General features: G+C 36.7%; 1 protein-coding gene across 1 annotated transcript; it reads right to left on the bottom strand.

Annotated features, from left to right (window-relative positions):
* Positions 1-62,090: 62,090 nt before the first annotated feature.
* Positions 62,091-278,534, bottom strand: Kctd8 (potassium channel tetramerization domain containing 8). The gene is made up of 2 exons (XM_041671461.1): positions 277,259-278,534; positions 62,091-63,463 (listed from the first exon to the last, which is right to left on the bottom strand). The coding sequence occupies exons 1-2, from the start codon at positions 278,226-278,228 to the stop codon at positions 63,003-63,005; spliced, it is 1,431 nt and encodes a 476-aa protein (XP_041527395.1). The 5' UTR covers positions 278,229-278,534; the 3' UTR covers positions 62,091-63,002.
* Between the last annotated feature and the right edge of the window lie 9,824 nt (positions 278,535-288,358).

Genomic DNA, 288,358 nt, shown 5'->3' with positions numbered 1-288,358 from the left:
ATATCTTTCACGACTTGACCATTATCTTAAACTTTCTTTCTGGGACCACTCGTAGGAAAGCATAAGGGGGAGGCTTTACCCCTCACATCCACTCCTCAGAAAAGGATAAGACTTCCTATGATGAGTCAAAAAAATCTGACACTTCACTTGGAGGCAAAACCAATGCCCTCTCCCCATATCTAGCCTGAGCAAGGTATCCCTCCAAAGAGAATGTGCTTCTAGATGCCATATTTGTAAAATGTATTGTTTTAGAAATTTGGGTTGAAATGGCTTTGATTTCTTGAAGCAGAGATTCACGGTCTGTCCTGGTGAGAGCTTAGGATCAAGAATGGTAATAGGTACATGGATATTGAAAATTTAGCTCAAGAATTTGGGAGATCAAAAAGAAATCTTAAAAGAAATGGGCTAGGGGTCAACCATGTGACATTTTGGCCATGAATCCAGCTTCACTTTGCTTATGTTCTAAACTCTTGGGTGAAGTCAATTTAAAAATTAAAGACAAGGAGTACAATGCTATGGCTTAAACAGAATGTCTTTGAGTGAATGCAGAGTTGACAAGGGATGAAATGGTGTTTATTGTCAGTTGCCAAGTTAATAAATCCTAGAACTACCTGGAGCAAGGTCTCTGAGCTACATTAGGGGGATTATCTGGGTTACAACTACAAAGGTGGGCAGACTCACTATGAGTGGTACCATTCCTTATTAGGTTCTTGCACTGTATAGGAAAGGGACTGATGAACGTGGATGGCCGCATTTTTTTTACTCTTGACAGCACCTGCTACCATGACTTCCTGGCCATGATGGACTATAGCCTGGTATTAGGAACTAAATAAATGTCTTTTCCTTAAGTTGCTTTTTCTTTATATTGTATCACAGCAACTGGAAAAGAAACTAAGATAAAATCTTAACTTTACATTGCTAAATAATAATTGAACCATTAATTATTCTTCTGTTTATCATTTTGCCAAATAAGACATTTTCTAAGCAACTTGAACCCTTTAACCACAAAACCCTTTCAGGGATCAGATTGTTATCAACTTGTATACCTCAAACTACTTTATGGCCTATGTGGAAATCTTCAGTAGAGTTAAACAGAATTTTTTTTAAAAAGGATTTTTAATGGTGGCACAAAACTTTAATTTCAGCACAGAGATATGGCCAAGCATATCTCTGTGAGATCTAGGCCAGCCTTGTCTACAGAGCGAGTTCCAGGACAGCCAGAGCTGTTACACAGAGAAACTCTGCCTTAAAAATTCCTCCTCCCCCAAATGACAAACTTGAATGAGCACAGAAAGTCTGAACTGGGATAGACTTGTGGTGATGAATTTGATCAAAACATAATGTATGAAATTCTCATGCACTGGCTTTTTGAGATCCTACTCTGTTTGGATGGACACCTTCGTAGGCCTGGATGGAGCTGGGAGGGCCTTGGAGTTCCCACAGGGCAGGGTACCCTGCCCTCTCTTAGAACTGGAGGGGAAAGGAGTAGGGTGAATGGGGGAGTGTGAGGGAAATGGGAAGAGGAGAGGAAGTGGAAATTTTGAATGGTATTATTTATAAAGCAATAAATTTTTTTTAAAAAAATGAAATTCTCAGAAAACCAAAAAAGTTTAAAATAATCGAGATGGTATGTGATTTATACTCTATTAACCATACATTTCTTAGTATGGTATTGTTTTTATGGATGTGGAAAGATTTTTTTCTTCCATTATGCAATATTTCTTAAATTATCTAGAGTATTTAAATTTTTTTCACTAAGAAAAGTCTTCAAATTACAGTGAATCATAAAACATTCAATATTCAGAAAGCGCATTGGTTCTCACAATGTTTGCTTTTATCTCATTTAAGATGCCCCATGATCTGTATATATTTTACTCTAAGGAAAGCTCCTATTTCCATGTTTCTTTATTATTTAAAATGACTATCTGTTTTCCAAGATCTTTTTGCATGTCTCTTAACAATAAGCATAAAACACAATTAAATAGGTATTCTTATTCATTTTGAATTGGTATTTTGATTTGATTATTTTCTATAAATTCTCTTTGTAAAATCATTGAAAATGCCCTGTTTGTATATAGTCTCAGTGATTAGCGTTATTGTTTTCATTTTGACTTTCAAAAAAAATGACTCATTTTCTCCTTCAAAGCTTCAATTAATGAAATACTACCCAATTTCCATCCATATACATATATGGTTTATTTTGTCAATAATTGGCTTATTTTTATTTGGGAGACCATAATAGCTATAATTTCTTTTTCATCAAACTGTGTTCAGGAACCCATGTCCCTGCTTATCATCCCATCTCCATTAATATATACATTTTTATATGTACATATAAAGACACACATACATATTCATCATATACATATACATTTGGTGTTGCTCACATATGTATGTATTTAAAGCTGAGAACTTGGGATTTGATAACCCGTCTCTAGGTAGCCATTAGTTGTATCCTCATGTAGAGTTAGGGCCTTGTAAGATTTCCTTTACCTGCATTGGCATGTCAACTGGTGGTGTCTTTTTCATGTATTGTTAGGGCAGTCATATTGATGAGATTTCATGAGAACAGCTTTCTAGTCAAATGCAGAAGACGCTATAACATTTTGGTTCTTTGGGTCTTGGGTTCTATAACATTCTGAGCCTTGGGTAAAAGAGTTGTTTTGTATATGTATCCAAAGGGAAAAGGCATGAGGTGCTAGCTGGAACCTTGTCAGTAAGTCAGGAACCTGGTGGTAAAACATAAAATAATAGATATGGGTTAATTTAAGAGATTATAATGAGATAGAAATATGCATACGCTAATAGGTCAAACGGTGATTTAAATAATATAGTTTCTGTGTGGTTATTATGGAAGCCCTCGATATGCCTCTTATAATCTAGATTTGCACGAATATTTAATTCTCCTTCACCCCCTCTGCAGGAGAAAACCATATAGCCAACAATTACTGTTGTAGAAAATCCATTTATTTCTACATAATATGAAGAACAAAAGATCATCTACCTAGAGCAGACACATAGAAGGAGTTCTGCTGTATTTAGAAAATAATGTATTTATTAGTGCTGTTCATTAAGAAATGAGGCCTCTTAGTTTATTCTAGTAGAGTTCTTGGAAAATAAATGATTTAAGACCTGTATTTTTGGACTGAGTAGAGATGTGACAAACCTTGTCCAAATACAAGAGGAAGGAGTCAGTTGTTTACAGCATGAAAACAGCCAAGACACTGCTTCTACTTCTATTCTGGATACCCATGCTACAAGCTTATTTCAGAATAAGTCTGTTTATTCTGTGGCGATTTCACATAGTAGGAAGAAATGCGACTCAGTGGAACAACACCTGGGTCCAAGCATTGAAACCTAGTGATTCTGAAAATTCCATGTCTTCATTTGAAAGAGAAAGACAGTGGGGAAAAATACTTAAAAGTTCTAACAAACCCTGCGCAAGACAGGCTTTCTTTTATAAGTCTAATGATATAATGGATATGATAACATAGACATGAATCTTAGCAACTAATATAAATAAAAGATTTAAAAGACATGGCCCAAATCTTATGATATCCCTCCAGATGAAGAGTCACATGAACTGGAAAAGTTCTCCATATAAGATAGACCTGATAAGGAAGTTACAGAGACACAATCCCAGGAGAGTTTAGGCATGGTAAAACTTTTCAAATTTTTTACCAACACATTCTCACCATCTGGCTCATAATATATCTGAGCACAGACAATGTATATTTTGAAAGCTGCTCTATTTCAAACCCTGCCTACAGTAGTCGCAGTTGCAAACACTTAAGCTTCTACCTACAACCTGTGAAAAACAAACATATCTGTGAAGCCAAAACCTTTCTCAGTTACAAATCTCATTTTACATAAAAGGAAGAATCAAGTGGATCACCGAGCTCCACATTTTACTTAGCTTATTCTTATTAAGCACAGCTCACTAATATCTTCGAGAAATTCTTTATCTTTCATCGCAAACTGTGTGGATGTTCAACTTATTATCTATAGTGTCTAACTTTCTGTTTCCCCAAATTTGAGGGTAAAATAAGAACAGCACCTAAATCTTGAGATGGTTGCAAAAACACTATTGAAGAAACCAATACAAGAGTATATTATTCAGAATCCACCTATATTAGCATCTTATTATTACTCTTTTTTTTAGAGAGGTTATGGGAGGGCTGTGGATATGACCTCCTGCGCCCTATACTATGTTCTGCAATTCCACACTAGTTCTGTAAACAGCCACTTCCTTCTGTTTCCTTCTATTAAATCACAAAAATGCTGCAGTCACTTATCCAATCAGAGGATGCCAAGGAAAGCATGTTTCCTTGCATCATGAAAACTGAGTTTCAAAGCAAAGCAATATTCAATTAAATGAACGTGGATAATCTTTAGTGAAAAGTAGTAGGGGATATGACATGAGAATTCAGAAAATTTTAGGACATTTAGTGACTTGAACTCAAAATGTAGGAATGTCCTTTTTTATGACTTTAACAAGGAAGGTAAATATCTCCAGGTTTGATTTTTTTTTTCAAACCTTGACTTTATTCCTATCTCTGAAAATTGCTTTCCAGCATAACAGTTTATAAATATGAATTTACATTCTTCTCTCATGTTCTCATCACTGGGATAAAGCATATAAGCCATCTCCACTTCTGTTACATATAGTTAGAATATATAGGTTCTATTGTTGAATTGTCTTCCATTTTATAAATCAGCAATTATGTATCTATTTTCTTAGTTATTTTTCAAAAGAAATTGCATCCATTGCTAACTGTAGAAAACAACGTTGCCCTGAATGTTCTAGTCCAGGCCTCCAAGAAGGCAGATTGGCATTTATGTGGTAATACCATCTGTGGTCTTCTTGCATATGCATGTTACCACTCTTATCCGAGGACATGAGACTATTTTCATAAGAGAATACATAGATTTATAAATTTCCAATTGATGTGGAAAAGTTTCTGAGGTTTTATTTTTAAATTACTCTTGGAGAAGACTTTCAATTATATCATTCTATATGTCACTGGATCTTGGGTTTCCATCATTGTGTTGTAAGTAAGATTGGTAAGGTTATGTATGTGTTGATTATTTAGATGCTTGTACATAAACTGTTTAAATATGCCATTGTTAGATAATGTTCCAACTTAGTGAGTCATAGAAAATAAAATGGATGTGTGGTGATTCTCTGTCTATTCTGCATATGAGTAAATTCATTTGTAGTTTTTCTTTGTATAATTTAATTTTTTAAGTGTTTTGTTGGCTATGACAAATTAAAGTGCTTAGATACTAATGCATTTAAAATGTTATGTTTCCTTTAATGCTTAGAATTTCTTAAATCTTGTTTCTTTTTCTGCACTTGAATTTATGCTTTAAACTGGCTTCTAGAAGCTTCATGGTTTCTAAGTGTTCAAATTTAGGAGATGATTTATCTTTTAATTTATTGAGTATCCTGTAATAAAATTTTATTCTATCACACCTGTATCACAGATATACTCAGTATCATGTATTTTCAAAGCAAAATTTTCTTGCTATTTTGCTAGTTGTATTTTTTGTTTATTTTAGTTCTTTGAGAATTTTTGTGCAATATATTTTGTTCATCTTTAACCATGTCAACATCTCTTTTTCTTTCCTTTTTAAATTTTAGTTATGAGTCCAGTTTGTGCTCCTCATATATTATTAGGGATGGGACCTTCTGCTGCAGCATAGGAAAATACTATTGTAGAAAACTGATTCTCCCATTCTCAACATCTATCAACTTCAATAGCTTCTCAAGTAGTGAAAGGAATTTGTTCACACCTCCTCCCCTCCATTCTGGGGTTATTGCATGTTTGAGTCTCCACAAATATTGTGCTTACTGTCATATCACTGACACTTCATATGCACAAAACTTTACTTATAAAACAGTGTTCATATGGGGATATTTAGGAGTGTTTGGTCCTAACATTCTACTTGATATAACAAGTGGATGGGACATTTTTGATCCTTTGCATTTCTAGGACAATTGCATAACAAGCATAAGCAAAATATATTGGGCTTTTTATTTTCCATGATGTGTTTTTTTTTTATTTAAGTATTTCTTACTATTTGTTTTCATCTATTTTCATTAGTGATTAATATTTGTACAAAGATTGGTTTCATCATGATATTTTAAAGTGAGTATGCAATGTATTTCAACCACATTCATCCCCTTTACCATATTTTTATACTCTCCTCCTGGTCCCTGTTCCTCCACAAATGCTTTGCTTCTGCTGTGAGAAAATACCAGGAACAAAATTAACATTAGAAGACTTTATTTTGGCTTATTGTTTTAGAGATTTAGAGTCTATAATGTCAGGGAAAAGAGAGACAGTGTGGCATCAGGCAGCCAGAGAAAGCTGATTGCATATTTTGTCTGAACACCAGGAAATAAATCTGGAGATGGAAATGGGACAAGGCATATAAATTCTAAAGTGCAGCCTTCAGTGATATACTATACTTGTCCTAGAAGTTCAATAACTTCCCCAAACAGCAACACCAACTGAGGAACAAGAATTCAAATACAGGATCCTGTAGGGGAATATTTCTCTTTCAAACCACCACAAGCCACTTCCTACTTTTGTAGTATATAAAGGTATACATTATATACAATATATGTGTATATATGCACATAAATAGCATTATATATACTCACATGTATATATATATGCATATACACAATATACACACTCATTCTCCTTAGATGGAAACTATTTCAGTTTTTTCAGTTTATGATATTCTAATTTCCATATTTTGTTTGCCAATTTTTGAGAGTTATAGATCATAATTATCATTTATCTGGTTTACTTATGTTTTGCTTTTGAAAAAAATTTATTTGGCTTCTCTAGGCTTGTGAACTATAGGCTTAATGACTTTTGTTTACAGCTAGAGTCCACTAATGAGTGAGTACATACCATATTCATCATTTTGGGTCTGGGTTATCTCACTCAGGATAGTGTTTTCTATTTCCATCCATTTGCATGCAAAATTCAAGATGTCATTTTTTTTTACCGCTGAGTAGTACTCTAATGTGTATATATTCCACACTTTCTTTATTATTTCTTTTATTGAGGGGCATCTAGGTTGTTTCCAGGTTCTGGCTATTACAAACAATGCTGCTATGAACATAGTTGAACAAATGCTTTTGTAGTATGATTGGGCATCTCTTGGGTATATTCTCAAGAGTGGCATTGCTGGATCTTGAGGTAGACTGATTCCCAATTTCCTGAGAAACCGCCACACTGCTTTCCAAAGTGGTTGCACAAGTTTGCATTCCCACCAGCAATGGAGAGTGTAGTAAACCCAAAGAAAAACATATATAGATCCTCCTGGAAATTGGAAGCAAACAAAATTGCCAGGAAAAAGTTGGGAGCATTGGGGTGGGGTGGGGTTGGGTAAAGGGAAGAAGGGGAGAGGGAGGGGAGAAGGGAAAGACTGAGAGAGCTTGGGGGCCTGGGAGGGTGGAGATGTAGGAAGGGCAGATATAGGAGCAGGGAAGAAGATATCTATATTAAGGGAGCCATTTTAGGGTTGGCAAGAGACTTGGCTCTAGAGGGGATCCCAGGTGTCCACGGGGTTGTCCCCAGCTAGGTCCTTGGGCAGCGGAGGAGAGGGTGCCTGAACTGTCCTTGCCACACTATCACACTAATGTTTATCTAGAATATCACCATAGAATCTTCATCCGGCGATGGATGGAGATAGAGAAAGAGACCCTCATCAGAGCAAGGACTGAGCTCTCAAGGTCCAGTTGAAAGGTAGAAGGAGGGAGAAGATGAGCAAGGGAGTCAGGACCCCTAGGGGTTGGTCCACCTATTGAGGCAGTGTGCCTGTTCTAATGGGAGCTCACCAAACACAGCTGGAGAGGGACTGAATGAGCATGTGATCAAACAGGACTCTCTGATTATGGCTGACAATGGGGGCTGACTGAGAAGCCATTGATAAAAGCACTGGGACTTGTTTTTACTGCATGTACTGGCTTTTTGGGACCCTAGTCTATTTGGATGCACAGCTTCCTAGGCCTGGATATAGCAAAGAGCCTTGGACTTCCCACAGGGCAGGGTTCCCTACCCTCTCTCAAGCAGGGAGGGGGAGGAAGGAGGGTGAGAGGGGGGATAGGAGGGGAATGGGAGGAGGGGAGGAAGTGTAAATTTTTGGATGGAAAAATAAAATAAAAAATAAAAAAATGTTTATTTATTGGAAGTGATCTCCTGTGCCCATGCATTGAAGGTTACTTTCCAATTTCTCTTCTATCAGGTTCAGTGTGGTTGGATTTATATTGAAGTCTTTAATCCATTTGGACTTTAGTTTAATTGTTGGGACAAGCAATGCCAGTTTTCTTTAAAGATATGGATCATGATGAGTTGACAACATAATAAAAAAGAATATTTTCCAAAAGCCCATTTACTTTTCAGGAATCTCAAATATACATGTAACCCTACATGCAAAGGAGATGAAATAAGGGTTCAAACTCATATCACCTTGGCCCAGGGTCTATATCCTTGCAATATCACCATGATGTGAATGTATTCACTGAAATGCAAAAATATGCCTACTTGGTATACAGAAGGCAGACAATCCATGAAAAGGAGAAAATATAAATGCAAGAGAATATGAAAAATAAATTGACCAAAGTACAATATGGGTCAAGGTGATACAGGAACATAAATTTCCAATGATAAAAACTTAGTGTTTTTAGTGAATTTTTCACAGTATATATTGGCCTGATTTGATTTTCATGATAAAGTTAGAAGAGCAATATTATGATTTGATTGGCACTGTAGGTTAGTGGGAAACAATGAACTTCAAAATTGTTTAGGCTATAATTCCAATATTTCCTCCTGTGAGGAAAGCCTTAGATCCAATCCAGCCATCAATATACATTTCCTGTCAAATTTGTAGTGTAGTGTGCTAGGTTCCCATCTTAGGAAGAACATTGATGTCTTTTCTCCCCCAGCATCCAGTATATCATCTTCTTGCAGAATTCATGCTAGTCTGCTGGAAGTTTTCTCTTTAGCTTGGCACTACACCATGCAGCCATCATGTGTGGTGATGTCGGCTTTAGGGTCTCACCATATTGTTATGACTGATAGCTAAAGGGAAACGGACTTGACTTATGGCGTTTTTCAGGATTCTGAAGTGTCCCTGACCAACAGCTCATATGGTCTTATTTCATCCCCTGTAGTGTCACTTCTATTTAATAACCAATGTCTTCTGAAGTCTACACTTTCCAACTATGCTGAACAATTTTCTTCTAGTTTGCTACTCTCTCCTACCAAAAATAATGCTGTTTTCTGATCTGTCATTTCCACATTTCTGAAGAATTTTCTAAAACCTTTACTGTAAGACAAGCCTTATAAAAATTAATTACTTTAGTTTATCTAAGAAAGTATTCCTGTGTCTTTCAACTTTGACATATAGATTCACCAGATACAGAATATTATGTTGGTGACTTTTTTCTCTCAACGTTTCTATTATTTCCCTCACCCATTTTTTTTTATTGCATGGTTCCTTAGGAGAAGTCAGATGTGATTCCAATTATTGTCCCATCATAGGTAATATCTTTGCATCCTATGCCATCTTTAGGAATTGTTTCACTCTGAGATTTACTTTGAAAATGCAACAAGGAAACAGCTATGTAAGATTTGATCTTCCTAACTGTGGCAGTATCCTAGATATTAATGAGTACATGTCTCTTGAATAGGCATTATTAAGGGTCGTTCAGTTCATCATTTTTTGTTGTTGTTGTTGTTAATAATGCTGGCTTCATTGGTTGGGATTGAGTATTTTCATTCCACCATGTCAGTTAGGCTCTGATAAGAGTCCAGATATTTCATCACTGTGTGACTAATTTCTTCAGAGAAAATACTTGTTAAATAGACCACAGACTAGCCTTGTCAAAAACACTGTCTTTCCCCTCTTTAGTACTGGAAACTTAAGGGTTTTTCTTCGCTATGGGAGCTTGGTTGATTTCCAAGAAGTAATCTTACAAAAATTTGAGTCGCAAAAGATTTAAACTCTCAAAGTGATTCACAGTAAACTTCCAGAACTTGTCAACTACAATTCATGTTCTATACTTTCCTTAGGTTCCCAGTATAGTTTTCCTGAATTTTTGTTCCTTGGCTTCCTTTGCTTACTCACCCATCAATCCCCAATTGTAAGGGAATTGTCTGCTTTGCATCCTTATCTCTATTATGGATCCTTGAGTGGATGGGTTTTTTCAGGTCCTTCAAAGAAGGAGCAAGAATAAGAATTCCATATAACCTTAATGGGCAGTATATACTGGAAATGAGTGATTCTAGGATGCAAATACAAAGGGGTATGATGGAATAAACGAAGTCAGTGACATGGATATTTTTGAGGATGAAATGAAATTATGTTGTTTATGTGTTTCACTTAGAAAGGACACATTATGGTGAAATTTAAGAAAAAGGTTAAGACATGTTAATTGAGGAATAATTGAAATATTAGACGATGAGGAGAAAACTGACTTTCTTTCCTGGCTACAAATATGGAAAAGGTCACAATCTCTAGATATGGTTACAGACAGAGTTTGTTGTTATTGTTGTTGTGGGTGGCAGTTGCTTTGATTTATGGAGTTGAACCTAATCTGCAAAGCAAGAGCAGGCTCTTGGCAGTTCAGTTCATGTAATGTGAAGAAGTTAAATGATGCTTGCTAAAAATTTGAAAAATAAAATTTGTATGTCACAAAAGAAAAATGCAAATTCTAATGCGAAGGAGCACATATCTACCAAGCTACATATCACCTGGCAAGTGATTCTGCTCAAATATTTTATAAAAAAATTACATAAAAATTTTACATGTTCTGTGTTTGCTATCAGTCAGTTCCTTAGTCATATTTGGATAATAAACAACTGTCAAAGAAAAATTAGAACATTCTTAAATTTGTATCGAGTCACTATTGTGGTGCAGTTCAGATCATGACATCTTTGCAAGCTCTAGTTAACCTTGGAGCTAGTGATTTCCAAATAGGAATATTTTTAATAAATTTTTACAACATAGATTAACTGTTCCCATTTATTATTCTCAAGACCATAATAGACTGCAGCTCATTAGGTTCTGTTTTGCCATAAAATCAACATACTTATTTGAAGTTCATTTAAGTTATAGAAATTTTACTGAAAAGAATAAAAATAAATTGCTGGTAGTGATATATGGATTTTATGGTATTTTATTTTTACTGAAATCTATTTAGGCACTTGGAAAATGTTGGTTCCTAATTGCTCTAGGTAATTGAGTCTGTCCTGATTAAGTTACCAAATAATTTGCTATGGAGAAAATTAAATGGTTATTGATTATAAGTTTGTGAATATTCTAATTAATTTTAAGACATAAAATGTTAGCTTTGGGTTTGCTTTCCTGTTCTATTTTTGTAAGGGAAATTAGCTGTGAGTCCAAAATTGAATAGTTGACTGTTTTTCTGCTGGGACTTAGATTTCCTCATTTTCGGCTTTGATGAAGCCTGAGAGGTTATGCAGCAAAGCAAAAGCAAAATCAAAAAAGGAACAACCAAGGCAGCTGGTTGATATGTTTTGTCATCTGGGACAGACAAATGTATCAACACATGGGAGACTTTTGATTCACACATTAAACTTCATCCTGGTACATGTACAGCACAATCTATTACTTGATTCTGTATTATTTTGAACCTTTATTTCTACCAAGCTACTTATCCCCTTGCAAGTTATTCAGCTCAAAATTTTATAAAAGTTACAGAAATGCACATGCTTTACATGTTCTGTGTTTGATAGCAGTCAGTTCCTTAGGCATATTTGGACACTATACAACTGTCAAGGAAAAATTAGAACATGATGGTGGAGGGTCATCTGTCTATATGTTACTTTCATTGGTTAAATAAAGAAATTGCCTTGGCTTTTGATAGGGCAGAATTTAGTAGGCAGAGTAGACAGAACAGAATGCTGGGAGAAAGGGAAGTGAGGCAGATGCCATGAGCTCCAGCCCAAGATGGACGTAGGTTATAATCTTCCTGATAAGCCACCACCTCATGGTGCTACACACATTAATAGAAATGGGTTAATCAAGATGTGAGAGCTAGGCAGTAAGAGGCTGAAACTAATGGGACAGGCAGTATTTAAATGAATACAGTTTCTGTGTAATTATTCTGGGGCTAAATTAGCAGGCCTACGTGCAGCTCCTTCTACAAATGGCGCCCAGATGTGGATAACTGAATCCACAGAAAGCATGAGAAAGCTTGGGAAAAAATAGAGTAAAGCATGTTTTCTTGGTAGCAGCAATTTCTCGGGTCTGCCCTGCTTGCTAGGGCCAAGCAAGCACTCTCATCTTAGAGATGCTTCCTGATTCAGCTTTAGCTGCAAAACCCTGCAGCTCTCTTAAGAGGTCCTGCCACGAAACACTTAAATGGTGTTGAAGAAAAGCTGAACACGTGCTTTTTGGTTTTCAGCTGTAGCAGGAAAAAAGCTACGCCATTTTAAAATGCCAGTTTTCTGGGCCGTCCTGCCAGGGCAATCTCTGACTCTTTCAGGCCGGCAGTCCAACTGAGTGTTGTCTGTGGGCAGAATGCTGCAGCTTACTTGCTGGCAGGAACCTTGAAACACCATAGAGTTGTGGCAATAAAAATGGCTACAGCTGGTACCTCTGCCATGAGGCTGCAAAGCTAAGGAATGGGCTGGATCCAGCAGTCAAAGCCATGGATTTAGTCCTACCAATATTGCTTGGTAAAATAAAGACTCATGTGGTCACAAAATGAGAGATATTCAGTAAAAGAAAGATTCAAAGTCGAAGAAAATGTCTAAATGGTTTATAGTATGTTAAAAATATATGCAGGCTAAAAGTTAAAGTTCTTAAAGTAAAAGAAAGAAAGAAAGAAAGAGAGAGAGAGAGAGAGAGTAGTTGGGTGTGGTGGTACACACCTTTAATTCCAATGCCTGGGAGGCAGAGGTAGATTGACGTCTATGACTTCAAGGGGTAGAGGTAGATTGACCTCTGTGACTTCAAGGTGTGGTAGGACACACCTTTAATCCCAATGCCTGGGAGGCAGAGACAGAAGGATCTCTGAGAGTTCAGGGACAGTTTGATCTACAGAGTGATTCCAGGACAAAGATATACAGAGAACTTGTCTAAAAAAGTAAAAGTAAAAAAAAAGAAAGAAATAGAGGTTAAAGTAAAGCCGCATAAAGATGGAAAATACACAGAGAATCTTGATACTGTATGCTATTATGCTCTCTTTGAATTATTGGAATGCGGAGGAAGGAGCGACAACTGCTGAAAGATAATTGTTTATAAATGCTGCTGAACTAATCCAAGATAGATATTTGAATACCTTGACTTTAAAATTTGGACCTAAGTTTATGATGCTTTGGAAAAGTTCTTCTTTTGTTTTCACAGAGGATGAGACCCCGTGGATCGCTTCTATCCCAATATGGTATGATGGACCACACTCTCCTGAAACGTTGCTGTGAACACCCTCAAAAAATTACTTCACTCAACTGCCACATGAGATAAACTTGGCACACAGGTTACACCATGAAAGATCTGATTAACAGTGCCCCCATTCAGCATGAAGCAGTTTGGAGAGAAATAACTGCACCCACATTCCCAAATATTGTTTTTAAATGTTCTTTTACACTTAATGGGGGATATGATATAGATATGAATAATTTACATTGATACAAATTTTGCTTCTTTGATATAAATTTAAGATCAATTTTGTTATATGTATATATATTTCTGATATTGATTAAGGTATTGTGGTTGTGCAGTTCATTTAAAATGTAATGTGTAATTAGGAAATATAGGTTGTTAATGGATAATCATCGATAACAAGCTTGTAGTATTTTTTAATTACTTATATGTAATAGAAATGAGAATTTATCATTTTTCTTGTAAAATTAATATGTATTTGTAAGATGTAATTGATTTCATGAATGAAAACAGTAACACATACTTTTAATTTTTTAATTTTAAATATCATTGCATTTTATGTATAATAATGCCTTACCTGAAAGTACACATGCACTCTCCATGATTATCTGGAGCCTGAGGGGACCAGAAGGGGATTCTGGATCCCTTAGAGCGGGGTTCACATACCATTGTGAGTTTCTTTGTGAGTGCTACTAACTGATCCTGGTCTTCTGGAGGAACAGCTAATGCTCTTAATCACTGAGCCATCTTTCTTTCTCTTTCATTTACTTTTTAAATTTCATAAAATCCAGATTCATTTAAAATTCTTGGTGCCATGTCTATGAAATATTTAAACATTAAAGTGTAATTTTTACATATTAGAAAAAAAACCTGTCACTGTCTGAACTATTGAAAGTGTTTTATTTTCTTGGCTAAAGGTGATTTTCCTGGCTGAGTCAAACAACAGAACCTGAAGATAGCTTAGGTATAATACCTGAAGCAAAATAAACACAATACAATGGATCATCACTGCAGCCATAGGTTCTGACATACTTACTAAAGTAGAATTGCACTATTTGAGGGATGACAGGTTTTCACTTTTGTGGCATCTGGATATTTCTGTAATAACATATAAGTCAAACAATGGGTAATAAAAGATATTGATAACTGTGAATTACAAATGGCAGTTATAAATTGTTGAGAATAGTATGGGAAAAACATAAAACCTATAGGGTCCACAGTTTTCTACTTCCAGGGTACAAATTCATTCCTCCATGAAGAGAAATGATTGTGAGGGTCTAACTATAAAGGGCTGTGATTGATTTCTTGGGTGACTAGAAGTCATCAGTTTCTTCCTTTTGAATTAGACCTCATATGTCACAACTCAAAGAGCCTTAATGCCAGTTAATGTCTGCACCCACGAAGAACAAATAATGAATTCATGGATTGTCTTTCTTTCTACACTTCATTTACGAAAGCTAATTGTTTAGGGAATAGATGTTCCTTGGCTCATTGGCTTAATAATTCAGGAAACTCTCTTGGAATTCTACACAAAGAAACCAAACGCAGCCTAAAAGAAAAATCCTTCCTTAACTCAAACATATGAGAAGCAGCAGAAAGCCTTATAAAATCTAAACAAATAGTGAATGAATTCACTAACTAGTCTTCCCTGCTGGGGCATTTAGACTTTAGAAGCCATGAGCTCTAAACTGCAGAAAGTAAATCCTCAATAATTTGCGGCAAAAGTAAGTAACAACTGTCGCGTTCACTCAAAAAAAAAATCTATCTTCTAATTGAAAATGATAGGCATATGGGAGAGAGAGCCCTTTTCTCTAGGCAGCCAGTCAGGTCACAGGCCTAAGCAAACAAGTGTCTATACGTCCTGGCAAAACTGGAAGTCAAGCATAGGAACACAAAAGTTTTCTATAAACTCTACACACTGAGTGATAAAGCCAAGGAACAAATACTGAAGTCAGGAGCTGAAATTCCACAGCAACTCAGGCCCCATTAAAACGCACATGGTTGTCAGTTCTTAGGGCCCTCAGTGGGTTTTGCTGTGTTCATTCTACCCCTTGACCAAACAGTCAATCCCTTGCCTCTATATCCCTTGGACTCTCCATATATTCTAATTAGATAATTAGTTTCACAACAACTTGACACCTAATTTACATATGTGCATAAACGAATTAGCCTGTTCTCAAATTACAAAAGCACTTCCTTTGCCAAGAACTACTTAGCAATCTGTGTTGAGACCCCTCCTTGCTGAGCGCAGTTGTTAATCTATATTTCTCACTAAAACCTTGCTTTCAAGCCTGTAATGAATATCAAAATTGTTCCAGTATAATAAAAACTGAGGAGTCAGAAATTGAGATAAAGACCTGATAAGTCCAAATACAGCAAAGAGTCAATTGCATGATTATTTCTCCAAGTTTTTCCCGAAACACCAGACCCAGAAATCCTTTTTTTTTTTCCTTCCTATCCACTCTAGCTGGCTTCCCCAGTCCTCCAAGAACTCTATGGTTAATGTTGCTCATCCAATCACTGACTTTCTCCTTTGATTCTAGGTGGCTTTGACAGAAATTAGCTGAGGGTATGCTGGAAGGGGGCACAGAGGCTAAGGAAATGTTAGACTAAGAGAAATGAACACAGAAGCATATGATAGACCGGAAAAAAATGAAGATTAATACCAAACAGTCCCAAGATTATTTCTCAGCCAGCATATATACCAATTACAGGCAAAAGGCAGAACAAAAGGCCTTACAGTCAGCTAGACAACCTCCCTGCATTGCTCCTGGGAGGAAGCTCAAGCAGGTGCATTATCTCAATACAAGAATTCAGTTAGTAACAAGCAGCTGCCACTCATAAGGAGGAGTGCTCCAACAGCCATACACTATCCCAAATCTTAATAGACAATGAGTTCTTCATCTGTGAGAAAAATGTTCTTTCTCATGGACTTATTCAGAACTTTCTCACAGCCCTCACGAATATTTGGAGCAAGCAGAGCAGGCAGTCTTGAACTCAATTTGACTTAAGTCAGTAATGACTCCAGATGGAAACTGAGTCACACATGGGCTCTGACAAGACAGTGGAACTTTGCTTCTGCAACACTAGCCCCTCTTTTACCCTTGACATTCCTCCAAATCCATTGAGAGACGGTAAGTTCAGCTCTGACCCAGGCACCTCCTAACAAAGGGCTTCTGCTGTAGAACACCACTGTCATTTGTGGATAAAGTCCTTGGTATTGCACTGTATTGCATGCTTTTGTTAGTTTCATAGAGTACCAGCAGTTTTCAATAACATAATTCTCTTTCTGAAATGAAAATTCAGAGCTTAAAGGACAGATTTCAGCCACTATACCTAGAAAGGCTATGTAGCTTGACTTGTATGTCTTATTTGTGAAAATCTCCATTTGTGTGTTTGAAAAATGATTAACATTTTATGTTTAATTTAAAGAAGTAAACAAGTCTCATATTCAAAATCTACATAAGAGTAAGAAAAATGAACACAAACACAATTGCCCTCTGAGTTTTATATTGTAAATCTGCTGATATAATAAATCAATAAGTAATACAAATATGACTATGACTACTGTAAAATACTACTGCTGTTTGTATAATTATGTTTAGAGATTATGATATATAACATATTCTACACAATGTTTCCTACATTTGTGGCTTAATGTTTCTTTTTGTTGTTGTTGTTGTTGTTGTTATAATTAGTTTCATTTTTTGAGACAGGGTTTCTGTGTGTTGCCCTGGCTGTCCTGAAACTAACACTGTTGACAAAATTGACCTCAAACTCAGTGTTTTACCTCTTTTATCCCAAATTTTTGAATTAAAGACATGCTTCACCATGCCTGGCTCATGGCTTTCCAGATAAAGTAACTCTTTGGCCCATAGCCTGTACTGCCAGGTCAAACTAAGCCATAATCTAAATCAGATGTCTATAATTTTCTAATGTAATCAAAATATGTTCCCACCATTTACACATCAAATTTATATCAATTTTTCTCAAGATTGAAAATGAATGAAACTGAAGGAGAAAAATTGTCAGGATGAAGTTGGACTCTATGGCATTCTGAAAGGTAGCCTAGTTTTCTTTAACTTCTGTTCTTGGTTAATTCCTCTAGCGTTGATAGAATCCATAATTATGAATAATATGGCACTTCATACAGTAAAGATTTAATTGCTGTGTCCAAAAAATTAATGTTGGAATAATTCAAAAGAGATGTTCCTGAGTTTTGAAGATCACACTCTCCTTTAGCTCTATGTCACATTGCGGACAATTTCTCTCAACAAAACAAAAGTTCTAGTCTTTATGTTTGTTAAAACAGAGTTGTTAATAAATCAATAGAGGACAAAAACACAAATTTACTTGTCTTCATGTGAGTATACAACCTGTTAACGTGTAGAGCTAGAATGTCTAGAAGATTGAGGCTTAAATCCCTTCTTCATGAGGAGATGGAAGTGTTGATATAGACAGTTTTATGTGGGAAGCTAATTATGTCTAGGAGAAATTGACAGTGACCTAGGGCTTGCCTCTTTGGGCTGTATAAAAAGTATGTCGGTCTTTTTTGCATGGCTGATTTTCTTGGATAATGGTATCTCATAATAATGCTTTCCTTCTAGAAAGAGAGTTTGGCAAGAAAAGAGAAATTCAGAGGATTTCTCTCCCTGTACTTATGGAGGGGGGGGCGTAAAAAGATGAGAAAGTAAGGGATGGATGAAGATCAAAAAGAACTGTTTTCTGAACAGTGTGAAAGAATTTATTCTGAAAGACTTGCAAGAGAAGAACTGGGATAAACTCTTGAATATAAAACAATTAAGGATGTATGCCAATGAGCTGAAAGAATGAGGGGGGTAGAGACAGAGAAACAAAGAGAGAGAAGGTGTACAGTGAGAATAAGTGGTTTAACAGTTACAAAGAAGGTCTCAAGCAAGAAAAGGAACTTTTATCCAAGTTTAAAGAAGTATTTTTCATGAAGGTAGGCCAAAGATTCAGGCACTGACATTGATCTGATACTAAGGATGAAGAAATCTCTAAAGTAACGGGCCAGTTCCTTGATAAATCTAGATCTGGGAAGGGCAGTTTTGGAATTCAAAGAGAAAAGCTGGATTCAATTAAGGACCCATGCAGCCTCAGAAGAGGTTGGTCAAAGAGGGAGCAGAGCAGCTGTGGGTAGAGATGTTGGCCTGAAAACCTTGCAGAGATTTCCCATTTGTGAGAGCAACACAGAAGGACCTATGCCCCGAGGTTTCCTCTGAAAATGAAGAATTTCCTGCACAAAGTCAGCAAAGCAGCAGAACAGAGTGAGTCCTCTCTCATCATTCATTAAGGTTTTCCAGAGAATGGAAAGCTCAGACGCTGTATGGAAAAGCTGTTGAGGAATCTTAGTCGAGCTATGCCCCATGTCTTGTTATCTTTGCTTGGTATAGCACATGCACAAAGATCTTGATAGGCTTGTCCCTGTGACTGCCATTTTATATCTTGGAAGATTATGATTTCTATAAGCTGAACTGAAAGCCAGTACCTGTCACCTGTCTCTTGGGTACTTCTGAAGCCTCATAATCTTTCCTTTTATGATTCAGAAAATGTAATGAGGGCACCCTGAATGGCTTCTTAACAAGATGTGGCAGAGACTGGGACATTTATGTTGGTATTAAATCATAGAAACTCAGTCACACACTCAAGCCAGGATTGTGGAATATAAGCGTCCAAAGGATACCTTACGTAAACAAGCTCAGTGATGATAATGCCTCCATGAAACAAAACACAATGGAGTCATTTTCAGTTGTGTCTTCAGAACACTTAATGACTCCTAAACATTCCTGTTACTTAAAAGGTAAAACACTGATCTTAGTCTGAAGACTATTTTGCTAAAAGAAAATCTCAGAGAGGAGAAATAAAAAGCAGAGTGATGTGTTGGAAGCTACCATCTTTGGAGAGTGGTACCAGGTGCACTCTTGCTTTTTCCTTTTTTTTTATTTTTATGAATTATAAATTCTTATTGCTCTGTAGTATGTATTTATTAAATTAATTTATTGCTTTAAAAACCAAGAAACAATAAAACTGGGGAAATAGTACGTTAACATTTATGATGACTTCAGTGATCTATAAAATGAATAAAATGTAGCCTGAACCTTCCCTATTTCCCAACGTCTTGATTCTAAGTTCACATGGGGACATGTTTAAGGCCAGGAACTTTCATTGGTATTTACCCAATGACTGTATTTCACAGGATATCATAAATGAAACATTACTCAGTCTCTGTAGCTATAAAAAGTATTAGGCAAATCAGATATGCTTTATGATCTCTTCCAGCTACAATGCTCCATAATTCCCAGTTCTGTGATTCACTGGCAGAGTTCTTGCACATTCTCTGATTTTGATGCCGATTAGAAATTTCATTTGCTTTTTAAAATATACAAGCTCAAGACATATTGACTTAGAGTCAATTTTGGATGTAGTCCAGCATGGTGATGGGGAAGCCTTGGTTGCCACCACTTGCAAAATAAGTGACTTGGAACAAGATACTTAGTTTCTCTGTGCCTCCATTTTCACATCTAATAAAAATAACACTGACTGTAACACTTATATCATTAGGCTGGAAACCTAATTAAGTAGGAAAGCATACAGTTAGTAAAGTAAATGCTTAGGAAAGTATCTCGTCTAAGTAGAACAAATGTTAGCTATTGCAATTTTCCTTAATTCTCTAAGTAGGAAAAATAGAATGAGCCTAATGAAAAATATAGCTCCTGGAAATTAAAGTTGCTTATCCTGTGCTAGAAAAGGGCTGACAGGGACACTCACAAAATCTCAGCTGAAGTAACCTTGTTAACTTTATGATTGTTTCTCCTCCAAAGCCTTGTCTTTCCCTGTAGCAATCTGTGGAAGAAGACTTGTGGGCATGGTGCTGAAGACAGTGAAATAGCTCTGAGATTCTAGTTGGGAGTTGAAGAAATCTGTGTCTCACTTGGTTTGCAAAGTCAATTCTCACCGTGGCTTTAAGGCCACTTAAATGCCATCTCATCAAATGCCATTTTTTTATGTAAAAATTCCCCATCATCTTTTAAGACTGGCACATGCATTACTTTTCACAGTCTCATTAAATTAAAGAGTGAACTGTTTTAACACTATTCAACATATATAAGATAGTGTGTGCACCAGATATAACATTATTCCCATCTAACAAACGAAAAAGCCTAATGTGATTCAAGTAGTAAAAGGAAGTGTTTTGCACCTGTCCAGTCTGCACAGGCTTTGTCTAAAACACAGGTACCATGCTTTATTTTAATGTGAACCTGTGTGTTGTTTATATGACAAATCCTCAACAAATGCCACACATAAATCATAGACGGCATAGCATTCAACCTTTGTTTAATTTATTGTAGGTTCCTTTTGAAAATAAGGCCATTTAAAGTTTCTTATATTGCTCCACTGAAGATCATATATGTCACAAAATATTTGATAATTGCCCATATAGCTATTGGGAGTCATGATAATAACCTAACAGTGCTTACATGAAAACAAAAATTTCTTCTTTCTCTTTTATGTTTGCATTCAGTGTTTAGGGACTTTGGTGACAATCATCTTAAAGATGTGAAGGAGAAGGTAGCCTGATAAATACAGACACACAGAAAGTTCTGTCATAGATTCTAGGTGATTGGGCTTTTGACTTAAATATATGGCAAGTAAATGGAGGTTACAGTGTGAATAGACATGCCACACTTCATCTCCATTGAGAAAAATGAGGTGTTCTTACACACACATTCACACACTTCATTTTTGCTTCAATAGGACATAAGCTGCCTATTTAACTTAATTTCAGAGAAGAAACTGTAGATAACATATGTGAGCCTCAATAGCTAGTACAGTCCAGACACTTTTGATTTATAATTAAATGAATAAATATCACAAATCCTTAGCAGGCTTAAATATCAGGCCTCCTGACCTATTCATATGCTAATGTCTCATTGAAGTCTCTGTCTTTGCCTCAGGAAAACAGAACACATGGGAGTATCATGAATGCCAGCCCCAGGAGGTTGAACTTTAACAGTCAAAGCAAACAACAGGAAGATAAGACCTATGTAAGTCAAGAAGATGCTCCCAAAGGAAATATAAATAAAAACATGCCACTTTCCTAATATTGCTACTCTCCTCCCACACCTATGCATTTTGAACATTGGAGACAAGCAAAACGTATATCAATTTAGCAAAAATGAATTCACTATCAAATGGGAAAAATTGGAAAGTCCATTAATTGTAATTTTAGCTGATTTTAATGGAGAACACTTCACATTCCAGAGAAGAGTGTTACCTTGCATGGAACTTTACTTTAGATATGGAATAATACATTAGACAGCTATATGTAGTTTTCACTATGTCTAATTTAATGCTAAAAAAATTCAGAAACAAAACAGCAGACACAAGAAGGTAAAATGAGAGAAGGGGCAGCATATTATTATGGAAGTTTGAAAAGACAGATTCAGGAAGATAATAAAATTTGTACATTTCATTTTTTTCTTGTCTTTTTATTTTATCCTCTTGCAAAAATACATTAATAATAGGGATATTTAAATCCTAGGATCTGGATTTGGAACTTAATAGATTCAATGCCGATACAGTGAGTGAAAGATCATGTTCATATCACTGTGTACACAACTAAAGCTGAGAATTATCTGGATATAGTCTAAGCTGTTCATGTTGATGATGTAGTCTGTCTTCCAAGTTCCTGCCTTCTTAGGTGAGGGGATTTGTTCCAAAGCCTAGATATCATGTTTCTTTATGCGTTTTCCTCTAAAATATTAGACTAAAAGATTCCCACTAAAAGGAAGACCAGAATAAAATAATCTTTTTATCTCAATATATGATAAAAAGAGAGCCTAACTGTAGATACAAACAGTCATTTCTTCTGTCTTTACCTTTCTACATCCCCAGAAATATTCTAAATTTAAACTGTGAGACCCATCAAGGCAGGCAAACTCTGAAAATATAAGCAGACATTTGAATGTAGGGTCACGTTTAGTCAACACTCCAGGAGCAAAATAATGATGAAGAAAAAAAGAGACAGATCAACATTGCCAAGAGAATCATCTGAATGAGTCCATAGTACCTGTACAATAAGGGAATCCTCTCTGGGTCAAAGGAAAAGCCTATGAATGTGGAGAGTAGCCCCAAGTGCTTTAACCCTGCTTATCTCAGGTGGAGCAGAATGTCACCAACAGATAAGTAAATAAGGCAGGTAAAAAGTACCCACTCTGGTAAAACGCTGGAAATGGTTAACTTCAGCACAAACTTGATCCAACAAACATTGATTAAATGGGTTCTTAAAAATCAAGATATTCTATACAACCTTTTATTGCTTTGACAATGCAGTTTAGACACTTAAAGCTATCAGTTTATTAAGAAGGACGACTGAATAAAAAATCAAAGAAAGAGGCAGCAGGGATGGTGGTAGGCGGAGGAACAATTGCACATGGAAAATATCAAGTATAATCTTGCAGTAAGAAGAAAGGATGATGCAAAGCATTGACAGGGATGTGTCCATTCATTTAAGAATAGAAAGAACCAGTTTAATATTTTCTTTTTATAAAAATCATTCCAGTAAGATATTGTCAAATGCAAAAAAATTCTAAAGACAAACAGGAAAAAGAATTTTATTCAAGGACAATATCAGAGCAGACCAAGTCTAAACTCTGTTCCAGAAGGTTAGGATGTTGAAAGCTCTAGGGAGGGGAGATGCTAAGAGTCAAAGCTCTAGAACAGAGAGAGGCTAAGACTCAATGGCCTCCATTGGTGGTGTTTCACCACCACCATTGCCTTTTCCTATACAGACAAAAACCAGCACGTGGTAGCACTGCCCTCCTTAATAATTACATTTCAGAGAAACAGTTTCCAAGACCTTGGACAAGATAGTTTGGGTTTAAAATACTAGGAAAAATTTGCAGAGAAAATGTTTACATTTCAGAGACAGAGAAGTGGTTTACAGTAACAAGTGGACTCAAGCACTGTGGGAAAATGGGGGCAGGGTCAGAAGTGCCTCAAAATTTTAATCAAATAACAGAAATGTTATATTCCATCTTTGTCAATATCATGAGCAGGGCTTCCAGAAGAGAGGGGGAAATTAGGGAGTGGGAAGAAACATGATTAAATTAATGCAGTGATCTAAATTCAGGTTAAGAAGCTGTTGCCTAGGGAATGAGAGTGTTTGCCTAGTGAGCTTCTAGATCTCAGGTTGTCAGAAGATAGCTGCATTGACGGGCTGAGCATTGAATGGTGCTCTTCTAAGGGAGGCTGGTGGGACCAGTAAGACCCTTGTCTGTCCAGGTTTCATCTTATCAATGTAAGAATTTATAGACTAACATAGGAGGCCAGAAGACCATTGTTTTTAGAAGAAGCAATGTTATGTAGGAAGCAAAGTATACACAGAAGAAGTCTCGCTGGAGACTTTATAAGCGGGACCCTGCAGGTATTATTTAAGCTTGTTTTAAATGAGTCAGAGACTCCTCCACCTTCCCCCTACCCATGTGAAGCCTGACCTTTTCTGAGGAGTGGATGGGAAGCCAATAAAGTCTGACACTTCACTTCAAGGCAAGACCAAAGCCTTGAAATCAATACCTATATCTAGGCTAAGCAAGGCATCCCTCCAAAAAGAAAGTGTTCCTAGATACCAGTTCAAGCACTGGGAATAAATCCCGCCGGTCTCACTGCCAGTGGCCCCACAGATGTTCCAAGCCTTACAATAGTCCCCCACTTTCAGCTGGCTTAATTTGGTACTGTGCAGGTTCACCCATTATCAGTTCAGAGTCTGTGAGTTTTCACTAGCTCAGGTCAACTGTTCCTGTGGGTGTCACCATCATGGTCTTGACCCCTTTGTTTATTTCATCGCTCCTCCCTCTCTTGGTCTAGTCTCAGGTAGCTCAGTCCAGTGCTTAGCTGTGGATCTCTGTATCTCCTTCTAGGAAAGAGGGAATGGAAATGGAGATAGCTATGCAAAATGAGAAAAGATTGTATTAAAAAATTCTTAATTAAAAGATGGGTCAGAGATGTGGATGGGAAAGGATATGTCAGTGTGGATTATTTGACTCATTTCTTCTTCTGCAACAATGACATTATGGAATAAGTTTTACCATTCTGCCCTTGGTACGTGCATAATTAACTTGAAAATGAAGGAAATACAAACTAGAGGTAATTTCTTTCATTTCCCCCTCCATGGTTGTTTGGTGGGGGGGTTTGGAGAGTTTTGAATGCTCTGAAGTTTTATAGCCGGTGGTGATTTTTAAAAATACAGCAGGACATGTGCCTTTTAAAAACCTTGTCCCTTTTGAATAGACAAGTGAGCCCAGCATACCCTCTGTTGTATGCAAGAACAAGGAGAGGATAATATAATGAGGGTGCTGTCCCAGATTTTCTGCTTGACAACCATTTTTCATTGCAATGAAATAATATCAGAGGTATCCAAACCACTAGAGTGCCAATGATTTAGAGACTGGTCCCAGTACTAAAATTGTTGCCTACTTACATTTAAAAAATAATCATAAGAAAACTCAAACGCATTAAAAAGAAGACAATTAGTGAATGGTTATTAATATGAAAGAAAGGAGAAAGACCATGCTGAGTTCGATGCTCTGGTAATAGTATGAGGATGAGAGGCCCCTTAACCATAAAACTTTTAAATAAAGAGATCACATTAAGACAGGAAATGAAAAAGCAAACATCATTAAAATGAAATTAAGCTTCAATATTAATTATGAGAAAAGTACACAGGCATTTAAAATTAATTTACAACCCAGGTCCAAGTATCCAAAAGACATTGTGAGGCAGAACAATTCAATAATACCAGGAGGCCTGGAACATTCAGCATTTGTAAGTTATATTAATAATGTTTGAAAAAACATGCAAAACAAAGTACATGTTCAAACTATTTTTTATTATTGAAAAGGTGATAAAGGTAAATTTTCTTTAAAATCTTGTGAGCTAAACATTTATTTACTGTATACTTAATCTCCAGGTGGGGATATTTCTTTCGAGACTTGAAATGATTGATGATTACTCAAATACATAAAAATAATCATTGTAAAGATGTAATTAATTCTTTATAATCCATGGTATCCAATTAGCACAGCCCATACATTTATGTGCATAGGTCCAGCCATCGAACATAGGAGACTACCAAGGCTTATGGAATGCTAACTTTCCATCCCCCACAGGATAAGTGAAAACAGTTCCACAGCTAGGTCTAGGGCTTTGTGATCACTCCCTCACACAGGTTGAAATGGTGACTTGCTTGATTGTAAATTTGTCTTCTGAAGGTAGCTACAGCTACTGGGAGGTCATGACTACAATGGCACTGTAATGCCCAGAAGACATTGTTTCCAGGGTTCTTTGAAGATAGGAGGGGGATAGATAAGAAGGAGGTGGCGATTGAGGGGAGAAACATGATCAAAATGCATAATAAATGTATGAACATTTCAAATAAAAAATACATACTAAAATCTATTTCATTTTGTCTTATCAATATATGTTTTGATGAGTTATAACACAAGCCAGCCTTAGCAAACCTTTAATCCCAGTATTAGCAAGGTAGAGGCAATTGGATCACTGTGGGTTCAAGGTCAGAGTGGTCTACAGAGCAATTCCAGGAGAGCCAGAACTGTTACACAGTGAACCAAAATCCAAAACAAAAATAAAAAACCAAAGCAAACCAAAGCAAAATCATAAACTTATTATAAAAAGTTAGATATTGTCTAAGTTACTATAGAAAATACTTCTTCTATAAAAGACCATCATTATGCATATTGAAACATGTATGAAATATGTATTATGAGTTTTATTGTTTATGAAAACTAAGCATTCATTTATTTATGAGTTAAACTACAAATGATTATAGCAAAAATGGTTAATTATCTACTTCCACATAAAAAAATCCTTCAGTTTTGAACGTATGTAAGGGAAGCCATCCATGAATATTTTGATCACCTTCAAGTTATTACTATTTTCTTATATCTCAAACATACCTTAGGTAGTACTATCAATACTACCATTAATAATTTAGGACTTTTTTGATGAACAGAATCCTGGGAATATCAGACCGGTGATGGCTGATCAGAACTCCATTCTTACCTGCTTTTTGTTTTATCATAGTTGAAGGCGGTCTTTGGGCTTCTCACAGGTCAGGGAACCCTGATTGCTCTTCAAGCAGATGAGGGAGGGGCACTTGGTAGGGGGAGGGGGAGGGAAATGGGAAGCGGTTGCGGGGAGGAGGCAGAAATCCTAAATAAATAAATAAATAAATATTAAAAAATAAAATAAAATAATGTTAAAAAAAAGAACTAAGGAAAGTCTAGTCAGTTCTCTACCATTTCCAAAATGCATTTCTCAGAAAGATTCTGATGTTAGCTATTATACTTAATTAAAAATTTTACTTCCTGAATCCTCCCAATACAATTGTTTTGTCCATTCACCCACATTGTGTCATTTTGGTTTTTCCTCCATTCTCTAGAACTATGGAGATACAACAATCACTCTAAAACAGTTTTTGCTAAAAAGCCTGAGAGCATGGCATTCAAACAGCATGCTAAATCTACGGTCCCCTTGGAGTACTGGCACAAAGACTGACAATAGACATCATTTTGACAGCACACCAAAACAAATCCCAAGGAACTATGAGCAGATGCCCACCTTCTAAACAGTGATAATTTATTTATGATGTTAAGGCTGTAATTGGAGCAGAAATAATTATCCTTGTGAATGAGATTGCTCCCCTTGAGCCATAGAGACTTCTTTACAATCATGTACAGATTCAAATGGAGGCCACACCTGAACATGACTGCAGAATTACATATATCTCTGTCCACTGCCTAATTTTCCTTGTGCTCAAACTGAAAGTTCATGTCAGTATTCTTGAAACAGAACTGGAATCACTGGACCCCTTGACCTGTTCTTTCCAAGAACAATCTTGATTAATTCTCTGCCTTCTCTCCCTTATCATTAATTATATATTTCATTATTGCTTGACTTGGATGAGTGGTCAGTGCTTTGAACAAAAATTCCAGTGAGAAGCACTCTTTATGTATTGGAAAATGAATTCTTAAAGTATTTATCTATTTAACCTTATGGTTATCAAGTGAATAGTTAGTTTATTAAGTCTCATGTGTCAATCGTTTCCCAAACACAGACTCTATAAATTTCCGCTCATCTATCACAGTATCATCCCATAATAATCTTCTTGTAAATTTCTACAAAAATGTGAATTTTCCTATCTCTTCTGTTAAACTAACACACACATATACTATTTAAAATGTGCCTATGAGTGTTTATCCGTGTGGGGAAATACACTCACGAGTGCAGATGCATGTGGAGGCCAGGAGTAGCCTGAGGTTGTGAGCTGCACAACATGACCAATGTGCACTGAACTTAGGTCTTCTGGACCATCTACATGTGCTCTGCTCTTAACCACTGATCCAGCTCTCCAACTTTCTCACCATAGCATTCTTAGCAAGTATTTGGCCATCCAGACTCACTGACAGCTGCTCTTTTATTGATTCAAACTACAATATTTTTTTGGATCACTTCATTAAACAAGTACTGGAATGTAATGCAAGTGCTGGCCAATTTTTCTGTATTTTATTCTTGTTTTCCTATCTGACTGTTAAGCATGTTCCTTAAGAGGCATTGATTTTCTGTTTCTACTAGTAACATTGATATAATACCCTCAACCAAGTCAACAGAGTTGAATTTCAATGTCTTCTGACAGAATGAATTTATTGTTCTACTGCTGAAGGTATTTCATACCAGAAGATTAGGCATGTATGAGAGAGGGTCCTAATATCTTTTTTTTCAAATTACCCCAGTTTTAACAGGACTTTTCATGGCATTTCACCTGATTCTCTCCCTCATTTCACTACCCCTTTTCTGCGTGTGCCCTTTGCCTGCAATATTCCTTGACCACTTTTTTCTTCCATGTGAATAACAGTAATAATTAAGAAAGTTTGAATATGAATAAGTTGAGTCTTTAGGTTTAACAGTAAACCTGTCTAAGTTACACATTATATTTTTAATGAGTTTGTTCACAATCAGATACATACAAACTTGCCTTGGAAACTTAATCTTTCTCTTAAATTGCTTCATCTCACACACACTAAAATATATTGACATTTTTGGTCAAGAGTTATCCCTCATTGATTATCTAGCAAAAATTTTATGCAAACTGTCAATAAAATCACTGCTTACTCTTTGGACTTCTTTGGGCTTCTACAATAATTAATCTTCCTCTCTACCCTACACTTATTCAGTTCTTTCCCTCATCAGCCTTCCATAAGCAGCCACCCCCTGTCAATACTTGGAGACCTGGAATGGAAAGAGATTACAAAATGAGCATGAATTTGGCTAGAATATATATTTCTGTCTTTTACTGCCTGTCTTGTCTTCGAGTTTGTCTGAGTCCATCCCTTTATCTGCAGAATAAGGATAAATATGACGTAAACATAAAAATTTATGCACACCTATATCCCAATAGCTAAACTATCTGAAAGGCTAGGCAAATCAGAAAACTTGAAACCTCAGGCCTTGTTAGACAGTATTCTAACACTAAATACTGAATAACAGCATATAATGGAGGTTTAGCTGAGGGATCATCCCATTTGACTTCATTGCACTGACTTCTTCATGTGTCTTTAATGTGTGAGATGATGAAAGAAACAGAACCCAGAGATGTATGATGAGAAACTGACTCATGCCACTAGACAATCCCCCACTCTGTCATAGACAAGCCAGTGATACAACAGATCTGCGAGCAGAATCCTAGTCTGAATCCAAGGAAACTAGGACACAGATCCCAGTCCAAGCATAGGCAATAGCAATTCAGCTCAGCCCAGCATCTAAGAAGTACAAGGGGGAAACTTTCCCTCCATGCTCTCCTTGGGTAATCAGTGGATTGAATGAGGCAGACTTTCAAATATAGTTTCTAATCTTCATTGCTCTTGAAAACACCTCCTAGACACAACTAGAAATCTAGCTCCAAGTGGGCACCCTGTGGCTAAGTTGACATGAGAAGCTCACTACAGATCACCACATTCCGTCCATTCAAAAATGACCTCATTATCCTTACCTCCAGAGTCAGCTATTCGTTTCTATTCCTGGCCCTGAGCCATAAGACTGACCATCCACCATGTTCCCCGGTGATCGTGCTAGAGGCCATTCTTAATGTCTCTGTCTTCAGCAGATTGTGAGTGTCCTACAAGGATCTCAGAGCAGCACAGTCCCAAATGACTAACTGTCCCCTACTCTCAAGTTTATCTCCTCTGAGGTTTTTTATGTTTATAAAAATCTGCTGGGTAACATTAGTCAGAAATAGATGATATTCAGAGCCTTGTTTTGCTTCTATCCCTCCCATGTCATCTGCTCTTTTCCTTCTTAAGGTTTATTTAAGTCTTTTCCTCTTTGCATACCATACTGTGTCAGCTTTTTCCAAGAACTTTTATTTGAACTCTATTGACACTCTTCACCAATACAACCTACCCTGTGTTGTCAGGGGTCTATTAATGACTACATGTTGCATAAGAGAGATGTCTATTCTCTTTCAAACTCATAACCTTTAAAACTATATACCTTATCCTGGTAAGAAATATGATTTCTTCTCCCCCTTCTTTCTAAGAAATCCTTTAAAACCTCTTCTAGATTATGTTGAAACCCTCCTTCCTTAACTCTGAATTTGATTTTTTTCCATTGGATTATAGCAGCTGGAAGCAATTTTTATAACTTTTAGAAATTTTTTAACATAAATATATCTTATTGTTTGAATATTTTTGACTTAAGGCCATCTTTTCAACATTGTATCTGTCTTTGCCTTGAGCAATCTTAATTTTCATCTGGATGACAATATCCAGACCCACCAGTCCTTGAATACATTTGAAAGTCTCCTTTATCTTTTAAAGGCATCCCTAGATTTTGATATAAACTCCTACAATCAATTTAACTTCATTTACATAGGATACTCTGAAACACTGCAGGCATCTGATATTATAAAAAGTTCTTCTATAACTCTTTCCTTTCCACTGTACCATTACTGTAATACACATTAAGCTGCAATCACAAAATGCATTGCTTTAGGTAAACTATTATCTTAAGAAACTGTTGTTGAATTTTATGGGTTTTTTTGTTTGAACTCTCTCTCTCTCTCTCTCTCTCTCTCTCTCTCTCTCTCTCTCTCTCTGTGTGTGTGTGTGTGTGTGTGTGTGTGTGTGTGTGTGTGTATTTTGCCTATATGTATTTCTGTGCACCACATGTATGCCTGGTGTCAGCAGAAGCCAGTAAAGGATGTCAGATCCCTTCAAACTGGAATTACTGGTGGTTATGAGGTTCTGTGAGTGTTTTGTGAACCACCATGTAGGTCCTCTGGAAAAGCACACACTGCTTTTAACTACCGAATCATCTCTCCAGACCCTGAAATGTTAGTTTTGATAGCTTATAAGATGTCTCAACTAACAAAGACTTGCTAGCAAGCCTGAAAACACTTGAGTTCAATCTCTTGAACCTCTATGGTAAAAGGAGAGAATCCAGTTCTGCAAATTGTCCTATGACATACCTACACCCCCCCCCACACACACCCCACACACTGAATGAATAAATACATGTAAAAATACAACAAAATGATTACAAACTGCTAATGTGTTGCTTTTAATGTTTAAATTATGAGTATGAGGGTGAATCAGTGTTTAGGAACATGCTCTTGGCCAGAGGTATCAATATCCCATACTTGGAGTTGTAGCGAGATGTATAATTTGTAATGTGGAATGCAGGAGTTGAACTTAGATTCTATAAAGAGAAGTGCTTGCTCTTAAACCCTGGAATTTTCATCCCTAATTTTCATAGTGATGGAAGGAGCCATGCATACTACCACAGGAAAAAGGGAATTGCTGAGCATACCCAGCTGTGAAACATGGAACCTACAATAATGACTGGTCTGTCAAAATATGCTCACTAGTTAAATGGTGGCAAAAATGTCATAGAAGTAACCAATCACTTTCTGAATGGATTTATGATATGCTCTATATGTAGAAACTTATACAATTTCTAAGAACCTGTACTTAGAAGGTCACAGGCCCTGAGAGAGAAACCTACTACTATTACTCTAATAAATTGATACAACATTAAACACAATACTTATATGCATTGATTAGCACATCTCTCAATACTGAATATTATAAAAAAAAACATTAAACAAAATTCTCAAAGAGTTAAATTTCCATATATCTTGAACGTTACTGTCTATCTCATTCCATACCTTCTCTTTTTCTTTGGCTTTAGAACTCCACTCATGTATTCTAAAATTAGAAATTCTATTCTCAATTTACTAATGTACAAATATTTTTAAACCACCACAAGACTCTTTCTTGCATCTCACATTTTCGTTCTATATTGAGATTTCCATATTTACATTGACTATTTGTTCTTAATGCTCTCTGTTTTATCCATTCATTCAAAAATATAATAGCGATGGTTGTTTTAAGTTTCAGAACCATTAATTACAAAATTCCCTCCACAAAAGACTACAGTTTAGATGTTTGCCTTTCCTTCTTAAATCACCATAATCCTCTTAGTATGCAACACAATTTTTTATTAAAAACCAAACACGGTAAGCAGGCAGCAAAAGCAGCCACAAATAGACTGCTGATAATGTGCTGTAGGTATGAGAACCAATATAAGGACTGGGGAAATGGCTCAGTAGTTAAGAGAACCAGTCTAGACTCCCATGAAAAGTTTCCAATTCTTTTGTGAGTCAGCGTCTCTAGATGGTGAACCTTAAAGTGATAGAACTCCAGAATGCTTAAACAGGAAACAATGGGTGGAATATGATGGGACTGGGTATTCCTCTTGACTAGGTAAGCTAGGCTGTGGATAAAAGCCCAGCAGAGAGCACTATAGTAAAATACTTGTTCTTTGGGCAAGTCTTTTTAGCAAAATATTTCAATTATTCCCTTCCTCTCCACACTAAGAAGTATATGAGATAAAACTCATAGGATCCTTCTAGATACTGTTCTCTTCTTGGATGTCTCAACCCTCACACTTTTCATACAGAATGACCAGAAATTTGAATAACAGTTCAGATATTCATACCAAATGATTCCCACCAACGTTTCTATGAGTACAGAAAAGGGTGTCAGATACACTGTAGCTGGTATTATAGTTGTTAATGAAGCCTAACTGAGGCTTCTGCAAGAGTGTTGAGGGCCCTGTGCCATTTAGCCATCTCCAGCCTTTGAATTGGTAGGCATTATTTGCCTGATAATTTAATAAATTCAAAAAAGCTTTTCTCTATTGCTCTTAGATGTTAGTTCCTATGGAGAGGGACAGGAATGGCTGTTTGGTGGGGGTGATAGCTGTTCTATGGCAAGGGTGGGGGGTTCAGAATTCAATGAAGATAAGATAATTAGCCTCTGGCCCTCCCGCCTCTCTACATCACTGACAGTCTAATCAGCCACCCAGCCTATGCAGACACAATTTCCTTGGAGGAGCTTTTATTCACATAAGTTTACAGATTTTGAAACTGTGTAATGATACAAATTTGTTATTCAGTCATAGTAGTTTGGTAGCCTGCAAAATGTCCTGTGCTCAAATGATTTGTTCCTCCTTCCTTTCAGAGAACTCCTGCACACAATTTCCCTAGCTTTACTTTTCTAAGACGTTCAAATAGTGGAATTCTGTATTATGAAGCTTTTTTGTATTGACTTTATTTCATTATCAATTCCTTGCTTCCTTCATGTTTTTCATAGCTTGAGAGCCCATTTATTTCAGATTGCATAATAATCTGTCATATAAATGTATCACAGCTTGTTTTTCAATTCTGCAGTTTTAGAAATTATGATCACAATTGCTTTGAACGTTCATTTTCAGGAGTTTGTATTGACAGAGGTTCTCACAATATTTTACAGAAGTTTGGAATACATTACAAAGAATATGCTCACTTTTAAAATGGTAACCAATCCAATGACATTCCATATTTTTTCATGATTAGATAAATTTTTAAAGAATCTTATTTCAGCTTCAAGCTCTATTCCTCTGTCATGACCTCTACATTTTCAATGTCAAGACAAGAATGATTATGTCTTCCCATAATCATGTTTCATATGTTGAAGCTGGACTACCCTGAATCCCTCTTAACTCCTTTGTGGTGGTATTTGGTGGTGATACCTCTGGGAAGTGATAAATTAAAAATGGCATATCTCTCATGTGTTAGTGTCCTTGATCAATATGGATTAAACACTTATCTCTTCTGCTAGGCAAGAATACACTGAAAAAGTGGCTATTCGTATACAGGGAATGCATCTTCACCAATCTAGCAGTGACTTGTTGCAAGGTCTTTTCAGCCTTCAAAACTAGAGAATATGTTTTGTTGTTTATAAGTATCCAGTATATTGTATTGGATTACAGTATTCTGAGGTAGGATGACATGTTATCCTCTGTCTTTACTTTGGACAACCAATCTAAACACTCACTTACACATCATCTGATACCATTAGTATGTAAGTCAGAAAAGTGGAGATATTTTTCCTCTTTAAACACCTTATTTTAAAATCCTGAAACAGTAGATCATGAAGTCCATTTAAATATTTGTTAACTTGAATCTCATTTAGTTTTCAAAACCTTCCAAGGTTTGAGATTTTTTTTCTGTTTACAAGCTAAATTGGATTGCCATGACTTCATAGATGCCGGAGAAGATAAGAGGCCACTATGTTGGGGGGTATATTAGATAGGGTACAGGCAAGAATTATGAGTCTGAAAGTTATAGTTCTGACCCTTGTTTCCCAGCCCATGTCTTCAATACTGAGATGGGCCCTGGTGATAGTTGCTTATGCACTAAAGTGGCAGAAATTTTCAGAGTAGAAAAATGGGGGCTGGAGAGATGGCTCAGAGGTTAAGAGCACTAGCTGCTCTTCCAGAGGTCCTGAGTTCAATTCCCTGCAACCACATGGTGGCTCACAACCATCTTAATGAGTCTGGCACTGTATCCTGGAAAGTGTATATATAATAAATTAATTAATTAATTTAAAAAAGAGTAGAAAAATGCATTCCTTTATAATGAACTGTAATGAAATCTTAGAGGTCTTGGTTGGGGAGCAATAGGGCATCATTAATATAATCAGTACAAAAAATTGTTCCTGCCTAAAATGTATTTAATAACATCCTACAAATGATACCTAAAAGAAACAACCTTTGTTCCAAACTTTGTATAATGTGGAGAAATTTTCTCTTGACAGTAATTAATAAGTTACACTGGGGGGGGGGGTGGAGGCTACAAGCAACATGGCAGAAAAGAAAAAAAATTACCGAGGTGAGAATAAAATCTCATTTCATCCCAAACTAGTCAGTCTGGCTAGATCAAAATCATAAAGTCTGATGCCAGATGGTTTTCTGCGGCCATATTCAAATGCAGTAGAATTTGGAAAAAGATTTCAGGGCAGCAATGATTCCAATTCCAGGTGCTCAATAAAACTTAATATATGACTACATAGAAACTTCTTTGCAAAGTGCATTGTGACCATGGGCTATACAGATTAAAAGACTATGTTATGGTGTGGTCTCTGACTGAGATAGCATGCAGGACAGCAGGCTGTCTCCCTTAAGGATGGGTTCTATTAACTGGGACCTAAAAATAAAGGTCAAGAGAAGAAGAGTTTGAGATGATCATCCTCGGAGACTTGGTTGAGATCTGGCTCTAGGATAGCAAAAGTTCACCAGGTAGTTAACAAAATCCACTTTCAATTTTCTGAGTGAACTGCAGGTATTTTATTTTTTTCATTGAGTAGAATCCTCTTCATGCTTAAGATTCCTGGTTTCCCTAGTGCTTATCTATGAACACAAAGACTTTTGTGCCCCCAACACTATATTTTGTATTCAATGGAATTCTACATCTTATCTATAAGAGGTACATGACAATCTTTGCTTCCCTTGCTGGAGGATCTTTGGATATTTCTTCCTACAAGATAATCCACATTTTAAGTATTTTTCATTCCTCTACGACTGAAGTAGACTATCCCTTTCACATTAAGACTTCCCTGAGTACTGTTAGTTCTTACAGTATTGCTTACCTAAATACCTGTCCAAGCACAAAAGGTTTTATTTTTTTCTTGTACAAATATTTTTTTAAGATTAAATGTATTATATTTTAAAGAATATAATATAATTACATCATTTCCCTCTTTTCCTCTTATAAAACCCTTCCATATACTCCACTTTGTTGTCTTTCTAATCTGTGCCTGAATTTTCATTGTTGTCCCACACATTTGTGATTTGGATAACCAATTAGTATACTATTTCTGGAGAAGATGATTTCTACTGTTTTTAGAATTGCTTAGTTTCCTGTAGTACTTTGTGTAGTGTTGAAGATTCATGTACCTTCTTCTATCCAAATTACCATGATTATTTTTTTGTATGTGTCCAATTCATTCTTATACAATCACATTGGCGATATTTTACAGGTGACACTTCTGATATTTTAGGAGGTATAGTTTCACAGCAAACTTGCTTATTCACTGGCTCTTATAATCTTTGTGCCCCCCTTCCGCAATGTTTCTTGATCCTTAGCTTCAGGATTCATTTTGTGGATGTATCCATTGAAACTGGATGCCATAGCTCTGTTTTTTGATTGGTTGTGGGTCTTTGTTATTGTCTCCAGTTACAAAGAAATTTCCATGATGAGGGATGTAGACAATGCTTATCTGAGATTATAAGAACACATATTTAAGTCCTAGGTCCTCCCCCCTCCGTGCATTTCTAGGAAGGTGAACATCCAGACTGGCTAGGCTCCCACAAAGCCAGCACATTACGTAGGTTCAAAACCCCATGCCATTGTCCTTGGGTTCTCATCAGCCCTCATTGTTCGCCGTGCTCAGAGAGTCCAGTTTTATCCCATGCTTTTTCAGTCACAGTCCAGCTGGCCTTGGTGAGCTCCCAATAGATCAGCTCCACTGTCTCAGTGGGTGGAGGGCAGGGAAATCTGACTGCTCTTTGGGCTGGAGAGGGAGGGGGAGAGGAGTGGGGGGAGGGGGAGAAGGGTGGGAGGAGGGGGAGGGAAATGGGAGGCTGGGAGGAGGAGGAAATTTGTTTTTTGGTTTTTTTTCTCTTTTCTCAATAAAAAAAAAGTTAAAAAAAAAGAACACATATTTAAAATGCACTTAACGATTCTACTGGTTTGATAAAGTTGTGGTTGTAGGTTTTCCTCCCTGATTCATGATTTCACTATCTTTGAGTAGTTGAGTCTGGTTCTGGGCAGGATTTCTCTCTTATTGAGCTGATGTCAAGTTCAATTAGAGTTGGACATCAACCATGTATGTATGCATATCACTCCTGCACCCTTATATTTATGTTACTATGCTGTTTATTGGTGCGGTTCACAGGCATAGCTGGGTATTGAAGTTTTTGTGAGATGGTCTTCTGCTCTTGGAGAAACATTGTCTGTTTAAAATCCTGCTACATACTTTTAATATCACTATTAATGCTAAGCACTATGTTATTATATAAACATTCTTGATGGTGTTGATTTTCTTATGAAGAAGTATAAAATATTAGATGATGGGAGTGACTTGACTTCTTAACCTACACTTGTTCGACTTCTCCTTTGTGTCTGGTAGCCTTAGTATAGTGTGGTTCATCAAATGGCAAACAGGACCACTTTTTGGCTGCAGCAGCCACTCTGAACCCTCAAAAGACGACACCATGATAAACTACATGACTCTTGAGTGAAGCTGTAGTGCAGCTCAGATTTGTGAAGGTATAAAACCTTACCCCACTCCAGCCTTGACTGTTTCAATGTACAGATTCTGAGACAATGACAAGCTTCATTGTGCATGAGATAACATTGCAGTCGTTTCTATCACAACAAGAAAGAAAATATTTTACCTGGAGTGCCAGTGGAGGAACTGTTGCTGCTTGTAAAATAGGGACAGTGTCCTGAATGCTTTAATACAATGCTGAAGATTCAAGAGCAAAACTGTCAGCCACTGGCTCTTACCTCGACCTCAGACCAAAATGGCGATCCTGTCTCCTGGAATCCCAGAAGGAGACTGTATCTGAGAGCTGTCTTGCCCTGTCTTATATTCCTCTCTAGGGCTAGAATCAAATGTGTGCACCACTAGGATTAAAGGCATCCACCACCCGATTTCTATGTCAACTAAAGTGGCTACTGAAATTAAAGGTGTGTGTCATTGTGGCTACTGGGATTAAAGGTGTGTGTTACCATGATCTGGTCTGTAAGGCTGACAAGTGGGGCTGTTTTACTCTCAGATCTTCAGGCTGTCTTTCTTTATTAAATTGCAGTTAAAATCCACCACATGGATCTATGTATCTGCTTCCATCAGTTACTGGATGAAGGTTCTATGATGACAATTTAGTCATCAATCTGAATACACGGGAAGGGCACTCTAGGTACCCTCTCCACTATTGCTTAGATTCTTAGCTGAGGTCATCCTTGTGGTTTCCTGAGAGTTTCCCTAGTATCTGTTCTCTCACTAACCCCACAACGGCTCCCTCTTTCTAGGTATCTCTTTCCTTGCTCTCCCCACTTGTGGTTTCCTGGGAGTTTCCCTAGTGTCTGTTTTCTCACTAACCCTACAATGGCTCCCTCTTTCTAGGTATCTCTTTCCTTGCTCTCCCCACTTGAGCTTTTCACACTCAGCTGTCTTCCTTAAATTCATAGTTTACAATATTGCTAAAAATTTTGTGTCACTATTTAACAATAAAATATAATCACTTTTTTACTCATCTACTTTGGATAGCTGTCTGGCTTTTCTTTTCTTTTTTTTTTTTTTTTTTGGTTTTTCAAGACAGGGTTTCTCTGTGGCTTTGGAGCCTGTCCTGGAACTAGCTCTGTAGACCAGGCTGGCCTCGAACTCACAGAGATCCGCCTGCCTCTGCCTCCCGAGTGCTGGGATTAAAGGCATGCGCCACCACTGCCCGGCTCTGTCTGGCTTTTCTTAAAAGATTATTTAATGGTTGTTCAAACTCCCAGGTTATGCCATCAAATGTATCTATGAAGAAAGCAAGTAAAACTATTTACTTACTGTAAAATAAATCATTTTACATGGTGTAAAATAAGAGAAATATTTCCAGGGAACCCCAAAAGCTTAAAAGGAAACCCAGTGCTATTTAATGGTGTGTTTAACCTGGAATCAATTCATATTCATAGGTAGGGTCTACCCTGTCCTAAAAAGAAAAGAAAAGATGTGCAGTAAAATGTGATTATATAGGCTCTTAAATGTTACATGTATAGTAACAATGAAAGTGGTGGCCAAAAGAGCTAGGAGGGTTAGGCATGGATATATGCTTTCTACAGATTTGTAAAATTATATCACTCATAAAGTCATTGTAACGACATACTGTAGATTAGAGGTTTGATATGCTGTAAGGCCAAGGCACCATGTGAAACGAGGAAACTTTTGGTATTAGGTTAAGAATCCTGTAATGTATCTGTGAGTTTTGTGACCTTGAACAAGTTTTGATACTCTCTGAACTTTGGTGTTTGCACTTATAAGATGGCGACAAGAACACATTTTACTTTAATTTCATATATATGTATAAATATATATATACATACATATAAATATTTTAGTTTAAGACTTAGCATATTACATATATAATTTTATTTAACTGTATTAAAGCAATTGTTATAGTTGAGGAAACTGGAGACTAGAAAGGCTATATTATGTGTTCAAAGACACAGGGAAAAAGGAAAAGGCAGATAGACAGCCTGCTTTGTCTGAATTCAAAAGCTGTCTACTTACCTATGCTGTGGGACTAAATAAAGAAGTGTATATCATGCTATGTGACATCATCCATGTCACATTATGGCAGATATGACCACAAGCAATTTATGGAAGGCACAGCCCTGAGCAATTTTGTAAACTCAAAATTTTCTGGAGTTGTTGGAAAATAGCAATAAACATGAAAAAACACCCATTACTACTTCCTTTTCCATCTTTATTAGTTATTCGTGCCATGAGTCATGCTAAAATAGTTTTAGGATAATGAACACACAGAACAGGGGACAAGAAAATAAACCAGCTAAGATAAATGTTGGCTAAGTAAAGCACTTCTCTGTAAAAGGCAGGCAGTAGTGGGACTGGGAGTGGGGCAAGGGATGAAAATATTAAACTGCTTCCAAACTTTAAGATTTTTTTATAGTCTTAGACTAAAAACAAGTTGTCAAGAAGGATGAACTCATGGTGAATTCACAGTAAATAGTTCATGACTTCCAATTTCCTGGCTGCTTGTCTTGCTACTAATCTTGGTCTTATTTCCTTTTGACATAGCTGAAACACTCCCTGATTTGTGTCCTTTGTGAACCAAAGCCACACACAGGCAGGGCATTTGAGCCATTCATACGTTCCTGTATCAAAACACCCTGTTTTGCAAAATCTCTACCCAGGAACCCAGACATCCCTTTTTACAGTGTTTTCCCCAGAGTACTAGTGAGGGGTAATTCATCCCAACCAGTTTCTCTCCATGCTAGGTGTTAGCATGGTTTCTGGCCAGAGCTTCTAAGATAATGAGTAAATCATTGTGCTTGTATAGTTTGCATTGTAGGCATTGCAGAAAATGAGAGTTCGTTAAGCTTAGCATAACAAAGTGCCACAGACAGGCTCCTTTAACAACCATCTATTTCCTTGGTCCAGGATGCAGTGTTAGAAAGGAAGGATCCTCTGATGTAGCTCTCCCTACAGGTAGACATCCACCTCTCCCTGCATTCACACATGCTTTTCTCTCTGGCCTTGTGTCCTGTTTCCCTGTCTTGTGCCTATTAGGAATGGATGAATACTCACCCCCACTGGTTCCAGCTCTTCAGTGAGTATCCATATACTGCTTCTTGCTCCTCATTGCAGAACCACATTTTTACGTGTTCTACATTATAAGCCAAAATTCAGAGATCCTCTGGAGGGAAAACAGCAGTAGAGATTAAGTATGCATTCATTCTGAACAGCCTTTCTGGGCTTCAGATCACTTCGGTTTTCAAGTGTTTATAAAGGAGCAGTACAGTTAAACTAGAATTTCGACTCGGGTTCCTTTTCACATTGTCTTAATGCTGCATTTAAAAACAAGAGAAAGCTGTGAGTATGGGACTCAATGTGATGGTCTAGTGTGTGCTCAACCTTCGTGCACATAACTGAAGGAATTAGAAGAGACGGGAGCCCGGAAATTACTTCTTCCTTTTCATGATGTTTCCTTCTGTTCTTCATTTCCTAATAGGCCTATGATGAGTGAAAATATTCTAAAGAGACGTCTAAGTTTCTCACTCTGACAGTGAGATACTGAAAGCACATATCCCAAAGAAATGGGAATCTCCTCCACCGAATCTAATGCTTAGGGAAGGAAAAGAAACCAGTCAGAATAGGAAATTGTCTCCAAGAAAGAGATTTCACAATGTTCTAATGGTTTGTCAGAATACAAATAATAAGAATTACAGGATGAGACTGAAGCCCAGACTCTGAAGGGTCGATGGAAGGCAGAACCATACCTGGATAGGAACTATTTACATGTGCAAATCCACAGCCTCTTATTTAAACTTTAATATTGCTTTGTGATCCCAATGAGTGACTTGAGCAGATCACTGGATATCTCTTTATCCTTCTTGTCAATGTGACCATACTGAATAAATTCCCTTTTTTTTCTGATTCCCCTTTTATTGTGACTATTTTAGCTGCATTATTTAGGACCAATGACTGAACCTAGCTTCTCGCATAGGCTATGACCCACAAGTGTGGTAACTGCTTTCCCACTGACCCATGAGAGTGGGCAGGTGTGTGGTTGTGACAGCTGGTTCTAATGTCAGCAACGAGATTAGGGCAATCATCCTCCCTCATATTAACCTGATTCATGGAGGACCCAGGTGTTTGGAAGACAAATGTAAAATTAGATTCCTTTTGTTTACCAAGCCTAATGGCAGATACAAGGCTGGTCCATGTGGCATTCTTCTGTACTTGACCACACGGAGTTCATCTGGCTCTACAAATACATTTTCCTGGTGTAAAATGGTACTTGTGCTTATATATATTATTTACCATTTTAACATTCTCCAGTGCACAAATATAATTGCTGGGATTCTTTACAATGGCATCATGTTTTTCTTTTTCTTTCTTTCTTTTTTTTTCTTTTAAAATGCTGTCCTAGGGACAAAAGGGATTAAGTGCATTGCGTAAATTCAGTAAGAAATAAACACATTTAGCCAAGAAGAAAATGGCATGTTGTCCTCTAGAAGTGCTCCTAAGGGCTCAGTTGAGGCATCTTTTGCAAATTAGTGATCCTGGAAGGAGTACTGTTGAATAAATTAAAACCTTCAAATGTGTGTGTAAAAGGCTCTACTCCCTCAGTCCTTGTCAGAGGCAACATCCAGAAAAAGAACAGGGCTCCTTCTGGACTTATATTAGAGCTACTTTGACAGCTTTTGCTTTCTGTATATGCATGCATTGCTCTTGCCATAATTATTATTTATTTTATTCTAACCACTGAGGCTTAGTATTTCTTCCTGCAGCATTAAAAGCAAACTTTCAGAGAATGGGCCATTAGCCACATTGATTCTAAGTCATTAGCAACTGTTAATTACATCATAACAAAAGATCCACAAACACAGCCTATAACTAATCACAAAGCCTCAGCAACACTCTTTGATAATTTAAAACTTGATTTGTTTCAACCTTTGTATGGTTGTCTGGCATTACATTTATGAAATGATTTAAGCTAAATTCCAGTTACCTCCATAGAAATAAATGGTTTCTATTTCTTCCATGGGTTGAGTTTGCTCTTGGTCTCCTTTTGCATGCCACTTTTCCTATCACAAAGCTTATGGGCAGCTATTCTTTGACAAAAAAATGAACTCCAATTTAATAGCAGTTTTCACTCTAACAAAAAATAATTTGATTAGTCATTTAAAACAGTGAGTCTTTTCCTTTTAAAACTTGAAATTGTGAAACTGAAATTAATACTTCATTTTCTGGCATTTTTCATGCTGAATTTCTGGAAACATTCCAATTAAACCATCATTGTTTGATTTTTTTCCCCCAGTCTGGATGATATTGCTAAATATTACAAGTGGAGGTACCATGAGGCCATAGGTCATTTTTGTATACTTGGCACTTAATCCAGACCACACAATAAAGGACTCAAAGAATCAAGAAATGTTAAAACTGAGTAGTTATCTTTGTAACTTTTGTTGCAATATCTCAAAGCTAGGACCGGTGTTTTCTGTAATTCATGCATTGCAGAGAATGAAGGAAGCCATGATACATTAAACAGCTAGGGCAGTTTTTGCTTTGTTACTCTTCCTATAGGAAATGACCTCAAAGACACTAAATTCTTCAGTAGATTTGATATGATGCCTTTTATCTGGGTCACATTTACAACAATTTTAAGATGATCATTTCTGGTTTTCCTGGGTTTTTTGTTGTTGTTGTTGTTTATTTTTTTTCCTGTCTTCCTGTTTCCCTCTTGTATTGTGACATTATTTCTGGGGATACATGAACAAATATCTACTTGCCTAATAAAGATTCGATTTTTATTAGGACACCACCAAAGCCCAACTAGGCTACCTAATTAGTTAATGCTGCTACTTACAGGAGTATGGGTGAGGGTTCCTCACAGGGTCAGAAATGACTGAAACACAACTGTGTCACCAAAATTTCTTTCCAGCATGATGAAGAGCTCATGAGCCCGCAATCCTGTAGTATGTTGCACAATCTGCAGGTGCTTAAAGGATGGGAAAATGTCATTTCCAGGTTGCTCAGTTTGTCTGAGCCTCTTCCCTGCAGCTTGACTCCTAATTCTTCTATCAGTTTTTATTCTTTTTCCTCCTTGGTTCTTGTTTGTTTTTTAAAAGATCTTTTATCTAAACAGATTAAAAACTGTATTTTATTTTAAATGGTACATAAAAACACAAAATCATAACTTATAATATACTGCAAAATATTTCAACACATATGCCTTATATAATATTTAAATGTGATTAAGCCTATCTCCTGAAATAGTTGTCATCTTTGTGAAGAAATGTTTGCAATCCTTCATTCTGCTGTGCAGAAGGGCACAGTAGTTCTTATACTTATCTAAAGGAAGCTCATCAACTATTAGTCTCACAGCATCCCTTCCTCCTCTGACTCCTCCTACTGTCTAACAGTCATCATGCTGCGCTTTTTCTATGAGGTGAACATTTTTATACACATTTGAGTGTGATTACATTGTCCTAGCCTCCCGTTCCAGAACTATTGCAACTAGCATACCCATTTATTTTATTGAAAACAATAGGATTTCATTCTGTTCGGGGGACTAAATTGTGCATGTAGGTTTATATAGAAGTGTGTGTGTCTATATCTATTAATGCATTTATTCTTAAATTTTTAAAAAGGTGTTTTGAGTTTTTAACATAATTATGCAATTTCCTCTACCCTTTTCTCTAAAACTCCCACTTGCTCTCTTTCAAATTCATGGCTACTTTTTCTTTGCATATAATACATCTATAAATTCATAGCTAGAACTTGTTCCATCTGTATAATGTTACTTGTATGGTTTAAGGATTGTCCATTTGGTATTGGATAACCAATTGTTGTGCATTTTGTGGAAAAGACTATTTCTCCCACTCTCACTGTTCCTTTTTTGTCTTTAATTCTTTATCTAGGATGGGTCTGCTAAAAGCATTTCCCTTTCATGTCAGCACATCTATTGATGTTGTCCATTTTCAGGTCATATTTAAGGAATCATGTTTGCGTAGCTTCTGAAATTTCCAGGATACAGTCTCCTAGAAAACTCCCCTTTGCTCTGTTGTTTACAATCTTTCTGCCCCTCTTCTGTAATGATCCTCGAGACTTTGGTGGAGGATGTGTGCTCTATATGTATCACTGTGACTGGGATCCACAACTCTGTATTTTGATTGGTTGTGGTTTTTTGTAATGGTCTCTGTCTGTTTTAAAGAGAAGTTTCCTTGATGAGGATTGAGAACTACACTTTTCTTTGTATATAAGAGAAAATATTGAGAATGTAGGTAGAGATTAATCTGGCTTAGTAAAGTGGCAGTTATAGATTCTCCTCTGAGATCCACAGTTTCACTAGGACTGGAAGGAACTTTTAACCTCCCAATGTAAGAATAAAAATGTTATGGCAAAAATAACATGGAGCTATAATGTTGTCTTGAATTAATTAAAATAAATGTTAGAGCTAAATATAAAAAAGAACTCATTTTAAGAAACAAATTTTGTTATATTTGTTGAAAAAACTTCTTATTTTTATGTCATGTGTATGAAAGAAAATATTTTGGCATATTTGAATGGATTATAAACCTTTCTTTAAAGAGAGGCTTTTAAAAAAAGATAAGAGAAAATTCTAAATACCAAGCCTAAGGCAAAAAACATAGAATTATTGTTTATCAGCTTTATATAATTGATGATTTTCTTCTCAAAGATGTATTATATATTCTTAATTTATAAAATTCATGTGTGCTAGCCAGAAGCATTTTAAATTTCCCCAACACCACAATTACATATGCCAGATCTTTTTTGCCAGGAGGATTTTCAGTGTAACTGATTTTACAAAGTCTTCCCCCATCCACAATTTCTTGCTAATTAGGCACTTTAGGCACCAGTGACTAATGGATAAGCCCTTTAAGTGGCTTAAGGATAACTTGGCCATGCTTGATGACTATTGAAATGTAGAATGTGTATGTACTCCAACAAAAGGAAGTAGAATGGAAACAAAGAAGGGATAAGAAGTTACTAAGCTGAGTATTTAGCATTTGTTTAAAGGAAGTTCATTTTTTTTTGCTCAATTTTACACATTTTTTTTTGCTGTGTCTGTAATTATACAGCTGCACAGATGTAATATGTAATAAGGAATTTTGCTGCCAGCTGTGAACACCAGGATCTTTCTAAGTTTTTGGAATCCTGAGGTGGTATTTTCTGTCATCCATGGATATAACTTTAATTCTCATAAAGTTCATCCTTTCTACTTTCACTTTCTGTAAAAATTCCCGAGAGATGAAGATTGATTAACTATTGTAGCAATGAAGAAATACTATCAACATTCAGGCTATTGAACAAGTTTTGAACAATGAAAGATAATATAAGAAAACCCAATGATCTCATGGGTAGTCTATTCTAAGGGTTTCTCAAAATATACATGTCAAAGGAATAATGAATAACTTATGCCAGTTAGGATATATGAAACCAAACATAATGAGAGGTAGGATTTTACTTTAAATCACTTGGACACGAGAAAACTTGCATGGTATGGCAGGGAGGAGAAAAGAGTTATTGACTCTGAGATGCAAATTATAGAGGAATAATGATTCAAAATAAAATTTAATAGTGTTAGTTATATGCGGTTGCCCATATTCAATGCATTTTATATAAATATTAATGATAAAATGAATTGCCATCTCAAAATAAGTAATGACATCAATTATTATAATATATAATAAACATATACATATTTATGCAGTTGCATGGTAAATATATAATCAATTTAATGTAACTGAAAAATGACTGTATAGATTTACAAGTTGTAAATTATATATAATGGATAAAATTACATATAAATAGCATGTATGTGTATTTTGTGTGTATGTGACTCTGTGTATAATTACATCTTGTAAATGATACTTTTACTAATATTTTCCTATAGTCTTTTACCAATTAAACTGAAGTAGAATTGTTAGGACATGAATAGCGATACTCCAAGAAGTAATTGTCTCAATTCATCAGGAAAGTAAATCTTCCAGTTCACAAAATTCTGATAGATGCTCAGGTGTCATGATGTTTTAATTCTTTTGCCCTATTCTGTAGATATATAATTTATTTTCTTGAAGAGGAATAGCCTTATCTTTAGAGTCTTTTGGACTCCCAGGAACATTTTGCTGAGTTCATGTGTTCATAGCTCAAAGAAACTTTATACTATGACAAATGTCCAAGAACCTTCCTCAACTTGTCAAGCTGGGTTATTTAAGGCCCACCTAACACAATAATCCAACTTCTGAATCTGCCCTGAAATGGAGAAGGGCAATAGAGAACAAGACTGTATTCAGCACACCTTAATAGGTTAACAGAAGCTAATAAATACTCACTTATTACAATAGAGATACTATGAGGAAGTCTGAAAAGACAATAGAAAGAACAACAATAGAATGGCTGAAAGCAAGTTTCCTTAGGTAGTAAACAAAACTAAAGCATAAACAACAAAGGGAATAAACAACAACAACAACAAAAAAATAAGTCCTGATTTGATAACTCAATTGGATCCCAGGTATAAACCCAGTTAAAGATAACAGGTAACTGAATTGGATAGGTACCAGAAATACTGTAGAGTGTCTCAAGCATGCTCTAAGGCTTCTTTCTTCTTTCTTTTTTTTTAAGTTTGCCATCACCAAAGTACAGGTTCCCACACTCCAACTGTGCTTTCTTCTGTAAAGAAAATCGAACCAAGTGTCTCACTCTTGTCATGAAATGGTCTAACCTCCTTTATCACCTCCAAAATTATTTACATTTCAAAAGAGAAATATAAAGCCTCACATTTTAGAGGAAATAGGAATGAATTTTTAGTTGCAAAAGTTTATACATCAGTTCCAGAATGTGTAGCTGTTGTCATTGTAGCACCAGAGCTCCATGCTCTTCAAATTATGATATGCAAAGATCTCAGATACATTTGGCCTTAGCTAATGGTTCAAGCCTTGTGGTATGGTTATTGCACAAAGTAAACGCTAATGTGATCTTGGCTTGAATTGTCCACTTGAAACAACCTAGTATCACCTTGAAAGAAATCCCAGTGAGAAGTTGAGATTGTCCATATTCATTAGATTCTGAGCATGGTCTGTGGAGGGTTATTTTACTAGGCTAATTCATGTAGGAATGTCAAACACACTGTGTGTTAAATATTCCTAGTCAGAGAACCTGAACTGAAGAAACTGAACTGGGCATAAGCAAACAAGAGCACATGCTTTCTTTGCATTCATACTTTATACTCTTCACTCTAGATGAGAGATGTTGAATTGTTTGAAGTTCCTGCCTTGCGTTACCAACAATAATGGACTCTAATCTGGGGCTGTAAATTTAAGTAAAACCCCTTGTCCCCAAGTTGTTTTTTTTTTGTTGTTGTTGTTGTTGTTGCTGTTTCTTTGCTTTTGTTTTTTTTTTTTTTTTTTTTTTTTTTGGTCGTGGAATTTTATAATAGCAGGAGAAATAAAAAAAAACAGAGCATTCTATAAAGCTTTTTTTTTATTGCGAAAAGAAGAAAAAAAAACATAAACAAAAAACAAGTTTCCACCTCCTCCCAGCCTCCCATTTCCCTTCCCCTCCTCCCATCCTTCTCCCCCTCCTCCCACCCTTCTCCCCCTCCCCCCACTCCTCTCCCCCTCCCTCTCCAGTCCACAGAGCAGTCCGGATTCCCTGCCCTGTGTTAAGTCCTAGGTCCTCCCCCCTCCGTCCATATCTAGGAAGGTGAACATCCAAACTGGCTAGGCTCCCACAAAGCCTATAGAAACCATTTGACTAGAAATACAAGAAAAAATTATAGCAAGTTAATTACAATATTCACTTTATGTGGGGACCAATACATAGCCAATTGATTGTAAGATTATTTGAAATTATAAAGTAATTGGTGATGAAGCAAAGTCTTCCCTCAAAAGAAAGTATATTAATCATATGTCATACATACAAAAACAACAGAATTTTTTTAAACTTTTAAAAAGCCAAAATGGAAACCAAAGTCAGCTGAAGGGTAATTAGATCTGTCAATAGCTCCTTTACATTCCTCCAGGACACAGCATACTCAAACATTGTCATAATATATATGCCATAGTTATTCTCACATCTGTACACTACAATTTAGAAATAAAAAACAGTAGATAAGTGGTTCCATTATATAAACTACTGTAGAAATGTAATAGATATAGTCAGCTTTGAATCAAAACAAAAGTTCTAGTGAAATAAGATTCAAATCAGTATGAAATGAGCACCTTGGAATCCCTAGAAGGTGTTGCTAATTAGGTCGGTATGATAAGTAACCAGGCTAGCTCAAGCGTAACAGGAATACTTCAATGGTTAAAGAGGAAAAACCTACACTATAAGAATGAAAGTTTCAAAATCCAATAGGTCTGGCAGGCACCATGGAGAGAGAGAGCGTGCATCTGCATCCCCAGGTTTTTCTACCTGGGCTCTTGGTGGCCACACCCTAACTAAATGTGATTGGTTGAAACTATCAGTTGATAGTTTCCTCATCATCTCCCCCTTTTGTCTAAACAAGATCGATCCAAACCCAACACAACTATATACAATAGGAATAGATAACAAATATAAAATTACAAACAATAAACAATATTAAGCAAGGAACACATGACAAAAGTTTTACTAAACATCAGGAAGGCTCCGAGCATTGGACCCCTAGCTCATACAATGACTATGCGACACTGGTTTCTTAATTTTTGTTCTAGAGCATGTCAAACAAACACTTCCAGGGGTGGGGCAAGCTCATACACTGCTAGGAAAGAGGGACGAAACAGTATTTCCAGATGAACAGAGGTGACCGTGACTAATGCAACAAACCTAGCAGGGAAGGAAAACCAAGTCTTGAGATTCCCCTTTGTAACTGCCCACAGATATGAATGGATGGCATGGTCATGCTTTCCTGATCCAAGGTGCACATCCTCTGGGCTACTTGAACTAAATAAAAACAATTGAACCACAGTACATGAATATTTTTTCTATCCCAAAGATATAAGTTATACATAGTGTATGCAACACAGCAGTGGATCTTTGCTGGCCAGTTTCCTTGGGACTCACAGTCGTGAAAGAAGGAGCTATAACTTTTCAGGATATGTTATACAGAAAAGTAGATCAGCAGGGTAGTTGAAACCAGGAAGGAGCATGGTTTCTGCACAAGGTTTCTGGTTTGGGGTTTCTGAAGGCATGTCATTTGATAAGTACATGAGATAGTCAACAGAAGGTGTAATGGATCATTAGTAATCTTCACAGACATCTCTTTAGGGAATAGTTTATTCCCTTTGTACACATGTCTTGCTGCATATTTATCACTACTAGTCTTTCTGTCTTTTTTTTTCTGCTTATAACGGTAAATTTCATATACAACATCAAATACTTTGCATAATGTGTTTTCTATAATGTTATCTCAATTGTACCTAATAAGAATTAATTTAAAAAAACTGTCTTCCAGGAAAAGTGCATAACTGAGCTGGATTCCAGGTGTATTGAATTCTTTCTTTGCTAACCCCAAGTATTATCTTACTTATAATGGTTATGACATGGTTATGCAAGGCTAAGCTCAGAGAAGCATTTATGATAGACATACCAAAATGTCCAAAAAAAAAGAGTACATTCTTGTTGGTGTAGTTGTGTGTAGTTATAATCTCAGTTCTGGGAGACTGAGGCAGGAGTATTGCCCAGGTTTTAAAGCCAAGCTGAGCTACATAAAAAATAACAATCTAATCCAGGCTACATAGCAAAATCTTGCCATATATGTATATTAGTAAATATATATACATTCAGACATATATACATGAATCCATATATAAAATATACATACCACAGATTATATATAATTTTATATTTTATATTTATATATAAATTTTAGATATATGATATATAATAACGTGATATAAGTACATATTATATACAGTATATTATATTCTGTATATTACATAATATATTATATATGTGTTGTGTAGGAGGTCCTTCTGTTTATGACTTGCTTTCATTTGTTAATCAATAAAAAAATGCTTTGGGCTTGATAGGGCAGAACTTAGGTAGGCTGAGAAGACAGAACTGAATACTGGGAAGAAAGGCAGGGTGAGAGCTGCCATGGAGCCGCCAGGTCAGACATTCTGAATCTTTCCCCATAAGATACAACCTCATGGTGATACACAGAATAATAGAAATGGGTTAAATCAAGTTGTGAAAGTTAGCCAGTAAGAGGCTAGAGATAATGGGCCAAGCAGTAATTTAATTAATACAATTTCTGTATGGTTATTTCAGAAGCTAAGCTAGCTGGGTGGCCGGAAAGAACAAAGGGGCCCTCCTTGTAACAATATGTGTTATAAATATGGTATATATAATTGTTCTGCCTATTTCAAAATACTGTAATTCTATATTTGCTTCCACACTGAATGTTAACCACATTTTTCACGTATATAATTTTCTGATGTGTAATTTTTTCAGGTACCCTGATAAAATTCCATCTGCTCATAAAGTCTTACCTTCTTCTGAATTTTGTTTTGTTCAATGACTTTCACGTTTCTGAACTTCTTTGATTTCTCATGATTCCTAAGAATTCTTAGTCTTCTCTATGAGCTGGAAAGTCTACTACCACTCTAGGGACTGTACTGGCCGCCACACTTTCACCAGTACACTCCTTCTACCTTGTTTTCAGACTCTCATTTGTATAGTAATCTTACAGTGCAAAATACAGAGCTTCCTAGGTACAAGCATGGGGGCAACATGTTCATTCTCATGAAAACATTTCTTACTTATTATTCAAAGACAGTTCCTCATAGGAGGGTTCTGCTGTTGATGCCATGTCTCTGAATAATCATTGGAAGCTTTCAAGTTATTATAATATTCTATGGACAGATAATTTAACATGCAAAATATACCATGTTGCAAATATGATTAGCACAAAAATAATAAATGCAATAGAAAGAGAAGTGATTAAAGCATAAGAAACTTTTCTTTTTCTTCTTGCTGCCCTGAGCACGAATCCTGTTTCAGGTCACAAAGATCCACACTAACAAATGTGAAAGCAAATCTCATCCCACTTTAATGGCAGAAGCTGTCTGCTCTCCCATGACATATTTTCATTCTAAATTGAGTGAAACTGTAGAAGCCTTCTACTGAAATAAGCAAATAGGCCAACAATTGAAGGGTTTCTCTGGCAAATATTTAGAGCAGTGAATGATTTAATAAGACTTCTACTTGTTGGGTTTGTTTGTTTGTTTTTTTTTTTTTTCAGTTCTATGAGTAAGCTTCCTTGCCAGAGTGAACATGCTTTACTCAGGAGCACAGTGACACTGGCTAAAAGCAAGGTTGCTGAATATCAAATAGCGTGTTTACAGTACCTCTCATACTCTTCACATCCCCAGGCAGCACGGAATGGAATTTCCAGTGAAAAACATTATTTGAACAAATCTGACTTGAGATTTGATCAATTTAATTGTGAGCATATTGTGCAGCCGTCGATGCTGCTTTTCACGCTGACATGTCAACACTGAGCATTTTGTGAGACCGTAGAAACACTGCTTTCTCACACCATTTTATTTTTCAGGTTTAAGAGAAAAAAAAATTCAATGTTGCTGAACTATCTTCCAATTAGGTGAATTTCACTGGATCAGGAGGATTAATCAATGTGTTATTGAACATGAAAATTGCGTTTCACACTATCAAAGACTATGTTTCTTTATTTCTCCAGAGCCATGCACTCTCCAGAAAGAGGCAGTTCATATGGAGCTGTGTGCACTCTGTCAAGGTGAACAATGCCAGCACCTACATGCCAGCATTGACAAGTTACTCTGGTCACTAGTGATCTTTCTTTTAACGGAACTTTGAACAGTAAATATTTCCTCTAGGAACTAGTGTGTTGACAAAGATGACTATCCTAAGTAGGAAACACTTTATTTCAGGCTGGCTTAATCAAGACAAGGTGTGAGCTCTTTTTAAAGTGGTTGGGACTTCTTAGTGCAGAAGGTTTAGAGTCAGATACTTTCACACAGTGACCTCCCTTGAGGAAGTGAGGAAATGCATGAAAATGTGGAATAGTGAAAGCAATTATGAAAACCAATTATTTTTTGCAGATGAGTATTGTTCTTTCTCCAGTAAAACAAAATGTTGCATGCAACAGGTTTTTCATTATCATTAGATTTTCGACTATGTACAAATTTTCAACTATGAGTAATGTGACTTTCAGCATATCACATGGTCCCTGATTTAATCTTTCCCTCTGCAATTCAATTTTGCAAGATCCCTAATTCATTGGATTTTAATAAAACCAAAGAATGAGGAAATCAAGAAGGGAAAACACACTACAGAGTGAAAAATGACTGTCCCTGGGACTTTGTTTCATCAAAATCAATTAGGATCAGTTTTAACTATGGTTTTTCCATAGTCATGGTGGGAAGGGCAGTTTATCTGCAAGAGTTTATTTGATAGTACTCATTAAAAATAGGCTTTCTAGTAAAGAAAATGTATTCTTTCTTAATTGGTAGTTCTTCAGATGCTATCAATTTCAAAAACAGTGGCAGAACAGAAATAGAAGAACATTTCCATAAGTTGGCTCCACTTGTAGAAATGATTTTAAACATAAATGTGGTCTGTTGTGTGGTTGACATATGCTCTGCTGTGATAAGAATGTGGCATGTAATCCTTCTCACCTGGAAAATGTTATGCCATACCTTATCAAACTATATATGTGGTTACTGGTCTCTAGTCTGGGCTCGAAAGCACAGTCTAACTCTCTTATCTGTAGTACAAATGTTCGATGGATGGAGAAAAGCAAGAGCAGTTCAACCTCTATGAATAATGTGCCTTTCCTATTGAATTATGACACAGCCTAGTTAAACATGAACACTTGAGAAATCAAAGAAGCTCCATGAAAATGGCTGTATTGATATATGTACATATATTTCTTATGTATGTATATATATAAATATTTCATATATATATAGGAAGTTACCATAAAAAGCACATCTATGGAGATGGAAGGTCAATATTAATTGTTGAATATTATGTTTAGGTTACAGATTAATGAATAATATTAGTTTCTCCACAGGGTAATAAAGAGGTTCTGAATATTAGAATGATGAAAAAATGTGCTGATAATCACTGATTTATGTAACTCTGTACTTCAAAACAATATATTACATCTCAATAATAACAAAAGCCAGTAAAATATTTGGTCTACTGGAAATATAATCTAATTTGAATGGCAATTGTTAGATAATCAAAATAATGATGATGACTTCAAACAGTTAGGAATATGCTACTTTGGAGACAATAGCCTTCCCTAGAAGTTTTAGTACAATTTTTATATAAGCAATCACATGATTCAATTTTTACTACATTGGTATGGATAAGTTAGAGTCTTAGACTGATTATTTACATAAACAATTATGTAAATGTCAACATTGACTTGTGTGTTTGCTTTTACGAATTACTTTGGTGCAGAAAAGAACTCAGTGAAGCTTGACTAAGTTTCTGAATCCTCTCTAAGATTGCATATTTTTGTGAAAGTTTGTATAGCAAATAAAATTTACTAGAACACAAAGGCAGGCATAATTAAGGGAAACCCATGTGTTTTAGTTGTCTGAAGCAGAACGGGGATGAATAGTTCATTGCCAGTTGTAACTCAGAATTCCAAGATGAAGCCCACATGAAAAATTCACGTCCTAGTGCGGATCAAGTGTGTAGTGTTTGATGATTCATTTTCCCCAAAATTTCACTTTATAAATTCATGCTATTTTGCTTAATCTTTCCTTCATCATTTTTTGTCTCTCACCCTTTGAACTAGTCTTACTCTTTTTATTTAATTCAAGTGTTTGCTATTTGATGAATAACAAGCATTATCAAGTAATTGATAGTAATATATATATATATATATATATATATATATATATATATAATTACATTTGATCACATTTATGTGGAAGGTGTCTGCATGTGCCATAGCATTTGTATGGGACTCTGACTGCAACTGTCTTCTTTCACTCTGTGAGTCTCAAGCATCTAGCTCAGTTAGTTTGTTGGGCTTGACAGCAAGTGCTTTTACCTGCTGATCTATCTTGCTGGTCCCCAAACTATTCTTAGGATGTTCACCTTCCTAGATATGGACGGAGGGGGGAGGACCTAGGACTTACCACAGGGCAGGGAACCCAGACTACTCTTTGGATTGGAGAGGGAGGGGGAGAGGAGTGGGGGGAGGGGGAGAAGGGTGGGAGGAGGGGGGAAGGGTGGGAGGAGGGGGAGGGAAATGAGAGGCTGGGAGGAGGTGGAAACTTGTTTGTTTTTTTTTCTCCTTTTCTCAATAAAAAAAATGAATTTTAAAAAATATCAGATGTCATGTATGCTGTTCTGTGCAACTATAGAACAAAATCCTGGTATCTTATAGCAATGATTTTAGACATACGGTGTGGGACGTCTTTCTGTTTGTGTGTTGCTATTTTTGGTTAATGAATAAAGAAAACTGCCTTGGCCTGTTAATAGGGCCTGTTGATAGGTAGGTGGAGGGGGGGAAGTGGACTGAATGCTGGGAGAAAGAAGAGTGGACTTAGGGCACTCCATGAAGCGACTGCTGGAGACAGATGTGCTGAACTTTTGCTGGTAGGCCATGACCTCGTGGTGATGCACAGATTAATAGAAATGGTTTAAATTAAGATGTAAGAATTAGCCAATAAGAAGCTAGAGCTAATTGGCCAAACAGTGATTTAATTAGTACAGTTTCTGTGTGGTTATTTCCTAGCCAGGCAGCCAGGACAAACAAGCCTGCCCTCCTTGCAACAGACATAGAGTGGGGAAGTCACAATAAAGAACTACTATCATGGGAAAGTAAGGTTTTTCTATAATTAGTTTGAAAAAAATTGAACAGTACCAGACATTGTTCTGAATATCTGTTAAAGAATGATTCTAGAACTGGGAAAACTTTTATTGCATACAGTATGATACCTGTTCCAAGAAATCAAGTATGAGAGATGGGTATTATGAAGAAAAAAGAAACAATACTGAGTAGCAGATTTAGCTTTTCAAAGTTATTGTTTCTTTAAGACAAGGAATGGTAAAGATAGATAATACTTTTAAAAACAACTGGTTAACCTTGGGAGCTCAGTCCATTGCTCCAATGTGAGTCTCTGTCTCCATCTCCATCCATCGCCAGAAGGAGGGAGAACATGTGCAAGGAAGTCAAGACCATGAGGGGGGCACCCACCCACTGAGACAGTGGGGCTGATCTATTGGGAGCTCACCAAAACCAGCTGGACTGGGACTGAAAAAGCATGGGATTAAAGCGGAATCTCTGAGCATGGCAGACAATGAGGCATGATGAGAAGCCAAGGACAATGGCACTGGGTTTTGATCCTACTGCATGTACTGGCTTTGTGGGAGCCTAGCCTGTTTGGATGTTCACCTTCCTAGACCTGGATAGAGGGGGGAGGACCTTGGACTTCCCGCAGGGCAGGGAACCCTGACTGCTCTTTGGACTGGAGAGGGAGGGGGAGGGGGGTTGGGCGTGGGGAGTGGGGGGAAGGGGAGGGGGAAGGGGGAGGGAAAAGGGAGGCGGGGAGGAGGCAGAAATTTTTAATAAAAAAAAGAAAATATATACTAAAATAAAAAAATAACTGGTTAATTAACACAGATTTGCCTCCTCTTATTTCTTACATAAGCACATTTAAGCAAAGCTATCCCTGTCAGGCTAAATACTACTGGTGTCATCTGGAGATTGAGCTGTTGTCTTTCTAATTCCAATTTTCACCCAAGCTTGGGCTTCAGTCCTTGAATATACAAAAGGATGACATGCTGTTGCTATTGCATGTTGTAACTTGAAGATAAATCAAGGAAAAAAAACCCAGAGTTGTTAGAAAAGGGATACACTCTATTTCTCACATCTCTTTCTCTCTCTCTTTCTATTTTTCTTCCTACCATTGGTAAGAAGTTTACCTAGGAATCTTTCTCCTTGCTGAGGGGGACATAGGGGAATATACATCAGGGACACAAAGAAGAAAGTATTAAACTTCTTTTGGGACTTTCAAGTATTTAGAAAGAGCCAGAAAAATGTTAAGAACGATTTGAATGTTTTTTGTGTGTTCTTCAGGTGAACACATGGATACATAGCACTAAGACCAAACAAAGAAGAGAAGAAAAAGAATGAGTGCTTTCAGTAAAGAAATTTGTCATTGTTTTCCCCAATAGCCAGTGAAATGAAGATTTTAATCAGGAGAAAGAAATTCAAAAAGGTATGATATAGAAATACATCTTCAGGGTCATGCTCAGTCATCCTTAGAGAAGCTTCCTCCTGCAGTAAATGGGATCCATAGAGGATAGTTAATGCCAAAGAAAACAGTGTCTTCCAGATACAACAAGGATGATTCATATATGTATTCATAGAGATAGTGGCAGCATGCAAGGGGCTTCATAGGCCAAAGGCAGATGTTGTCCTGGCACTGAGTGAGGAAGTTGACATAAGTTCCCATCCCTAACAAAGAAGTTATCTCTAGTTGAAAACTACACACAAGGGAAAAATTAGTTTTCTCCAATGGTATCTTACTTAATATGTAATGTAAACCACATTAAGGGCAGGCCCCATATTCTCATCAGATAGTCACTATACCTAAACTCAAAGGTATCTTTTTTATGTTTTTGAGATTTCTTTTTGTCTCAAATGTCCTGTTTTGGTATATTTTTATCTCATGGTAACTTGCTTTAATATTATTTTTTCCTATTTTGTGTTTTAATGTGTGTGTGTTTGTGTGTATGTGTGTGAGAGAGAGAGAAAGAGAGAGACTATATTTTGTGTGCTTTTTCTTTCTTCTTCCTTACTTTATTGATTTATTTATATTTTTTTTCTTTTTTTGAGACAGTGTTTCTCTGTACTGGAACTTACTCTGTAGACCAACCTGGCCTAGAACTCAGAAATACACCTGCCTTTGCCCCAAGTGCTAGAAATAAGGACCTGCACTACTACCACCAAGCCTGCCTGCTTGCTGTCTAAGGAGAGAGTAAAGAATGTCATGGAGTTGGAGGGGCATGGGGTGGGAAAGATCTGAGAAGTGACAAGGACAGAAACCATGCTCAGAACATATTGTATGAAAAAAATGTACTTTCAATTTTTAAAATGTTGAGGAAGAAAGCGAAGAAAGGAGGGAAGGATGAAAGGAAGGAAGAAAGGATGGAAGGAAGGAAAAGAGAAGGGAATGGAAGGGAAGGAGAGGAGAGGAGAGGAGAGAAGAGAAGAGAAGAGAAGAGAAGAGAAGAGAAGAGAAGAGAAGAGAAAAATGAAATGACACATCTCTAGTTGAAGGAAACATGGTCTGGCAGAGGCAACATTAAATGCAGAGGTCAATGTAGTAGTTATTGCTGCTTAAGGGAAATGATAAGGGTCTGAACTTGAACTTGTCGTTCTAGCTGGGATAGGTATTTTATGGTCTCTTGGATTAACTCTTCCTAATTTTTAGTCTTTCTTCTGCCTTAAAACACCAGGAATAACAAACTGATGGGAGAGATCCAATCTGCCATAACTGTAGAAAGTAAAGAGAAATGATGAAAATGATAATAGAATCAACTATTAATTATTCTGCTCTCAGCAACATGTTTTTGCGATTTAAAACATCAAGGAATAGTTTATCCAAAAAATATTTTGTTGAGCTAAGTTCTAATTTATTTGTTCGATTGATTACTTTCCATGTAGTATAAAAATATTTTAGCATTCCTAAGAATGTATGTATGAAATTAGTATATTTCTATTAGCATCTCTTTGTACCTTTTATGTTAAAAGTTTGATTTCAAATATGGTTGTTTGAGTTGCTAACTTGAGTAGCACATATACATAGGCAAGCACACATACACAAGACACACACACACCATATACACACACTCAATACCTGCCCAATCTGGTGTGGAAGTGCAGTTATTATATTTTATGTTTTATATCCCTTTCTTAGTCTTTGCCCAGAGACTGACAAGTGTCAGGGAGAGCTTCTTTTGTCTGTAAATTACATAGATTCCATTTTGCCAGCATCTTTAGCACCCAGTCTCTGAATATGAGATAAAAAGAAAACTGAAAACCATGGTATTTCCTGTGTCTTTATTATTCCTAGACTGTCTTCTTGTAGCCTTTTACAGTTAGAGAAGAAATACAGATCTTATCTAAACTAAACTGAAGACCTAGTCTAAGTTCTCTTCTAGAAAAATAATCCTCACTATTGACTTTGTTTATTTCTCTTTGGTGCTGTGTTTCACTGAAGGCTACAAGTAACATGTCTACCACAAATTCAACAGAAGAAAAGCATATGTTGAGAAAAAAAATCATCAACTTCAGTAGCTGTTTCCAGGTTCTGCAGTTGTGTATGTGTGGAGGGGGATATCAGTGTCACATTCTGCTCGTTTAGAAAGAAAGCAATATAGACCAATTTCAGTCCATCTTACCTCTGATACTTATGTCACCTTTTCCTCTCAACAAACTAGTCCTTGATGTAGTTACTTCCCTTGATAGCTACTTGAGGCCAGCCAAGTTCTAGCCTCCATTGACAGAAAGATAGTTTAGGGGAATCAAGCTCTAATCTTCTTTGTAAAGGAAAGAGCTGGTATCTGGTACTTGTGAATGCTTGGCTGACATGTCAATCCAGTTCAAAAACAAGATGTAGTAGCTTCCTGCCCATAGTTAAAAACTTTTATACTAGATTGACAAGAAGAAATATAGACTTATGTGCACCACCCTTTAAGGAGGCAGAGATGAGTGGATCAGAAATGGAACTCTTACTGAATTCTGCCAATTATAATTCTACTTGAACTGGTTCATTAGGAAACACACAAAGGGTTCAGGGTAGCTTTCAGACATAGTCCTTACCATTTGTTTCTGGGTTTCATCTCTTAGGTGATCACTGTGGACATTATGTGTCTAGGTTTCTTTGCAGCTGGCTTGTACTTAGATTAGAATATAGAAGGTACTGGCAGGAAATTAGAATGTGGAAGGAAATGGGGAAGTAATATCCCCTTCCTTCTTTGCTTGGGTTCTGTCTTTGGAAGTGAGTGTGATTACTTAGAGGTTATAGTTCTTATTCCATTGCTTGTCCCTATGTATTCTAAAGTCACTCCTTGATAGTGATGGTTTCTTAATTTTAGAGATTTACCATTTTTTGTTGTTTTCTTTCCAGATCAGTGATGGATAGCAATGCATTTATGCAAATTGTATCCTAGAAATCTTCTCAATGTGATTGTGTGTGTGTGTGTGTGTGTGTGTGTGTGTGTGTGGTGTCTGTGCATGTGTAGGTATGTGAGTGGTGCATGTGCATATGGAAGCCAGAGGTTGCTTTAAGTATCACCCTCATCACTTTCCACCTTATATATTGATGAGGCCTTTCACTTGAGCCCAGACATTTTGGATTCAGATTTCCTTTTTTATATATTTATTTTTTTCTTTTCTTTCTTTCTTTATTTATTTATTAAAGATTTCTGATCAACTTTATATGGAAAAACAAAAAACCCAGGATAGCCAAAACAATATTATACAATAAAGGATCGTCTGGAGGCATTACCATCCCTGACTTCAAACTCTATTACAGAGCTACAGTATTGAAAACAGCTTGGTATTGGCATAAAAACAGAGAAGTCGACCAATGGAATAGAATAGAAGACCCTGACTTTAACCCACAAACCTATGAACACCTGATTTTCGACAAAGGAGCTAAAAGTATACAATGGAAAAAAGAGAGCATCTTCAACAAATTGTGCTGGCATAACTGGATGTCAATCTGTAGAAGAATGAAAATAGATCCATATCTATCACCATGCACAAAACTCAAGTCCAAATGGATTAAAGACCTCAATATCAGTCTGAACACACTGAACCTGGTAGAAGAGAAAGTGGGAAGTACTCTACAACACATGGGCACTGGATTCAGATTTTCTAACCAGCTAGCTTGCTCCATCCTAGGTGCCAGAGTCCTGAACTCCAGTCATCACATTTGCTGAACAGTTCTTTATCTGCTGAGCTACCTCCCCAAGCCTCTGAAATCCTTCTGAGGACATTTTTGCCCTTTCATTATCCATCAGCTACATAAACCAAGAGTGGTAGCTATGGAATTGGAAGCCTGGCATCCTGTCAGGCACTATCACCTGACCAGAGTTTTGCATATACATCACACCATACTGGGACTGCCATGTTCTCAAAATCATATGTAGAGAAGATATTTTTCCAAAGCCAGATTGTCATAGGATAATTCTTATTACTCTGTGAATATGTTTTACTCTCATTGGTTAATAAAGAAGCTGCTTTGTTGTGGAGTTCCATCTGAGCCTATTTCACCTTGTCTGAAGGTCAGAGAGATTGAGGTTACTGAAAGTTGTTAACAACCAAGGTGGCTACACATCCTGACCTAAGGTGTGGTTACTTGCTGTTTTCATTATTAAGATAGAGGTGTATCCACTCCACCCTGACCAAAGGTCAGAGATTCAATCATACTTCTCCTTATACTGAATTAGGAGGTTTGACCTAGGTAATGGCTGCCTTCAGAATACTCGGTCTAGAGTGGGCTCATTGTCTGAAAAAAAGAATGCTTCTCTCATGAATAAATTGCTTGATGTTTCAAAGTACTGAAGCAAGTAACAGTTCAGATGTTCTTTGTATCATGTTAAAGAAGCTTTTTGCCTTTCTCCCTCTTTTTGTATTGGGGCATAAAACTGTATGGAAAATTAAACACTAGTGAACTCAGAACTCAGAAGAGAAATTCAGCATTTAGTATTCACTAAGATGCCCTCCTGGTAGTATCCTATGTCTCTGTAATTCTTTCTTATCACATTTCTCCTACCTAACATTTCAAATCCTCATGCTCCTACCCAGGAATGTTCCAACCTGCCATGGCTAGGACCACAGCAGAAGTCACCCCAAAAAGGCGGCCCATGGCATACAGCGGCCCAACATAGCACAGTTTATGAGACTTTGTCTTATAGAGAGTTGGAATAAGGCCAAGCCAGAAAGCTAAACTAAAATTACAGGAGGAGAAGGGTGGAGTCAGAGGGGGATGCAAGCCAGGTGCCAGAGAAACAAGATGTGCTAGAGAACAGGTAAAGTTATGAAACCACGTGGCCAAATGTAGATTATAGATATTTAAGTTGTAATAAATTTAATAATTTAAATAAATTTAAGTTGTAAGAGCTAATTAATAATAAGTCTGAGCTATAGGCTGAGTATTCTCTAATTAATATAAGCCTTTGTGTGCTTATTTGAGCCTGAGGAGTCAGGACAAAAGAAAAGCTCCAATTACACCAGATAGTTAATTGAAGGTTAGCCCTATGTCATAGATAACTTTTATAGCCTTGGGTAGATGGCATTTTATATAATAATAATAATATGAAAAATAAAAAAAAATCCTGATATGAACATCATTATTTAAACTTTCAAGGATGTTGCTCATATCCTCTGTAAGCTGGAAGAGAAGACACCCAAGTGCCACACCCTTCCTTCCTAAGTCCCTGCAAAGAAACTTTAATTCATTCTTGAGGATATTTTTACCTCTCCTAGCTCATTTTCTTTAGTTCAACTTCATGGTATTTTGTATTTCTCTCTCTGAAGAGTTGAAAGCGTAATTGTGTGGCTTTTGATCAGTAAATGCCTGTTTCCACATACCTGGGTGGAACACACTTCTCATCAAGAGTGACCTTTCCGCGGCACACAGTTGACATTTTTGTCTCTTGCTTTGTAGGAGATAACTTCCAGTTTATTGTGCAGAGGCTTTTCAATCTGGTTGTCAGTGAAAATAAACTTTCAGTGCATTATCAAATGAGGTCTTTCTTCTCTTGCTGACCGTGAGGTTATTAAGCAGCTCACTGGTACCAGGATTTCTCACTAACTCAATTTGAGTTATGCTTAATCTTTGCAGCATTCTGTTTTAACAACCATCCTGCATGCAATATGTTGTTTTAAGTAAAAATTAAGGGTGATAAAATAATATCTTTAAAGAAAAGTCAGTAGAAATTAAGGGATTTTAACACATTTTCTTTTTTTTAATAAATACATAAAGCTTTGTCATTTCCCTCAATTATTTCAATTAACATGATAATAGGATCTTTTAAATCATCTTTGTACCAATTCTCACAGCCTGATGTAAAAAGACTCATTTCACAGAAATTATTATGGTTAGCATTGATAGATGAATGTTGATGTCCTAACATAACAGTATAAGGCATATTTACACCATCTTAACATACAGAAACACCATACACCTACACAAAAGAACCACAGATCTGGAACAAAGGAAGTCAGTCTCCTAGACAGCTTACATTTATAGACTTTGCCTGAAACTATATATAATTTTTGCTTTTTTTTAGCATTTTTTCTTTCATAGCAACGAACAGATCTTCCCTATTTCTTATGATTTATTTATAACATTGTGTTCATGCAAAAATAATACTTGTTTATTGCATTAACATTTAAACAGTTGTAGATTTGGGTTCTAAAACCATCACTTAAAATTTTACTTCATGTTGCTTGATCCACATTGTCGTCTGAGTTGGTGTGATATGAAGATATTTTTGTTTGGTGAGTTATAGAATGACAAACATGTCCAGTTGACCACAGTTCAAAAATCAAGATTCCTAAGTTTCTTGATCATGCACATTATACATTCATTATTACAAAATGGCTTAAATCAGATAGATATACCATTTTGACACACATTTCTTGGCTTCATTTTAAAATTATGTTTCTAAAAACAACAGCAAAAGTAATGAAAAGAAAATACTGTCCCACGTCCACTGTTCACAAAAAGGAAGAGCAGCAAGAATCACACCTACCAACAGTCAGGTGGTGACATTGTAGTAAACATTGAATGCTATTCAAACAAGCCAGGAACATCACCATTACTACAACCCATACTTTTGAAGCAGTTCAGATTGCCACTGGCGTTTGCGCTCTGGGAAACAATCTGGAATGTGGATCTTTTTGAAATCCTGAATACACTTTTTCATTTCTTCCTCCACACTTAGCTTCTCACAGACCTTCTTTTTGGAGAGATTTGTATCTCGGGACTTGCTGATGAGTGACTGAAAGAGTTCACTGTTTCTGCGCTTGTCTGGTGGTGGCATCCACTGCACAGGCGCTTTTTTGGAGGGTCGATCCAAGGTTAAGGTGTTAGGCTGGTGAGCTGCCGCCTGCTGGGCATTGGGCAGGTTGTCCTGTGGAGTGCTGGCCTCTGAGTGACTGTCACAGCTGGATGTGGAGAGCTCATTGCAGGAAGTCCCACTCTCACTTCCTTTGTCGGCGACTTTGTCGTGTTTCCTGTCATCATGTTCTTGTTTGGGTGATACTATTTTCTGAGGTGGTCCTAAAGAAGACAAGTAAGGAGAAGGATAGAAAGATCAAATTAGTAAATTCATGTTTTCTATTTAAAGACAAAAACATCAATCTGAAAAAAACTGTTGTTCTAGTCTGCATTTGAGAAGTTCAATAACAACACTTAGGTTTTTAACATATAAACATGCTACAAGCCAATTCACTACTTAGACCGGAAATCTTTTAGGGCTATACCTAATGACCTTACAATAGATCACGACTCTCATCATGCCGAAAGGAAGGTCTTTGTTCCTTTGTTTTCTGACTCTTGCTGGAGCATGTGAAGAGGACAAACCTACAAATCCAAAATTGCAGGATCTCCATGACACAAGGCAACAAGCAGCCCCAGTAAAATCCCATTTTTGGTAGACTAGCAGTAACCAGAGGCTTCAAGCCAGGCCAATGACTCTTGTCAATGAACACTTGAATATAAACATAAATGAATAAAGGACAAACTGTGTGACTGAATAGGCCACACTACAGCATTCAGAACAAGATTCCTCTTTTTTTAGTTTTGTGCTGTGGGTCAATGGTCTGTATCCTGTCACTTGTATTTTAAATATACACTGATTGGCCAGTAGCCAGGTAGAGGTATAGGCAGGGTGACCAGACAGGAAGTAGAGACAGGGCAACAAGGCAATCATCACCCAGACACAGAGAGGAAGCCAGATACAGCAAGTAAAATGTGACTGCCTCACTGAAAAAGGTACCAAGCCACATGGCTAACACAGACAAGAATTATGGGTGAATATAAGTTATAAGAGTTAATAAAAAGCCCAGGTTAATAGGCCAATCAGTTTATAATGAATGTACACCTCTGTGTGTTTATTTGGGACTATACAATTATGGGAACCGGTGGGACAAAAAACTTGGTCAACCATTTTATTCTGTTTCTTTGGGTTTTTTGTTTGTTAGTTTGTTTTTTTAATTTGTTCTTGATGGGGGGTTGCAAGGGTAGGAAGCAGATTTGAGGAAATGGGGAGATAATGGAACTGGAATGCATGATGTGAAATCCACAAAGAAACAATGAAAGTTTAAAAAGAAAAGATGCCGTGTACAAACATTCCCCCAGTATTATTTCAGCATCTCTAGAGGTTGTGATCACTTTTTTGACGATCACAGCCACAGCTATTGTCCTTTGCAAGCTTATTTTCCACTGCAAATTAGGAAAGTGCCATTGCTCAGGTTTGCAATTCAGTGGGCTCAGCTCAGAAGTATAATCACATTATATAGCGCCCAGGTGGGAGGTCGATTTAAATGTAATTCTCAAATTCTTCATCTGGTTTTTTTGGAGAATTATGAAGCTGCTATAGTCTTAATATTATGGAGACTGTAAATAGTTAAAATAGAGTACTCCTTCAAAATACATGGCTTTGCTATTTGAGAATACATAGGATGACAATTTTCAAAACCTGTTAGCTTTTCATAGGATACATAACATCATTCAGTAAATGTTAAAAGGAGATCCTAATCCCACAGTACTGTCAAAACAAGCAAACCAAAAACAAAAACAAAAAAACCTAAAATATTTTCCACTTTAGAAATAAGCTGTTGAAATATTTAAAATAATAATGATGAAAATTAGAATTTTTAACTGCATTATCAATATGTTTGAGAATAAGACATGTGTAGCTTTTACCCCTCATCAAAGAAGTTTCCTTTGCAACAGATGAAGGTCTTTACACAAAGACAGAACTGATGAAAATGCAGAGAACAAGTGACTGTGGGGGCCTAGTCCCAAATGAAACATCAACAATATAAACCCTTATTTATTTCTATTATAAAATTTTCTAAGTTAGAATGATTAAATGAATAAGAAGGAATATTTTACTCATGTGAGATTCCCCTCTGTATGCTAAGAATATGTTTTATTACCACTGGTTATCAAAAAAACTGTTTCGACCAATGGCTTAGTAGAGTAAAGCCAGGCAGGAAATCCGAACAGAGATATAGAGAAAACAGAGGCAGAGTCAAGGAAATGCCATGTGGCTGCCAAGGAGACAGACCATGGATCCTTACCAGAAAGCCACAGCCACATGCCAATACGTAGATTAATAGAAATGCGTTAATTCAGGATGTAAGAGCTAGCTAGAAATTTGACAGATATTGGCTGAACAGTTGTGTAATTTATATAGTTTCTGTGTTATTATTCAGGCCTGGTTAGCTGGGAAAGGAACCAGCAGTTTTTCCTCTATATTTTACCATGAATATAAATTAGTCGCTAAAAGGGAAAAATAATTTCAATTTCTACTGTATACTTATAGAATAACAAAGTACAAGTACAACTTGCCATAAGCTCAATGAAACTTAGTCCTGGAAGAAAAAAATCAACTTATTATATATTTCATTATACATATTCTTAATCTTCAAACACAGACAAGAGAATGTTAAGGTTTCAAAGTATGTTCAGTGTGGGTTTAAAATCTAGTTCAACAATGTACAAAATTTGGCTTCTCTGGATACATTTTTAAATTTGGGAGAATGAATTTCCTTATGTTTAAACTTTTAAAACTTTTTTCAAGGGATCAATATATATGGGGTATTTTGATTGATTCTGGTATGCTCAAATGTTAATTATTTTTCTTAGACTATGTAACCCTGAGCTATTGACCATGGAAATGAGGTATCCTGTTTATTTGCAAATTAGCCTTATGGACTGAGGAATTCAAATACTTTCATTCTAATTATGGCTCTGCACATACTAACTATGTGCAGATGAATAGGGTTTAGATTTAGCTTCTTTGTTCCTAAACTTTTAGTTTGTCTGTTGAAATTAAATTAAAATGGCAATATCTGCACGAATGGCTATGGCAAAATTTAAATGAGGGGGTCATATATGTGTAAGCAATTTGTAACTTTTAAATTTCTATTTAGGTAAGCTATTATTAGTTCATAGATCAAATTCATCTGTAATTAAGATTTTAATTTAAGTACTAAACATTTATTTCCAAGAAGGGATTTCTTGAAAAAGAAAATAAAGTCTCTATCATGTTTTCCCAAAGAGTTCATTCAAAGGAATTTTGAACTAGATATGTTCTTATGGGAAATTGTTTGCTTAGGAAAATCATGTTTGACAACTGGCACCACAAAAATAATAGTAACACGTACACACAATAATAATAGTTGTTACATCAAGTAAAATAGACTGGAGGATATCACAATAGCCCCAAAATTTGTTGATTTCAAGAAAATAAGGCTTTTGATGGATTTTATTAAACTTTTTTATATTGCAATAAAAAGGAAGAAAATGATAACTTTCTCAGCCATTTGGGAAGTGGTAGAGAAATTAAATGTCAGTTCTTGTATCTGTCAGCAGGCTATGTGAGCTCTGTGAAGTAATGTGGCTATGCTCAGTTATAAGACCATAGCAGATTTATTTATTTTTTTTTTTTTTTTTTTTTTTTGATTTTTCGAGACAGGGTTTCTCCGTAGCTTTTGGTTCCTGTCCTGGAACTAGCTCTTGTAGACCAGGCTGGCCTCGAACTCACAGCAGATTTATTTTTAATGCTGAAGTGTTTCGAAATGAAGTCTGTATACTACCGCTCACCTTACAAATTGTAATTTAATCTCTTTACCTGCATAGTGATGATCAAAAAGACTGGATATTTACATTTTTTTCTGCAGTGAGTGTAATTCCAAGAAGGGAAATTACCTGCTAAAGGTGCTAAACTCAACTCCGTATAAATGGTTATATGGTTCTTAGAGAGCAGCCTGTCTTAGTTAAGTAGTTGAGTTAAAGAAGAGAAAAACAAAGGTTCATGATTCCACAAAACTTTGTTAAATATCTATACACACCAAATAATTGCTTAGAGGAGACTGTAAAGTTCACCTGATCCCTGGCAATCATTCTGATATCAGTTATTCTTAATTTGCAGAGTGGACAAGTACATGTGTAACTCAAGCTTAAATAACACATGTATAGATGTGGAAAACTGTGGTATGGTTTGAATTAAACTAACAAACAGGAAGTGTTTTTAATTAATTATTGAAATTCCCACTCTGAATTGAAACTTCACACAGAAGAGGCATTCATATTCAAGTAAAAGACTATTTAAATGAAGATCAGGTAATGGGTGTTATTGAAAATGAAGTCATTTCTGTATCTCTTCTATCTTTATGGGAGTCATCACCTTTATGACTGAAGAGACAGAAAAAAAGAAGCATTGATATTGTTTGATAAAATCTCAAGGAGTCATATTATTTTATATTTACCTAAAATTACATATAATTTTAAATAAAGTCATGCCATTTGAGCTGACCATGCTCCTACAAGGGCCGTAGACTACCAAAACAACAATAAGAACAAAATAAAATAAAATAAAAAATAAAAAACAGCAATAAGCAACCATTTTTTAAGTGATTGGTAATGCAAATGACTGGCTAAACAATATGGGTTATTAATGTTGCTCTTGGTTACCTCTCAGAGGTTAAGAATAATTAAGTCCCTACTGCCGAAGACATTGTTTACTTAGGATACAGAACTAGGACAATATGAGATGGATCTGACCTATAAACCTTCTTGCTGTTTTCTAGCTTTCATAATATTGTGCTAGCTTCCAAGGGTAGTAAAATTTTTCTACACCCTGATAAGCCTCCCACCAAAACAGCAATCCAAATCATACCTAATTAGTATGGGAAGTCATTTTGTGTATATGTGTTGCTTTTATTGGATAATGAATAAAGCTGCTTTCAGCAAATGGCTTCACAGAGTAAAGCCAGAGAAGAAATCCAAACAGAGATGTAGAGAGAGAGTAGGCAGAGTCAGGGAGAAGCCATGTAGCCATTGCAGGAGACAGACGCCCCAGCCAGAACTCATTGGAACTTAACCAGTAGGCCACGACCTCGTAGTGATACACAGATTAATGGAGATGGGTTAGTTTAGAATATAAGAGTTAGCTAAAAATATCCTTAAGCTATTGCAAACAGTATTGCAAATAAAGTTTCTGTGTGGTTATTTCGGTTCTGGGTGTCTGGGAACAAACAAGCAGCCTCCGGCAACACCAAATTAGAAAAAAAACCAGGATTAATGGACAAAAATGCTCCAAGAGAATTTTCTAGTCCCCCAGAGAGGAAACAGGGAAGGAAGACCAGAAACCCATATGTCTGTTTTCCAGGGGGCAGGTTAAATACCCGGTAAGAGTGGTCTTGAGCATCTCTGGGGTAGGGATCATCATTTGACAGTCTTGTGGGGCTGCAAAATCATCCAGGAACATTTTTATCCATTAAATCAGGGCTTTTTTTTTTAATTCAGTTTGATTTGATCTGATCTGGATTGCCATATTGGTGGAGAGGCTTATCGGAGTGCAGAAACTTTTCAGATAGGAAGCAGGCAATAAGTCTATCCAACTGTGATGCCTATGAATCACACTAAGTAGCATGATTAGATATTCTTAAAAGTATAATAACAACACACATATCTTGGTGGTAACCAACAGATGTATTGTTGGAATTAAGATCTGCTCAACAGGAATAAAATCACACCTTGTATTAGAAACATCCAACTATGCAGGAATAGTCATGGATCTTAGAGCCGAGCCTATTTTATTTTAATTCAAATACAATACAATATGATCACTTTACTAGACAAGTATAATTTTAAACTATATTCTAAATCTTATCCTTAGACCTACAAATAAATATAGCTCTCAGCATTTGTCAAAGAAATTTCCTTTTATATCAAATTGAGTTCATTAAAGAAAACCAGAATTGGACACAATTTATAGATCAATGGATCAGAGGGAACTCGGCTTCTGTGGATACATGTTCAACACCACTCCAGAACCTAACTCAAGGAACATTTCAAAAAAGTGTCTAAAAGATCATGAGAAACAAAAAGCCAAGACGTCTGCATTGAGACTGTGTATCCTAAAAATGGTGGCCTAAAAAGACCTGAACATCGACAAAACCAATAGATACACTAAAATGAAAGAGTAAAATTCTCAGACTTTCACTTCTATACAAAGGAATACAGGCAACTAATGACTTCCAGTAGGGAGAAAATTAGGCTATTACATTGGTGAGCCTCCTAACTACTTACTCAATACAAGACGGTCAGCCCTAAAATCATATACACACACAATAAAAATAGACTTAGTAGGGTGTGTGTGTATGTGTGTCTGTGTCTGTGTGTGTGTGTGTGTGTGTGTGTGTGTGTGTGTGTGTGTGAAAGGAAGTGTGGTCACCAATGTCAGAGGAAGACAAAGAGGCCGGAGTGGAAGAAGTAAAAGAGTAAGATGAGGTAATTGTATTTTAATTAAAATATATTGAATAATAAGAGAAAGATAAAGAGTGAAAGGAAGGAAGAATGAAAGAGAGAGAAAGGGAGAGAGGAAGGTTGGGGAGAGGGAGGAAGGAAGAAAGAAAGCTAGGAAGGAAGGAGACAAGGTAAGAGAGAAAGAAAGGAAAAATCAAGTGATTAAAAGGGATATTGCTACTTCCTGCATTTTCATATGGGCATGTACCTTACTACTTTACTCTTCTAATTATTCCAGCAACTGCCTCTTTACTGTTTTGTATTTATTTATATTATGTCTTCCAATTCCAAATCTAGACTCCTTGAAAACAGATGCAGTGCCTTTTCTTGTGTGTTTCTGTGGTTCTTTGATCAGAGAGATTGTTTAATGAAAGTCATGACATGATCTTGCCTCTGAATTTGTGCAGTACTTAAATTGTTTCCACCACTCATCTGGCAGCTTGTATTCAGTACTTGCTATGTTATTTACGATTTTTCTAGCTGACCACAAAGCAGTGTGTTAATCATGTTTCCATCTTTATAACAAAATATGTGAGATAACTATGAGGATGAAAAAAATGCTTTTGCACACAATTTCAACTGCTTCCATCCATGATCAGAAAGCTCCATTGCTTAGAGTCCAGGGAAGGCAAAGGGTGGTGGTAGAGCACCTCACTTCATGACATCGAAGGTGTCCACTTCATGGCATCTAGGATTTATAAGACAGGCACAAGATAGGCACTCCGACAACTTCAAATTACAATGGACTAACCCATTTAAGATTCTATGGTGATATGCAAGATATTCATCAGTATGACTATAGGATAGGGCCATTTCAGGCTCCCTCTCCTCAGCTGCCCAAGGATCTAACTGGATACATCTCCATGGACACTTGGAAACACCTCTAGAGTCAAGTCTCTCGCCGACCCTAAAATGGCTCCCTTAATTAAAATATATACTTCCCTACTCTCATATCCACCCTGCCTCCATCCCAACCGTCTCATTCCCCCAAGCTTTCCCCATCCTCCCCTTCTCACTTTTTTCTCCCCATTTTCCCTTACCCCCACCCCATCCCCACCCACAACTTTCCAATTTTTGCCTGGCAATCTGTCTCCTTCCAATATTGGGAGGATAACTATAAGATTCAAAAGCCACCCAATATTGTCAGTCTGGGGACCTATGTTTTAGCATATGGAATTTTGGGAAACTTTTAACAATCTATGTCAGAACATGTTATCAGAATGCTCCTAGCATCCCGCCACAAAAAATTGGGTCTCACAGTCACACATATTGAGCGACCTCAAAGAATTATCATTTTTAGAAGCACGTGGGTATTGATCATGCTTCTTTGTTTCACTGAGGAAGTTTTAAAAAATTAACTTGTATTATCTCTAAAACAACTGATAAAATATATAAGAAAATGCAGTGTAGGATTAGAATGAGAAAATATATTTGCTCCATGGCACATGTATTAAAGGAGATCTCTAGCAGTAATCTTTTCTTCTATTTTTATTGAAAATAGATTTTTTTATAAAATAAATTCTGATTATGGTTTTCTTTTCCACAGCTTCTCATTGCTTAATGATTTCAAAGCCTCTCAGGCATGGTGGACCACACTAGTTTGGTCTACATAAGGAGTTTGAAGACTGCCAAGGATAGGAGGAGAGGTTTTGTTTTAAAAAAAAAAATAAGAAAGACGAAAATAATAAATATTCAAAGCTTGCTCCAAATACTGCTTTCAGACCAAAACCTCCTCACAGTTAGTTGCATTTTTTCTCTTATTGACCCAAAAGTATTATGTTTAAGTCCATATAAAAGTACTAAAAGTTATTTTGTCTTAAAAAATAATTTTCCTGTTTCAGATTTAATTCTATGCTTTGTCTCAATATACACACACCACATGTGCACAATATACATAAACTGAACACAGACGACATATACTCATAGTCTCTACACCCATAAACTGCATACACTACACACATATATTACTCATGAACATACACACACACACACACACCTTATTGCTATATCTACTTAGGGTCAGAGATTATCTTTATTGGAATTCCTGATGCACCATCCAAGTAACAGCTATAAAATATTATAAAAGCACATGAGACAGGTTGTGTTATATAAATTTAAAAATATAGACAAAGTATGATGAGGCTCCAGTGGCATGACAAGAGCAGAGGGAAACCCAGAGGCTGAGCGAAATCCCACTCTGGCTGTGCTCCATAGACATCATCACAGGACGTAGGTAGTGAGCACATCACTTTTGGGGGCAAACCTTCCTTTACCCTTCAGTTCTTTTGAAGAGAAATAGATATTGAAAGACTGTACATAATGAGGATATAGTTTTCTCTGCTCTGCATGGCATGTGAATTCTATACCACTTCCGTGGTTGCTGTTGACATTTGCAGCTATGTGTGTCTAGCGAAAATGTGGGGTCTATTTATCTACCCAGAGGCCTTGCCATCTGAAAAATTGTTAGAGAAACCTCACCAGGGCTCTATACTTAAGAATTACCTTCACACTGCACCCATGGAAGCTGTTTCTTTGCTTTATTCCCATTCTGGTGCTTAAAAAAACTAACAAACAACACAAACAGAGCTGCCCGGGTTCATTTGGGATCTTAGAATTCAGACTGTGGAACCACTCTGGGGCCATTTCTGTTTCCTTTATTGGACTCTGCCATTCCTTATTAGAGATGCTGGTGTATTTTTCAGGTGTCACATTAGCCTCCTCCCTCTAATGACCTCCTTTTTAACTGACACATAGTACAAGGGTGGCGTGATTTATCTGTTTTTGAAATTCATGAACAATAGCCTACGCTTGCTTGTTCCACATCTATAAAACTGGGATTGTAACACCTACAAGATTCTTGGCAAGAATTAATGAGACGTTGTATCAACAGCATCTCGGATGGCTGGGGTAGGGGTAGGGGAGAAGATCCTCTATAAATCAGAATGGAACGTTCATATGGTGTGTTATATATAACAAATTTATGTGAACACAAAACCATGTTAGTATAAATTATGCTGCCGCTTATATAGTACCAAACAACTGTTTCAGGCCTGCTCAAAACTATATTTTTCATTAAGACATTTTTATATATCCATATCATTGTTTTTAACTTGTATCAACTTTTTCTGCCACCCTCCACAGACTACCCCCCCAACTATCTGAGATAAAGCTTTTTCTACATGCATTGGTGTACCCATGGATGTGGAGGCAGGAGATTAACCGTAAGCATTGTTCCTCAGAAGTTGTACATCTTGTTTTCAGTAGACTGGGATGGATGGTCAGGGAGCCCCTCTGTCTCCGTTTCATTCCTCTAAGATTACACATGAGAAACAGCCCTCCTGGTCTTACATGTGTGTGCGGGGATCTAGCTCAGGTCTTCATGCTTGCATGACAAGAAATTTAGAGACTTAGCTCTCTCCCCAGCCTTGAAATAAGGCCCTCTTTGAAAACAGTGAAAACAGATTAAGAGGAAGCTAGACAGTGGAGCCTACCTGCAATTCCTACACTCTGGAAGGAGGATTGCTACAAGTTTAAGCACAGCGATGCACAACAATTGCAAAGCCTGTCAGAGCTATACAGGCAGACTCTTTTGGAGAGACAATCACAACGTAATCAAATTTGTGAGGATGCAAAAAGAAGTCAGCAACAATCCAAGACTTAGATTACAGGAGCAGAAATAATTGCCTGGAAAAAGTCAGAGGTCAGGGGATTTTTATCTATTGGATCTCTGCAGATCTCAAGTGCTTATTTGAAAATAAATATTTCAAGTATTTCCAGTAATCACCAACGGGATTACTTCTTGTAGCTGCCTTGCCATTTAATATGAGTGCTGCCTCGTTCCCCTTGAGGTTTATAAATGTTTGTTTCTTAAGGAAGATATTTGACTCATAGTCATGAGACCGCATGGGAAACAGAAGCATGCATGGGCATAGCAGTGTTTAATTTCATTTTGGGTTTCAATAAAAATATGCTTTATCTTTAAAAATAGCAAAACTGTGCTCATGATAAAAGTTCTGACACCTGCTTTTTAGGTCTCTAAAATGTCAATTTGCTACGCTGTTTCAGAATGAAAAATGTGACATTAGCCTGCTAGCATGATTTTCTGTCAGCCTATATGTGGGAAAAATTTACATGTAGCCACCCAGGGAGAGATGTGAAGACGAGACACAGAGAGTAAGAGTGTGTGTAAAAAAGAATTTTAATGTAGTGGTGATAATAATGTTTTTGTTTTTCTTTCAGTACTGATGATCAAGCACAGGACTTTCCATATACCAGATAAGTTATCTGACACCGAGTCACACCCAGACCTCTTGCAACATTATACAGGGACTAGTTAATAGATTTGTGTATATTCATCTTCAAATTTATGAAAGTTTACAGATTAATGTATATGTTTGTGTCTTTTTATATCGCTCACAATTAAATAAGAATACACAAATGTGAGAATCACCTGATCAACATCATGGATATTTACTCAGTTGAAGAATAAAATAATGCTATTTTCAGAAAAATGGACATAACTGAAGAATATCAGATTAGACAAAGTAAATCAGAAGCAGAAAGCTTTATAGATCATGTTCTTTCTCACTTGAGGTTCTCTATTTATATAGGTACAGAAAATAACTTATGTATATAGGGCATGAAAGGGGAAGCAAAACTTTTGTGAAATGGGGTGGGGCTTATGGAAGGAGGAGGAGAGGAAAATGATGGGTAGAAGTTATGGGTTGAGTGTTGTAAAATTATATTTTATTCCTGTATGACAATTCCTTATGAAACCTTGTACCATGCACAATGTATATGCACAAATTACAAACTAACAAAAAAGACAAAACAAAAGCAAATCAGTTTCCTCAGAAAAAAAGAGGAACCTATAGATGTCACTTTAAGTGACCAAAGACTTCGTAGGCATGATTAAGAATTTTGGAGTGATGGAAATCTGTTGGATTGTTTGGTGTGGCTTCTTAATCTGAGGAGAGTTCTTTCCAGTCCGAAGAAGAGGGAGATTAACATATGAAGAAGGACAGAAAATAGAGTCTGGGAAAAGCCAGCACAGAACTCCCTAAAACTCCTGCAGGGACCCGAGACTTTTGATATCTCATTTTAATTTCTGATTAAAGTGCAAAAGTGATTGCAGTTCTCAGACCTCCAATGTTTTTGGACAATACATTCATTTTTCCCTAAGGTCCCCAAGTTTATGCAGTTACAGAAACTAGCATGAGTCCAGTCGAGTGTCAGGCTCTTGCCAGGTGCTTATTTTCATCATATTTGTGTAAGCATAATTAAGCCCTCTACATTGGGTCTGATTATAGGACCTCAGTTTCTCTGTTACAGTAAAATGTCTTTGCAAATCTGAAATGGGCTCATCCTGTTTCTGTTAGCACATCCCATAAAGAAAGATCAGAATATCATACGGCACATCGTTGCCTTCTGTTGATATCCTTGTTGGTAGAAAACCCTTACAGATAGTGAACATTTACTTACCATTGATACTATCTCCATCTTTCAGGGAAATATTTGTGAGTGGTTCTCCTCTTTACACTAATTCCCTTGGATAACTTTAAATGCTTGCCATACCTATTCTGTGCCCTCCAATTCATATAAATAAATCACCATATGGATGACATTGAATAGTCTCATGCCATCTATAATCACCAAATATATTTTCTTTCTCTTCCTGAAATAAAACGCAGCTACTCACCTACCCATTTTAATACACATGAAAACAATGTAAAATATAAGAAATCACTGAATAATCCTTCTGTAGCTGACACCATACATCCCTAGCACCCATTCATTCCTTAACATTCGGACACACTTTTCTGTCTTCTCCTAAAACTTCTAAAACTATATGCTCAATGGTATTATTGTCATTTTCCCCTTTATTTTTATTTGTTTTTAAAATTATGTGAATTTGCATGTTGTAGCAGGGTTGAGGCAACTATGTGCTCATGGACGATAGACGAGGAAATCGAATTCCCAAAAGCTAGAATTACAGGTGGTTATGAGCTGCCTGACCAGATCGCTGGAACTCCAATTTAAATCCTCTTCATTAATAGCATATGATTTGAAACCACTGATCCATCTCTCTAGTCTTATCACGAATCTTTCTCTCTAGCCTTCTATTCTTTTTGCTTTCAACCAGTTCAAGCTATGATTTTCTTTTTAAAATAAAAACATCATGATCTCAAGTGTACAATTGTGTGCTTAGAAACTAGATTGTTTTAAGTTCTCCTGGGTAAGGTTTCCTCTCACATATGGAGCTACCTGACTACATGCTATATGTCTTTAAGATTATTTCCCCCCTTGTCCTCTTAGTCTTCTGCACAGTTCTAATCCTCATCAACATACTGAATTTATGGGAAGGCCTCCATTTTTACAGATCCATTCACTGCCATCTCTATTTTGTATTACCCAACTACTGAGATTCCAGCTTCATATCGGTGAAGCAGCTTTTAAGAACAAACCTTTTCTCACACACCTTCAGTGCCTTTTGAAAAGAATTCCCCATTTCTTAGCTACATAGACAGTACACTCTGGAACCCAATCTACTCTTTAATCCAGTTTCCATTTAAAATCAAATCACACTTGTTATTACTTTCATCCACTGTTTATTCCAAATTGGAGGAATGTACATATCATATAAATCTATCGGCAATTAGCCATCTATGCTACAAAAGGTTGACTGCTTTTTTAACTATTCTTGTCTACATGAAGTAAGAAAGCTCTTCACTGGCACTGTGTACATGTGCGTGTGTGTGTGTGTGTGTGTGTGTGTGTGTGTGTGTGTAAGAGAGAGAGAGAGTGTGTGTGTGTAAGAATATATTTGGTGCTCCAAGTATCTCTTTATTTAAGAAAGTCAAACTCCAGGCTACAGCAGTAGATTTATTATCTAGAGGAGCCATTCATAATACCTTACTTAGCTAGCCCCATCTGCATGGGCCCAGGTTAGAAAGCAAGTAATTATGGTTGCTCAGCATCAGAAAGTTTATGGGATGTATGACACTGCTCATGAGGGGAAGAAAAAGATTCTTACAGATCTACACAAAAAGTTCTCAGATATGATTGGATCTGACTCAGTCCACATACAGTCACGGAGAAGGAAATCTAAATAGGAGATTCTATAATGTTAGAATGTTGGTGTGACTTGATCACTAATTTCTTAGGGGAGTTCCAAATGTTTAATGAGTAACTATAGATCATATAAAATATAAATCTACCTGAATATATATACACACACATACACATATCTCAGTACTGAACTGTCTGCGAGGTGCTAAAAGCTCTCCCTTCCTTTCTGTGTGTCTGTGTATATGTGTGTTAAAGTATGTGTGTATTTAAACCTGTCTAACTATGTTTGGCTGTAAATAATGATTAAAGATAACTGGGACCTTTCTTGCAAAAAAGATAAGTGATATGTTTGTCGTTCACATAACCAGAAAATGCTAACCTGAAATGTTTAATGCATGAATTAAGACTTTAAAAATAAAATGAATGCTTTAAATTAATAATTATAAATCTTATGGAAATATGGAGTCTGTCAGATATAAAAATGTAATCAGAAGTTATCTCTGAGTAAATATTTTGTGAATAATGTATTGAAATGAAAGAGTAAGTTCCCATTATTCTATATCCTGAGTAATAGGGTCATGTACCCCTATTTCTTGTGCCAGAGTGGATTTTAATAAACCTATTAATATTATTACTTTTTTGACCTAGTCTCAACTTGTCACCCATTCTTGTGTTTTAGGGGAAAAACAAATAGGTTTTTGTCTTCTAGGGGCAAATATGTGTTTCATCTGTATTTGTTTTAGGATTATTTTATTGTGTTCATATTGTACCTTTTAAATTAAAAGTTGTAACAATAGTAACATGCATCATGCATTGTCCATAGCTTTCCATTTATAGTCTGAAGTTACTTGGCTTCATGTTATAGGTTTGTCATGCCACAGAGCTTATCCTGAGTTACCTCTGGGATAAACTGCTAATAAAAATCTCAGGTCTCTTTACTGAAGTGCTTCCAGTTATCCTGGCAATGGTACTGAGAACATTATTTTTGAAACCCTAACCAAAAGGTAATCACTTGATGTGGGATTCCCCTCTGTATGCTGTGAATACCTTTGGTGAATAAAAAAAAAAAACTGCATTGGCCTGTTGATAGGGCAGAACTTAGGTTGGTGGGGAATGAAGGGAGAAAGAAGGTGGAATAAGGGAGAAGCCATGTAGTCCTGCAGGAGACAGATGCCACAACTTTAGCCAAAAAGCTACAGCCACGTGGTGATACACAGATTAATGAAAATGGGTTAAATTAATATGCAAGAGTTAGCCAATAAGAAGCTAGAACTAATGGGTCAAGCAATAATTTAATTAATACAGTTTCTGTGTGATTATCTCAGGAGTCTGGGTGGCTGGGAAATGAACAATTGGCCTCCTTATAACAATCACTCATAAACTTCATGATGTAAATGGAATAAGCCTTGATATCCATCTGAAAAGTTGGGGTTCAGTGTCTAACTACACTGAAGTGTTTGTGTTTATTAAGGTTGTTCACAATAGAGCATTTTTAAAATTGTGCATGAAGGTAAAGGGCTATATATTTCAAAAATGTCCCATCTGTTTTCTAACTCATTCATTGTCCTATAATTGTGGTCCAACCACTTGAGTCCACCCATCTACCAATTATCTTACATTGTTTTTTCCTAATTTAAAACAAAGACTGAGGTTACATTATTTTCTGAAGACCTTGCCAATAATATAAACATTATTTTCAGTGAATAAGAAGGGTTCCATATATGACACCCCTATGATGCTAAAGAAAATGATATTGTTTATAACATGAATCTTATACATTTTTTGTAGAGAGATGTATGAAACATCAAAAGAAGCTATCAAAAGAAGGGAAAAGAACAAGCAGAACACAGAACATTTCACACATATTAGGCCCTGGGCTTGTCAAGAATTGTGCTCTCTAATATTCAGAGTTACATTTCTACAGCAGGCATTTCAGAAGCACCTTTCACTGATATGCCCATCTCCATCAGAGAGGTTCTGACACAAGGGCCGCGGTATCTGTAAGAACTCCCGCAACCTAATTTAATAATGAGTGAATTCTGCCCCTGTCAAGCTTCCCTCGTCTTTTCCTGTCACTTCACAGTGCCCTTTAGCACGAAGTTAATATTTTAACAGCAGCAGCAGTGTCGCTCTTCTTTTGACACAAAACCAAAAGAATTTAAGAGGAAGATAGTGATATGCTGCTCACGAAACCATGTCAAGATGAAAAGATAGCTTTAAATCTTCTATGTGGATACACCCTAATGGCTGCATCACCGCATTCACACTGGAGATACATATGGAAACCCATATATACTTACCAGATGAGTGAGGGCCCCTCATTAATAGCTTGGAATAGTTTTAAACTTATCAAGCCTTGGTAACAGAATCTTATGTTAGTGTATTTCATATTTTAAATATTTCCCTGGAACTCCATGGAAACAACATTCATTAAAAAAATACTGCTTCCTGCTTTGTGTTGATGTAATTCAGTGAATGGAGTCAATGAAAAAAATCAGTGATATCCACTATTTTTTCATGTTACAAAAATTTAATAGAATAATGTGCTATTTTAATGAAAAGTTGAAATATATACTATTCTTATGGAAGAAACATGTCCACAATGAGGAACTAAATTAGAGCCAAAATCAGCTATTTAAAATGACACAGATTACTAATTAATTATAAGTATACTTTACAATATAATTATCTGAGTGCAACTGTAACTCTATATTGACATATAATTATCAAAAAATTTTATTAAAGTATTAATTAAGAACTCACAGTCCTTTGTTCAAATAGTCAGCTATTGATTTTGTTTAAACAAATCTGCAAGGTCAGGTCAAAGGTCACATAGAAGACAGAGAAAAATTGGGGGTCAAGATAAAAGTTTGGGGGTCAAATAGAAGACAGAGAATATTGGGGTTTTTATAGTTCAAAGAAAATAAGGAAAATTGCTCATGTGAAGTTGTTACTGATTTTGCTCTACTATTGATTTTGCTCTGTTCATTTTATCCTTTTGATCACCGCAAAAATGACATACAAATATTTAAAAAAAATAATTAAAATCTGTAGTATGGTATGCTCAAAATGCTCAATACTCAATAATACAAAAGGTTTAACCAAAGAGGAAGGGCACGCCCTAAAGGTGGTAGCATCATCCCATGGAGTAAGGTCCTAAAATGATTTACAAAATGCATGAGTAATAGCATGTCTTTCTCTGTCTGCTTCCCTGCTGTAGGACCAATGTGAGTACCTCCTACTGATAATGGTCCTGCTGCCACATCTTCAATGCCATGATGGACTATACTTTTGACCAAATAAAGCCATTCTCCCTTAAGATGTTCCTGTCATATATTATGTCACAGCATGGAGAAATTAGTAATACAACATCCAAACAATGTAAGGCTTGGCAAGTGGAGCACCAGAACAGGCACATATTTATGCTTTTATATGAATAATCCCGATTTGAATATGGAAGGTTGGAGATATAATAAGAAGTTCAATGCTGAGTAACAATAATGCCATTTTTTAGGCAGGGTGATGATATATTAGAGGAAGATGTAGGTGGTAGTGGTCGAAAGAAATAAAAAATATGAGACACTTTCAGAGTTGAGAGGGAAGTGCCCATCACAGTGAATAGGTTTAGGCTTCCAAACTTTATAAAGAATAGACTGGATTAAAATGGCATATTGATTTTGAATAAAAATTATGTTTATAGAAAAATCAAACAAAATATGATCTTATTCTTTCAAATCTCTTGGCTGTGATTTAGAAAGCAAGTTGTCTCTGAATTTAAGAGAGGGGGGAGGATGAACAAAAGAAAGGGTAGACAAAGAATACAAGGGTAAATGTTGAAGAAATTAAGTTAATGAAGTCATAATATTAATGACTATTAACAATCTAAAGCTAAAACCTAGATGATCATAACAGAAAAAGTAAGAGGGCTGAGAAGAAAGAACAAACAAGGGATATTGTCTTGTTGACAGAATATGCATGATGGTTACAGCCAAAATAGTAAACTGAAAAAATGTTACTGGTAAATCAAATGGACTTTTCAACATGTTAGGAATGGAAAAATATGACCTTAACTATGAATAACCAGGTAAGAAGAGAAGCTCACTGACAAACCCATGACCACATTCTCTGTCACACCTAGAACTGGCTAGAATGATCCAGTAACAACATTCCGCGAACTACATTCCAAATAATTAGTACTGGGCATCAGGTGTTTACTTATACAACATCATGTAATGAATAAAAAGTTAAATCCACAGTCTCTTTTCTTATCATCCCTCTCTGTTTATCAGTAAATTAAAAAAGAAGGTGCATAGTGAGTGCATTTTGTGGAGTCTTTCATTGTTCTGGCAAGAAATACAAAACAAAGAATAGCAATAGTGTGATTTTGGTGATTGTAATACCAGTGAGTACTTAGGAAGCTACAGATCACAACCTTTTCCAACACCTCCTACACATACACACACACACACACACACACACACACACACACACACACAAGAAAATCCATGTTGCTGGCCTGTGAGATGATTCAGTCAGTAAACTTAGTAACCCGTTATTATGGCAGCAAGTGTTCAGATCCACAGAACTACATTTTAAAAAGGGTAGGCCCGGTCACAGAGATTGGGATTCAATATTAGGAGGTTAGAATCTAAAAGGCTACTCAGAGCTTACTGGCCAGTAAGTGTAAACAATCATTAACCATCAGGTTGTGTAAGAAATCCTGTGTTGAAAGATAAGGTGGAAAGCTGGCAGGGGGAGCACAGGCCTTTAATCCCAGAACTCAGGAGACAGAGGCAGGTGTATCTCTGTGAGTTCAAGGCCAGCCTAGTCTACAGAAGCTAGTTTCCTGACAGGCTCCAAAGATACAGAAAAATCCTGTCTCAAACACCAAAAAACCAAAAACAAACAGTTGGAGACTGATAAATAGGACAACTCACATGAGATTCTGGCTTCCATACACACATGTGCACCAGCATGCGCACATGAACTTCCATGTAAACACACAATAGTATAGCTTGGATATTTATATATTAAAAGTCACCCACAGACTCTTATATTAAAAGCCTGGTTCTGCATGAGAGGTAATTGGTCATGAGGGCTCTGTATTTATTAGTGGATGAATTGATTGAATAATAATTTGATAATACTATTAGTGTGTAGTAAAATCTTCTGGAGAAAGGGACTGGTTGTAGAAAGTAGGTCCCTTGGATGAGCTCTTCAAGGCTGTGTTTTGCCCCCCCTCCTTTACTGCGCCTTTTCTGCAATGTACTGAACAAATTTACTCTAGCACATTCTCCCAACCAATGTTTGTTTCACTGTAGCCTACAAGGAATGCAACCATGGAACCAGGGAAGAAAATCACTGAGCCCATGAGAACTATATATCTTTCTTTTTGACTATTTCTCATTGTTATTTATCACATTGAGAGATAACTGACACATATCACCAAGATGAACAGTAAAGTTCATGTTGATAATTAAAATTTTCATCACTCAGAGCAATATTTGAAGGAAAATAGTAAAATGTGTTACAAACATACCCAAGCATAGAAATCACCATAACAAATGGAGAAAGTATCTTAGTCATTGTTCTATTTCTTTAAAGAGACACTATGATTACAGGCATTTTTACAAAGAAAGAATTTAGTTGGACTAGCTTACAGTTTCAGAGGTTTAGTCCATGATCATCAAGGTGGGGTATGTGGCAGCACACAGGCAGATATGGTACTGGAGATGCAGTTGAGAATGCTACATCCAAATCCTCAGGCAGGAGGCAGAGAGGCACTGGGTTTGGCTTAGGCTTTTGAAGCCTCAAAGCCCATCCCCTCTGGTATACTTCCTCCAATAAGGCCACACCTACTCCAACACAGCCACTTTCCGAATCTGTCTCAGGTAGTGGCCCTCCATGATGACCAAAGATTCAAATGAGATCATGAACTGATGGGGGCCATTCTTCTTCAAACCAGAAAAAGAAACCACTGGAATTTTTGCTTTCTGTGAAAATTTTCCTTCAGCTTTTGGAACAAAAGATCTTACATTCTTACGTGGTTGATCCATGCAAATTCAAAGTTTATTTTAAAGAAGACCAATAAGGCTGCTAAATACCAAACTATGTAGGAGACCTTCAAAGTGAAGGAAATTATGAGAAAGAGAATTGTAGTCTTAAATGTAGTTAACTAAATGTGGAAATGGTTAGAAATATAGGAAGTAAGTCTTCAAAACAATATACTAAAATATAGTAAAATAAAACAAACAAGAAAAAAATAGGAGCTGGTCACAAATTTTAAAAGTAGCAAAACAGACAAACAATACCATATAGGATAAGCATAGAGTGCAGCAGTTTATATATATTGTACATATAATATGCATGTATATAATGTATATAATAAATATGAAAGGGGTTATTTGCTTGTTATTTTTACTCTTTTTTTTCTCTTGACTCTTTACTCTTCATTCCTCTTTTGGGGGCCCGCCATCCACCTCCCCAAAAAAATCACATCCGAAGTCTCATTCTTATTTATAAATGCCCGACCTTAGATTGACTAATTTCTAGTCAGCTTTTCTTAACTTAAATTATCCCATCTACCATTTACCTCTATGCTTTTTCCTGTTATTACTTCCGTGTGTCTTCCTTTTACTCTCATTCCATAGCTAGCCTCGTGACTGGATGACTGGCCCCTAGTGTCCTCCTCTCCTTGTTCTCTTGCTTCTTCTCCCCTTTATTCTCTCTGCTGCCAGCCCAGCTTATTTTTTCTCCTACATTACTATTGGCCATTCAGCTATTTTATAGACCATCAGGTGGCAAAATATCAGTTTCACAGAGCTAAATCAATGTAACATAGAAGATTGCAACACACCCTTGCATCATTAAAGCAAATGTTCCACAGCATAAACATGCAACACCTTAAAATAATATTCCACAACAAAAGTATGATAAAGATTTTGTGATACTTTCTCCTCGTATTTGAAAGACATCATGTATGTTCTCCTTTATCTTAAATTGTAATTCAGCTCCGCATCTTCCTGATTCTCCTTCAATCTCTCTAATATGTGATAGAATTCACATTTTATATATTTTTATGTCCACTTTTTGCCATAAGTATATAACACTCAGCATTTCTTATACACTACATGGCTTACATATCACATGTCCTAGAAAAGGTTAATGTTTCATATTTACTGAATTGACAAACCAATGAATAAAATATTGAAATGATCTCAACTATTCAAGAAACCCAAGATTATAATGGGTTAAAGAAATCTGAGTTAAGGAAGTCACAGAGATCTCATTAGGAATATAAAAATTGAACGCCACCTAGAACGGAGGAGGAGTTTCTTGTAGCTTTCTTAGAACTGTTCTCAATTGCCTCGGCAATTATCACTCTATTTTTCTTTCCTCCCATTGGAACATCATTTCTGATCATTATCATAATTGTGACATAGTAATTGCATTTGGTGTTTAACCAAAGGCACCATTAGTAATTACTTTTACAACAGTTTTACTCAGTTAATACCAATTGGTGTCAACACTCACATTTGGCCCTGTGCATTCTGGCACTGTAAGAGACCCACTTGGAGAAGTAATTATCTGGAAGCACGGCCACAGGGACCTCAGAGAAAGGCAGCACTAACAGAATGCATCTTAATGAATGCCCTTTGAATCTTCACCTCCACCTCTTCTCATTGCTTCCATAAAATGAAGGTTTCTTTAATTTGCAGTATAATATCAGCCAATGAAAGAGAATACTAATTACACCAACAATTAAAACACAGTATCAAAGAAGTAATTTTGTTTGCTCCAGAAGTAAAATGTATGCATTTTTGTCATTCTAGAGGACAATGAAAAGAAAGAATAATTATGCTCAATTATTGACAACTGTGTTTCCCGTGTCTCATTGATATATTGCCTTGTCCTTCAATTCATTTGTCCTCATAAAAGTCAAATAGAATTCCCCTTTACCTCTAAGTACTGCAAAGGCTGAGTAAGGTAAAGACTTAAAAGACATCTCCATAGGAGGAGTAAGAAAGAAGAGTAAGATGTTTATTCTGACAGTGCTTGTCAGCTCCAATTTGATGGGGGTGGGGAAGGTCAAGACGTAAACATTTATGTCTAGCTTTTGTTCACCAGAAAAATATCTAGGTCAATATGGAAGAGACTGTATTTGTTTGTTTGCTGTTTGAGAAGCCTTTAATTTCCTTCCATGAAGAAGTTATTCGAGAGTTTGTTGTTTTAGTAATGGCAGGTGATGCCTGCTCAGTATCCTATCAGAAAAATTAAAACAAAAAGAATAAAAACACTTGAAATACAACCTTGGATTTCTAACTCCTCACAGTAATAACATTAAATGATCTGTTAAAATGGTGTTTTCTGAATGGCTTTTATTATGCATACACAGCAGGACTTGCTTTCAAATGCCTTCTTTTGCAAGGGGGAATAGAGAGAAAGTGAGGTGATGGGCCAGAGCACTTAATAGAAGAATATGAGATTCCTTTCTGTTCAAAGGCAAGATACCCACTAAGGAATATGAAGTTCAAATATGATTTCCATTTTTCTGAGTTCACTGTTCAAGATAAGTAAACATGTTATTGTGGGGATTTGGGAAACAAGTACTACTTTCTCCATCTTCTTGACACATGCCTAAATTATTCTCTTTCTCAGTTCCTCTTTCCAGAGATATGGAAGGAGACAAGTAGATGTACATCCTGAGAAACAGACAGAGATGTAGCCATAAGAGACAGCTATATTAAGAGACATATCAGGCTTCGCTGGACCACTGTTTTCTAATCATTGCTTTGAGTTTTTTCCTTTGCCTATGATTAGTGTGTTATAACTAAAATCCAATATTTCACATGTTAACAAGAGCTACATTATAAAGATAGCACACCACATACTCTTTGTAACTCGGTGCATTGAAAGATACAGTTAGATTTTATGGTGGAGAAATGGTTTCTAGAATGCCAAGCTGTAACAGAGGAAGGAGAAGGTAAATTAACCCCTTAGAACTGAACTTGCCACTATTTTGCTTCTTTTTATTGTTGTTTTAAGATGAGGTCTCACTATGCAGTCGTGGCTAGCTTAGAACTTATTATGTAAACCAGGCTGGATTCCAACTCACAAGGATCCGCCTCCCAAGTACTGGGATTAATGATGAGCACTGGGATTAGCAAACTCTGGCATGCCAGGCTAATTATTTGGATGCAAGAGCGGAAGGGAAAAGAATGTTGATGCATTTCCCTTTGGGTTACATACTTTCTTCCATCAGTTCTAGTAGGATTTTCAGTATTTGCTTGTTTGTTTGTTTTGTTTTGTTTTGCTATTCTTCCTGAAAGCAAGAAAAAATATCTGGAAAATTTTAAATAAATTAATCAGAGGAACGCTTGCCAAATAAGCCTGTATATACAAGTGATATAGGAAATCATAAAGCAGTTTAAAAAGTGGTTACTTTGCTGTTAGTTAATTATTTTTGTCTTAATCATAAAGCATCTATTCTTTGTGTATTTTAATGATCATACAGGTAGAAAAATAACTAAAAATAATAGCCACAACATTCAAGTTAAATAGGATGAAATGCTAGGAAAACTTCCTAAATGGAAAAAGAAGAACATGATAAAGTCAGTCTAATAGGTGTGTAGAGGTCAGGTGGCCTTGCTTGTCCCAGAGTCGAAGGCTATACTCTCTGCTGCTAATGCCCGCAGTCTGGGTCCTTTTTTTTACTGTCTGGATCTTAAGTTTGATCTTCACCCAATAGTATTATTAGGGTATGGTAGAAACTCTGGGGCGAGAATTTATTGGAGGCACTAGGTCATTGATGGTGTTATTTTTGAGGGTATATTTTGCCTCAAATCTATAGCAGTCCTCTCTCTCTCTCTCTCTCTCTCTCTCTCTCTCTCTCTCTCTCTCTGATACCATAAATTGAGCAGCTTTCCATTGACATTCCCTTACACTATGATGTCCTGTCTCATGACAGACCCAGAAGCAATGAACTAAGAAGAAACAGTCAGCAGAAATAAATTTTTCCAACTTTACGTTTATCTCAGCAATTTTGGACACAGTGACAGAAAGCTAACACGGTCCTGACATGAAGCACTGAACAGATAAATTTCCTCGGCAGCTTCTGGTAAAAGTTTAAAGATGAATGTATGAAATCTTGCTCTCAGAAGGAAAGCAGAGAGGGGATGTGATCATTCATGAAAGCAGCAGCAGATTCCAGCACACTGCAAAGGAAGAATGCAGCCTTGAGGTTTACTGGCACTCCAGAATCAGCCACTTGCGGTCCTGATTGTCAAGTATTTGTTCTCAATATTCCATTTGAGAATGGGACTTTCCCTTTTACTAGCGGATTTTATCTTTAAAACAATCTTTCAATATTTGAGAATGGAAACTGTTATGAAACACACATTAGTTATTTAAAAACATCATATATTATTCATAGGGAGAAAAACAATCGTAAGGCTATATATAGCAAGAAATAAGACACGTAGAATCAAATTTAAGAAGGATATTTTTTTTTGCCAGTACCCTTGAAGTTGCCTGTTTCTTCTCTGCTGTCATGACTAAACCTGACCCATAAAAATAGCTATTGTTTATAAATTTAATTAGTTTTCTCTTCACTTATAATTTTTTTTTGGTCAGTGATTATTTTGAGCCTATGAAAGTTTGTGAAAACTTTCACATTCAAAAGTAGATCCAAAAAATGATCGGTTATCTGGTATTTCTTTGGGTTTGATTTGGACTCTCCAATCTGCATATACATAATTGAATTTATTTTCTAATTAACCTTTTTCGTGTAAGTTTTATTCATAACCAAGCCAAAGAATCTAAGAAAATTTCGTAAGTTTCCTACCACCTACACAAGTAAACTCTTTTGACTTCTGCTTTCCTTCTTGCATAAAAAAATAAAACATTCTTAATCATGGCCTACATATATACTAATAAATCAGTGATGTGCAGTATTTCTTAGTACAAAATAAAATATTTTTATTACTAAATAAAATAATTAACATTGATAAAATAAAAAGTGAGCACTTTATTTCATGAAAAAAACTAGAGGGTTGAGAGGGGAGGAACTAAGCAGAATTAATCAGCTGCAAGCAAAACCAAGGGAATGATTACAAATACTGACTTGAAACCTTGATTTTAATATCAGGTCTCCTCAGTCATTGTCCCTTGTCTGCAAATAAATGTTCAGGACTGGTAACCCAAAGCTATCTAGAAATAAGAACTTCTTCTCCTGGACTTCATCCTCACTGGAAGGGTTCACCTGCTCCACAGTTCTCTGCTTCACACTACACATTTATCCCTAATGTAGGTCATTGGATTTTCCTTTCTTGTGTCTGAAGCCAATGCTCTTCAGTCTGGTCCAACTGCTATCTTGCCCTGCTTCTGGCCATTGTGGGAACTTGTCCCATGGTCTGACCCTATTTTTTGCCAGCACCTGTCATGTTTCTGTTAATCTTCTGTAGTAGAAATATCATCTCTAGTATTTTCATATAACAATGTCATAAGCCAAAGAGAATTTTTTAACTAGAAATGCTAATAAAGAATAATTCAATTAAAATTATATACATGTTTATTATTTTTAGTTTTACCTTTATCTACATTTTCAGTCTTTTATGATATTTATAGGAAAACACTGATCACTATCAATGTTAAGATGAATGCATTTATATTTCACATTTCAAAATTTTAGCATTAATATCTATGGCACATAATAAATTAATATTTTATTTTAATTAATTAAAATATTAATATTTTATTATAGTTTGTATTTTAAAAGTTCTGATACATAATTAATCCTAAATCAGAATTCTTCAAGGAATTTGAAGAAAAATAGTAACAAAATTTTACTTGAACCTTATCCATAGTCTGCTTTGAGATATGGTTGTCTTTTGAATTGATAATAAATACCTCATTGAGCTTACACAGAGATTTAATGCACATAGGATTATGTAATAAAAGGGAGCTTGTAGAAATTGGTGGACCAATGCTAACTTTTCTTAAATGAAAGTGCCTCTTGATGAGAAAAGGGCAGGATGCTTGGTCCTACTGATGTGTCCAAGATTTATAGGATGAGACCAGGTTTGTCTTCTGAGAAGATTCTAGAATGTACTAAATGTTAACAGTGTGGTGAACTGCATGAAGAAGCCACAGCTACGATTCGCTTATGTTCACTGCCACCAACACACTTTCAGTTTCTTTGGACTCAGAGACTATAGTTGACAGGAAATAGCAACATGACAGGAAATGAATATTTGTGAAAAGTATCTCTGATGCTAAGTTTTTCTGAGAGGCAGTACTAACTTTGCAGTCAAGAGAACAGACTGATTCTATTACAGACGTCATCAGGGAATACATCTTAATTTTACCATTTAGTTTTCCGAGTCCTGTTTGCTAGTGCATCACTTCAATTCACAGACGTGACTGGATATTTTTGAGTGCTAGTTTCTATTTCTTATTATTGCAAAGAGTAATTATTAAATAATTATTAAATTTCATTGTGATATTGCTAGATATTGCTAGGATTATATGATAAACAATAGCAACAAATATGCTTTGTGATCCAATGAAGTAGAAAACACTATGAATCTAGCATCCTAAGCTAACATGATGGAAACTCTTCATACTATAATTAGTGCAGAGAAAACGTTATTCACAAACAAATAGGGAGGCGGTAAACACTGTAGACTGCAAGGACAGTTGGAGGGCAGAAACCAAACACAATGTCAATTTTAAGTTTTCCTTGAACAATAAGACAAATTGTGTGACTCAAAATTAGGCCTGAGGATATCTGAAAAAAAACATGAAAGATACATGGATAGAACAAAGCCATTACTACACATACGTTTTTGGCCTATGACATAGAAATATAATTTCATTTTGATGTTGCTGTTTATTTATTTGTGCCATTTGTATGTGCAAAAAAGCAGCACAAAAACTAACAACACAGAAACAATTTGACAACTTTTTTGGTTATTAATATTTTTCTTTCTATGAAGTGTTTTTTCCTGACCTGAAGAACCAGTAGTGTACTGTCATGTAGAAACAATTCTCTCCCTGTTTCTTAGTGTATCATACAAGGGTACACTAATGCAGCCCTAGTAGTTTAAGTGTGGCATATTCCCCATATGCTTAGGTATGAGCACTTAGCCCTGGATTGATGGTGCTGTTCAGGGGAGAAATTTGGGATCTTTATGAGGTGCAGCCTTGATGGAGGAAGTACATTCCTATGGGTCGACTTGGAGAGGTTATATCCTTACTCCATTTGCTGCCCACTCTTTGTTTCCTGTATGTGTAAGTTGAGATGTGAGCTCTCAACTTCCTCCTCTTTTCACCATGCCTGCTATTGCTGCCATGCCCTCCCGGCATCCATCACACAGACACCCTAATGTCCTCTTGTCCCTTTGGAACTAGAAGCCAAAATAAATGCCTTTGTGTATAAGTTGTTTTTGGCCACAGTACCTTATCATAGGAACTGTGACATCGGGTTTTGGTTGTCTGGCACAGTCATCTATTCCCTTACTGTGTCATTCCTTCACTCTTGTTATAACTAAGCAGTTCAGGGACACAAAATGGACTGAATACCAACAAGATTTCCAAGAATCCTCTATCTCTTCAGCTCCTCGGTGAGACTGTAGGACATTCAACCTTATTAGCTGACCAAATACTGTATTCTCAGCCTCTTCAGTACATGATAGCCATTATTTTTACAGAGTATATCCTGTAAGTCAATATAAGAAATTTCCTGTTGGGCTGGAGAGATGGCTCAGAGGTTAAGAGCATTGCCTGCTCTTCCAAAGGTCCTGAGTTCAATTCCCAGCAACCACATGGTGGCTCACAACCATCTGTAATGGGGTCTGGTGCCCTCTTCTGACCTGCAGACATACATACAGACATAATATTGTATACATAATAATAAATAAATAAATATAAAAAAAAAAGAAATTTCCTGTTAATACATATATATTCATTTTATGAGCTATGATCTTTTAAAAGAACCTTAGTGAATATTGCAACAAAAATTAACTGATACGACTTATCCATTGCATCAGGTAACAATTAAAAGGAAAATCTTCCACAGCCCCAGAAAAGCTAAGCAATAAGGAGGACCCTAAGAGTGACACATGGATCTCACTGGGAATAGGAAATAGATGAGATCTCCTGGGAAAACTGGGGGCAAGGAGGAGTCGAGTGGAGCAGATAGGGGGACAGGAGCATGAGGGGTTGGGATGGTCGAGTTCGGGGGGCAGAGGGGAAGTAATGAAAAAGATATATTGATAGAGGGGGCCGTTATAGGATTAGGGAGAAACCTAATGGCAGGAAAACTCCCTGGAACTCACAAGGATGACTACAGCTAAGACTCCTAGAAAAATCTTGATATTAGTGATATAAATCAGGCACAGAAAACAAACATCATATAATGTCTTTTAGAGGTAGAAGTTAAAAGTTTGATCTCAGAGGAGACCATAAAGTGGCCAATATCAGTACCTGGGAAGGATGTGGAGGTTGGAGGTAGAGAAGGGATATTTAAGAAGAATGAGAAGGGGTTGAACAGGAAAATAACTTCCAGTGTTCTATAGCACAGCAGATAGTTGTGGTGGCCAACAATGAATCAGATCATTCTGCAAAGCTAGAGAAGCTTGTAGATGTTTTTAACATACAGAAACATTAATGTCTAATAATACAGATATGCCAATTAGCTGACTTGATCATTTCAGTACGTATGAGTATTGAACTATCACATAATACTCCATAAGTATGTGCAATTATTATGTCTCAATTAAAAATTACATATATTTTAAAAAGCACTAACTTTAAAATTGCATAAATGAGAGAGGACTCACTAAAAGCAACATGTGATCCATACATACAGAGTGAACCAACAATCTTACCAAGACTTTCATCTATTCAAAGATTGCTATGCACAAGGTGATTTAGGGCTATGGCAAAAATTAGGAGGAACTCCATTGGCCTGTTCATGGGCTAAGAAAGCAGATTCAGTCTCAAAAGGTTATTTTTCTAGACTACATAAGAATTATGACATAAAATAATAAATAATAAATAATCACAAGTTAAAGACATACCTAGGGGAGTATAAGGAATTTAAATTGTTCTGTAGGCTATTTCTTTGCCATAAAGAAAAATATGTGGAAGAAACAAAGAAATATTAGCATCCGAAATGAAAGTTACAAAAGTAAGCAAAGTGAGTGTTGTTTGTGGAGTGAATGCATTGTACCCCCAACAATGTTCAAGTTCTGTTTTCCTGCATCTGTGCCTGTGATCTTCATTAGCAACAAGATCTTGGCCAGTGTGAGAGTTAAGATGCGATCATACTGGATGCAGGTGAGACCAATGACTAATGTAATTAGAGAAGTGAGGCATATAAGGGCTGAATGAAGAGAGAGCATTCACTACTGTTTTTATATGTGGACTAATGTGATTGGTGACATCCTGCTCCTGCTGCCTTGGTTTTACTGCGAGGGACAGTATCCTCTGGAGTTAACCTTTCCTTCCTTCTTAGGCTATTTTCTCTTGGGTGTTCTCTAGTAGTAACAAGAAAACTAAGTGATAGAAGAGACACAAGAGGAAAGTTGCCAAATGAAGATGGAGGCACAGGTAGGTGTTCCACAGATACGAGTGCTGAGAGGCCAAAGATCAGCAGTCATCTCTCAAACCCAGGTAGAGGCGAGAAAGGGTTTCCTTGTAGTTTTACATGGAATCTGATACTTTTACTTTAAACTTTTAGTTTTTAAAGCTGAAAGCTATACTCATATTTTGTTCTAATCTACCTACTTGTAATAATTTGTTGTGGTGACCCTAGGAAAACACTGCTTCCAAAATTAAATATTTCTCTTGGTAATGGCCTTTACAGATAACATTTTTGATGACTATATTTTTATAAAATAAATTTTACAGTCACAATTATTTGAAAAAGTGATATGAGTAAGTGAGAATTGAAACATGATAATTTAGGTGTCTAATCCATACAAATCATTTGCCACATTCAATAACATATAATTTAAGAACAGGAGCATTCAACCTGCTAAATTTGCAGTAAGTAGAAAATGATTTAAGGAGTATCCAAATTTATTCAGTATAAAATGATATAAGAATAATAAAAATATAATAACTGTTTCCTGCACACAAGTTGAAGGACAGCATGCTTTTTTTTACATAGATGTAGCAAACCAGTATATTTAGTGCAGAAAGCTTTCCCATGAATGCTTTTACTGACTTTATTGTCTATTTATATTATATGAGTCTTGTGTCTTATTTCTAGATTGGCAATTATTTTCACATAAGCTAAAGGAAAGCCTCTGAATAGTATATCATATGGCAATTGCAGTCATTTGAAAGGATGCATAAAGTCAGATAAGCAATGTTCCTTGTATACTGCACCTGACTCTTCAAGTAGAACAAAGGTGATTTTTTTTTTTCTGGAATCAAAGATTCTCTCTAACATCTTGTAAATAAAGCAAAGCCAGCAGCAGCTCTTATATTGGTTAGAGCAATGCCTATATATGAAAGGCTGGGAGAGAGAGAGAGAGAGAGAGAGAGAGAGAGAGAGAGCCATCAAAGTGATGGATCCAAATAAATTGCTATCCTCTATAAATGTGTTAAAGGAATTTTTTTCCATAAATTAAGTCAGTAGTACCCATGACAAGATGATAAAAGGAAAAATCCAAACTAACAGCAGGAACATTCCTTTTGGAGAGTGACAGTGGTGAGCTGGAGTAAGACTCCCAAGGCTAGTAAACTTATGGGTCTTCACAAAAGCTCCTGAATTTGGCTTAAATTTAACCAAGTATTTTTAAAGTTCACTATCATGTACTGGTCTGTAGAAAGAAAGAGCATCTGAAGTATAGTTGGAGATGTGAATATAGAAATGTTCCTTGATAGAGAGTACACATCATCAGGTGTGTGTATACACACACATGTACACTTTACTATAGCTGGTAGTAGGCAAGCCTGAATTAATACTGTTTATGTGGTCTGACAACTAGGTGGTGCTACTTCTGGAATTGGTGACATTAGAAATAGATGGCAAATACATGTGTGTCTTAGAAGGATTTACACTAGTTGGACTTGAGGAGAATATGTTGGAAAGTATGCCATACTCCATGTTGTTCATTAATAAATATGTTGTAATCTAAGTGAATTGCTAGGCATTTTGTCTTTGCCACAGAAGAAAGAGAATTTTATCTCTTATCTCTGTGTATATATCCCAAGGAGACATACCTTGTTACATGAAGGTTTGTGTGACGTTTTAATGCATAGCTCAAGGGAAAAAAACAAAGGTATATAGCTAATCATAAAAGATTAGGGATATTTGAGTTGTCTGTGAGTGACCATGTTCAATGTTAGCTCAAAATTATCCAAAGAAGATTCTAGGAAGTCTAGGTCAAACAATAGAGGAATTACACCTGCTTACTATGTAAAAGTGTGGGAAAGAGCCAGGCAGAAAGAAGAAGAAAAAGCTGGAAGGAAAAGAAAAACTTTGAGAGGGAGTATAAAATACCAGGAACTTGACTGGCTACTAGCAAAGAATCTTGATAGTAGGTTAAGAATGTGATTAAAATACTAACCATGAATGTCCTCATTGGTTATGCTGAAAGAAGTTTGTTCAAAATTCAACAGAAAATCACGTACCAATTTTAAACAGAAAAGAAACCCATTTCATAAGGTGTCTAATGCAAGGTGTCCATTGTTCTTGAAAATATTTATGTATTGCCATAATAGAGAGAAAATTGATGTTGGGAGGAAATTACAGATTTATAGAAATCTCATGGCTATTTCTCATTTGCCCAAGCTCAGTGGACTCTGGAACAAGTTAAAACTTTTTTTCTCGTGTCCTATTTTCATTCCAGCAAAATTCATTCAATTGCTTAGATCAGTGCTTAGCTGAGGACTTCGTATGTTCCTAGAAGTGCTGATGGTCAAACCCAACATAGAATGTGCTGCACTGGTGCAGCAAGTTCTGTTCGGCTGAAAATATACATCACATTCTTTCCCCTTTCATGCACATATTGGCAAATAATGTAAAAAAAATGAGATGTCTTTCCTCTACAACAGAGCACACAGAAATACAGTTTGGGGCTGGATAACTACTTTAACAAATGAAGTTTTACTGTAATGCAGAAAAGTTACTCATGTATGTGTGATCTATGATTTCTTCACGCTATAATATCAGATTTGAACAGCTTCAACACAGATTAGAACTTCAAATATTCACGAAGGTCCTACAAAGGAGTGTGCAGAGTTCTGATTTGACTTTATTCACATATTTGTCTATGCAAGTCTCTGATTTTCTCTTTCCTCAGGCCCACCCTTTCTATATAGGTCACCACTAGAGTGACAATTCAGAACTATTTTTACATTTCCTTCAAAAATGAGGGGAAAGAAACCATGCACATGGTATAATTAAAATATGAAAAGGAAAGGCTGGAGAGATGGTTCAGTGGTTAAGAGCACTAGATGTTCTTACAGAGGACCTGATTTCAATTCCCAGCACCCACACGGCAGCCCACCACTGTCTATAACTGCAGCTCCAGGAGTTCCAATATTTTCACATAAACACGCGTGTAGGAGAAAACGTCAATGCACATAAAATAAAGGGAGCTATTATGGAATTAGCAAGAAACCTGGCACTAGGGAAATTCCCAGGAACCCACAAGGATGACCCCAGCTAATATTCTAAGCAATCACAAAGAGGGTTCCCTAACTGGCCTTCCCTTCTAATCAGATTCATAACTATGTTAATTGTCATCATAGAAGCTTCATTCAGTAACGGATGGAAGCAGACGCAGAGATCCACAGCTAAACAGTAGGCCAATCTCCTGGATTCCAGTCATAGGGATGGAGGAGCAATAGTATGAATAAAGGGGTCAAACCATAATGGGCAAACCCACAGAAACAGCTAACTGGAGCTAGTAGGAGCTCACTGACTCTGGACTGACAGAGGACAGAGAGGAGAAGCAATAGTGCCTTAAGATTCTTTCTCTGCTCGTGCCAACAGATACTTTTGTTAGCAAACCAGTCACATTGTTTTAAAGCCATATGCCCTCTGTTACCATATCAAAGTCTCAAACACTCTGTCTTAAAATATAGTCATGTTCTAAGGAACCATGAATTTGGAGAGATGTAAGTAGCTCAGAATACTCCTTTCTCATTCCATGTGAACAGGATGACTTCCTGGTAATTCAAGCACATATGATTCTTTTTTTCATCACAGAGTTCCACTTGCTTTTTCTTTTTCTTTTCTTTTTTTTTTTTTTTGAGGTTTGGGTTTTTTTTTTCCATTTTTTTATTGAGAAAAGGAGAAAAGGAAAAAAAAACAAGTTTCCACCTCCTCCCAGCCTCCCATTTCCCTCCCCCTCCTCCCACCCTTCTCCCCCTCCTCCCACCCTTCTCCCCCTCCTCCCACTCCTCTCCCCATCCCTCTCCAGTCCAAAGAGCAGTCCGGGTTCCCTGCCCTGTGGTAAGTCCTAGGTCCTCCCCTCTCCATCCATTTCTAGGAAGGTGAACATCCAGACTGGCTAGGCTCCCACAAAGCCAGCACATTATGTAGGTTCAAAACCCCGTGCCATTGTCCTTGGCTTCTCATCAACTTTATATGGAAAAACAAAAAACCCAGGATAGCCAAAACAATCCTATACAATAAAGGATTGTCTGGAGGCATTACCATCCCTGACTTCAAACTCTATTACAGAGCTACAGTGATGAAAACAGTGTGGTACTGGCATAAAAACAGAGAAGTTGACCAATGGAATCGTATAGAAGACCCGAATTTTAACCCACAAACCTATGAACACCTCATTTTTGATAAAGGAGCCAAAAGTATACAATGGAAGAAAGAAAGCATCTTTAACAAATGGTGCTGGCATAACTGGATGTCAACCTGTAGAAGAATGAAAATAGACCCATATCTATCACCATGCACAAAACTCAAGTCCAAATGGATTAAAGACCTCACTATCAGTCAAAACACATTGAACCTGATAGAAGAGAAAGTGGGAAGTACCCTACAGGAGATGGGCACAGGAGATAGCTTCCTATGTGTAACCCCAACAGCACAGACTTTAAGGGCAACATTGAATAAATGGGACCTACTTAAACTGAGAAGCTTCTGTAAAGCAAAGGACACTGTCACTAAGACAAAAAGGCAACCTACTGACTGGGAGAAGATCTTCACCAACCCCGCAACAGACAAAGGTCTGATCTCCAAAATATATAGAGAACTCAGGAAACTAGACTTTAAAATGCTAATTAACCCAATTAAAAAATGGGGCACTGAACTGAACAGAGAATTCTCAGCAGAGGAAGTTCAAATGGCCAAAAGACACTTAAGGTCATGCTCAACCTCCTTAGCGATCAGGGAAATGCAAATCAAAACAACTTTGAGATATCATCTTACACCTGTCAGAATGGCTAAAATAAAAAACTCCAATGATAGCCTTTGCTGGAGAGGCTGTGGAGAAAGGGGTATCCACTTGCTTTTTCTATGCTTGTGTTCCTGCCTGCTCTTTTGCACACCTGGATTTTACTCATTCTTTTTTATTCTCATTGCTATCTCCTAAGAGGGTTCTTTCCTCGACAACCAATCTAAATCACTGTGACTGCCCCCTCTTCCCTCATCTCTGTCTAATGTGGCTTATTTAACATGTACTTCTCTGTTTAAAATAATACCTCCCCTAGGACTCATCTGTCATCTTATTCCTGGGTGCATACTTGAGAAACTGTGATGTATCGAAGAACCTCAGTACACAAGATTCTTCATTAAATTAATGTTCTTCATTAAAAGACAAAAAATAACATTTTGACAATAAAAATGCCAAGACTCGGAATCCATTTCTTTTATAAAATCTTTCCTATGTAATCTCATTGTTCTTACTTAAGGCAACTTGAATAGCCATATTTTCATTCAGTCTTCCCAGCTGCAAAATGTAATTTATCCTTGCACACATGGATTGGCCTATTATCATAATGGAATGAATTTAGTAAAATATTTATAATCATATTTATCAGACAATCAATGCTATACAAATCTTTGATATTATCAGGTGAAAAATGCAGTTCAGTATTAGTGGCTATCATTGATCAAATGAGATGAAGGCTCTCTGCTCTAGAGGATTTACTCATCACTAAAGAGACTGTGTAAAATGATTCATACAGTGCTCAACTTAATTATTTAGAGTGATTAAATGATATAAATATGAAATAACTATAATCATGAGGAAAATAAAGATTATTAACATCATGGCTTTGCATCATATAGGCATTATCCTGTGAAAATTATATATAGTATTGATTTTTTCATTTCCCTTATTCTGTATTTCAAGGCCTATGTTTGGCAAGTAATTTCTGTCCATTATAAGTTAACTCATCCTAAAGTATATCTTTAAAATTTTTCTTCACATTGTGAAGTGACAAGATTATAGTAGAATAAGAGATGTCTCAGCCTTTCAACTGACCCCTGAAAGTTTACTGTTTGGGGGACAAGGAAGAAGACTCAGCAGTAAAGAACACTGACTCTTCATTCACAGGACTCAGAGTCCATTCAGAACATTCATGGTGGCTCACAGCTGCATTCCAGAGATTTGATTCTCTCTTCTGGCATCCATGACCACTTCGAGCATATGATGCACAGACATACATGCAGGCAAAACACCCATGAACATAAAATAAAAATAAACATGATTTTCTTTTTTAAAATGTTATTTGTACCACTAAGTGTTCCTTCTCATGGAAGAATTCTTGAGCCAAACTCCAACTTGTACTTTACCATTAAATTTCTTGATATTCTATCCCTTTCTGTGGGATTTAGAAATCTTAAAACACACCATTTAACCAGCTAATGGTTGAAAATATCTACACTCTCAAAACTAATGGGTGGGAAGTAATGTGATTGCTGAGACCATCTGGTCGTTTGTGCTGGAGAGCTCCAAGCAAACACCATGAAAATATTGATTTTCTTTGCAAATTTATAAATTGGGTCCTAAATTCCCTGTGTTTTCTTAGTGTTCCTGCACTGAGCAGGAAGGACACTAAGTGGCAATGACAAACTCAGATATGCATATTTGGGTGATTGATTTGTGGTCTGGACACCTGTGCCAAGAGATTGTTGCAGCTGCAATGTGGCCATTTCACATGTAGTCTAAGGAATGATCATGCATCTAACCCTCACTCCTCCCTATATTGGCCTATCTCTGATTTTCAGGCCCTTCTATAATTGTTCCAATCAATGCTATTACACATTAAGTGGATATTTATGGAAAATCAATTCAGAACACTGTAATTAGCAAGCACTGTAAGCCTCAAAATGTTAATGCATGGCGGCCACTCCAAGCAGGAATTTACCCATAATAAAACTTGTATGAAATACCCTAAGACATTTACCAGTAGTGACTTGGTTGATATTCAATAGTGGTGTTAATTTGTTTGTATGACATAGAACCAAGGTCTTATCTCATTTCCACAAGCGATGATGAATAATATTCGGAAGCTCCATTTTGCCAAATGGAAAACTGTCACTGATCTGAACTCTAAACATTTTCAACATTATGTTGCAAGAAATCCAATTTTACATTTTTTTGTAAAATAATATTAATTTTTTATATATCAGGCAGGCATACGACTAAAAATTAATTGCGTTAGCATTTCTATTTCAGTGGCTTACAAAGATACTTTTCTAGACTGTTGCTTCTTTCCCCTGCTACTCTTTTTCCCTGTTTCTCAGGAATAGAAGTTGTGACCAGTTCCGTTTGGTTCTAAGCAATGATTGCAGAAATGAAGATAGAATGACTGTTGACTTCAAATCAAGGTTCCAGAAGGTACCCTCTTTAATGTCTCTGTTTTCATAGTAGAATAAATGCCTTTAAGTTAGCTATTTTTGCTACTCTCACTAGTTCCCAAACCTTACAGTTCATCAGATGACTATCTGTGGAAGAATGTCCTTTGCTATGTAAACTTGTGGGCCATTAGCATACAGAGTCTACTCATGGGATGACCTGATGCCTGTTTTCTTAGACACTCAGGTAAGGCTTCAGTGAACCTGAACATTATTCTTAGAAATGTCAATGTTTACACCAGAAGAACTTTCATGTGTTGCTCAAATATTACCACTTTTCTTTTAATCCTTTTTAATATGCTATTTGTTTATTAATCATTAAAATGGTTTCTGGAGCCCTAAAACCTTGAGCAATATAGCAAAACACTCATATCGGCTTTGTCTCCTATCTGTCTTACTCTAGCTCCTCCCTGTTTTCAAACCTCAGTCAGCATGCCTGGATAAATATGAAATGTGACTGGAGGAATCATCAGTATCCCTCAATGTTAAAGGGAGTTGCACAGATAGGAGAAAAGTGCCCAGCTCCAGAATAATAAAATTTAACAAGACACAGCCTGAGGATAGCAACTTTCTTTGGGAATGGCCAAGCTAACTATAGATAGAGTATTCCAGCTAAAATTTCTCCAGCTATATTATTTCATTTATTCCTTTATTTTACTTATTTGCAGTACTTCAGTTCAAACCTGAGGCGCCTACACAAGACATATAAAGACATATATACAGTCTTTCTCTGAGCTCCACCCCTAGATGGTGTTTTATTTCTCAAGTTCTGACACAGCCTTCATACTCTTGTATGCACTTTTTTTGTTTGGGGAGCTGGGCTAAGGTGAGAAGAGATCTCACCAGGTAATCCAAGCTATGTATCCCAGTCTACCTTGTCACTTGAAATCCTGACTCTGTATCCCTATGGCTGAGATTTATTTGTTTGTTTATTTCTTTGTTTTTGTTTTGAGTTTCTCTTTTTAGCCCTTGCCTTCCTGGAACTCATTCTACAGACCAGGTGGCCTTGAAAATTCAGAGATTTACCTGCCTCTGTCTCCCAAGAGCTGGGACTATAGGCGTACACCGCCCCCACCTGGCAGGTCTGGGGATTTTGTATCTATTTTTATTAAATATTTATATGAAATAATATTGGGTGCTTATTATCTAGAAATGCAAATGAAATATGACTAAATACCAAGCAAATAAGTAGAAAATCTTTGTTTCTCATGAACTTATACTGAGAACAGAAAAGTAGAAGATGCAGAAACTGTTTTTGTTACAAAATTTAAGATCCAAGTAAAATGTTTGAGCTATGCACTTCACTATTTGATTAATGTGAACTTTAGTAAAAGCCTTATATTTGGTATATATATCTTCATATGTCTTCCTTTTTGATCTTACCCTCCTTTTTGTTTCCTTATTTTGCATAAGAAAGCTGCTTTGCTTGGGTGGCCCACTGATGCTGCTCCTTCCAGAGAGGCAGAAGGAAGACTTTCCTGACTTCTCATGTGCTTGTTTAAGCTTGCACCATTCTGAACTGTGCTTTCCATTCAGGAAGTCTTTGCTTTGCCTGAGTGTCTTCTGCTTTTTTCCCCAAAGCTTTCATTGTTTTCATTCGAGATCAAGTTTTCCTCTCATTATTTTTTCACCTCTCATTTCAATAAAAGCGTTCTGGAAACTATTCGGTTTCAAGTAGTGTATCCGCGCAAAATAAATGCAATGTAAATATCAAAGAATATTTACCACTTTAATGATAAACTTACAGAACCAAAGTTCCAGCGTAGTACAGGAGGTAGGGAGGAAAAAAGGGCCAAGCTGCCTCTCCACACGCCCATTTATTGGCAGGCATTCGCCTGAGGCAAACCCCGCCCCCTAAAGGGGCTGACTTAACCCTACAAAGTAGCTTCCAACTTACCTTGGGGCTACTTGGTGGTGCAGTTCCACCACCTGTGCTTCCTTCCCACTGTAGAACTTTTAAAGTGTGTGAAGCTATCAATCTGTGTTTCATTAAGATTAGATTGTTCTAATGTAACAGGTACAGTTGGCCCTAGACTTCGCTAATGAACTAAAGACGGAAAACAAGTTGTTGTCATGAACATATATAGTTTGTATCTGTGGGGAGATACCAATGGTTCCCATCCTTTTGATTAAGGTGGCGACTTAGCACAAAAATGTTATGCACTGAAAATGGAAAGGCGTGCAGTATACATTTCCTAATGATTTTTAATTTTTTCTCAGAAATATTATTTTCTTAAAATCAAGTGTTACTGACCTAAGGACAATATGAACATTGCATACAGTTTTAGTCTCTATATATTGTGGTTTCAAATATTTTATGGTGAATTCATTTCTTGAGTTTTTCCATCTGGTTACATGATTTTGAGAAATCTGTTTGACCTCTGTATTCTTTGATTTCTCATTAGTAGAGTAAAGCTTGGAAGAACATCACTGTTCTAAGACAGAATGCTTCTAACAATAAGAGCTAACATTATGTGCATTGCTCACCCTGCATCAGGCATTGATTAAGCCTCTTGGACATAATTCTCATCTAATCCTTAAAGCAGCTCATGGCAGAGCTCTGCCTTGACAACATCTGGTATTTTTATATGAGGACTGGTCCATGGAGACAGTGCTATCTATTACAGACAAGTTTTTTTATGTGCTATTAGAACCGAGAGTACCCAGTGTTCACATCTGGACACTGAGGACTGACAGAATGAAGGCTTCTCTGTAAGGTGAAGGAGTAAACCTCAGGGCGAGTGAGTCAGGGAAAACAGACCGCTGAGTGTTCTGAAAAGGACAGCTCAAGATGACAACAAGGATAGTCTCTGCCAGTGATCATTTGCAGGCAGATACCAAAAGAGAGCTGAAGAAAAGACCTTTTAAAATGAGTTAGGGAGAATGGATGCTGTTTTTTGTCTGTTCATATTAGTGCTTGTCACTGGACAAAGAAAATAATTGGAAAGAAGTACAGCCTTGTCCAAGGGCAGACAGCGTGCATGGTGAGGTGACATTGTGTCTCTGCTTTGACTTCATGGGGACCAAAGCTGAAGGTGGTTCTGTGACACACCCCTCCCTTCTCCTTTCAGTCATCAGAATGTACCTCTCTACCCTGGAACAGGCCCTACTAGGAAGCAGCAATGAGTGCAACAGAGAACATTTCTGCTCTCTGGACCTGGGCATACGTAAGTGACCTTAGAGAATTTACCACTTCTATACAGGTGGTGTTGTGTTTGTTATGATTTGATTTTTAAGAGACATTCTCAAACATTTAGATTTATGTTCCATTCTATCATACATCCCTTTAACGGTAGCATTGGCAAGTGCATTTACTCTGAAGCCATACTCTAAAGGGGGACTTGATCGGGGGAGGGGGAGGGAAATGGGAAGCGGTTGCGGGGACGAGGCAGAAATCCTTAATAAATAAATAAATTTAAAAAAAAAAAGAAAAGTAAATTCAATAAAAAAAAAAAGAAACAGACTGCGTGAGAAACGGTCTGGTACCAGGTGGACTACTACTTAATAGCAATTCAAGGCCATCAAATGAAAACAGCGAATCAACAGCACTGCAGGGATCTGCTTCATCCATGAGCGACACTGTCCAGAACTCCCAATCAATGCTTGAAATCATACCCAAGCTGCAAAGCCTTTAGATAGTGTTCTCATAAGCCCACATATAATGGGGAACTTCCTTCAGCCAATGGCCTTTGAGAGGCTGGACCAGATTGGGTGTAGCTTTGGGTACCAAAAAGCCCACAGGACTGCCCACTTAACCTCTTCCTGCTTGCCACACCTGGATGTTGGATCCTGTTCCTGTTTCCTCATTGTAATCCGTGAGTTTCCTTTTTAATAAAGAAAACCTTAGTAAACCCTATTCTGAGCTAGCATGGGATTCCTTTATTCGCGTCCTCCCCCATCTAATGTGTTCCGCTTCATATATAACTATAATAAACTGAAATTTATTATATTATGGTAGGGTGAACTTAAGCACTGCAGTACTCACACAGAGATCTCATAACTGAAGTGGCTACTGAGTGACCAGTGCCCCCCAGCTAGCACAGCGTAGACACACTAGACACAGGGACCTTAAATGGCCGGTGTGGCAAATGATTCCTTCATGTTTTGTTGGAAGAGTGCAGTGTAAAACCTGGCAATTTCTTTTGATATTTGGAATTGGGATTGTCTGACTATAATTAGCACTTGAAATGCCATTTTGCAGCTAATGGAGAGGTGAACAGTAAACAGGAGGTGGGAAGTGTGATACGGTATTGAAAGATGAGCTGGCTGTTCTCTCATGGAGCCCTGCTCTTTTAGGAAGAGGCCTTTTGGGGATAAGGAAGTTGGGGGGGGGTCTTGGAGGAGCTGGAAGAGGAGCTGTGATCAGGAAGAGTGTATGAGAGGAGAATCTATTTTCACTTAATAAAAGACAGAAGACTACATCTCACCCAACACTCAAAAGCTCCTGTGCAGAATCTTGAGGGAAGAAATCAGGTCAGAGTCATAGAAAAACTGAGAAACTGAGACTTAGTTATATAGGTTATATATTTTGTATGTTACATATTTTGAATGTCAATAAAGCTTCTCTCTCTCCTACTCCATTTGTCTCTCATTCTGAGAAAGATTGTTTCTCATATACAAAAGTTGTGTGTGCTTAGGGAAATTTTGTCTGTAATAACACACTACTTGTGTGTTTTTAGTGCACATTTTCTGGCTACACCAGAACCTCCTTACACATGGTTTGGCTTTCCATGATTGCAGTACCAATATCATATAGTGAAGTATCTTATTTGTGTGCAAGTTATTTTAAATGGCATATGCTCCACACTCCCACATTCATCCAGAGAGCAGTCCATCAGCCCTTCTAAAAACATTCACTATGTATTCCAGGCTTTTACTCTGCATATAGCTTTCACCTGAAGGATGATGATTGGCAGTGGTTAAGGAGAGGCTAGTGGCAAAGGCAGGGTGGGGCCAAAAGGGTTTCAAGAGATGTTGATCCACAAGGAAGGATAGAAAAGATGAAGGACACAAGGAGGTGGTAGTTACTCTGACCTAGAGAAAGCGACCGATCGGAAGTCATGAACTCAGTCCTTGCCTACCTGCAGCCAGGAGAGGAATGGATAGTCTGAACCCCCAATACCTAGCACTCTCATTTTATCTGCTGCCACCTACAGCCTGAACCCTAGCAAAAGCCTGTCTCCTGGGGCTCTGAGGTTGGAGATTTGGGTAGTTGGGTTTCAAGGGTTCCCTCTAACCAGCGGGTCAAGCCTACAACATACTCAGTAAAGCAACATGAGGCAGATGAAGGATAAGTATATTTATTTGTTTTAGATTAGAGATGACGTCGATAGGTGTCCTAGGCTATTCTCAAACTCTACATCCTCCTGTTTTCTATTCCCAAATGTTGTTGCAGTTACAAGCATGTTTGTACATCCGCAGCTGGCTGGGAACTGCATTCTAATGAATATTTCACTTGTGTAATTTGTATTCTCCACTCCAAAGTTACTGTCTTCTGATAAGTCCTGCTGTGTTGACATGTGATTCTGATTCTACTTATGTAGAAAGGAAAGAAGCCATAATTGCTCCACTTGGCATTCTAAGTTTGTTTTGCTTGAAATATACATCTTGATACATGTTATTAGGTTAATTGTGTATGAAAAGGTTGAGCATAAACCTTCCAGAAGATTTTGAGGAAACAAAATAACAGATAAAATGAAAATGTACACAAATATCAACAGGGATCATTTCCACTACATGCCCTTGTTTCTAGACTATGGATAAGCATTCCAGGTGTAGACTGGCCTTTCACACCCCCCTCTTCCATACTGTCTTAGTTAGTATCACAATCGCTACAATGAAACACCATCCCCAAAGCAAGTTGGGGAGAAAATGGTTTGACTTACACTTCCACATTGTAGGCCATCACTGAAGGAAGACAGAACAGGAACTCAAACAAGGCAGGAACATGGAGGCAGGAGGTGATGCTGAGGTCATGAAGTGGTGCTGCTTACCAGCTTGCTCCTCATGGCTTGCTAAGCCTGTTTTCTTATAGAACCCAGAACTACCAGCCTAGGAATGGTCTCACCCACAATGGACAGACCCTCTTCTAGCAATCACTGATTTAGAAAATGCCCTAAAGGCCTGCCGACCGCCCAGTCTTATGGAAGATGATGGCTTGTGTCAAGTTAGTATAAAACTTGTCCACATACATTCCTTGTCACTTCTCTCTCAAGATGGAGGGATGATATGTGGCCGGTAAGTGATTCTGCATGGTATTCTGCCATCCCTTTTATTTCTGTGAACTTTCCTTCATACGATGCACAGTAGACTCTGTTCTTCTGAAGGACAAGGTTAGGACCACAGATGCAGCCATTGCATACTGCTGTTGGAAATAGGTGTCGGTGAGTGGGAGGAAGTGGGGCTGTCTGTAATACAGGTAAGTAAACCTATTCATTCATATAATCACATAAGAATGATCAGTGGTACTCTAGGTGTTAGCTCTGTTTTCCAGCTCAGGTGGTCAATAGTAATGCTATCTTTACATCTCTAGCAGTCTAAAACATATCACTCGAATGACATTCTGGGAGAAAGGATGAGTGATCTTTACTGTTCTATGCTGAGAAGCCCAACAGCAACTCTCTTAAAGAATGGACAGCAGAATTCTCTAACCCTTCATAGAGACAATTTTATAACAACTCTCACCCACCCCCTGGGTCTGAGCATGCCAGTCACGGGAGCAGGGGTATGATTCTGTAAATGGATCTCAGGTGCTGGAGAAGCGACAAGCTGCTGAGAGACTGAGCAGAAACCAGTGCAACAGCTGAGGACCAAATTTCAGCTTCTATTCATGTGCAGATAACATCTAAATCTGCTTCTATCATTCAGTACTCCCTTCCCAAACGACCTTCGAAAGCCAACAAGAAATAAACAACAACAAAAAACAAACCTTCCTAATATCCCCACTTCTCACTCTTTGGAATCATTGTTTATCCCAATTTCCCTTTACTCTTCCTATTTCTCCAAATTGAATCGTTTTCCTCTACCACAGCTTTTTGCATGTGCCATTGCCTCTGCTGAAAATGCTCTCCTCTCCTGGGTTCCAGTTTCTTCTGCCAGTAATCCTTGTTCATATTAAGCTTCCCCCCAAGCTAAGGAAACTTTTATCTATAATACCACACTGCTAATATGGTTTTAGTGTGCATATTTTTAATTATAGGGGAACTTGTGACAGCTGGTTTTAATTGTCAACTTGAAACAATCTGGAATCACTTGTGAAAAGAATCTAAAGGAAGGGTTACATAGAAAAGGTTTGCTGCAAACATGTCTGTAGAGGGTTACTTTCACTAACTGAGGTAGGAAGACCTGACCCAGTGTGGGTGGCGTCATTCCTTAGGTTTGGGTTCCAGTCTATGTAAGAAAAGAGAGGGAGGTGAGTGGTATGCATCAATACACTCGTTTCTCTGTGCTCTTGACTATCGTTGTGATGTGACAACCTGCTTCAAGTTCCTGCTGCCTTAACTTCCTTAGAATGTTGACCTGTCACCTGGAACTGTGAGTCAAGTAAAACTTTCTGCTCAAAATTGCAGTTTTATCATGGGGGTTTGGTCACAGCAATATGAATGAAAACAGGACAACTGTTGCACATTCTAATACTCTTCCAGCCCTCTTCTGCTCTTCATCCCTCTTCCACTCAACATCCTAGTTGTTCTTGTTTGGTTCAATACCATGAGCAAAAGCACTTGGGAACTAAGTGGTTTATTTCAGCTTACTAGTTCCAGTTCATCTTTGAGAACACCCAAGGGAAGCTCTCACAGCAGAGACAATGGATGAATGTGGCTTACTGGATTGCCCTTTCTCTGGCTTGCACATCTGACTTTCTTTTTTTTTTTTTAAGAATTTATCTTTATTATTTTCAAATATTTTTTCTATGACTGTCTATTCCCATTTTTTTCTTCAACCCCTAAGCACATTTTCATGCATTCTTAGTGCACCTCTTCAGAGGTTTTCTTGCTTTGAACCTGGCCTTCTGCATGCCTGAAGCCATTTTCTGACCATGTGAGGCAAGCCTTAAAGGACCAGGCCACTTACCACAACCTACCCAACAGGAATGGGTGGTTGCATACACCAAGCAGTCACAAGCTTGCCTCGGAGAATGGGGCATGTGCGCCATTTATGCACATCTGACTTTCTTATTCAGCGCGGGCACACCTGTTAAGGGATGGTACCCACACACACACAGTTTGCTGGACCCATACTCATCAATTAGCACTTAAGAAAATGCATCAAAGTAATGACCGTAGGGCAGTCTGATCTAAGTAATTCTTCAGATGAGGTTCCCTCATATTGAGTGTCCCTAGTTTTCTGTCAACTTGATTGCTGAAGTTAACCATAATACTAGCTGTAATTTTTTTGTTTTATTTATTGCTGTTTCATTTACAATTTGGTTAAGGATTATTTCAGTCCAGATTACAGAAACCTTATGTAGTATTTTATTCATCTACTATTTATTATAGTTTTAATTAATGGAAAAGAGAGTGAATGCAAATGTAGACATCCAAGTGTGCATTTATCATGTGGGTGTACAGGATTGTTGCTGGCAAAGTAGAATTTTAGGCCTGGTGAGATGACTAGGCAGCTGGAAAACTGGTTAATTTTTCAGAGGACTAAGAGATCTGACACCTTCTTTTGATCTCCATGGTTACCAGGCATGCACATACATACAGTTAGGCAAAATATTCATACATACAAATTAAGATAAATTTTCAAAAGAGATTTTATGGATCTTTGGATACAGGGCTTTAGTATATTTTTTATTAAATTACTGTCTATTGGAAAGTAAACTTCTATCTACACAAGACTCGGAATTTTTCTGTTTCACAAGCAAACATGCTTATTTCATTTTTATAGCCGTAAGTGTAAATTATGCTGATATACAAGCAAATATTTTTTTACTGTTCATATTATTACCCAATTTTTAAAGTCTATATAATTCACATGTTGAGTACCAACATATATATTTCTTTAAACGCCAACGTGCATAAATAAGTTTTCTACATTAATTCATTCCCTAAATAGGTGTTGCACAATCAGCAAAACCTTTGTTTTATCTTGTTTTTGGACAGGGTGTTCCTCTGTTCTACGCTGGCCTCAGACTAGAAGCTATCATCCTACTTTGGCTTGCTAAATGCTAGACTTACTACCATGCACAACCACACCTGTCACCAGCAGGAGCTACTACACCTGTCACCAACAGTTTAATCAGAGCTTTAACTTGTGAACAAAAACACAAGGTGCTAGACATCAGAACCACACAGAGTTTGCTCTTGGGAAAAAAAAGGGGGGGGTATATGGGTTCTAACTAATCTTTTAAACCACAAGTCTTATGTAAGGATAAAGTCAAACAACCTGTTTATGAAAATGAAGAAAGTCATATTTGTATTGTCACATCACCAAGGGGCTATCTCAAAATATATAATGTGTGCTTGATTTTTGATCAAATCTGTTGACCAAATCAAATATAAAATAACCACAATCTATTCCTGTCTGTGAAATTGGGTTTGATGCTGTGGTAGTCTCTAAGATGGATCCCTTCCAAATATGCAAGTATAGGGACTGAGAATACAACCTCAAAGGCTCAAATTCTAGCTTGCACACCTAAGAGAACCCAGGTAAGATGTATAACTTCTCTGTGCCAATGTTTCCTCAGTAGTAATGTGAAAATAATAGTATCACTGACCTTATAGGATCATCCCAGAAATGAAGTGGGGACACATAAGGTGTCTGGAGAACAGAACAATCCATGCTTATCATTCATAGAAAAGCATTCATGGGAATTGTATCATTTAAGAATTCATTCTGTAATATACTGGATTTTTAAATATATATTCAGTGGGGAGATAACAAAAGTTTTTAAGCAGTTCATGCTATGATTTTGGAGCCTTCTGATGAGGGAGAGAAAAAAATCATACATTTGAGATTTGGAGAATTTTTTTTTTTTGAAACATAGTTTCACTGTGTAGCCCTGACTGGCTTGGTACTTGTTAGGTTAAGGCTATCTTTAAACTTATGGAGAACCACCTGCCTCTTTCTCCAGCATGCTATAATTAAAGGAATATATATACGATACCTGGCCAGATTTGGTAGCTAATTTATTAAAGGGAAAGATAACATTGGCATTTAGGCTTTTTTTTTTTTTTTTTTTTTTTTTTTTTGATTTTCGATACAGGGTTTCTCCGTAGCTTTTTGGATTCTGTCCTGGAACTAGCTCTTGTAGACCAGGCTGGCCTCGAACTCATGGAGATCCGCCTGCCTCTGCCTCCCGAGTGCTGGGATTAAAAGCGTGCGCCACCACCGCCCGGCCTGGCATTTAGGTTTTGAGAACATTCATCATTCTTCCTGTATTGTTCTTACCATTACCCTGGTGCCCCCTTTGCTGTGGGCTTCTCTTCTTCCACAGTGAGCTCTCTCTTTTGCCCTCTTTTGCCAGTGAGCTTCATCTCTCAGACTCTGTCAAGTTTCCAAAGTAATTTGATTTCTACTCTTTATACCTGGCTTATAGGCTAAAGCAGTCCTTGAATATTTGGCAAGTTTTCGTCTATATATCACACATAACCTCTCCATATGGATTTAGTAATAAACAAATAGGGAAAAATAAGACTGCTAAGACTGCTTTCAAGAAACACTGAAACTCTGCACAATTCTGTTTGTCAAGACTCTGCTGATAGTCTCCATTACGGGAAGTGGATCCCCTTGAAAGCCTGTTTGAATCAATTTGTAAAACTGCTTGAGGCATTAACAGATGATGTCTGGAAATTAAGAAGTAGCTGGTGCCTTCTTGGCAGTCAAAAGTGGTATCCTATATCAAAACACAATCTCATGAGCTTTGCATGATTTGTTCTGAAGAGATTTGCCTGACTTCATTGCTCACATCTATCCCCATCCCCTTAGCTGGAATTAAAGCGACATTGGAGACTTGGTAATTGCCTGTTGTGTACTGCTGTACATGCCTTCCTCATCGCCTTGCCTTGCTGGTTGCATGTTTGAATATATGTCTTTAGCTTTCCTCATAAATAATTTTGACCAGAAGGGATTTGTTCTTGTCTGTGCTTGTGAATAGATTTCCCAACTTTTCAAGGGCTTTGTCTTCAGGAGTTAAGGCTGAGCTAATTCCTACAGCACTGTTTAGTTTAAAATGTTCCTATGTCTGAAGGTTTACAGTTATAAAGATAAGTTACCCATTGTTAAAATCATGTGTATAGGATGTATGAAATTTGCATACCACCACTAGCTATTATTCAATTGCATAAAATCAATAGGGATTCAGTTATCTTGCCTAGTCCATCAGAAGTTGTTGAGACTCCAGAGAATCTGGCCTTTGTCTGCTTTCCCAGGATCCTTTGTGATCTCAGGCAGGACCATGTGTGCCTTCAGATCCAAACTCTACATAATTCATTTCATGTGCTGCCTCACAATACCAAGTTCCCCGTTACTCTTCAGTGCTAAATTTTATACTGCCCTCATTCTTTCCAACTGCAAAATCCTTATTTGGATTTTTCAATTTCTTCTCTGTTGGGCTTGTAAATATTGATGATAAATTTTACATATATTTTCTTTTCTAAATGATGAAAATGAAAGCCACATATATAAGGTTAATATTAAAACTCAAAACATTAAAACTTTGAAAATGTAAAGGCTATAAAATATGAAAATACTTTTTAGAGTTCTACAGAAAGCATTAGATTAGGGGGTTAATAATATGTAAGACCAAATTAAAATAACATACACTGGTTATGAATGTGTCATTTGTGGCTTGATAGTTCTAAGACTATATACAAGCACTATCTCCAATTAAGTATGCCAATTAGTTGACATATACATAATGGTTACCTTCTAAGTCCATAGTCTCTGGATCCAGAAATTTATCCAACTGACAAATGTGAAAATAGAACTTTCTGTACTGAGTATGTATAGGTTTTGTTCTTTCATTGTTCCTGAATCAAAGCTGTGTTCGAGAAACTGTTTGTATGGCATTAACATTGTTATAGGTATTATAAAGTAATATAATTATAATAAATATTATAAGTAATTATAAGGGATGATTTAAATATATAAAAATGGATATGGGTTTTGGGGGAAGTAGTATGCCATTTTCCATAAGGAATCTGGATATCCTGATATTTTAGTCTTCAAGCAATATGAGCCCTAAAATTAACTGTCTGGAGATGGTGAGGTGCAACACACAAAAATGCCCTCAAGCATGCTCATAAACCCATATAGTCTTCCAAATCCTCTACAATCAGCTCTATTTCATGAAATGAGTAAAATGTAGCATAACATAACAGTTAAACAAATGTCAGTGACATTTGGAATCTAATCATCTTCTTCTATAGCTAACTCAATAATTACTCGATAATCATATAGTAACACACTATGCAGGATATACAGATAATTATCACTTATGGGTATATTTATTTATAAAATTTACATTTTAATAATTACTAACATTTGTTAATCTATTGTTTGTGTATATGTATGTGTGTGTTACAGTATGTGTGTGTGTGTTACAGTGTGTGTGTGTGTGTGTGTGTGTGTGTAAATTGGATCATATGTAGAGATGACTGGACAACTTGTGGAAATTGGTTCTCTCTTTTCAGCATCTGTGTTTGAGGGATCAAATTCAGGTTATTATGCTCATGTGCATGCCTTTGCCCAATGGGTTATCTCAATGGCCAGTAAAGTCTACTTTTATGAAAGGCAATTGCTTCCTTGTACGGAAGGGAAATCTCATTTCAGTGAAATAGACAGTAACCAAGCCAAGCAAGAGTCTTTCTGTCTGTTAGATGGCAGGCAAAATTAATCAGGTTCTAAATAAAATAAAAGCCCACATTTGTGAGTACACATAAAACTTTTAACCTACAGAGAATTATCTGTGATAATAATGCTTCTGGGTTATGTAAATGAATAAGCATAAAATACCTTCCGGTCTGGTCCTTAAGCCTAGATTTAGTCTCTTTTTGTTTTGTTTTGTTTTTCAAGACAGGGTTTCCCTGTGGTTTTGAGGCCTGTCCTGGAACTAACTCTTGTAGACCAGGCTGACCTCAAACTCACAGAGATCCACCTGACTGAGGCTCTTATACGATTGCACAGCGGATTCCATTGAAAAGGTTTCTCTATTCTGCAACTCAGCCATCGCTTTAGCAGAGTCCAGAGTTGCCTTTCATACTCATGTCAGCCATTTTTGCAACTATTAAATGTGAATAAAATGTCACTAAATTGTAGCTATTCTTGATAGCGCTGCCAATCCAACACAAGAGAGCCACTTAATACTTGGGCATAATTTTCAGTCATCCAACTTTTATAAGGCATTCTATACACCTTTTTAATTTTAATTTTATTAGTAGTTTGTGTTTATACATCTGCATGATGTAAGTGTGCAGATTCATATGTGCGATGGATGCATGTGGATGTCAGAGGTGACTTTCAAGGGTCCATTCTGTCATTCCACAATGGGTTCTGAGGATAAAACTCAGGTAGCAGGGCCTATGTAGCAGGAACCTTTACCTGCTGAGCTGTCTATCCAGCCCACGAAATCCTACTTGATGTTTTCTCACCAGCCTAACCCAAGCAGCACACTTCTTTAGTCACCCACGCTTTCCCTCCTCATATGCCTGAGCACGAGCATTGTGTTTTTGTCATGATCTTCATATTATGCATTGAAACATTTGTTGAGCATAAAATTTTATGTTTTAATACTGATAATTTATTGTGAAAAACCTTCTTAGACAATCTGTTATTTTTTCCTGATTCTTGTGAATAAGACAAAGGGGCAATCTTTCTTTGTTTCTATCTTTAACATGAAAATAGACAATAAAAATAAGGTATAAATTATATATTTATGACTTTCAAAGCTACATCGAATGTGTTCAAAAGGGGGATACAGTCAAATAGGAAATAAAAATAGCTCCCACTCTGTAAACACTGTGTATGGTGTTTGGCTTAATAAATATGTAGTTTACATGTGTTTTTACTTTTATAGCAAAAATAGTATTATACTCTCTTTAATTTTATTTAGGTAAAAATATTTTATAGTAAATAATTTGTCTTATAATTTAGTGGAATGATAAAGAATGCTATCAAGAAATCATGATCAAAAGCTTAGCTCCTTCAGTGTTAAAATGTCAGTATTCAAATAACCCCATAAGTCAGCAATAAATTCAGCTTAATTGCTATTTTTTATTAGCAAGTAATAAATCAAGTAACTAACTGATTGCATTAAAAAAAAAAAAACAACTTTCTCATGTGAACCAGTCTGAAGCTGTTTTTTTTTTTTTTCCTTCTGGAAATAAGTTTCCTACATATAGCTCAAAAAGTGCTTGAATTTGTTAAACAATATAACATTCAGAACATAGCATACTTTTGTTTTATCCAATCAATTGTCTTTACATGTGTTTTGAGCTCTGTACCTTTTCATAGTTTTGTTAGTGACAGGAAATAATAAACAGACAAATGACATCATCTCCTGTTGTTTAGAAATGGAGTTAATGGAGAAGAATCTGAACTGGAGACGTTGATGGTAACATATAAAGACAGCTGCAAAATCTACTCATGTCCATTACATGGGGAATTTTTCAAATCCATTGTAAGGATTCAAACTATTTAGAATCCACTCAAACAGTCCTCATAATAAGAGAACATTGAACGCTTTACATTCCTGGCAAATAATTCTCCTATTCCTATTGAAAGGGAACTCTGAAACCATTGGGTCTCTGTTGTAGCTGCTGCTTAACATCCTCATAGCTGGATGTCTCTCAGAATGAACCTTGCTCCGCTTGCTTCAAGTTTGTTTTTCTGCTTGTGGTCATTGACCTTTTATTCTCATTTTCTCCAAGACTTGCTCAGTCAATCAGACCCAATTCCCAGTGTGTGTGTGTGTGTGTGTTTCTTCCAGAAAAAGGGACTAAACTTTCCCAAGTTTTGGAAGCAAATCCCTCATTATCTTAGATTTACTAGCTATGCTTATTCTTCAGTTGTCCTGTTCATTGTCTTTGAAGAGTTATCATTCCTTGATCACTGCATTCCTCCCCTCTAGCCAAGGTTTTGTCTTTCCCTGGTAATAGTCTTGTCTACATCAACTATGAGTGCTACCAAGTTCTTAGCCATTCCTCAGTCATTCACCTAGTTTCCTACCTCTTGTGGTATACAGCCCATAATTGCTGCCCGACATCTTCTGCTCGAGTTTCAAACTCTGAACTCTTCCCCCTTTAAACAGCTGTATTTTTCTTCATTCTTACCTTGAACTATATCAAGGTTTCTTCTCCTCTTTAGTATAACATCTCCCCTTATATGTCATATTATCTGGAGACTAGTCATATCCAATTTATATCTCCAATCCAGGCATCTTTTTTTTTTAAATGATTTTTACTGAGCTCTACATTTTTCTCTGCTCCCCTCGCTCCATCTCCCCTCCCCCTTCAACCCTACCACAAACTTCCAATTTACTCAGGAGATCTTGTCTTTTTCTACTTCCCATAGAGATTAGATCTATGTAAGTCTCTCTTAGTGTCCTCATTCTTATCTAAATTCTCTGGGATTGCGGTTTGTAGGCTGGTATTCTTTGCTTTATGTGTACAAACCACCTATGAGTGAGTCCATGTGATAATTGTCTTTCTGTGTCTGGGTTACCTCATTCAAAATAATGTTTTCTAGCTCCATCTATTTTCCTGCAAATTTCAAGATGTCGTTATTTTTTTCTGCTGTATAATACTCCGTTGTATAAATGTACCACATCTACCTTATCCATTCTTCAGTCGAGGGGCATTTAGGTACTTTCCAGGTTCTGACTATGACAAATAATGCTGCTATGAACATAGTTGAGCACATGTCCTTGTGGCACGATTGAGCATCCTTTGGATATATACCCAAAAGGGGTATTACTAAGTCTTGAGGAAGGTTGTTTCCTAATTTAGCCAAGAAGAAAGCATATAACTCCCTACTGGCATTGTCACCACCAGAATGGCTCACACATCAATCAATGTTATCAAAGAATTCCATACTTACCAAACTTTTCCATCTTTAATACCCCTGTCCCACACATCCTTTTTTTTTTTTTTTTTTTTTTTTTTTTGGTTTTTCGAGACAGGGTTTCTCTGTGGTTTTGGAGCCTGTCCTGGAACTAGCTCTTGTAGACCAGGCTGGTCTCAAACTCACAGAGATCCGCCTGCCTCTGCCTCCTGAGTGCTGGGATTAAAGGTGTGCGCCACCGCCGCCCGGCCCCACCCATCCTTTTATCAACTATTTTCGCTATGCTTTTCCTATGTGTGTTTATAGAGTTGATGATTCCAAGTAGAAAAAAAGTTGGGTTCACTTATAGTGATTTATATTTCTCAAAGTAATTGCATCCTCCAGAGTTTTAATGATTTGTGATTAGTCTTGTCATGTTTGTTCTCAACATTATTGTCACTAATCATATTTTACTAAACTATCTATCTATATATCCCTCAGAACGTTTAACATAAGATCTACCTCCTTCATAAACTTCTAAATATATATACACTCATGTTAACAAAAGATTTCTAGAACTGTATTACCTTGTAAAATCAAATTTTTAACCATGGCAACCATTCTCTCTGTTGCTAAGAGTCTATTTTAGATATTTTATACAAGCAGAAACGTATGATCCTGGTCCTGCTGTCAGATTTAATTTATTATCTTGATATGCCCTACAGTTTCAGTCTGGTTGCTACCTGTGGTATTATTTCTTTCTCTTTTAGGCTGAATAATAATAACATAGTGGCTATAATTTTATAGCATGTTTTCACGTTATAGTTTATGTCTCCTTTTCTTCATTTATTTCTACATGAAACTATTCTATTTCTAAATATTGGCTAACCTGAAAAATGGCATAATGAACACTCCTCAAAAAATTAAAAGCTTCCCTACCACGAGGCATTCTACCTTCTGATTTTATATTCAAAGAAATGGAAAATGGAATTTTGATAAGATATTACAGATGTTTCACTATTCTTTTGTTCCTCTAGTCTTATGCCTTACTATTTTTAATGCATATATGTGCTGCTGGTGTTACTTATTTTGGTTTTACAGTGGTAGTGATGGAACGTAGGGCTTCAATCATTCTATCAATGGATAACAATTTCATTTAGTGTGACTTTTTAAAATTTGTGCATGGCTATATGTATAGACATTATCCACTCCTCAGATTAAAGCATGTTATGAGTGACCATCTTAGCAAATCATCTCCACTGTAACAGGAGCATATAATTATCTGTGCATAATCTGTAGTCATAAAGTTTTCAAAGGTCAGCCACTTCGTGTTCTTTAGAACGGAGAGACAAACGAACCCAACCCCTTCATAGGTCACAACCTTGCTACTGTTACCCTGGATTAAGAAAGACCCAAATGTAAAAAGTCCTTTCATTCTCATTGAGCATCTTCTTTGGAACATTTGGCAATGGTAACTGCCAAATCAATTTTTTGACATTATACTTAATAATTAGTTAGCTTGTTTTACTAACTGACTATTCTTCCTCATACGTGGGTTGTAAATACATATTGTCAGTAATGAAACTATTATTTAGTATAATTGTTAACAGCTATTCTGGCTGCATGGGAAGACATAGAGTAAGTAAAAGCTCATGGTTCTGAGGATTAAGAGACACACCGAGATAAGAAAGTCTACCTACATTCTGCCTGCAATGTGCATTGAGCTGTATGATGCCTACATCTCCATCATTTCTCCTGAACAATGAAATATACGCTGATGATATGGTTTTAGAAAATTATAAAATACAGTCTTGATAGTGTTAGCCTTTGAAAGAAGTTACAAGTATAAAAATTATCAGCAAAAAACTTAAAATAACTCAAAAGCCAATAATTTTACAAATCACTGAATTCATATTTTTAAAATTAGAAAGTGTTTAAGTAAATGTGAAATACATACTACACCATGTAATGCTGGGAACCAACATTTTGACTTATAAAGAGTCAGATGAGAATTATCTTAGAATTACTGGCTAAAATGTTGCTATAACAATCAGTTCATTCCACCACTGGAATGACATGTAGCCACAGATAAGAATAGTTATTTCCCTTCATTGAGAAAAATTCTCCTTTCAACAGAGAGAGATATTTATAGAAAACTACAACTACTCCCAAAGACAGTGTTGTAGAGCCCAGTCCCAACAGATGCCTCTACAAAATAATTCCTGCACCTAAGGCTCATGGAGCATTGTGGAAGATGGAGTAGGGTGGGGAGATTATAAAAGTCAGAGAATAAAGGAGTTTTCCGCTAGATTGTGTCTCCTAGTAATGTCAGAGGCTCCACCCATAGTGTCTCATAAACAGGACTGCCTCAACAAGAACTGCTATCTTCATTGTATTATAGACAAGTATTTAGAGAGGCTGATGAAGAACTTTTGGCTACGTAATGTATAGATGCAGGAAAGTGTCAGATGTATTTGGGTATATAAAAGAATCTAAGATTCAACTAAAGCTCTAAATTTCAAATAAAAGCATACAACAAATAGGGTAGGTCCTGAAGAAAAACACATATGTGAACATGGAGTCAACATGTATTAGCTGTGTTCCTTCCTTGGTTCTCTCATCTACTACACAGTAATTTCCTCTAAATTGAAGCAGTCCTTTTCAAAGGAAGGAGGGAAATTCATGAGACATGAACAGTGGACAAGTCACAAGCCTTCAAATGCTGATACTTCCAGGACTCACAAGGAATCTTTCCAACATTATAGAAGCAGTAAATAATTGCTGGGGAACGTATCCTATCAGCACAAATGCCTGAGAAAAGAGCTGTACAGCTGCTTGCAAGTTGTGCAGAAAGCTCCTGGGATGTAGCTTCTGGAGGTACTCACACAGCTGCATTACTGAATATGGTCAGTTCATCACTCAATATGAATATGATCAGCTGTCTCTGAGCTCTACACTCTTCTGAAAGTAACCCTTAACCCATACTCTTGGTTTGCTGAGGTAGACTTCCATAGCATCTTTTTTTGGGGGGGGCTGTCATTGATGCTTTATCTGGATTCAGTATACCTTGTGTTACATTTTCACAAGAAGATTCTCATGCAACACTATGAACAACTAAAGGGGATTATAGAAAGATATCTCTATAATTTGCTGGTGGGGTTGTAAGCTGGTCATACATTATTTTTTATTTTTTTAAATTTATTTATTTATTAAGGATTTCTGCCTCCTCCCCGCCACTGCTTCCCATTTCCCTCCCTCTCCCCTGATCAAGTCCCCCTCCCTCATCAGCTGGAAGAGCAATCAGTGTTCCCTGACCTGTGGGAAGTCCAAGGACCGCCCACCTCCATCCAGGTCTAGTAAGGTGAGCGTCCAAACTGCCTAGGCTCCTTCAAAGCCAGTACGTTCAGTAGGATCAAAAACCCATTGCCATTGTTCTTGGTCGAATATTTTGAATACTTTCTGTTGAAACAACAATTTTCTTCTTTACTAGACTCCAAGTAGGGTACATTTTTTTTTGAGGAGAGACAGGCAGATTGGTGCTCCGAAACAAGTCACATAATAATCACCAGTATTTGTGAAGGTATCACTTCATGTGACAGAAGAAATTGAGATGATGTGATTAAATTCAGGCTTTTTAGGGGTGTGTTTATATAGGCAACCCTGGGTGAATTCAATAAAACGACAAGAGTTTCTCTGAGGATTAAGCATATACATAATTAGAGCAGTGTCAGCCATGAAATAAGGAAGTGGTGTCCTGAAGTGTTAATGCTCATTGACTAAATTTGGTCAAGACTAACATTGGTTCTTAGTCTGTGAAATTTATCAATTTAATGTATTTTGTTTACACTTTAATTAAAATTGTAAAAACATATCAAAAACATGAGACAGAAATTTAATTTGATTAACAAGAGGAAGATTAAAATCTGTGTAAATTTAAATCATTAAAAATGTTAAATGATTTTTAAATGTCATCTTAGAAAATTTATCAAAACATCAACCAAGGACTGAAGTTTTATTTAAAACCTGAAACATTCTCTTAAGGCCTCAGGGTCTTGCCTGAGGCTAGCAATTTCCCTAGGGTTTATCTTCTGGCCATGCGTATTTAATTGAATAGTTAATTGAAACACACATACAAAGATATTCCCTCAAGATCATAGAATGATAAAATTTTCTTCTCTAATTATTTTGCTCACATCCCTGTTGGGACTAGAACCTTAGTTCAGGGTTCATTTTTACCTATCCTCACTTTTGGCTACCTATCTTTCTAGTTCTCTCAATCAACCAAGTATTTTTTCCTTATACCTAAAGATACACAGAGGTCCTCAGTGCCTTCTGCTTTCTGCACCAAGTGCCAAGAATGAAGACCGGGGCACCGTGGCCACAGTATACATCACAAAACCTGAGAAGGAGCAGATAGGGCTCCTTCTCTTTATCCATTATTGCGGTGGAAAGCAGCCATTGTCAAGATGCAAAACTCTTGATTTATTGACTGAAGTTCATTTTGTAAGGATCACGTAACTTCATGGTTGGTGATATGCATGGATAACCTCATCTTGACTAAATTGCACTATACCAAATTCACTCTAGTTTACAATTTTTATTTCAATTAGCATCAAATGTAATGTATTTTGAGTTGCTTATTGTATTCCAAGATGTGTTTCAGAAACTAGGAACATAATGAGACATTAAGACGTTGCATACTCATGGAATGCATACATTCCCAAGTCAGGTTCTCTTAGTTCACTGACACAATGCTATGACACTGCAGCAATTGACTTGGATGCTTCAAAAAATAGCTGAATATTCAGAATTACGTCATTTGTATTAGGAATAAAATACTGAAAAAAAGGGAAACACATGTATTTTATATTAAAATACTCACTTTCCCTTGATATACTTACTTTGTATTATGTATATAGTAAGAAAATCTTGCAAGCCAAATTTTAAATTTCACCTGCAGGCTAGCTTTGCATTGCAACATATTGGAATGAAGGTCTTACTCTCTGTAATTTGAGATTAATTTCTCACTTTTAATTTTGCTAGTGAACATGTATAATTTCTTTTTAAATTCTTGACAAAATCATGCTTGGCATTCAATTCTTCTATTCCTGTAACCCATTCTAGAAGAACTAGAAGCCTGCACTCTTCACCATCTTCCACTCAAATGACATACTTATTCTAGTTTTTTTAGTTTTGTTTTTTTTTTGACTAATACTTTAGTCCATCTATGCTGAGCTGTTCACAAATGTCAACTGATTATCCTGATGAGAAGTAATTAAACCAGAAAAAGCCAAAGAGACCTCGGGCTTTCAGTGTTATAAATGTTCAATATTTTTCGAAACCTAAAGATATTTAGACATGAGACCAACAGAATTAAAGGGTTATATTTGAATCAAAAGTTTAAATCACAGGTGATATCAAGAATGTCTCCAGGAAGAGAGCTGTGAGAAAACACAAGTAAACCAAAGTTATCAATGTAAGTTATTAATAAACATAATAATATAAAAGAAGCAGCATTAAGAGAGGCAACTGGATGGGCCAATGTAAAACAAGGATGGTTTGTAACATATGCAGGACAGTGCACAGCCCTCCAATTGGAAAGCTGTGAGCTTACATCCTAAACACAGGGAGAAGAATCTCTGCATCTCAGCAATGAAAGGGACAAACCTCTGAAAGATGAGGGCAGTATTTGTACAAACATTCCTCTAAGAAACAAATGTGGCCATTAAGCATATGAGGAGATCCTGAACATCGTCAGCCATTAGTTAAATTCAGATATTACTTCACATTCATTGCAGTGCACTTAAGCACAGAGTGAGGAAACAGTAACTGTTGACAAAGGTACAGATAAAGGTGATGGCAGAAGGAATGCAAAAATTCTTCAATTTCTCTTTTACAAAAAGGTGACAAATGTCTTCAAATTGTTAAACACAAATGCATTAAGTGACTCAGAGAATATTTTCCTTGTCAGATATATAAGAGAAATTAAAATATAGGCATTCAAAATGGGTGAACAGATGCTCACAGGAGTCTTAGTCATAATTATCAACAAATGGGATCAAGATAAACATCCATCAGCTGATGAATATCTGCACAACGTTTTGTATCTTGATATAATGATATATTGCTCTGTAATACAGGGAACTGAAGTACTGACACATGCTAAAATTTGCTGGATCTTAAGAAGGCCTGTCCTTAAAGAGCAACATTGTATAAACATATAAAAAGAAATTGTTGGTGAAGAAGATCTGAGAAATGAGAGGATGAGGAATGATAGTGCATGTGTAAAGGGATTGTGTTGGGGGCAATAAAAATGTTCTTACAAAGAAACACATCAGTATTTTCATATATAAAACAGAGGAGGAAAAAATGCCATGAAGATATGGAATGAGAGATAGAAGACAGAAGCAAGGGAGGGAAAGGTCTCTCTAAATAAAGTTATTTGCCATCATGTTGATTATATTGATAGAGATTTACTTAAAGAGTATCACTAGAAAATCTTAATAAACTCATTTATCTGGTTACATAAGAATTATTTTTATAATTCCATATAACTCATGTGAAACATTTGTGAATGCCTGCTGGGGGAGGCTGCTTGTTTGTTTCCCAGATGTACAGACTCCTAAAAATAATGATACAGAAACTATTTTATTTAAATCACTGCTTGGACCATTACATAAGCATATTGCTAGATAGCTAGCTCTTACATCTAGAACTAACTCATTTCCATTATTTTATATTTTACTATAAGGCTTGTGGCCTAATGGCAAGGTTCCAGATGGCAGCTCACATTTTTCCCCTCTGGCAGCTACATGGCACCTCTCTTACACCACCTTCTTTCTCCCAGCATTCAGTTTATCTTTCCCAGCCTATTTCTATTCTGTCCTGCCAGACCAAGGAAGCTGCTTTACTAACCAATGGTACTCACGGCATACAGCAGGCAATCTTACATCACCTCCCCATTCCTGTCTAAATAAAAAGAAAGGTTTTGACTTTACCATAATAAAATTACACATAACAAAACAGTTACCAAGCAAGAATTATAGTTATAATATTTATATCTACTTTATCTTTTATCATAACTAAGGAAAACTATAATTATAGCTATCTATTCTTCAACTCCATCATAGACTCCAGAAGGATATACTATTACCTAAGTAAACAGGAAGTGTATTGTAAGCAGCTTCCAAAACTCTAAAATTAACAGAGACATTTTGCTGCCTGAACAGTCACCCAAAAGTCTTCTGTATCAGTGGAGCATCCAATCTTCAGCTCACGGGCCCATAGTATTTAGCAGAAGCAGGAAATCTGAAGATCTGTTTTGCTTTGCAATGGCAAAGTCCATCAGTTGCTTTATTTTATGTCCTACAGAATATCTGGCAGTCTCATGAAGCAGGAACCCCGAAGAGCTCTTTTACTTTTAGGCAAGTTCAGCAGTCATTTTTTCTCTGTCTCCTGCAAGTCCAGTTCATATAGCATATCATCAAGCCGTCCAGGCAAGAGCAGTATTTTGCACAAATGGCTAGCAAACTACAAGAAGAGACTCCAAAACCAGATGGTCAGCCCTGAAAATATGCATACAAATAACATAATATACTGAGCAGATTCTAATTGGACCATAAATGTATATGCGTAAACATTCAATGAATGCAACAACAATTCTTGGAAAATGAGACCATAGATTTTAAAAACAAACAAACAAGGAATTATATATAGGATGGTTTGATGGGAGTAAAGGGAATGGAGAAATGCTATTATTATAATCTCAAAAATAAAAGTAAAATTAAATGGAAAAAAGGAAAATGGTATAAATTCTGTAGAGAGTAAGCAACAACAGACAGCAATTGCTCTGGTGCCATATGAAAGCAAATAATTTCTAGACAGCATTTGCAATAATGAAACAGCTGTTCAACATTGCCCAATGTCCACTACATTGACAAATTCAGGTCAGGACTCTGCTCTGAATAAGGTAAAATAATATCCTTCCAGAACTTTGTTTACTTAAGGCAATATTTATGGCTTGGTTTTACAGTTTTGTTGTTTTTCGTTTGTCCTTAGATGATTTTTTTTCCAGTTTCATCTTCTTTATATGGGTGATTTGCTTACTTGAATATTTGTGCACCTCAAGCAAGCCTGGTGCTCTCAGAGGCCAAAAGTGGGCATCAGACCACCTGGAACTGAGTTATAAACAACAGTTGTGTGCTATGGTGTGTGTGCTAGGAATTGAACCTGGATCCTCTGGAAGAGCAAGAGTGCTCTAACCAGTAATCTGTCTTTTCATAACTGGAGATTTTTAAAGGTTGAACAGGTATAAACTTGACAGGAAAGTCAGGAAAAAAGAGAGGAAGGGATATTTCATGGTTGTGTGCCACGTGGAAGAAGGCAGGCTACAATATCTTAAGCTGGATCATGCAGCAAATCAGGCATGGACCTACATTTCTTTCAAGCTGATTGAAAAGAACAGGAAGATAGTAAAGCATTTATTTAGTTCACGTTTCTATATCCAAATACTAATAATCACCCACCAAATAAGCTACCTAATTGTCAAAAGCATCTCAGCTGGGGAATGCAAACTTCTTGGTGACCCATTTCAAATTGTAAAATAATCTTTATAGGCAATAAATTGTTTCCTTTTACAAAAAGATTTGTATTTATTTTTAATTCAGCATGTATGGGAGATATTTTCCTATGCAAATACAAGGAGCTATGAGGCCAGAAAAGGGTATCCCTTTCCCTGAGACTAGGTCACACGTACTTGTGAACAGTATAGTATGGGTCATGGGAATGAAAACTGGATCCTCTGCAAGAGCACAAAGTGCCTTTATCAGCACAACCATCTCCAATCCCCAAAGGGTTGTTTCTAAAGCAAACCTCTGAGTAAGAAAATGTCAGCCACACTTACATTACAGCTCTTTATGCACGATGCTGTTCTGCACAGAAGCTGCCTTAAGTTTATCACCAATTTGTGAGATGTTTAAAACCATTAATGCAAGAAGTGTTGATGTGCATAAAAACCTTCTAAAGGGCAAATTGTGCTTTATGGATATGTTCTTTGAGGTACATTGAGTTTCTTCATGATTTTTCCTAGCCTTAAATATGCCAATTGATCCAAACTAAAAGTTTTAAAACCATGATTATGTGCTCAGTTCTACATCCTGGGTTTAAATAAGAAAGAAAGGCACTATTTCTGCATATATGCTTCAGTGTCCCACAGTTATTTTGGTGGTAGGAAGACAGGCCAAACATGTAAACAAATTTCAAATGTTTGAAATGCTAAAAAGAAAAAAAAAGAACGAGAGGCTCCCAAAACATGCAGTCCATTGTTATTGACTTTGGTTATAACCCAGAAGTAGAAGGTTCCTATTGCTGAAGATAACATGCACCTCAGTCACATGGCTCAAAAACCCATGAACTATTCTGGCCAGAATGTTCCCTACGTGAGGATTAGCTATAATGGTACAAGAAGGTATCTAGACAGCTTCCAAAGAAGGGAGGTAGGCAGCAGTCCTACCCAGATATAGCATCTATGAACCACATCAGCTACTAACACAACATTAGTATAAGTACACCTTAGTGGTGTATTAGTGGCACACATACCTTGGTGGTAATCAACATATCTCTAATTGAATTTAAGACTTGCTCAAAAGGAGGGATATTGTTTTTGGTACTAGAAACCTTGTAAGGATGCCAGCTTGTTGGTTCCTGGCTGCTCAGCCCCAAAATAAACACAAAGAAATTATATTATTTAAAACCCTGCTTGGCCTTTTAGCTCTTACTTCTTTTAGCCTAGCTTTTACATTTTAATTTAACACATTTCTAGTAATCTGTGTATCACCACATATCTGTGGCTTACCAGATAATGCCCCTCCTGCCTCCAGCGGGGCTACATGGCCTCTCTCTGATTTCTTCTTCTTCCCCCCAGCATTCAGTTTAGTTTTTCCTCACATAGATCTGTTCTACCCAGGCCAAGCCAGTTTTCTTTATTATTAGCCAATCATATTCACAGTATACAGAGAGGAATCCCACAACAAAACCTTGCTAACTACTCAGTGCTAGTCACATCATGGCTAATGGGAGAGAATCTACAATCGTTAATTTACCAGACTAGCAAGATCCCTAGCCACAGTCTATAAACATTTGTCCTTACACCACAGGTAAGTGTAATTTTCACATCTCATCAGGGAAACTTCTTTTTGCAATAGAATCCACTACAGAAAACCGTAAGCAATAAAAAAAAAAAGCAGAGTTGTTGAACCCAGTCTCAATGGCTATATCTACAAAAATCTACCACACCTTAGGACTTGAAACATTAGAGGAGGCTGAAAAGTAGTAGGAGTCAGATAATTGGGGAGTTTGCTGTGAAATTGTGTCTCCTAGTAAAATCAGAAGCTACACACCTAAAGTCTCGCTAATATAACTTCCCAAATGTGAGATAAACACAGGTGACACCAAAGAACATGTCAATTGGGCAGAGGAAAACTCTTGAGGATTCAAATCTGCACAAAGCACTATGGGCAACTGAGAAAAGCTGACATCCCCACAGAAGACCATACCAATTGGTTGTTCAATGCCAAATAGTCATCCCTGGACACAGACAAACAAGTAGCATTATATAGACGCAGAAGGTTTTGTTTTTGAATAATGCAATAACGATTTGTGGGAAAAGAGGTCATGAATTTGAAGGAGAGTGGAGAGAAGTATATGGGAGGATTCAGAGAGATAAAAGAGAAGGAATAAATGTTATAAAGACGTTGTAATATCAGAAACAAAAGAAGAAGAAAGAGCTCAGCTATCTTCAGACAAAATGAGAGCATTAAACCGAAGACAAAAAAATAACAAAACACTGAATGTTCAAGTGTCAAATCTGTTGATGAACAACAAAAGTTTTGATAATATCAAAGCAATGATGGCAAACCAAACAGTATCTTGAATGCTTTTCAGAAAATTTATGATGTGAAAGTCAGGGGATATGGAAGCAGTTGTTACCACTCAGCTTTGGTGAACTATCCAGTTGTGATGTAGCAAGTACTAGAAATTCAGCACAGTGAAGCATAAGCAAAAAATACTTTCATGTGCCTAACCTGGATTTAATATTAGCATCATAAAATACAAAGTTATACAAAAAAGAGTGCTCTATATGTGATAGTTACTTTGTAAAAGAATTCAAGTACAATTTGGTTATCAAATGAGATTTTTAAGTTATAGAAACATAGTATATTGTGATGTTATCATTTTATTGAAGGCACTAGAAAACGACTATTTTTCCCTATGGACATCCACAATGAGGTTACTCTAGGTCAAGAAGGCTAAGAGTATTATGCTTAGCATTTTCAAATCAACGGAAAAACAGAAAGTCAAGACAGCTGGAGTGTGTGCGTATACATAGAAAAGTGGTCAAAATGAGTCATAGGAGTTTTGCTGAGGCTTGAAATTATGATTGACAAGACATTCTAAAGTCTAACGTGTTTTGAAACATTGGCAGGTCAGATGTGGATGAGCAATAGAATATGGATTTCATTTTAAAGAAGATAACTCCAGTTGCTCATGGAAAGCAGGTTTCCATGAAGCAAGATGACCAAAACAAAGTGATAGCTGGTCTCCTAAATCAAAGCATGAAAGCCATGAAAGTGGCTTAGCTGTAGTCTTGGTGATGATTATCTTAATGTCTTTCAAGTTCATTCATGTTGTTACAAATGGCAGGTTTCCTTATGTCTAAGGATGGATAATGTTCTATTTTATTGAAAAGAGAAAATTTTGTGTGGTGATTTTCATGCTGATTGACCTGGTTCTGATAATCATTCACAGATTTATTTTCTAATGTATTGTATTGTTAATTTTAAAATAATATGAGTGGGGGATATCTGAAATTTGAAGTCTGATCTCTGTGTTTCCATAAAATAATCTGTAGTGAGAGGAACAGGAGTGAGGAGAAGTTATATGGAGACAAAAGACCCAGAAACGTATTGTGTTTTATAAAACAAGAGATGGAAACTTTGCCAAAAGGAAGTGTGTGTCCCCATTAAATAATGATTAAATATGAACAATTGTAAAGTGGGCTTGAGAATCTCTAAGTCTTAGATGTCTATTTTTGTTTTGGCTTTTCATTTCTGAGACACAGTGTGTCTATGCATCTTAGGCTGGCCTAGAGTTCATGATTGGTTCTCCCTAGTGTTAGATATAAACCTGGAATATAACAACCCGCTATCATGGATGATGCTACCATTAGCTTAACTGAGTGATGAGCAGAGTATAAAAGGAAATTTTGATAGAGGTGAGGAAATAGGTAATTCAAAGTATTTCTAAGAGATGAGAGGAAGTGATTGCTATGATACAGTGTGTTTGCTTTCTTCTCTCTTCTCCTCTCTTCTATTCCCCTCTTTTTTCCTCTGATCTCCAACCCTACACATAACAATCCTATAGAGACAGCTAAAGAAAGAACACAACTCTATTTACAAAGCATATCAAATAACAATTAAGAGAAGGGCTCATAGTACGCGTATACAGGCATCTCTTTAAAATTTGTGTTGCAAATGGATGTTCTGCCTGCATGTGTCTGGGAACCCACCACTTGTATGCTTGGTGCAAGGCCAGCAAAAGGCTTTGGTCCCTCTAAGACTAGAGTTATAAAGGAATGTGAGCCACCATATGGATGATGAAATCAAACAGGTCCTCAGAAAGAGCAACTAATGCTCTTATCTGACGAGCCATCTCTACAGGCACTGAAGACACTTCTTAAAGAAAATATATTCCAGTCTATAGTAAAGCATTTTGCCTCAGGGTGAGCAAAATAATTTTATTTTAGTTATATAAAGTTAACAGTGAGAGCCTCTGCTATTTGATGTTGTTATATAGAAAATTTGTAGATGTTATATTTGGGCTAAAGAAATGATTCCATGAGGACCGAATTTGATTCCCAGAAGCTTCCAACTGCCTATAATTCCTGCTTTTAGGGGGTCTACCAACCTCTTCTGGCTCTTGGAAACACTGTACACAGACAGGCACACACACATATATGTGAATACATATATATGTGTCATTAAAATAAAATTAAAATACTTTTAAAATATCCTTATGTTAGAAACTACATTAAATTTTATTCACATCACCTTTAGTCAATGTCTTATAGTAAGGCAAAATCTTTCTCTCCCTCTCCTCTCTGTCTCTCTGTCTCTGTCTCTCTCTGTCTCTCTCTCACACACACACACACACACAAACATTTATTTATTTATTTATTTATTTATTTATTTATTTATTTATACCAAAGATACATTCCTCGTTAGAACCTTAGAATGCTAATTAGGCATGATTATTTAATCACTAAAAGCACTTGCACACATTTGAAGTGCAGGGACACAGCCCAGACAAACTCTGCCAATTGTGAAAATAGCAGCTTGCTTAACAGTTATGATATAGCCTTCTCTGTGCTGTCTTTCCAACTTTAAAGTGAGATCCTTTGATGTAATTTGTATGAAAACTTGAGAGAAGTGGAATATGCAGTGTTATGAAATTAGACATATGTTAAATTACTGCAATAAAAGATCATCTTAGGTCTGGGGGCTGCTTGTTATCGAGAATGTTCAGTAATTCTTTTTATTCCACACTTGACAATTCTAAATTTTACTCAATGTGTCTTTCCCCTGGCAATGTGGCAATAAAAAGCATATGGAATTTTTTGGGTTCTATATTTTGACAACCTTTATTTTGTCACATTTTAGACATACCAGTAAGTAAAAAAAAATCTAGTATTTTTATTGTAGATAAGCACATATTTCTGTGTTAAATCTCTGATATACTAGGAAACAGAGTTATTTAACACTTCCGAAATGCTAGTTCTAGAAACCATAGCTATATCACTAGGTTTTTTCTTTTCTCTTCTTTTAAGATTTATTTATTATGTATACAATATTCTGTCTGTGTGTATGCCTGCACACTAGAGGAGGGCACCAGATCTCTTTACAGATGGTTGTGAGCACCATGTGGTTTCTGGGAATTGAACTCAGGACCTCTGGAAGAGCAGCAATGCTCTTAACCACTGAGACATCTCTCTAGTCCCTCACTAGGTTTTTTCAAAGAGATAAGAATATTTATATTGTCTTGACATCCCACCAGGACTCAACAGGGTTGCTTCCGTCAGAAGGCACTGGCATTTGATACCTAAAATTGATCACTTCTTAATTATTTGTTGTTTCTTTAAGTCTTTTAAAAATATTTGTAGAAACAGCACATTTTCCTTGTTTACCGAATGACCGATATGCAGTCCAGCTAATACCACTTAGATATTTGAATACAGAAAACTAAAAACAGAAGAAAATGAAATGAAAAAAAGTGAATAAAGAGGTGTGAAGACAAGCTAGACAGGGCAGTACCCATCCTGGAAAAACAGTGGTGTAAAACTTTAGGACCAGTGATGAACTAAAAAGCATCACCGTCAACATCCTTAGAAAGGAACATGAAGCGATGTGACATCAAGACAGACATAGATACACTCATTTATGAGGAAGTTTGCACCAATCAGCTATTGCTTCCGACATCAGGGCATCTGCTGTCCTTAGCAGAAACTTATGGTGCTCTGGGGAAGGCTTCTATTCCTCACCGATTACTGACAATGAAAACGTCTTCTCTGTGTAGAAGAATGTCCTTTTTCACCAAGGATAAACAAGACACTGGGATATGAGAGTGCATTTGACTGTGCCTTCAGGACATAATAATTCAGAGTATGTTACCTGAATTCTTGTGCCCTGATTTAATCATTACTTTAAAAAAAACCCCGTACAGTAACTCTCACCTTGAGTGATTATTGTAAGGATGGCATAATTAACAAAGAAATATGTTGTAACATTATAGTGGGTAATAATTTAAGAATTATGTGCCTAATGCTAACTATAGATTATTATTATTCTTCACAAATTTAACATAGCAACTTCTTTCCCTCAGTCTGTGATTTCAGGACTAAAACTCATGTAGGGGCACATGTGTGTTTTCATTATTTATTTGTGAGAATTTTGTATTCTTTTTTATTATATTTGCTACATTTTTATTGAAAATAAATTCTTCTCTCATACGATATATCTTAACCTCTGCTGTCCATCTCTCCACTCATCCCAGCTCTCTGACATATCTCTCCTTTCCAGATTCATTCTTCCTACATGAAGGAGAGAGAGAGAAAGGCAGTAGGTTTATCTGATCCTTTTGCCTGCTCTTAAGACTCTTTACCTCCTATTAGGTTGCCTTTTCCAGTATCAATATGAGGTCTTTTGCCTTGCCTTATTGTATCTTGTGTTGTCCTGTCTGGCTGTCTCTTGGAGGTCTGCTCTTTTCTCATATTGAGGCTGTGAGGAGCCCCATTATATGATGTATTCTCCCATGTCATATTTTAAAATAAGTTAAAATATATATAGATGAGTAATTTTAAAGAACTTAAATACCTTGAAAATGATAATCTATACAGAATAATACTTTAGAAAATCACTGTAGTAAGTTAGCAATTTAATCTTCATGGATAATTTGAATTATCAGAAATTCAAGTGCATATATACAGTATGTATATATGCGTTGTGATCAATCATTAATCAGAAAGATGAACTTTTATGCCAATCATAAACTAGGTGTGGTGCCAGGTACCAGGGACATCACAGTTAACGAGATAACCAGAGTCTCATCTCTAAAATACACTGTGTTCTTTGGTGTTGACCATATTAAGTAATAATCAACACAATGCCTCTGTCATATCTCATGTGTTGAAGGCTTCACCTCCATCCCATCTATTTTCATGGGTAAGACTTGGGAGAAGGGAATAGACCATATAGTCTTTGATTGGATTACTGAATTAGTCGACTGATAGCTTCATAATGTGAGGGACTATTAGGTACTGATGCTAATTTAGGAGGCAGGACCTAGTTGAAAGTCCTAAGGTCTTAAGGGTAAATGCTGGAGGTTATACCTTGGACATGCTTTATCTTTTCATGCATTCCATTTCTTTCTTGCATCTTGTATGATGAGCTAACATGCTCTATCACACACTCCCTCTCATGATTTCTTTCTTGCATCTTGTATGATGAGCTAACATGCTCTATCACACACTCCCTCTCATGATGTCGTGCTTCACCACAAGCTAAGAACAACAGAGTCATGTGACTGTGAAATGAGACCTCTGGAACCAAAATAAATCTTTCCTCTTTTGACTTTCTCAAGTATTTTGTCTCAGGTTTGTGGAACTGACTCATGTAGCCATTAAAATACAGAAGGGCAAATGCTTCAAATATAAAAGCACAGTAACCTTTTGCAACTGTACTAAGCACTTAGTAGGGCCGTGGTTATTGAGATCCTCAAAGAAGAGTCTGAATGTACTTACATGCATGGCTATTTCTCTCGCTTCACAGCTACAACATCTATTCAGAACCACAACACGTACCTGACTTGAAGGGTCAGAAGGATGACAACATAATTAGAAAATGGAAGGAATAATGGTTGAATCACAAATATACTTAAACAGTCTTAAATGGTATATGACAGTTCATTTCTCTAGCACCTTATTCCCTAAAACAAAATATTTCCCTATGCAAGTCAAGCATTCATAAATATGCAGAAGATGGCTTTTTTTCCCATGTGGCATTATACATAATTCATCACCCTCTCCATGCTACCATTATGCAGTTACAGAGTATTGAAAGAGAGCTGAGTGACCATTTGACTTTAGAAGTTTAGTCTATCAGTATCAAGTCTACAGACAAAAAAAAAATCTCCCAAATATGTACATTTTCTAAATGTATATTGACAGACTGCTCCATAAATATTTTCTAAGAAAATGTAACTAAGACATTTATAGTATGAGAATTCTAAAATTTTAATGACTTTTCATAGCTGAAAAACACAGATGTTTGGAATTTGAATTATAAAAGTTATAAAATATTAGAAATACCTCTCAGTGCAACATTTGATCACAATTAGGAGGGTGACACTTTCAGGAAAACCAGTCAACTTTTAGTCATCTTCAAAAAGGTCAAAGGTTCTTAATTTATCTGCCAGCTATTGAACAACACATTTTTTACAAAAATGCAATAATAGAATTTTTAAAAGTTAAGTATCAACAACAAAGATGTGACAAGCCAAACCCAAAATTTTCAGTTAATCCAAGTAATCCAGATGTTTGTGAAATTATTTAAAAATACTAAATAATCTTAAAGTGTTGTATTGATAACATGCTTCCCAATATGTCTGTCATAAGTATGACTAAGTGTCCTGTTGGATTCTCATAATGGTGGGGCTATCAAAGCTGGTTATACCAAAGAAAGGATACATATCCTGTCATCTCTACTTCTTTGAATAAAATTTTACTGATTAAAATAATGTAAATATTAATAGTTGAGAAAAACTGTCACTGAGTTTACTTTCCTAAATTGAAAAAGACTTCAACAGCATTTCAGATTCGTGTCATAGGCACCACTGACTGAAAACCTTCATTTTAACTATAGAGCTAAATTTAATAAATTAAATACCAATTGTCATATCAACTTGGATGTGGAAAATCTTGCAAGGCCCTACCCCTAGTCGAAGAGCTACAGGCAATCAAAGTCTTTTAAGGGTGGGAGAATCAGTTTTCCCTAGGGATAAACCCATTTAATAGATTATCAAATCCAAAGAGCTCTGTCCTAAATAACCATACATGTGAGCAACATTAATTTACCAGTTTATATTTATATATACATATGCATCAATAAGTAAAGAGGAAGAAGTCATGAGTTTCAGTAATAAAATTCTATTTTAATTCAAATGAATTAAAATAAAATCAAATATCCTCTGTATAGAAGCTAATTTTGAGAAAGTAACAAAGATTTCACAGAAATGGGTAAAGGTAGGAGCTACCATCTGGATAATGTTTATGTTTTCAAGGCTTCACATGTTGAAATTTTACCCTATAGTATGGTGTTAATTTGAGAGTGATGAGAGACTTTGAAGGGCAATAAAGACGGGATGTAGATGTTCTCTCTTACTGTCCCCATGTGATTCTCTGCCATGCTTAAAGACTCAGAAGCTACCAAGCAGTGGTGGTACACACCTTTAATTCTGGCACTTGGGAGACATAGGGAGTTGTATCTCAGAGTTTGAGGCCAGTCTGGTCTGCAGAGTGAGTTCCAGGACAGCCAGGGCTACATAGAAACCTTTTCTCTGTCCCTTCACCAAAACAAAAACAAGCAAACAAAAAAGAATGCTAAATAGTGGAGGAGAGTTGTATCTCTCAGCTGTCTCTTTTGGAATTCTCACCTAAATATTTAAGCAGGGCAGTGATGGTGCATGCCTTTAATTCCAACACTTGGGAGGGAGGGGCAGGAGGATCACTGTGTTTGTGGGCAATCTGGTCTACAGATCTAGTTTCAGAACAGCTACAAACACACACACACACACCCTGCAACATGTGTGTACATGTAAACATACCACCTAATAAATGAATAAATAAATTAGTAAGTTAATAAAGAAATGTGCCCAACAAGGTTTGACGTCGTTGAGACTATACACTCTCACATCATACTTGGTCCAAATCTAGATCAGAAAGTTAGTCTCTGGCATTGAGGAAGAAAATTTAGTTTAAGATTTCTACCTCATTAAATTGTTCTGAATATTAAATGAATTAGTACATATATTATAGTACCTGGGAATGAACGAAAAGCTGGCTAATGTTCCGTGTTGGTGACATTTATGCTAGAACACATAATGAACCACCTGCTAAAGAGAATATTTTGTGACACTAAACCAAAAGGACCTTTGAAGGGAAGACTTTTATAACAAAAGCTAAAATAGAATAAAACAAAAATCAAAATTTCAAGCTCAATAATTAACATTCATAGAATTTCACAGCTTGGGAGTTCTTTAGTTCAATCCTGATTTTCAGCCTTTGACACCAAGGGTCCTTTTACAAATCACTCCTGTTTGTGGTCTAAGAAAGGGATCCACAGAATGAGTGTTCACCCGTCTACCCATATACTGATTTGTTCTGGAAGATTAACAACAAGCAACCAAATGACAACGATGTAGGGCCTTATACAATATGACAAAGAATTAGACGAAATTAATTGATATTTAGTTCTTGAACATTGACTTCCATGAACACTTTAAAACATTGTGTCAGCACTAAATATCTTTAAAATGTAAAATACTGTAATAGTGTTTCTTCATATCTGTCTATATATATATGCACTATGTGGATGCATCATGTTCAAAGAAAAGAGAAGAGAGCACCAGCCCTCCAGAACTGGAGTTAGAGTGGCTGTGAGATACTATGTGAGCTCTGGGAACTAAACCTGGGGGCTGTGCACAAGAGCTATAGATATGATAGCTTTTGTGTCTTTCTTTGGGACTGAACAGCTGTGAGAGTGGATGGCTGTGAGACTGTACAGGGCAAAAACTTCCTTCTACACAGAGCAGCAACTGCTAATAAACACCCTGCCATCTCATCAGCATCCTTAATCTCTTTCCAAACTTTTCCCTCAATCCCTTAATAAACCACGAGAACCACATGTGAAATAGAGTCTTGGTTTGAAGTTTGAGAGTCATGATTCATATTTCAGAATTGTATATACATACATATACACAGAAGAGGGGGGCAGATAGAAAAAGCTTCTCTAATTTTGTTTGCCGTCTCATATCTTCAAACCTCAAAGCTAGGAAAAAAATCCACTGTAATGGTTTAAGCATTTGCTTCACAGGAGCATGGATTCTTCTTTGTCCATCATTACTTTTGGTTTCTTCTGTCCTTGTCTAAATGAAGAATTACAACAGTGCCATTTACAGTCATGTTTGTTTAACCTAGTTTTCTATGGACAATAAAACAGGGAATCTTGGGGGAAAATGCAAGTAGACAATAGCAGCACAGCCATCGGCAGGACCTAATCACATGTGTTTATTATTATCACCTCAAAATGTTCTGGTTGCATTTCAGGATTTCTTCTCTTCTCCCATCTATCCTTTCCAATGAAACTGATTTTGTATGGTTTCTTTTAATAAGAAAGAAACATCTATTTAAAACAGAATATCGATAGAGTGAAAGAGTAATTATTTAAATATCAACTTGCAATGCAATGTGGGAAATGAAGGTGGTGAGGAACCACTCTAAAAGAATCAGTCATTGTCCACTGGTTTCTGGCCTCATCTTAGAAAATTATCTTGGAGTTGGAATGTGTACCATGTCCAGATTCATCCGCAGAACTCCAGTAAAAGAAAAAGAGTGAGTGAAATCATGCACACATCATGGTTTCAGTGTTCAGCTTCACAGCTCGTCTGGAGTCTCTATGTCTAACCTTCTGACCTCTTAAAAGAACTGACAATTGTGTGTCCGTCCTCAGCCCTGCTAGAAGCAGCCTCCACTCCCTGCCAATGCAGTCTGCATGTGCTGTTCAACATCTCCATCTTGACATTGTGTGTTCCATTGCCACTCCCTCTGCTAACTACTATTTGTCCTCATCCTCCTCATTGGTAGAAATTCTCTTCTTACAGAAGTGGGCACTGTCTGGACTACTCAATAATGTGCAGGCTTTGTAATTAAATATTAATGCTCTGAAACATACACAAGTTATATAAATGGGATACTTTATGTCCCTCCTCATTCTTAATGTGTTAAATGAAAGTAACATCCTCATCATATTGTGTACATTTTTTCTATTGTGTAACAAATTGCTATGAACTTACTAACCTGAAGTAAGAGGTAGCTGTTGTTTCATTGTTCTCATGGGGCAGAAGTTCAAACACAGTGTATTTCACTGAAACTTTCTGCACAAAATCCCCCAAGGAAGAAGTAAGGTGCTGAGACTGTGATCAGTATGGGAGGCAAAATAGGTGGAGTGTTTCCAAGTTCATTCTTGACACTGGAGGAATTCAGGTCCGTACAGTGAGGTCTGCTATCTGCGACTGGCCCAGTCCGAGTTAATTTTCACCACACTGCATACAATATCTTCTTTAATTCTATCGAGCTCAGTCAGCTTGTAAAATTGTCTCTATTTATCTGGAGTTGTCCCAAATTAAATAATGCTGGTCACATCCCTCTCCCTGATTTGTGGATCTTTCTTATTGGTTATCACAGAGTTACCATAATACATTCTTTTTCATAGAGCCTGTGCCTCAGTTGCCTGTAAAAGACACATTGCCCCACTCAGATGTAGAAAGTAGACAGACTACCTTGCTTTCTCCCATGCTCATAATAAACTACAAATGACAGCAGTAACAGGAGGGTTTATTTCCAGTGGCTTCCTCCTGACATTGCTCAGAGTACATTCGTGTGTGCACTCATTAAACGCTGGGTGTGACTGATCAGAGTGTTCCCCGGGCATCCTGCCTAACGACATTAAGACAGAGTTCCCAATTTGTACTTGTGGTGATTTACTATTCCTGTCCCAGTTGTAATGATGGAAAATACTTCTCCACCATCATTTAATTAGTGCAGCAATCCTGGTAGAAATTAGAGTTTAAAATGTCCCAGCATAGAGAAGATTGAGAGAAGCTATAAAGCACCTGCACAAACACTGTACAATCTTAATAGCATTGCATTGATAGTAAACACTATCAATAAAAGGAACAATTATTTACCATAAGTGGATTGGCGCCTTAGTCCCTCATCCTGGGGAGCTTTGTTCCATATCTTTATGAAGAAGAGTCTTGACAAAATATATGGAATATTACTTCTGATTTCCAGGCTCTATTTCATCCCCTACATGAAAGTTTCCTTGTGGATAGCTGGCATGCTAACAAATATTTTTAAAATGATGAAAAACTTATTTTAGGGCAATGAATAAAATGTGCTCTGATTAAATGCATATGACTGATCACAATAGGCTAAATTTTTATGTCTTATGTGCAACCACATTTTGAAATTGTCCTATATCACACAGAGGAAATGAAAATGTGTCTAGGGCCAGGGGGAACTTAGAGATGCCAGATGAATTAACAATATGCTAGAAGTTAGAGTAAACTAATGTGCACGTAATAAAGACACAGCAAATGAAACAGATGCTGATGTATCATTCAGAATTTCATAGTGATTTTGAACTGTGCTGTTTGATTTAAGCTTCTCAGTTGACCATAAAAATCCTCAAATGAAAACATATCTTATGCTTTATGAGACAGACAAACTTTGGTGAGTCAATTTTAATAAAAAATTAAATATATCCTTTTCCTCCATATTCTGCAGCTACGTTTTGGCCAAAGTGAGAAATTAAAGACAAACATTGGATCTCATACATGAGCCTGTATATGTGTGTTTGTGCATATATACATATATGTGTGTGCATGTGTGCTTGCTCCTCTGTGAGAGTGTGCGTGTACAATGCCATGAAGTACAAATAGAGAAGTACAATTTCAGTTCTTTTCTCAGCTTTTATCTGTTTGAGGCAAGGTGCCTTTTTAATCAATCACAATGTTTGTCAAAGGAGCTGACCCACAATATTCTGAGGATGCTCTTTGTCTCTGTATCTGAGTTTTCAGACATGGAATATTATGCCATGTTCTTGATATGTGTTTGTGTTCTTGGGATTTATAACTCCATTACTCACCCTTATACATCAGCTTCATTACAACTAAGCCATTTCCCCTGACCCCTGTCTTCAAGCATACTTCTCTGGGTACTGGTTTCCTCACCAATCACTCCTTCTGGGTCTTCAGTGCATGCACCACCTCTCAGGGACTCTCTCTTATCCTAAGGCTCTGCAGATGAGTTCTAGTTCTCTCATTTTGGAAATATCTACTGCTGGCTAATAAAGAATTCTGTGTGACAGTGATGTTAAGGATATTCTAACAATAAACAAATTCTCCCTAAACATATTTGTTTTCTTTTTTAACCACGGGCTCATATATCTAATCCTTAGATAACTCAAATCCTCAAATAAAGAATTTCTTAAATTGAATTCCTTTAAATCTTCTGCATACTCAATCTCTTCTGTTAATCAATGGCATTCGATCTTTCTGGTAGCTCAGACAAAAGTAGATATTTTTGTAGTGACATTATCCTAAAAGACGATAATCAGGACAGTTAAGTATGTAGATAAAGGGAAAAAAGTGAAAGCAGAAAAAGACATCCAGGTCTGAGAACTTTAGATTTTGTAGGAAAATGTACAAAACATGGTTTTTATACAACTGTCATAAGAATCTGTTAAAGCATATGAATACTGTAAACATACAAAGTAGGAAAGAGATTGATAGGCTAGTATAGATCCTATGAACATATGAAGCAGGAAAGTGGTAGGCTAGTATAGATCCGGGAAACATCCGAAGTAGGAAGGTGATAGGCTAGTATAGATAACTGTAAAAAGATGACTTGGCTGCTAGAAAGGGGAAAACGGGGATGTGGGGTGAGACTAGAGGCACAGGGAGCAGAAAGGAGGTATCGCCACAGACAAGGGCAGGGGATGATGAAGAAAATAGAGAAATGAGGTCATGCTGAGAATTTAATTAGAGACAGTTGATGTGCAGGGTGAAGGAAGTGGGGCAGCATGAAAGTTAATAGCTGCGGCAGTCTTGTAGATGGTAGGACCAATTATGAGTTTATGGATGATTCAATGATTTTTGAATCATCCATAAAGTTTGCCACATCTTCAAGTGTATAATTGAAAATCTGCTGCTACCAGTTAAATCTTCTAGATATTGAAACCATGCAAATGTACATAAGTTCACTAAGATGAATAGCGGAAACATGATTTTCATATATTCCTAACTCTCCCCTGCTTTAAAATTAATTTATTAATAGTAGTTCAGTCATGTTGGTAAACTGCTTCCTACAAGTTAAACTCATCTATTTGGAAAGTTATATAATACTTAATATTTCTCAATCATATGCCTAAATGGCTATGTGGTAAAAATTACCACGAATAAGTAAACTCATCTTACCCAAAGGAATTTCATATTAAATGCAATTTTTAAACCTATCTAATTCTTAGCTGCTTTTCCTCAAATTGAGCCAAGTCTACCAGCTTAAGAGATTGTAAACAATAGTACTAATTCTGCTGTCTGCTTCTAGTAATGAGCTTCTAACCTGGGCTAAACAGTACTCCTTATCTTCTTACATTTCCATACTCAAAGCAAACATTACTAATAATTTCTACTGTTTCTTGCTGAGCCAATAAAATTGAGAATCACTCATAGTATTTCTGGCAATGGCTACAAATCAATAAATGATAAAACTGATAAGTCCAAATTAAAAAAGCACTTTTTAGTGTTTATAATACGTCTATATTTAACAGATTCATGTCAAGACTTGTACACTGGTGACTATAATAAAGTAGCTTCATGAAAATTATGATAAAAAGAAGTAGAGAATACACTGAAAATACAGAAAAAAGTTAGTCTCCTGGCCCAATTAGACACTTAGAAAGTTCTACTTTTTCTTAACTATCACTTACGTAAAAAGATATTATATATCTCCCAGGTTTTCTTTTCTCCAGGCTTAAGCATGTTGAGTATCTTCCAGCCTTGGGCTAAAGGGAATGCTGGTGGGTGATGTGGGAAGTCACTTCCAAGCTGCACATCATTAATATTAGAGTATAATTGAGGAATGGATACGGAGTTCCAGCATGAAAGTGTAAGCAAGCAATTGTTTGCTCAGCCAAGTGCTCCACAGTAAATAGAGGCTTTAGCAATTATTCAAGAACCAGGCAATTAGCGAAGAAAGAAGCATGCCATTAGATGTGTACTTCAGACCAACACTGAAGAGCAGCTAGCCAAGGGCAATTAATCAAAGTCACGAACAGATAAATAGGGGTAGTCAAAATATAAAATTGTGCGAATTGAATTTATTTAGAAATGTAATCCAGGAATGTTTAAATATCTTAGGGGTCTGGTTGCTTCTTTTTCTTGACAAAAAAGTGAATAAATATTTTTGTAAAGTTCAAAGAATCAAATATATATTCAGTTCACTATGGGGCTAACTTTACATATTTTTGATAAAAAAGCAGTATTTCCAATTCAATAATGACTTCAGCTTTGTTTCAGTTACCTATTTCACCTATTAACAAGTAAACATATATTAACAAGTAAAAATATATTAACAAGTAAATATTTCTATTTTATGTAGAAATTTACACTACCACTTTTAAAATTCATATTTTTCTGAATAGCTATCTAGTTTTTCTTCTTAATTTGTACACATATGTTGAGGATGTAGATAAATAATGTAGTAAGGGGATAATCAGATCAATTTTGAAAGACAGGATTTTGAATTGTTTTAACAAAATCCCAAATGAATATACATTACTTTTTCTATAAAAGTAGGCAACTATTTTAAGAGTATATAACTCAAATCTACATTGAATTTCACTTTTTTCTATACATTATAATTTTGTGTCCAGAATTTACATTGTAAAGTCCATCTGCTAAAATGGTTACTTTTAAATAAATACATGAAATTAAGTTCTCATGTGTTAAATATTCAAGTTTTTGTAAATAAATACATATTTACGGTTAAATGTATAATAGTATTATTAGCTGTGTAGTACCACATTTGACACTGCATATGTTAAGAGCGTGCCCTCTCATCCTTTCCACCTCTCCACTCTTCTCCCTGGTAAGTATTTCTTTCCTCTTCCTTACCTGTTCTGCTTTATTTTCCCTATATTCTGATATCCACTCTTTAATGTGATTTCTGCCCATGGCATTGCTCTAGTTTCCTGACTTTCATATCACCAATGAAGGGAAATGCAACAAACAGAAGGTTTGAAGCTAAGATCCAAATGTGTAGTCTGTTTCTTTCTGGACCTGGGTCAGCTGCCTCTGTCAGCACAATTCTTTGCGGTTTCATCCGTGACAGACATGGTATACCTTCCTATGAGATATTGGTCAGAAATGTCCCCAGAGGCATCCAAATGACATAGGACATTGGCTTAGCTCACCATAACTAGATTGCAAAACTATATAGCTGAAATCACCACACATTTTGTGATTCAGAACAAATCAATCATGATTTGACTGACAGCCTTCTCACCAGCTTTCTGCTTCTGGGAGCTTTCCTAATGCAGGGATATGCAATGTGCCACTGAGAGAGAAAAATACAATAATTTACATACCCATTCCTAGATCCTGCACACTACAATATTGATCCCCAGGCAATATAGGCCCACAAGTAAAATAGTAGAGTTACTGTTAGGAGGGAAAGCAACCTCTTCCTATCAGATTTGAAGTCTGCTTAACAAGAAAACATTTCCTCTCTACTCCCCTCCTGTTTCCACAACCTGAATCATGCCTGGTTTGATAACCTCGGTCAGTAGCCCCAAGACTAGGATGTCATACTCTTTGCAATGGTATGCTATTTCTTTCTTTCTTTTTTTTTAAGGTTTATATGTTCTTGTTTTCTTTTTTTTTATTATTTATTTATTTATTAAAGATTTCGGCCTCCTCCCCTCTACCATGTCCCATATCCCTCCCTCTTCCCCAATTAAGTCCCCCTCCCTCATCAGCCCTAAGAGCTGTCCGGGTTCCCTGAAGAAAGTAAAAGCCAACTAACAATTCCTTAAATAACATATTTTTTTGTTGTTGTTCTGAACAAGCGACCCAAACGTTTATTCAATACTGGTTTACCTTCCTTTATTATGCTTCAAGATATCTGTTGGCCTGCTTATTTTTACTTTAAACATTTTTTTATAATTTTAAAAAAATTGTATTGCCATTTATTAATTGCATTAAATAATAGGTTTTAATTTGACATTTCATATAGGTATATAGTATACTTTGATCATTTTCAATCGCTGGTTATCAAATCCTGCTCCTGTGTTTCTTTCTCAACCTCCAAGCACTTCATCTACTTTCATTTCTTTTCTCTGTTGTTTCCTTTGTTACCAATGTTATTATTTGTAGCAGTTATTGGCATAAATATATGTTCAGTCTCAGAGGAAGAGCTAACTGCTCTCCACAAACACCAGGAAACCACGTTGTAGAAAACATGTAAACTTTTCTCTCCAGTCATCACCCTGAGAATCTCTCTGTCATGTGAGTATAGCAGCAAGCTCAGCATTCACTCATAGAATTCACACTGAAGTTCCAAAGTGCCAGCTTCTCAAAGAGGCATGATACCATTTCTGCCCCAAATACCTCTCATTTGGTCCAGAGAATCTAAGACTGGCACAGAAGTTAGGAACAGAATGCTTATTAAAGGACAGTAACTAACACAACCATTGAACAAACCCATTGATACAGTCATTTCTCTCATCCAATAAACAGCCTTTCATGGTGAGAATGGGCAGTGATAAATAGAGGTAGCCATTCACACTGCTGTATTCGGCTTCTGCATGTTTTACTGTAAATCCAAATTAACGACAAATGAATCTGTGTCAAGGATACATATATACTTTTTTTCATTTCATTATTCTATAAATGATTCTATTTTCATAGGACACATTTGTATTTGTAGTTATTTAAGCAATGCTAGTAGAGGTCTGTAGGTTTTATACAAATAGGACACAATTTATGTAAAGATTAGAGCGTAGCTGTAACCCTGTGTTTGCAATTTCTGTACATATCAAAGAAGACTAGTTGTAAAAGACAGTCTGAATTTAAGGCTTCCAATAGGAAGGAAATCTAATTTATTTGCTATTCTGCATCTATTTTCGAACAGCCATACAGAGCAAATTTAGAAACATAAACATTGATGACATCTTCTTCATAATACTACATTTTCATTTTTCAATTGACTTATAAATTTATGTACATTTATGGGATATCTTGTGACATTTCAATACATGTATACATTTTGTAACACCCGTATTGGGATAAGCACATCTGACTCTTCACACATCCACTTTTTTTAAAAAAAACTTGTCTTATTTTTAACTTTGTGCATGCTTGTGTGTATATGTGCATCCAGATTCAGATCCAATGTGTCATTTTCTAACGGGGCTGGCGGGAGTGCTATTTGCATATTGGTGCAGAATTGTAGAGACTAGAGCAGAAAGAGAAATTCACCTGGAATTGGAGGTACAGGTCTTTGTGAGTTACCCGATGGGAACTGAATTCAGGTCCTCTTGGACAATAGTGCACACTCTTTAGGCACTGAGTTAACTTTCTAGCCACTCATCATGTGTTAAAGTGTGTTAGTTATGTAGGATTTGCCCTTGTAATGGAAGTGGAGGTGTAGGGTCAAAATTTATTTCTAAAATGTAAATGGAAGAAAAAACTATTATAAAGGTAATAATCTCATTACTGAAAGATTAATAACCCCAAAAAGATACATATAAGTTCTTTCCAAGCACTAAAATAGATTGTGTTAATTCTCTTTGATTTGTTTTTTTTAAGTAGACACCCTGCTATTTATTTTTCTCAAATCTTAGGTAAATCACCGTGCTTGATGTTCACCTTTTATTATTTCATGTAGCAAGTTTCGTATGGTAAGAATGAAATGTTTTAATCTGAAATTTAATGTGAAAGATCACACAGTTGTGTTTCCTTTTGCATAAAATATAGCACTTTGGGTGATATATTAAAATCCCTGAATCTTATCTACATTTATATGAAATAAAATTCAGAGTTGCTTAGAATTACTTATATTCATACAGGTTAACACACATTTTCTTTTTGCTGGTAATTAAGTCTACTTACTTGCAAATCAATTGGTATGGTCTTCAGTGTTCTGAAGGTATAATATTTATCAGAGACACATTATATATTTCACTTTCCTTATCATGATTTTATTGCTAGTCATAAAGCAATAATAAGTGTTAAGCACATTCCAAAATGGGTTTATTTCCAATGATGCTACCAGAATTAAGATTGTATTCACATAGCTTATGAGGAAATTATACTGTGTTACATCTTCTTTTTAAATGATAACTTATGTGAAATATTACATTAGGAGACGGTAGAAAGAGTAATAAGATTGGAAGTCTTATTTCAACAAGAGAAAACACTATCACAGGTAATAATGACCAGAGTACTAAAATTTCAGAGTATATCTTTAAATGTGAAAGTCAAACAGATCTTATGTCACTGATATTATCAATAAGAATGCTTAATTTGTTTAATATTTTGGTGAATGGTGTAAACATAAGCAATGTATTTATTTGATATGTTTCGTTTTACATACTATCCCCTGTTTACCCTCACTCCCCTTATCCTGCAACCCCCTGCTTACCCCCATTCCACCCCCATCTGCTCCTCAGAGGAGGTAAGGCCTCCCTTGGAGAGTCAATAAAGTCTGGCATACCAAGTTGAGGCAGGACCAAGCCCCTCCCCCCATATCAAGGCGCAACAAGGTATCCCATTATAGGGAATGTGCTCCAAAAAGCCAGTTTATGCACTCAGCAATATTTTTTAATTAGCAAATGATTAGCATAGGGAATACAAAGTTCCAGTTTCTTAACTGTAAGATAAATGCACATAAACTCTAAGCTATTGTTTCTAAATCAATAAATAAAAATAATGAATGTGTCCCTGGTATGTAGCATAGGAAGCAGGCCTTCAGAGCACCGCTGAGACAGTGACCTGAGCTAGTGGGAGCTCATGGACTCTGGACTGACAGCTGAGGACCTGCTTAGGAACAAACTAAGTCCTATGAATGTGGGTGACAGTTATGAGCTTGATCTCTTGGCAGGGGGGTGGGGACCTGGCAGTTAGGACTTATCATGGGTGTAAGAACTGTGCATATCCTGGGCGCATGAACAGGACTTATCCTGGGTGCATAAACTGGGTACACGATGGAATGAATACCTTGCTTAGCCTTGATGCATAGAAGAGAGGCTTCTTCCTGCCTGAACCTGGCATACTAGATTTTGTTGTTATCCTGTCTAAGCAGTGAATGGGGGGTGGGGGGAGGATGTAGGAGGTGAGAAGATGGGAGAAGGGGAGGGAGACAAAACTGGGCTGGTAAGTAAAATGAAAAAGATTTGTTAAATAAAGAAATAAACATCAATGAAGTTGCTTTGATTACTCATTAACAAACAGGGGTGAAGATACAATTCAGGTGGTAGAGTGCTTGCTTGATCCACAGAAGCTGCTCATCACGAGAACCTGGTAGCCTGTGACTGGAATCCTAACACTCAGAAAGTGAGAGTGGAGGTTCAGGTGTTCAAGGCTGTGCTTTGCTACACAGTGAGTTCCAGGCCTGTCTGGAACAGGTCTACCCTGTCTATAGTGTGTGCGTGTGTGTCTGTGTATACCTAATACTACTAATACTAGCCTGTGACAATATATCCCCTTTAGCCTCTAACAATGTCTTGCATTCTAAGGAGATATTTCTTAGCTGGAAGGATGTGTAGTTTGACTTTGCAAGCTTCTACAAGAAATCATGCCCATTTTCCTGTTGTATAGGAATAGTCTTCCTTCAACAGAAACTTGTTTCTTCTACAGAAGCTTTTTTGTTTTGTGTGTTTTCACTAAACCCAAGAAGAATAAAATAAAATTAAGGGAAGATTTATATGGGAAGGGGTAAACAGATCAATCCAAGTGACACTTGGATTGACAGGTTTGACACTGGCAATGTGCTCGGTAAATACCTGCTGATGCAATGGGAAAAGAAAAGCATGTGCTGAGGATACTAGTCAGAACTGATGAGAACCCAAAGGCTTGCATTTTAGAATAGCTTAGCAGCTGGTAAGATGGCTCACCCAGAAGAGGTGTTTGCTTCAGGAATGTGATGCCCCATGTTCTAGTCCCAAATCCCAAGGTAGAAAGGGAGGACCAGCTGTCAGAAGTTGTCTTGACTCCACCTAACAGTAGCCTGTGGCAGTGCGTTCCCTCTACCCTCTCCTACATGCATCAAGAGATAACGCATTCAAAGAATCTGTCAAAGGATTGACTCTTGGTAATTTCCTCCAAGAAACCATTTCAATATGCTAGAGAGTGAGATCAAAATTGTTAAATAGTTCCATGGTTTACAATTGATTTTTAAACCCAACATGTTTACTTCTCACTCAGGTTGTGCTGCTATGTTGTGCACAAGGCCAACTTTTCTCTTCACAAAATTTCAAAAGAAGAATTACGACTCATTCTATTTTACATATTATAAATTTGAGAGGTAAGGAACTCGATAATTATCAATCCCCAAGTTCTGGGTCATTTGACTCCAAAATTCTATATTCTCCCTTGTGAAACATTTTGTACTTTGAACTGAAAATATATTCACTTAAAATTACATTTATATGTGAGAAGGCTAAGTTAAGAATTGTGAGATACGATAAAGTCCACCTAAGTAAATACTGTAATATAATTATGTATCTTTACTTAGAAATACCACATTCATATCCTGGCTGAATCATCAAAATTGTCCCAAATTTTCAAATCTACTTTTTTATAGATGTTATTTTTATTATATTTGAAAATTTTATTATTAAAAAAATATAATAGGATCTTAAGAGAGTTCTCTTTCTCTCTCACTGCAGTGGTGATTTTAAAGGCAGGTTAAAGGTGGTCTGTCACCTACTGTTTGGGATTTCTTGCCTTTTGTATTCTTCTGCCCTATCAATTTTAGAAAATGTTAGTTATTCTTTGTCATGGAATGGCTGCTCTGATTCTTGTTTCTGAGTTACAAATGGGCAGGTTAAAATTAAAACAGAGAACTATTTACCAATGAGAGTCATTTACTTTGTAAAGATAAATTTCATGGGAAAGTTCCAACATTTTGTGCTTATATATGATTGGCCAGAAGTTAATCAATGGCCATATCAGAAAGAAACATGGAATAGTATTGGATGTGTCTGTCATAAACTTATTTCTATCTGAATGAAAATGAAAATTCTATGTAATAGACAAGATAGACAAGTAATAGGCAAGTATCTCTCTTTTTAACTATGTTGGGAGAGAGGAAGGAGGGAGGGAGGGAGAGAGAAAGACAGACTAATTAAATTATAATGTGTTCAAATAGAAGGTAAGTCCTAGAATGATCAAAGAATTTACGGAAACTTAATATACATTTAAACATGCTTGAGATACCTTGTCTTCAAAGAGTGCTATGCTATCTGTCTTCAGACATGGGGTGACTTATTTAATTGCCACAGACACAGAATGCACAGAAGAATTCTTATGAACAAACAAAACTGAGCTTGAACAGGGAAGATTCTGTGTATGAGCTAACTAATCAAAACCTAGGTATATCACCAAGTCCTCATGTATAAAAGAGTTCTTAAGTCTTCTTTAGTCTCAGAGGGAGACTCTGTCCTACTACAGAAGGCTTACTGATCTAGGTGGGAGTATAGATGGGAAAAACTGAAAATGCCAAGTCAAATACTATCAACAAAAAGAGCACTATTTCTTTATTGCTTGTGTGCACAATCCCTCCTGTACTATGTAATGTAACAAAGTCAACTTATGCTAACACGTCTGTTTTTTCTCTAAAACTGGTCTCTTTTAGGAAACACATTTTCCTATTGTAAAATCACTCCATACTTGTCATTCATTGTTAATTTTAAGGAAAATATCATTGTAGAAAATAGCCCACTACTAGATGAACACATTTTCAGTATGTTTTGTCCAAGATAACAATACTCAAGTTCAGTGTTATGATAACAATACTCAAGTTCAATGATATGATATCCAATTAAAGTAAAACATGAACCTTTATTTTAAAAATGGGCCACTGGCCCAAAACTCTCATTGTAATTTATTTTCCATTTTATTACATAATTAACCATCAAATGGCAAGAAAAAACACACTAATTGAACTTTCACATTAGCCTATGGTTTCTTTTACTCTATCACCTAATACAGTAAATAAAGTAGAAATAATCAAGAGCTGCAAAATATGCACATAAAGTTTGTCTAAAATACACACATGTTAACTCATATATGGGAGTAAATAAAATACTTAGGCTAAAAGTCATAAAATAAATATGTCATAAAATTTTACACGTATTTAGAGTTGTGTGAAAAGTAGACATACATTAGAAAAAATACTGAAACAATTTTTATAAGTGGCTTCAAAAACAAATACTGTCCACATTCTATATCATTCATTTCCACATAGAAGAGTACATTTTTGCTATTTTTAGTATATTATGCTATAATATTATACAGATACAACATTTTCATGTTTTTTATTTCATTTTCATGTGTTTTAACATATACACAGAGGTCTAAGTTTATAAATTAAATAAAATATTAGCAAGGCAGAATCTGAGAGGATTTTAAATATGATCGTGTCTCACAGCTAAATGTGGTAGCGAAATTTTCAGATGAGAGAGGAGTGTAGGTAAGTCAGTCACGTCAATGTTTGTTAAGCTCAAAACCCATGTCCACAATAGAGCAGAAGTTACAGTGAGTCCTTTCTACCTTCAAGAAAAGTAGAATTTGTTTCCTATTCAGACAGTAATTATTTCCTTGATTGTATTTGTCTGATATAACAGATCATGTGGACTAGTCACATGTTAAGAGTCATATGTGACTAGAAAATAAGCAATAAGAGAGAATAATGACTTGATATTTTAATGACCTAGTCTGAATTTTATTTGTTATGGATAATTTTTGTGAGGTGCAGGAGAATGAATGATCCTGACCATGCTAAGCAAAAGCTGTAACCTTAGCCGCAGAAGAAGAATGAAGTATCTTTTTTATATGTTGCAATATTTAGAAGAAAAAGTATATCATTAATGAAAGTGAATGTATTTGTGCATATAATACATTTTACTGTTATGATTTATCCCTTAAAATCTATTAGAGATAATAAAACATATTACAACTTAACATCAATATAATACATTAATCAACTGCAAAAATGTAGACTAACAAAATATTCACTAAAATATTTAATGAAAAACAGATAAATATCAAAAGCCTGCCAGAAAGTTTTCACAGGAGAGCAATAAATAGAAATTCCAGGACATTACCTCAGTAGAGTTTACTGAAACCTCTAAGTGCAGAGTAATGCCACTGTGTCATGTATTTCAGGGAAACATAAGCATATTCAATAATAGGATTTAATAGTTAACATAACATATGTAAGCATACATATTGCTTGACTCATATTGATAAACTACATAAAATAATTTTAAATACAATATTTTTCACAGTCTGAAGGAAATATTTTAATTTTTAATCATTTTCTTTTTTTTGGTATTTTTTTTTATTGAGAAAAGAAAAAAAACATAAACAAAAAAAAAAAAACAAGTTTCCACCTCCTCCCAGCCTCCCATTTCCCTCCCCCTCCCCCCACTCCTCTCCCTCTCCCTCTCCAGTTCACAGAGCAGTCCGGGTTCCCTGCCTGTGGTAAGTCCTAGGTCCAAATATTTTTTTTTAATTTTTATTTGTTTTTATTTTTTCCATTCAAAAATTTACACTTCCTCCCCTCCTCCCATTCCCCTCCTGCTTCCCCACTTACCCTCCTCCCTCCCTCTCCCTCCTTAACAGAGGGCAGGGAATCCTGCCCTGTGGGAAGTCCTAGGCCCTCCCCCCTACATCCAGAAGGAGGAAGCTTTGCATCCAAATAGACTAGGGTCCCAAAAAGCCTGTACATGCAGTAGAAACAAGTCCCAGTGCCTTTATCAATGGCTTCTCAGTCAGCCCCCATTGTCAGCCACATTCAGAGTCTGGTTTGATTACATGCTCATTCAGCCTAGGTTCAGCTGGATTTGGTGAGTTCCCATTAGAACAGGCACACTGTCTCAGTGGGAGGACCAGCCCCTCAACTATGTTAATAGCAGCATTATTTGTAATAGCCAGAACCTGGAAGCAACCAAGATGCCCCTCAATGGAAGAATGGATAAGGAAAGTATGGAATATATACACATTAGAGTACTATTCAGCGGTAAAAAACAATGACATCTTGAATTTTGCTTGCAAATGGATGGAAATAGAAAACACTATCCTGAGTGATATAACCCAGAACCAAAAAGATGAATATGGTATGTACTCACTCATTAGTAGACTCTAGCCATAAACAAAGGACATTAAGCATATAGTTCACAAGCCTAGAGAAGCCAAATAACAAGGTGAACCCAAAGAAAAACATATATAGATCCTCCTGGAAATTGGAAGGAAACAAGATGGCTGGGAAAAAGTTGGGAGCATGAGGGTGGGCGTAGGGGTGGGAGTGAGGACAGGGGAGATTGGACTCAGCGCCCTGTACATGCTAGATACCAGTCTACCACTGAGTAGCCTTCACAGATATATGCTTTGTGTTTTTCTGGATGGTTTCTAGTTTAGCCCTTTTAAACTCGATATCCTTCCATTTTACTGTTTAAGTCATTTTCGGTAGTTATTTCTGTCCCTAAACAACTAGTGCTCATTCAGAGAGAGTGTGTGGAGAACAGGTCTGTGCCTGTATACTCTACACCTCAATCTCCTTTTGGCATACCTGGGCTTGTTCAGCATCCATTTCCCTCCTACTGAAGCTTTCATATAACTTCTATTTCTGTGTGTTCGGATTCTGTCAGATTCTCTTCCTTTTTCATTTTGCAGAATCTTTTCTAGTTTTGTTCATTGGGTTTGTATCCCTTTATTATGCCCATTCTATCTTTGAAAAATCTTCCACTTTAATTTCCTACTAATGCTCTAAAAATCTGTGATTAATCCTTCCAAAAGGCTTAATTTATACCTCTGCCTTTATAAGTGCAACTAGAATAATCTTTAGATATTCATTTGTTCTATCCAGAATTTCTATTTTATCTAAGACAGCTTTTAGTGTGTGTGTATATGTATGTATGTGTGTCTGTGTGCATGTGCATGTGTGTTTTCTGTTAATTTACATGTTCATATTATTTTACAAGGTGGAGTGTCATTTCATTGTTTATTCATAAATATAAAAGAAGTGCTATGTTAACTCCTATAAGTAAATGAATATTTTTATTTCGAGTTGCTTATATCTCTCCTAGTTAAAAACACCTTGAATTGGAAGACCAACTGTGATTTCTACATAAATATTTAAATATTTGTGTGTGCTAACAAGCAATATCCCAGTAGGATGTAGGGATAAAAAATTAGTCAGAAGCCTGTAGTTTTCTGAACAAGGAAATAGTAAATTGTCAGTGAGAGCACCTTTTACGACTGGATATATTTAACTTCCTTTAATTTCGTTCCTTTGTTTATGTTGAGTTTTCAAGTATGTTACACATGAAACAATGTTTTGTGCCTTAAAAATATATCCATTTATTTATGGATGGTCTAAAAGTGCTTTCATGCTTCAGTAACGGACATGAGAATTGGAAGAGAAAGCATGCACCCCATAAAGTCTAAAGTTTAGAAATTTGAAATAGTTTGCCAACTCTGGGTCAAGAGTATATTTATGTTCTAACATAAAGATTTACTTCTTTAATGGTAAGTGGTCATAGTGTTCTCTTACATCAGGCTCTGTATTAGGGAAGAATGCTCAGGATTGGATTAATGTTAATAATCTCTATTTACTGAGCTTGTGATGTACAAAAGGGCAGGGATGCATCTCAGGTATATTTATAAATTACCCAATTGACCAACATTGACTTTTGTGTTTGTTCACTCTGAACTTGGAACATATCCTAATGATTGTGGCCCCATGTTTAACTTTGGTGTATTGTGCTGCTGTTCCTGTGGTAACTTCTGTATCAGTTCCATACACTGTCTTCTCTGCTCTAATTATCATAAATTTTATATATACTCATACTCATATTGGCTTTCATTGTTATGATGCTGCATCTTTTTGTTCCAACTTTTTCAGAGTTTCTGGGAACTCTGAAAATTTTGGAAATGAGAAACCTATATTTTGGGCTCAGCAAATGGGGATGGAATGGATCTTCTGGTAAGAGAAACAGGGAGGCCACCAGTCACTTTGAAGATACAAAACAAGGAAGCTTTTAACAGAAGAGGGCAAAGTGGGAGCTTAAAGATGAGAGAGATGAAGAAAGAGATAGAGTGAACATATACAACTTTAATGACTGATGGCAAAGCAGAAGAGGAAAGTGGTCTATCAAGTGGATAGAGTCATGGAATTAAACTTGTGGACTTTGTTTAATTATTTATTTTTATATGCAAGAGACTATATCTCAATGGAAAGTAGTAGAAACTTTGAGACAGAAAGGCATAGAAAAGAAATCAAGGATGAAGAAATTATTTATGACCTGCATTCTTGAAGAAGCAGAGAAGGATGGAATCTTAGCACAGATGGCAGAACTCACTTTAGGCAAGAGGCCAAATGGGAGGAGAGGATGGGTGTAGATGTAGTCTTGAAATAGAAAGCACTAAGTGGCAAAGGTTTGTAACTCATTGTACTCATTTCCCACATGAAATACAAGTTGATAGTACGTTTTATGTACTAAAGTAACTCGGAAATTGAAGAGGGTTGATCTGAATGATGTTGAAATACTGAGTAAGTCTTTAAGATTCAAGTGAGAATATGTATAATTTGACTTGAATGACCCAAGATTAAGTTTGCGGTTTTATTAGCAACATTCCAAAGCCTGAGGAAGAGTACAAAGGAGCAAACAGTCGGAGTTTTACCACTGAAGGGCATAGAGGATTTCAAGAGTTAACTTTGGTTTATAACATTTAAAAAGAACTGGAAAGGAGTAAAAAGAAGCAATGAATAAGAGGGAGGAAAAGGAAAGAATTCAAAGTGCTTCTGCTGTTAAAAAAAAGTGAGAGGTGTGGCTATAGTTTAGTATGGAGTGATTTCCCTGTCTGTGTAAAGCTTGAGGTTCTACCCATGTCCAAAAGTTTGCCCTAAAGAAGAAGCAGAAGCTGGGCAGTGGTGGTGCACACATTTAATCTCAGCACTAGAGAGGCAGAGGCATACTAGATGTATATAAATTCAAAGTCCTACTCTCCTTGAACTTCAAATTCTAAACCAACCCACTGCCATTTTCACATACTCTGCCTGTCTATCCTTCCAGTCAATTTAACATAAAGAAAATCACTCATTGACACAAATTTTCATAAAATTAAAACATGAGAGACATGTTTAAAGTATTTTCTATTCAAAAACACTAAGAAGGGGATATATATATATATATATGTGTGTGTGTGTGTGTGTGTGTTTGTGTATCATAACAAATATTTGTACATTTTAAGGAAACACCAAAATATAGAGTTATCTATGACAATATATGTTGCCATATACATATATTTGATTGGATATATATTTAATCATATATATTTGAATTCATATATATATATTACATATACACACATACACACACATACCTGCAGATAACTATATATTCTGGTACTGCCTTAAAGTGTGGAAAACTACACTTACTGGATGAGACGTTTTTCTTGTAAATATTGTGAGGTGAGGCTTCATACACTTTTTCGGTAGTATAGAGCAATTCGCTGAAATGTGAAAGGCACAGCCCAATAAAGCATTTTTATCTCGAAAGCATAATTACAAACTCAGAGGGCTGTGCTGCCGTTCGTTTTGCGGAAGCCTCTGAATGGTTAGTGGGATTAAGGTACATAAAGCAGGGGAATGTCTGAGAAAGAGGATGAGTTCTAATGGATCTGCCATAAATCTCCGGGGACCCTAGAGCAAGGGCAGAGACAGAAAGGGAAAGCTCACTGATTATCCCTGACTGTCTTAAAAGCCTATCAATAACTCTCTTGGCTAATATACATCTCTTCTTGCTTGTTTCTTTCTTTAAAGACCTTTTAAGCTAAGCAGAAGCATGAGATTAGAGTCACAGTCTAAATGTAAAAGCATACAACCTTGGGAAGTGGCATCCTCAGGTCTTATGCACATTGCACATAGTCTTCCCTCCGTAAGTGCATTTACTCAGAGCAAATTTCACTGACCACTGTAGGTAAATACCAATTGCAGTTTTGTATATCCTAGCTTCCCTTTCTTTTCATCCCTGTTATAAAAACATTTGTAGTTACATTAGGGAGAATTCTGTTCTATGTAAAGGAATCTTGCCCACACCAGACTACCTGATTGTCATTGGTTACTTGTCATTTGGACATATTATTCAACTATAGCAACAAGTGTCCTAAGGCTGACATTAAAATTTTCTGTTACTTGGGATAAAATTGGAAGGAGGCAAAAAACAAAAAACCCTACAATGGCTAACGAAATGGAGAAAATTGTTTGGATTTATTTGATTTTTCTACAACCAAATGTTCATAGGTTCATTCCAGAAATGTCCAACAACTCTTTGGGATCACTATTGTCCTTGCATTTTTGTTTGTTTGGTTTTGCTGTTGATTTTTCCAGACCTAGGATCCTTTATGGCAATCCAGGACATGTTGTCTTTGTGTGTGTGTGTGTGTGTGTGTGTGTGTGTGTGTGTGTGTGTGTAGAGAGAGGGGGGGGATATTTCAAATTATCAGGAATGTGAAAATGAGAAGTAGGAGCAGCCATTATAAGTGGGCCATATCGAAATCTTCATTATGAATACTTGCCAAGTATAAATGTACACAATGTACCATTCTAAAGGAAATAAATCCTTGGTAAGAGATGTGCCAAGATAGTTAATAGCTGGGGGGAAAGTGACTGAGAAAATGTTCCTATTCCTGTAAGTAACCTTGCACACAAGCTCCCATGTTTTCTGAAGCAATCCTATGGAAATTCATTTGGACACACACACACATAGAAATAGAAGGGGAATTGTTCAGAAGAGGAAGGGGTTCCATGGAAGGAAGAGGGTGGCAAACAAAGAAATTGGGAGATGGGTGTAGTCAAAATATATCATGTACATTAAAAATGAGCCATAATGAAACCCATTATTACATATAATTAATGATGGTAATAAACATGTTTTTAAAAGAGGGCTAAGAAAGTAATGAGTTAAAAACAAAGAAGAACCACTGAACAAACATAATATCTGATGGCAAGATTAGTTTATCCTGGGTGTATATCTTCAACAGAGGAATGGCCTTGGCCTGAGACAGCAACACTCAAATGTTTTTGAAGAAAATGGCATCTCCTCCAGGGACACAGCTTTGCATCTCAGACTCTCTCTTTACTCTACTTCAGGCTCTGGCTAACTCCTTTCTAATGGACATAGGCTTTCTTTTATTATTATTTTGTATTAAATTAAAACTTACTTTGCAATAGGAAAGCTAGGCTTTCTCTTTAAATCAAATATGCTTATGTTCGGTCTATTATATGTTGACGTAACTGTTTATCAAAGAATTACATTCAAAGTTTTCCCAAGGTCTCTTGGAACTCTCTTAAGTATTCATAAAATATAAACTATCCATATAGTAGATTATATAATAAACTATAAGATGCACATATAGAATATAGGCTAATTCACCTAAAATATAATGTCTATTAGTCAGGCTGTGGTGGCACACACCTTTAATCTCAGCACTTGGGAGGCAGAGGCAGGCAGATCTCTGTGAATTCAAAGCCAGCCTGGTCTTCAAGAGCTAGTTCCAGGAGAAGCTCCAAAATAAAACCAGAAAAAAAAAGATAATGTCTATTTTGGATTCTTAGAATTAACAAATAAATATTTAACACAGAAAGTTGTACAAATTTGGTTAACTCTTCTTTCAGTTTTCCTACTTCAGAAAATGTTTATTAAGAATAATCTAAGCATAATTATTCTCTTTAGTGATCTCATATTGGCAGGTTCAAAAGCACTTTGTTGACTCACTCTGTGCACAGACATATGTCCCAGTGTGTTTTAAGTAACTTACATTCATAAATAGTATTAGCACCAAAGGCCTGTGATCTCTGGGGTGTGTCACGTGGGTGTGATGTCATTCTGTTTGTATTGGTAGGTGTCTATACTTTCTAGGTTTATAACACGTAAGATTTGGGGGAAAGATCTTGTGTCTTTAGTCCTAGGAATTTGGAATCATGGCTACTGTAGTTTTATTGGATGAAAGTCCATTATGTGACGAAAACCTCCTATCTACCCCCATGCATTTTGCATGTACATAATTTAATTTGTTTGTAGGGTATGGTGTTGGAATACAATAATAGTTGCTTATGTTTTTCATTGAACACACACACACACACACACACACACACACACACACATCAGCTGCATTCCCCAATGCTTGGCATCATGTTTGTCTGCTCTTTTTTTTTTACGTTGTAGTCAAGGTCCATACTGTCACATTTAATATACAAACACTGGAAGGCAAGCTGTTTCCCTTGATATTTCCATGCGTGAGTAACAGGTACTCTAACTGAAATCACAGCTTGTCTGCTGCACGCTTTATCCTTCCAAAAGAGAAAGCTAATCTTGTTACGTAAGCTGTCCCTTCATCAGCTGCTCCTGGCATGCTCCAGTTGGCACTCAGTTTGCAAATGAATTTCCACGAGGATGAGGGCGAGGCTTGTTTCGGAGTACTTTCAAGGAAGATTTGTTTCTTTAATGGGCTCTTGGCTGAAAGATGCGGGTTTTAATTTGTGAGAAAATAAAAACGCAGTTTAAACGAGTGAAGCATATGAAGATAGGGGTCAAAGGGTTTTCTAATTTTTATATTGGCGAAATTCAAGCTTCATGTGCGGTGAAATTAAAAATACACATTTTGCTGTGATTCTACCTCTAGTAGTTGGTGCAGTTCATCGGAAAAGAACTAAAATTAAATCAAGTCTTGAAATGTGAATTTTTCATGCACATTAGTCTCAGAATCCATTTTCCCCAAGAAAGTATCCTGCATGTGAACCGCGCTTCCCATTTCTGTTTTCTTATAATGACAATTCTCTGTTTCCTTCTCACTATCAAAGATAATATCTTTAATATGATACATGAGGCCATAAAGAATGTTTGTGTAATGTTCTTCACAGAATCTCTGGTTGCCAGAGATTTTATAAATACAAAAACTGAGATCAGACCCTCAGGGAGGATTGAAATAAATAAGGCTTAAGAATAACAGTCTGGCACTGAGCAGGAGAAGGAGACCCATATGCCTTCTCCTGGGGTGGCCTGCCCCAGACAACAGGTAGAAAACACCGACCCACCCAGTGTCCAGTGTCACCGAGTGGTCAGGCACTATTATGGTGAGAAAATATATAGTGGGGTATGGGAGAGAGAAAGAGACAGAATGGTCTTTGTGTCCTATGGAGAAAGTCAGGTCTGAAGAGGGGAAGGCAGTGAGGAACAGGCTGAGTGTGGCAACTCGCTAACTATCTGGGGCCATGGTGATATCTGGGTCTGGGCTGCTACCAAGGGCCATGTCTGCACTCCTGGGCCTGCCACAACCTTGATGCTTATTGGTTGATGTCTGTGGCTCCTGTTACAACTAAAGGCCCAAAGACCAAGAGGATAGGGCTGTACACAGCTGGCTCTGACCCCTCCTTGGCTGCTTCCTAAGCAAGGAAGATCTGTCCCTGCCCCTTACCTGGGAGAGTATAACCTAGACCTGGGCAGCATAGTAGATCTAACACTGTTTGTGGGAGGTGTAAGCGAACTGGCCCTGGAATGTGAAGAGTGAGGGGACCGGTCCCACCACCCTCAACTGCCATGTGGTGGTATGTGCGAGGGAAAGATGTCCTCCCCACTTCACCCCGCAAGCTACTGAGCTGAGCCAGCCCCTCACCATCTGCCGCACCCAGAAGAACAGGCCCCACTTCTCACGTGGGCAGCAAAGTAGAACTGACCCTGTTGGTGGATGCCAGGGTAAGCCAACCCTGAGGGCATGAGCATGAGAGGCCCGAATACTCCTCTGTCATGCGAAGGTGGGTCCTGGACCTTGCCTGGATAGCACAGTAGAGTTGATCCTGTTTAAGTGGGCACGGGTGAGTCCATTAAAGAATGTGAGCGTGGGAGATCTAGCCCTGACCCTCATCTGCCGTATATGGTGGCATGAGGAAGGGAGAGATGTCCACCCCCTTGCAGTCTCTCACCACCTCTGGCAGGTGTGAGAGCTGGCCCTGAATTCGTCATGAGAGCAGGAGAGCTGCCTCTGCCACTCATCTGTTGTAGCACTCATTAGCTGTCCCTGCACCTCCCCTGAGCAACAGAGCAGAGCTGGCCCTAGAGGTGTAGGTGAGGGTGAACCCTGCACTGTGGGCATGAAAACCGGAGAACCAGTCCTGCCCCTTGTTCCTTACTGTATATATCCTTACTGTATACTGTATATGAACTAGCTGGGGCAATGCTGGAGAGCTCATGCTTGGCATGAGGATGGGGAGATCTAGGGGGCTGACAAACCCTGCAACCACCCAGACCCAGAACCAGGGCTATGCGTTGACCCACCCCAACATCCACCCCGTATGTCATCTGCTAGAGCACTTAAGGGACTGGTCCTGCAGATCCTAAGTGGGAGTATCTCACAAAACAGGGTAATAAGAGGATATATCCAAGAGGAGTCCTGGTGAGGGTCCAGTATCAATAGCATAGCAGAAACCAGAGGCCTTGAAACAGATCAATGATTCTCTGTAAAGAACACTTGAATGTAAAGAGATATGGACTAAGGGGTAACTGTATTATCTCACTACAGCTTCCACAATGAGATATCTCTCCATTTTTGTATTTTTTGCTTTTTTTCTTAAATTTTATTTTATGTTGGTGGGGAAAGTTGCAAGGGTAGAGAAAGTTGCAATGGTTAGGAGGGGATGGGGAAATGAATAGGATCAAGATACATGATGTGGAAGCCACAAAGAATCATTACAAAGTTTTTAAGAAAGAAACTCAAATAAAAATTATAGTATCCTGAGATGAAGTTACTTATCATTATTTAAAGTATTATTGTTTTAATACTCTATATGGATTTTCTAGAAGGTAGAGAGATTAAACAAATACATATACATTTTCTGTCAATGAAATTTGTATATTTGCAGTCTAGATTTTTCCATCAACTAGTTGTCTGTATTTGGACAAATTGCCCAATATCTACATGACTGGATAGTCTATTCTGTGGAACAAAAAATATTAAGAATAAAGTATTTAATTCAAACAATTTTACAAGCTTAAAAATATTTTTTAAAATCTGTCATTAACTGTGTATCTTTACTTGGTACATTGCTATAAGCAATTTGCAATGCAGTATTGCTAAATTGAAGAGAGTTTCAAAATAGAAACTGCAAAAACACTTTGGGAATGTGTGTACACCTTCAAAGATATATATTTAATAGGGAATAAAAGCAATGCCTTTCTCTCAAATCAAGTACCAATGAATTACTTTTATTTTCTGACTTTTAAATAACCTATGAATAGATCCATGCCATTGCATTTGCCTTCAAATATAGATGAATAGTTGTTAGTATTAATGCCTGGCAGCGTGCTTTGTATGAAAGATCAACACAAAAAGTTCAACCAACAGGAATGCACACTTATAAATAGGTAAATTTTATTTTATCTTAATTAGGCATCAATAAATCAAATAAAACAAGAAAAAAATTAGAAGACTTTGCGCTGACCCTTGTAGCTGTGGATTATTAAACAAAACCTCGCATGCTGGGATGAGATAAGGTATTGTGAATTGCTCATTGGGTATACACAAAGCTCCGCAATACAACCCTGCTCTTGCCATTCATCTTGATTGCTTATCACAGATTGTTCAGAAGACCCTATTGTGGTGATATCTTGTTTATACTCAAACAAAGTTTGCTTGAAGGTCAGAAGGTAGAGCTAGCCACTAGTGAAACATACAGGAAGTGATATGGCTGGGCTGAGAGGAATATAAGGCGGGAGCAGACAGTATTTTGGCCCCTTTTGACTGAGGAGTTAGCAAGGTAAGAGTTGACTGTGGCTTGCTCTGTTTTTTCTTTGACCTTTCAGCATTCACCCCAATATCTGACTCTGGGTTTTTATTTTTAAGACCAATTATAACTCATGCAACATCATATTGCTGAAGGCATCATAAATCTTCGATAAAGGATTTAAAAGAGTAAAAACAAAAAAAGTTTCTTGCCTGCAATTTTGCTCTCACAGTCCTGGAAGGTGTTGTGCAGATTGCTGAGAAAGAAAAGGTATCAAGTTCCCAAATGCTACTTTGTTATAATCTACTGACATTTAAAGGATCTCTGCCACAATTGCTAATTTGAATTGTCCAGAGGTTGTTGCACACCTGAAAAGTGAATCAGCACACCTTAACTAAAATACATTAGCAACCTTATCCAATAGTCCTTCTGGATGTGTCTTCTCTTCTTCTGGTTTAAAGCTATGTCCTTTATCTTCTATGCATTCTGTGTATGTATCATTCATTACACCCAGTAAATACCCAATAAAAACAATGTTGGATGATTTTCCATGTGGAACATGAAAACGTCAAGTATTCTAAACCAGCAAAGACCAAAAGATTCAAGCTCCTGCACAGTCAGCACCTTCCAGAGTTGCTTTAAACTGCAAAAAGATACAGATGTGGGTGAACTGGGCTAAAATAATTTGTAGTTGGACTGGTTCTTTTCAACACTAAATTTTGTCAAATCCATTAATCCATTATTGTCTCTGAGGGCCCCTTCATGACTGATTGTCACTAGGGGCTGTTGTCATGAGTCACTCCACAGCAGCTGAGGAGAGAAGACAGAGGCCTGATATCCCATCCCTTTCCACAGCCCAGAGAGCCGCTTATGTGAGTCCCTTCCTCACCCAGGGCTTTTGTTTTTCCATACCAAACTTTAAAACTAAACAAATTTCTCTCTAATGATCCAGATTAAACATTTCTAACTCAAACTTCTCATTTATGATGCTGCTAATTTTTGGAATGATAGACAATATAAAAAGCAGTTTTTGCCGGGCGGTGGTGGCGCACGCCTTTAATCCCAGCACTCGGGAGGCAGAGGCAGGCGGATCTCTGGGAGTTCGAGGCCAGCCTGGTCTACAAGAGCTAGTTCCAGGACAGGAACCAAAAGCTACGGAGAAACCCTGTCTCGAAAAATCAAAAAAAAAAAAAAAAAAGCAGTTTTTGTTAGATATATGCCTGAAAGCCAAGCTCTTGGGAGGCTGAAGTAGAAGATCATAAAATCTAGAAAAATTTGGGCATAGAGCTAAGCAAATGTACAGTTACTAAAACAATTATCAGAATTTTTTAGAAATATTACTTTAAAGTCAAATATTTCCTTAATATCTAGAAATAGGTGATGGGTTTCGAAGCTCCAAGTCCAAATGGATAAAGCCAGTCACACCTAACCTTATAGAAAGGAAAGTGGGAAGTACACTTGAACGCATTGGCACAGGAGACCACTTCCTAATATAACCCCAGCAGCACAGACACTGAGAGAAACAATTAATAAATGGGACCTTCTGAAACTGAAAAGCTTCTGTAAAGCAAAGGACACAATCAACAAGACAAAATGACAGCTTACAGAATGGGAAAAGATTTTCACTAACCCCACATCAGACAGAGGTCTGATTTCCAAAATATACAAAGAACTCCAGAAATTTTTCATCAAAAGAACACATAATCCAATAAAAAAAATGGACTACAGACCTAAACAGAGAACTCTCAACAGAGGGATCTAAAATGGCTGAATGACACTTAAGGAAATGTTCAACATCCTTAGTCATCAGAGAAATGCAAATCAAATTCTCTACCTGTTTTAAAGACTCACAAAACCTTGCTTCTCTCTTTCATCTAAAATGTCAAGAAAAACTGTCTTATAAGCTACATTTCTAGCTAATGTCGAATTTCTTAGGTAGTATTTGAAAAATAATTTAAAAAAATCTTTTTCCCGTTTCACACATGATTTCATAAATTCTGCCCTCATTAGTTACTTTCTATAAATATCACCTTCAGTGACATCAGTGTGAGAAGGCACATTAAAATACTGAAATTCTGTGAACATTGGAGTCTGTGTATCCATGGCACCCATTATTATAATGCTCTAAATCAATCCACAGCTATTGCACTCAATCAGATTAAGAACAAGACTATCCAACACAATCCTTTATACTAGATTACAAATAATTCATAAAAATTTACGAAGTGTAAAACTAAATTAAGAAGTGAGCACATGTCATAGGTATACTGCTAGCAGAACTCTGTCAGCGTGATGTTAAGACACAAAGGTCTCGAGTCATTGGTTTTAATTTTCAGTGTCAACATGAGTGGGTGGTGACAATCCAAAAAGAAAAAGAAGTGTAGATTTTATAGCCTAATAACAATTCAAACTATATTTGATACACCTCATATGGGAAACTTTTAAGCTGTGAATCTGAAAATCATTTTTAATAACCCAAATAAATTATCCAGATTACCAAAATAAGCATATGGCACATGCCTGTGAGCCAAACATGTGTTATTGGTTATATATTATTCATGTGTATATAATGTATATATTTATAGGTATGTGTACATTTCACATATACATATTAAAATTATTCACAGATTTTTATCATACAGGAAATAACAGTGAATATAATTAGTTAGTTACTTAAGAGAACAGGCATGTATGCCTACTCGTCTTTACTACAAATGTTGCGAGAGGTATATCACAAAGCCTAATTCCCAATACAGCAAAGTCTGGCCCCATTGTATACTCAGTGTAAGAAGACTCCCATTATTTCAGAGAAAGATACAATAAGACTGTAGACTTTTATTAGCATACTTTTCAGTGCATCTAAAAGCCTCATATTTCTGATGTCTGAGCAACAACACTACAGAGGATCTTTTATTTAATCCCTTGGCCATCTGTAACACACTGCTGGAATTTCCTTCAATATTTGCACATGTGTGTTCTACCTCAGGCATCGCTATCAGTTATTAAAGTTATACCCACAATGACTAGCTAGGAAAAACAGCCACTGGAGCCCTTTTCCAGAGCACTGGAGCTAGGTGAGTTTATTACTTTATTCAATTCTGCTGATGTGGAGCACAACCGTTTCTTATTTTGGATTCAGACGTTTAGAGATCACACTATAGTGTGTGTATGCATGTGTGTGTGTGTATGTATTTGTGCATGTGCGTGTATGTGTAGTTAATTTGGAATTCCAATGTTCACAAGAGATTTGCTACACAGGAACGTTATCAGTGTTGGCGGATTCTCAGGTACCTAGCAGGGGTTCAATTCATTTTACAGAGCTATTAGGACACAAGTAAGAAATCAATTGTGCTCTGGGGTTACGAGAATCTCAAATCAGACAGATGCGGGTATAAATTCAGAATATGACAGCAACCACAGGTAGAAACTTGAAAAAGTCATAATACTTTGTGAACTTCACTAAGTTTGTATATAAATCATATATGAGAAAAGACTATCCAAAAGGAGTGCTTTAGCAATTAAATGAGGTGCTACATGCAAAGCACAGAGAACATGGTAAAGGCTGGTCCTCAGCTTCATCCTGGGGCTGTTTGTGGCAATAAGGACTAAAGCATTAATGCAGGTAAATGTGTCAGTAACTGCAGCTTCAACTGCAGTCCTATTTTAGCCAGAAAACAAGGAACTCTGGCACAGATGTATTCTCTTGGGTAAGTAAGAGGTCTGACAGGTTATGCCACTTAGCCAATCATTCCACGCCATTAAGAAACAGCAGGTGCTTTGATCAAAAGGTAAGCAATTATCAGTTTTGTGGATTAACAACCTGACATATTTTTTAATCACTGGAGGAGTTGTTGGCATATGACAACCTGGGAAGACTATCTTCATTTTATTTCTAAAGAAATATTATGCGATCAAAACACACAAAAAATATATATTAAGCAATCTGTTCTGTTTCATTTAGGCAACAGCTTTTGGGGAAATAACAGCTCCAATTGTCATGCTCTGGATGCATATGCTTCCTTTTCTACCTTAGTAATATAAAAGTGAGGATGAGAATGTTTATTTCAAAGTATGTACCTCATACTGAGGCTATTTTAATTTGGTGCTGATAGAACTATAGTTAGCTCCAATAGTGTAGCAGTCTTAATTTTATGTACCACATTATTTTAGAAAATGTCTGTTCCTTTTGATGTCCTTTATTGTATTATAAAGTGTGTAGTATAGGATTAAAACATTGGAAAATGGACCATAGAAAATCACTTAACAATGGGGCATTGTTCTTTAGGATGAGTTTGAGACAACAGGAGTTCAAATCAATATGAAAGCACAGCACAACACTATTTCTGAGTAGAAAATTCACTAGTAATCTTCCTTGTTGAGTCTAAACTATGAATATCTTGATTGAAACATGGAGCATTAAAAAGAAAGAAAGGGCAAAATTAAAGAATCCATGTAAATACCTAAAACATTCTGAAGCCAATTATTAAAAAAAATCCTAAAGAATACACAAATTACAATGCAGTTACTTCACAAACACTAATAGCTACCTTCAAATAAACAAACCAAATCTCTGCACAATCATCACCCCTTTGGCAGATATAAAATCCAAAGCACTGTGCTAAGAGAAACACCGTAAGGAGCAAGAAGAGTTTAATTTCAACGATCATTCAATTATTTTCTAGGGCACAGTCTTAATTCACTCATCCTGTACATTTCAGTGTTCCTAAAAGACATAAAGAGAAGCAGTGTTCCTGGTTTGTGGAACAGATGGCTCCTTCTCTCCAACACTCTACACAATATCAGTGTTCCAGGGGACCACTGTTCATTTGTTCTTTGGGGATGATGAGAGAAACATGGTCCCATATCTTCAGTGTTGTCTGTTGCACACAGCTCTTACATAATACATTTTAAAGTTTCAAATCTCGTAATAATTTTTCCGTGCCCATAGTACCACCTATAAAATCCAGTCTCTTTACACAAAATGATGAGAATAGGAAACAACATTTTTCTTCTCGAGAGTTATGTACTGTAAGTACACAAACCCTTGCTGGCTTAAGTGGCTGCCACTGCAGTGATACCTTTGTGTGCTGTTTTCCCTCTCACAAGGCACGATCACACAGAGCTTCACATTTTCTTGCCACTCTTACTAATGAAGTAGGAATAGCAGGTGTAAATGAGAGGAAATGTGTTCTTTCCGTGCTAATCTTTTTCTTTAAAACAAATCACAAAAAGGAAAAGATTCTCTCATCACACAAGCCACTTTTTGAATAAATCTGATTTTATCAAAACAGAGACCACAAAGATCCCACATTAAATTTGCAAACTTTTAAAAATTAATTTTTGATAATTAAATTTATTCATGTATTTTATGTCTTCCCATTTTTTCCTCCCATTCCAAAATTAATTTTTATTTTACTATTTGGGACAGCGACCCCACTCTGAGCATTTTCAGATTTGGGGAAGAGTAATTATATGCTGTAAAGTCCTCTTTTGCAAATTGCAATGCTCGATTATCATTGATGGTTTACGAATTGAATATGAAATGGGTCTCACAGATTCCTTTCCCGGCACTGTGGATGTCAACCTATAGGTTTTCTGGAGATAATTGGAACCTGAGTACTGTGATATCATCAATGTCTGACTCTCCTGATGAATTCATACAATGTTACCTTTATCAAGAAGAAGTGAAAGGATAAATTGAAACCTAGTTAGAGGCATCACTGGCCTTGACCTAGAAAGGCATACCCTGGCTCTTGACTTCTTTTCCCTCTTGGTTCATGCATGTGATAAGGTGAACATGATCCTCTTCCACATGCTCCTGCCACTGAGATAATCAGTCTTGTATTGGGCCATTAGTAATGAAAGAGACCAGCCACGGTGAAAGCCCCACAACCTTGATCAAAAATCTATCTTTGCTCATTGAAACTTACTCTACCACATTTTTCAGCATTGAGAAAACCAACTAGGGTTTTGCCTTTGTTATTTGCATCTTCCCATGACATCTAATGCTAAAATCTCATGGAATTTAGGGTACAGCATAGTCCTCACTTGAAATTATCCTGACAGATACTACTGAGGCCAATTGCAGTGGCTTATCCATTTCAATGTGCCTGCCACATGCACAGTTCTTTAAATTATTTGCCCAGAATAAACAGGCACTGCCATCTCATTGTGTGTTTTCCCTCTTATATCTGTGGGTGTTGTGCACCTATGTGGCTGTATTTGCCTGTGTATTGACACATTTATGGGAAGTAGGTATATTTTTGGAGACCAAGGTTGATGTCTAGAGTCTTTATGTGTCTTCCACCTTACTCATTTGATTTCTTAATCCTGTCTTGAGCTCACAGCTATAGCCATTCTCCTCCAATCAGTTTGCTTTAAGGAATCTCTTCTTTTGAATTCCAAGGTTGGAATTTCAAGCAGGTTGATAAGTGCATGGAACATTTGCATGAATTCTGTCATGGTAATAATTGTTCAGAGAATCCCTTTTGCCTTCAGAAACTGAACTTTTGCCAGACTTTGCAAAGAAGTTTGTGCTATGGTTTCACACCTTTTGAAACTGTGTACTCAATCTCCTTATGACGGTGTGTTCAGCCTGTTTGCATTTAACTAGCCTTTAAAGAACAATGGAACCAACCTTACTAGACCTTGGAATACTCCTGTATCCAGCTTTTACAGTCTAAACTAAAGGCATAAATTTAATCTAATATTACATGATCTCAAATGTTCCTGATCCAGAATGTGTGTAGTTTTGTGTGTGTGTATCATGTATGATTCTTTTCCTCCCTCTAGAGGGCTTTGCAAGGGAAGAAGTTATTTTATTCAGCTTTGCTAACCATTTGTTGAAAGCAGCCAGCAGTTGAAAACAACTTTAAAGAAAAATATCCACCATAAACATTGGAAACACCTGAGTGATGGGGTATGCCTTTAATCCCAGCACTCAGGAGGCAGAGGCAGGTGGATCTCTCTGTGAGTTGGAGGCAAACCTGGTCTACAAGAGCTAGTTCCAGTACAGGCTCCAAAGTTACAGAGAAACCCTGTCTCAAAACCCAAAATAAAATAAAATAAAAAATAAAAACATTGGAAATAACACATGGACGGATATAGGTTTATAATATGTTTGTGGATTTGGTCCGGTTATTGGTCAGTTGGGCTGAGTAAAATAACTTCTTCCCTTGCAAAGCCCTCTGGAGGAAAACAATCATTTATTCCTTCTTCATACCATGATTTCTGTGCTGTTCACCAATTATAAATCAAAGCCCTTTTGTAGAGATAAAGAAATATCCACAATATTTACATACAACAGAGGACTGACAAGCCACAAAAACGTAAATTATAGAAAGATAGGACACAGCAAAAGAAGTAGGGAAATCAATTTTGGCTTGCTCTTGGTCTAAACTACTCCAAAAGGAAGATTATAATTATTAATACAATATTATTGTATTCTAGAGATTGGAACTCAATCTGCAAAAATTTGCTTTCAACACTGAACCATCTCCCAACTGCTTTTTCTTTCTGCTTCTTGATAAAAGAGTCAACTGTTCACACTGGTATTTTATCATAATGAGACGATGGCATAGACTGTCATGCATAACATACATATCTTATAGATATCCAAAATGACAGTAGAAAATGCCAATGGAGGAAGCAGGAAAGAAGTGCTACTTATAAACTGTTTGCTTCTCAGATCATGCATGCAGTGGTGGACTGTGGAGAAAATAGCATGCTTTGAGTAGCATTCCAGCCACACAGAAGAAAGGCTTCCATTAGTGGTATTTTGGCTACTGTCTTTAAAACAAAGTCAGCACTTATATACTTAACTCAAGTCACAGTCTGCTGCAGTTTGAATCTTAATCTTCAAGTACGGAGACAGTTATGAGCTGGGTAGACGTGTCTAAAATCAAGATTCCCATGATTGCCTAACAACAATACTGAATAGATGATTCCTCCAGGGCTGTGGAGATTGCTACTCACAAATGGTCCTTTCAGCTATTTCTTTTCACATTTGTTAAATGTTTACAGCACTGGCGATAGAAATAAGAACCATGTGACTGCTACGGCAGTACTCTAGCACCGACTTGAACTTCTAAGTTGAAAAGACTATTTTGTCTTTTTTTTTTTTTATTTTGAGATGATAACGTAATTGTATTCTTTCTCATTTCCCTTTACTCCATCCAAACCTTTTAGGCACCGCTTAGCTCTTTCTCAAATGTATGGTCTCTTGTCTCATAAATTGCTCTTACATGAATATGTATATATGTGTATACATATATTTTTCTAAATATAACCTGGCTATTTTAAAACTAGAAAAACACGACAGATCAGAAAGTACAGATAAGATGTCAGTGAAGCTTAGCTAAGTGTTATATGTAGGACTGAGGTCTCTAGCTTCATGCCACAAGATAAATAAATTAAGATGGACATTCTTTTGAAAGAAACTTTAAAAATAAAAGGAAAAATCCAAAGGCCAACACAAATGTAAAGAGAGTGGTGGAATGTGTGGGAAATTTCACAATCGCCCCTCCAGGTGAAGAACTACACAAAAATTTTGACTGCTGGAAGATAAAAAATAAGTCTTCTGTGAGAATGTACTCCCAAGTGGTTATCCAATACTGGTGGTCAGCCCTAAAAACATAAACATGTGAGCAATCCTAAATGGATTCAGCAGGTATCAATTATATACTTATGTGTTATGGTGGTTTGAATGAAAATGCCCCCATAGGTTCATATCATTCACTCATAGGTGAATGAGTAATCACCAGGAAGTGGAACTGTTTGAAGGGATTAGAAGAATTAGGAAGGTGGCTTTGTTGGAGTAGGTGTGGTTTGTTAATTATGTCACTGGGGTTGGTGTTTGAGGTTTGAAAAGCCTATACCAGGCTCAATGTCTCCCCCAACATACACTTTGTCTCCTTCCTACAGATCTGGATGCAATGTTCTCAGTTACTTCTCTACAGTCATCTCTGCTATGCCTACTAACATGCTATTTTCAGACTAACCCCTCCACAGAGTAAGGCACAGGAAACATTTGCATGAGAAATAAAACTGCTTCCACTCAATAAATAAACAAACAAACAATAAATAAACAAACCCATGAGTCCCAAATTAAATAGGAGTTGTCTGGTCTTTATGTCCCTTCACAGCAACAGAACACTGACTAAGACAAACATATGTGTGTGTCACATACACACACACAGACACACACACACACACACACACATATATATATATACATACATATATATATAATCATAATAATTAAGGGAAATTGTGATGATACCTAAAACTAGAATTGAAGCTTGAAGGCAAAAGGGGGAAACAGTAGAAGGGGTAAGTAGGATATGATAATTGGAGATTGAAGGTGATCAATTATATAGTATATACAATATGGAATATCATAATGAAATATAATGAAATACATTCATTTTTGTAATTCATAAATGCTAATCAAATGAAAGAGTGGTAGATGTATCATTATATGCCAAAGAAATAATGCCAAATAGATTTTATAAAAGGTAAAATATTCGTAACTTTCTATGGTGTATAAATTATCATCAACATATATAGAACAAAGACTTCCCAAAGAGTGATGACAAAATGAAACAAAATGCAATCGTATACAACAAATATATACCTAATTTTTTAAAAGACAAAAATGTGGATAGCCACAGAAAATTTATAGGCCTAGGTTAGCAACTTGGCATTCTAAGGATAGATATTATGTTTCCGAAATGTAAATTATCAAGCATTTTTCAAAATTTACTTCGTATTTGGGCGGTCCCTTTTGGGTCAAACATTCTTCTAATTACTATGTAGTAAGCAGAAGACAATGGCCTTTTCATTGTTTAATGTTAAATAACCAGGAAACAGTCCACAAATTTCAAGGCCTAAAGTGTAGGGGCGATGGCTAATAATCACACATGATAAAGGAACGAGTGAGATTAGATAAATTCTAACAAAAATCCTCTTCAAATTCAATAGTTGGGTTTATTTCATTTCTACCAGTTCTACCAGTTATAGCATTTTGTTTTAAAAAGAAAACTGGATATGGACATACTCATTTTCTTACAAGGCAATTGATAAAGACTTAAGATATGTAAACCCTGATATGGACTCAATTATGAATGTATGAAAACACTATAATCCATGTATTATGTCAAATACCCAATATATTTAGTTACAAATTAGAGGAGAACACAGAGATATTTAAAAAATCACCAAATCTAACAGGAAAAAAACCTCAGGATATTTTGTAATATAAAATGAAATGTTTGATAATAAACAAAACACCACAAAAAACCATAATTATGAAGGACAGGAAGGGAAAGGACTACAAGCTTATCAAACAAGTGGATTTTTTAAATTATTTCTTTGACCATTTGCTTGATAAAAGTGAGATAAAAGCACACAATTGCAGATGATATGGAATACACACCACAAAAATTGATAAAACGATTAATTTTTAATTAAACAAATTAATAAGAATTATACTTGAACAGAAGACAAAATCCAAAATTTAAGTTTTAGATTATATTTCAGAAACAATCAAACTGGGGTGGTCCTTGGACTTCCCACAGGTCAGGGAACCTTGATTGCTCTTCGAGCTGAAGAGGGAGGGGGACTTGTTTGGGGGAGGGGGAGGGAAATGGGAGGTGGTGGAGGGGAAGAGGCAGAAATCTTTAATAAATAAATTAATTAAATAAATAAAAAAGAAAAGAAAGAAGGAAAAATCAAGCAAAATAATAAATAATACAAAGGCCACAAAAAAAACAAGAAAAAAAAAACAAAAACAATCAAACTGATGACTAAACAGTAGATTTATTGCTGCTCAGTTTTAAATAAGGTAGCTCTAAATTTTTATGTATTTTTAATATATGTCTCTATATAAAAAATTTTTAAATCCTGAGTCTACATTCAAGTATATGGTAATAAATTTGATGATGCCAATAAATTGAAAATTTATTTTAGGTAAAATAAATCTAACAAAGACAAAAATAAAAAAAATTCTGCACTGACTGAACAGATCATTAACCTTGGCAAACATTTTATTTCACATTTTTATTTAATTTGTTTGTTCAGGTTTGTTGAGGTAAGATCATGGTATAAAAACCTAGCTAGCTAAGAAATCATTCAGTCTTGAGTCCAAGTTGGCCTGCAGACTACAGTTGTGATTCCATGCTTTCCCCGGGACTGAGATTATAAAACCGCACCACCATGCCCAGCCATACATGTTGAAGATAGTAAGGATCCGCTACAATTGTATTAAATTGTGGAATCTTCAATGAGGTTGCAATGCTTTCCATGAATTAACAGTGCCTGTGATAGTTTCTTCTACACACGTATTCGTGGAAAATGATTGTCCAGTACAAGAGAGCGTATCCCTTTCCATACCATAGAAATCCTGTGCAACCTAGAAAAATAATCTCCGCCATGTCTTACAAACAAATTTAATTTTTAAAAAAATAGCAAATTAGAATCAACAAAGCAGGTCATGGGGTGTTGCGGGAGGTCCTCCCACTCCTCCAGCCTATCACCGCTGAGGTACCAGCCCACTGGGGCATGGTTTCTCTCCCTTTAAAAAAGCGGCCACTTCCCTCTTCTCTCTCTCTTCACTTCCTGCTCCGCCTGCGACTAGACTCCTTTCCTGGTTGCGAAGAGGGCTGTTGCCTGGGACAGTGATCTGTAAGTTTTTTCCCCTTTAAATAAATACCACCCTAATAATCATAACCCCGAATTGGTGTGGCATTGTTTGTGACTTACGCCTTCATTTTGGCGCCCAACGTTTGGTTTTAGAACCTCTCCTTTCCCCACTCGCAGCCGCGAGTTCGGCTTGGCGGCCCCAAGTTCGGCTTGGTGGCTGCGGGCTTGGCGGGTGCAAGTTCAGCTTGGCGGCCGGCGGGCTTGGCGGGCTCTAGTTCAGCTTGGTGGGAGCCCCTCCTTCCTCAGCCTCCAGAGGCCTTGGACTCCCCACGTGGATTTAAACTCCACAGGCCCGTGCAGTCTCTGGCCACCTGGTTTGCTCTTTTCTGAGTCATTTTTAAATCTCCCTTGCAAGTACAGCTCTTAAGTGGCACAAACCAGAGCACGTGGTTGCTGAAAGCTGCAACCCCTCAGGGTGACTTGTTCCGTCTCAGGAATTGATTAAATTAGATTTATTTTGTTGAGAAACTTGCATTTTCCAGTTTTAAACATCTACTAAGGCACTGAAACAGGATCATGTTTTCACCGCGACTCTGCAACAGCGCCACCTGCTGGATAATAGGTAATATTGCAGTTTTTGTTTCTAACGCAAATTTTACTGCTTTGTTTTCACTAATACAATGGATTAGTAAATTTATATTTACTAATACAATGAATTACATCATACAAGGTTTATATGATTATGGGGATACCTTAATTTGCTTGTTACTAGCCTTCAGTTTTCTTTTCCATATTCTATCATTAAGGAAGAATATGGCACTACTAAGAACGATTGAATCTTTATGTACTAATAATGAACAGAAGAATATGGCACTCCTAAGAATGATAGAATCTTTACGAACTAATAATGAACAACTAATTGACAGGATTAAAATTATTGAAAATCAGAGGTTATCTGAACAAGTGGATACTATGACAGACAAAATTGATTCCATATCCAAGGGTATTAGAAAGTTACCTGAAAGGGTTCAGGCTGTTGAATTTGACGTTCAGACTTTATCACAAAGTTTTGATAAGGTAACAGACAGAATGTACCTCCAAGATGGGAATCTACATGATATACAAGAAAAGTTTAAGGAGGACATGTTATCTTTGAAGGAAAAAATTAAAGCTTTGGAATCACAGGTGCAGAATGGGGACCAAAAAATTGATACCTCAGTGAAATCACTGGAAATATATACAGGTCAGGAGATTCAGGATTTAAGAGAGACAATAATAAAAAGACTTGAAATGATTGAAGAAATGATTGCAGCTGGTGAACAGAGTAAGGAGGCACAAGGACAGGATACAAGGCCTCCACCAGCTATTAGAACTGGCTTACCCAGGGTTCTAGCGACATACCCTATACTTAATTCTGAAAAAGCATCAACTTCTAAAGGCTCAAAGGGAGTCAGAGAAGCTAGATGGACGCCAATAGCAATGAATGATCTGAAAGAAATTAAGCAAGCTGTTGTTAATTTTGGCTTGCACAATGCATATGTAAAGGAAATGATAAGGACTTGGGCTTCTAATGCTAGAGCTACTCCCCATGATTTCCATCAGTTAGTGTCTGCAGTTTTAGATAATGGACCTTCCTTGATGTTCGGAATTTATTTCAGAGAAGAATCCAAACATATGGAACAGCAAGGAAGAGCAAAAGGTATTGAGGTTTCCCAAGATCAAATTCTTGGTGCAGGAGAATATGCTGATCCACAGGTCCAAGCTCTTTATGACGATGAAGTACTGTGTCTATGTCACCAAGCAGCTTTAAATGCTTGGAATAGGATACAAGATCCAGCAAAAAGGGTTGAATCATATACCAGAATTAGGCAGGGACAGAGAGAACCCTTTATTGACTTTTTGCAAAGATTAATTAAGGCTCTGGACATAGGGGTAACAGACCCAGAAGCTAGACGAATACTTCTTGAATCTCTAGCTTTTGAGAATGCAAACATAGAATGCAAAAAGATAATTGGGCCTTTAAAGTCTAGATCAGCACCTATGGATGAATGGATTCAGCATACGATGAATGTTGAGACGTTTAGCTATAATGATGAATCTTGGGTAGGAGAAGCGATTTCCAAAGCAATGAGGAGACATCAAACTGCCAGGTGTTTTAATTGTGGTAAATTAGGACATTTGCAAAGGAATTGCAGGCAAAGAATTTCTAGGAATAATATCTCTTCTGGGAATGACAAAAATAGGAGACCTCGGCCTTCAGGTATATGTAGGAGATGCGGTAAAGGCAGGCATTGGTCCAACGAATGTAGGTCAACAACAGACAGACGGGGCAATCCGATATCATCGGGAAACTCCTTGGGGGGCCTCTCGCAGGCCCCCAAGCCAACAGTGGCCCAGTCATTCCCAGTCACAGTGGAGAACGTGCCTCACCAAGAAAATTAAAAGCTCCAATTTCTGCTGTAAAAAGTAATACTGGTCTAAATGAAGAATTACGTGTGGAGGATGAGTCAAAAAACCCAATAGGACAGAGTAAACGTATATTTTGGCAGACTTCTATTAATGATCAAAGACCAAAGCTAAGAGTCTGTATAAATGGCACTTTTATTGAAGGCTTATTAGACACAGGTGCGGATGTAAGTATCATTACCCCAGAATCTTGGCATCCGAATTGGCCTCTTCAAGAGGTAGATGTTCAGTTCCTGGGAATTGGAACCCTATCTCGTGTAAAACAAAGCACAAGATGGGTTGAATGCATAGGGCCCGAAGGGCAAATAGGAAGACTAAGGCCATATATAGCCAATATTGCCATAAATTTATGGGGCCGTGACCTGCTACAGCAATGGAATACCCAGATTAACATTCCTGTATTTCCAGGAACTCATAATTCTGGGAAGGATATGATGAGGTATTATGGAAAAAGGTCACCAGCCATTCAGGCTGTACAAGAACATACAGCAAATACCAAACCTTTAGAGGTACCAACGGCCCTACCTTTAAAATGGCTAACTGAGAAGCCAATATGGACCAAACAATGGCCTCTAGCTGAAGATAAACTACAGGCATTGGAACAGCTGGTGCAAGAGCAACTAGATGCTCACCATATTGAAGAATCAACCAGCCCTTGGAATTCTCCTGTGTTTGTTGTAAAAAAGAAATCTGGTAAATGGAGAATGGTGACAGATCTAAGAGCTGTCAACAAAGTAATTCAACCTATGGGCCCACTACAATCTGGAATTCCTTTGCCTTCTCTGTTACCAAAAGGATGGCCTCTTATAGTTATTGATTTGAAAGATTGTTTTTTCACTATACCGTTACAAGAAAAGGATAGAGAAAAATTTGCCTTCACAGTGCCTACTTATAATAATTCTCAGCCTAATAGGAGATATCAGTGGACTGTCCTCCCACAGGGTATGCTCAATAGTCCTACACTGTGCCAATATTTTGTAAGTAAGCCATTGGAAATAATTCGTAAACAATTCCCCAAGTCCATCATTTATCATTACATGGATGACATCTTATTATCTGATTCAAATAAAGATACTTTAGAAAGGATGTTTGAAGAAGTAAAGAAAGTCTTGCCTAGGTGGGGATTACAAATTGCCCCTGAAAAGATTCAAAGAGGAAATTCTATTAATTACCTAGGTTACAGAATAGGGTTAGAGAAAATTAAAACGCAAAAGGCACAAATTAGGAGAGACCGGTTAAAGACTCTTAATGACTTCCAAAGATTGTTAGGAGACATTTCCAGTCTACGACCAGCTGTTGGGATAACACCTGATCTAATAGTTCATTTAAACAAAACCTTAGATGGTGACAAAGATTTGAATAGTCCAAGAGAACTGACAGCTGAAGCAGAAAAGGAACTGACAATGATTGAGGAAAAATTACAGGAGGCACATGTGGATAGGGTGAACCCAAATCTTAGCTGCATCCTAGTCATATTGCCTTCCAGAATTTCTCCTACAGGGATTCTAATGCAGAGGGAAGATATTATTTTAGAGTGGATATTTATACCTAATAAACCAAGTAAAAAATTAAAAACTTATGTGGAAAAGGTCTCTGAATTAATTATAAAAGGTAAGCTGAGACTTCGTCAACTAGCAGGTATAGACCCAGCAGAAATTATAGTGCCTTTTACTACTGAAGAAATAAAAAAGTTATGGGAAGACAATGAACCGTGGCAAAGAGCTTGTGCTAACTTTTTGGGAGAAATTAATAGCAACTATCCCAAAAATGATAGACTTAATCTCATAAAAAGAACTTCTTGGATTCTTCCTAGAATTGTACGTGATGCTCCAATAACTGGAGCCCGTACGTTCTATACTGATGCAAATAAATCAGGGAAAGCAGGTTACAAGTCAGATGAATTGAGTAAGGTGGAACAAAGCCCTTATAATTCTGTCCAGAAGGCAGAATTATATGCCATTCTTATGGTGCTAAGGGATTTTAAAGAACCTCTTAATATAGTTACAGATTCACAATATGCAGAAAGAGTTATCTTGCATATTGAAACCGCTGAATTTATACCAGATGACACAGAGTTGACTTCATTGTTTATCCAGGTACAAGACATAATCAGGAACAGGCTTTGTCCGATGTACATAACACACATCCGGTCCCATACAGGTCTGCCTGGTCCTCTAGCCCAAGGCAATGCTGAGATTGATCAATTATTGATTGGAAGTGTGTTGCAGGCCTCGGAATTTCATAAGAAGCATCATGTCAATAGTAAAGGCCTAAAGAAAGAATTTTCCATTACTTGGCAACAAGCTAAGGACATTATAAAGAGATGCCCTACTTGTTCTTTCTATAATCAAACACCGTTGCCTGCAGGGAGTAACCCAAAGGGTACTAAGAGAAATGAAATCTGGCAGATGGATGTGTTCCACTTTATGGAATTTGGTAAATTAAAATATGTACACCACACCATAGACACGTATTCAGGTTTTCAATGGGCTACTGCCCTGAGCTCAGAAAAGGCTGATTCAGTAATCACACATTTATTGGAAGTTATGGCCATCATGGGTATACCTGCGCAAATAAAGACAGATAATGGTCCAGCATATGTATCTAAGAAAATGAAACGCTTTTTTGATTATTATAATATAAAACACATTACAGGAATACCAAATAATCCTACAGGTCAGGCAGTTATAGAAAGATCAAATCGTACTATAAAGGATATGCTGAACAAACAGAAAGGGACTGAAAATACCCCCAGAAATAGATTACATAATGCTTTATTAACCTTGAATTTTCTTAACGCTAATGAGAAAGGAACGACAGCAGCAGAAAGACATTGGATAATGGAAAAGTCTGCTGAACTAAATCAACCGATTTATTTCAAAGATGTGCTGACCTCTCAGTGGAAGCCAGGAGATGTGCTACGTTGGGGAAGGGGTTTTGCTCTTGTTTCCACAGGAGAAGAAAAATTGTGGATACCATCAAAATTAATAAAGTTTCGATTTGAAGAGGAGAAACCTCTTGGAAAGGAGAAATGACAACTCATCCACAACGATGATATTCATACAGGTGGTAAGAAAAACATATAGAATGGGGGCAGGGTTCTGTTCTTATCTCCACAGGAAAACACTCATCTTTGAGAAATTCAAGGGACCCTGGATGTTTGGATACTGACAGATGGAAAACTACCTGCCCAATAGGAAATATCAAGACAACTGAATGGGTTGTGTAAGTAATATTAAACCATATTTCTAAATTTATAAAGCTGGTTTTGAAGTTGGACTCTGGCTCAGTCCCTCTCCAATTCCAAGCCTGTTAGTAAGAGAAAAACCCAGAGTTTCTGGAGTTTCTGTCTCATGTCAAGAGCCATGATATGGGACAGAAAGAAATATGAGTTTAGAAAACATCTTTGCTTTTCTTCATATCTATCATACTTTTCATTGAATATATCTATCATGTCTTTCATTGAATATATATATATATATATATGTCTATATATGTCTATATGATTAATGTTTAAGTTTTTCATAATGAACAACGAGTTTTTCCTGAAGTGACATTTGAAGTTTCCAGGAAGAAGATGGGGCCCCATAACAACAACTCCACCTGGTTGATATGACGTCATGATACTGATAGCGCTACTACAAGACCTGCTTTTGGTACCAGCTGCACAAGACAGTTCCAACTTGGTTAGCTGAAATGGTGCACATCTTATACAACATTTTGGCCAGACCTGCACAAAATACTCAGAGACTATTGGCAATTTTAAAAGACATTGATCTTGAAATTTAACCATCATTTCACTTTCACAGGATCCCCCAGAAAGAACGTCGCCCCCATGACAGCTGGAAGTAATTCTAGAGGACGACGTCCCCTTTCCCAATAAAAGTTGCCCTTGGGTTTAGGGACATCATTTAGGGGTTGATTATAATTAGTATACGATTGAGGGTTGGGGGAGGAATTTTATACGCTCAGGGATCATTTTGAAAAAAAAAAAAGAGGGATGATGGGATAATAGATTTGTAATTGTGAGTTACTGTTTTTAGACAAATACATTGGTATAGATTCTTGTATATTGATACAAAGTTAAATTATATTGACTATTGTACGCATGCATGTTTCTACCTCTGTTTAAAACATTTTTTTATGTATTGACATATATTGTATTGATATATATATATTGTATATATTTACCATATTGCAGTGTACATTTCTACCTCTGATTAAGATACTTATATAATGATTGTGTATTGATATATATTTACCTACTGCAATGTTTATTTGTACATTGTTTATATTTGGAGGTCATTGTCCTCATTTGTTTCACAGTCGTTTATTGTCTTAGTCTTTAAGTTAGATAGATATTGAGAATTATATAGACTAATAGTCATCTAAGTTTGTCATTTATAATAGACTAATCAGGTTCTTTAGATATATAGAGATTATACTCAGTATAGATAGATAATCTTCAACTTCTTCAAAGAGCTGTAGAAAATGGCCTTTAATCTAACTCAGAGTTTTGTGGTAGTGAGACACAATTGCTCCTGGCACCACTCTATTCCCGAGAGAATGTTGAGCACCAAAGACACTCCACCTGGAGCCTTTCTTTTTGGCAGAACTGGCGTTTGGGCAAAGAAATGCCCATACCTCAACAACTGACAAAGATACAGAGCATGCATCAATGGATAAAACAGGACTGTCATATCCTGCCAAGACAGGGTAAGATAGTTTTGAAAAGTTGCTTGCCTTAGAAAATGGTATGTCAGTTATGTTAGGCCTTAGCCAAAGTTGGTTGCTTCAACGCTGCTAATGTGACTTTGGGTGATTGCCCAGGTAGCTAGTTGTCTCTGTAATTTGTTGCATGTTTTGGAAGTTGTTTTACTGAACTTCCTAATTACCCAGGTAACATTATTTCCCTTCTCAGATCTTCGATGGGGTTGAAGACTATATAAATGTAGTTACTTTCTCTCATGACTTGGCCAAGTTATTTATTATACAAGACCTAAGCTAGTTAGAATAGGATATTTGTACTTATTGTATATAATTTCATAGTAGGTTTAGAACTCTCTTATTTAAACAAAAGGGGGAGGTGTTGCGGGAGGTCCTCCCACTCCTCCAGCCTATCACCGCTGAGGTACCAGCCCACTGGGGCATGGTTTCTCTCCCTTTAAAAAAGCGGCCACTTCCCTCTTCTCTCTCTCTTCACTTCCTGCTCCGCCTGCGACTAGACTCCTTTCCTGGTTGCGAAGAGGGCTGTTGCCTGGGACAGTGATCTGTAAGTTTTTTCCCCTTTAAATAAATACCACCCTAATAATCATAACCCCGAATTGGTGTGGCATTGTTTGTGACTTACGCCTTCAATGGGGACTCACAGAGACTGAAGCGCCAAGAATGGGGCCTGCATGGTGTGCGCTAGAACCTCTGAATATATGCTACATTGTTGGCTTGGAGTTTAGGAGGGAACTTTTGACAGTGGGAGTGATGGTGTCTCTGACTCCTTTGTCTGCTTTTGGAACACTTTGCCTCCTACTGGGTTGCCTTGCCCAGCCTTGATATGAGGGTTTGTGCCTGGTCTTGTTGTATCATAATGTGCTATGTTCAGTTGATGTCCCTAGAATACTTGCTATTTTCTGGATAAAGACAATGGGTGGGGGTAGGTGAATCTGGAAAAGTGGAAAGATGGGGAGAACTCAGAGGAATGGAGGGGAGAGCTGCAGTCAGAATGTATTGTATGAGAGAATAAATATAAAAATTTAAATTATCAAATTAATTTAACAAAATAAAAAGCAGTTGTAAAATAATAACAGATACCCCGTCAATATAAATTATTTAAAACTACAATGTCTAATCAAACAAGTATCAATAGTACAAATTGGAAAAATGATAATCTTCCTGGAATGACAAAGTCAATGGTTAAGTTTCAGTGTCATATATTAGTAAACCAGGGATTTAAGGATAGACCTGTGCCTCCTTCCTGAAGTCCCAGAAATTGGGAAGTGAAGACACAAGAGGCAGGAGTTCAAGGGTGTCCTGAGGCACATAGCAAGTTTGAGACCAGTCGGAGCTAAATGAGAATCTATCACAAATACTAGGAAAAAATAAACTAGAAAAGTAAATAGAATACTCCCTCCAGGTTAGGATGTTCACACAGATAATACTTTAATTCTGGAGAGTCACTGCAGGGACAGACATCATCATGGAAGCAGAAAAATTGTCATTATTTCCTTAGGCACAAACAATTTAACAACTGAACTATGTTTCTGCTCAGTAGCACTGTTTTATAAAATTCCTGTCACCAAGCATTCAAAATGTCATGTGGCTTTGAAATATACCCGAGTGAAATTTTCCAGGTAAGTTGTCATAAGCACGCTATTCTAAAAACACCTAAACCTTGTTTACATGTTTCACAGTGTCAGAATTAATTGAATAACTATAAATATACCTGACTTGTTACCTTTAATGGAAGTACTTTTCAAAATAAGTCTTCTGATTGGAAATTTGTCTCAGGAAAATTCAGGCTCTTTCATTACATCCTTATTTATATTAGCTCTCATTTCACATATCACACAGCACATAATTTAGATAGATAAATGATGAATAGATAGACAGATGATAGTAAAGATAAGTATATAGACACAGAGGATGATAGATAGTAGATAGATTAGATAGATGATAGATAGATAGATAGATAGATAGATAGATAGATGATAGATATTGTAGATCACACATGTTGCTTACAGAATCAATACAGATTGAAGAAGGAACAGCAGAGTTCAAGGGTTTTCAAAAGTGAGCTGATAGAAATTCAAGCACAGTCTTTGTTGATAAGATATGAGCCCAGAATACACTGCCTGAAACAATTCACTGTTATGGACAACAGGCCACTAGAAAGTCAAGATTACAGGCATAAAGTTCAGCTGTGGCAAGGAGAAGACCTAGCTGGACTGGAGCATTAAACAAAAATATTCAGGCCCAGGTGGGCAAGGAGAGCAGGTGGACAGGTAGATGTCAGTTATCAATAATGTGAGATCAAGCCACACTGAGCTGAAGACCCTGAATGAGTTTTCTAATCATTATCCTTGACAAAAACACTGGAAATAAGGTTACAGTATAATGCTATCATAGGTCTACATATATAGCATGTTTTGGTGCCCAGGTGAAGGACTTTAATAGGGCCATGTATCCTTACAATCTCAGTTTATGCTGATAAATTAAGAGGGTAGTCCCATTCCTACTCTCAGGAATGTATGGTACTGTTTACTTGTCTATCCAGGAATATAACCATCCTCCACCCTCAAAGTGGAACCAAAACGTGCTTGAAAAAATGCTTTCCTAAGGCAAAATATAGCTTGAAGAACAACTATTTTAAACAATATGGAGTAACATCAGAGCATAGCTTGCTTCAGTAAAAATAATGACTTAAAAGTGAAGTACTTATCTTTAGCAATATGACATGATTAAGGCCCAATATTGGAGCAAATTACCTGGAAACATGAAGATATGAAACCTTAGCATTAACTCAAGGGAAATGTATTTGCCTCCTTAGCAATTTCCCACTATGGTATTATCACATGACTTCTCTAATGCACCTTCTCAGGGCATGTGAAGAATTAGGTACAAACACGTGCACAAGGAAAAATCAGTTGTGTGGTTTTAGGTTATATACTATGCATAGTAATTCAATAATTTTTTGAAATATGAAAAAGATTGAAAATACAATGAAGAAAATGATTTGACAGGTGACTCTTTCAAAGACTTACATAGGTGGAAAAAATATTGGTGGAAGAACTAACTGAAAAACTTTTATAAAGTAACATATTTTAATCTGAATTTTTACAAGAAGAAATGTTGAACAAAATAATATGCTTATAATTGAAAAGCATTCCTTCATACACCTCCATCATATGGGAAAAAACGAGTATATAAGAGAAAGATTTGTGGCATTTTTGAACAAGAAGACCCATTTTAAATATGATAAAATAAACTCGATATTTTTTTTACTAATTTTTAACAACTATGCATTTAAAGAGAATTGAGGGTATGAATACTGGAAAGAGGAGGCTTAGGTCATTAAATCTCTAATTTAAATGAGGGTCACATTTCCTGACGTTATCCCACTTATATTATTTGCCCAATTTAGCAAGGTTGTTTCAAGATAAAATACAATGTGGAAATTTGTATCTAGCAAACTATCTAGCTCATAGTGATATGATCACCTTCAAAATGCAAAAGTTGGGTTAGTGACATAGCTAAGTAGGTTGAGACACTTGCTAATAATCTGACGACCCTAGACCTCACATGCTGGAAGGATTGGAGCCATTACCACATTTTCCTCTGAACTTCAGACCTGTTCTGTGGGAATCACTCGCTCACACACTTGAAAAATCATATGTACATGCACACACAGACACACAAAATAATGTAATAATAATTATGAAAAGAAAATCTTCTGTTTTATCAAAAATATGCCAATTATAGCTAAAGTGTTCTTACTGAGTAAGAGGAAATGCAATCTATTGAGTCGTATGAGTGAAATTTGAGCTCTATGTTTTCAGCACCAGGATTTCTCAAGTCACAAAAGAATTTTAAAATAATTACAATTGCCCTAGGATTTTAGAATCACAAATAATTTATTTAAACACACTAAAACCAATGTTTTTTTCAAAAGCAAAATGAAAACCATATCAAAATAATCCCGTTTCAACTATAAGAAAAAATAGCACAGATAAAATACATGTATATGATTGTGGTTATTTCTCTAAATTTCTAATAGAATGTAAAATAGAAAAGGAAAGAATGAACATTCACAAAGTGAACACATGAACAGAACACTAGTTGGACTTTTTTATGTCTTGTTCTGTTTGTTCACGCCTAGTACCATTTACCTATCTATCTCCTTTCTTTATATAGAAGTAATTGCTTATTCAACCCTTGATAAAATAGAGAGCAGAAAATCATTGGTTCATGTGGTATTAGACACACGGCCTCAGTTGTCCAGTGTATGAGTCCTGTGTAAGTGGGTTTGACACATAAATTCATAGACACTGTTGAAGCCAGAATTAAGCTTCTTCCTTTCCTAAGAGTCCTAGGACCTAACAGTCAGACAGTGCGCTTTTGTTATCTGAAGTAACAACACCTGGTTCTACAGTTGAGATTGGGGGTAAGTGGAAATAGGAAACAGGAGGCATCCTGGATTAAGGGAATCAGCCCAGTGTATGCTCAAGTCCTCAAGATGGAAAGAAAAGAGTGAATCAGGAATAACACAGTAAGATCCACCACAGTGTTTGAGCTTTAAATTACTGAGGAAAAGACCATCTGCCCAAGAATGTCATGGCCCTTGAAAGACGGATATGAGTCTCAGTTAGCAGGCAGCAAAAGAACACAGAATTTGTTCCACAAGAATATGCAGATTTATCTTGCAAACAGCCCTATAGAATCGATGTGCATAGCCAGGAAGAAATATAGTCATGGATATACCCAGACTTCGACTCTGGGGTTCTTAGTGGTCTTGTGATCAATGGCTTGAAATACATCTTAATTTATCATTTCTTTATCTTATTAGAGAACTTTGCGTGCCAAGCTCACCTCAAATTCCCATGTCCCAAACTGGTCTCCAGTTCACAACGTTATTCCTGGCCCCCCAACCTCTGTCCTGGGATTATAGGCTTTGACAGCATGACTATCTTATGTTCGTTTATAAGCCTCTTTATTTATAGAAGCTTCTATGATCACTATAAAATATAAAGATATTCTCTAGTACAAATAGTGGTAATAAAACTTTTATATTCTGTCTAATACCTGTTAGAAAGCAAGTTGTGTAGTAAGCATTCATACTAATGACCTGCACAGGCTTTGAAGATGATGCAATCTTTAAAAAGGAGTTTACAATGACACAATAACACTCGTTAAAAAGAATATAAGGTGTTGTTTCAAGTACTTTAGCAATTACTCTTTTGTTCTTAGGAAACACTTTTGATAGCTTTTTTTTTCATTTCTTACAGTGTACAAATTATGTAAGGCTTAAAGAGATAAAATAAATTTCCAATGTTTCTTAGACAGTACAAGTTAGACATGAAACTCAAATTCTATTCCATGGCAACGACTCTGTAATAGTGTGTGTGTATGTATGTATGTATGTATGTATATATACATATAGATTTGTATATATAATATGTGTGCGTGAATATGCATGCATAAATGTATACAATGATATGTATGATATATATCATATGAAAGTGTTAGCAAATTCATTTTGTATATTTGCTTATATGCATATTTTGAAGATTCCATAGTCCTCATACTCTCTTGCAACTTTTCATTATACCCTCTAAACTTGTAAAATGTAATGTCACATGAAGTTTAAAAACAAAACATTTCAAAGATGAAGATTAACATATGAGAACAATACAAAGAAAGGATCAAATTAAAGAAATACTCTATAATTTTTCATGGACGGTAAGGTAGAAAATTCTCTATCCATGTAGTCATTTGGCTCTGAAAAAGGCATGAATCTTGGAATAATTAAAATCTTTTAAATTTTAAACTTTAAATTGCAGAATGTTCTGTTTGTATGGGTACAAATTCGCCAACCTAACCATTGCAAAGGACAAGACTCATCAGTAAAGATGTAAAGATTCAGGAAACTCTAGATACATCCCATTGGAAGAAAACTGGTCCAGCCCCTTTGAGAACCTGTATCCCATCCCCCCATAAAATTAAAAAGATAATCATTTTATGAAACTCACTGTTAGCTTTATTCAAGAGGAATAAATGCCTCCATATAAGAATAAATGTATACAAATCAGAGGGGAATAACTGTCTTGGGATGATTTGAAAGAAAATTGTCCCCAAAGGGAGTGGCACTGTTAGGAGGTGTGGCCTTACAGAAAAAAGTGTGACCTTGGTGGGAGAAGTGTGCCACTGTGGGGGTGGGCTTTGAGGACTATTTTGCCCAACTTTTACTCAGTGTGATTCTTCGTTCACTTTCTGTTGTCTGCATATCTGCATGCCTGTCATGCTTGCTACCGTGATGATAATAGACTGAACCTATGAAATTGTAAATTGCCATCTCAATTAAGTGTTTCTCCTTTGTAAGAGATGCTATGGTTATGGTGTCTCTTTACAGCAATAGAAACCCTAAGGAGTACATGTCTATTCAAAGTCAGTGGATAAACCATTTGGGAGATAGAATTCAGCAACAAAAATGAACCATTAAGAATGTAAGTGTGTCTCCTCTCTCTCCCTCCCTCTTTCTCATCCACTTCCCACCCCCCCCCCCCCCGTCTTCTCTTTTCTCTCCCCCTCTCTCTTTCTCTCTCTGCTTTCAGATCAGGATGTAGCTCTCAGCAACATCTGCAACACCATGACTATCTAATGCCACTCTCTCTGCCATGATGATAATGAACTAAGCCTCTAAAACTGTAAGCAACCACCCATTAAATATTTTCTTTTATGAGTTACTTTGGTCATAGTGCCTCTTCACAGAAATAGAATAGTGACTAAAATATTATAAAAGAATTTGTGATGTTACAAATCCAAACTGATGTCAAGCAAAACTAGTCTGGTTCTACCAATCAGAAGAATGCTTGACTTGGAGAGATAGGTACAATACATTGATCGAATTGTTCTTCTGTGAAGATATGATCTCTATTTTGATATGAATATTATTCTACTTTCATTTTTGTTTTAGTGATAAATTATTCTGACCAGGGGTAACTTAAAGAAAAGTTTTCATTGTTTTCTTTGGTTTGTTTGATGGGTGTTGTTTTACAATTTCAGATTATAGTTCATTACTGTGAGGATGTTAAGGGGAAAAAAAAAAAACTAAGCATGTCTACAGTTCAGAGCAGGGAGAACAAAGCCATGAATCTCTGTGGGCTCCTTTGTGCTTCTGTTCTGCTAGCTCTCTTTACTCTGTACAACTCAGAGCCCAGTCATAAAATGAAATCTCTCACATTCAGGGTGGGTCATTCTACTTCAAATAACTCTTGCCAAACAATTTCTCAAAGTCATGTTTCTAAGCCACTCTAAACTAGAAAATTTCTTATTAAGACTCTCTTTCCATGTTATTTTAGGTTAGGTCAAGTTGACAGTTAAAAATAAACTAGATACATGTACATTATATGAAACCATTAAACAGTATATGTGTAAGATATAGATATATAAGATAACAATCTATAAGATAGAGTTTTAGCATTTATAAAATGAATGAAATCCAAACTCTGCTTCATGAAATTAGATATACCATCATTAATCATTTAGGGACTTAAATACTATAAAATTAAAACAAAAGCCCAAAATATATTTTAATATAAACTAATAAATATGTTAATAGCAACACTAACATAATTATAGTCACTTACATCAGTGTTACTCTGAGAATTAACTGGTCACAGTACCACAATTTTGCCTTCCCTTTAGTATACCCATGTGCCAATTATTGAAATAAATTACTGTTTTGTTGTTTTGTTTTTATTCCAGTGAAGTCACAAGAGAACATTCAGTAACACAGAAATTCACTTGATTTGTTCCAGATGCAATCTTTATACACTGTCTCCCTCTTCTCTTTTGATTGGGTGAAAAGGTGAAGCAGTCTCCAAGATTCTAAAATAGTGACCAAGCGATTGATTCAGAATGCATCTACGCTAACTTCCAAAGATTCCCTCTAAATTGAAACCTGAATTGAAATATGGTTACTGGATATTAAACCTAGGACTTTTCACATGCTAGACAAGCAACACTACGGCAATACATCCCCAGCTCTCCTTTAACTTTTTATTTTTTATTTTTTTATATTTTTTATTAAATTTTTTTAATTAAAAATTTCCTCCTCCTCCCCACCTCCCTTTTGCCTCCCCCTCCCCCCAGTCCAAAGAGCAGTCAGGGTTTCCTGCCCTGTGGGCAGTCCAAGGTCCTCCCCCATCCATCCAGGTCTAGGAAGGTGAGCATCCAAACCTGCTAGGTTCCCACAAAGCCAGTATAAGGAGTAGGGTCAAAACTCAGAAACAGAAAGAGGGAGAACATGAGCAAGGAAGTCAAGACTGTGAGGGGGGCACCCACCCACTGAGAAGGTGGGGCTGATCTATTAGGAGACCACCAAGGTCAGCTGGACTGGGACTGAAAATGTGTGGGATAAAACCGGACTCACTGAATATGGTAGACAATGAAGGCTTCTGAGAAGTCAAGGACAATGGCACTGAATTTTGATCCTTTAACTTTTTACCTTACTGTGACCAGGTCTTACTAGATTGCCCGGGTCTACCCTCAACTCATTATTTAACACAGGCTGGACCAGAATTTACAATCTTCCTTTCTCAGACTCCATGAATGCACACACCAATACATGAACATGTGGAGGCCAGAACTTGAAGCTGGGTATTTTCCAATATTTTTAATTAATTTATTTACTTTTAAAAGAAATCTTTTCTCGTTTTACATAGCAAACCCATTTCCCAGTCCTTCCCCTCCTCCCACTCCCTTCACTTTCTCCTCCATTCCATCCCCATCCTCAGGGAGGGTAAAAGAAAAATTTTTGAGATAGGACTTTTCCTGGAAGTCACTGATTGGTGAGGATAAAAGGCCAGTGAACACCAGTTTCCTCTGTCTTTGTCTTACTGCCCAGTGCTGGGATTAGCCTCATGCTTTCCCAGGCCTTTCATTTGTGTGATGTCAGGACTCAGGGCTCAAGCTTGCATAGCAAACACTTTCTCCACAGAGCCATCTCCTCAGTCCTCCAAAATAGAATGATTGTAGTGAGGAATTTCCATACATCTGCAAAAGAATGAATTTCTTTGGGCAAATTTAGAAATGCTGCTATAAAATTTCCTTTCTTTTGCCAACATACATTTCTTTGAACAATAGGGCAGAACATGGACAGAGTTGTCTCCTACCCTGTGCCCTCAAGTTTCATCTTAGCTCACATTAGTCTCTCCTCCCTAGCTTTTGTTCTTTTCCTCACTCCAATGACACCATTTCATCATCTTTCTTACCTAAGGGCATGCTATGGTTGAACTACTTCCTCTGGTCCTCAAAGCTCAGTTCTTTAAAAATAAATGTATAAGATCTTATATTCACATCATGTGGGACTTACTTTATTTATGTCTAGTAACCTAGTACCTATTTTGTAAACACAGGCATTGCACCACAAATAGTACAAACCAGTATTTGAGAATCATGATCAGCTAAATGCAAAAGAGAAGACGGCAAGTAACTTGGCTTTGGTTAGGATCAATGGTATGGGAAAGAAAGAAGATATAATTTAGGAAAGATTTTACTTTTGCCTATAAATACTTTTGTCTCTATCATACCTTTTATTGACTATAAGTCTATATAAATAATGTTTAAGTTTTCTACAATGAATAATAAATTTTCCTGTTACAATCTTTGAAGTTTCTAGGAAGAGGATGGGGCCCTGTAACAATGATTCCACCTGGCTGTTATGGCACCATGATGCTGATAGCACTACTTTAAGATCAGTTTTGGGTACAAACTGCTCAAAATGATTCCAACTTGGTTAGCTGAAATGGTGTACCTTCTTACAATATTCTGACCACAATTTATAAAGTCTTCAGAAAAACCCTATCAACTACTCAGAGACAATAATCTTGAAACTTGACTATCATTTTAATTTTACAGCATCCCACAGGGAAAAAAAACATCACCCCCATGACAACTTGAAGTAATTCTAAAAGATGATGTCCCCCTCTCCCAGTGAAGTTTGTCCTCAGGGTTTGGTACATCAATTAGGGATTGATTATAATTGGTATAGGGTTGGGGTTTGGTGTGTAAATTTTGTAGGCTCAGGGATCTCCTTTAGAAAAAAAAAGAAAGAAAAAGAAAAAAAGAATATCAATATGCTAAAATAGAAAGAGATTAAGAGATTATTTAATCTACTTTTTAAAGGCAACTATTAGTTTTAAATGTTTTACATTAGTTTTACTTTGTATACTGCATGCTAAATTTGTATATTGATACAAATTTGAGATTAATTTTGTTAAAACATATTGATACATATTATAATCTTGTCCAAGGTATTATACATATACAGCTCATTTAACAATGTAATGTGAATTCCTAGTCCTTGAAAATTATTATCAACTCATCAAGATAGAATAGAAATGAAATATTCTCTTTGAATTTGCCAAATGCAAATGGACTAGACATTGTTGATGTATTTATTGCCTGTTTATATTATGTATAGTTATTGTACTTACTGTATATAGTTTTCTTATATTAGTTACAGCCTTCTTTTCTATTTTAGACAAAAAGGGGAAATTTAGTGGCATTTCAATTGTATTTTAATAAATAAAGACTGCCCTAAGATCTAAATATAAAACAGTCCCGCTGGTCAGCCTTTCAAACCAGGTTATGGTAACACACACCTTTAATCCCAGTAGCCACACTAGCTGTCATAGAAATCGGGTGGTGCATGCCTTTAATCCCAGCTCTAGAGAGGAACGTAAGAGAGGGGACGGGGAGACAGCTCTCAGATGCAGTCTCATTCTGAGATTCCTTAAGGCGGGATTGCCATTTTGGACTGAAGTTGAGGTAAGAGCCAGAGGCTTTCTGTTTTGCTTTTAGTATCTTCAGGTTGAACCCCAACTTCTGACTCTGAGTTTTTATTAATCGTGCTTCATTCAGATCAAGAAAGATAGAAAAGCAGAGAACACCTAGGGCAGATGGCTTGTGTCCTTAGGAACCTTCCAACCCCCACTCCTAGTGCTTAATCCATGATGTAATCTGTTATTTTTCCGACCAGCTCCATATGCTTTAGTTACTCTTCTGCTTTGACAACTGAACTATGTACTTCATATTACTTCTGTGCCAAACAATGATCAAGTAAATTGACTTTGCCACATATAATTTTTATGCTATTCAATATTTAAATTAGTTTTACATATAATTTCATATTATATGAAAAAGTACAATCAGATCAATATCAACACAAAGTGCCACATGTTTCCCCTGAAACCACTAAGGAAATAATTAAATCAATACTTTTATATAAAAATATTATTATTATCCCTATAGGGCATAATCTTGCCTTTTACTTGACACAAGTCAGAAAGTTACCTTCATGATAAATACTAATATTAATATCACAGTTGGAGAACTGTTCTCTGAATACACACAGCAGGTATATAAATTATTGCCCAATTTTGTTTGGAAATGCACTATTTTCTTCTAATGAGCATGTCCAATTTCAGATAACACAAGATTATGTTAAGACCATAATTAAAATAATTGTTCTACATGCAAAAAATAGCTTACTTTGCATGGTGTGGTATGGGTCAACTGTGCAAACCACTAAAGAAAATAGCACTGCTAATTGGGCTAAATATAAGACAAGTAAAACATTTTTCAAATGCTTATGCCTCACATTTAATCCAGCTCTAAACAACTATAACAATGCAGGTGGCACAAGTAGTTTCATTCTGGCACGCCCATTTGATTATATTTCATGCAACTGTACACCAGCAAAAGATTGGATTGACTCTGCTGACTTCAACTAGGAAAGAAAATTGACACAAACTTCATTAGTAATTGAACTGTCCAGAATCCCAAAGATTGATCAATATGACGTGTGTGTGTGTGTGTGTGTGCATGTCTTTAATTTTACTTCTGTAAAGAATTACATCCATTCTAACGAACAGCTGTATGCATGTTATTTACACACCAAAAATAATCAAAAGTTCTTCAAATGAAAACTGAATCTATTACTTCAGATGGAAAATACTAGTTATTCCCTTAAAGCCTGGATATTAATAAATTCTTAACTTTCCATTTTGAGAGACTAGTGACTCCTGCTACGTGTTGCCTACAGACACTGGTGTTCATATTAAAGGACAATATACACACAAAAAAACAAGCACAATGATTTCTCTGCGGTGCTTACTCATCTTGACCTAGTGTTTTAACTACATAGTCTGGAGTTCTGAGATCTGCCTCCTTACAGAAACTCTTACATCTGCTGGCACAGGCCTCTTTCTACCTTTGATCCACCCTTGTCTTTGGTTTTGTTTTTCTCCTCCGTTTTTCCAAGTGAATATTTTTATAGAAGTTCTTTAAATGAAACATTAAAAATGTGTGTTTCTAGCTGAGAATATGGAAAAGTAAGAACTGCGGAAGTCTGTCTTTTCTCATCTCCAGCACTCCTCCTAATCAAGTAACAGCCCCAGGATGTCTTCCCATCCTGGTTTTCACAATTTAATGATCATGGAGCAAATCTTTTTGAAATGGAGTTAGGATAATGTTTATGGGGAATAGTGTCAAAATTCGGAGGGGAAGATAGGGTAGAGAAATCCTTCCTAATGATAAGGATCTGAAAATCCTCTAAGGTGGGAAACAAGACTTCAGATGGAAGCCAGACAGACCACCATGAATATCTGTCTAATCCAATAAGAAGCTTGAAATAATGAGATGCTCAGTACAAGGACATCTTCCCATGAAGAGACAAACAAAAAAAAAATGAGTGTTGAACTTGCTTAAAGAAGGTGAGATAGTAGTACTTCAGGGTTCCTGCCCATGAAAGAGTCTGCCAGACATGCTGCAAGACCTAGAAGAAAGTGACTGACAAACTTCCAATATAAGCTAAAGAGTCTTTCAAATTTCCTGCGTCATGGAAATCTGCCAAATACTATGGACCTGTAGGCTGAAGCTAGATAACACAATGTCATCATGAAGAACTTTGAGTGATTGTCCAGGCAGTGATATGTCTCTGTCAATTCTAGAGTTTGAAAGATTTTTTACAATTCACTTCCTGTTTACTTGGGTAATATTTCCTTCTAGCATCATTGAAGACTTGAAAACAGATAGATATATTTTTCCTTAGTTATGATAAAAGATAAAATAGCTATAAAACTTTAGACTCACAAAGAAATATTGTAACTGTAATTCTTGCTTGATACCTGTTTTGTTATATGTAATTTTACTATGTTAAAGTTAAACCTTACTTATAATTAGACAGAAAAGGGAAGATAATGTGGGATGTCCTCTGTATATGTGTTACTTTTATTGGCTAATGAATAAAACTGCTTTGTCCGATGGCTTAGGAGAGTAAAGTCAGGCAGGAAACCCTAACATAGATGTAAAGAAAAGAGTAGGTAGAGTCAGAGAGACACTATGTAGCTGCCAAAGGAGAGAGACCCGGAACTTTGCCAATAAGCCACAGTCTGTCTCATGGCGATACACAGATTAATAGTAATGGTTTAATTTAAGATATAAGAGCTAGCTAGACTTATGCCCAAGATATTGGCCAAACAGTGCTGTAATTAATATAGATTCTGTGTAATTATTTGGGTCTGGGTGGTCGGGAAGTGAATGAGCAATCTCTGTTTAAAATAGAGTCATTAGAAATAATGATCTCGAAGACTTTCAGCAATCAGGCTGTCCTCTGAGGAGTTGGTGAGATGAATGCAGACTGCTCCTTTATGCCTCAGTGTATGACCTCTTGCCTCAGAATAAAGTCTTACTGTCTCTAACTAACTCAGACTGTTGGTGGTTTGTGATCTTAAAATTACTAACTTGATCAATATAACTTTTCACACAACCAATAAGTGTCCCTTGGGATTATAGGTAATTTTAATCTGATTACACTCCTATATTATTTTCAATAGGATTCCACTAAGAATTTTGCATCATATTTATGAGTAAATTTCCATGTGGCAGAAACACTTATAAGATTATTACTTTTGCTTAAGTGAAGTATTTAGATAAATAGATTAAATTAATACTAAATAACTCATTGAAAATAATGTTGTCTGCCTATGAAAGGAAAGAGCATAATTAATTGAGAAAAGCAGATTAATATATATCTCCATTAGATAATATCTGACTTCAATTACTAATTTGATTGATCCATCCTTCTATTATATGTGATAAGGTATAGTTATTGAAGCTTATTCATAAGTGAACAAAGTTACTGAAAGAGAAAGAATATTAATTTAAGAAAATTCAGTAACCTATAGAAAATAATCAGTACATTTACAACAAAATCATTACCAGCTGAGTAATGTTTGATTTTGTTTGTTTACTTTGTGACTTTATGTTCAACTTTATCTACTTTACCAAAAGTTTAAAAAGATTCTAATAACTCTAAAGCTTTGCTTTGAATTCAAGATGACCATTGTGAACTCTATGTTTTCACTTCTTGTTTTATAGAAAACTAAAAGCGAAAGATAACTAAGCATTATAAAATGACTACAAAAGAATAAATAAATCTTCCTGTAGGTTTATAAAAAGAGCTTTACATCTCAATTTCCCCTACCTCCTGTCAGGTTCCATGGAGGTAGTGGGAAATGAAAAGAACAGTTTTCTCTGATTTTTATACTCTGTATTTGACTTTTATATGTTCTTCATATAACTTGTGATGGTATGAATAAGCCACATGAGAAAATATCTATTGATCCTATAAATACAATTGCCATAAAATTGTATGTTTATTCTGTGTTTAGAACAATATTTTTAAAAGCTTGTAATGGTAATAAATCACACACTTATCATAGTTTTGCAGAGTATCTTTCTTTGTAAGATTACATGTACTCAACTCAATTCTAAAGGTATTAATTTTAAAGAAAGGCAAATTTAAAAATTCAAATGCCTTTAAATCAAATATATAAGACTTAGTGCTTAAATTAAACTGTGTTGCACCCTCTACTATATTATAATGCCTCCCCACCGTTTAAAGATGAGCTAATTTAAACACAGTGGTGTTTTAAAAATAAGTCATTGAGAACAATAGATGTGCTGTACCTCTGCGGGTCAGATTGTTGATTGTTCTGTGGGAGAAGCCTTTACCATGATATTTAAATAAACTCTAATATATGAAGGTTGCATATCATAAATGTCAAAATTAACCATGCCCAAGTAGGTATGTCTATAATCAGCTAGTTTTGATACTTTGGAGTTTGCGTACAAGTGGTCTAGCTGGAGTACATGCAACTCTACGTCAAAGTTCTTAAGAATACGTTATACTTATGTCCATAGTGAGTGGACTGATGCACATTCCTACCAGCCGTGCATAAATGGGATCATTTACAATAATCCTCACCATCATTTGCTGTATTTTCTGTTGTTTGTTTTACTGATAGTCATTCCTTTATAAATAAGCTGAGCTCTCACTGTAGTCCTGATTTGCATTTCCGAATGGCTAAATATTTGTTCATGTAATTTCTGAGCACTTGTGTTTATTTAGTCAAACTGTCTCTATTCATGTAATGGTTTTGTTTCTAATTTGTGCAAAAACCTAGATGCTGATTTCCACAGTGGAAATATATTTGTACCACACTGGATCCTTATTAATTGGGATGCTTGTTCTTTTGCTGTTTAACTTTTTGAGTTATTTAAATGGATTGGATATATTAATCCATATTGAATTAGTTAAACGAATAGTTGCAAGATATTAGCTCCTGTATTTGTTTCATTTGTTTAGAAGTTTTTAAATCTCATACAATCCTATTTATGACTCCTGAACTTTTTCCCTTGCTTATTGCATTCCTCTCCAGAAAATCATTGCCTATTCTTGGGTTTTGGAAATTTTTCTTCCATCTATTAGTTCAGATTTCAGGTTTGGGGAATGTAAGGTCTTTGTCCCATTTGAAGCTGATCTTTGCACAATCTGAGAGACAGGGTTCATCTTTCGTTCCTGCATGTGTGAATGCCCAGTTTTCCCAGCAGTACTTGTCAAAGAAACTGTCATCTCCTAAGTCTTTTGGCAATTTTAGCAACATTAAGATATGGTATTGTGGCCTCTACATCTTGTGTTCCGTGTCTGTGCTTTTGTTCCAGTACAATGCTGTTGTTATAACCTTGGTTATACAGTATATTTGAAGTCACGTATTGTGGTACCAGCATAGTTCTCTTTCTACTTAGGATAGTTTTGCATTTTCAGGGCTTTGCTTCCCAGATAATTTTTTATACTTCTGCCAAGAATGTCATTGGAATTTTTAAAGAGAATTTTATAGAATTTGCAGGTTACTTTATGTAAAACTTTCATTTTCAAAATATTTAATCTGTTGACTCACAAACATTGGAGATCATTCACTTATCTATTGCTTATTCTGTTTGTTTTTTCCTTGTGATTTTTAGCTTTCATATAAAGATCTCTAGCATCTTTATAATTAGGTATACTTTCTTGAATATTGTAAATGGAAATTTTACAAAACTTCATTTTCATTGAGCTCTTTATTTCTGTATGCTCAAGTTTGGTGCTTCAGCCTTCAGGAACAAAGCATTCCTGAAGTATAATCTGTGAATTTTACCAACAGATTCATCTCATTTCTAATGCATGCAATTTCTATTTTGTTTGCTTGACCATTGTGTTTGCTTTTCGTTCTTTCTGACATTTCTCCATAATGTACTTAGTTCTGTATTTTGTGTAAAAGGAAGAAGAATTTAAAAGGTTTAGCCTATTCCCCACAATAGAACATATGACAGAGTTCAAGAAACAAAAGACACTCAAGTATCACGCCTCAACATTCACTAACAAACCTCTTTGTATTAGTAATGATTTACAGTGTACCAAGGAAGCTGAAGATCCCAAATGCAGAGGTTGCAGACTTTACCCTTTCTGCGGAGTGGATGTGGGCTTGGCGGATAGGTAGAGGGAATGGGAGGAGGAGAGGGAGTGGGAACTGAGATTGGTATGTAAAATGAAAAAAGTTAGTTTTTTTTAAATAAGTAAATTCATTAAAAATAAACCTCCAAAAAACAAAAAAAAAGAAAATACATTGAATACATGCATGAAAATCACGTTTATCATCTTAAATAAATAAAAACTACATTTATATCTGAGACAATATTTAATGAATATGTGTTGTAGAGTGTTATTTTAAGGTGTGTTACATTTGTTTACGCTATGCAACATTTGTTTTAATGATGTAAAGATGTGTTGCATTCTTTTATGTTGCTTTTGTTTAACTCTCAGAAGCTGTGTTATTTTGCATGTCTAAAACACCTGTTTGGTCGAATAAAGAGCTGAACAGCCACTAGCAAGGCAAGAGAAAGAATAGGAAGGGCTGGCAGACAGAGAGTATAGGTAGAACGAGAAAAACAGGAATAAAGAAGCAAGAGAGAATCAAGGGTCAAGATCAAGGGGAAGAGGACATCAGTGGACAGCCACCAGCCAAACAGTCAGTCAGAGAATAAAAAGGGAAGAAAGGAATATTAAACAGAAAAAGTAAAAATCCAGAGGCAAAATATAGATAGGGTCATTTAAGTTAATAAAAGCTGACCGTAACAAACCAACTAAGGCCAGACATTCGTATGTCAGAATAAGCCTCCATGTATTTATTTGGGAGCTTAGTAACAGCCCCCCAAAAACATCTAAAGATGAAAAACAACAATACATTTGGACACTAATATTGAAAGCTCCAATATCAGTAATAAAAAGTAAGTGAATTAAAATAAACTGAGGAAGATATTAAAATTGTCATAAATTTGTTATTTTATTAGCAAAGAAAAGAAAATTAAAATGAGATGCCTCTTTTATGTATATAATTATGTAAATGTATATATGTGTGTGTGTGTATGTATCTATATATGTATGTTATACCCAGTTATTGCATAAGCAACATGTTCTCACTGAACTACTGTGTGGTCATTCTGCCTTGGAACTGTGGTAATCATGATTCAGTTTATCAAGCTCTGGGACTACACGTGTGTATCATAATACTTGACTGGAAGACCCTTCTTTGACTAAATATTCAAGCCTATGAAATTGTACACACCTTTTAAAGTACAAAATTCATTTCCAGAATGTTTGTCCAGCATAAGTGAGCACATATCACCCTACTATAATTACTGACAAAGGGTCGCTCTCTCCTTCCTGCACCTAGAGAGAAATACAGTAGAGTATGTATACATATACAGGGTAGAAAAAATATCTCAGCGACTACTTTGGTTAATAGAAGCCAAGCAATGAAATTGTTCCTCTTTACATGAAAATAGTCTGGAAAAAAAATGCATGCTTAGACATTTCAAAGCTCTTTGCTCTCAATATGTCAAGTAAGAAGAAGAAACAGTAATGAGAAAAAAGTGCAGGTCCCATTGCAGAAGCAACTAGGCACAAAACTCTAGTTTATGAAACTTGGGTGGGGATGTTATGATTTCTTATTGTTTTTCATAGCTGAGTACCCAGGAGTTCAGCAGTTTCTGAACTCTCCTACATTCTTTTTGTAAATTATGCCTTCCAAAATGTAACTGTAACCCATTGCTGACCCTGAGAAACAAACCCCACAGATTATCTCAGGGTGATGATGAAATATGCGCACTGTCATGTTTAAATGCGCAGTGAGGCCTATTGACCAAACCAATATAAAATAATTCTGCAAAGAATTACAATGGTTTGGATCCACAGGTTTTAAAAATCAATGTTAGTTTTTAAAAACTTGGCAAGCATAAGAGAAGGAAAAACAATCTAACACTAGGATTAAAACTTAAAAAGACATGCAAGATCTTTCCACAGCAAAGTACAATATTATCATGAATGACATTTAAAAAGCCCCAAAATTTCAGCTATTCAGTATAAAATGCAAAGATTCAAAGTACTGATTTCTCATAAGTCACTATAGAGATTGAATAAAATTCAAATAAAAATAAACTTTAAATCTCTAATTTTATGTGTGTTTGTATCTGTATGTGTCTGTGTATGTGTGTGTGCATGTGTGCATGTATGCATGTGTGTATGCAAGTTGCCTGATCCATAAAATAATACGTATGCAAAGAACCAACAATTGCCAATACACTGTTGAAGAAAACTGGGCTTTATGGGAAGTAAAGAGTTAAAATATAAACCATTAAGACAGTGTGCACTCTGGTATTGGCATAAGGCAACATATGTGCACAAAACCACAAGACAGTCTGTTACCAGATGTACACAAATATCAACAAATATTTTGAAACAAACTTGGTACTCTATATAGTGGGAAAGGACAGTCTCAGTAAATAACTCAAGGACAGTTTAATATCTGCGTTCAATAAAATGAAACTTGACATCTATCTCACCGCATACTCAAAAATCAATTCCAGGTAAATTGTGCGGATAAAGTAGAAAGGACAAAATAACAACAAAATAAATCTAGAATACACTGCAGAGAAGTATCTTTGCAACTAAGAAATTCTTCACTGGGATGCACTGAGCATTAACAATAGAAAAGTGATTGCTAAATTTTGCTACATAGAAATTAGGACTACATTCTCAGCAAATAGGACTAAGTGGTTGACAATATGAACTACAAATTGAAAGAAAAAAATGTGCACAACAAACATAATCAATAGAGGATTTTCTAATCTGTGTGTGTGTGTGCACGTGCTGCGTACATATGTGTGTTTTTGAATATATTGTGTACCAGTCAAATAAGTCAACAAATTCAAGACAACTCATTAGAAAAACACAGTAGACGTTTTGAATCAATACTTTGCAAAAGGTCAAATAGAAACCAACTTCTCTGGTGAGATCTGGTGAGACCCTTCAAAATGGGTTCTGAAGACACAATAAACTAGTCAGAAGATCCAAATTTTAAACACTTTAAATGCCATGGTTAGTAAGGAGGTGCGGCAGTAAAAATGTAAGAATGTGGTGATTAAAACCACGTGGCCAGGTGGTGGTGGTGCACGCCTTTAATCTCAGCACTCAGGAGGGAGAGACTGGTGGATCTCTGTGAGACTGAGGCCAGCCTGGTCTACAGAGTGAGTTCAAGGACAGACTTCAAAGCTACACAGAGAAACCCTGTCTTGAAAAGAGAGAGAGAGAGAGAGAGAGAGAGAGAGAGAGAGAGAGAGAGAAAAGAACGACTTTGTGAAATACTATGTGATTAAACTTGGCATTCTACCTGAGTATGTATCCAAAGATACAAGGAAAAAAGTAAAAAACATGCTAAACGTCCACATGGCACAGAAAATATTTGAAAATTATAAAATACTCATGAAGTCAGCTACAAGACATATAGAAAATGTAGTGATGTTGGAGGAGGGAGTTAGGAAGTTAAGGGTGAATACTGTGTGATTCTTTTTTTCTAGAAATGAGGAGTTCAACATGTAAGAAGGTAGACTTTTGAGATTTTATACTATATGACAAAGAAAAAGAACTAAAAACAGTAAATTAGGGACACTAATATTAGTCAGCATAAAACTCAAGGCGAGTAACAGATAGAGAATGTGAAAAGAAGGTGGGGGAGTGCACACTTGGCAACAACAGTTTTTTCTGTACTGCCTATGGTAGCACAAGTGTTGACTTGGTCATAGTTAATGAAGGCTCCATCTACTTCCTGGCTTTTCTTACTCTGGTAGCAATATTTAATTCCTCCTTCCCTTTCTTCTCACTCTTATCTCTCCCACAATCTTCCTACTGCTCTCTCTTTTTTACTATTTTTCCTGAGCTATACATTTTTTTCTGCTATGTCACTCTGTGCTTTTGTGTGCCTGTGTGCATGCATGTGTATATGTGCATATGTCTGTGTGTGCACATGGACTCCAGAAGATTTCTACTCTATACTTTATTCTTCCGGCAACAGAGAAATCCCCATCAATCCTCCTCTTTCAGTTCTGAAAATTTTGAGAGTATAGACGTGTGTGAGCACACCTGGCTTTTTACATAGGTGCTTGTGCCCAAATCCAACCCTACATTTGTGCAGCAAACACTCTTACTCACTGCATCATCTCTCTAACCCCAATGATTTAATATATTCTTGAATAATACTGACAATAATAGCTACAAAATTTATCAATAATAATTGGTTAATTTTTAATATACTACTTTATTAGCAGAACTTACTGATAACTCATTAATAGTAAGTGAAAAGATTGATTATTATACCTCAGAGACCACATGCATTCTATACAAGTCAATTTGCCTTCCTCCATACCTACTCCAAAAGTAAAGTACCATAAAACTCAAAATTACCCTCAGCATAATTTAATCATTTTATGCAAATATTATTTCATTAGTTATTTAACTTTCAGTTTTGTGTTTCTGAGAGTTAATTTATGCAAAGCAGAAGTGAATTCATGTGCACCCCTTATCTTTCTTTAGATTTAATTAAAATTCCAAAGACCATTCTAAGTAACTTCAGCATTAATCATGAAATGCAAATTATCATGAGAACAGATGAGAAATATATTTTATATGCTTTTAAAATTAAATTTGCTTCTCACTGAAATATATTTAAGGCAATGTTTAATGCTTACCTGACATATATGTAGCAAGATTTAATATTTTCCATAGAGGAGAGGTAATATTCTTCCTAAATGTTTTCCTTTACATTTTATTTGTAAAGAGAGAAATACAAGATAAATAAATAAAGTATAAATACAATAAAATGAAGGGTGATTTATCCAAGATTTTTGTATACATGTCCAATCCTATAAAAACTACAAAATTCATATTTGCTTTATGGATTGATTCTTAGTCTTAGTGACTCAATAAGTGTTGACAAGCCCTGATCCCTTTGTGCCCTCTTCCTCTCCGCATACGTTTTTATTTCCATTGGTGTCCTCTATGCTGGTATAGTAGTCTTTCCTGAGATTTTTATAAATTTCTTGAGAAAATATAGACATTGCTGAGAGTAAAACTGAAGACTTCTGAAGGAAAGTGAAAAAAAGTGTGTGTACGAATGAATGGTTTCGAACAGCCTGGAATCTGCTAGAAGACTGGAGATGATTAAAAATTGAGTATTCTTTATCAAATGGCCAGGAGTATAACCAGGAGCTAAAGGACAGCACATAGCTTCTTAAATTCAACTGCTAAACCCTAACTAAAGTCAATGGAGACCTCTCTGAGGGATCTTTTGAGAAAAGTAATCATAAACATGAAACATTCATAGATTTAAGACTATTTTAGCTAAGTATAAATAACTAACCATTTCTTAACATTTAGATAAGGTATGAGCTATCTTATAGAGATGTAATATAGAACAAATGCCTCTTTGATGTCTTTCTGCCCTTAACATTTCGTTCATATCTCAGAACCTTAGCAGTTAGATGCCTTTCATATTTGTCTCTCACTCTCCCAAGCTCAAACTAAGTAAAATATTTCTTCCTTGATCATACCCTTCCATATATGTCACTGAATTCTTTAACCTGTCACCATCATTGCTCTGAAGTTCATTTACTAGATTCATGGGTGAAGATTCTGATTGTGTACAACACTATGCAATCCCCTCTCCTTGAAATAAGTAAGACCATAGAAGCTGTCTTCCTTTCAGAAATCATTTAGATGATGAATATTGCCTTAAAAGAAAGGAAATGTACTGGGCAGGTTAAACATTGTTTCTTAATACAATTGTGTATAATAAATATTATAGATTACTTGAGTTATTGTTTAACATAGTTCCGTAACAAAAGGACATTGACTCAGTCAGATGTGGAGTTTGCACAGAAATGGATTTCATTCATGTACAAACTAGAGACATTAAAAAAATGAAATATTAACTAATGAAACCTTGTATTATAACCTCAATGTACATGGGACTCTCAAGCTAGGATATGGTAAGGAACGTTTTGGCTATGAGCTAATTTTATCTAACTCTGTATGCATTAGTACTTTTAAAATGTTCCATGTTAGATGAAACTTCCATAGCCAAAATATTCCAATAAGCTTCTTTAAGCCAAGCTAAAAAGAAACATAATTATACCATTTTTTTCCAATTGTCCCATCACCTAGTGAGGGAATTATTTATCTCTGTGAGATAGAATTCTAAGATGATAGTTTAATTATGAAGAATAAAAAGCTAAATGATACATCGTGGAAATAATTATTTGTATATCTGTCACCAGGACTCGTGAGTAGAACAGCAGCCTTGTTATTATCTCATAGTCTCTTGGGAAATTCTTTTCCGACAACTATGACTCAAAGCACTTGGCTCAGCATCTTAAGAGTGTAAAAAAAATTTCAGTATCCTACACACTTGAAGTGGAAAGGGATCACTGTAACCTGGACTCGATTTCTCAAGCACTTGGAGAAGTCATTTTCATTAGTATGGAAAGACACGGTTATTGTCAGTAAGCGATGAAGGAAAAGGGGGAGGAAAGAAAAGAAAAAAATCTCAGGCATAGGAAACATAGATGAGGGACATGGAGCAGAGTGACTAAGGGAGTGGGGGCTCAGAGTGCACTCTGGCTAAACAGTGATGTACATGTGAGCCAATGAAAAGGCTGAGTTGTATGAGTCTAAATGTTCGTTGATTTGGGGCATAAGAATCACCATTTTGAATTTTGTTATTAAGTACTTAAAAGCTAAGATAATAATTTCATTTAATCATAACCTCAAGCTTTTTTAGTTTGTCCAAAATACTTAATTTCCATTAAAGACTATGAACCTTCAAGTAGTTAAAGTATTTCCAAAGTCACAGACAGGACACTACATTTGCTGCAACTCTACATTCTTTCCGAACACAGTAGAGAACTTCTATAGGAAAATATGTAGTGTAATTTTTTGTTTGTTTTCTCATTTTGTTTAGTTTGTTTGTTTGTTATAGAAGACAAAATGGGGTTTCAGAGTTTGGAGCAAGACTATTATTACATTAAGACTCTCAAGAGGGATATGAGAAAGGTACTGCTAGAACATCCCATGGGAGATTGAGTGCAAAGCAGGGTCAACTCAGCAGAAGTTGGAAAGGAAAAATGTCAAATGATACCATAAATAAATTTCAAAACTTTTACTGAATAGTGAAGAACATAACAAAATAACTTTAAATGTCTAATTCCTTCTGTAGCAAATAATAAAAATCAATCTCATATTAAAATTTTATACTGTTAAAGGTCATTCTTAAAAATACAGTTATTTGAGTACATCAATTCAAAGATAACTCTCTAAATACAAAAAGTGTAGCAAGATAAACCATAATATTTAATTCATCTATTTTTGTTTTCTTTTTATGATTTGACTTAAAATAATCTAATAAAGCTAGCACACATGCAACCATTTGTTACATCAACTAATAAAGCTTTTGGAATGGATATATATAGATTGTGTCTTAAGATAGAAAAAACATTTTTGTGCAAGGTAAGAATTTAATCAAGAAGTTGCAAGAATTCTATGCACATTGCTTTGTGAGGTCAACTGAAAATATCATTAATTCTAAGTGTTTTCTTGATGCTTGTCCCCATGGTATTACATTACAGACTATGAGGAGAGATGCATTAGAACTATGGTTCCTATGCTTCTTTTTTCCCCCAGTGTAAGTCAGATAAAAATTTAGAAACTGGAGAAATACTTCTGTTTTATTTATTATTATTTTATTATTATCATTATTACTATGTAAAGGGGAACATTAAAAATACTTTTGAAGTATTCGTGAAAAGCAATGCATAGTCTAGAGTTGTTCTCTAATGGTAAAGATTTGGAGCTGGGGAATCTCTCTACAGCTGGGCACACCAAACAATGAATTCAGTTTACTCAAAGCCATAAAGACAGAGGCTGCAGAGTCTAACACTATCCAACAAAGGCTGATCACAGAGGAGGCTAGCACTGCTGGCAAAGAGCAAGATCCAGGAGAATTAAAGGGAAATGTGAGAAGGACCTGATCAGACAGGCAGTATGATAAAATAACAACATTTATACTTTTGCAACAGCTTGTGAACAGTTCTCTCTGTTCGAAACACTACATCAACTGAGCATGACGGAAGCATGGCTACGAATGATCTCATATAAATGGAAGCTACTCGTATATTCACAAAAACAGAAGTCAGGAGTTAAACACTCAGACCTGTCTCTGAATTGAAAGTTACGTTAATATTTTCTCTACCAATAACAGAGGACTAGTGAGAGTTCTAATCCTGGACCAGAAACATCTGTGGCAACTGAATAGCAAGGCATCTGTATACAAAAACCTTTATTAAGCCTTATCATACAACAAAAGTATATGCTCTACTATGTTCATAGCAGCATTGTTTGTAATAGCCAGAACCTGGAAACAACCTAGATGCCCTTCAATGGAAGAATGGATGAAGAAAGTATAGAATACATACATATTAGAGTACTACTCAGCAGTAAAAAACAAGAACTTCTTGAATTTTGCAAGCAAATGGATGGAAATAGAAAACACTATCCTGAGTGAGGTAAGCCAGACCCAAAAAGAGGAGCATGGGATGTACTCACTCATATTTGGTTTCTAGCCATAAACAAAGGACATTGAGCCTATAATTAGTGATCCTAGAGAAGCTAAATAAGGAGAACCCAAAGAAAAACATATAGGTATCCTCCTGAATATTAACCTTCATCAGGCAATGAAAGGAGACAGAGATAGAGACCCACATTGGAGCACAGGACAGAAATCTCAAGGTCCAAATCAGGAGCAGATGGAGAGAGAGCACGATCAAGGAACTCAGGACCGCGAGGGGTGCACCCACACACTGAGACAATGGGGATGTTCTATTGGGAACTCACCAAGGCCAGCTGGCCTGGGTCTGAAAAAGCCTGGGATAAAACCAGACTCACTGAACATAGCGGACAATGAGGACTATTGAGAACTCAAGAACAATGGCAATGGGTTTTTGATCCCACTGCACGTACTGGCTCTGGGGGAGCCTCGACAGTTTGGATGTTCACCTTACTGGACCTGGATGGAGGTGAGGGTTCCTTGGACTTCCCACAGGGCAGGGAACCCTGATTGCTCTTTGGGCTGACGAGGGAGGGGGACTTGATTGGGGGAGGGGGAGGGAAATGGGAGGCGGTGGCGGGGAAGAGACAGAAATCTTTAATAAATAAATAAATTTATAAAAAAAAATAAGACCTTAATTTAAAAAAATAACTAAAAACAGATAATGTATGGGCAAGGAAAATTCAAAAACTTTAATTTCTAAAGTATAAAATTAGGTAATCTTGGATTTGACAATGTTGAATACAACTCCAAAAGTACTATCCGTAATAAAAAATTATGTTAGATTGTATTACAATTAATAAATATACTCTATGAAGAATGTTATTAAGAGAATTAAAAGGCAAGCCACAGGAGAAATTATTTGAAAATACAGACAGAATAAAAGACTATTTGCTCAAAAAAGCAAATAAAAAAGAAACTCTTATGAAGTAATTAAATAAGTTATGATTCAACCTTAAGAAAAGAATAAGAAAAATTAAAACAAAAGAATCTCAAATGCACGAGAAATATTTTTAAAATGTTCAACATCATTAGCCTTCAGGGAAATACAAATCAAAACGATGCTGAGATTCATCTTACACCAGTCAGAATGTCTAAGAACAAAAAAAGTGACAGCCTAGTGCTGTAGAGAATGTGAAGCAAGGGAAAACTCCTCCATTGCTGGTGGAAGTGCAAGCTTGGACAGCAACTTTGGAAATCAATATGGCAGTTTCTCAGAAAACTGAGAATCAATCTACCTCAAAACGCAGCAATACCACTCTTGAGTATATACCTAAAGGATACTTAATCATACCACAAGGACACTTGCTCAACTATGTTCAGAGCAGCTTTATTTGTAAAAGTCAGAACGCGGAAACATCCTAGATGTTTCTCAACCAAAGAATGTATTAAAAATTGTGGTATATTTACACAATGGCATAATTTACCAAGCTGATTAAAACAACGGTATCATATAATTTTCAGGAAAATGGATAGAACTAAAAAAAAAAAAAAAACCATCCTGACTGGGGTGACCCAGACCTAGAAAGACAAGCTTGGATGTACACTTGTAAGTGAATATTACCTGTAAAGTAAAGGATAACTATGCACCATCCACAGCCCCAGAGAAGCATAGGAACAAGGAAGGATTAGGAAGGGATGCTTGGATCTACCTGGGATGGGAAAATTGAATAGATTTCATGGTGGACTGCAGGAGGGTAGGGATAGGAACATGAGGGATCAGGTTGGGGGTGATGGAGAGGAAGGGTACTGAAAGAAATGACTGGAAAAGGGAATCATTTTGAAGTGAGAAACCTAGTGCAAGGGAAAGTCCCAGAAATCAACAAGAATGACTCCAGTTAAGATCCCTAAGCAATAGGGGATAAGTGGCCTGAACTGGCCATCTCCTTTGATCAGGCAAAACTTCAGTGGAGGAATTGAGTTTTGTTTTCCCAGTCATATTTGGTCCTGTCTTAGGTCTCTGGTTTATCCAGTTTCTGGCTTTCCACATAGTGTCAAGGTTGGGCACCGACCTAGGCCCTCTGCATATATGTTACAATTGTGAAGCTTTGTCTTCGTGTGGAACTCTTAAAAGTGAGCACATGGGCTATCTGACTCTTTGGCAGGCTTCTGGAAACCTATTCATCATACTTGATACGTTAATAAGCCTTAATAAGAAGAAAGGTCCTTAGTTTTACTGTAACCTGATATACCAACAGTAGTAACTCCCCTCAGACCTAGAACTTCCCAGGTTTGTGATTTTTACCAGGTTTACAGTACAAAACATGAACTTCCTGCTATAAAAAGTCCTTGTATTCACACTCTCTAAGACTGAGGAATATCTTGGAATAGGGGCTGAAATGAATGTAAGTGCAATAGTATAGAGAGAAGGCATTTGAAAAATTATCTTCAGGTATGACACAAACAAGGCCACCATGAACTCACAATTTATATGGTTGTCCACATTAGGCCTGCACCAGAATGGACCTAACAAGAGTTAGGCAGGCATAGGAAGGGGATGGATGAGGCCCTTCCTATGCCTGCTGATGGAGTCTGGAAAAAGTGAGTTATTATCTTCAATACAGTAAGTACTAATGAATGGTCCAAAACCCATGTTCATATAAAACAGCCCTGGTAAAACACAATGGGTCAAAAAACAGAACACACAGAGAGAAAGGTGGGAAAAGGACGTATAGTGGAAAGACTGTGATAAGCAACAAAGGCGAAGAAGAAAGATTCTAAATAGGGAGTGTTCATAATGTATTATATACAAGCACAATATTTTGGCAGAAAATCCAATTAGGACAAAAAGGAAAAAAGTAAAACACAATAATAAACACAATAGAATAAGCATTTGTACCAAGAGACATACAGATGGCAAATAAACAAAGAAAATGTAGTTAGGAAATTGCAATTTAAAAACTGATCAAGGAGATAGTACAATAAGTGTGTTAGAGTGGATTACATTCAAATATATGCTGACAGAACTATAGAGCGGTATGATTACTCACTCATCATTGGTGGGAATATAAGATTGTTTAGCCAGTTTAGAAGACAGGCACTTGGTATATATTTTATATACTTTAAAATATATATGTATATATTATAGCTAAGCATAATCTTAAAATATGACTCAAGAAATTTATGCAAATTAATTGAAAATGCATTTGCATATAAAAACTTGTGCATGAATATTTACAGTCACTATTTTCTTCACAATTTCTAAAATCTGGAAGCCTCTAAGATAACCTTCAACAGAAAAGCAGAACTTTGTTTGAGAATACTATATAGCAATAAGAAGAAAAAAGAGCCTATGCTGAGGAAAGACTTGGAGAAAACTTGCGTGTGCTGCTGTCAAGGAAAACACTCCAAAATGAGACATATGTATAATTCCAGCCACGTAATTCTATAGAAGTCAAACTACAAACAATTTTTTAAATAAAAAAGAGCATACCAGACACCTGTGGGCAGAGCAATGGAAGGACAGGAAGACAAATGGAGAACAGCATGTTTTAGGACTGAAAAAAATATTTTGTATAAAGAAGGCATGGTGGTTACTAGATATTTTCCAGCAGTCTTGGTGTCTGCAATACAAAGGATAAACCTTACCAGACACAATGTGCCATGAAAACTATACTATATCAATATTGGTTCATTAATTGTAACAAATATAATACAATAATAGAAAATGTTAACATATTAAAAGAATTAATAATAGGGAAAGTTGGGTACTATCATAATGTCAAATAGCCTTCTAAGTATTACTTTTGTTTGCTTGCTCGTTTGTTTGTTGTTGTCATTGTATTGTTCTTGCTTTCTTCTTGTCTTTGTCTTTGTTTTTGTTTTTCAAGACAGGGTTTCTCTGTGTAGCTTTGGAGTCTGTCCTGGAAGTCACTCTGTAGACCAGGATGGTCTCAAACTCACAGGGATCCACCTGCCTCTGCCTCCTGAATGCTGGGATCAAAGGCATCTAAGTATTTCTTAATACCAATAGACCTGGAATGCTCTCCATTTTGTAAGGAAGATTTCTTTTTGCATTGAACAATAGAAGATGTGTAACTTGTCAGATTGCTTAGCCTAAAATAGACTGAAGATTCAGTCCTAAAGGAGACATCCATATCAATTCCACATCTACATCTTCATCAAAGCTCTGTGAATATCATAAAAGAAGAGGTAGAAAAAAAAAACCATAAAGCCAGAGGATGGGGAGGAATGCTGTGCAATCTTGTCTTATGAATTTGATATAGCTATCATATTCATTAAATCACAGCATCTGTGGTTGCCTGCACAAGACCTATTTAAGATCAAGACAGTCAAAATCATAGCACAGTTGGGTTAGTTAATCTTCAGGCCCCACACTATATTGATGAGCTATTGACAGCGATAGGTACCATGAGAAGGATATTTTTATTGTTGTTTTATAATGTGACCACTAGTAGGCCTCCCATGATCCAATGGATGTCCCCCCCCACACACACACACCTATGCACATAAAGAAACACCAACTGAACTTAATTGGAAAAAATCCAGACTTGAAATTAGAGGAAGGCAAGATTGGAAGGCATGGGGGAAGCTTCTGGAGGAAAAAGTTGGGGGTATATATGATCACAGCACATGTATAAAATTCTCAAAAACAAAGAAAAATGTGAAAGCAGGCACTAGAAGGGTGATGAGCAAGGGAACCACTCCTTACATACACATACATAGTATTTTTATAAATCTATAGCTTTTTAAAAAGTACATTTTCCTCACTTTACCAAATCTTATAAAATATTTAGTTGTGAGACAAGTAGAGTCTTGCAAAACAACATGAAGGGAAATTATTTTGCTATTAATTGCTGCTGATGCCAGCAAAATTCTTTTGCTTTCTCTAAATATAAAAGAAGGCCTCAAAATCCACAAAGAAAAGGCATATGGCATTAATATATGAAATAATTTAACAATTTTTGACCATTTTAACATTCTGAATATGAATTTACTAAAATGTGATATATAGTTGCTAAGAATACTGATACCCAGTTATAAAAACACAAAGAGCCAATTCAAATATCAAAAACATATCAACTATAGTCTATCTGAAGGTCTAAAAATAAGAATCATAATAAAAAGTGCCTTAACAAAGACACAGGATAATGGACATCATCTCCAACTTGATAATGATTAAATTGTCTCAACCTTTTTGAAGGTCAGATAATTCACAAATGTATTGAAACTTTAAATGTGTATACCAAGAGACCCAGTAATTTCATCTTATAATTTCTCCCAAGGACATAATCAGAAAGGGACAAAAAGATTTATGTGCAAGAATATCCATTCTAATCTTGTATACTAATGGAGGACTGGAAGTAACACATATGTCCATCACAGAAAAAGCTATTAAATAAATTATGGCCACTTTTTACAACATCTTACCAGATGATCCTCACCACAGCTGCTCTAAGTCACTTTGACAAGGAAGTACCTGGTTTACATATTGACTTTGTAATACAGATTGTAAATGAAATTTATAGCATGATCCATTTCCAATATTATACAAGCTTTCTGCATGTATACGCTTAGACATATGTTTCCATCTTTATGTGCAAAGAGAGTAGGCTGGAAAGGATATTTGCATTTATGTCTTGCTTTGTAGAATTTGGCCCATGGCCAAACATTAGTCTGTCAGGGAATCCTGCTGAGGAGAGAAACGAAGGATTGTACCAGGCAGGATGGCTTCATAGACTCATTTGCTAAAGTTAGTCTAGTAATAGAGTATGGACCTCTAAAACATCTCAAGGCTTTGATATTGTTTGATTGCCTGGCTGATTGATGGGTTTATAATTTCATTCTAAAAATGATTTATTGAATTTCTTTTCTGTTTTAGGGTGTGTGCTGGAAATGGAATCTTAGGCATGGCGTGACGCTGCCGAGCAGGGGAGTCATGGTCTATTTCCTGCACCGGGTGCTGTGGCCGCAGGCCCTCGTCCTGCCCAACTCCCTGGATGAAGCGCAAGACGGCTGCGTGGTGCAGGAGGAAGCATCACCCTACTTTTTGGTCAGCATCTGCCTGGATGTCTTGGTTGCTACGTTAAAGCAATTGTGTTCTACAAGACCTGATGGAACATTGTGCCTCCCAGAGCATTGGCGTCTCCCTCGAGAAATTTCTGTTCAATTCCTTGAGAGGATGACTTGGCGAGGCAAGTTGACTGACAGGACAGCAGCCATTTTCCAAGGCAAGCAAACGAATCTGAAGCGAATAAGTATTTGTTGTCAATGAAGTACACAGCAAAGAAAGACGATGGAGGGATAATTATTGGCTTTGTAAGGAAGTGCTTTTTATTCCTAAGAAGAAAAAAAAAATGGAAACATAAAGGTATTTTCTCTCGGTACTCAGCTTTGTTTTTGTCTTCACATACTTGGAGTTGGAATCAGTGCTGCTGCCCACTCTACTATCTAAGAACAATTCAAACCTCCAAGATAGACACAAGAAATATAAAATTCTCTCTGTCTGTCTCTGGATGTCTCTCGGTCTCTTTCTCTGTCTCCGTGACTACTCATGCAGATGCTCATTCGAATCTTTCCAGCTGTGGGATTTTAGTACACAGCACGTGGTACAACCAACCCCTTTATCCACCCGAAGATATCCATGGTTTATTTAAACTTTAAAATGATCACTCTAGGTTATTATCTTAAGTTAAAAGAAGAATTAAAATAAATGAACTGAGAGAGTACGGAAAGAGTATTTCTCTTCCAGAAATCTTCTGATACAAGAAAGCATGTCCAAGAAGTGAGACTAAGGATGAAAGTCAAGATTTCACAGACTTCACAGCACACTTCTAAGCAGCTTCATCAGCATCCGCCTCACATCTTTCCAAAGGCAAATCCTATTATAGACCAGGTATGCCGTGAAATGAAGCCGGTTATCCCTAGAACTCTGTGTCTCAGATATTTTTGATGACATTAAGGAGAAGTCTATGTCTGAGAGACTAAAGAACCCCCTAATCGACACCAAGAAAATATGTGATGCTGTACAAGCCCAGGCTGCTAGAACTAGTCAGCAGCAGGGAAATAAATATGGATTTTTACCCCATAGAACATGAACAGGTCTGGTAGTGAAAAGTTGCTACATAAACTTAACAGTAAAGATGTAAACGTAGATACAACTACCAATAGGCTCAGCTAGCCTCCTCTTTATCACTTGGTATGCTCAAAAGCCCTCCTTAAAGAAGTCAGTTTCAACCTAGGATACAGTGCATACAAAGTTCAATGGTGATATTTGGGGGAAGTATTGAGGTTTCCATCATTAAGAAAATACATTTTCTAGAAAATTTTACCTGCTGGTACCTGTCACTCTCTGAAACAGGTTACTTTTAACTTGAGTTTTACATTTGACTGGACTTTAGTGAAGAAGCAGTAGGGATACTGTTCTATCCTTTTTGTCCTTTGTGTTGGAAAGTTACATGCAAGCTTATCATCTAGGATTTCTACACCAGCAATGCATCTGAATACGATCTGATATCACAGCAACACCTCGAAGGAATGAAAACTTTCCTCCCCAGTTAAGTGGGGAATGATAGGACCCTTGCTGGCACTGAAAGACTCTACGCTGAAAGAAGAGGGATTGAATGGGAAGAGAATCCCCTCGCCATCATTTCCTGTATTTGACTGAACATTGATGATGGGAACTAAACACTTTTAGCATTTATATTTCTAGTTAGGTAATATTTAGATTCCTACAAAAAAAGTCTGTTGGCTAATTTTCTGTCTTCCAAGTTGGAGAGCTAACAAACTCAATATATGACTCATAAGTAAAAATGAATAATATGTGCAAGATAAATAAAATTCTCATTTCAACCTACCAGCAGGATTCACACATTTAATGTCTTCACACCAAATTTGCAATTTGATAAACATTGGGATTTAAGTATTTTGTACTTTTGCTGAATTTAGCTGATAATCACATCTTTTTCACAAATGGAGTAAGATTACAAGAAATGAATAACATTTTATTAATTTTCTAAGAATCTTCAGTTTCACATTTTAATCAAAACTATGGAGACAAATGATTAAGAATTTTACTGCACTTCTCGCAAACAGTTGGCTAATACTCTGGGTGAAAAACATGTGCATTTATTACAGAATGATGAAGAAAGCAAAAATTGGATGCCACCAAGTGACCCTTCAAGGCAATGAAATTTGTTCTGGTTGTCTTGGTTCTTAAGGTCATCTGCGGACTTCACACAAGAAAAAACTTCCTTGGTAAAATGTGCCTGAGTGCCCACAAATGTTCCTCTACTCTTTTTTTCTTTTTGAACTTTTGAGATTATAGCTTAATCACAACATTTATCCCTCTCCTTTCCTTCCAAAACCAGCAATTACCAGGCTGTGGGTCACAACCCCTTTAAGGGTGTAAAGATTCTTTCACAGGGGTTGCATAAGACCACCTGAAAACACAGATATTTACATTATGATTCATAACAGTAGCAAAATTACAGTTATAAAGTAGCAATGAAAATAATTCCACAAAAGGAACTGAATTAAAGGGATGCAGAATATAGAAGGTTGAGAATCACTGCTAACCCTTCCCAAATATTCCACTCTCCTTCATATACATGACCTCCTTTTCCACCAGTTGTTATTCCATGTAAATATGCACATGCATATACATATAAATTCCTAAATGCAATTTGTTCAGTCTATATAATGTTATCTCTATGTATGTGTTCTGGACTAACTTTTGGCACTAGGCAACCATTTGGTGTGTTCTTCCCTCATGAAGGCTACCTCCCATTTCCAACTTTCCTCAGCTGCCAAGAGTTCTGTATGTAGAGTGAAGGCTTCAGAGATCTTTCTTCATACAGTCTGGCATGTTTGTTTGTTAACCAGCATCATCTAATTGAACTTAACATCTGTTGAACGAGGGAGAGATCATGCCTGGTACTGGAAACCTCACTAACTACTCAATGCTAGTGAAGTTATAGTTATTGGAGTTGAATATACAACCACTAATTTCCTAAACCAGAATAACACCCAACAGCAATCTGTAAACACTTGTCCTTATAGTCACAGAGAAGTATGGTCTTTACCCATCTGTGCATCAGATGGAAAGCACTATAAAAAAAAATGACAACCAATCAAAATGCAGAGTTGTGAATCCAAGTCCCAATGGATACATCTACAAAATCATTCTGCAACTTAGGTTAAGGGAACATTAAGGAAGAGAGGCAGAAGGACTGTAAAAAACAGTCTATCAGGAACTTGGCTGTGAAAATTGTGCCTCCTAGAAGCAAAAGGAGCTAGATTTATTAAGTCACACCAACATGATTACCCAAATGTGAGCTGAATGAGGGAGACTCCATGACTTTTTAAATTCTGTTTTCTCACTAAAAACATGGGGAGCTATTTTCTGAAATCAAATCTGCTATTTCTGTTATTAAAGACACCTGATGCATTGAAGTAACACAACTGAGAACTGTCCTTTGCAGTAGGTGTTCCTCTATATTTTGAAAGGTTTTGAATTTAATATGTCAATTTACTTAAGTGTGTCAGAGGTTAGGCTGTTGTGTCCTGCAGTTGTAATTCATACAATTTATTTTATCAGAATTTCAATTGGTCTAAATGTTTTTCGGATGAAATTATGCTTTATGGCATAGTTTTAAATTTGGGGAAAAGTCACAAAAGACTAAAGACGCCAAAAAATAGTTTAAATAAATAACAGAAGATTATAATGTGTCTAGTAATAAATATTAGAAAATTCGGCTAGTCAAAATTTAGCAGGCCAGAGTTAGTTTTATCAACATAAAGAATCTCCTCACACACAGCGCTTAAACTGCTTAGGCATTCAGTGGGACTACTAGGAACAGCATTTTCCAGTGCTTCCTGTCCTGAAATCCTTAGAAGACTGATTGTATACTCATAGTTGATAGAAAATACAACCCAAATATCATGTTTCCTTTTAAAGTAGAAAGAAAAAAGAAATGGAATGATTGTCAAGAATCTCAATATATCAGTTCCCTTTACATGAAAAGCAAAATCCTTCTAGAAATCTTGTCTCTCACTTGAATTTCAATCACACAAGCTACAACCGAGTTGCATGAGCAGCTGCAGCTGGAAGAGAAGCTTGGAATGTTTTTTTTTTCCAGCTTCAATTTCTGAGCCTGTTAAAAGAAAAGGACATGAATGTCAAGTTAGGCAACTGACAGTATTGGTAACATCCAGAAAATCATACACAAAACGATAGGTGGACAGAAATGTAGAATATATATGTGTACATGTACATATGTATGCATAAGCATATATATACACACATTATATTTTCAGATATTATGTGAGCTTTGTTCACAGATGTGTGGTATAAATGTACTTGTATATCTCTGTGATGGTGTGTGTGGACATGTGTGTGTATATGTTTATATGGAGTATGAGTGTGTACAGGTCTATGAAAGCAAGTGTTGAAGCCAGGTGTCAATGTCTACTATTATTCTCTGCTAATATCCACTTCATTATTTTGAAGAACCCAGAGATTATTCACTGAACTAAGCGATTAATTTCTGTTTGAGCTAGACTGCTTTGGCTGGCCAGCAAGGCCATCTGTCCCCTCAACACATATGCCCAGTACAAGGTTTCAAGTTTTATACCACAAAGGCCAGCTTTCTATGTAGGGACTGGAGATCCAAATGAAGGTCCAAGATTTTGAAACAAATCATTCATGACAACATTCTCCTAGCCAGGTTTACACAAATGAATGCCAAAAAAAAAAATCATGTAATCTGGTAAAGAGGCATGAAAACCAAAATGAAATTCAATCCTAACCCTTGATAACAAGGGCACTAATGTTATAAATCGAAACCAAGTCTGTAAGCTAAGAAGTCAGTGCTGTGAAGCAGCTCAAGATTGCCTCAGTCAGTTACAGAGTAACTGTACCCTCCTCGTCTTCTTCTTTTCTATTTAAATTCTCAATGGAAAGGCCATTATTTCTTCACTGTTTATGATTCAGGGTACATTTTCAAATAGTATTAACTTTCAGAAACACACTGAGGAGGCATACTTAGAAATATTGCCCTGTTACCTACCTGGTAGTACTTAGTTTAGTCAAGTTGACCTATAAAAAGAATAATTACAACCATGTAACCTGTATTTTTGAAGGACCTTATTGAAGACAACAGCACCATCCGTTGCCTTTTCACCTCCAAAGCTGAGTATACTGCTTGACTCAAGATAGTGTTTAGTAAATGGTTAATGAATGAATAAATGAATGAACAAATTAACAAAAATAGAAAGTATGTAATCATTTAAAATCAAAAGATTAAAATTTCCCATCAAATATTTAACAAAGAAACCAGAACACATACCTATATGTTATGTGATTCCAACCCTAAAACATGAACACATTAACATAGTTGAAAATAGATGCCAAAGTTTTAAGAGTGAATTTTTTCAGGAGAAACTATTGTGAAGTATCAGTATGAAATATCTCAGCATCTATCCTGCAAAGAGAGTGATAAGTTTATAACTCAAAATTATTACAATTGTGATATGAAATGAACACCTTTGCTAGCAAACCCAAAGCACATGCTTTTTCACAATCCTCATTTCTAATGAAGTTTTTTTTCTTGAATTTAAAACTTTGATTTGTTCTTCGGTGTTGCTTTTCATTCTGATTCTGCACATTTTTCCCTGAGATAATTCATGTGAAACTTTGGGCTGACATACCACACGTCAATCTTCAGTACACCAAGCACACAGTCTCTTTCTGTTTCTGTCTTTCTCTATCCTGTGTTTCTTCTCACTTTCTCTTTCTCTTTATTTCTCTCTCTCTCTCTCTCTCTCTCTCTTTCACACACACACACACACACACACACACACACAGCACAGCACAAAAATACATTAATATGCATACACATTAGTGACATCTCATTGTTTTTTGGCAGTAATACACTTCTTTTTACTAGTTGAAATAACATTATATCTCCATAAAAACATTTTAATGAAATAATTGTTTCAATTCTGAAGCAAGAATATTGTGTCATACACTCTCTTGTGCTGAATATCATATGGACCATACTCTCTAGAGAATCATGATATATATAGATGAGATGCTATGCTAGTGCTTAACCTATCTCGCTGTCTGTGTGCAGCAAATAGAAAAATAATAGGATCTACCCTCAAGAAGGAGGTAATAGAAGCGCAGGTGCACACATCAAAAAGAGCTGGCCTGAAGTAGAAGGGAAATGAGACTCAGAGCAGCCCCTACAGAATTCTCGATTGGGAGATGGAGGGTCCAGAGGCAGGTTGCCACCTAGTCGCTTTACTCACAAGCCCATTCCAAGATGCAATACATTCCTGATAATGGAACTGCGTCAGTCCTTCAGCAAAGCCTTGGCAGATGATATAAGGATGCACTCCCAAGCAACGTCTTGTGTGATAATTTATGCTTCTGCAAATCAGCTCAGATTTCACACACACTTTTTCAATTCTCTTAAAAACGAGAAACATGATTACAAGTTGCATCCTTGGTACAGAGAAATAACTCCACATTATCTTGCACTGTGGCAAATCTATAATAAAATCCCAGCTGTGTCAATGCCTTTGAAAATTCATGTAGTTGGTTTTAGCAGCTCATTCAAAACATAGAGAGACACTTTCCTATCTAGAATGACTCATCTCTAATGAATGCCTTGTTCCTTATGTAAAGTAAATTCAAACACAAAAACTTTGCTTGTACCAATAAGGCCCAGGTTTTCCAAGCTTCACCCATTCCTTCCTTGCTTACTTATGCCGGACCACCAGCAGACATTAATATCACCTTCTCTGATCACATTTCTCACTCTGTGACCTAGAGAGAAAATTATTTTGCTTTGGGTCTCTGTCTTTCTGTGATCTTTGATCTGGCAAATTCCTAAAAGGAGCTTTCTCCTTTACATTCCTCATACACTACACAACCTTTAAAAGGGGGTCGGTGTTACTTTATACAAAGATCAAATGCTCTGAAATTGCCTTTAACTAAATTCTTTTTATATATAAAAAAAAAACATTTTACATACCAACCCTAGTTCTCCCTCTCCTTCTGCTGTTCCACCCCACCTCCCCCATTCCGCACTCCCATCCACTCCTTAGAATGTTTAAGGTCTCCCTTTGGGAGTCAACAAAGCCTGGCAAACAAAGCTGAGGCAGGACCAAGCCCCTGCTCCCTGTATCAAGGCTAAGCAAAGTATCCTACCATAGGGAATGGACTCAAAAACCCAGTTCATATACCTGGGATAAGTCTTTGTCCCAGGGGCCCCACAAACAGATGGAGCAACATGACTGTCACCCACATTCAGAGAGTATGGTTCTGTTTCCTGAAGGTTCCCCAGCTGTGAGTCCAGAGTCCATGAGCTCCCACTAGCTGGAGTTATCTTTCTCTGTGGTTTTCTCCATCATGATCTTGACCCTTCTTACTCATGTGAGCCCTCTTCAGTTGAACTCCAGGAGCTCAGTGTTTGGCAGTGAATCAGTGTACCTGCTTCCATCAGTTACTAAATGTAGGTTTTATGATGACAATTAGGGTAGTCACTTATATGATTATTGGGGAAGCCCAGTTCAGGCAACCTCTCCACAATTGCTTGGAGTCTTTGCTGAGGTCATCCTTGTGGATTGCTGGGAGTTTCCGTAGCGCCAGGTATCTCCCTAACCCCATAATGTCTCCCTCTATCAAATAACACTTTCATTGTTCTTCCTCTCCACCTCTCGCCCAAACTGGCCTTATTGATCCCTCACGTTCCCATCCCTGTCCCCTCCTTTCTACCTCTCTCTCCCAGTTTATCCAGGGGATCTTAACTATTTCCCCTACCTGGGGCCCTCCATGTGTATCCCTCTTAAGAAAGCACATATCTCATCTACTTTCACTTACAAGCAAAAAGAAACACTTGCAGGAACAGATAATATCCTCCATACAAGTAACACAGAGTGCAACTAGCACACAAAACCCTGATTCACAAAGGTTATTGGGGCTATTTTATTTTATTGAAGTTTCTATATGCAGAACACACATTTTCCATGGCAACCAACAAACATAAACCCGTTGACTCAAAAGATTGTTTATTGATCTTTACAGTTCGAGAGTCTTACTGTCTTACTGGACAAAAATGTAAGTATCAGGAGTGGTCCCTCACAGACTCTAGAGGAGTATGTGTCTCGCCCATTGCTAAACTCTATTCACCACCTCTGTCCCTTGCTCATAGCATCATGTTCTATCTCCAATGACAACTACAGCGGGATGATCATTTTATTTCTGACTCTGAACATCTTGGTTTTTGTCAGGACCCAAGGAGATTATATTGAATTCAGTTGAATAAGTCACAATAATCTTCTTATCATGCCATATATCAGTTAATTGCACAGGCAAAGCATCCTTTCCATATATAGTAACTTTTTATAACCTTCAGCTAGGATACAGACATGTTGGGGGCTATTGTTAGTCTGGCATAGATATCAATGGCTGCCTTCAATGACTGAAATAAATCTGCAGGTGTTTCCTATCACCAATTTAAATAAAAAGCACTAAAGGAAATAAAATTGTGCAGACTTTTTCCGAACCTTCACAAGTAAACATGTGAGATCATAGCAACAAACAGATCATTGAAAGCTACTGTTGCATTTTTGCATAACCAGTGTTTTTACTGTGTATGCTGTGTCTTGGCCAGAGAAGTCTTTTTCTACTTAATGTCTAAAGATCTTACAGAAATCATGTGGTTTGTATGAGAAAATTGTATAGAAGCAGCAGAACAGAACTTGATATGTGTATGCATATGGATAGTCAAAAACCACATCTGGCTTTCTTCATATTTTATTATAAAAAATTCTTAGTAAGGTGGAAAATGATAAAGGATATAAGACTTATAATTTGATTGAAATATCATATTAAGAGAATAATAGAGTTATATATCCTTGTTAATTAAAACTAATTTGTGGATGACTGGCTTTGTTATTTTAATCAATTTACCATGTGAGCTCTACATATTCAATACTAAACTAGCAATTATATAGACTGAACATTCATCTTAAAAATCATCTTAATTCTCAACTTCTAATCTCCCAAATCTCCCAGACATAGCTAAGAGTCTTCATTGGGTTAAAGGAAGTCTATCATGATGCTTCATATTTCTCCCAAATATTAACAGTAAATAACATATACTCATTTCTGACCCAAATATGGCAGTGCACACCAGAGAGCTTAGACATAGAGTTTTGTCTATGTGGTCAAATGAATTTGAGAAGATGCCAAGACTGCAATATGTAGAAAAGACAGTCTTTCTAACAGATGGTGTGCTTGGAATAGTGGATGCGTACATGAGAAATAATGAAGCTATTCCTTATCTAACATTATATACAAACATTTCAAAATGCATGTTCGGGTAAAGAAAGAAAATATATAAAGGAATATTGCTGAATTTTAGAAAAAGAAAAGGGATACTGAAATAGGCTAATTATCAACAAAAATGAAAGGCCTTCATTGTAAATCACAATATTTGCCTCTCAATGGTAAATACTCCATGTATGGTTACACTTATGTGAGGCACCTGGATAACTGAAATCACAGAGATAGTCCTAGAAGGGTATTGTGCGGGGAATAAAATTGTGTATAGAATGGAAGAGTATAAAGCTAAGTACTATTAAAAAGGAGAGGGAGGATTCAAATTGGTTAGAAAACAATGAATGTGCTTAACAATACTGAACTGAACTTAAAATGTGGTCGACTTCAAGTCTGTTGTACCAAATTTTTCGGGTATCTTAGTAGTAGAACACCAACTTAGAATAGGCAACACTCCACGTTTTATTCCCTGCACTAGAAAGCAATAAATAAGAGAAAAGAAGGGAAATAAATAATATAAAAATGCTCATAATGAGTGTTCAAACATTTGCAATCGGTGCAAGTGGCATGCTGTCTTGCTGCTACCTGATTAGATGGGAGGGCTCTCTCCTTCCACACCACATCAGTTACCAAAAAAGGCACATGGTGGCCATTCACCAGGTCAGATCTTCCAAGACCCAAACTTGAAACCAAAGAGCACTTTTGTGCAATGTTTAATGCCTACAGAAAACTTCCCTAAAATGAACTACACTAAATATTGCCCTAAAGTGGTTTAAAATGTTATGAAATTTTCAGCTTTGACATACAGGGGACTACAAAATTTGGTCATATGACCATTTTCATTTTCCCTCTATCTTCACAAACCATAATATTTGAACTGATGTTGCTTCATTAATTCATAGAACTGACTCTCTAGGTCTGACTCCTCTCTAAATGTCAAATAAGCTCCTCCTTCCTCACACTGGTGGCAGAAGGACAATTGAAGAAGAAAGTCACAGTGCGTCCTGCAGACAGGATTCAGAATCACACTCTCATGCCTTGGAAGTATCATGCCAACATCATTTAGTACAAAAAACTAAGTTAGCCTTCATTTCTGTTGTATCATGGATCAAAAGTCCCTCCCTTTTGTAACCTCAGCTATATCCCCCCCCCCCTTGTTTCTGTGCCACATCTTGTTTTTATTTTAACTGGACAAGAACACTTGTCCTTGTTCACATCTTGTTTTATTTTAACTGGACAAGAACACTTGTCCTTGTTCACATCTTGTTTTATTTTAACTGGACAAGAACACTTGTCCTTGTTCACATCTTGTTTTATTTTAACTGGACAAGAACACTTGTCCTTGTTCATCCCCAGCACTTAGTTATTGTAAATATGAGTAGCAACATACAAGCCTTCCACTAAAAATGATTTTTAATAAAAAACGAAAAGTGGACTTTTATTAACCATAGCATTTGGCCTATTAACATAAAATAAATGTACTTACAGACTGGTATTTTAATTTTTCTGGATGGGTCACATTTACAAGATCAAGTCCAAAGCTCAGCTACAGTATGGGTGTGTTTGGAGAATGAATTGCTCCAAAGCACATTGCTTTCCCCTGCCAAAGTCTATGTGGATCCTAAGGCTAATGACCTTATTCAGTCTGATGAACTCATATAATGTCATCTTAAAAGGTGTTTGGTAAGAGTTATTGATTCCCAACAGTGATGGAAACCTCCAAGAAATAAGCATAATCAAGTGTAAATAATCTTAAGTGATGAGCATTACTAATTTTTCCATTTAAATGAAGAGACATTTTCAATCGGAGAGAGAGACTGCTTAGACTGCAGAGGGCCATTTAGCTTCATCATAATTTCTGCCATGAACGCTGCAATATAAATTTTATTATAAACCATAGCTCTGTGCAGCTGAAAAACATCTATTTTTACTGAATGCCGAAAATATCACCAAATGATATTCATAAGATGAACCTAAATATATCAAATTGTCAGAACAGATACAGACAAAGAAGCACTCCCCCACCCCCTTTCCTAGCCTGAAGAGCAAGAATACTGATCACCACTGAGATGTGGGAAAGTGCTGACACTGAATCTCAATTCTCGCTGGAAGTAGTGACACCACGGAAAGATGCAATACTGTGACGGCACAACCAAGCAGCATCTCCTCAGTGAGGCTCTGGCTACAGTGAGCACACTTCCGTGGCCCTGGGTGACTCGCTATTTTTAGGAGCATTTTGAGGACAGACTAACAACAGCTCTGGTGGATGTCCAGGAGGATGATCCTGTTTCAGCAAAGGAGACACAGGAGCAGGGAAAGCAAAGGTTATTCTCCATGCCAAATTCTAGAGTGAATTAAGAGGACAATGCAGATTCATCTTGAGAGTAACGTATTCCTGAAGGAATTATTGTATAACAGTTACTCGTGCAGCAGGAGGGCTAAATGTGAGCAATGAAACACAAAGTTAGAAAATTAGAACTATATCAGTAATACTGGAAAACATAATATATTTCCAAGCAAAACAGCCAATAAAAGTTACACACACACACACATAAACATGGAAATCACAAAAATGAGGCCTAATTACTTTCTTTCTTAACAGTGAAATACTAGATTCAAGCTTCAAAATCTAATCAAAAATATCAAATGAACATTTATAAACACCTTCATACATTAATAATCGACTACATGAATAGTATAATCAGGATATCTAAATATTTTATGAATGATTAAGATAAATATAATGTTATGTTGAATGACCAAGTACCAAGTACACAGCAAGCTCTTCAAATTTTCTCACCTGTATAGTATGACTTCGGGCAATTAAAACAGAAAGTTCAAGAGAAAATAAACTTTCCAACCTCTCTACAAGCTTGGTTAACTATTAATTCTCTACTTTCTCATAAAGTAATTAGAAAGTAACACAAATTTATTTAAAAATGCAAAACCCTTTTAAGATAATTATAGATAGCAAACTCAAATAAAAATAAGGGGGAAAACAGCTACTGGTTTTCCAGTAGCTTAGAAAAGACTAGTTTTCACACATACTTTCTGCATTTGATAGGAGGATCCACAATGCCCTCCACAAGACGAAAACACATGGTTTGAATGGTCAAGTAGCCAGTGAAACTTGACAGGAGTAGGATCTAAGCGCATGCCTTTTATGTGTTTCCTTTGAACACAACATCCAGTTGTAATTTGTCTGCAGTAAAACTTAGGAAGGGCTGGGAAGATGAGCAGGTAGTTAAAGTATTTGCAATAGAAGCATGACAACCTCTGTTCAATCTATATTCCAGCAAAAAACTCAAACCTCATTTATATCATAAAATATCACTGAGTCCAATTGAGATCATTTGATTTACATACCTTATTATTGGCCTGGTATAAAATAATGAAGAATTTTGTTTAAAGACTTTGAATTACAACAGATCTATGCTGGATCAAATTGGCAAAAACATCAACAATTTCTTCTATTAAGTGAAGGAACAGATACCTCAAAATAATGGAAGAATATAGTTATAGAACATAACAACTATTTTGCTTGTTTGTTTCTTTTGTTTTTCAAGACAGGGTTTCTCTGTGTAGCTTGGCTGTCCTGCAACTCGCTTTGTAGACCAAGGTTGACTTCAAACTCACAGAGACCTTCCTGGCTCTGCCTTTCCGAAACTGGGATTGAAGTCATGTACCACCAATGCCTGGCTGACTACTTTTTTCATAAACAACATTTAAGAAGTCAGACATGGGTGTTCACATATTAATCCCAGTACTTGGAGGGAAATGACTGAAGACTGAGACTTCAAGGACATCCTAAAAAAAAAGACTAAATGCTGTTGGACTGGGAAGATGACTCAGCAGCCCAGACTGCTTGCTGCTCTTCCAGAGTTTTGGAGTTTGATTTCCAGCAGCCATATATGTCAGCTCAAAATGCCTGTAACTCTACATTCAGAAGATCCAATACCCTCCTCTTGGCAAGCACTGGCCCACCTGTGTCATCCTTTCACAGTGACACACATACACATAAACAGAAGTAATAAAATCAGTCTTTAAAAACAAAATGATTTGATGTGCATGAACATTATGGTGAAAGAAATGCTTGAGCTGGAATGGTATAGTCAAGAGCATCAGGATGAGAAGCAGAAGGCATGCGGCTGGTATGAGAAAGCCAAGCTGACTAGGAAGAGGAAGGACAGAGCTGGAGCAGGCAAGCCCCCGTCCCATCACATACACAGCAGCATGCGTACCCTGAAACACATGTGCTGTTGTTGTTTTATATAATTTCGCTGCTGATGGGGCTAATTGTAGCAGACTAAATTAAGGAGTAAAGATGGCATTTGGCAAAAAGATAAGACACGAGACCACTCTGTAGACGGGGTACTAGATATGAGGTAACCAAGAAAATTATGGCTACTTCTTGGTAGCTTCAATAGGAGTTAGCTCTCCACCGTGGTAAAATTACAAGCTGGTCATATACACAGGAGAACAAAGGATATAGTTCAATTGAGCACTAGCAGAGCAGACTCCTGAGGTCTACAACCAGCAAAGTTTTCAACGTTGGTGAGAAGCAGCTCCACCCAGAGTAAACGGCTACCAACTGAATCAAGATCAACAGGTATCAAAGCAACAGTTGAAGGAGGACAGAAGAAGGGCAAAAACACATAAAAATTGGTGACGAAACTGAACATCCTGTGTCATCTTTTGGGCTTTAAAGAAATGTATGCTAAGAGTGGTGGTGATCCTTTAATTGGCTGGACCCAGGAAAAAACCAGGGAACAAATCAATCTCAATAGAAATTTCTTCCCAGTCTTTGTCCAGTTTCTGCCGTAAATTCTATAAAAACCAAAGAGCAACAGCTAAGATTTTTCTTTCTTTGAATCACCCATACTCTTGAGAATTTTACTTACTTTTCCTTAATTTCTCTAGCTTTTCTTGTTTATCACTTAAAAAAAATGTTGTTCATTGTGGTATGTTTAATTCCAGCACTCAAGAGGCAGGGGTAGGTATATTTCTGCAACTTTGAGGCCACCCTGGTCTACAAAGTGAGTCTTAGGACAGCAGGGCTGTAGAGGGACCATGTCTCAATAAAATAAAATGAAAATATAAAATTAAATTAAAAAATAAATCAGGTTGTGGACACGAGGAGAGAGTACTGAAAGAGACTACTAGAAAATGTGGGGAGGCATTTTGGGGTCAGGTGAAAACTTGGTGTAAGGGAATCTCCTAGGATTCTACAAGGATGACCCCAGCTAAGACTCTTAGCAATAGTGGAAATACAGCCTGAACTGGTGATGTCTTGTGATCAGATTGGTGTCTATCCCAATTGTCATCAGAGAGGCTTCCTCCAAAAACTGATGGAAATAAATGTAGAACCACAGTCACACTTTAGGTAGAATTCAGGGAATCCTGCCAAGGAGAGGAAGAAAGGATTGTGGGATCAAAAAAGAGTAAAGAACACTACAAGAGAATTCACAGAATCCATTTTACTGGCCTATTAGGGACACACAGAGACTGAACTGACCACCAGGGAACCTGCATGGGACTGATCTAGGCACTCTGAATAGGCTACAGTTGTATAGTTTGTTTGTTCTTGTAGGACTCCTAACAGTGGACACAGGGGCTGTCTCCAAATCTTTTACTGACTTTTGAGACCTTACCCCTTTAACAGGGTGTCTTGCCCAGCTTTAATGCATGAGGAAGTGCTTAATCTTACATCAACTTGATATGCCATGCAGTTTTGTTAATATTCATGGAAGAGCTGCCCTTTCCTAAATACAGGGATTGCAGGGAGGATCTGGGAAGAGAGGAGGAAGGAGAAACTGCAGCCAGGACATAAAATAAACAAATAAGTTTATCTATAAAATAATAACAATTATACTACTCTTCCCTTCCCTTGACTCGCTCTTAGTAAAGCTTCACTTTCATTTTAATTTGTCCCTTGTGTCATATCTTAAATCACTATTGTTGAAAGATAACAAATTATAGTGGCACCATCTCATGTTGACTTTGGTAACCATAGAATATTCAGCTCCCTAATTTTCTCAGTCATAAACATCTGGGTTGTGAAATGTCCATCAAAAGACAAAAATGAATGAATACTTGGGTTCTTATATATCAATTGGTCTAATGAATAAAATATTTTGAGCCTTAAGTCTGATTTTCTAGAAATTTTATAATGATGAAAATCTAAGTTGTGAAGATAGTGACTCCAACTTCACACAAGAGCCTGTTTTTCACTGAAGAAGGGGAGGGTTCAGACACTTCTTTCTACTTTTAAGGGGAAATCAGACGTTTTCTGGCATATTCCCATCATTCTTCTCCCTAATTCAAATATCCAGATCTATGCATGTAATCCCTCTAATACTAGCATCCAGAAAATTTGGAAGAAAATGTGTTTGAATTTCCAGGTACTATGGAAATAGCAATAATGAGAAAATAAAAAGGAAATGGAGCATGTGTATTCTCCCTGTCTTGTTTGCCTTAAGAATTTTTCAAGAGATATTTTTCAAACAGTCTTTAAATATTATTTTACTATTGACTTTTTTTTATTTTTTTAAATTTATTTATTTATTAAGGATTTCTGCCTCGTCCCCACAACCGCTTCCCATTTCCCTCCCCCTCCCCCGATCAAGTCCCCCTCCCTCATCTGCTCGAAGAGCAATCAGGGTTCCCTGACCTGTGGGAAGCCCAAGGACTGCCCACCTGGGCTTGCCATCTCTTTTTTCTAGCAAAGAAAAAAATCTTCTTTAGGAAAAGTGATAAGATTTATTGTCAACAATATTCTGAAATTGATAGACATTATGAACTGCTATTAATACATGAAAAAAGCAAGAACTTTAAATAATTATATCAAATATACTATACTAAACGTACCATACCTAATTTATTTGCCATTGCAAATACTGGCAATGTAATGAATCACAGTTAAGACTACATTTAAAATATTCTAAATTTCTCTTGCCTGCAGTTATTCTTTTTAGATGAAAAAAATCTTATAACAGACATGTCTATGCAGAAATCAACCACTGACAGGAAGTTTGGGTCTTAGATTCATTGAATATATATATATATATAAAGCAAGTAAGTAACTGGATTGTATATAACGCTGTGCTTGTAAAGAGTTGTTTTTTGCATAAAAATTGCTTATAAATATCAGCTCTCTCTGTCCATTAAATCTTGGTTAGAAGTGTGTGATGGCCAGGCCCCTAAGCTAAGGTGTCCTCTTTAAAACTTGCTGTCTGCTCTCATGTGATGAATAAATGAAACGAGCAGGTTTTCTGTGCAGTTTCTCACCCAAAGCAAAAGAGAAAAGCACAGTGAAACATAAGCACGGTATTGAAGGAGACACAAAAAAGTGGGGCCTGAATGATTCCTTAAGTATCCACCTTGTATTAATCACACTCAGGCAACTGAAATACAGAGCTTCTGATAGGGATACTCAAAAATATTTTACTTGGTGACCATCAATACAGCTTTCCCACTCTATCATTTTAGACTGCTGAGGTTTCTCATGGAATTAAGGCCCAGAATAGATTGTAAGGGCCATCTAGCACAGTTCATTTTATGGTTTATTTCTCTAGAAGTGTTAAGATAGATCCATCCTACATATTATGATTATTCAAACTCATTTCTGAATACACGAACCAATCATATAGATGATGCATAAAGCATCCATCACTGAGCACTCCATTTTTAGAAGAGTAGTTAAAGGTACAGGTCCTGTGAGAGAGGGCAGGACAAAAAGACAGAAGCAATATAAGCTGAAGTTTGAAAGTAGGCCAAGAAGAGATGGAAGTCCATAGAATTCTTTGTAAGTAGATTGGAATTTATCACTAAACCAAATTGGTCTGAGACATAGCTGCATCCTAGAAACCAAGGGAGGAGAGCATTCCAGGTAAGGTACATGTTTGTTTGTTTGAAGTTACCCAGACTTTGACATTTTAGTTGTGTAAAGACAAGAACTGAGGGGAAGAGAGAAGGATTGGAATTATGCAAGGCTGATCCTAGAAGAATAAGAAGGGCACAGAATCTAAATCAGAGTGTAACGGTTACCTGAGGAAGGACAGAAAAGAGAGATTTTGATCTTCTCCAAAGAATTTGAAAAAAGGCTGGGACAGTCAGAGGAGAGGATGAGAGGTCAAGGAAAGAGAAAACAGGGATCTTAAAGAAATACAAAAGGCCAGGTCCGTTCATAATTGATGGTCCCCAAACAAAACATTGGGTGTCCAAAAAAGCAGCAGTCAACACATGGATCAGGACCCTGAACAGAAAGTAAAATTGAGAGAACTCCCTGTTAAATATCATACTCTCCCTTGTGCAATGGTAGGAGCAGAGGAGTCGTCAGTGAGGTCTAAAGTTGGACGGTGTGAACTGCAGAACTGACTGAAAAGTACAAAATTGGTGAAACTTGACTTATTTCCCCAATCACAAATGGAAGAATCATATAACTTTAAAGGCACTAAGGTGAAATACAGGCCAAAATATTCCATGAACGACAACCCTTACCACATTTGCTAAAATGACATCACATTTCCTTCTATCCTTCAAACACCATTCTTTCAGTTAATAAAAAATAATAGTTCTACTGAGCTCAGAAACTAGGAAACATACTATTAATGAAATAAGAGTACATTTTTAATCTATATAACTGGCATTGTAATTGCTTGTTCAATAGGACTTATTTAATTCACTTTTTAAATTTTAAAACAAACTAAATTTTCTCAGTCATACTTAATTTCTGAAAAGAAATATTCTGCATGTTTTTTTTCAAATTTCTGAAATTCCAGTACCCAACTAAAAACAACTATTGAGTGTTTGAATCAAGCTTAAAACTTTAAAACATTTTCCACAGTGTTAGCATCTCCTTCATTTTCTACAGATTTCAATCAAAGATAGATGTCCAGTTAAAGCCACAGAATCCTTGATCCTAAGTTCCTTATTACTCTGCTGCTACCATGCTGAGACCGGAAAGAAAGCAAGAAGGAAAAAAGAGGAAGAAATCAAAAGTTTTTCTCTTAGCACCTTCAATTCAGCAAGTTTAATTAATCTCACGGGAATAAACTACATCTAGTTTACTTTAGTTCAATGGGTAAATTTCATAGCCTTTTTAAAAATCTTGAGTGTCTTAAGATGTACTTTGGGATGATAAGTAAACACTGTTAGCTTTGGGTGCCGATGTCTTTCAAGCAAGGCCGTATGATGCCTGACTTCAGAAACTTCCTACTGATCACTGAATCAGAAACCCTGACTTCATTAGAACTGTCTGAACTGACTCAAGTTCCACTGTCGCTTCCTTTATCTCCCTTTTCTGGTTTGCATCTTAGAATTCTCCCTCATTCAAAGGCCATAGATAGTTCAGGCCACTAGTCAAGTTTCTGAAGTTGGAAGTTAGAAAAATCTGGGTTTGCAACATTGTCATACAAGATACATTACTTCTCTGGTCTCTGGCCACCTAGTTGATGATGGGAGATAGAAATAGAAACATAACATAATTTTCTCAGATATGCTAAAGTAATTGTTAATTGTATGAGACTTTAAGGGCAACATTGAATAAATGGGACCTACTAAAACTGAGAAGCTTCTGTAAAGCAAAGGACACTGTCACCAAGACAAATAGGCAACCTACTGACTGGGAGAAGATCTTCACCAACCCCGCAACAGACAAAGGTCTGATCTCCAAAATATATAGAGAACTCAGGAAACTAGACTTTAAAATGCTAATTAACCCAATTAAAAAATGGGACACTGAACTGAACAGAGAATTCTCAGCAGAGGAAGTTCAAATGGCCAAAAGACACTTAAGGTCATGCTCAACCTCCTTAGCAATCAGGGAAATGCAAATCAAAACAACTTTGAGATATCATCTTACACCAGTCAGAATGGCTAAAATAAAAAACTCCAATGATAGCCTTTGCTGGAGAGGCTGTGGAGGAAGGGGAACACTCATCCATTGCTGGTGGGAATGCAATCTGGTGCAACCACTTTGGAAATCGGTGTTTCGGTTTCTCAGGAAATTCGGGATCAACTTACCCCTGGACCCAGCAATACCACTCCTGGGAATATACCCAAGAGATGCCCTATCACATGACAAGAGCATTTGTTCAACTATGTTCATAGCAGTATTATTTGTAATAGCCAGAACCTGGAAACAACCTAGATGCCCTTCAATGGAAGAATGGATGAAGAAAGTGTGGAATATCTACACATTAGAGTACTATGCTGTGGTAAAAAACAATGACTTCTCAAATTTTGCATGCAAATGGATGGAAATAGAAAACACTATCCTGAGTGAGGTATCCCAGACCCAAAAAGATGAACATGGGATGTACTCACTCATAATTGGTTTCTAGCCATAAACAAGGGTCACGGAGTGATCCCAAAGAAGCTAAGTAAGAAGGTGAACCAAAGGAAAAGCATATAGTTGTCCTCTTGGCTATGGGAAGTAGACAAAATTGCCGGGGAGAAAATTGAGATCTTGGGGGTGGGGTGGGATGGGGGTAAGGGGAGATGGGGAGAGAGGGGGGAGAGGGGGAGAATAGGGGGGAGCTTGGGAAAGGGGGAGGATTGGGATGAAGGAAGGTTGGATGGGGGAGCACGGAAGCACGGTTCTTAGTTAAGGGAGCCACCTTAGGGTTGGCAAGAGACTTGAACCTAGAGTGGCTCCCAGATACCCAAGCCGAGGTCCCCAGTTAGTTCCTTGGGCAGCTGAGGATGGGGAACCTGAAATGACCCTATCCTAGAGCAATAATGACGAATATCTTGCATATCATCATAGAACCTTCATCTGGTGATGGATGGAGACATAGACAGAGACCCACACTGGAGCACTGGACTGAGCTCCCAAGGTCCCAATGAGGAGCAGAAGGAGGGAGAACATGAGCAAAGAAGTCGGGACCACGAGGGGAGCACCCAACCACTGAGACAGTGGAGCTGATCTATTGGGAGCTCACCAAGGCCAGCTGGACTGTGACTGAAAAAGCATGGGATAAAACTGGACTCTCTGAGCATGGCCAACAATGAGGGCTGATGAGAACCCAAGGACAATGGCACGGGGTTTTGAACCTACGTAATGTGCTGGCTTTGTGGGAGCCTAGCCAGTTTGGATGTTCACCTTCCTAGAAATGCACGGAGGGGGGAGGACCTAGGACTTACCACAGGGCAGGGAAATCTGACTGCTCTTTGGGCTGGAGAGGGAGGGGGAGAGGAGTGGGAGGAGGGGGAGAAGGGTGGGAAGAGGGGGAGGGAAATGGGAGGCTGGGAGGAGGAGGAAATTTGTTTTTTTTTTCTCTTTTCTCAATAAAAAAAAAGTTAAAAAAAAAAAGAAAGGACAAATAAAATGTACCATGTATTAAATGGATAGTAGCAATGATTCTCGTTATTTCTTAAAACTGTCCCGGAGCTTCAGAATGCACTCACTGAGCTACCCAACCAAATACTGAAAGGTTATAATGAATAAATAAATTGTGTTTATACATGGTCATTTGTATTTATACTCAGCCTGCCCAAAATAATTTTATGCAGTGGACTGTGAAGTTCCAAAAATCAAAATATATAATGAGGCCCAAGGTAATACAGTCATGATCCTTCAGAATAAAGGAAAATATATGAAGCACCCTTTGAGTCAGGCTTTCATTATGAAGACCAGCCTGGTCTCAGCCTCACAGAGATTCCCCTGCCTCAGCCTCTTGAGTGTTATGATTAAAGGCATGTGCCATCATGGCCAAAATGCTATGTATTTTTAACTTCCTAATTCCTAGTCATAAAAGTATTTAAATTTTCATTTTTGTATAAAGACATCATATTTCAGAATTAAAGACTTCCAACCTCAAATGCATATTTTCTTCTAAGACTGGAAGGGGTGGGTTCAACGTGAACCTGAGGAAATTATAAGACATTAAACACAGAACTGTTTTAGGAAACATCTGCTTCACATGACAGAAGCTCTAAAATGACCTCCAGCACCAAAAGTCAAAACCACCACAGGGCAGGGAACCCGGACTGCTCTGTGGACTGGAGAAGGAGGGGGAGAGGAGTGGGGGGAGGGGGAGAAGGGTGGGAGGAGCGAGAGGGAAATGGGAGGCTGGGAGGAGGTGGAAACTTGTTTTTTGTTTGTTTTTTTTTTCTCCTTTTCTCAATTAAAAAAAAAAAAACAAACCTGTAATAGGGGAAGCCTACTAAGGTGGTCAGAACCCTTTGGTCCATCATGATTGCTTTCATTAAAGAATGTACAGACAGAAAGAAGGCTAGAAAGCAAAAGGATTACTTAAAAAAAGGAAACTTATTTGAGAAAGCAAACTCAATATGTGCTAGAGAGAACCACATACAAGCCCAGAGTGAAGACTACGCTAGTGTTACTCAGTGTGATACTTTTAAGGGCTTGGGGATGAGGATGAGAGGAGAGTACTCAGTGGGGATTATTTTGCTATTCTATCTTTTACGATAATCAAGTCATACAGCACTTTGTAGAACGTTGCCTTGGGAAAATCTGTGTTATTAGCTAGAACTGGCAAGACCCAATGAAGCAATGAGCCATATTTTTCCTTCAATATGTCCCTATTGGTCAACCACTTGGAAAAGTCTTAGGGCACATGTTCAAGGACTTTGTTACTACAAGTTATTTTAACGAATGGAAGCAAATCTAGAAGGGGAGAATCCCTTTCCTTTCTGATTGCAACAGAGAAATGAATAGCCTGCCTCATAGTGTGTGATGTAAGGAGGGGCAAGTAGAATACGAGAGTTGACCATTTTCTCCAACTCTTGACTTACCTAGTTTCAAAATTGAATGTGGGAATTTCATCAACATTTGGTGAAAACTGAATATAACTCATGTCAAGAATATACAAATGGTCCAGCATAAACAACCTGAAATGCATATATCAGTTGAAATGAAAACTGAGAAAAATAGAGTTTCTCAGAATTTTTCTGGCCACAAAGTTCTAGCGATATTTAAAAAAATTGAGTCTATCAATGTAGAATGTGACAGGTTCTCTGTATTCCAAAACTAAAAGTAATCCTCAAGCCTTCATCTAAAGCAAAGACTGCATTAGCTTTCTACATTTCTGTAAAAAATGGAGTAAAGTCAGTTTAAAATATAGAAGGCGGAAACATGCATTTCATATCACAGATGAAGATACAATGCATATACTTAGTATCTTAAACGATGAGAATGTAGTGTCTGAATAATGAAAGGGTCTCAGATTACAGTGTAAGAAGGTTTGTCTGTCCTGAGCTTATTTCTAGCTTGTGCCACTTCTCTCCCATAACACAGCCATTATTCTGTATGCAAGCTGTGCTGGCGTCCCTTTGTATGCCCTCTCTACTTTCACATGGCCATTCCTCAGTAGGCTCCCACCTCTGGGGTCTCTTTGTGTTCATGCCCTTATCTCAACTTATCCAAACAAGGAAGTTAGTTTACATACATCTTAAAGACCTTATGTTCACTTGAGTGCTATTTTTATTTCAGGTCTTTTTATCTTTAGTCTATTTTTGTGATATTTTTAACATCATTTACATGTATATAACATATTTTGATCACACTCATCTTCCATTACCCTCCTTTATTTAATCATCTTTTAAAGTTTTTGTTTCTAACTATCACAAATTTTAACATGAAATAAAGATAAATTCAATTACGTCTACAATAGACATAAAGAATAAATAGTGAAAAGTGGCCGAAAATGACAAGAATGTATTTGTTCATTAACATTATCTTAATATTCTATATTATTTTAATGATATTTGTGATGTTTCTGACATTTTTCATAATTTTGATACCTTTTCAAAACTAGGATGTACACTTAGCATATAAGAGTCCTTGGGTCCCATTCCAAGCACAAAACGAAAGGGTGTAAAGAAAGAGGTTCAATCCACATTTTATCTGTAATGCCTTAATAAAGTAGAAGGTAACTGATTAAACATAAAAACTGAATCTTGTATTAACATTAAAAATATATAGACTTATGTTTCACAGTTATATAGCCACTGACACACTGCCCTTACTCAGGTAAATAGCCTCCAATCATGTATACAAACACCAACAGCACCCACAGTCATGTAAGCAACCTTAATCCAAGCATTAAATCTTTCTCTCTCTCTCTCTCTCTCTCTCTCTCTCTCTCTCTCTCTCTCACACACACACACACACACACACACACACACACATGCATGAGAAGGGGTTGGCATTAAGATTAAGAGGGGATAAATAAAAAGGTTTTCAGGAGGCGAAGAGATCGATGATTGATGTGCTTTATTTATATATATGAAACTGAGACTGGGTGGTGGTGATGCACACCTTTAATCCCAGCACTCAGTAGTAAAGGCAAGTGGATCTCTGTGAGTTCAAGGCCAGCCTGGTCTACAAAGTCAGAGCTATTACACAGTGAAACCGTGTCTCAAATAAATGAAACAAACGATAAAGAAAAAATAAGAAGAAAAAGGAAACTGAAAAAATATTTTTAAGATATGTTCAATTTAAATACATATTGAAAGAAGTCATTCCTGAAATTCTAGAGGAGATCAAAGGGTAGTTTTTCTAATTTCTTTTTTAAAATTTGTTCCTTTTTCTTTCTTTCTTTCTTTGTTGATTTTTATTGATTTTTATTGAGCTCTACATTTTTCTCTGCTCCCCTTCCTTCTCTTTCCTCCCGTTCAACCCTCCTTCAAGGTCCCCATGCTCCCAACTTACTCAGTCTTTTTCTACTCCCCATGTAGACTATATCTATGTATGTCTTGGTTTGATGTCTAACTGCTCTGAAAAGTCCAGACATTAAATCCCTTGTTTTATTCTTGATATATTTTTTCATTCCTTGTTTCTATGAACACAAAAGTCAAATACCATGAATAAGAAAAATTTACCTAGTATTATTAACCTCTACACTTGCCTGATCTCATCAGGATGACAAATAAACCATACTGCTTTATAGCTTTATATTAAATGTTCATGTGCCATTCTTTAATGTAACACTGATTGTATAACTACTACTACTGTTCTAGCACATCAGAATGGGTTTGTGAAGACCATATTTTTCTCAGAACTAAATGAAAAAAATAACTCAGAGGGAAAGTGACCTAAAGAGCTGGTTTACCTAACAGACATAAAGAATAAAAAAGAGAAATACAGTTTTTCAGTTTATCAAATTGACATATTTTGTATTTCAAGAAATCTCCTAATTTAATCCATTGAGAATTCAATATCATTACCAGTATTAATTTTACATGTGAACTAATGTATCAGCAATGAGGCTTGTTGAACATCTTCACTTTCAATGTTCCCAGTATGCTGAGGACTTAGGTCAGGCTTGTAGAGGCTACCTGCATTTTCTATCTTTCAATTCATCTTTACTGAGTAATGTTTGAATAAAATATGCTGAGATTTTCTAGGAAAATATACTTTGAGATCAAATATCATAGACTGTAGCAGTTCAGAGCAGATGAAGGCTATCTGTTTTTCCTATTGTCCAAAGTATGATCACCTGGATCTTTAGAATTAAAGAGGAGTAATGCGAATCATAGTTGTGTTCACTCTTCTACTTTGTGTCTTCTTCTCTGGGTCTCTCCTCTGATAGTTTCACAAGCAAGAAAAGTGCCTTCCAACATTTATCTCAAGGCAAATAAGTAGCTGTCATTTTGGGAAGCCATCATCTATCAAAGAGTATATAAAAAACTTTGCTCCACCTGTGCTCTCAAAGTACACCAGCTATTCTGTTTCTCTAATCCCGAATCATGTTTTTATCTTCTAAGCCAACCGTCTAAAACATTTTTATTACAAAGAATTAGACCAGAGTAGAAGAAATGGGTGGTCATTTAAAAAGATGGGAGGGATGTTTTGTCAGTCCAGCTTCCATTAGGTCAGCATTTAAATTATTTACGTCTTTGTCAGGTTGAGACTAAGAGAAAATGTTAACTATTTTCTTCATATTGAGGCTCCTTGGCTTTCTCCATGCTAATGTAGATCCTTAAATATTTTTCCTCCTCTTATATCAAAACATAAAAAAAATATGTAGTAATTGCCAGTCCTAAGGTGAGTGTTCAAAGGGAAAAGCCTTTGGTAGTCCAAGTAACATCTATAAAATATAATATAGGCACGTGGGGGGTCAATACAACTCAATCCATAATTTTAAAAGCAGCATAGCCTCATGCATTGGAAGACCCATTCCTCTTTAAAACAGTGTTCTACAAAATATCAAGTCTCATAAAGAAAATTTAGGAACATAAATATCATATGCAAATGAGATCCTTTATTTAAAAAGAATAGTTGAAATAAAGATTTTGTGAAAAGAACATTTTCATGATTCTAGTGGAAAAGATCCCATCTGTGCTTCTTGTCACATTATTTTTATCCTCAAATTTACATATTGTATTTACAAATGTTTCTGTTCTCAGGTTAAATTGAAGAGCTCAAGTTGAGTACTTAAATCCTCAATATAAAACATAACTAAGTAAATATGAAAATACAAATTCTTCATGTTCTATGCAACAGTTTACTACTTTTCCCTCCTTAATCATCAAACACTTGAGTTCCTTTCCATCTGTCAAAGCCGTCCAAGAATATCAAACTTATTGTTCTACCACTGTGATGATTTAAACCAGAAAGGTCCCCTATGAGCTCATGTATTTGGATGTATGTTTCCCTGTTGGTGGCGCTCTTTTGTGAGATTATGAAGGCTTTAGGTGACAGAGCTGATGGAGGCACATCACTAGGGACATTGCCTCACGCGACTTCCAGTTCACCCTCTGCTGTCCTCTGTATGGTTAAGTGATCTCTCAGCTCCTGCTCTGACAACATGACATCTTACCTCTCCTCCATCATGGGCATTCCCTTCGGAATAGTATATCAATATAAGCGCTTTCTGAAATTCTTTTTGATTATGGTATTTTACCACCACAACAAAAAATAACTAATACAATTTCTGTACCATTTCCTAAATGCATTTCTTTATCTATCCACAAGACATTCTTCTGTATATTGTTTTTACTATAACCCATATCATCGCAATCCTTCCAATTATGTACAATATTTATTTCAGTCACACTTTCCTCCCATTCATCACACACTACAACCCTGAATCAAGCATTTCATCAACCCTGGTTTAGGTTGTCATCACTGTTATCACAAACTCAACACACTTAATTCAATTTTATGCTACATCTTTTCACTTATCCTGAGATAATCACAATATTAATTTTCATTTAGCATGATTTTTGTCATAACAATTCCTTCACCATGAATTATATCCTCCAATAGTTTGCTGACACTTCCAGAAATAACTTAGGACTGCCTAGTTTATTATTAAGGATAATATTGGCACATGTATCTTTTGTTAAACTTTATTATTACTATCACGGTGATACACTTGAGCTCTGCAAATAAGTTTAGAACTCTTGTTGACACACCTATTATTCTATTTTCCATACTTTATCTAAGGAGTGCTCATTGACTTTCTTACTGCTAACTGAATTCATATACTTCAGGAGTTAAAGGCCACTGTTCCACCCAGACAGGTTTACCAATTAACCTTTTTAAAGGTAGGGCTGCTGTTACCTTTGACAGATCATCAGCTAGTGTGTCTTGTTTATGTACAACCTGAACAGTAAGTGGCTGCTCTTGATAATACCTTGTAATATTTCTCTCAGAAGCATTCTTTAATTTATGTTATATTTCTGAGGTTGGAGGACTGCTAATCTGTGTTTTCCATTGCTATAACAAATAACATACACAAAAACTCATTGCTATTTTAGACATATATAGTTTTAATTTTTCTACCTGTCCTTCTGGCCTTATACCCTCAACCCACCTTATACTTAAATGAATATTAGCAATGAGCTTGAAGTAATTTCTTGAAAGAGATTAGCAACAAATAACCCCAAAACCAGAGACTGAGATTTATGAAAAGAACTAATTGAATCCTTCCTCAAATTGTATGAGAAGCATTCTAGAGACCCTACATTTTACATTAATGCAAATAAATTAAGAAAGGTATGTTTTATTCAGAAAAATAAGCAAAGTGGTTCAAAGCCCTAATGGTTCAGTTAAAAAGTCAGAATTATATGCTTTTCTCATGGCATTATTAGATTTTCCAGAAACTCTTAATATAGTTAGAGTCTCAATCTGCAGAAATAGGATTTTACATATTAAAATCACCAAACTAATTAGAGATGAATCAGAATTAACATTTGTATTTATTCAACTATAATAAGTAATGAGAAATAGAAATTATCTGACACACACACACACACACACACATATATATATATATATATATATATATATATATATATATATATAATGTATCAGATCCCATATGGGTCTTTCAGGCCCCTTAATACAAAGGAATGATGAAATTAATCAGCTATTGTCATTAAATGTACTAAAAGTCTCAGAATTTTATAAGAATCACTATGTTAATAGCAAATATTTGAAGAAACATGTTTTATCACTTGGCAACAAGCCAAGGAAATTATAAGGAAATGTCCTATTTTTTCTTTTCATAACCAAATTCCATTATCTGCAGTAAGGAATGCAAAAAGTACTTATAGAAATGAAAGATAAATGAATGTATTTTATTTTGCAGATCTTGGAAAATTAAATATGTGCACCATACCATAGGTACTTATCAAGGATATCAATGGGCAACTGCTTTGACTTCTTAAAAAGACTGATTCCCTTTTTATTTATTTCATTTACTAAGAGTTATGGCTATTATGGGAATACTTGTACAAGTTAAGACTAACAATGCTCCAATATACTTCTCTTGTGAACTTAAAGTTTTTTTAAATATCACAACAAAAAGAATATTATAGGACAAGCAGTTATAGAAAGGTCTAAGCACACTTTAAAATATATTCTTAGTAATCAGAAAGAGGTACTAAGTACACCCAGAGATAGATTACATAATGCCTTATTAATTTTAAATTTAAAATGCTAATGAAAAATGAAGTACAGCTGTAGAGTGATATTGGATAGTTGAAAAAACTGCTGAATTAAATCATTCTGCATATTTAAAAGATGTGTGGGAGGCTGGAGAGATGGCTCAGAGGTTAAGAGCATTGCCTGCTCTTCCAAAGGTCCTGAGTTCAATTCCCAGCAACCACATGGTGGCTCACAACCATCTTAAATGGGGTCTGGTGCCCTCTTCTGGCCTGCAGTCATACACACAGACAGAATATTGTATACATAATAAATAAATAAATAAATAAATATTTAGAAAAAAAGATGTGTGGACCTCAGATTGTGACTGTGGGAAAATAATTCTCTTTTTTCTTTTCACAGAGAAGGAAGGCTATGAATACCATTAAGACTTAGATTTGAGCAAGAGAGTCATCTTGATTAGAAGAAATGATAGTTCATCCAACAGTGTGGCCATTATATCTAAGCCAACTTTTACAACTACCAATGCCTTTCATTTAATCAAATACAACCTATGGAAAAAAGTGAGATCATCAAAGACAGGGAATGGGGAGAGTTTTGTTTTTGTCAGGAGAATAAGAACATTTAACTAAGGAATCTGAGACCACTCACCAAATAAGATATTGAAAAAAGAAGGGCAAATTATCAAGAGTAAATGTTCCAAGAAAAGAGTAAATTGGTCAAATGGAATAGGACACTTTCAGGAGAATAAAATTTCATAGATCTTCCAAATATTTCTGCTATTCTCTGAAGACATATAAGATAAATATTTTTTTTTGCTAAAATTCAATTAAAAGTCACAGCTACCTTTGGTATTAGAGCATTATTCTCTCCTTTTCTTAACTCAGGAATGATTATTAAAAGAAATGCCATTGCCCTCAGATAGCAGGAAGAATTTTCAGAGCACAGCGTTCACATTCCTAAGAAATGGGAGGTGGTCAGAGTATGTGGATTATGGATATCTATTATCATTTAGGAGAGTAGGCTGCAAATTGTTATTGGTCATGGGAAATAAGGAAACTAAGCAAAGCAGGTTAGATTCAGAGATCTTATTCTAAAAAAGAAAAAAATGGGGCAAATATAAATGATAAAATAAAAGGGTTGATTACTGAATCTAATTTTAAATTAAAAAGGAATTATTAATCTCAAATATTTTATATTAATATGAATTTTTGCATATTGATAAAAATTTTAAGGTTATTTTTATTATACTGTATATAAGTTTCTATTCTTGTTGAAGATATTTGTGTATATTGATACAAATAAAGTTATTTTGTTACATTGCATATATGTTTCTACTCTTGTTTAAGATATTGTACCTATGCATTTCATTTAACAATATAATGTAAATTTCTAGTACTCAATAGTTATTATTACAAACTATTTAGGAAAAGTAAGAAGTGTAGATTAATAAATAGTCATTTAACTGTCAAATTTGTGAACATGTTAGACATGTTTTCAAAGTGAAACAGAGATATATTTTAGATATATAGATATTTTTCAAACACTTTAAAGACCTACAGAATATGATACTTAAGGCATTTTAATAACATTAGGTTTTTCATGGCAGTGAGACTTGTCTCCTCCTGATAGCATCAATTTGCTTCAAAAACGGATGATGGGCGTTGAAGAATCTCCATGTGGCCTTTCCTTTCACTGTGGCAAGATTAGGCACTGTGAGGAGACTGCCCTTACTTCAACTGCTGGCAATATGCTGCTCAAACTGGACAAAGAGGACATAAAATAATATGACTGCAAAACTTTGCCAAGACAATGTATAACAGTACTTTCAAAATTACTGCTACCTAGAAAAGTCTTTCATATATTCTTGGCTTGTGGACTAAAGATGGATGCCCTAATATTGCAGAGGAATCTTGAGTGCAGAATTCTCTGTCATTCCTATAATTTTTTGAATTTTTCTGCACTTCCTGTTTTCAGGCAATATTCTACCCTTCTCAGGACTCTGATGGAGTTGAAGACTAGATAATTATAGCTACAGTTTTCTTTGTTACAAAATTCAAAAAAGAAACACACAAAGGAGATGCAAAAATCTAAAAGATTAAGAGACTTAAAAACTTACGTTGTTTATCTAAGAAAATGTTTTAAGGTCTAAAAAGATATTTTTAGGTTGTAATACAAGTTATGATAAAAAATAAATTATGTGAAAAATGTTGGACTTACCAAGATAGAATAGAAAATAGAGTATTTTCTCTGAATTTTCCGAAATACAAATGGTCTGAATATTGTGACTGTAATTCTTACTTGATAATTGTTCTTGTTGATTATAGTTTTACTTTGTTAAAATTATTTTTTTTCCTTTTATTAAACAATATTGCAGGATATTTTGATCAGATATATTTACTATGATTTGTGCAATAAAAAGCAGAATAGCCAAAATAAAAGCAGGAGTTATAGATAAATAAAGTTTACTTTGAACCAAAGGGTGGAACTAACTACTAGCTGATCAAAATTAAACAATTAGGTTTTGGAGTATCAGTGACATATAGAGAGACATAGGAACTAGTAGGGTGGGGTTTAAAAGATTCACAGCCCCTTTTAGATCAAGAAAGAAAGAGACAGGAGGCCATTGGCTGCTTCTCTGTCATTTCTCTGAGAATTTAGGTTCTTAACCCAATATCCAACCTCTGAGTTTTTATTGATAATGAGTAATTAGATAAAATGCTTCAGGATTATACATGATAATTATTCTTATCATATATTGTTTAACTATGTTAGAGTTAAAAACTTTCCTTTTCATTTAGACAAAAAGGAGTAAATGTGAGATATTTGTTCTGCCTGACACTCCAAGACTGACAATAACGTCTTGAATCAAGGGGTGAGGTCCATGGCTAGCTGGTGATAATTAGCCATAGAGGTTTTGAAGGGCCAGATATAGAGGTCCAGGAAAAGATAAGGCAGGCCTGAAGGAGATTTTGAGGTCTTTTTTTGATCTGGGAAGGTGGAGGGAAAGAGTCAGTCCATTGTTTCTCTGCTGCTTTCTTGATATATTAAGTTTTTATCCCAACATCTGACTCCTGAGTTCTTACGGATAAAAGAATAACTTAGCTAAACACATCAGGAAGGCACACCTAGTATGAGAAGGCTGATGAAGAAAAGAATGCTGTATGTCCTCTGGTGCATAGTAGGAGAATTTTACCCTGTTAGAGGGTAACTCTGTTTAACTCCTTTTATGTATACATACTTTTAAATTTTAGTTTTAGAAATCTGGCTTTAGATGAAAGCCAAACAAGATGAAAGCTATACCTAGTACCAATATGGAGCCAAGATCTACAACTAAGCAAGAACTAGGCCCTATGTAAAAGACTTCTAGTATGATGCAGCTATCTCGACATAATATTAAACCGACTGCTAATGACTCCTTGTTTTACCCATAGATCAATTTGTTTCTCAACCTTCACCTGAGAAGCTTCTATTTCATGTTTTATTGTTTTCATTGAGTTATACATTTTCCTACTCCCCTTCCTTCCTCCCCTCTCCCCTTCCACCCTCCCTCTGATGCCCATGCTCCCAATTTACTCAGGAGATCTTGTCTTTCTATGCTTCCTAAGTAGATCCATGTTTGTCTCTCTTAGGAACCTCTTTATTGTCTAGGTTCTCTGGGGGAAGCTTCTGTTTCTAATAGATAGTGATTATCACAGATATCAACAACTGGCCAAAGTGTGAAGGCTAAGATATTAAGAAATCACCAAAGACTAAGGGATCATTATGAAAGAGGAGATGAAAAGATTTTAGGAGTCTGTACTATGGACAGTTACATAGTAACATTGTCTTCTGTACAAAGGGCTACCGTGTTGCAGAAGAATTGTTTGTATGGCCATTTCACTACACGAAGATATGTTTGCTATTACTGGTGAAATAAAAAACAGAACAGCTAGTATGGATGTTGGAGGTATAAGCAGGATTTCTACAGAGAGAGTGGAAGAAGAAAAAATGAATTGAGGCAGGCAGCAAACAACATGGAGATGTGGAAGGTCACTCATACAAAATAAAAGATAGGTAAAAAGCAATAGGATAAACTATAGATTAGTAAATTCAGGTTGATTTAAGTTATAAGCCCTAGGGAAAGTATAAACTAACGCCAAGCTTTTGTAATTAATGAAACTCTCTATGTCATTTTTGGGGAGCTAACTATCAGGACAGAGAAAGACTTCTTACACTGCTACACATAAGAATTCACAGTGATTGTGAAAAACACAAACAAAACCTATGCAAACCCAATGAAATTAAACCCCAGCATGGGGAAGACAGTTAGGCACACAATTCCACCTTCCAACCATGGGGCAAATGGCAATTGTTAGTTGCTGAAAAGTGGAGAGTGAGTTTGCTCTGAAAGTATATTCTCTGGTAAATTAACCATGCTCTAGTGGAAGCCCATATATCCATGAATATCTGGGAATCACAAATTGATCTTAAAGGATTTAGAGAAAAAGACACAATGTTGGATGAGTATGGAAGACAAGGTTGAATGAAAAAGAGTTAGGGGAAGGAGTACATATGATAAATAAAACATGTCATACAAAACTGGAAAGTCTCAAAGAATTAAAAAAATTAAAAATAATGTTATAACCATAAAAAAGTGTTTTGGCTGGAGGAGTCATAACAGTAACCAGAAAAGCCCCTGATTTTGAGAAATAATAAACAACTAAGATGGAAGGGAGGACACTCAGAGAGTAAGCAATGAAGTAGAATCTTGGTTGTAATCTTTGACTAAAATAAATGTGATCATTTAAAGGGGAAAACTACAGTAACATGTAAGCAGGTAGACAGAGGTCACTGAATCAGTGATTTCAAAATCTAGAAAAATATACTAAAGAATTTATAAGGGAACAACTAAAATGCACCTTTATAGTTTTAAAAACAGTCCAATAACACTCATTCTTGAATTTCCAGTTCATGGTATATTTGAAAAGAGCAAGGGCTTGGCATAATTGCTTAAATAAAACACCTGGGAAAGAGAAAAAAATCAGCTCAGTGACTGAAATAATGGATAATTAGGAGAGTACATACAGATGTATATTATGAAACCTTTATCACAAGCTATTTCAGTCATTGTATTTCAGTTATGCAGTGGAGCCTTGCTGTATTAATAACACAATAAAAAGAATGACTTCCTTAATGGGAACCCTCTTTGAGCCATTCTCTGCAGCATTATTTCTAAAATGTATCATATTTATTACAATAATTCTAACCAAGAGACGCTTCATGCTGAGATAGAACTATTAATAAGCAATATTTAAATACTTCAAAAAGAAGCTATGTGATCAATTGTGTCAAACTAATAATAAGCACAGCCTTCTGTTCTGATAGATCACTTATTACTCCAGATGAATGGCTGGTGACAAAAAAATTGTGACTGATAGAATACTAATGGTAAACACTGACATGATCTTTATGGAGTAAATTTATTTACTTGTATTATCAAATTTCATTATCTCAAATATTTTATATCAACTATGATTAATTGTACAATCTTCACTTACGACAGGTTACATACAAGGTGAAATAATGAGTATGGAAGGACTGACCTCAGGACCTGTAAATGCCAGGTAAACATTTTACCAAAGTATAATCTCTTAGTGATCTTTCTGAGTTCTTAATGAATGGAAACAATGGCATGTTTGTCTCCTAAACTTGGAATTTACCTATCAAGACAACTCCATAAAACAACATGTGTTATGTTAGAAAGAGCTCCCAGAGTCAAGTATATTTGGGGAATTTTTGAATAGGGTCAGTAAATTCAACAAGAGTCTTCTTGTAGACTTAAACAATTTTAAAAGAATCATAATATATAAAAATAATATAGAATATTTACTTAATTGGACAGAGCAGTATGTATTTCCACGCATTTGTGTATTTGTATCAAAAATAATTAAAGAGACTGTAAACTTGAGAAGGAGTGGGATGGAAGTCACAAGAGAAGTGGAGTGAAGAGAAGGGGAAGGAAATGGTATAGATGCTGTAAAAATATGAAATTTTTAAACAAAATTAAGAAATACAATAGTTGCTCTCATGCAATCATGTGACACCCAGTTCTACAAAAGAAGGAACACAATTACAAAAATAAATCTAGATTTTTACAAATGTTATAACCATAGCTATAAATAATATTGTGACCATCAAAATATATGTTGAAATCCTAACCTTCAAGATCTACAGAATAATAGCTTATTTGGATTAGGATTACCAAAAATTTAATTAGAATAAAATTATACTGTACTAGAGTGAACCATTGTTCCATAAAAGATGCAAAAAGCAAATACCAAATGGCAGTGTCCAGGCAATGGAATTCAGCAGTTGGAAGCCAAGCGATGTCACTTCGTGACAACTACCCCCAAAAAAAGACACTGAGAACAGATAATCAGACGATCTACTGAGAAGAGATATTATTTGCACTGAAAAGAACACAAGCTAGTTGAATAAAAAACAAATCCATTATACTGTTTTCTCAGGCAGAAAAAAATAAAGCTTTCAGTTTAGTCTTGCAAAACTACTGTATTAACTGAGACATATGGCACAGCGTATACAGTCAAGAAATAGTGCATGAGCTATTTTACACTGTCATGATCATTCTGACCAGCATATTGTTGTTAACCCTCTGTTGTACTTTACAGAACTCCAAAGGAAATATACAGTATTACCTTAGCAGTGAAAGAAAGAGTCATTAAAATACAGTTTTCCTTTTGAGAATATTGTTTCTCAAACAAGGGAAATGTTCATGTCCATAGAGTGCACTTGTGTTAAGGTTTTAGAAGAGGTAAATAAACTTATGATAGTGGTGCATTTATTCGAAGAGCACCAAGCCACGTGACTTTAACAATCAGCATTCTCTGTAATAAGGTTAGTAGACATAATTTGGCCTGTGGTAACATGTTCATTAGTAATACTAAATTGAAGCAAAATTGTTTCCAAAAATATATTGAAATAAAAAAGAAAGCACTTACTACAGTGACATTTAAGATTCAGTTTAAAATAATAATGTCATTTCTCTTGGCATAATGTTGGCAGTTGTTAAATTATTTAATATGCTTAAGCTAGTTCCCAGGACTTCATGTAGATGGTTTTAAATTATTCAAGGGGTTGATCTAAAGCAAAAAGGGAAACATGGTCATTTTCTCTCAAACTTTTATCCTGATATTTTCATGGTAATTTGCAATATATTTCTTATTTTGGGTTGCTCAAATAAATGTGATCTAAATGCTAAATGGGAATCATCTCCAAGTAAAAGATACTCTGCCCTGATATTTAAATAGAATAAATTGTGTACAAACAGAACTAGTGACATCCTATTAATGCCCACATACCGCACATGAGAAGTCTAGAAGAGGCAACTCAATGAATGATTTACCTGTATTGACAGTGAGAAGCATGAAGACTTCTAAATGAATTATAGGATCTTTTTCATTTAAAAAATATGTACAGATGCTACAAATGCACTACAAAATTTTGTGACTTAGCAAGAATAACTTCATAAAGGTAAATTCTCCAAGTAACTAACATTCTACTAAAAGACAAACTTTGTAAAAGAACTTTTTACTCATTTAGATAGAAATCTATAAAATTCATAATCTATACACTTACAGTCAATAGTGGGTAGGAGGATTACTGGAACAATAGCTTCCAAGAACTGAACTACTAAATTTAATGTATAAGGAATAAAATGTCCTACATAAAGTGCCTTACCCCAAAGAGAGTATTTCTTCAAATTTAGGTCTTTGAAAGCAATTTGGAAAGGTAACTGGAGTATTGTTAAATACAAACATGCCATTTTGCAATAATTAACAATAATATATCCAAAAAAAGAGACCCCTAAAGTGTTTTGACACACAAAGCCACAGTTTCCCTAATATTCCCACCCCTTACTCTCCAGATGCTTATGAAAAATATGAGATAGGGGTTAACTGTGCATTATTCAGCAGCTTCCACAGTAGGCTTAAGTAAAAAGCAGTGCACAGAGAATCAAAGGATGTATTTGAAAAAGCCACATTGATGTCTTTGAAGACAAACTGAATCCAGGAACCAGTAGTATGGGCAAGTTGCAGAAGCCGGATAGGGCGAGAAGGAAGACTTAATCCCTTAAACTACTAAAAGGAACATGGGTCTTGACATCTGGATCTTTATCCTGTAAGAACCTATCTGGTTTGCAGTTTCTGAAGCTGTAAAGGAATAGCTTTATGCTCTTTTAAACAGTTAAAGCAAATTGATCACAGCAGTGATGGGGAACCATTGCCCTGGTTTTTATAGAGCTTTAAGAAAAAAAAAATGAAGATCTGGTGTCCTGGGTTTGTAGCACTTGCCAATTATACCAACACTTGAAAGACTGAGGCAGAAGGCTGATGAATGGAGTCTATTCTAGACTTCATAGTGATACTCTCAATGTTTTTTAAGGTGCAAAATATTTTAATAAATATTTTATTTAATGCTTAATTACTATAATTATAGAAAGATGCTCTCTTCTTTTTAAGACGAAAACTTGATACTTAAAGTAAACTATTATAATTATATTATCACCCCCAAATAAAGAATTCCTAAAAATAAATTTGAATTCCATAAAAATAATTATTAAAAACAATGCAAGTCATTTTGATGTGTTTTCTCATCATGAAAATTTCTAGCGCCTAAATGAAGATTCAGGACGTAAAATATAGAAAAGGTGCTCTAGGTTGTGAATGGTATTCCACATGTAAGAATAGTTTCTCTTTATTACGAGTCAATGAAAATGGGGCCTTTGGGGTCTCTGGGTTTATTTAAAAATCTGTCCTGATTATTTTGAGATGTTTTAAGCACTTCCTGCTCACACCTATATTTATATGAAGAAAATATATTTTGAGAGATTGCTATATTTTCTGAACTATAATTTAAAATATAGTAATATTTAAAGCTCCAAAATACTTCTTGAAACATCATACAAATGAGAAATGATGTTTAAAAAAACTGAGTAACCTTTCCGGTGACAAAGTAATAACCTAACCAAAAACTGAGTCCTCATCTTTCTTGCCTGAAAGTCAGGATTTGAACTGAAATTATAGTGATACTAAAAGCAAGAATATTTCTTCCCTTAAAGCAAACAGTTTAACAAGGGATGGTTTGGACAATCAGAAATTGTGTCTTCATATATTTTCCCATCACATAATTAAAACTGAATTTATATCTCTCACAGAAATTAAAGTGAAAAATTTATTAAATTTATGCACATAATGTTGCCCACAGAGTATTACTTGGAGAATAATTTTGTTTACAGGCTGTGTATTGTAAAATAATTTTCATTAAAAATTTTTTTTAATTAAAATGATAAACCTATCTATTTTACTAACCTGCTGGTTCAAAGGAACTTGATGCTCTATAGGTGTTGGTTACAGCTTTTCTGATTAAATGATGTGAGGGAAGAAAGAAATTATAGAATCTCTATCCCAGACTCTGGAAGATCTTGTGCATATCTCATTTGCGAAGCCTCTAAAAGTAAATAAAATGACTGATTTTTTTCTGAAGAGATGTGAACAAATCACCTTAGATAAGACATGAAAGAAGGAAGGAAGGAAGGAAGGAAGGAAGGAAGGAAGGAAGGAAGGAAGGAAGCTCTGTCTTGTGTGTCCTTTCCCCAATCCGTGATGGAGAGTTACTGTGTAATTACAGCTATTCACAAAGGCAATAACATATCACTGCAGGATATCATTCCAAAACAGACATAGGCCACACAAAAAAAGAAAGGTTTTGTTTTTTGTTTGTTTCATAAAAAAAAAAAGAGGCATTAGCCAACTATGTCTACTACCACTACTGTCCAAAACAAGCTTTCCAGAATTTATGCCTCATTTTCAAAAATGAAAACACAACTAGAATAAGAAAGAACTCTGTCTTCATTTTGAGATTTAGAGAAATTTGTTCTGTAGTCTATCAAGTAAGTAACTTTGCACCCAAGCCAGGCTGCTATCATCCAAAAGATTTCAACTTCTACCCTAACAGAAGCAAAAGTTTCCCCTATTCAAAGGAAAGAAAAACATCTTCAAAAAAAGAGTAGAAAATGTGACACTATTTCTTATTTAAAAAAAAAAACTAAGTTTGATACCTGTGATGGCTATTGTTTAAATACTTGACTACAACTGGAATTAACTAAAACATAATCAACCGGGTACAGCTATGAGGGTTTTCTTTTCTTAATTAAATCATTATTGGTGGGAAGATTCACTTTTAATATAGGTCTTTTGAGGTTGGAACTTACAACTTTACTTTGTGCCACACATTCTGCTGGCAGCCTACATAAAGGACAGGAAGAAGGAAGCTCTTTCTCAGTCTTTTTTGCCTGTTCTCTCTCTCTCTCTCTCTCTCTCTCTCTCTCTCTCTCTCTCTCTCTCTCTCCCTCCCTCCCTCCCTCCCTCCCTCCCTCCCTCTCTCTCTCTCTCTCTCTCTCTCTCTCTCTCTCTCTCTCTCTCTCTCAGGATTCTGCTGTATAATGAAGAACAGCTGCAGCATCCAGACTCATTTACTGAACAACTACTGGATTCTTAGACTTCCTATTGAGAAACAGCCATTGCTGAACTAGTTGGACCACAGCCGTTAAGCACCAATTCAACTAAGCCAGTTTGTTCTAGAAACAGGTAGTTCACCTCCCTTCTGAGTAGTGTTTAAGATGACCATCAAAAAATGATAATACATAGAATTTTTTGAAAACCTTACTTTATGACTCTTAATTTCCTAAAATTTCTACCTCGTTTTGATGCAAAGAAGCAAAGTAAAATCTTCCCAAAGAAGCTAGGACCGCGAGGAGTGCACCCACACAGTGAGACAATGGGGATGTTCTATCAGGAACTCACCAAGGCCAGCTGGCCTGGGTCTGAAAAAGCATGGGATAAAACCGGACTCGCTGAACATAGCAGACAATGAGGACTACTGAGAACTCAAGAACAATGACAATGGGTTTTTGATCCTACTGCACGTACTGGCTTTGGGGGAGCCTAGGCAGTTTGGATGCTCACCTTACTAGACCTAGATGGAGGTAGGTGGTCCTTGGACTTCCCACAGGTCAGGGAACCCTGATTGCTTTTCAGGCTGATGAGGGAGGGGCACTTGATCGGGGGAGGGGGAGGGAAATGGGAGGTGGTGGTGGGGAGGAGGCAGAAATCTTTAATAAATAAATAGAAAAAGAAAAAAATAAAAATGGACTGCTTAAGCAAAAAAAAAAGAAAAAAAAAGAAAAGAAGCTTATGACCCCTAATTTGGAAAAATTCTAGAACTATCTTCAGATGGGTTGTCTTTACATCTCTGATTTGTTAAGTTTGTGAATGAACTGAGTGGATGAAGGGAACTTAAATTGCTGTCATCAATAAAGCATTTGAGAGGATAAAGAGAAGAAAATCAATCTAAATTTGGCTTTATAAATGCAGTGTTTAATTTCCTTTTTAAATTCAATTTGCTTAAATGAATATAAACTACTAGACCCAAGAATGAAGAAAGCTGATTACAGAAGTTAATTAAAAATATTCCATTTTGCTGGACAAGATGAGGTACATGAAGAAACATTACTCATACTCAAAACAATTTTCAGAGAACTACCACACAAGATAAAATGTTGACGTTGTGGCAAAACAGGTATACAAAATGCTATCTTTGTGTTTACCCAGGCTTACTAAAGAGCAGTTTCAAGTGTGTGTTAATAGATACTAAGAGAAAAGGAAATTGTGCATGCAACTGCTTTTCTGTTATTGCTTCCTGAGAAGCTAAAATGAGCCATATGTAGTAATATAATCTCACAGACACTAATTAGGATCATATAACAAAACTAGCTTAAGTAACTACTATGTTTTAGGCACTATGGATTCCCTGTAGTTTGACAGATGCATACGAAGAAGAGGTCCCACAAAAACAACTCCACCTGGTTGATATAATGTCATGATGCTGATAGCACTACTTTTAAGATCTGTTTTGGGTACCAGCTGCTAAAGATGATTCCAACTTGGTTAGCTGAAATGTTGCACCTTTTTACATTTTGGCCAGAACTTCAAAAGCACCTTACTGACTACTCAAAGATTATTTGCAATTATACCAGACAGTGATCTTGAAACTTAACCATCATTTTAGTGAGTAATAAAGTGAATACTTATGAGCTATTATTTATAGACAATTTACATTGGTATCAATTCTTGCATATTGATAAAAATTCAAATTACATTTGCTATAATAAATATGCTCCTATTTCTGTCTACAATATTTGTACACCTAGGCAAAATTATTTTGTCATATTGTATGCATGCATATTTCTACCTCTGCTTAAGATATTTTGTACATTGATTCAATTTTAGGATATATTTATCATATTGTACTATACATTTCTATATCTGATCAAGATACTTATACATTGTTTACATTTTGAGGTCATTGTCATCATTTGCTACACAGTTGTTTAAAGATTGTCTAATATTCTAATATGAAGCCTTAGTTTTTAAGCTATATAGATATTAAGAATTATAGGTCTAAAGTCATCCATGTTTGTCACACTTATAGTTAGGCTGATACATAAAGATTGCATTCTGCATAGATAGGTACACTTCAAAGAACTGTAAAATATGGCATTTAAATAACTTAGGGTTTTGTTTACATGAGACATGATTGCTCCTGGCAGCACTGATCTATTCCTGAGAAAATGTTGGGCACTGAAAATTGTCCACTTGGAGCTTGCTTTCTTCTTGGAAAAACTGCCCTTTGGGCAAAGAATGCCCATGGTTTGACCACCGATCTGGACTAGAAAAGCAGGATACAAGAAAAAAGGCTGCCAAACCTTTCCAAGACAGGGTAAGACAGTTTTGAAATTTTTCCTGCCTCTGAAAATGGTCTTTCAGTAACTCTAGGCCTTCGCCAAATTTGGTTGCTCCAACATTGCAAATGGGATTTTGGGTGGTCCCCGAGGTAGTCAGTTATCTCTGGCATTAATTGCACTTTTTGGAAGTTGCTTAATTGTGCTTCCTGTTTACTCAAGTAATACTATTTTCCCTGTAAGGTTTTGATGGGGTTAAAGACTAGATAGTTGTAGTTACTTTCCTCTCATGACTTAGTCAAGCCATGTCTAATATAAGACTTAAACTCCTTAGGATAGGATAACTATTAAAACACTTAGCACATGATTCTTGCTTGATGTTTTTTATGTTGGTTGCAACTGTAATTTTTATACATGATATTTGTTCATATTGTATATAGTTTTGTATTAGGCTTAGAACTCTTTTATTTAGATAAAAGGGGGTTGTGGGTACTCCTTCAGCCAATAGCCTTTAAGATACTGGCTCACTCTGGTCGTGGCCACATGTACTATGTATACAGATGTAGACACATGAGCAGCCCCTTGGCTGCTGGATTCGGTTCCTGTTTCCCACTCATGCAGAGGACTGATGATCTGTCTACCCCTAAATAAAGGGACTTTTATTATATTCCATTTCTGAATATAAAGTGTGGGACTACTTTATTTCAACTGACTACAACAATATTGTCCTTTTAGTTAACCCTGAGTCTACACAGAACACGTGGACATGAGTGACTGACTAAAGACTTTGTGAAAAATGCTGTGACCTAGAAGGCTGAGTAAGGAGCACTGGATGCCATAAAACAGTCTTTAGAGGGCACTGGGAAAATCTTCATAGAGCAAGTCATGTAGGTATTTTGTTTCTCAATGGAAAGGAAAATGTCACATGAGGAGGTGTTAGCCTGAGCAGAAAGAAGAATAAATCAAAGGACAACATTGTAGGCACCAGTGTTTGCTTACCAATCCTGTGTTTCCTGACTGTGGTCGGAGGATATATCATCAGTCAAGCTTAGGTCAGAGGTGTCACAGTAAGACTAAGACTGTGGTAAGTTTATGGCAAGTGATCATACTTTTTATACCTTTATCAGAAACAGAATATAATAGTAGTTTTCAGGATATAATGATGTTTATAAGCTATACAGAGTACACAAGGTTCGTATTGAAAACTAATTGTGCTTTGGCATGCTTTGTTAATTTATGGGAAACACATACCTTGAAAATGTGGTCTGGATGTTCCACTTCCTAAGGAAGTCCCTCAGTTTCTCAGAAATTGAAAGGCACACAGTACCTCGGGACCCATGGACACTAACCTTAAAACTTATGACACACGCTTCTCAAGACCAGGACAACTCCATGAATTCTGTCCATGATTCACTAGAAGAGAGATCAGTATAGCCCAAACTAGGCATTTGTAACTGGAAACCAGGCAAAGGTTAACAAGTATCAATAATGCAATGGTTCAAATTTCATATAAGGTCAACTCAATGTGAACTGTAGTGTTTCCTTTTCAAATATCCTCCCAACTCAGACTTGCTATAGAGGCTGTTACTTGGTTGGTTTATAGTTTTAACAGTGAAATATGGGAATGGAGGAGGCCAGAGATACCAGTAAGAAATTTTTTTTTAGATGTTCGTATGGAGGAAGAGAAATTGAAAAGAGACAGAAGAATAAAAAAAATCACTCTTAGTGAACACAAGAATGTATGACATTGGTTCAAGATGTGATGTCTACAATATGACATTCCTCTGGGGAAATTCCAGCTTTAACCATTCATTCTTTCACTATGAAGAAGCATTACATTTGTCAAAGCTCAGTCTCCACCTTTGTAAAACTGTGAAAACAGATTCCCCATGTCTCCGAGGTTAGCTAAAAGCACATACAAAGGATTGAGCATTGTATGGGACAACCCGTAAATAAAAATAAACTATATATTAGAAAATTGGCATGAGCTGAATGGATTTTTCTGTGAGGATAAGAAGACTAGTGGTGTCTCAACTTCTCAACCCCAAATTATAATTTTTTAACTAGAATATTATACTACTTACTTTTATGTGACAGTTATAATACACTATGACCAAACATGAGTAACAGAAGAAAGCATTTATTTTAGGTTATGGCTATGGAAGGGTGAGTCCATCATGGGAAGGAGTCATGCCATCAAGTGGTAGGCCTGATGCTGGAGCAGGAAGCTATGCAATCACATTTTCAGTCATAAACGCGAAGCAGGGATCAGACTGAAAGTGGGGCAAGACTATAATTGTTTAAATCCTCTCCCTAGTGACATACTTCTCCAGTAAAGCTTTACCTTCCCATTACCTCCCCAAACAGTGCCATCAATGTGGACCAAATCTTCAAATATCTGAGCCTATGGGGAGCATTTCCCATTCAAACTTCCACAGGAATGTAAGGCAATTGGAGCATAATACTAGTAACCAAAAAGGAAGCTGTGTTAGAATTCCTTAAGTGATTAATGTCATTTAATAAAGCTTCATTTTATTATTTATTTATTTATAATTTGACTTATTAATTTTTGGATGGGCCTATGCACACACGTGTACTTGGGAATATGGAGACCAGAGAATAAATGCCATTCTTCATATTATCTTTTGAGACAGTTTTTATCCCTAAACTTAAAGCTCGTTAACTGAGACAGTTTGGCTGGCTAGTGAGGTCTGAAGATCTCCTTTCTCTGTCACTTTGTCACTGGGATTTTAAGTATGCTGATGTACCCAGTTTTGTAGAGGGGTAATGGAGATCTGAGCTTTGAGTACCCTTAGTACAAAGTAGGATTTTTAATTGAAAAATCTTCCCATTCCAGCTCCCTCATTTTTATTATAGTTCTTTTTAAAAGAATACTATCATATTTGAAGAAACACTAATAAATTTATTCATATATATATATACAAATGATGAAACCTTAAAGTCAAACCAAAATATAAACTGCAATACATTAAGCCACCTCACAACTAGCAGAAACAGTAGAATATACATACGGTGGTTTAAAGGTATAGCACAAAGAAAAGAAATAGAGAAGAGTGAAGGGAACTCACTGGTAGAATCATTCTCAACCATATCATCTATCAGATGTTCGGTTTAATTACTCTGAGCTACAGCTCCCATGGCAGTAGAATGAGAATGGCTATCTTTTCTCTCTTCAAAGAGGAATTAGAATGATTATTGTAAATAGTAAAAAGGGATCACTATAGTATCTGATAGCTGGCTTAAAACCAGAAAATAGTCCTTTCTATCCTTACCTGCTTCGTCACATTGTTGCTATTGTGACATGGTTGATTTTCCTTAAGACTGAGATGGCCCGCCACAAAACTTACAACATTGTAGATGCTTATATTCCCAAAGTAAATTTAATACTAATATAAACTAGCAACTCTCAGAGGGGCCCTTTTTCCTCTCAGGAAAATTTTTCTCTCTTAGATCTGGAATGGAGGAGAAGAAGAGTAGGTGAACAGGACTTACTGGGTAAAGGCCAGGAAGCCTACCTCTCATCCCATACTGGGTAGGGGTTATCGTTTCTACACAAATAATTGTTACATGGATATAGGTAACAGTACCTAGGTTAAGAATGCTTGAACTGAAGATTGACCAGACTTATTTCTTCTGTGACAGAACATAGACTGCAGGCATTTTCTCTCTGGGAGTGTCTGAAGTAAGCAATACGAATATTTCAAATTCAAAGTATCCCTTCAGTTAAAAGTTATGCTTTCAATTACTTTGTGAACTGTCAAGATAACAATGGTACACGAACTTATGTAGTTTATTAACTGATAGAGTTGAAAACACTGACAACTGTGTCTAATTAATGGAGTGATCCAATCCTTCTCCAGCTAAACTGAATGAATTTCTTGACAATGTTTCACAAAAGAATCCAGAAATGTCAAGACAAATGGAGAATATTAAGAACTTTTTCCAAAGACGGGAAAATTTGGGTAAATGGAAAAGTCTTTGCCCAAGCCAGGCGTGATCTTCTGTCCTGTTGCAGAAGCACAGGTTTTATTAAAATTAATAAGAGAGAGTGGATTGTAGGCCCATATTTCTACATGGTGTGACAGCCAGGCTCTCAGGCCATAGTTTGTACCTGAAGTGTTTATGTATCCTTCCAGACAGGCTGTTGTTACCCTAACAAAGAGTCAGGATGTTGTTTTGCTCCTTCTCTGTAATTTGGAGGATTCCTGAATAGAGATGCTAATTCAAGTCTATGTGACTGAGCTATCATACTGACCAGGAAGATGTGGCAGCAGGCATAAGTATATGTGGATTTGATTAAAAGCCATTTACATGGTTACCAAGGAAACAGAATGCTAATGAATTCCACCCTCAGTTTATGTTTTGATATATAAGACTGTTTGGAGAATAAAGCGAGGAATTTTCAAGATGTGAACTCAGGATTTCATGAGGGATCATGAGAATCTCCTTCCTGATAACCCCCCCCCAAAAAAAGAACTTTTTTTCTAAGTTAGCAATCACTATGTCCTAAAATTATTTTTAATTTGGGTATTCATTATAATATTTTAATCTAGTGGAGATATAAACAGAAGATGAGCTATTTAATAGACAAAAAAAAGCTATTCTTAGCAAATTCATCTACCTCCATCCTGGAGACATTTTTTAATGTCTTATTCTGAGGAAAGGTTCAATTTCTAGGGACAGTATTTAATGAGACCTCTGAATTGTCCTTAAGGCAATTTGATAGAAAAGTTTATTCAGCAAGCTCTTACAGTTGCTGATGGTAATTAGATTACTGACATGGTATTCTAATTCCACCTTGCATTTATACCTCAGGAAGCAGTCCTGAGCCCAAAGTTTCTACCAGTTTTGCCTATCATTATCCATCTTTATCTCCCCTAAATGAGTTCTAGTTAGATTTTAAACAATCAACGTCATCAGTTCTTTAGATCCAAGAACACACCAAGAGACAGGTGAGTCCTATAAAGATGTAATGGTGGAGTTCTGGTCTGAATATGAAGAGCCCCCAACTTGAGGGGCTGCTTTGGAAAAATGGGCAGTCTGAGGATATGGAGTCTGAAGAAGATTATTGCAGTGAAGGGAGCTTTAAAAACTTTACCCATCCCAGTTCTAGCCTAGTATTCTCTGTTTCTTCATCCCTGCCACTTGAACACTCATTGACATAAATCCTCACCATAGAGACTGAGCCATCTTACTACGACATATCCTCTGATTTGAGGAATGAAACTGAATGCCAGAATAATATTCTCCTTAAAGTGTTTCCATCAATTGTCTAGTCCAGAGAAAAGTAACTAACACACAGCCGCAAGAAAGACTATTTTGGTCTTACTGCAAGGGGCCCCACAAACAGACCAACCTATACAACTGTCACCCACATGCAGAGGGCCTAGGTCAATCCCATGAAAGCTCTTGGTCTAGAGTCCTTGAGCTCACAAGAGCTCCGGTCGGCTGTCTCTGTGGGTTTCCCAGTCACGATCTTGAGCACCCACCTCTTCCATAATCTCTCCTCCCTGTCTTCAACGGCACCCCCAGGGCCCTGGTGCAGATCTAGAGTGTGATCTCCGAAACTGCTTCCATCAGTTGCTGGATGAAGGTTCTTTGATAACAATTAGGGTAGTCACCAATCTGATTACAGAAGAAGGCCAGTTCAGGTACCCTCTCCATTATTGCTTAGGGGTCTTGGCTGGGATCATCCTTGTAAATTCTGGGGAGTTTCCCTGGCACCCAGATCTGTCCCTTGTTTATGAGCTGGCTTCTTGGAACCTATTCCCTATAGTGAGCCAGCTCACTCAGCCTTGATGAAGAGGGGAGGAGTTTGGTCCTACCTCAACTTAATATGCCATGCATTGTTGACTCTCATGGGAGGAGGCCTTACCCTTTCTAAGGAGTGGATGGGTGGTGGTAGAAAAAAGGTAGGGGAAGGAAATTGGAAGAGAAGAGGGAGGGGAAACTGTGGTTAGTATGTAAAATAAATTTAAAATTTAATAAAAAAGCAACCATTCTGGATATCCTTCATCTTTCTTAAAGGTTTGCATATAAGTAAAATGGTGATTAGATAGTCTTCATTTATCAGAGCCAGAACTGCAAGTCTTATCCCGTCCCTCTCACTAAGAGTGTTGTATTCTCAGGTCCCTTTCTATAACTAAACCTATTTTCTCTTTTAACGGCCACTGAACCCCTTCTCTGTCATTCAAAACCACCACTGTACTTATGAACAAATTAGTTTAATAGAATAAAGAAGTTAAACATTTTATATGAAGAGCTGTTTGGTAATTTTCTGTTAAAAGAATTCCTATATGCTATAGGGCATAAAGTTATTTCCTTTTCACAATCAAAGTGTACTACTAAATTTTATTGCTGGGAAGTAGTGGCATATGCTTTTCCTCCCTCAGGCCTGAAAAATTTTAGGTGTCTTCTACAAACCATCAAGAAAAGAATAATTCTTCCCTCAAGTGAAACAAAGAAGAAGGTTTGCCATTTTATATAACTACTGAAATTCAAAACTATCTGAAGACCTATAGGAGAATGGAACAGTCTTCTGATTTCTGATTTTGTAAATGCATTTCTCTACATTAGTATGCTAATTCTATGTAGTAATTTACATTATGATGATGATGACAATAGTGATAATGATAATGATTGTGTAATCAAATATGTTTCATTTTTAATGTAGAAATATCACATCTGCTTTTAAACATGTTAGTAACATACTACACACACAAATCTCTGCCCTTTTTCATTTAGGATTTAAAGATAATATTTTTTTTCAGAAAAATATGCTTGTTTATATTGACCACGTTCTTAAACAATAATGCTTGTCTTAAATCCCAGGACTTGGCAGGCAGATTTCTGTGAGTTCGAGGTCAGCCTGGTCTACAAGAGCTAGTTCCAGGACAGGTCCCAAAGCTACAGAGAAACCCTGTCTCAAAAAAAATAATAATAATAAAATAAAAAAACAAAAAACCCATAAAGTTACCTAAATAAGTATCAAAACAATATCCCACAGAGACTTGAATTCAGTAGAGAACAAATACTCATTTATAACTAATATCTCATGGCGTCTACTGTAAACATTTTCTTTTTTTTTTAAATGTTTATTTATTTATTATGTATACAATATTCTGTCTGTGTGTATTGTCTGTAGGCCAGAAGAGGGCACCAGAACTCATTCCAGATGGTTGTGAGCCATCATGTGGTTGCCGGGAATTGAACTCAGGACCTTTGGAAGAGCAGGCAATGCTCTTAACCACTGAGCCATCTCTCCAGCCCCCGACTGTAAACATTTTCAAGTATCCAGCTTTACTGATTCCTTTACCAACCCCGAAGGTGAAACTAGCCGCAGCAACTACTTGTCTTAGCACCTTAACCAGCTCCCACTAGTCTTCAGAATATCCATACTAAGAATTAACAGAGAAGATCATTTAATTTTCTACCCTCTCTACCACTGTAGCCACACCAAATACTATTTCCCAATAATAGAATTTAGCACATTAATTTTATAATTTTTTAAATTATCTCCAATGTCACTAATAAACTCCTAATTGGTAAATCTAATTGATCCTTTTAGTCTTAATCTCCAACTGTCTCCCTGTTTCATCTACACTGTTGAATGTATATTTTTTATGTTTATTTCAAATTCATTCCTTTTTTTCTGGCGCTTCTAATATCTAACTGACTTCCCTTTTGCTTGGTGTTTCAACACCTTCAACATGTGCCTTGGAAAACTCAGTGGCCAGTCATCTAACACCCAGAATCTATACAGGGGACAGCTTACTTACAAGCAACTTCAAATTTGTCTAACTTGCTAACCATACTAAGTACAGTGAAAGACTCCTTCATCCTGTGTTTCTCCCGCTATAATAATCCATTCCAATCCCACAACAGTTCTTGAGGTCTAGTTCCCACTCTCTCCTCTTCACACCCAGGAGATCTGTGCTGAAATCACACTATTTAATCGAAATCCAACAAATCGGAGCAGCGTTTGTCAGAAATGCCTCAAACAAAGGGAGCCTGGTATTCCAGGGCTATGGAGGCTATAAGCATAGAAAGATTGCTGTGAGCATGAAGACAGCTTGGGTTACATAGTGAATTCTAAGACAGACTGAGAGGATGTGAGGTATTGCCTCAGAAATTATGGAGGCAGAGCTGAAACAGGAGCTGTCTAGGTCATCCCTCATAACTTTCCAGTTCTCTCGGACCTTTGTTGGACATTCAATACCTGACTCAGAGTTTTCAATGAGGAATCTGTGGAAAATAATAAGAAATTTTACGGATCTCCTCCTAATAAGGAGTGTATGATCTTGAAAGTGTTAGGCTGGGAGCCTAGGCCCCAGTCCCTGGTATCTATCTCAGCTCCCAGGCCTGTCTGGACTTCAAATCCCAGCGGGCCAGGTCCTGACCCCACCCCCAGGGTACTTAAGTGATCCGCCAAAAGAAGAACACGTGGTCCGGGGGGTCGCCTTTCTGTGGCTTCTTGGTTTCCCCCTCAGGGCCACCCGAGAGCGCAGATCTCCCATTAAACCTGGATATTTCTTAATTCAGCTTGTTTTGATTTGGCGTGATTGGGAATTTTTGCGTCGTCAGAGAGCTCGCTTAGGAAATTTTCCTAACAGAAAGCATCTACATATTGTATGCCCATAAAATGAATAGTTGATGTGGTATCCTTCAGGAAGGTCTGCCTCATAGATTCTGTAGTTATTTACCGTGTGTCACACTCCCGCCAGGGTCATCTGGCAAAGACCTTCATAAAATAAGGTCTCTTCCCTGTGAGAAATATTCGTCTTCTTCTGGGCCAGCCGCTTGACACGGAGATTAGAAATACTCATCTATCTCTTTCCTTTCTTCAAGGCAGCCCCATAGAAAAGTGAATGGATGAGCCACATGCCAACTCCCTGATGCTTTAGTTCCTTCCTCCTTAGATTCCTTTGAATACACTCCGCCTTCGGAGCAGAACTGATCCCTCACTCCTTATTGCCACAACTATATTTGACCTAGTTCATTTCTAGCCTGAACCCTGTCAATAGCTCCCAACTAGCCAAACAAATTCAGTTTTCACAATTCAGTGTCAAGATGCTGCCATAGTTACACTGGCAAAGGTACAGGGGAGCACAGCATATTCAGGTTGAAAATTAATGAATATCTAATGCCCTCTTCATTCTTGCCTCTACCTACATTTGCAGACTTCCCCAACCCCCCAATACATTCTCTAATATTGATTGCAATAATAGTGTTTTGTCATCGTGCCATGATTTTGTGAACTAGCTAGTTCAACCCCTCTCCCACAGATGCCCACAGATCTGTCAACAATGTGATGGGTCATTTTTCTCCCCCCCCCCCACCCATTCACCTTCCATTCAGTGCAGGCAATGAATTCCTTCTCTGTTTTAGCACCATGTTTCATACATAAATACATAAAACTGTTCACTTTAGTGTGACGTATTTTACACAGCTGCCACGAATGTGCTGTCTATCATATTGTTAACGATTCAGAGCAACACCCTGCAATAATATGCTTTTGTGCAATAAGTTTTTAACAAAGGAAGCTAAGCTTTTAGAGAAGCAGAACTACTCATTCACAAAGTTATTAGCTATGGAGGATTTCTGTGAAAATGTAGTTCCCGTTTACTATAGGACTATCTCCCTTAAGCCCAGTCATCAGCTGTCTCTACTCACCTATCACACAAGGCAGGTGGCAAGAAAGAGCAAACAAGGCTTAAGGCTTTGGAGAGCGTGCACTGTGGATATAGTTTACAAAGTAGTCCTTTCCAGAGAATTCACAAGATAAGATGTATTTGAAATTCTGGCAAATAGAACCAATCCTTGTTACTTCCATCAAGAAAGAGTACTGAATTTTCAGACTTTACAGCAAAAGCAGGCCAGCTCTAATGTAAAACATGCTTTCTAAACCCGGATATCCTAATCATTTGTTTCTGGCTTAATAAAGGGTTTCTCTGGGGAATTGAAAATCAACTTTTAATCATTATAATATGATTATAATCACAGTCATCTATGGGCTTTTTTGTTGTTTGACTAATGAAGTATCTATCGTACTGGAATATAATATATATATATATAATATATATTATATAATATATATTATATAATATATAAATATATATATAAATATATATATATTATACATCCTGTATCTTGAATTTAAGTGACTTAAGTTTAAATACAACATTGGGCTGAAGTTGCTCATTGGGAAGAAATGAGGATATAACTTTATAAATATAAATATATTAATAAGACACTGAAATATTTCCTTAATCTCTTCTTGTTTGTATTTCTCTCAAAGCAGTTGAGAATTTTTATTTATTTTTTTTGAGAATTTTTATTTTTATATTTATTTATTTTGCTGCTGATTCAACGGGTAGGGCACAATGCACCTAAGATGCTAAACAATACTGACAAGTGTTATCTTTCCTATGCTCAGTTCTTTTTTGACATGGAAAATAAGAAGACCATCTCAAAGTATCTGTGTGATTTTCATGAGGTCAATACAACAAAAGTGATAAAGACAAAGAGTAAATCAATATTTTCAAGTTTTCTCTCACCATTGCTAGAATCCTATAAAATGTTAGTAAAGCTGCATCTGTAATTGTCTAATACTCTGTGGATATTCACTTATTCTCTACACTATACCTACTATGTGCTTTTTCTTTTTTTTAAGTGTTTTGGGTTATGTATTATTATCATTATTGATTTTTGTTGAGCTCTACATTTCTTTTTCTATAAAATAAATATTCCTCAGGAATTTTTTGTTGCTGATGCTCAAACTGAGATTCTGTTCTGGTTCCTTTTCCTCATGGATAGTTTTCAGATAAGAAACTTTGCAGGTGATGAGAGCAAAGCCATCAGCCTCATTTCCAGCATCACTTGAGATGAAGCTATGACTGCAGAGGCTGTCAGAATGGGGAGAACTTCAGTGATGTGGAGAGATTCAACTGTTGCGAGGCCAGAGCCCAATTATCTTGGGCAATGATTACACTTCAATAGCTGCTTGCTACCCACCTCTATGTGTGCCTTGAAATCTTTGTGGCTGCTAGGTAAATCCTTTGGAATCTGCAAGCAGATCCTAGTTTTCACCAATTAAAAGGCTATAAAGTTATCAGATAGCATTGAAAATGTACATTAGGTATTTCCCTTATTTGATGTAAGTCATGTACCCAATATTTATATGAATGTATTTGAAAATATTTTGTTTTATTATTTATTTGAGTCTATTATTAGAAAACATTTTGGAAATTATGACCTGGGAACATGGAATTTGATATAATGTAAATCTGAGTTCCCAAGGCCATGATCTCTCAGATATGGCTCCAAGATAAACTATCCCCTCTGAAGTAAATTGTGATTTTTTTTTTGTCAACACAGTATGAATAAATGCCAGCATAAAGTTGTATTTGCAGAATCATGATAAACATGAAAAACTGTAAACATTTTAATAAAATTGTTGTCTGTAAAATGTTCTCAAATTCAAATAATATGTAATGTGTAGAATATAGGAATGATTAGGAAAAAGATAACTGGTTGAAATCTAAATTCCTTGATTCCAGTGGGATGAGATTCTACATGTGATCTGAGAGTTATATGAAAAATAAAAACAAGTAAAATTTTGTCTGTTCTCTATAAACTACACTTCAAGTAATTCATTAGAAAAAGTTCTTCATTAAAAAAACCCAACCCAATAAGCCATGATAAATCACAGTTTTGAAGATATAACATTTGAATGAGGCAGTTTTGTATCCTAAAGTAACACTTAGATAAATACTCAGATACTTAGAAGAGAGAGATCAAATCTTTTGCACCCACCAATTAATCTCAATAGCACTAAAAATGGAATTAGACACTATATCCTGCAGAATATTTTAGCCATGTATAAAAAGTCTAACCACATACTTTAAAATATAGGTGTTTTACATGTTCAAGTACATAGGAGCAAAATCACATTATTTTTTGATTACTTAAGGATCATCAGAAATGAAGAGCGGAGATGCACTTATGATTTGGCAACTGTTAAGGTCTAAAGGGTGAATGTGTGGAAACTTTTGTAAGACATTATGTCTCTCTTTCACTTGTTTGAAATCTGCATTTGTTTTAACAAAGCAATGGCAGCAGTGCAACCTAAGGAGCTGCTGCAAATCTGCAGCCTTAGCAGGAGCTGTGAGTGATGCTCCTTCCCACAAAGGCCACAACCCTGCTGACGAAGCTGGCAACTTCCCCTAAGCCATTACATTAAGAACGAGAAATAACACGGGGCATAAAAGCGTCTTCACCTCTAAAAATCATTAAGATGCTTTTGTTTAGTTTGCTCTCGAAACTGATCAGAAGTGCTTAAAGAGCTTTCAGGAATTATTATTATTATCATTTGCAAAAGAAAATGGAAAACTGGCTATGAACAGCACAGGCTTCTTTGCCCTTAAACCAACTCAAAAGCCTACAATACATGAAGTGAGCTGTAAAATGAATACACATGGCTGCAAAGTGAGCTACTGCCCATTGGGCCTCAGAGGTAATTGCGGAGAACGGTTAAGAGATAAAAATTTCCCAAAAGACAGAGAAAGGAATCACAAAGACCAACAGACGAGGGGACTACTTAGTGGAAGAATCAAGCACTGTGACACAGGTTTAATAAGAAATTCACTCGCTCGTGGGAAAAGACATGTGAACTGTCTGTGTAGACGTGTTTACTATATAGCTCTGTGGCTGCGGAGTCTTCCATTTGCCCATTCACACAACTTAAATCGCCACTGCAGTCAACCTCACCCTACTTGATATTGATTTCTGAATGCTTTGGAGATATGTGACATGTTAGCAGAAGTCACTGGTGACCATTCTGCAAAGAATCTCACCAAACTCACGTCTTATAGTGCTGAGTCTGGCAAGAGGATAAAGGCATGCTGATGAGAGTTCAGGATCTCCTCTTTAGGTAACTATGAGAAAATATTTGTGTAAAGGACAGCCCATGGTTGGAAGCAGGAACATGTAATGGTGGTAATGTTGCTACTGTTGGAATTTTTATTTTATTTATGTATTTTTATTTACTTGTGCTCTTTATGAATGTGGTAGTTTACGTCACCAACTTTGGCATTTGAATACACGGTCTCCAGTCAATTACTCTAGTTGAGAAACCTTAGGAGGTATGGCCTTCAAGGAGGAAGAACATCACTGGGTCTAGACTTTGAGAGTTTATTGTCTCACAAATTCCAGTTAACCCTTTCTGTTCCTTGCTTGCAGTTGAAGTGAGTTCTGCATGGTTCCTGCCACTATGGCTGGCACTTGGTGTCATATGCTACCCCTCTGTGATGGTAAGAGACTCATCTCTCTGGAAACTTAATCTCCAAATAATCCCTTTTCTGTATAAATTTCCTTGGTCATGGTGTTTATCACAGCAATAGATAGTTATTTATACACACATGATATAAAATTATGTGTACATAATTGTATAACGCCTGGAAATTGATAGCCATGAGAACTTCTCATACATAGAACATATAACTCTCTGGGTAGAGTGGGATTGCCTGGGTTTAAAGAGCTACTTCACATATTGTCTTGTGACCTGAGTTATACACATGAACCAAGTTCTATAACTTGACATTCTAATGAGCTGAGACATAAGGAGACCCAAGAAGTATACTGAGGATTTTATTTCAAGTGCATTGAATTAGATGGTGTGAATAGCTCCAAAATCTACCCAGGAGATTATGGGCTCAGAAAGGTTTGCCAAGTGCTCCTCCCTAAGCAATTCTATTTTAAACATGAAAATACAGCCTTCCTTACTAGTGCAATGTGCTACTCTAAAATAGTCTTCTAATTTTAGTTAGCTAGAATGAAATTTGTTATGTAAATAGCCTATAAAGAATACAGAAAATTTGAAAAATATTACTTTTTAAAGTTTTTCTTTATTTTTTTTTTTTGCTTGTTTTCTTGGTTGCTTTGTTTTATTTTGTTTGTATTTCCAGACAGGGTTTCTCTGTGTAACACCTCTGGTTGTTGTGGAACTCACTTTGTAAACTAGCCTGGCCTAGAACTCACAGAAATCCAATTGCCTGTGCCTCCCAAGTGCTGAGATTAAATGTGTGCGCCCCCCCACCACCACACAGCTCTAGATAAGTTTTTTTTTTTTTTAAATAAAAAAAACATCTTGAAAATACTGTAGCCCTTTAAGGCTGATGTAGCAAAGCACCATAAATTAAGTGGCTTGAATAATACAAATTCACAGTCCTGGAGGTTAAAGTCCGTAACTGAAGTGTTAGTATGTTTGGATCATTCTGAAAACCACAAAGAATATTCATCCCACTCTTCTCTCCAAGTTCTGGTGCTTGTTGGCCAATGTTGTTGTTGATTGTAAGTGCACAACAAATACCTCTGTCCTCATGCTCAATTGTCATTCTTCCTGTGCTTGCATAATTACCTTTCATCTCCGTTCAGATTTCCCCTTTAGATATGGACAGAGATCAAGGACAGCCTACCCTAGTGACCTAATTTTACTACCTCTGCAAAGACACCAGGGCAAGACAAGGTACAGAACAAGGAAAGAATTTGATGTGATTGGGGCTCCAGCATCTCTTCTTGAGAAGTTATGATTTAATCCATAAAACAATGTATACGGTATAACAAAAAAAAATTTCCATTAGTCCCAAGAGTGCAGTGCCTGTGCTGAAACTGTGGTTAAATCTTTTTTATTCATGTCTATCAAAAATTAGATATTAGTAAGCTTCACAAGTGTGAATGTTAAGTACCAAAATATTATGATAATAAATACGGTTTGGTAGCCGCAGCTAAAATCAGGACAGCTTGAAAGAACGGTTTATTTTACAATCCAAATATTCTCATACAGCATGAAAGAACTAAATATCATAATGGCTCTAGCATCTATTAGACTGATATGTTCATCAATCTAGCCACAGTACACTAAGATGCAAAACTTTAGTCCTAGGCTTCCAGGCAATATTTATTCTTGAATGCACTTGTTGATAGCATTGATAAATATAGCAAGGTTCTTTCTTCTGTTATATGGCAAACATCTATGGCCACTGTCACAAGGCAGACTAAAGTAACCCATACTAGATCTACAGAGTGAAAGGAAGGGTCTAACTGGAGACCACTGCTCTTTCCAATTTAATCTTTTTGTTGTGACTGCTGTTTTGTTTTCCAAGACAAAGTTTCTCTAGGTAGCCCTGGTTGTCCTGGAATTCACTGTGTAGACCAGGTTGGCCTCAAACTCACAGAGATCCATCTGCCTCTTCCTCTTGAGTGATGGAATTAAAACATCACTTTCAAGCTCTAATTTAATCTTAATTATACAGTACTTACCAAAGATAACTAAGAAAAACCTTCACCTTAATTTGACATTAGAATTTACTTCTGAGTAATAGATGGTGTATGTTGAAATGATGGCAAAAATCTGAACTCTTGAACAGATTTTACTTTTGAAAACTGAAAATTTGTCAGTAAAGATCTCAGATGTATTTCAGAGACCAGAAGGATTATCAATAGAGGAAAAAGTTCCTTCATATTTCTCAAAAATTTTATCAGAAATTCAGGCATGCCTTATTTGAGAATATAAACTGGCCATTGTTTAGTGACTGTTCTGTGGACACATTTCTAGTTGTCTGCAATCACACAAAACCTTGATACTTGCCCAAATATTTTTGTTGTATGCTTATAAATATGTACATATATATATATATTTATATATATATATATTTATATATTTGCATGAATGTGTACATGCACATACACAAACTCTATCATATATGTATACCATATATCATATGTGTATATATATATATGCTTATATGTATGTGTTGCACACACTCACATGTGCATACACATATACAAAGTCTATCATGCCTAGACTCGTGGGCAAAAATTAATACAGGATAAAGTCAGTCTTCAGCCATGAGCAGATCCTCCACACATGGCCATCATATTTGTTAATTGCATATTTAATCAATTGTGGCCCCGAAAGGCTCATGTATGAATACTTAGTCCTCATTGGGTAGAACTGTTTGGAAAGTACTAGGAGGTATGACCTTGGAGGAGAAGGTATTACTTGGAGTGGACTTGGAGACTATAAAGCCCATGTCATTCCCAATTAGTAGTCTCCCCCCCCCCCCCCATTGCTAAAAGGATTTAAGTTTTCAGTTAGTGCTCCAATGTTATGCATGCCTGCCTTGCTTCTTGGCATGATACGTATGGACTCTAATTCTCTGGAAATGTGAGGCCAAATATCAAATGTTTTATTTTATAAGTTGCCTAGGTTATGGTATTTTGTGACAGTGATACAATAGTAACAAACTAAGATGCTTAGCGTGCTAGTCACACAGCATGCATCCTAAAGATAAGTGGAACATATGCCAGAACATACGCCATGACCATGGTCAGAAAGGGCAGGATATCTGTTCACCAATATTCACTGCTATACCGCCAGCATCTGTCAGCTATATAACACCGACCAAGGAATTCATGATTGCTTTGATGGAATAATAGGGCTAAAAAATAGATAAGATTGGATACCTTAAAAATCTATCTACTTTATTTCTCTTTGTTTGATGGTTTTTATATTTCTGAATTTTCAAGTCATTAAAGGAGATAATACATGAAAGGCTGTAACTCTTTAAAAACTGTTTTGGTTGTAATAATATACTTGATACATTTTCCTTTAGAAATGACAGTTGGACACATTAAAACAAGAAGATAAACCCTATTGTTATTCAAAACAAATTACTTGGCATATATTGTGTATTGCAGTCTATGGGAGTAAAAGAAAAAAATACATTTCTATTATTTTATGCCCTAAGAACTGAAATATAGAAAAATAAAGGAACACAAAATAGGACATATATATTTTGAAAATTAGCACTATAAGTCCAAAGACTTTGAGTGTCAGTTCTTTCTCTTATGACAAATCAGAATCAACATGAAAGACTCATCCATCCCCAAGCCTTTACAGACTTGAAACCAGTAATTCACAACTACTGTAGGAACATCCTCCACCATTCATTGCACAGTTGCCATGGAAGTCACTGCCTTATCAAAAATGGAAGTTTCTGTGGAATTGAATTCCTAAATCTTTATCCTCCACCTGCAAAGCAAAGTGCTATCTGAAGCCTTTACTGACTGGAAAAAACGAGGTCACAGTGTTAGACAATTATCCCTGAAAGGCTGCCAGCTTTTCTCTCCTTTCTTCAAATACCTGGATTACAGCAACCAGAAAGCTTATATTCAGAAAGTGTCAGAGACTTTCAATAGGAACTGATTGAGTTGACAGCTAAATGCTCTCCCAGACTTGAAAATATGTGTATTTGAATCTGAAATGCAGCTTAAATTTTGGCCACATGCCCAAACTCCGGGCAATGTTTGAGTCCAAATGTTTCTTGAATAAAACTATTGACAACGGAAGCTAAAAAGTCCCAACACAAATGTAAAGAACACATGTAAGATGTGCTTCACCTGAATGTGCCTCATAGATCGGGGCAATTTTCATGAGAACAAGTGCTTGTACATTTTGGTTGTAAGCCATTGCCTTTAATGACTGAGCTGTCTTCCCAGTCCAAAACTCATGCTTTTAATAAATATATCAAAATTGACCAGTACCAGAACTAGGCCAGGAAAAATATGTTTTTCTCAGGCACGCTTGACAGTCAACTAGAATAAAGATGTTTAGTAACATGTTGCAATAATAGTATAAAGAGCAGAAGAGTAGTTGGTATGTAAAACTCATTAATGATAACAGAACCTTCCCAGGTAGTTTTGAATAACCATTGCTTTCTATCTTCTACAAAAGAATTACGATATTGACCGCTTCTCAGATAAAAGAGATTGTCTATGTATGTGGGGCTCTTAACTTAAAGAAACGCCATAGCTAGTGCTTATTGAGCATTTTATTTATGCTTAATATGATTATGTGCTTTATATAGATTTTGTAATTTAACCAGTATAACAAATCTATAAAGTAGATACATCTGGTCCTCTCACATTTCCTTTGGAAGGGAAAATAAACTGTTTTCCCAATATCCAAAATCCAGAGCCAGTAGTTTTCAAAGAATCTATGAAATATTAAATCATTCATGCTGTCAAGAATTTACTTTTATGGCGAGCAGGTTCTAGCATTGCCTCTGACTGAACAGTATTAATTGCCTTGTTCTGTAAATCATAAAATATGCAGTTATGCAAATGCATGTGAAAGCACTAAGGCATAAAACCCATCATCAAAATTTGTGTTACGGTAAACAGTGAAAATATTGAAATAACCCAACTAAATGGTAAAACCACAGACTATTCTGGTTACTGAACTCAACAGAATATTTCTTATATCCTTTGGTTGTGTTCATATAGAACTTTGTATTCCTACAGAAACATCTATAATGAGACAATGGCTGCAAAGTGCTGCATGAGCACTAACTAGTGACTAAGCATGAAATTACTAAGCATCCTATTAGACGGCATCAAATAAGTACTATTATTATCACCACATATTTGTAAATATGACCAACACAGACAGATTTTCTGATTCTAAGTTCCTCCGAGACTAAAATTTTAATAATTTATCTTTAAGCGTATTAGTGTTTGGACCGAATGTGTGTACTTATGTTGCTACATACCTGTGGATGCTAGACGGGGGCACTGGATCTCCTATAATTGGGGTACAGATTGCTTTAACCACCATGTATGTGCTAAGAACTAAACCTGGGTTCTTCCCAAGAGTAACAAGTGCTCTTAATGGTTAAGCTATTTCTTTAACCCCACACCAAAACTAGCATTTTATCTGTCATTCCTTTTATCCCACAAACAATTGGTATGCAAAGAAGTGTGTGTGCATCCTTGCGTGGTAATTTGAATTAGAATGCCCCATATAAGTTCAGGTGTTTGAATACTTGGTGCCTAGTTGGTGGCACTATTTGGATAGAATCTGGAGTTGTGCCATTACTGAAGAAGAAAGGCACTGAGGTTAGGCCTGGAGATGTAAAAGCCACACACTGTTGCCAGTTCACTCTCTTTGCTTCCTCCTTGAAGTTCAAGATGTGAGTCCTAGGCTTCTGAACCATCAACAATGCTTGCTAAATGCTGCTAAATGCTTGCTAAATGCTGCTAAAACTCCTGGCAGTGACAGTCTTTTATCCCATCAGAACCATAAACAAGAAAAGAAATCTTTTTTTTTTTCTACAAGCTACCACAGTTGTGGTTTCTATTGCAGTAATAGAAATATAGCTAAGATACCTTGTATTCTACCAACTTAATATACAAGATCTTCTTAATCTGTCCTACAGTCAGCATTTTATTTATTTTCATTCTTTGTAGCACTATGTAATTATAGTACTCTACAGTATTCATAAAATTACTTCTACTTCTTGCAAACAACTACCAGGAATCACCTCCATAACCTAATTCACACTTATATAAAGATTTATATGATCATCTTAAATGCGGGGTTTCTGTCTTGTCAAGTTTGTGTGCGTATAGTCAGTGATACTCCTTGCTAGGTGCTCAATGAATGCACTCTAAACTGTAAGGAAACTAAATCCCAAAACTTTATAGTTATCTCAATGGAATCTCTAACATCTCTAGCTCATTCTGTAATCTATACAGTCATTCAGACACCAGACATTTATTAAATCCTTAAACACTGGTGTTGGCTATTTTATGAGAGTTAAGAACACAAAAGTGTGACAATAAAAACTTACAAGAAAAAAGAAATTTATTATGCATTACATGTATAAGAAACTCCATTTTGGACCTACAATTAAGGTACAATGAAACAACAGAGAAGCGAAGACACTCCATTTATAACAAGGGTTCAATCCACATTATGTCTATGAGACCAGGAGGTATAATACAGCTTTAACTGAGGTAGAGTACTTATCTCTTTTGTGTAGGTCTTTGAAGAAAGAAGGGGGAAAAGGGGATAACAAAGAGGTGAGAGAAGGGGAGGAAAGGAGAAAGCAGAGGATGAGAGGGGAGGAAGAAGGGAAGAGAGAAATTGAGGAAAAGGGAGGGGAGGGGAGGGGAGGGGAGGGGAGGGGAGAAGAGAGGAAGAAAGGAACCAAAGGGGAGAAGGGGAAAAAAAGAATAGTTAGTTGTTGTGACTCATGTCTACAATATCAAAACTATAGAAATACAAGTAGGAGGACTGCTGTAAGCTTGAGGCCAGTCTGGGCTACATAGAGAGTCCCAGGAAAGCTTGAGCTATTTCATGTAGAATCTGTTTAAAACTAAACTATGAAAAGGTAAAAAGAAAAGCAAACAAAAAAATGATATTTCCTTCCACGTAAGACATTGAACAAGAACTACTGAGAAGAGTGTTGAGGGTGGGCATGAGACTCCTATAGTGTGTTGAAGGTGGGCATGAGCCACCTATAATATGTTTGCAGTGAGCATGGGAAACCTATAGTATATTGAGGGAAGGGTGGGCATGGGGCAACTATAGTGAGTTCAGCATGACCATGGGACTCCTACAGTGTGTGGAGGGTGAACATGGGACTCCTATAATATGTTGAGGGTGGGCATAGGACTCTACAGTGTGTGAGGGGAGGGTGGGCATGGGACAACTATACTGTGTTGAGGGTGACCGTGGGACTCCTACAGTGAATAGAGGGTGATCATGAGACTCCTATAGCATATTGAGGGTGAGAGCATGGGACACCTATAGTATGTTGAGGGTGAGCATAGGACTCCTATATTCTACTAATGTTAGCACCTGGAGCATGCTCAGTTAGACTGACTAAAATCCTACAAATGAAACCCAAAGAATCTTTACTTGAGTTTCACAAAACCTTCAGAAATTGTCAACTCTCATTATTAAAATTATTGTACTAGATTAGAGGAGCTATCAGTATACTTCATAGGCTTCTGGTTGCTATGAGAAGCAAATACTGTAAAATCCATGAAAAGGAGGTTTCAAAAAATTCTGTGTTTAAATCCACATTTAAGGTTAATTTGAAACTCTACTTTCCAAGAATTTCATATTCTAGATATATAGCCATGTTCCAGATTTCAAAACTACTGAAAACCACTCTCAATACCCAGCATGTATTCGGAACATTTTAATCTAATTATACCAAATACACAATTTAATGGGATTAGTCAAGATTTAAAAGCAAGAAGCAGCTATATAATTAACACACAATTCATTCTGCTACTTTCCAAAAAAGTGTGCTCTATTTACAAAGATAAAAATTATTTTCTTTAAACACTATTTAAATATGTGATTTGTCAAACATGTAGATATTAAAAGTTTAGAAATATTGATATTACTGCCCCCCATAGTATTAAAGATAGGAAAATATGGTACTTTGATTTTAAGAACACTATAGACATTTATATACTCTTAATAAATAAACTCAGCAAGTAAAAGGTACAAAATATGTATTTATTATATTTTAAAGAAATCTTTCACAAGCTAAAAATTATTACTGTCAAACATGGTAGCTCTTCACACAGTACTTTTTTCACTTGTACGTTGAAGCTTGGAAAACTCAAATAACATTAAAATAAGTTTTCTTATTTGAGTGTTTTAAATGTTTCCAGTACAGAGCTAACCTCGGGTATTAGCTAGCAGCTCCAGAACAGTGTTCTCACTGAAGCACCAGGGAGCCGATGTCCAGCTCATGGAATGTTACAGGAAGTATTGAGTAAAAAACACTCATCATACAAACAAGTGAATAGTTTTGGAAGAACTGTGTATAGAACGCTCAATACATAATCAAGCATATAGTTCTGAAAGTACTGTGTCTAAAGCACTCAATACGTAACCAAGTGTATAGTAAGTGTTCCTTTTACTATGGGTTCTCTTTGGGAGAAGACCTCTCATTGTGAAGAAGATAACTTTAGAGAGAAAACTATGCCACAAATAAGAGTCTAGAGTTCTTATACAGCAGTGGGATCAGACCACACAGCATTCCAACTTTCTGCATTCCAGTGAGTTTCCACTTTCTCTCTGCTTCATTGTGGAACTACCTACCTATGACATGCATGGCTCAAGCAACATTTGAGGTTCTGCTACAAGGAGAGAATCTATGTTCACCATCCTCACTGTGAGGGACGATGGAGCCATATGATGCTGGTTTGAAGCACAGCTGATCCACTTAGCACATTCCAGCACACACCTGTCTACATAGCACATTCCAGCATACACCTGTCTACCTGCTCTTTGTTACAGCACAGAATGCATTTGTCCTGTCTTTCTGTTTTAAAAAGCCACTGTTTTCACTATTTCACTTACCAATCACCTGCCCCCCCAATACAGAAAATCATTCTGCTTTTCCCAAGAAAGGAAAACCTATCTTCAGTATTGAGGAGTAATAAGAAATTTTATCACAAAGGTGTAAGTAGTATTATATTTAAAAGTCTTTGTAAACAATGAGTTAAGAATGAGAAGAGATAAGTATGTCCTTATAACGCAATGAGGGTGGTATTTAATGTCTAATAGCTTGACTATAATCTTGAAGATATGAACTTGGTATCTTAAATACAAGGTTAGTATTTATAAGAAAAATATTGCTGAAGTTTCAAGTCCTAGTAGGGAGTATCAAAATGGATTTGATTCAAACAAATTGAAATATGATAGGAACATCTAGGAGACATGGTTTGAAATATTCAAGTTCCAAGAGAGCAATATTCAAGTACTGTAAACTTATGAAAATTTAGTGTGTTTTTCTTAAAATTAATTTTCAATTAACCACTTAATTAAATATACTTCCTATAAAAATAAAAATTACTGTTGACAAATAATGAACTATAGAATAGTCCCAACTAGCACTTGTTGAGTCAAATTCTGATATAAGGAGTATTTCACATGGACCCTCAAATTCCATAAAATTGAAAGTATGACAACATCCATTATACAAGTGGGGAGAAACTAAAACAGAAACAAGTAAACAATTTGGCCCGCACCCACGTTTAGTAAATGGCATTGTCTGGGATTACGGAATCATCCGCCATCCTCTTCCCTTCTTTGGAAACTTTGGATTGACAGTGAGCACTAAATTCCATTCCCTGTGTTTAGCTGCTGCTTTGGGGGTAGCATCAAGCCATTAAATTCATCAGCAACCTAAATTCAAAAGATTTCTTAAAATGCCTGACATATAATGCTAAAGAAGTGTATGCTGTACACTTTGATAAGAGAATGGTGGCAAAGAGGTCATATGTATAAATAAATGAAGCAGTCTTTATCTGATCAAAACATGAGCAGAAATTTGGATCATATGACTATCATTAATAAATGCTTCCAATAGAGGTCTGTCCAGCAAAACAGTAGCATTTTGGCATTACCCAACGTGAAAAGAATGGAAACAGGAGAGGAGGCATTAGAATGTGCCTTACTTGCAAATAATGGAGAGGAATTCAATTCAAAATGATCTGTGCAGATAGAATGCAGCTGTTCAAAACACAGATAAAAAGGAGTTTACTAGTATTTAAGATAAATTTTATACCCCCAAAAATGAAAATATATTTGGTGAATCAGCAATTTGATTAGAACTTCAAGAGTCAAAACTTTACTCTTGAATTATGTGTTTCTCCCACTAAATTAGGATAATCCATGAAGAAGTCTAATCCCTGGGACTGTTATGCATAAATCTGAGAACTCACTAGGACAGTAATACACAAGAAGTGGCATTTTTTTAATAACTTGAAATTTTGATTTTTTTATTTAATGTCACTTCTAGTTCCAAATATGCAACAGACCCTAAATTTCGGGTAATTTTCAAATCATATTCTGTAGTGATGAGGTGAAGGGCCAAGACAGTTTCTTTATTAACCAATGAAAGTAACACATAGACAGATGACCCTCCTCCATCAATATTCTTAATTAAACTGACAGTTTCTAACTTCAAGTTGTTATTGTGTACACTGTTTTACCCTAGTTTACAGACTGAATCTTCTTTTTGCAATGAACAGTAAAGGGAGGGAAGAAAGCAAGACCAAAGTTGTGAGACACACGTCTGAAATATAAGAAACTCCACTCCATGAGCACACCACTCACTCTTAGGCAGACATGCTGCCAAGTGTATAGCATCTCAGGGTTCAGAGTCAGAACACCAGCCTGAACCTGTGGAAGACCCAGTCCTGAAAAACCACCTCCATCATTCTACTCGGTGCTCTCTGGTTTGTCTCCTAGTATTGCAGTTAATAACAAAATCTAAAAATACCCTCGTGTTTATATCTTCTGAAAGAAAATAAAAACAACACAAACCATGTGAAAGGTAAAAGCTCATTTTACATCATTTTCCAAAATGGTTAGAAATATAGCCTTGGTAAAAATGATTTGGAGGCTTAATGTTTCCAAAATCCTGGTAAGTGCCTCAATGATAGGGAGTACTTTATTTAAATATCTTAATTGATTAATGTAAATCAAATAGATGCCAGACACCAATTTTACACAAACAAGAAAGTATCAATTTTTCTTTTGTGCTCTCCCAAATACCAGTCATTTTTTCCTGTGTAACAAGGTTTTTTTTTGATACAGTAAAGGCAATGAGCCAGGCCTGGGCATCAGTCCTTTTCTGACAGCATTCAGAAGGATGAGACAAGAGGATTGAGAACTCAAGGCCAGCATGGACAATACAGGTAGACCTTCACAAATGATAAATAAATAAACAACGGGATTGGATTTTATTTATCCCTTCCCTGGATATTTATTTGCTGCTCCAATGCTATCTCAAAAGGTCATCTAACTTTCAGGAGTAATATGTTGTCACTCTACCTCCAAGGTTACCAAAAAAATATGTATATATACTCTCACTGAACCACTGAACCACTTTCCAATCAATCCTGCACCTGTATAAAAAGAGGCCCCTTCCACTCTCTCTAGTCAAGTGTAGAAAATTATTCATTTTTGCTTTGCAACTGAGAGCTTCTTAGCAAACCAAACGCAATGAAAGCCAGACTACTTCCATTATAGGCTTTTAGTGCTGTCTCCACCCCACTGAACACACACACACACACACACACAGGCGCGTGTGTGTGGTTTTCAAGCTTCTTGTATCTTGCCGAGTGAAAATGCCAAATAATCTCCCTGCTGCCATCCCTACTTTTTATTTTGTTCACCTTGCAATCCTAGCCTCACTCATGATAAACCCACAACCCCCTGCATATTAAGACTGTGATGTTGTTTGAGATTTTTGAACTCAACAAAGCCCCACCTGGAAACACAGCATCTTGTCTAAGAATTCCCACAGACTCTCCTTTTTTTAGAAAGTGATGCATTTATTTACCTTGGTCACGTTGATTCAACACTCTGCTCCTTTACACACACACACACACACACACACACACACACACACACACACACGCCAAAACTCAATTCTCCCCTCTGAGCCCTGTTCAAAACATTGGACAGTTGCACTGGAGGTAAGCAACAAAGGAAAACCTATCTTGTTACTAGTTACTGGAGGGCATGTTACATTAGCAGCCCTCATGTGTGAGGGAGCACCCAGGAGGAAGTGCTCTAGAGGTACATTCACAGCCTCTTGAATTGTTCCCTTCCAAAATCACATAAACTGGAGCTCTTGCGCGGGACTGAGGGACCGCACCGCAGAAAATAATTCTGGCGTGAGCCGCCCTGTCTTCACACTAGTTCGCCCCTTAGAAGAACGCGCAAATAAACGGACGCCCTAAACTTGCATCTCATCAGACAAGAGGAGGATGGCCTATAGGCACAGACAGTGCTCTGTCTCCTCTTAACCCTGTGCCTGTGCTGTGAAGGGTGTCCAGAGGATCCTGGAATTAGGCGCGGCAAGAGGACAGGATGAATAAATTCAGGATGAGAACCTGAATTCAGTAATGCGGGGGGAAGGGCGGGGCGTGGGAGACCAGGATGCTTACACTGCACTCGAGGGACGCTGGAGGGGGACCTCTGGTACTGATTAGCAGACTTGCCGCCAGGGCACTCCCGCAGGGAACATCCCTTCCTGGCCACAGCGTGGCTTCTCTCACAGCAAGTCTGCCTTGGCGGAGAAAGGGTATGAAATGCATAGGTAGGTAGGTTGCTAACTTACGGAAGAAGATGTACTCGGTATAACTGCTCCAGATCTTGTCGTCTCGGTACTGATTGACAAAGGCGGCAGTGCCAGAGGAGTTGCACGCCACCATGTGGAAGCCGGCCTCAGACAGTCGGTCGAACGCCTGCTCCAAGTAGGTGAACTTGAGGTAGAAGCGGGACGTGTACTTCTCCGGCTGCCGGTCAGGGTCGCGACTCTCATTAAGAGTGTCCCCAAAGACCTCTTTGGCCAAGGCTATGCGTCCGCACACCATGATGCGAGCCACACGCCTGAACTTAGCATCTGCCTGGTTGTCACGCACTGTCGTGTAGGAGCCACGGTAGCCCAGGGTGAGGAAGCCAGAGCGCTTGTCCGGAGCGACGCTGCCACCGACAACGCCACTGACACCATGCGCTCCAGAGCCCGAGGGCGCGCCACCGGCCGCCGCCCCACGCAGCAGCAGTGCATCGCTGCTGCCCTGGGAAACATTGTCCTCCAGGTCACTCTGGCAGCCCTCGTCGTTGAGCGAGTTCTGCTTGGTGACCTTGGGCGACAGCAGCTTAACCAAGTCGGTGAGCTGGAAGAACTCTGCCTCGCGCAGAAGCCGCTCCTTCTCAGGGAAGTGCTCGGGTAGCGCCAGCTGCTTGTCCCGCAGGTAATCCAGAACGTACCTAAAGAGGAAACCGTCGCGGTCGATGAAGAAGCGCGCTCGGCTGTCCCTGGGCAACTCGCCCCGGCGCCGAGCGCCGCCCCGGGGACTAGAGGGCGAGAACATGCTGGCCAGAGTGCTGTCCGGGACGCTGAGCAGCGTGGAGTGCTTGGTCACATAGACCTGGCCGCCGACATTCAGCTCCACTACCTCGGGGAAGGGCGACGGGGCGCAGGGCCCCGGGGCGGCGGCCAGAGGAGCGCCAGAACTGGACGCGGACACCATCTCGCTGATGGGGAGGATGGTGCTGCCGCCGCTGCCCGTGTCCTTCAGAGCCATGGTCACCCACCGCCGGCCAGGTAACCCGGGCGAGCGGCACGGCGTGCTTCCAGAACCTCGAGGTCCCCTGTCCTCGGTGTGCGCTCGGGGACTCTGCACTCTCGGACTGGCCGGCTCGCTCCTCTGGACACCCGGAGAGGCTCAGGGTTCCGGGCAGCAGTGGCGTCGGCGGCACCCGAGCTCCATCGGGCAGAGGAGCTCAGGAATGGAGCTCCGCGGGCACTGCTGCTCCTTTGGGGCGACCGGCTGCAAGTGTGCTAGAGACTTGGAGAGGTTCAGGGGCTGCGCGCGGCTCTCTGAGGGGAGGGCGGGAGGCGGGGCCGGAGCAAAGAAAACTCTCCCTCCGCTACTAGCGAGCTAGCGCGCCGCAGCCAGGAGCGCCGGCGCGGGCGCTAACTACTCGCAGCCCAGGAGGTGGCACTGACGTCAAGCCCCGAAACAGGACTGGAGCCGCAGCTGTCATTTAAAGAGATAGGCTGAGGAGCTAGCTAGGGAGCCTGAGTGAGGACAGAACCAAAAGGAAAGGCCAGAGGGTGATAAAACCAGAGGGTGCGTCAAAAAGAATCAGTCGAGTGAAAGTGGACTGCAGCTCATCGTTTCATCCGAGTCTCCTTGATTTTCTCTGTCTCTTCCTCACTTCCACCCACTCTCCCTAATCCACCCCCACTCCCTGAGTTCACCTTTGGTAAAACTAGTTTTACTCTCTGGAAAGCTAGGACATTACAGATATTGGAATGTGGGCTGTGTTTGCTAAAAGTCTGTGAGTGAGGAGGGGTTGAATCCCAGCTAGTTGCTTTTTAAATGATATATTTTTTTAAGTGTCACCTCTACCTATCTACTGACATCAAGTGACATGACTGTTAAATTGATGTTCTACATCCAGTTGGGGTTTAAAAGTCTTAAGTCAGATTCTGTTCAATTGATGTTTTACATCCAGTTGGGGTTTAAAAGTCTTAAGTTAGATTCCATTTCACAAAAGCAGTAAAGGGCTGTGTACAACAAAGCAATTCTTTTCGACCACATTTACGAAAGTTGATACACATGGCTACTTGCTGCTTATTGAAGAGAGAAACTGAAAGGGGACGATGTTCCTTTTGTTGCATCTTGATTTCTTGATCCTTGGATTAATCCTTCGATTAATCTATTTTCCTTGCAAGTTCTCAGAACAAGAGAATGGTGCACCTTTGTTATCTTCTTCACTCTAGCAATCTACTAACAAATATAAACCAGCAGTGTTTGTAATGGAAAACGAGGACAGAAATTCAAACGAAAAAAGATTATTGCTAGATAATCTAACGTGCTGACCAGCCTGGGGCATAACTTAGTGATCAGAAACATGAGTCATCTACTTACAAAATACAAAAGTGAATATGGACTGTTTTAAGACACAACATAATTAGCTTCATAGATACTATAATAAAAATTACATACAGAGTTTAATATTTCAAAACCCCTAAAATGCTTGCCCATGATTCCTCCCGTTCAAATTCACCAAAATAGTAATGGATTTGAGATTTAGTTGTAATTTTAAATTTTCATAAATGATTAATATCCTATTATTTGAACATTACAAGCTATATTTAATTCATTGATTCCTATAAACCACATCCACAGAAAATGCTACATCAATTTTGAAGTTTGATTACCTGAGGCAGACAGAGCCTAATGGACCAATGAAGGGACACAATACACTTGCCAAATGATGAAGACACAATACAAGGTTTGAAGGGGCATGTTCACTGAATCCCCTTACTCAACCATATTACCCCATTCCCAACTTAGATTGACTGATCAAATTGAGAAGTTGATTTAAGTCTTTTTTTTTTTCACTTAAGGGCTTAAATTGAGCATTGAGACAATCTGAAAAAAAAGTACATTTTCTCCCTCATATGAAGAGTAAGAAAATATTTGGACTTTAAAATGATCCTTTCTGGAAAATGAATTAGTGAAAGCTTTTCAACCTTCATAGATGAATAAGTAATAACGCCTCAAATCGCCACTAATGAAGCCTATTTGTCATGAAGTAAATGTCTCTAATGGTGAGGATGGTACAGACCCTGGCATTCTAATGAAGTGAATATGCAACAGATAACAAATATAAATATAAGCATGGAAACATGAGCTTGCCATTATGTCAGCTTAAAATTTGTTTTCATTTGTGTTGCATAAAATATACTTATGAGATGGTCTGAATTTTATACTATAAATGAAATCACTTTAGTAATTCATAATGAATCACATTGTGTGCGGTATTGTGTGATATATTACTTTTGAAAATTATCTCTTCAGCGTTGATGGATTGCTTCTCCTTAATCTCTTCCTTCTGCCTACTGTTATTGCCGTCACCCTCTATCTCTACTCTTCAACCAAACTCCTAACTGAACAAACAGCAAGTCAGAATGACTTCCTGCTGCAAATCCTCTTCTTCTCCCAGCTATTCCCTCTCCAGTTATTTTTCCTCCCAATATAAATACTACTTACTCAGGAATTCTTTCCACTATCTGACCAGCTTCATGTTCACTACTGAGATGTTCCCACACAATCCTGAGCTTGTATATGAACTAACACTGGATTTCTTAGCAGGCTGCAGGTATGGCACTCAGCCTTACACACCATTCCATCCTCAGAATGGTGCCTGGCACATGAGAGGTGGCCACTTTCTATTTGAAATATGCACTGTTCATAAATGGAAGGCATTGCATCCCCCACGTGAAGGCCACCAGGATAAGACAGAGACTGCAGAAATAAGGAAGACGCTGTCATTCACAATCAAAATCAAGACAAAAAAGTAATTTCTTGTGAAAACAAACTCAGACCCAACAGAGAAAAGACAGCAAAGTCTGGCTTGTAGCAATCCATTTCACGCACTAAGCAGTGATCAAAAGACCATAATCAGAACCATTTTCCTCTAAACCACAGACACTATTAATGTTCCCCAGACCTAGCTGATGAAAATAAGAGAAAAAGAGTGGATCCTTGGAGATCTGCTGCTGTTGTGCAAAGGCAGGGCATCAAACTTCTGTGGCAGGGAAGCGATGCTGTATTCCACCTCCAGCACCTTTTAAAACAGCACAGTCAATGCAGTGTGTCTCCAAAAACACAGCTAATAAGCCATAGAGCATATATTGGTTCCACGGCATAGCACATAAGTAATTTGCAATTTAAGACAGTAAAGTGACTATTGCTTTTCAGAAGGTAGAAATGAAGTTAAAAGTGGAAACTATCTACCTTGATGCAGAGAAAGAACATGAACAGGGAACTAAGAGGTTTAGATAGAACTCTGTCAACATCTAACCAGCTTTGTAATTTCAGCAAGTTACTTCATCCCTAAAATAGTTTGTTTTAGACACTGAGGACATAATAAAGACCACAGGCTTAACTCTTCAGTGAGGGATCATCCAAGGCTACAGGAGTCCCTCATATTTTTGACAACTATTTCAAGTTTGGAAATAGTCAGATGCTAACTTAGATAGACCCAAGTGAAACACTGGTATTAGCTTAGCAAGGTAATAGAATAATTACCTACCGTGGTGTAGGCTGTAGGTTGCTACCCCATCACCACATTATACGTACATACATTGTGTGTGTGTGCTTGTATGTTAATTCACTTTACATATTATTCTTCTATGCATCCTACAATGTTCACATAGTCTGGTGGAATGCGACTCCATCATCATGAAGATCCCCTACAATATTATAATCTCTACCCAGTGTAGATACCATTTCACTTACAGGATTTTGCTTGGCCTCCTCTTCTTCCTCTTCCTCCTCCTTTTTCCTCTTTCTCTTCTTTTTCTCCTCCTCCTCCTCCTCCTCCTCCTCCTCCTCCTCCTCCTGCTCCTCCTTCTCCTCCATTTCCTCCTTCTCCTTCACTATAATAAACACATTGGGTGGTATGTATCCAAGGCCAACTCTAATTTTAAAGACACTATCTAATATCTGTTTATTTTATTTGGAGCAATGAAAGTTTTATAAAAGTGAAAATAAAGACAAAAAACAAGTTTCTCTCTTTCATGTCATTCTAAGCAAAATGCCTGATTTTTTTTGACCATAAGTCTAATTTTAATTTTCTACCTGCAACATTCAAAAGCAAATATGAAACAGATGGTAGCAAATGCTTTTATTCTTTATCCCAGGCACTCAGAAGGCAGAAGGAGGATGATCTCTGTGAGTCTAAGTCCAGCCTGGTCTACAGAGAGAGAGAGTCCAGGAAAACTGCTTTTTGTTTGTTTGTTATTGAAACCTTATCTCAATAGCAAAATAAAATAACTACAATAAAAGTAATCATGAAACAGGCAAAATGGCTTTAATAATATAGCTAAGATAGCCTATGTGATAATTTGAATGTAGTTGGCCCCCATGACCCCATAATTTCATAATCTCATGGGGAGTGTCACTATTGGGAGGTGTGGCTTTGTTGGAGTGGGTACAGCCTTGTTGGATGGAGCCTGTTACCGTGGGGTGGGCTTTGAGGTTTCATATACCCAGGAAACCGTCCGGTAAGTCAGCTGATTTCTTGTTGCCTCTACTCAAGATGAAGCACTGTCAGCTCCAGCACCACTTCTGCCTGCACTCTGGCATGCTCCCCGTCATGATGGACTGAACTTCTAAACTGCAAGTGAGCCCCTTCAATTAAATGTTTCCTTGTAAGACCTGTCATGGTCATGGTGTCTCTTCACAACAATAAAAACCCAAACTAAGACAGCCTACTATATAAAAAAAATGTCAGCATGTAGCCAGCATATGTATGAAAAATGTTACTTTTTCCCCATCTAGGTCTTGAATGTGAAGCATTTTCTTTATTCTAGACCACACTACAATTGAGACTAAGCCTATTCTGTGTGTGGTTCCTCCACAATGCTCTATATAGCTCTATAATGTAAATGGATTAGAAGAACCTATATATTATGACACTTCGATAAGAAAACAATGGTTTTAAGTATTTCATCAGAAGACTGTGACGAAAGGAAACCAACCAGAAGTCGGCATTGGGATAAGTTCATTCAATTTGTGCAATTCAGACCATTAGAATTTTTCTAATGTCCATGTCTATGTACAATGGGGAGAGAAGAGGGGAACAAAAGTATCATAGTCATTAAATAATTTGTGTTCCTCTTATATACTTTTATAATGGGGCAACTGAATAGCACACCTTACTGGGGAGGAAAAGAAAAGCCAGTGCAGGAACTATTTTATACAGCCTCCTATGAAGATAGACGCTAAAAAGAAATCCCACACTCGCTCAGAATTGAGTATAATAAGGGTTATTTATTTAGGGGTAGACTCACAGATCACAGTCCTCTGCATGAACAGGGAACAGGAACTGAATCCAGCAGCCTTAAGAAAGAGCAAGCGAGTTTGGGCTTTACATAGGCATTTATAGTATAATAATAGGTCACACCCAAGTTGGCTGGTTTCGTAAAGGCTACTGGCTGAAGGAGTTCCTATAGCACTCCTACAGTGTAGAAAGTCAAAGGTTTCCAACCAGAACAAAACAAGAGGGCTAACCTCTTCAGCAACAACGTTGGGAATAAGAAGCAAAGCAAATTACATATTCGGCAATTCTTACTACACCTGTAGAACACTGGAAGCCAGGGAAAATTCAAGTTTATTCCCCAATCACAAACATTGGTTTTGAGATTATCAATGATTCCAACACAAATGAGATTTTTAAAAATTGGATTTAAGTAAATTCTGACTATTTATGCTCAAGGCCCATTTTACATGGTATATTATTTCAATCCTTTAATCAATTTACATAGAAATTTTGTTACAGGCACTATGCAAGGTTAGGATGAATTAAAATACCCCACCAAAAAAAGAAGGTTTATTTATGATTCAATGTAGCTAAACCTTTAATATATTCTGTGGCATGTAAAGAGTGATCCTCTGGCATTTTGAAGTAATGTCATTTGTGACCCATATTCAAATCAGCATATTTAATATGCACACATGTTTTTTAAGTGGAATACAATCAATCTTGTGCATTTCTGACTGTATTGGGAAGATACTTAGCAATAGGGTCTACTATTTCATCTTCCCTAACTATGCGCATGCCTTAAAAATGGCTCAGGTACCCAAAGTCAATGGGACCAAAAACCAAACAAACATATTTCCCACACTCTAAGAACATTATGGGAAACATCTTTGGTTTCACTGAACTAAAGGGATGATATTTAAGCTAGAATGGACTCTAAGCTCCTTCAAATAACATCAAAGAGGGTACAACTGATATTGAAAGCATATAAATCTAACAAATCCTGTGATATGATTTAAACACTGCCCCCTCATTGGAAGAAGGCTCTGAAACACAGTAAAATTGAAATACTACTTTTAAGAACCAGTAAGAATGTCCCTAAGGGATAATTTCAAACTACAAACATTAGCTCATTATTTTGACTAAAGACTCTTGACTATAGAATTTGATTTTGTGGTTAAAACACTATTGTGGCATGAATTTATTATTTCTGGTATTCTTCAGCTTCTACTCATTAGGTTTGTCTAGAGAACATTTAGATCATGACTGAGACAACACATGCTCCTTGAGGGAAATCATTATGGAAATAGTATTTCTGGAAATGCATTGACCCTTTTGTTGCCTGTCCACAATGCGAGCACAGGGTGAATTACATAAGAAAATAGTCTTTCAGTCAAAGGTATCCATTTACCAAAACATTGGGGAAATATCCTAACCTGAAATAAAGAAATAAAATTAAGTTCCCCAGGTGATGAATTATTCTGTAATAGTAAAGTGTAGATGGAAATGCCATTAGACAAAGTTGCATGCAGCATTTGCTTAGAAACAAGTCAAGTTCCTTGTTTTAATGTAGGATTTGTTTTGAACTGAACATGAAGGGATGGAGGGATGAATCAGCAATTAAATGTCTGTTGCTTCTAGAGGATCTCCCAGTTTGGGTCCCAACATATTTGTTGGGTGACTTGCAACTGTCTGAAACTCCACCTCTTACAGCTCCAACATCCTCTTCTGGTTTTAGCAAGTGGTCATATCCATGTGCACATACCACATACATACAACTATGCATAATTAATACTAAAAATAAAAAACTGGAGGGCTGGAGAGATGGCTCAGAGGTTAAGATTGTTCTTCTAGACGTCCTGAGTTCAATTCCTAGCAACCACATGGTGGCTCACAACCATCTGTAATGAAATCTGTTACCCTCCTCTGGCCTGTAGGCATACATGCAGACAGAACACTGTATACAAAATAAATAAATAAATCTAAAAAGTAAATAAATAAAAATAAAAAACTGGATATATTTGATTGATTGAAGTTCCTAATATTGGTCAGTTTCTAAGCTACATGGTATGTGAGTCTCTATTATATGAAATAGTTACATTTTGCATAATTTTATATAACTCAATCTAAGATTTTAGTGACAGCACAATCTACTACCATATGAACAAATGACAAAATATTTATATTCTTATGCTAAAAAAGTTCTATCTATCACTTTTACCTCAATTAAATGAGAATTTAAATATACTTACACAAAAAATTATTTGTCCATCATAGGCCAGTGAAGCTCTGACATATTATTTTATGCATCTGTTTTTGTCTCTAACTAGATTGGAAACTCTGTGAAGCATATACTATAATTCAATTGTTGTTGTTTTTTAATTTATTTCAGAACTCTGCTTAGAAGAAGTGGGAAGCTATGTGTGCGCAGTGCGACTATTTAGTGAGGTTTCTCTCTGGCACCATTTAATTCTATGCATTGCTAAATAGGAAAAAACTTGCTACTTGTTTGTCTCTAATTTCCACGTTTAAAAGTATACCAGTAAGTTCAAACAGAAAAAAATAGAACTCGTGGCTGGAGATATGGTTCATTGATTGAGAACAGGTGTTGCTCTTGCAATGGCCTGGAGTTGGATATTTAGCTCCTAAGTCAGGCTACACACCCCAAACTTTAGCTCTAGTTCTTAGGGACCAAATACGTCTGGACTCCACATACCTGCACCAGAGTGAGTGTGTGCCCACATATATGCCCCCCACACAACAGAGAAATATACACATAATTAAAATAAAACAAAATCTTAAAATTAAATTAAAGCCCAATGCTTTAGTCTGAGGGAGCATTCGAATGTGAGCTATAAGTTCAGCGAGTAGTCATACGATATTCTATTATGCATGTTCAATAAGAACCACTTTAGAAAACATCTAGTTTCTAATGAAATGTGTGATACAATATTATTTGTCAGAAATGTCAGAGTGTAAGATAGTTTTCCCCATCCAAAAATAAAAAATATTAAGACCGTCTGAGGAGAGGGACGAATAATCCAACCATAACAAAGATACAGCTTTATTGAGCATTTTCCTTGTCAGTATGCTAGCTGGTCCAACAGACACATCCTAACATCTCTAGAAAATCTTATTCAGCTGATACTAGCCTCACAGCAAGTCAAACTCTCTCACTTAAACAGCAATGACTTTCTCTCCACCTTTTTGTTTTTAGGCTTAGCTGAACAATTAGGGCTTTAAAATATCTCACAAGACTGACATCAAACAGTGGCTGGCTGTCAAGACTCAAACAGGCAAGGGCTTCACCAAATGAAGGTTTTGAGTCCCCCCCCCCACTCCCTGAATTTCACCACTTTCCACCCCATCCCCATCATCTTTGCATCATGGTGATTCAGGGCTCCAAATTTGCCAGATAGGATCAGAGGGTAAAGCAGAAAAGAAACCATTTTGTAACCTAATGTAAGAAATCACAAAGCAGAAATCTTGTTACATTTTACTAATCAAAGTTACACAAGACCTTCCCCGCATTAAAAGGAGGAAACATAGAATCTACTACTTGAAGGAAGGAAAAGAACCTTCTGAAAATGCTTGAGAAAAAAAAATAGATCATTGTGACCATTTGGAGAAGTATAATCTTCCATAAAAGCAGTCATAATAATAGTCTTTCCATGTAAAAGTATTGCTTATTTTTATCTTCTAAAGTTAAAATATAATTACATTCTCCCTTTCCCTCTCCCCTTTCCTTTCCTTCCTCCAATCCTTGTCCTGGCCTCTCATTTCCTACACTCATTTCATATATACTATGTCTGTATGCATATATATGCATATGTATGCATAAATGCAAATGACTGAGTGTGTGTGTGTGTGTGTGTGTGTGTAAAAAATTTCAGGGATGTGAAGGCGTAAGTCACAAACAATGCCACACCAATTCGGGGTTATGATTATTAGGGTGGTATTTATTTAAAGGGGAAAAAACTTACAGATCACTGTCCCAGGCAACAGCCCTCTACGCAACCAGGAAAGGAGTCTAGTCGCAGGCGGAGCAGGAAGTGAAGAGAGAGAGAAGAGGGAAGTGGCCGCTTTTTTAAAGGGAGAGAAACCACGCCCCAGTGGGCTGGTACCTCAGCGGTGATAGGCTGGAGGAGTGGGAGGACCTCCCGCAACACCTCCCCCTTTTGTTTAAATAAGAGAGTTCTAAACCTACTATGAAATTATATACAATAAGTACAAATATCCTATTCTAACTAGCTTAGGTCTTGTATAATAAATAACTTGGCCAAGTCATGAGAGAAAGTAACTACATTTATATAGTCTTCAACCCCATCGAAGATCTGAGAAGGGAAATAATGTTACCTGGGTAATTAGGAAGTTCAGTAAAACAACTTCCAAAACATGCAACAAATTACAGAGACAACTAGCTACCTGGGCAATCACCCAAAGTCACATTAGCAGCGTTGAAGCAACCAACTTTGGCTAAGGCCTAACATAACTGACATACCATTTTCTAAGGCAAGCAACTTTTCAAAACAATCTTACCCTGTCTTGGCAGGATATGACAGTCCTGTTTTATCCATTGATGCATGCTCTGTATCTTTGTCAGTTGTTGAGGTATGGGCATTTCTTTGCCCAAACGCCAGTTCTGCCAAAAAGAAAGGCTCCAGGTGGAGTGTCTTTGGTGCTCAACATTCTCTCGGGAATAAAGTGGTGTTGCCAGGAGCAATTGTGTCTCACTACCACAAAACTCTGAGTTAGATTAAAGGCCATTTTCTACAGCTCTTTGAAGAAGTTGAAGATTATCTATACTGAGTATAATCTCTATATATCTAAAGAACCTGATTAGTCTATTATAAATGACAAACTTAGATGACTA

This window comes from Microtus oregoni, unplaced genomic scaffold, assembly GCF_018167655.1.
Source record: "Microtus oregoni isolate MIOR12 unplaced genomic scaffold, Mior012 000021F_ref0000039, whole genome shotgun sequence".
NCBI lineage: Eukaryota > Metazoa > Chordata > Mammalia > Rodentia > Cricetidae > Microtus > Microtus oregoni.
Note: the sequence above shows the minus strand (reverse complement) of the source record. Positions and strands in the feature narration are given on the sequence as shown.

Bases quoted from the DNA above. Each gene is read 5' to 3' on its own strand.
- Kctd8 (XM_041671461.1), bottom strand. From the start codon at position 278,228: ATGGCTCTGAAGGACACGGGCAGCGGCGGCAGCACCATCCTCCCCATC. The intron at 63,464-277,258 runs GTAAGTTAGCAA...TGTCTTCTTTAG, and splicing joins TACCGAGTACATCTTCTTCC to GACCACCTCAGAAAATAGTA.